The sequence below is a fragment of the Carcharhinus amblyrhynchos genome, chromosome 4 (assembly GCF_965287045.1).
Source record: "Carcharhinus amblyrhynchos chromosome 4, sCarAmb.v2.hapA, whole genome shotgun sequence".
NCBI lineage: Eukaryota > Metazoa > Chordata > Chondrichthyes > Carcharhiniformes > Carcharhinidae > Carcharhinus > Carcharhinus amblyrhynchos.
The window spans coordinates 89,325,215-89,613,572 of NC_137327.1; the positions used below are offsets into that span (position 1 = coordinate 89,325,215).

Below are 288,358 nucleotides of genomic sequence, written 5' to 3' on the forward strand. Positions count from 1 at the left end.
CACACTGCTACTATGCAGTAGCAACATGAGTGTATTCACCGCCAGCAGGCTGCTGCCAACACGCCAAAAGGACATTCAGTCTATCACAAAGATAAGTAATATGATTTATGAATTTCAGTACCAGGTGATGTTAGGTATGTAGGCCATATGTCCTAAAGATTGATGGATCGTATCAGTGTGTTCCAGCCCTGCTCGCAACAGGCAAGATACAGACCCTACCCAACCATCTGTGCTTGCACCAACATTAGATGTGATACACGATTGGACAGCATTTGCTAAATAATCCTTAGTGTGGTATAATTTGCACTGATAACCAATTTAAGGTCGTCAGTCAGGTTCACAGTGTGGTACATTTGCATGTACTGGAAGCTACATACATTAGTACACACAACCCTGTTCCTTGCATACAAAAAAGAACATGTACACAGTGTGCCTTTTTAAAAAATTCATTGTGGGACATGGGCACCACTGGCATTTATTGCCAATCCCTGGTTGTAGTTGAGAAGATGCTGGTGAGCTGCCTTCTTGAATCATTGCAGTCCACGTGCTTTGTATTGACTCACAATGTCATTAGGGAGGGAATTCCAGGATTTTGCTCCAGCGACTGCAAGGGAACAGCAATATATTTCCAAGTCAGGATGGTGAGTGGCTTGGAGGGGGACTTGCAGGTGGTGGCGTCCCCATGTATCTGCTGTCCTTTTCTTCTAAATGGAACAGGTGTTTGGAAGCTACTGTTGAGTGTCAGTGGTGGAGGGAATGGATGTTTGTGGATGTGGTGCCAATCAAACGGGCTGTTTTGTTCTGGATGGTATCAAGCTTTTTGAGGAGTGTTATTGGAGCTACACCCAGGCAAGTGGGGAGTATTTCATCACTCCTGACTTGCACCTTTCAGGTGGTGAACAAAGTTTGAGTCGTCAGAACGTGAGTTACTCACCACAGTATTCCTAGCCTCTGACGTGCTTTTGTTGCCATTGTGTTTATATGGCAAGTCCAATTGAGTTTCTGGTCAATGGTAACCCCAAGGATGTTGACAGTAGGGAACCGTTTCAGCTAAACAAAACAAATGACAGTTGGTTCACTCCCTAGGACAATGCCTTTGACCAATCAGGATCAAGCTGTCTGGTTTAAATTAGCAGTTATTTGTCAGGCATCAAATGTCCTGATGAGTGCAAGACAAAAAGCTTCAACATGTCTTTTGTTTTCAACAATACTAGAGAAAACATCTCAATTATTGAAGCCATCTTAAGTTTTTAATGGCAGACTACTAATCCCTGAAACAATTCGACTCAAAATTCTCCAAAAGATACATCAATGTCATCTGGAGATGCCATGGAACATCCCAGCAGTCAGTGTTGTAGGTAGACAGTCATTCTATGGAAGAACTAATTTTGAATGGCTTAACATACAGCGAATAGCCAAGAGCAGAGCAAGCCACTGATACCCTCCACTTTTCCACTGAAGCAATAGGAGTGCAGGGCAATGAATTTATTTGAGTTTCAAGGCAAAATATTTATCATTATTAATTATTACTCCTGATGGGCTGAAGTGAATAAAGTGCGCAGCATCATGGTAGAGGCAGCCATTCATCACTAAAAAGAATCTTCAGGACACATGGCAGCCCAGACTTTGTAGTGTCAGACAATAGTCTACAGTTCCCTAATGATCTATTCCACAACTTTGCAAAGGAATATGGTTTCATGCATGCCACTACCTCACCTAGGCATTCTCAGTTGAATGGAGAAGCAGAAAGAGGAGTTCAATCAAAGAACCAATGAAAAAGAACGAAATTACTAACTTAGACCTTCTTAGTTACAGAATTTTATTTATTCATGGGGCATGGGCATTACAGGCTGGCCAGCATTTATTGTCCATCCTTAGTTGCCATTGAGAAGATGGTAGTGAGCTGCATTCTTGAAAAACTGCAGTCCACGTATTGTAGGTTGACCCACAATGCCATTAGAATTTCAACACGTCAAAACAGATTCTCACCAGAATTGTTGATGTCTGTAAACACAACTTTCAGCTCTACAACAAGTACAATCTAACATAACCGTAGAATCATCTGAGGTAATCTAGAAACCAGCTGACCTACTTCTTGCTGCTGGTAGTTATGAACAATTCTGTAGGCACAATTCTGTATTTGAACAGAATTGTAAGATCTGGATTATTGGAGGTATAATTGACCCCAAGAAAATCTTTGAAATTTTTACTTTCATTTGCTAGCATGTTATTCGGTGGCCTTCAGAAATGAACATTTTTTTCCTCCCTCAGTGTCTTTTAAGTTGCTACTTTTAAAAATAGTGGATAGGACCTTTGTATAATGAGCCTGCATACCATTATAATGTAAAGGTTCTCAGTAGAGCAAGGGTTAATGCTGCACCACCCACTCTGATATACAGGATCACATGGTAATAGTCTCAGAGAACACTCTCTAGAAGCAACCTGCATGACAGAAACAGTACCATAAATGAAATTAACTGGAAACTATGCATTGTTAAAGATTAATAATAAATGATTCATGTTTAAACATACAAGGGTCAGGATTTCATAATTCAGACACCACAACAGAATCCATAACACAGTCTGGTGCTCAGTGGTGGCACTGTAACCCAACAGGACTTGGAAGGTTTATAATTGGGTTCATATTTGTGGAGATGGGGCACTGAAGAATTAAATGGTGATGAGGCATGTAAGGAGGAACTCAAAGTTACCACATGGTAAGTCCAGCCCTTAACACTTACAATCCTAATGCTATAAGATGGACATGAGTGAAGGACTACACTATTTCAGAATTCATTTAAACAGCATGTCCAGGGTGAACTGCCCAGAATGATATATGCTGAACTCTCAGTAGTTAACAGAACCACCACTGTCATGAAACTGTATTTACTGGCTAGTTCCAGGTTGCACTGGTGATGGTGCAGTGTGTTACTGAACCATACAACACAGCAACTGCAGGAGACATCATTTTGGTTCTTGCTGCAGGTAAGACGCATGTTGCTGTTTCTCATCTAAAGAACCAAGAAACTTCCGAAAGAAGAAGGGCTCATTATGCTCTTTATAACCGTATCCTGCAATAAAGCCCATAATGTTGGAGGGAGTTGAGCAGCCTTACTAATGATACTGAAATGAAGAATTCCAACAATACAGATAAGGAGCAGCAGCTGGATATACCGGCTGTATATACAAAATTGGGACAAGATATTTACCATCAGAGTGTAGAGCTAAGGAACAAGAAGAGTACAAATATATTGCTCAGTGTAGTGTACAGACCAACTAGTGAGGAGGGCTCAGAACACATCTGCAGGGAAATTACAGAGAGAGGCATGCATTGTGGAGTAATTTCAATGGGGATTTAAGGTATCCAAATGTAGACTGGGGCAGTGGTAAAGGGTGGAGATGAGCAACAGTTCCTAGGTTGTGTCCAGGAAAATTTTCTGCGATACTATGTATCCAGTCCAACTTGAAAGAATGCACTGCTAGATCTGGTTCTTGGAAATAAGGTGGGCTAAGTAGATCAAGCATCAATGGGGGAACAGTAAGGAGACAGTATCATAAGGTTTAGAATGTGATAGAAAAGGAAAATAGATCATCCAGCATACAAATAATTAACTTGTTGAGAGCTGACTTCAACGGGCAAGAACGGAGCCAGACCAGTTAGGGAACAAAAGGTTGCCGGGAAAATCTGTAACTGAACAATGAGCTATCCTCAAAACAGAAATGGTCAGGATGCAGTCAAGGTGTATTGAGAATGGAAATTGCAGGGTTGCTGGCCATATCTTCCAATTTTCTCTAGATTCAAGTGGGTGCCAGAGGATTGGAGAATTACAAATGTTATCCTTTGCACAAACAATATGTAAGGATAGCTCCAGCAATTACAGGCCACTCAGTGTAACATCAGTGGTGAGCGAGCTTCAAGAAACAATTATTTGGGACAGATCACCACGACCTTTTCAAGGGCAATGAGGAATGGGTAATAAATGCTGGCCAGTAGCAACACCCATGAACAAATAAAAAATCTGTAGCTAAGAAGGTTCAAGTTAGTAACTTTGTTTTTTCATCAGAAACACTTAATGTTGATGTAACTATGATGCAATGTCACATGATCAAGATATCTGGAGGGAAACAAAACTACAACCTTGTGTGCAGTTACTGAGATGTACATAGAGCTGTAAATAAATAATAATGGTCTTACAAACTATAGTGTTAAGTAGCTTTCTTAATTAACCAGTCAAACCCTAAAGAACCCCATCTAGACCTTTAACACAAGCTGAAACACCTGATGTTCCTGGCACATTTTTGTGCACTTCTCGTCGAGTCAGATTGATTGTCGTGCGAGAGGATTGTGCCAGGCCATGAGGTGAGATTGCAGTTGAATATAATTCTGCCATTGCTGATGGCCCAAATGGTGCTTCATGGATGTCCAACAAAGACATGGCTTTGCAGGTACATCGATGAGGAAGCTTTTCCTTCTTATTATCTCACCATCTGCTGCAGTCTCAGTCTAGTAAAATACATCTTTCAGGGCTTGGGCAGCTTGGCTATTAATCATGATACCGAGCCATTCTTGGTCGTGAGCACTGAAGCTCCTCAGAAAAAGTACAATCAGTCTCCTTGCTATTATCAGTGCAACTACAAATGCATCACATCAAAGAGCAGGATCAAGAGAAATCAGCGTATAGAGTTCAACAGCATTACTCTATCTCCATTCCCGCACTACTCGCCCCAGCTCAAGATTTTATCACAAATACACTAAACTTCCTACATCTCCTCGATGCTACAGGGCATCATTGGGTCGAAGGTCAATTTTAAAGACCCCTAAAATCACTCCCCCAAGATTACACCTCCCGTCTTTACAAAATTGTGCCATCACTTCTGGTCGGTCTGTTGTACTGTTGAGATATATCCAGTTATGGTGATGGATAAAAGCAAATTACTTTGGAATCTGAAACCAAAACAGAAAATGCTAGAAAATCTCAGCAGGTCTAGCAGCAAACGTAAGGAGAGAAAAGAACTGATATTTTGAATCCAAATAACCCTTTGTCAATAGTGCACAGATAATTGACATGGTGATGGAGGAGTCTATCCATGAGATACAATTCACTGAGTATTAATTATCTCGGTCTGTTGCTTGTCTAGTCTATGACAGCATTCCCAATTTTGGCACAAGTTCCCAGATGTTACTGAGAATGGCTTTGCAAGGTTAACTGAGCCAGGTGTGGTTTCGTCATTGATAGAAACTTGGATAATACCAGGCAGCTCATCTAGCTTTATTCTTTGCAGCAGCAGCTTGATACATACAACAAATGCTAGGCCATTTCAGAGGGCAGTTAATGATTACCAGATTGCTATGAGTCTGGAGTCAAATATATGCCATACAAGGGTTAAGATAGACTTCAATGAACCAGATTTTTACAACAATCCAGTAATTTCATGATTGAGACTTGCACTGCCTTCCAGATTTATTAATTCATTGAATTTAAATTTCTTAGTTGCCATAAGTTTTGAATTTAGGCTCTGAAATGTTAGTCCAAGCTGCTGCATTACTAGCTTATTAACTCCGGATCACCATATCCCAAGTATTTATTAAAGACCTAGAGTACCTCACCCAGAGTACAATCTCCATTTTTCTTCCAGCATTTTCTCTTTTGGTTTCAGATTCCAAAGTAATTTGCTTTTATCCATCACCATAGCTGGATATATCTCAACAGTACAGCACATCAACCAGAAGTGATGGCACAATTTTGTAAAGACTGGAGGAGTGATTTTGAGGGAATGATTTTGGGGGTCCTTAAAATTGACTTTGGACCCAATGATACCCTGTAGCATCAGGGAGATGTAGGAAGATTTATGTATTTGTGATAAAGTCTTGAGGTGGGGCAGGTGGGGTGCAGGAATGGAGATATAGGGGAGAATTTTACTGGCATGTCTGCCCAAGTTTCGCACGATCCTTCCTGAGGCCAATAGAGAATGCTGTTCTGAGCCGAGCCTGCCCCCAGAATCAGGGCTGGCATGCTGGTAAAATTCCAGCCATAGAGTAATGCTGTCGAATTCCTGTACTCCATAATATTCAGAAATTCTCAATTATGTAGATTTTTCATTAGAATTGTTTGGTTATTCTTCACCAAGATGATGGGACTCTGCATCTGTCAATTAGCCAAAGATAATAAACATGAGATAATAAGTTCACATATCTATTCCTTCATGACATATGGACATCACTGGCTAGGGCATCATACGTTGTCCATTACTCAAGGAGGTGGTAGTGAGGCACCTGCCTGAACCTCTGCAATTCACACAGTGTAGGTACACTCAATGCTGTTAGGGAGTTCCAGGATTTTAAGCCAGCATCAAGAAAGGAATGGCAATATAATTCCAAGTGAGGAAGTGGTATTTTGAAAGGGAACTTGTCAGTAGTGGTATTCCCATGAATTTGCTGCCTGTGTCTTTCTAGATGGTAGAGTTCATGGGTTTGGAAGGTACTGTCAAAGGAGGCTTGGTGAATTTCTGCAGTGCATCTTGTAAATGGTACACACTGCCACCATGATGGTAGAGGGAGTGAATGTTTAAGGTGGTGGATAGAGTGCCAATCAGGCTGCTTTATCCTAAACAGTATTGAGCCTCCCAAATGTTGTTGGAGCTCATCTAGATAAGTGGAAAGTATTCCATCACACTTCTGCCTTATGGCATGCAGATGGCAGACAGGCTTTGGGGAGTCAGGAAGCAAGTTACCCTATACAGGATTATAAGCCACCATATTTATATGGCCTGATTTCAGTAGTTTTTGGTCAATGGTAACCCCTAGATTGTTGATAGTGGCAGTTTCAGCAATGAAAATGCCATTGAAATATCAAGAGAAGACGGTGAGATGCGCAATGTTGGAGATGTCAGGCACTTTTGTGACTCAAATGTTACTTGCCACTTACCTGTTCCTGATGGTAATGCAATAGGAAATGGCTATTCTGCAGAGTGGCAAACTGCAGGTCGTAATTATCTTCTCACCCTGCTAAACTAGTTGTATACTTTTCAATGGCAAAATCATGTCCTTCCAACTGGATTTCATAACTGAAAAATCAGAAATGTTGACCATGACAAGGAGATAAGGTTACCTTCCTCATTGCAAAGGATGCAAATTTATGCACTTTATGAAAATGATAATGCATGCAGGAAGTCATAAGAACTGAGACCCGGATCTTCTGAGTCATTTGGTCATCTCTATCATTGACCAATGTTTGTGTTTTATATATAAAAACAACACATGTACAATTTTTTATACATACACTATCTTGAATTTTTTCTTTACATCAGAATTTTCTTAAAGAAAAAACAAATCAATTACCAAAAATGTACATAATTTTTAATATGTGGGTACAGTTTTACAAACCAAGATAGAAAGTATTTTTCTGTACAGTGTGATATTCTTTTCTCCACCAGGCTTACTCTCCTACACTTTCATGGGAGGGGGTGTTATTTCACGTCACTTAGTAGCTGGTTCCATGAATTTCTTCTGAAACAGCAACTTCAGACAGTTTCTTACCACCTTCCTCTCCCCACTCCCCTGCCTTATAGATATACTCAATTTCAGTAGTTTATTTCCATGATCCTTAAGCCCCAGATTTCTGTTCAAGCACTGTGTGCTCTGCACTCTGTGCTTTTTTTGTATCCGCAGCTTTCTAAAACAAAATTTCTTATGGATAAATTACCTTTGGAATGAGCTAAAACTCAAAAGCAAAGTTGATGATTTGCATTGAGTGGAGATTATAATCCATACATACCTTTTTTTAAAAATATAAAGATAAATCATTGGATGTAGTAGAAACTGCAAACTGGTTTGTTGGCTTAATTTCAGAAATGCTTTAGGGTGATGAATTTTCAAAATTGAGATGGCAGTATCTGAAGCTTCTCAATTTAACCTTGTCTTTAGTAAGTAAAGTTTGGTAGCTCCACACACACACAATCGTTGGTTCAGCTGTTCTTCCCTAGTAATGACTTTTGTTCTCAACCAGTTGAGTTGTGTTAATGAAAGGTAGGAGCCAATAACTGAATTGGAAACACATTTTCAAAGAATGCAGGAACAACCACAGTACTTCATAGACTACTTTGTCTCTCTGGTACAAAGGTCTTACTTTAACTGGATACTCTGAATTCATGCAGAGCACTGAATATGGCAGACACATATGATAAGCCACCATGTTTTTGGTCTTAATAATTGATAGAATTTCAAATCAGAAGACTGAGAGATGCTGTGCCTCCCACCCCTCCCCACCAAATTAACTAAAGAAACAACAATAAGCATACAATGTAGAAAAATTGTAGTGGAACACAAGACCACTCTTTACCACTGTGGTATTTTGGAACCATCATTTTCTCCCCAGCACACATACAAACTTCAACAGCTCACTTTGCAATCTAGAATATGCATTAAAAATGACAAGTGAAGACCTATCTGAAAATCATTTTTCTTGCTACGGGTCAAAACATTTCTCTTCTGACTTTGTAAAGCTGTTCCTTTTATTGATATGCCAAGGCACATATTCTGGTTTCTTGCTCCTGATCATTATTCAATGACCCATCATGGAAACCACATGCAGTTGGACAAGCTCAGGCTTGGCTAGAATGCCATATTTTGTTGAGTAGTCTGCATGCAATTTCATACATCAAAAATGTTTACACAGAGAGCTATCAAATTGTTGATGGCCCTGAGGAGTCATACCCCAATAAGTCAGTGATTTCTAGGCATGAGCAGAAAAAATGGTTACAATAATTTCTTGGGCTCTTTAGTTTTAAGAGTATCATTATGAAACATTAATGAAAACAATTAAAAATAAATGTTCATAGAATGCTTTCTATGTGTATATATACACAACTGTATATATTTATATATATTTATAAAAAATATATATGTAAAAAACATGGCTGGCACAGCTGCTGGGAGAGTAAGAATTTCAGTAACAATATGATTGCCTATGAATCTCAATCACTGGCAACAACTAACAAAGCTGCATGGAAGTTTACAAATAGTGCTGGTTCAATCTTCAGGTTACAAGGTCTAGGACAATTGTGTTAACTAAATGCACATTGACTGAAGTACTGTTGTTGAGCACAGACTTCCAATGCTTCAGCCTTCCTGGTCTCATCGTTGAGGAGAATAAGATGGGATGTGATAGAGGGAGAGTGAAAAAATATACCAGCATCTCTCAGCTTTTTAAATGCTGCAAAATATTTTTTCCAACAGTGAATATGTATCAAGAGCAACTGTTTAAATAAGGAGGAAGAGGTCAACTAAAAAGCCAATTCCATAGGACAAATCAATATACCCGTGTCCAAGGTTAGTTTCAGTCACAACCTAACATTCCTTTGGAGAACAGCAGACAGAATCTGGGGTGGGCCACATGGTGAACAGAGACACATTATTTTTTTCAAGGAGACTCCGGAGTTAATAGTATGGGTTTGCATTCTTCTGTGGCTGTGAATCTGTTGAATCAAAACAACAAACGTGAGTGGGGGTATGACTCAAACATCAATGAATCAACTCAGAAAAGTTTCAGAGTGGACCATGTATCAGAAGAAAAAAGACTTTGCCTAAGAAAACTCATGTACAACTGCTGAATTAATTTATTCAATCAGTTTGGTTTCATTTCTAGATATTAAACATTACTCTCAATCCTCCACCCAAGGAAAATATAACATTTATTACAAAGGCAAAATACCACAGATTCTGGAAGATTGCAGTATAAACAAAATGGGCAAATGCTCACCATGTCACAGAACATCATAACATTTATTACTTTTGCATTAAAATTAAAGGCAAGTATAGGAAAATCTCATTCATTAATCAGTACATATTTAGAAAAGTGGTTAAACTGCTTAGATGCTTACATGGTTCAGTTACTTAATTCAATTTAAACACTTCTGATAGGGTTGGGATGGCAGCAGACTCATGAGGGACTTGACCTGGGTGTTTACAATAGTTATGCTGACATCAGAAGTAAAACTTCCCTACTTTTAGATTCCATTACCCTTGCCAACATTCATTTGTCATCCTAATCACTTACTCCACACTAACTTTTTGTAATTCATGTACCAAGACATCCAGATCTCTCTGTATACCAGATTCTGCAATCTTCCTTCTTTCAAATATTATTCTACTTTTCTAATCTTCCTATCAAAGCAGACAAGTTCACATTTTCCCACATTCAACTCCACCTGCCATTTCTTTGCCCATTCAATTAACCTATCTTCATCCCTTTGTAGACTTTTTACCTTCTCTTAACAACTTCACTTTTGTGGTGTCATTGGTAAATTTAGCTACCTTATATTCGGTCCCTCATCCACATCATTACTACAGATTGTAAACTAGGCGAGGCCCCCACACTGACCCCTCCTCTTCTTCCCATTCGTTAATTTATGCTTTATCTGTACTAATATGTTAACTCCATGCTATGTGTTCTTATTTTGTATAGTAGTATTTGGTGTGGCACCTTTTCAAATGCCTTCGGAAATCTACATCTACAGGTTTCCCTATATTCACCTCACTTGTTATTTGTTCAAATAAATCTAATAAATTAGTTAAATGCTACTGCCCTTTCACAAAATCTTGTTTGTGCTGCCTGATCATTATGATTTTCCAAGTATCCTGCTATAACTCATTTAATAATAGAGACTAGCAATTTCCCTATGATATATGTTAGTCTTACTGACCTATAGTTTCCTGTTTATTGTCTTCCTCCTTTCTTGAATGAAGACGTAAAAGTTTTGAACTCTTCCAAACATGGCAATTGATGCTCAATTTAAAATCCCATATCAATAGGTTTTAGTTCATCAAAAGTATGAAGGAATATGGAGGAAAGGCAAGCACAGATTAGAGTACAGCCATGATCTCATTGAATAGTGAATACGCTCAAGTAACTAAATGGCCTTGCCCTGATCTTACGTTCCTGAATGAGCAAAGGTGGGAACACTTAAGATATTGGGCAGGGGTTCTGGGTCAATCTGTCAAGTAGCTTTTAATAGTGTCAGACTCTTATTTGTTTCTCAGTACGATAAGTATAGCAGAACAACCAGAAGTACTTTAACCTTAAGATAAACGCAAAATGCTGCGGATCCTGAAATTGGAAACAAAAAACAGAAAAATACTGGAAAATGTCAACAGGTCTGACAATATCTACAGAGAGAGAGAGGAGCCAACTTTGAATCTAGATGACCTTTCGTCAGTACTTTAACCTTACTTGAAAGTTGCTGCTGTAATTGTCTGACCAGCGCTGCCGTCTGCTGTTGCTGCTGTGTCTGCTGCATCCCTTGTCTCTGGAACTGAAAAATTAAAAATAAGTAAAACATGTTGATATTTCCCCTGCCTTCTTTTTAGAATAGAAAAACAATTTAAGGCTTGCAGATCATCTTGGCCTCATATTTGTTTTCTCACCATGACCAAGAATTCAATTTCTCTCTGAAATACTTGCAGCTCAATTGCCTTAATAAAAATGATCATTTTTCATGTTAGTCACAACACCGTCAACAGGATTTTTCATCATGGAAACATGTAGTGTCATCGACACAAACACATTTTCCAGTAGCTGTCAACAATGACCAGGAGTAGGAACCTTGTGATTTGTCTTCTTAGCCAAGGCATGTCAAGAGCAATAGCAATGCCTGAACTAGCATTGCAGCTGATATTAGTAAAATTAGCACAGATCAAGGTCTGAACTGACAATGATCTGGTTCTGCTTGTAGTCAGGAAGAGATGCTTTTGGAAGAGAACAGGGAAGACCCAACTCAATGATTTCTTGGCCATCACTGTACTTACTAGCCAAATTTGAGTCATAACTTATCACAGCATGCGGCATTGTGCCATTTCTGAAAGTAGAGGTCACACTGTTTCAATATCATAATCAGGATCTTACCATAGACTGCTGAGGTGGAATGGCCTGCATTCCCAGTGTTTGTGGTTGGGGTTGAGCCTGTTGCTGTTGCTGCTGCTGCTGAACCTGTTGTTGCTGTTGCTGAACCTGTTGTTGCTGTTGCTGCTGCTGAACCTGTTGTTGTTGTTGCTGCTGCTGCTGCACCTGCTGCTGCTGCACACCAATTCAAGAAGTTTCATTTTAGTAACAGCATGTCCAACATTATAGGAAAAGCTTTCCCTGTAATTGAATTCCATTATATATCCACAATTCAAGGAAAAGCAGCCCAGTTAAACATTCATTCCTGAATAAAGTTTTAGCAGAACCTACCCTCAGGATTGAATGCTGGCGTAGGTACTGCTGTTCTTGACCCAACTGATTATTCCTCATAGTTGAGTGAACACCCTGTGGGGTTATATGACTAATTCCTGCCATCAATGGTGCCTGTTGAATGGGTTGATGAGTTAACCTGCAAAAGAGAAAGACATGTTTAATATTGACTTGCATTTTTAATCGCACCTTTAACATATTCCAAAGTGCAAAATAGGAGGTGAAGACAAAATCAACATTGAGCCACAGAGAACTGGTGACATAGTCCCATGACTAACATAGAAACCTTACAGTACAGAAGGAGGCCGTGTGGCCCATCGAGTCTGCACCAACCACAATCCCACTCAGGCCCTACCCCCATGTCCCTACATATTTAACCGCTAATCTATATAAAACTTACGCATCTCAGGACTCTAAGGGGCAATTTTTAGCATAGCCAATCAACCTAACCCGCATATCTTTGGATTGAGAGGGGAAACCAGAGCACCTGGAGGAAACCCATGCAGACACAAGGAGAATGTGCAAGCTCCACACAGACAATGATCCAAGCCTGGAATCGAACCCAGGTCCCTGGAACTGTGAAGCAGCAGTCCTAATCACTGTGCTACCATGCCACCCAGGTGCCAACTAGGTTTTAAGCAACTTTAAAAGGGCTGTAGGGGATAGGCGAGGGGAATGGAGAGCTCTAGGAAGTGAATCCCAGATCTTAAATAGCTGAAGGAATTGCTGCCAATGTTGAGGTGTTGGTGGACCGGGAATCAGTGTAGTAGTAAGCACGTTGGTGAATAGGACTTGGTAGAAGTCGGGACATGTAAAGCAGAGTTTTGGATTAGCTCAAGTTTATAGAGGTTTGATTAGAGAAAAAGTTATACAGAGGCAGGCACTGACTGCACATTAGGCAAAATGCAAGCTATTTTATGGCAGTGCCAAAGAGTGGTCCAACTCCAATGAGTAATCCTGTCTTTGATAGGGTTTGAGGACGGGAGATGGTCCTCACACAATTTCTTACACCCGATGTGGATTCATCTGAAACGTGGTCATCTCATCAACAGCAAGCTGAGAAGGACGGAGGAGAGCAAGTCAAGTTAATTGCGTAAGTGTTCCTACAATTTTATTCATAACAATACTTGCACCAACATGTCAAAATATTTTAAGAGCTTTCAAAGTATAATTACTGTTTTGTGGGCAAACAGATGTAAAATAACATGGCCAAAATTCAAATAATAAGGAAGTTACCTCTGAAATATGACTACTCCCTATAAATTTAGTTACTGTTAATCAGTTTGACGTGTTGGAAAACAAGGCTGTTTTATTGAGTCATAATGGCATAGGAGGAGGCCATTTAGCTGCCTATCCAATTTCCTTATGAAATCATTTATTGTTTCTGCTTCAATCACCTTTGATGACAGCAAGTTCCAGGTCATTACCAGAATCTATGTATAAAAAAAAAGTCTTCATCCATCCCTCCCTGTATCTCTTGTCCAATTTTAAATCTGCAGCCCCTAGTCCTTGTACCATCAGCTAATGGGAATGGCTTTTCTCAGTATGTAAAATATCACTTCAAATGTTTCATCCCTATAAAAACACGCTTTGAATATAAAAGTGAGCAAAAAAATTTTAATATTAGCACCAATTATTTTAGAATATTTATAAATGCCATCAGATTTATCCAGGTAAATCTCAAGAAACCATGATATTAGTTTGATAAACTTTGTTTAGTGATAGAATTTTTCTTTCATTGCATCTCAGTTTATGACTTTGAAGAGTACGAAAGGCATATTCCAGATGGTATGTTTCCACATTTTATTTCTTTTGTGCAACTTAATTAAGCTCATGCGCATGTGCTCTTATGGGGCAAATTTCCACAGATAAGAACAGAAGAAATAGGAGCAGGAGTAGGCTATCTAGCCCTTCGAGCCTGCCCCGCCATTCAATAAGATCATGGCTGATCTAAAGTGAATCAGTTCCACTTTCCCGCTTTCTCCCCATAACCCTTAATTCCCTTGACTATCAGAAATCTATCTACCCGTGACTTAAATATATTCAACGAGGTAGCCTCCACCACTGCAATGGGCAGAGAATTCCAGAGATTCACCACCCTTTGAGTGAAGAAGTTCCTCCCCCCCCGCTATTTTGAGGCTGTGCCCTCTAGTTCTGCTATCCTTTCTAAGCGGGAAGAATCTCTCTACCTCTACCCTATCTAGCCCCTTCATTATCTTATGTCTCTATAAGATCCCCCCTCAGCCTTCTAAACTCTAACGAGTACAGACCCAGACTATTCAATCTCTCTTCATAAGCTAACCCCCTCATCTCCGGTATCAGCCTGGTGAACCTTCTCTGTACTCCCTCCAAGGCCAATATATTCTTTTGCAAATAAGGGGACCAAAACTGCACACAGTACTCCAGTTGCAGCCTCACTGGTGCCCTGTACAGTTGCAGCAAGACCTCCCTGCTTTTCTATTCTATCCCCCTCGCTATAAAGGCCAACATTCCATTTGCCTTCTTGATCACCTGCTGCACCTACAGTCTGAGTTTTTGCAATTTGTGCACAAGGACCCCCAGGTCCCTCTGCACTGTAGCATGCTGCAGCTTTTCACCCTTTAAATAATAATCCCTCCTACTATTATTTCTACCAAAGTGGATAACCTCACATTTGCTAATGTTATACTCCATCTGCCAGGTCCTCGCCCACTCACTCAGCCTATCCAGATCTCTCTGCAGACTTTCCGCACCTTCCACGCAATTTGTTTTTCCACTCATCTTCGTGTTATCAGCAAATTTCGTTACCCTACACTCAGCCCCCTCCTCCAGATCGTCTACGTAAACGGTAAACAGTTGAGGCCCCAGCACTGATCCCTGCAGCACTCCACTAGTCACCAACTGCCAACCAGAAAAGAACCCATTGATTCCAACTCTTTGCTTCTTGTTAGGTAACCAATCCTCAATCCACGCTAACACCTTACCCCTAACTCCGTGCACCCTAACCTTCTGCAGCAACCTTTTGTGAGGCACCTTATCAAACGCCTTCTGGAAATATCGAACACCTTCTATAAGTTATAGTATGGCATAAGACCATCTGTAGAGTTAGTGAAGTGTCACAATAGTATAAGTTCTGCAATAAGTGTAAACTAAACTACTGTTTTCTCTTATTACTTCATATTTGTAATTTATAGTTAGATCCTAAATCATGAACTGAAAACATGTTTATTCTTGAGCTATCAAGGGGTCACTTGTATTGGTGAACTAGTTTCCATTCGTACCAATGAATTTCAGTCTTTTTTTTGGTATCAGATTAACCTGCTTCACATTTCTAGACAATGAAACATTACCACTTCTAATGAACGACTTGAATAAATTACTTTCAGAACAAAGGAAGGAGTTGTGCTAAACAATGTTTAATGTGAATAATCTTCCCTTTAACAAGTTTACCTCAAAACATATTTCCTAATGATGGTCTTATGTTCAGCCATACTGGCAGGTACAGAAAAACTAAAAGTGATGAATCACCTCAAATATTTAAGAATTTATGATTTGAAATGTGATAAAATTCTCCAATTGACAAACAACTTCTTCCTTTGAATAGGTTTATCTCTTGCTTAAGTGCTTTACGCAACAAATTTTGAAAAACTGATGTGTAAGAAAATGTGAAATGGAGATTCTTTATTAGTGACATGTTACTAGCAATTATTATGTTACCCTTTTCTCTGGTTTTGACTCAAAAACTATCAGCCAGGTCACCAGAACAACTTGCTGCTACCTTTTGAAAAGGCCATAAGATCATCAACACCCACCTAACCACCAAAATGGCTAAGACTGAGCCTCAGTTTAGTGTTCCAGGTGAATCACAAAAAGGACTCCTGCTATAATGCACTGAGCGCCAGTCCTGGTAAATGACCTAGAAGCTGACACAACAGTCTTAAAACTGTATAACAGCCATGTGCAGAGGAAACGATAGACGAACATTAAAAAGGACAAACAATAAATAAAAAGGGTGAGGATAGAGAATGTTACTATTCTTAAATAGTGTGCAATTGGTGAAAGCTACTAAGACATACTCAGTGCTGGAAAGAAATAAAGTTAGTTGTGGCATATCAGATTTTCTAAATCATGTACCTCTGTGTGTTTTGCATGGAGTGTGCATAAGCCGGAGCTTGCTGGTGAACATAACCACTTGGTCGTTGCTGCATTTGCCGAACCTGATCTGCGAGTGCAGGATTGTTAGCAGTGTGACCGCCCTGGTATGGTTGGTTCGAATAGGCAGGGGGAATCATGCCGCTGGTCTGTGATGGATGTGGCTGCATCCCCAAGTGAGAGCCATAGTTTGTATATCCTTGGGAAATATTCTGGAAGAGGAAAATGTTACATGAATAACAGAAGAAACAACCGATCTTTCCATTATCCTGTTATACTTTCTGGGCCTGCTTTAACTATTTTACTTCTGCCTCAATGTATTATAAATTCCAATTTGTTACTATTTAAAGCCAGGTCATAGTCCCCCAACAGCTCAATCTTTCTTCCCAATAATAAATATATCATAAGAAAAATAAGATTTACATTTACTAATGCTCTATTTAGTCTCAGTGCATTACATCCAATGATCACTTCCAAAGTGTAGTCATTGTTGTTATGGCCAGGAAGGCCATTTGGACAAGTTTAATTAATTCATTCAGAGAGAGAAAAACACAAGTCAAACCACCCAATATGTTTCTTAAATAATTGGATAGTTTTCACCTTCACTGTTCCACTGTGAAGTTCTGCTGCTTGTCCTTAAAGTTTTCCTTGGGTCTCAGTGAGTTTAACTAAACACAGTATTTAAGATGTGATCTGGACTAAGTACTGTTTGAACATGTCTTTGTTTACAGTTTTGAATGCATAGGTCAGCATTCTACTTGCTTGGCTGATTCCTGCTCTTTGATTGTCCAAGATGAAAATTTAGTCCATCAGAATCAATCTTTTGCAACAGCAGTTGCTGTTTTGACATATTAATAAAATGTTATTTTTTCTTTCCATATGACATCTTAGTGCTGAGTGGATGATCCATCTTGGCCTCCTCCTGAAGTCCCCAGCATCTAATATGCCAGTCTCCAGTTAATTTGAACTACTCCATATTATATGAAGAAACGGCTCAAGGTACTGGATAGTGCAAAGGCTATGGGCCCTGACAACACTCTAGCAACAATAATGAAGACTTAGCTGCAGAACTAACTGTGCCCTTAGCTAAGCAGTACCAGTACTGCTACATTAGCATATACCCAACAATGTGGTAATCTGCCCAGGTATGTCCTGTCCACAGAAAGTAGGATGAATCCAACCAAGCCAAATAACTGCCCCAATCTATTCTCAATCATTAGCAAAATAATAAACAGGGTCAACGACAGTGCTGTCATGCAGCATGGTGGCACAGTGGTTAGTACTGCTGCCTCACAGCGCCAGAGACCCAGGCTTGATTCTCAGCTTGGGTCACTGTGTGGAGTTTGCATGTTCTTCCTATATCTGCGTGGGTTTCCTCCACATGCTCCGGTTCCCTCCCACATTCTGAAAGACATGCTGCTTAGGTGCGTTGACCTGAACAGGCACTAGAGTGTGGCGACTGGAGAAATTTCACAGTAACTTCATTGCAGTCGTAATGTAAGCCTTACTTGTGACCAATAAATAAACAAGCAAACTTTACTCAGCAATATCCTGCTTACTGATGCTCAGTTTGGATTACACATGGGGATACTCAAACCCTAATCTAATTACTGCCTTGGTTTAAACACGGACAAATGAGTTGGATACCAGAGGTGAGGTGAGAGTGACTGCCTTTGACATCAAGATAGCATTTGACCGAGTATGGGGTCAAAAAGTCCTAGCAAAATTGGACTCGATGGAAATCAGAGGGAACCTCCCTGCTGTTGGAGTCATACTTGGCACAAAAGAAAATGGTTGTGGTGGTTGGAAGTCAATCATCTCAGCTCCATGGCATCACTGCAGGAGTTCCTCAGAGTAGTGTGCCAAGTCCAACCACCTTCAGCTGCTTTCTCAATGACCTTTTCTCTAGCACGATTCACACTCCTCAGATACTGAAGCAGTTCATACCCATATGCATCAAGACCTGGGCAACATTCAGGCTTGAACTGATAAATGGCAAATAATATTGCAGGTGCTAGACATTGACCATCTTAGAAAAGAGATAACTATCATTGCTGAATCCCCAACCATCAACATACTGGGCATTATCATTGACCAGAAACTGAACCATACCACCATATAAATACGGTGGCTACAAGAGCAAGTCAGAGGCAGAGAATTCTTTGGAGTGTAACTCACGTCCTGACTCTCAATACCTGTCCACCATCTACAAGACACAAATCAGCAGTGTCATGGAATTCTCTCCACTTGCCAGGATGAATGCAGTTCCAATAACACTCAAGAAGCTCAAACCATTGAGGACAATGCAATCCACTTGATTGGCAGTCATCCACCCAGTCCATCACTGACAGACAGTGGCAGCACTTCATGCCATCTACAGGATGCGCTGCAGCAACTCACCAAAGCTCCTTCGAAACCCATGACTTCTGCCACCTATAAGAGCAAGGGCAGAAGATGCATGGGAACACCGCCACCTACAAAATTTCCCTCCAAGCCACATCCATCCTTGATTTGGAACTATATCGCCACTCTTTCATTGTCCGAGGGTCAAAATTCTAGAACTCCCTTGCAAATGGCACTGTGGGTGTACCTATACCACATGGACTCCAGCAGTTCAAGACAGTAGCTCACCAACACCTTCTCAAGGGCAATTAGGGAGGGGCAGTAAAAATGCTGGCCTAGCAAGTGACATTCACATTGAGAAATAATTTAATAAAACTTTATACCTACCTGCATTCAAATTAGTTTGCAATTGAGACACCGCTTACATCATTTACAGTCATTTTGTATTATCGAGTTAGCATCTCAGTATTAATTGCCTCTGAGCTTGATCATCCTCCTTCTTCAGGTATCATTTCCAAAGGGGGTATTGGAGGTGATGGACTTCCATTAGATTGGTCCATGATTATGCTCGGCAATGTACTGCAGTGGTTTGTCATTACCTTCTGCAGTACGGTTGACTTGCAAACTCTCCCACTTTTCACTGCCTGCCAGTAGGCAGAGTGACAGTCAACCTGTTTCGCCACATTGTGCACCGGCTCAGACAGAAGGACACTACCTCTGGACACTCCCTCCTGATCTTGGAGACATTTGTTAATTTAATCAATTTTGCATTGAGTTTGTGAATCAATTGTTGATCAAAATTAGAAACAGCGTGATCACCAAATCAGCATTCTTTCATAACTGCATTGACACATTGGTTTATAACCCTTTGACAAATCTCTAAGAGTTACCCTGACTCTCCGTAAAAGCTTAACAAAAAAGCATTGAGATCTTTGTCTAAAGATTTTTTTGATAGCTACACCAATATGGTAGGCCCTTAAAAATTCAGTTGTGATGTCACAAAAAAAATCCAGAATATTAGTCAGATAATTTAAAGTTTATTTATTAGTCACAAGTAAGACTTGCATTAACACTGCAATGAATTTCCCTAATTGCCACATTCTGACGCTTGTTTGAATCAATGCACCTCACCAGCACATCCTTCAGACTCTGGGAGGAAACCAGAGCACCCAGAAGAAACCCACATAGGCACACGGAGAACATGCAAACTCCACACAGACAGTGACTCCAGCCAGAAATCGAACCTAGGTCTCTGGCATTGTGAGGCACCAGTGCCAACCACTGTGCCATCCATGTTGACATGGATCAGATAATCCTCGGGTTTTCTCCTATAAATTGATCCCTTCACTGAAGTTTGCATTTGCTTTGTTGGACATTAGTCTGCTCCCAGCCTGCTTGTAGGTCCCCAGTATTCCGTATTTGGCTCCCTTATAATGACCTTAAGTCACTTACAAATCTCTTTCACTATCATCCTTAGTGCACTTGGGTGAAAACCTGAAGACAATGATTCAGATTATTGATGATCGATACCACTGGCATATCATTTTGATTCTCATTTTTGATTATTATTAAGGGAAGAGATTGAAATTTTCTTTACTATTATCTTTTATATCTACAATTATATGTTTTTTCTGGTCTTTCTGTGCTTCTCGGACCACCCCTTTAATGTCTGTTTTTATTAATTATCCAATTGAAGGCTTTCAGCCTTTCCTGCATGATACGTAGAGGCTATTATTCCTCTTTATTCTACTTACATTAATTTTCTTTTAAGGTGACACTTGTTTAGTCTAAATTTGACCATTCCAGGCATGAATTTCTTATGATTGTTCAGCATTTACCCTCTAATAAGTTCAATTTGCTTTTTGTTTTTATTAAGGGATGTGTATGTTGCTGTATGTATGGGGCACAGCCTCAAGATAAAGGGGAGGCGGTTTAGAACGGAGTTGAGGAGGAACTTCTTCACTCAAAGGGTGGTGAATCTCTGGAATTCTCTGCCCGTTGAAGTGGTGGAGGCTGCCTCGCTCAATATTTTTAAGAAGCGGGTTGATGGGTTTTTGATAAGAGAGGGGATTAAGGGTTATGGGGAGAGGGCGGGAAAGTGGAACTGAGCCACAACAGATCAGCCATGATCTTATTGAATGGCGGGGCAGGCTCGAAGGGCTAGATGGCCTACTCCTGCTCCTATTTCTTATGTTCTTATGTTTAGGCCAGCATTTTGATTATGCATCCCCAATTGTCCTTCGAGAAGAAGGTTGTGAACCACATTCTTGAATTGCTCATTCCACGTGGTGCAAGTACACCCACAGTGCTGCTGGGGAAGGAATTCCATGATTTTAACAGTGACAGTGCAGGAATGGTCACATAATTCCAAGTCAGGATGGTGAGTGGCTTGGAAGAGAACTTGCAGATGATGCTGTTCCCATGCATCTGCTGCTCTTGTACTTCCAGATGGTAGAAGCCCAATGAGCCTTGGTGAGTTGCTGGAGTGCATCTTGTAGATGGTACACACAGCTGCCATTGTGCATTAGTGGATGAGGTGTCAATAAAGCTGGCTGATTTGTCCTTGACAGTGTTAAGCTTGAGTGTTGTTGGAGCTGCACTCATTCAGGCAAGTGGAAAGTATTCTGTGATACTCATGACTTGTGCCTTTTAGATGGTAGATGGGATTTTGGGAGTCAGGAGATGAGTTACTCTCCACAGCACTCCAACTGCTGACCTGCTCTTTTAGCCACAGTATTTATATGGCTGATTCAGTTCAGTTTCTGGTCAATGATAACTCCAAGATGTTGACAGTTGAGTCATTTAATGTCAAAGGGAAATGGTTGCATTCTGTCATGTTGCAAATGGCTATTCCTTAGCTCAAATGTTATTAACCACTTATCAGCCAAGGTCTAAATGTTGCCCAGGTCCTGATGCACATAGGCACGAACTGCTTCAGTGTCAAGAGTTTGGAATGGTGCTGAACAGTCCACAATCACCAAGCAACTCCACTTACGAAGAAGGGAAGGTCATTGATGAAAGAGCTGAAGTTGGTTGTGCCCAGGACACTATCCTGAGGAACTCTTGCTACCATGTTCAGGGCTTTGACTGACAATCACAACCTTTTTCCTTTGTACGAGGTGCGACTCCAACCAGTGGAAAGTTTCCCAACCCGATTCCCATTGACTCCAGTTTTGCTAGAGCTCCTTGATGCCACACTTCTTCAAATGTTGCTTTGATGTTAAGGACAGTCACTCTCACAAATAATAAGTAAATCTGTGGGAAAATGCATCATAGAGGAGGCATATAACAATCTGGAGGAGGGGGCTGAGTGTAGGGTAACGAAATTTGCTGGTGACATGAAGATGAGTGGAAAAGCAAATTGCGTGGAAGGCGTGGAAAGTCTGCAGAGAGATCTGGATAGGCTGAGTGAGTGGGCGAGGACGTGGCAGATGGAGTATAACGTTGCAAACGTGAGGTTATCCACTTTGGTAGAAATAGTAGTAGGAGGGATTATTATTTAAAGGGCAAAAAGCTGCAGCATGCTACGGTGCAGAGGGACCTGGGGGTCCTTGTGCACGAATCGCAAAAGCCCAGCCTGCAGGTGCAGCAGGTGATCAAAGCGGCAAATGGAATGTTGGCCTTTATAGCGAGGGGGATAGAATATAAAAGCAGGGAGGTCTTGCTGCAACTGTACAGGGCACCAGTGAGGCCGCAACTGGAGTACTGTGTGCAGTTTTAGTCGCGGCATTTGTGAAAGGATATATTGGCTTTGGAGGGAGTGCAGAGAAGGTTCACCAGGCTGATACCGGAGATGAGGGGGTTAGCCTATGAAGAGAGATTGAATAGACTGGGTCTGTACTTGTTACAGTTTAGAAGGCTGAGGGGGGGCCTTAGAGACATACAAGACAATGAAGGGGCTAGATAGGGTAGAGGTAGAGAGATTCTTCCCGCTTAGAAAGGATAGCAGAACTAGAGGGCACAGCCTCAAAATAAGTGGTGGTGGTGGGGTGCGACAGTTTAGATCGGAGTTGAGGAGGAACTCAAAGGGTGGTGACTCTCTGGAATTCTCTGCCCATTGAAGTGGTGGAGGCTACCTCGCTGAATATATTTAAGTCACGGGTAGATAGGTTTCTGATAGACAAGGGAATTAAGGGTTATGGGGAGAAAGCGGGAAAGTGGAACTGATCCACGTCAGATCAGCTTGCTGAATGGCGGGGCTGGCTCGAAGAGCTAGATAGCCTACTCCTGCTCCTATTTCTTATGTTCTTATATAAACCAATGTTCTATGTCTGTCCTGTCTGGAATTCGCAGAACATTTCTATCACAGCTAACAGAGGGCACTGTAGCACTTCGAATTGCACTAAGGTCAGGTAAAGGTTTTTGTTTGTTTCTTTTAGTTGCAAGCAAGCCTACACTAACACTGCAATGAAGTTACTGTGAAAATCCCCTAGTTGTCACATTCAGGCGTTCGTTCGCGTACACTGAGGGAGAATTTAGCACGGCCAATGCACCTAATCAGCATGTTTTTCAGACTGAGAGAGGAAACTGAAGCACCCAGAGGAAACCCACACAGACACAGAGAGAATGTGCAAACTCCACATAGATAGCGACCCAAGCTGGAAATCAAACCCAGGTACCTGGCAGTGTCTTTGGATGGTGCCAAGATAAAAATATCACATACCTGTGCTTGTGACATAGATCCATATTGCTGAGCTGGATTTGCTTGACGTACCTGCTGTCCATACATTCCACCGGAATTCTAGGGGGATGGAGAAGGAAGGACATTTAGAAACACATAGGTCTTTAGCTTTAGCCACATTTGGCACAACTGTACCTGACAAATGGTAGACAAAGAATTCCACATGAACCTGATTTCACAGTGGTTTCATAAAATAACCAGTTCACCATAAATTTGCTCTCTCTCAATTTATTGGTTTCACTTTACTAATACTTTAATTGCTACAAGTCAGAATATGGTTTCCCAATATGTACATCAAATAAGATTCTTTAAAAAGACAATTCCATTTTTAGCACAGAGACAAGCCTGCAGAACTGGATCGTGGAACTGTTTTCTTCTGTAATAAAATGTTAAAATACATTTTTGAACCTCAAAGACGTTAACCACAGGCACTGATATTGTGCCTTTAACATAGCAAAACATCTTAAGGTGCTTCAACAGGAGCATTATCAAATAAAATCTGACACTGAAGCACATAATGAGTTATTAGGTCAAAGAAATCGTTTTCAGGGAGTGTCATAAAGGAGGAGCAAGAGTTAGCAAGGCAGAGAGGGTTGTGAAGGAAACAGCAGAGCTTAGAGGCTAGGTAGTTGAGTGCAAAATCGTCAATGTGAAACAATGAAAATTGGGGGACATGCAAGAGATCAGAATTTGAGTACAGAGATCTCAGGGGGTCGTAGGGCTGGAGGAGGTCACACAGATAGGAAGGGGTGAGGCCAGAAGGGGATTTGAAAACAAGACTGAGAATTTTAAAAGTAGAGAAGTTGCCAGATCAGGAGCCAATAAAGATCAGCAAGCACTGGTGATGGGTGAAAAGGAAGTAGGTTATCATATGAATAGAGTTTTGCTGCAACATGGGAAGCTGGATAGGAGAGCATTCAAACTACTGAGTCCAAAGATTACAAGGGCATGAATGAGGATGACAAGCTGAGACAGAATGGATAGTTAATATAATAGATGTGGAATTAGATAATCTTAGAGAGCAGGTGAGGCTGGAAGCTTCACTCAGGCTGAAACAGTTCACAAACTGTTTCAGTCTCAGACAGATTTCCAGAAAGCCATCCAGGTGAAAAGAAAAATAAGGTAATAAACTGTCGCGTAAACATGTATCAACATCAGACTGTTTCGATATCTTCTATGAGCTGACCATTAAATGTTATTTGTGTGCCTCAGCTTGATTAGTTTACAACTTTATTTGCCTTTTACACAAAACAGTTACACATTCAGGTACTCCAAGGCCTGAATGAACATGCCAGGTTAGCACTCCTGCATTAACATTGAGTGGGTGTTATATTGATATGCTATTTTTTACTGCGATGTTACTCTGTGGCCCTGTTTGCCTGTTTCAGTGGTGCAAGTGAATGATCAAAATTCAAAGGAATCAAAGTTAACTGGTAAACGTTGTGGATATAAAATGACTGTTTCATTTAATTACGTAAGTCATTGTATAAAAATTCCTATGCAAAGTGCACTGAGATATTTCATTTTGATCAAGAGCTACACAAATGTATTTTTTCTTCATACTAAAGGTTTGTGCTCCCTCTAGTCAGACATTATGGTAACAAACAGATTAACAATAAAGTGAAAAATAATGCACCAGAATTGGAGAAAACACAAAATCATATTATGAGGTTGAATGCTAAAAGCTAAATTTTCCATATTGAATTAGCCCTGAATTTAAAGTCTTGCATTATTCTGTGTATTTATATTCAGTCAGTCAGTCATTTTGTGGATGTCAGAAAGGGTCATATGCAATTATTATTACTTTCAGATTTCAAAAAAAGAGTCACAAACGGCACAGTTTGTAACTCGAGGGGGGAAAACAGAAGAAAATAATGAAGCAAAATTTCTCAGACCATTCTTGCATACAAACTGTACTGATAGTGGACACAAATCATTGACCATCAACAATTTGTCAGGATCCTGACTAGACAGGAAAACCATGGCTGATTTTAGAAAAGTTTTTCAAGATCTCTCTTCAGCCAAGGAATTTGAATGCAACAAGTAACATGGTTAATCAAGTGCACAGAATTCTCTTATTTTAATAAAAGAGCGAGCGCCTCCATATGCAATCTGCTACTACACCAACATGCAATGCTGTCTATTGGAAAGCGCAGATCAATTAATATAATTACCTGCACATTAAAGACCTCTGAATGCCACAGAGCTCCTTTGCTTTGGACAGTCAGTCCCTTTACAGCAAGAATACTGTATCTGGCCCATTTGTATCATTGAGCTCCTCCTTACTTATAAACGCTGATCCATTTAAATGAAGTTCCCCACATGCAAGACAGTACTTCAGTTTGCCCATCTTAGTCTGGCATCTTTGCAGCAGAATGTGTGCAAACAGTCAAGATCTCCACATCAAGCAGCTGTCCTCAAACTCTATCCTTTTGTCAGCAAAGAACTGATTTCAAGATGCCTTAGAATCACAGAAGGAGGCCATTCCACCCACAATGCCTTTGCCAGGTCTTTAGTCAATTTTTGCCTCTAATTCCTCCTGCCCATACTCACCAGTCTGGCATGTAGCTGCTGCCGGAGCATTTGTCCCTGTGGGATTGGAGGTTGTGGTTTGTATTGGGGAGTTTTGTACATTGATGAATCCATCATTCCACCCATTGGGGGAATCACTGTGCTATATGGCGGCCGATTCTGCATTATTTTTGAGAAAGGTGGCCGCACGGATCTGTATGGGATTGTATCTAACCTGGGTCCACCTATATGTAAAACAAAGTGATTAAAACAGACAATATTATTTCTATTTTTACTGCGTAACTAGCTTGCAACTTTCACATGAACTTCAGCAAGTAGATACTTAATGAGAGCTTTCTTTGCATTTTGAGCTCAAAAGTTGTGATTCACTGACCACTCAGTTACATAGATAATGTTCAATAGGCTCATCTCAAAAATCTTAAGTATGTTTTACGTTAAATGTAAGCAATCTAGGCAGAGATATAAAACCCAATTTGACATTGTTTCTGCTTTTATTGTGCCACAAATTAGATAAGTAAAGTCTCAGCAACAGAGCAAGCAGAAGACTAATGGAGGACCCGCAATATATAGATAGATGTCCAAGCTAGAGATAGCCAGCTTGATATTCTTTCAGTGCCTTTGACAGTGGAAGAAGCATTCCCTTGTTGACGTCAATGATGACACTGGATAACGGTCAAAAGTTGCCCATCTGCAATTATTTATATCCTGACACGATGGGTGTACAAAATGCTGGTGGAAGCTAAATTTGATCAACTGGAGTACGAGAGATTTGAGCTTCAAATGGACTTTTTTGTACTTCGCCTTTTTTCCAGTTTTAAATTAAAAGTCTGCAAGTGTCTAGGTCACTACGGGCAATTTAGCCCTTTCCGATCATAATACAAATCCAAGCTTTCAAGCTGGCCAGTCACAACAGAGCAAAATCAGCAACTTCGTGGTTGGTCTGAATGAATTAGCAGGTGTTCATTGACCTCAGTGGTAGGAAGGGAAAGCTTAGTTCAATGTCCAATGACCACTGAGGGAACTTTTGGATGTAGTTATCAGGCGACGACAAAATAGGCTACAGTGAACACTATAAATATCTTATCTCTTCCATTCTGTCAACATCCACTATCTAAATTCACACAAAGAACACGTACTTTGGATAAGGTACTATTGTTAACAAGGTAACGAGTTAATGCACACCAGCTGAATACATTTATACAATTAATAGCAAATGCTCTAAAATAAACTTTATAAATTAAGGGATGGATATAAACTGGTTTTATATTGAGAATGAGGTTTTCTCGCCCGCTCTATCACGTACCTGCTGGTAAAGGTTGGTTCTGTGCATATATCCCTACATTGGCCTGAGCATATGGATGTCTGGTATAATGATTACTAGTCTGGTGTGGGATTAGATCAGTAGGAACTGGACCACCATATGGAGGGATTCTGTGAGCACTGGATGGTAAATCAAGCTATTCAAAGACAAGACAAACAAAAAATAAGTTTTAGACATCTGTATCATTATCAATGACTATTATTTACGGTGCTCAGAAAATAAATAGAATTCGCAAAGCACTGATAAAAATTCCAAGTAATAAATACTAATTTGACAGTTTCCATTAAGCCAATGCCTTTGCCCATTAACAATGACTATCATTAATAATTCTGTTCATATCACTATCATGATTCTTGAGTGTTGAATCGTAAGTTTTATTTCAAGAAAATAGAACTACAACAATTTTCCGGCTCTCAAATTTGTAGCCATCAAGATCACAACTAAATTGGACAAGATCACTATTGATAAACACTACCATGAGGGCTTATGATGAAATGCTCAAGGTAAATTAGTTAATGTTGCATGATATTTATGTTGACCAGCCAAAGATGGCAGATTTCCTTTCTTAAAGGACATTAGTAAGCTAGTTAGCTTCTTTTTTCACAATAACCAACAATGGTGGGCTTGGAACCCAAGCCCCGAGAGCATTACCCTGGGTCTTGGGATTACTAGTCCAGCGACAATACCACTATGTCACCATCTCCTCCATTCACAAAGTTTGTCAAAGGTCATTTAGTGTTAAAGTTCTAGGCTATGATATCTATACAGAATAACATATGATTTAAATATGCCACTACCGGATCCCTAGTCTATTTTCCAAAGTACGGAGATATATGAAGAATAACATGCAGAATATAGAGGTAAGTAGTTTCTTCCGCTTTTCCATTTTAAAAAGCTGAAGTCACACTAAGCAGTTCTTGTGAAGTACACAAAATTAGCATTAAAGAGGGACTGTGGACATACTCACTGTATTTACTATTTCCAGGAAGTAATGAACATTGTGGGTGGAATTTTCTCTAAAAGATTCTAAGTGTGGAATTTGCAGGAAAACTGGAATAATTCACACTAGTTTCTTCAGTGGGAGTTCATACTAGAATCTGTCACACACTGTGAAATGCAGAGTGTGAATATCATTAGATTTCAAGGGGCGGGGCTTACCCTGCTCGAGAGGTGGAAACCAGTGGCTCAAATGGTCAGCTTCCCGTTTGTTGGCCAGTGATTCCTGGGACCCTTGCAGTTCTTTCTCCACGGCCCAATGCTCCCCACGTGCAGTGCCAATCCCCCTTGGCAAACACCCACCCCTCCGACATTTAAATGCTAGCTGGCCTCCCTGACAGTTACTGCCACGGAGCAGACCGCACTGGAAATCCAGCTCTGGGAGACACTAGCGGGGCATCTGTCAAATTAGTATTTATTACGTGGAATCCCACGAATTGTCCTCTAGAAAATTAGCACAGTGGGATAGGAGAATCACTCCATGTACGTTGTGCCAGGTTTTGGCACATCAGAGAGTGGTGGTTAGGAGCATGAAAGGGGGAAGATGTAGGGACAATAAAACAAACAGCATGCCAAAATTCAACAGTAAACAAACGAACGGAAAAAGTGCTTCATAAAGACACAATCCAGGAATCATAAAGGATATTGCACAATGAGTTGGAAAAGATACATGAGTTTAGATTAATGAGAATGCAGAGCACATCAGTGTGAGAAGCGTCATATTAAGTGAAACTGAACTCAATGGGAATTCGGAGAAGATTCTCCACCGGTTGGAGTCGGATAGTTGTGGTTATTGGAGGTCAATTTTCTCAGCGCCAGGACATCACTGCGCTAGTCCCTCAGGATAGTGTCCTTCGCCCAGCCATCTTCAGCAGCTTCACCGTGACTTTATCTCCATTGTAAGGTCAGAAGTCGGGATGTTCGCAGAACATTACACAAAGTTTAGTACAATATGTCATTCCTCCAATCCTGAAACAGTCTGTGTCCATATGTAGCAAGATCTGAACAACATTCTGGCTTGGGCTCATTAGTGGCAAGTAACATTTGTGCCACACAGGTGTTAGGCAGTGCCATCTCCAATATTAGAGAATTTGACCAAATCCGTGTGACATTCAACAGTATTATCACTGTTAAATTCCCTCTCTCCTTAGGTTACCACGGAGCAGAAACTTAAATGGAATAGTCATCTAAATAGTGTCTATAAGAGGTCAGAGGCTGGGCATTCTGCAACAAATAATTCATCTTCTGACTCCCAAGCCCACTCATCATTGAGAAGGGACAAGTCAAATTATGATAAAATATCTTCCACTCGCCTAGATGAAAGCAGATCCAACAACACTCAAAAGAAACTCAACACTTGCTAGCCAAATCAGCTGACTTGATTGACACCCCATCTACCAACTCAAAATATTCACACCCTCTACAGCTGACACATATATACCATCTACAAGATGCACTGCAAAAACTCACCAAGGCTCCATCGACATTACCTTCCAAACCTGCGACCACTAGTACCTAGAAGGCTAGTTGTACCTACACCACAAAGACTGCAGTGGTTCAAGAAGGCAGCTCACCACCACCTTCTCAAGTACAATTAATGTTGGCCTTGCCAGTGAAGCCCATATTCCATGAAAGATAGATATAGTAACAAGTACACCAGTATTTACTGTAACTTAAATAGCTAGCTTTAATCAGGAATTTGTTTCTAGCTCACCTCTGTTTTATTAGGAGGCTGGCGCTTCTTCCTGGGTGGTTTCTTTTTCTTCTCTTCAGTAGTATTAGGTTTTTCCAGCTTTGGCGGTTCTGTAGCAGTTTTTTCTGGCTCTGGAATGATTGGCACAGGTGGTTCTTCTTCCTCTGGAGGGAGTGGCAGTGGTTCTAGGTAGTAACTGCGTGGTTTTGGTTTCAGGTGTGTGTGGTACAACAGAAGCCGGTGCTGCTCCTCAAATTTGGTTACCTTGCGATCAACACGAACTGTTCCAAACCATCCCCAAGAAAGAGGAGCAGAGTGCTTCATCCCTTCAAACACATCCCAAGGTGAAATCTTTTGTTTAGTGGAGACCTGTAATCCCTACAGCATGAAAAAGAACAAATGTAAGCAGATGCAGTACATTTTTTTTAATGAAATGAGGGGAAAAAAAAAATCACCAGTATATACATAATAAAACTTAAAGTCTAGAATTAAAATTGAAAATAAAACTACTATTAAAATGACTTCCAGAACAGGAACAATACTAATCAATAATTTTTTGATAGATTTTGGGACAGAAGAACAAAATAGGTCTTTCCTCCCTTTCTGATTGGTAGCAATGAAATGCCAAGATTATGTTCATAGGTATATTTTCAGCATCAGATTAGCCCATGATGGGTCCCTGCCAGAACAGCCATTTGCACTTAGGTCAAGTTGACTGAGATAGCAGAAAGCCAACACAGGGGTCCAATACCACAGAGGGGACAGGTAAACTGGAAGAAATTAAGTATTTTGATCCTTCTGGGAATAGTTGCAAAATATGTCAGTGTGAATTGATTCAGTATAGATTCCACTCTGATGGATCTAGCGATATTGATGCCTGTATTACACTACTGTAAATAGCATCCATCATTGCTCTGACGACGACAACGTGGTTCAAGATTTCATTCATTGTTAGACTAAGAAAATGAGTGCAGGCCCACAACTTAATTTCTAGTTCTGAGCTTTAATATTGCAGGATATCGCAAAGGATGTCACAGCTCAGGGTACAACCAGACAGGAGCATAGAAGATATAATAGTTATGACTAAAAGTGTAAATGAAGATGCATGTACTAAGGATGCTTTTATAAGTCTTTTGTTCCTCCAATAACTTTCAGGTTTTTATAAGCTAAGCTTAATGTGACTTCTTGTTTTGTGATTTATCCTGTCATTACATTTTAACTTCCCTAATGTACAGCAGTACAGGTGCTGGATTTTCACCCTGGTTCCTACCGGATTAAAAACACGTACGTTGCTGTTATCAAATGTGACATTGTAAGCCCAAAGGTAGGATTGATCATTGAGGTTTATAGTGCTGAAACCTTTGAAAGTCATAACACCCTAATTACCTACAAGTTACACACAATGCCTATTCAATTCTTAATATCTCCAACATACAAGAAACTTAGGTCGGGCACCACAATGAATCACGTATTATCTGGCAATGAACCAGTTGCAATCCCAGTTCTGTTATTCATCTCTCCCTCTTACAATAGTATCATACTTTGCCCCATCAGGACAAAATAAAAAACAGCAGAGTGATCATTTTGTTGCAGGAAACCTTGATGCTGGTTCAGCAGAAATCTTTAACCTCCACGCTTTATAATGGAATATCAGCACTGTCAGGTAATCAAATACTTGCCTCTTTCTTGAATATTGAATCGAACCCAGCAATCTTGTTTCCTTTGGTATCAATCAGAGAGCCTTGGGGTTCACAAGTGATGACATCCCTTGTCTGTTTGGGAAGTGGTAACAACTGTCGCACCTTCTCTAAACTTTCTGACTGTCGGTCCCCAAGCTCTTTCTAGGCCAATTATAAAAAGGAAAATAAAATTATAACTGCATGGGAGAAACAAAAGGAGAGAAAACCATTCTTGCATGTATGCACCTGACTACATTTTTAAATGTAAAAATAAAAACTACTAATTCTGAAGTCTGAAATTCCACGACATGATGCTCCAAACCAAGAGTGCTGCAACGTTATTTAGGAAATCTCAGATTTGGCTTTGCATCAATTTAGTTAATTTAGAAAATCAAGGTCTGCAATCATGACTAACACTTTTTGCTAGAAACTCTTGATTAGGGAATCAACCTATGAAAGTCAAAGAGGAAGGGAAAGTATCAAACTCAGAATACCCAAAACATGACGTTTTTCAAATGCTGATTCATCAATTGTGCATTATCAGCATTTTTGTTTCACCACTTTATATCTTGCCACAGTGGCAGATATGGCTCATTTTCTAAAATGCTCTGCTAATTGCAGGATATGTATTTTTCCCCCACAGCTTTCAGAGACCGAGGGAAACAGAGGGGCTAAGCAGGAAACATTAGAAAATAAAGCATTCAAAGCCACCTGCACATCTACTTTTGCATGTTTTTACAAATCTGAAGAGCTGGTTGTAAGATACCTATCGACGTTTTAGTCAGGGAGTGATATGTGGACACCAGAATAGGAGTATATCCTTTTGTTACTCAGATACTGGAAACAATATTAAGTTTTGTTCATCAAAAGTACTGCTACACAACTCTGAAACAAATTTAATTAAGATGTACATCTTGCACTTAGAACTCATGTTTAAAATATACAGTAATCAAATCAAGCTAAGCCTTAAATATTGTGACCAGAATTGGATACGAGGAACATACAAAGCCTGGAGGTGCCTCAGAGAAGAGCGTAGAGATTGATTTAAACTTTGAGAGGATAGTTATATAGAATGTAAGAGGTCTGCAGTGTTAAAAAGTCATTGTGTAAGGGGTATAGGTAAAATAGTAATAAGTATTTAAAAAAACACAAATACAAATTAAACCAACAATAGAACTAAGAGGTACAGTGCAGCTTTAGACCAGCTAAGCACAATTTCAGGATGTCATGCATCACAGAGTGACCAACATACGACAGACTTGGAATGTAATGGAGTTAAGCACCCTGGAATCAATGAATAAACAGTTGAATGCTTTGAAAGAACTGAAGGTTCTTTATGATCAGTTAGAAAATGCTCATTTGCTTTCTTCATCCATAATAATCTTGTGATCTTGCGTAAATGTTTTCAACTATTTCTATCTAAGAAATAAGACGCTTAAGAACAAAGAAGAAACACTATTTACCCGGAGTTTCTTTACAAGGTTCATGTAGGCTCTCTTGTTTTCTTCCATACTGCCCTGTGAGATGCTTGACATGTCTGCTGCCAGAGTCCCATTAACCAGCACACTGAGCATATCTAGGACTGTAGTGAACAGCTCACTGGGAAACAAGACAGCTCTTTACTCTCAAAGGCACTTTGCAGCAACATATACATACATTGTGTTAGCATCAGATGAACTGAACACATGAACACCAATGGTTACAAAAAAAAGAAATTAGGGGTAAAAATCCAAGACAAGTTTTCAACCTTGTAACCCTGAATCTGAAGACCAATTGTAGCACCTTTACTCCAGCACATTGCAACTAATTCAGCACAAAGCAGAGATGAAACAAACCTCAGGGCTGAGGGTGTCTTATAGCTTGTGTGACTCAGGCACTCACAAATTAAACTTGCTCAGCTGCCATTGAAGCTCAGCAACCAAGTCTGAAATTGACAATCAAAATTGTACTCATGCCCATGTCACACCAAATATATTTGTAGCTACACTCCTGGAAGCACATCATATGCTGGATATCAGCTCAATGTAATTGCATTCTCACAACTAACAATACTAGTTTGTTTTTATTGCCATTCAAAAAAAAATCAAGCATTCAAAACTATTACTGGAGCACCTGCTTGATTGCATTTCATTCCAAGTTACTGCTCAATAAACACAATCCATTGCTTTACACAAAATAGTAATCCACTATATCTACTAGTTACATAATTTAAAAAATAAATCCGAAATATAAATTACCAATAGCAATCAATCAATACTCTAATAAGCAACAAGACATTTACAAAATGCCTTTTTTAAAATCCATTACTTTGCTAAATATTTAAATGATAAGAAGTCTCAACACCAGGTTAAAGTCAAACAGGTTTATCTGGAATCAGGAGCTTTTGGAGCGCTGAGTCACTTGATGAAAGAGATTTAGCCTGGTGCTAAGACTTCTTACTGCGCCCACCCCAGTCCAACACCAGCGTCTCCACATTTATGTTTAAATGATGCCATGAGCTTAGGAATTTAGTTTAAAATGTTTCTGCACTCATCATTTTAGCGACGAGATCATCCCTTACACAAAGTTACAAATGGCACAGAAACTGGCCATTCAACCCAGCCAATTGATCCTTATGTTTATACTCCACTCAAGCTTCCTCTCATCTTAATTGCAACTCTTCTCTCTCACATGCTCGTCTAATTTCCTCTTAAATACATCTCCTTTATTTCACTCCCTTGAAAGGAACCCAGCTTATTTATTAGTCCTTTCCTGATTTGTAAATCCACAGATTTCCGGTATCACCCTTACAAATCCTCTTTGCATCTTCTCCAGTATCTCTATATTCTTCATATATGACAATCAAAATGTGTCATAACACTCCAAATATGGACTAATCAAGGTTTGATACAAGTTCAGAATAACTTCCCTATTTCCCATTCTATCTCTCTAGAAATGAAGTCTAGCAGTTGGTTTGCTTTTCTTATCGCCTTTTTTAGCTGTGGCATAACTCTTACTGCTTGATGCATTTCTATTCAGAGATCCCTTTGCTCTGCTACCCAACCAAGACTTGCACCTTTTAACAAATAAGTGATTTCTCTATTCTACCAACCAAAATGCAATACCTCATATTTATCTACATTGAACTTCATTTGCCAATTATTTTCCCATTTTGCAAGTTTATTAATGCTGCCCTGCAATTTATTGTAGTCCTCCTCAGCATTGACTATCCCCCAATTAGTGTCATCTGCAAAGTTAGAAATGAAGTTTTAGATTCCAAAGTGCTGATGTAAATTGTGAACTGCAGTGGTCGCAGCTCTGATTCTTATGGAACATCACCCTCACCTTCAACTACCCTGCATAATTACCCTTTATTCCAACTCTATCTTGAAGTCAGCTGGCAAACCATTGTACCTCATGTTCCCTGACTCCACATTCTCTGACTTCATTCATTGGTCTATTATGGAGCATCAGATAAATGACACCTCTTCAAGCCAATTATATGTTTGATTAATGCAACGTTAACAACCTACATGCTTCATAAATTACACATTGGTGTGTGCAAGAAAAAGTGAGAGAGAAAGGATACTAATGCTTGTAACAACATTTGTAACTTTAATGCATACTTGTTGGACTGCATATCAACAGTTCCACTGCTGATTATATCCAAGAGAAGGACAGCCCACTCAGTGGTCCCCTGTGTGCTACGTTGGACAGTATCGAACATCCCACCCACCTAAAAAGTAAATCAGAAACAAAAAACACAATTAGTGATCATCCTTTAAACAAACTATCTGCCTTCAATGCTGAGTAACTCAGCATTGACTGACATTTCAATTTAAAATTCATTTCCCCAAAAACATTATGTTCCAATTTATTTGAAAATACAATCACAATCTTTTATTTCTTCCTGTTAAAGTACATTTTACCTTGGGGTGGATTCTGCAAGAAAATAAACTGTGCCTGGATTTAATTGATTTGCAAATGTAACACTGGGGGCTCGTGATTGAGTCAATTCGCCATGGTAGACTTTGTAAACCAGTATTTTACAGAGATATTTGTACAACTGTAGGAAGTTATCATAATTGATCGGCCAGCCTAGCTCATTAATGTGACGTGAATAATTGATCCAAGGCCTGTGATACCTCCCAGACAGTTTTAAACAGTCCTGCAAGAGCCAATATTTTCATGAATAGTAGGACTTGAGGTGGAGTCTTAAACTTAATAGTGTATTTGAATGTGATACTTTTTGCTGGTAAATTGTGCACATTTATCAAAAATTTAAACTATATCAACCAAAAACTAAACACCAGACCATCAGAAAGGACAGAATACTAATGCTTGCTGAATATGAATGCAAGATGGTAATTTTTCAATAAGCAAGCATTTGAGCATTTGGACTTCAATTTGAATCTCGCAGCCTTAGCATAAGACAGTCCTATGACTGATGGTTACTGGGTATTGCATCTTTTAAGCAGAGCCAATTGCTATCCTGACACACTTTAAGTCACCTACTCATTCAGGTGACCTGAATACCTGTAAGCATGTTGCACAGGTGACCACAAAGCATCACAAAAAGGGCAAAAGCAAAATACTGCAGATGTTGAAAATCTTAAAACTAAAAGCAGAGAAACATGGCAATACCTGACAGGTCAGACAGCACCTGTGGAGAAGAACAGAGTTACCATTTCAGGTAGTGCCCGAAATATTAACTCTGCTTTTTTCCCAGAGATTCTGCCTGATATGCTCAGTAGTGCCAGCATTTTGTTTCCAAGCAGAGAAGCATTGTTTGATGTCACGATTGTAGTCATTTTCTGCTTATAATAGTTAGCCTTATTAGTAGAAGCTTTTTAATGATGAACAGAAAATAAATTTGAAACTTACAATTCACTAAAACATTGTTTCCTTCAGGACTAATAAACGTCACTGTTATATTGTAACTAAGCAACTTTCAGGTATGTCAAGATATTGACAGTTGTAATTAAGCTTTTACTGAGTTCATGATGATTTTGATGCAGCAGACTGTTAGCAATTTAGTTTAGCTATGCTACAGTTACCAATACTGAATCTTACAATGTAACCAACATCTAATTTTCTGAAGTGGTGGGGGAGGGGCTGCTGCAAAGATCTATTCAAAATTATTTCATCAACACAAACTATATATTTGATATTTTTCAATGCAATAATTTTGATAGTGAAAATATTGCAAAGAATATAACATTCTGTTATACTCCAGTGTCACGTTGGATGATCCAATAACACATCCTGGCTATGAGCCACTGCTCATTACTCACTTAGATCCGAACACGTGGAAATCATTCACAAATAAGTTCATTTTGAAAACAGACTTATAAAACTCAAATTTATAGTTAAATAGGAAGCAAGAAAAACTCAAAGCTAGTTTTAGGACTTTCAACCCATTTTTTTCTCCAGAAAATTTAGTTAGAAAAGCATTACATTTAAAGTTTGGAGTTTTACAGCATATAGAAAGATAGGTGGTGGTAAAAATGATGTTTTTGTATATGGAAGCCTTTTCCCCAAAACAATAAACAATAACCATGTCTTAGTTATCACTGAGCAAAACATGCCCATTGACTGGGTCGTTATTGCCTGGCCGAGGCCCTCTCCTCAGGTTGGGAGCATGGAGATTAAAAATTATTACAAAATAAATGCAAGTCGTTTTTTTCAGTCAAATGATAATCTTATTTACATAAATAATTGTAAGGGAAACGAAATGAGAAATATAAGGAAGGAGGAATGGAATGAAAAGAAACAGTGGTCAAATGTGAACTGGAGAGAAAGTGAATGAGTACGAGGAATCAGAACGAGGCCATTGCCCCAGTAAGACAACGTGCTTAAATTATTTTCTTGTTAAACAGTCCTTACAAGATTTAAGCGAAGTTTCAGTGCTTCATGCATCATCTGTTTGGCTTTGCAGTCATCCTGGTACTGATCTTCACGCCAGTTTGTTACAATCTAAAAAAGATAAATAGTACAATTACCGGAACTATCTTTTGGTGGTCAATTAGCCAGCATCATTCTTCCAACAAAGAAACTTGCTGTCAGTATGTCTGATACTGATAACAATACCAAAAGAGAACACAGCAGTTTCAGTAGGGAGTTATAAGCTCAAAAGAGAGGAAATTAAATATCTTCACACTGACACCTGTAGTGACACAGCATTATTTGAGGGTTTGAGTGCAACCTTTACATCAGAATGTTCATCTAGAATCTTTAAACTTTCCACATAACATCAATCCTCATGTTTTCATTCTCTAGTACTGGTGAAGCTATTTGCACTAAACTTGAATTTAATTCTTCAAGGCTTCAAATTCAATCAAGTCCAGTGTAGATAGAGCTCTTGTACAGCCATACAAACCAGTAATATGTCCAATTCAAATTTCTATTCTTTACTAATTAGAGTGTATTTGTCAAGGTGATGGAGTTGTTATACTCAGTTTCATTATCTTCCAATAAAGGAAAAGAGAAGAATGGGTTAAGGAGGCAGAATTTACACTCTTAATCATTGTCCTACTAGAAAATGCTTATGTGTGGACATTGAGTAAAGACAAAATCTGACTTAGTTGTATTGCACTCTACAGTTACTCACTCTATTGGCTCATACATGAAAATGTCCACTTAGTTGAGGCAGTAGATAGTGTTGGAACTCATGCAACATTTCAAAAGAGAATGGTTTTAGGAGCAGGTAATCAACATAACTGAGGCAAATACCATCAATTTCTAGGGCAAAATAAGATTCTAAAGTTGTTATACCCAGCTTAGATGCAACTTTTGTATTACACATTTACTCTTAAGTTTGGTTCCTTGACAATGGCTGACAAGACACACTTTTCTTGGAAAACAACAAACAGGCTTCGGAGAGATATTACACTCTAATACCAGGCATAAGCGCACAGGATCTTTAGTTGTCTATAACAATGTCAGATTTTGCTCTGTATCTTGTCTTATATTCTTAATACAACATTGTTCCTGAGCATTACATTAACAGCATTAGCATGTGGTTTCTTACTATGTCAGACTTTTTAAAGTTGGAAGATCAGGGAGGTAAATCACATCTTTTCAACTTGGGATTATCCTGATTACCCAGGAGAAAATGCACTGTTCAATGGAACCAGAGAGACTGGGAGGTTACATGTTTGAGCTGTTATGATGAAATTAAAGTGATGGACACAAAATGGTTACCTGGCACACAAAATGGACTCTGGGAAGGGACATTAAAAGGCACTGACTTTGGGCACAGACAGTTACACAAAGAGTTAAAACCTACAGTATCTGAATTGCTGCAGGAAACAGGTCAGACCTGGGACACTTTTAGACTTGAGATAAGAGCAGATCCAAAACGATGAGTTTGATAATAAGATCAGTCACTGATGGGAACATAAATGCATAAATGTAACAAGATCAGCCACTGATGAGGACATAAATGTATGTTTCAAAATCAGTCATTGATAGAGGACATAACTGCATAAATGTATCTATTCTACGTACAATGATGAGTTAACTGTCCATGTCTGTACCTGTCTGCTTGTAACAATGTGTTAACTGTCGACGTCCGTATCTGCCTACTCAACTTGTAACGATGTGTTAAAGGCTAATGTCCGTACTATTTGTCTAAAAGGTATAAAGATGCTTAACTACCATTGTGTAGTTGAAAAGGTAGCTGCTAAGTTCTGCGGAGTACCAGTGCTTTCTCCCAAAGCTTTGTTCGAAATAAAACTGTTTTGTTGAATCTCCAAGTCTGACTGTGAAGTGGTAATTTTCCCACAATAATTGGTGTAGTCGGCAAGGATCTCATTGCTGGTAAGTTTGATTGATTGGCCATGATCAGAAAGCCGGGGTAGAGATCACTGAATCTGTGGGAGTCAGACGAGGTCAATAATGCAGTTTAAAAGGGGTTAAAATTAAGGGTTTTTTTAAAATGGTATTATAAAGATAAGTACTAACTGCTGATGGTATAGAGATAAGTAACTGTTATTGTGCTGACCAACTAGAGGACAAGGAACTGCCTGTCTCATACGCGCAGCCTTTGACTGGCTGTTAAGTGGAGAAATCCCCCACATGAAGGTCAGGACCCTGAAGGGCACTCAGGATTGTGAAGCATAAGTGGCAAAGGTTGGTTAACATCAAACTCTATAGTGGTGAACAAAGAAAGAAATCTGACAACAGCAGGTTAAAGTCCAACCGATTTATTTGATAGTAAACTCACAAGCTTTCGGGGTCTCTCCCTTTGTCAGGTGAATGGAGAGCTCTGGCCTCAGACAGAGCATATAACAGCACAGACAGTTTACAGATTACTGATTAGAATGTGAGTCTTTACAACTAACCTGCTATTCAAGTCTTAAAGAGGCCAACAACGTGAGTGGAAAGAGCATTAAGCACAGGTTAAAGAGATGTGTATTGTCTCCAGACAGTACAGTAAGTGAGATTTTGCAAACCCAGGCAAGTCATGGGGGTTACAAATTGGGTTCATGTCGCACCATCTGTAACCCCCATGACTTGCCTGGGTTTGCAAAACCTCACTTACTGTACTGTCTGGAGACAATACACATCTCTTTAACCTGTGATTAATGCTCTTTCCACTCACAGTGGTGGCCTCTTTAAGACTTGAATAGCAGGTTAGTTGTAAAGACTCGCATTCTAATCAGTAAACTGTAAACTGTCTGTGCTGTTATATGCTCTGTCTGAGGCCAGAGCTCTCCATCCACCTGACAAAGGGAGAGACCCCGAAAGCTTGAGTTTACTATCAAATAAATCAGTTGGACTTAACCTGCTGTTGTCAGATTTCTAACTGTGTTTACCTCAGTCCAACACCGGCATCTCCACATCGTGGCAAACAAATGCAGAGTTGCCACCTGTTTGCATGAAAGTTTGTACAGTTGGGTACTGGATTGTCAATGTTGTAAAGTGGTGCAGGAAAGGAGCTGATCAACTCTGACCGAGAGCCGAACTCTGGTACAGAAACACATTGCCGAGGCAGCATAGTGGAGCTGAGAGTATAAACTGAAACGGTAATGAAACACGGTGCTAGAGTAGTAATAGTGGCCCGGGGTAGTGAAGTCCCTTCGGTAGAGAGCATACATTTCTAGGAAGCAATCATAGCCTAAAACACATTGCCATGGAGGCAATAGTGACTGGGGGTAGTGAAGTCTGAGAGATGGCAGATAAAGAAGTTATCTCCAGGATCTCTTATTGGAGTGTACATGACAGACACACGAGCGTTAATAAAGAGGGTGCAAAGGGATAGCTAGGGTGCTTCTCAGACCTCAGAACAGCAGAGAAAGTGGATAGATTGGGAAAAGAGAAACAAGACAAAGAAGGCCAGGTTATTATTAGTACATTAATTAGCAGGACTAACTGAACAAGTAGTCGCCTCTACTAAAAAGTGGAGTGAAGATAAAGAGAAGACTGGAGAGTTAAAATCCAGAATAAGAGAACTGGAGAAACAAAATCAAGTGTTAGAAGAGAATCGACGGGGAGGGGAAACTGTTCCTTTACCTCCTTATGAGTCCACACAACAGGGACCAATCACTTCTCCAGAGAAGTTGGAAGCACTAGAACACAACTTAGCTCCAGTAACCCAAGGGGAAACAGATGCGCAGCCAACAGCAAATTATAAACCATTCAGCCCAGGTGAAAGACAGCAGATAATGGCTTCCCTGGATAAATTACAACCTAGAAGGCCAAACACTAAATTCTGGGAAGAATTAGATACAACGTGGGTAAGAACCAACTACATTTGAGAGACATACACCAACTGGTCAGGGCAGCCTGTCCAGTGAATAAGTGGAGACAGGTAGCAAGTGGACCGCCACTCCTCCAGCACAAGATTATAGTAGGGGAAGCTGGACACATGTAGTCCCCCTAACAGCAGAAATAGATGCCCAACAGGCACCCTTCACCCAGTTTAAAACAGAAATTCAGAGAGTTTTAGGAAATGCTCCTACTAACTGCAGCTAAAGGGGAGAGGAGCTTCTAAGTAAGGGGAACGGTTGTTCCAAGTATACCAGGAATGCTCAGGGCAAAGAAACACCGGCCGTGGGGATCGAGTGTTCATCCAGGCTTTCAAGGATTGGCTCTCTAGTGCTCACCAAACCATCCTAAAAACATGAGTGATTATGTCCCAAGATTATGATGAACTGGTAGAATGGACTACTGGCATACCAGGAGTGGAGAGGAAAAATCCCAGACAAGAGAAAGGCTAGACAGAGTAGCCGCTTATGGTAACGGGAACGGAACTAAGTCCAAACTGACATGCCACAATTGTGGCCGACAAGGGCACTTTGCAAGGGATTGTGGGATCCCAAGGAGAGGAAACAAATTTGGAAGCAGTGGGAAACATTGCACTCACTGTCATAAAAATGGACACACAGGAGCAGTGTGCTCAATCCATGACCACAGCAGAACTGGAGGAACCAAGGAATCTCCGAGGTCAGCAAGATTGATGGTCTGCAACCCCCATTCATAAGGGTAAGAAGGGGCATACATGCGGTGGGTCGTGCAGGGACTGCTCTTGGATGTTGCTTCGAGAGTTGCCTAGTGCTTCACGTCATTAGTGTACGCTTGAACTGGACCATCTGACGGGCAACATGACAGCTCAGTGACTATCACTGTTTGCTGTACAGATACATGGATTTGGGCCGGTGTCTGCAGGAGTTTGCACATTCTCCCCGTGATTGCGTGGGTTTTCTCTGGGTGCTCCGGTTTCCTCCCACATACCAAAAACAAGCTCTAAGGCTGATGGGTGTAACAAATTGTCCCTAAATTAGTATTCCCTTAATCTTCCCCAATAGGTGTAGACAAAGGTCATGGGTAGAGGAGGGCACTCAATGCTAAAATGGCGGCGCGGGCTCGTTGGGCCGAAGAGCCTGCTTCCTGTGCTGTGTTGTTCTTTGTTCTTTGTAGGAGGGAAGGGTTTATGTGTCTGCACTAGTAGGGGGCAGGTAATGTGAGTGCTGGTGGACACAGGAGCATCCATATCTGTCACTGACCTACCCTTACCCACTTACAAGTAAAATGATTTACCTAATCAGGATAGGAAGGAACAAAACACCCACATACCTGAGCGAGATCACGTTAGTAAAAATAAAAAATTTGTGTACACCGATGAGATTCTGTGTGTGTAAAAATAACAAGGGTACAGTAATGGGAAATGATCTGATGAAAGAATGAGAGATTTTGATAGACTGTGCAAAGGGAGAATTAATCTGGCCAAGGCAGGATGGTTGGAAAACTAGAACAGGGAAACTCATAAGTCACCTTGAAACTATTAAGGTGACCACAGCCACCACTAGAAATTGGGAATTAGAGACAGGAGGGTTCGGGGCCATCTGTGCCTCCATCCCTGGAGTACAGGCTAAAACAAGATAGATACCGGCTTAATTAAAATAGACCCAATAAAGGTATCTGGACTGGAACATAAGCCCCACCGACAATACCCAATAAAACCTGAAGCAGGGAAAGCTGTAGTGGAGATAGTCAAAGGGTTATTGGAAAAAGGAATTCTGAGGGAAACCACGAATTCCACTAACTCCCCAACCTCGCCGGTGAGCAAACCTGACTGAAGCTATAGGCTCACGATAGATTACGCCAGACTCAATAAAGTCACGTCTAAGTTGCACTCCATATTAGCAAGCCCCTTGACATTCCTAAATGGACTGTCACAGGAGCACAAAATATTCACAATATTGGATATAGCCAATGGATTCTGGTCCCTACTCCTGAATCCCAAATCCCAAGACAAATTCGCCTTTACAGTGGGAGACAAACAGTACACTTGGACTCGCCTACCGCAGGGATTCCACAACAGCCCCGCTATCTTCCATCGAGTAACGAGTGACATCCTGAATAGGGTAGAACTGCCAGAGGGTAGCACGATCTTACAATATGGAGATGATATCTTAATAGCTTCAGAATTTAAGTCAGGACATCAGGAAGCACTATATCTAACATTAAACTAAATATCGCAGGGTTGAAGGTAAGCACCAAAATGGCATAAATCAGGAAAACGCAAGTCCCGTACCTAGGACATTTATATCCCAAGGGCTTAAAGAAATGCCAACAGGCTGAAAGGCAGCAGTACAACAAATGCCGCGGCCCGTTACTGTAAGAAGGGTCAGGAAGGTGCTGGGACTGTTTAACTATAGCCGAAGTTTTATCTGGGGTTTCACAAAATTGGCAGGACCTATACAAAGACTAGTCAAAGGGGGAAAACCAGCTTTAAATCCCGTAGAATGGGGACCCAAGCAGGAAGAGGCTTACAACAAATTAAAAACAGATCTGATATCAGCCCCAGGACTAGGGTTACCAGATTCCAATAAAGACTTCCACATCCATTGTAGTAACGAGGGAGGGTTCTATTCCGCAGTGGTAACACAGGAGCATGACGACAAAAGGAGAACCATAGGTTACTATTCAACTGCAGAAGGGCTGGTAGTCACTGGACTGCCAAGGTACATAGCTGTCTTGGATTGCGCCGCCTGGGCCATAAAGTTTAGCGAGCCAATAGTAACAACAGGGAATCTAATCCTCCACACCAAACACACCTTGGTGGAAATGCTGAACACAGGAAAGCTAAGGTCTGTCTCAAACATGAGAAGGGCTAAGCGGGAAGCTGTCCTCCTACCTCGAAGCAAATCCGTAATAACAATAAGGGACACAGGGAGTAACCCAGCAGAAGGGATTGTAGAACAGGAGAGCCACACAATTGTGGGGATACAGATATGGATGTAGAAGAAGGTAGGATAAAGGATGTACCTTTAACAACAGCTGAGGAGACCCTTTTTGTAGATGGTTCATGCAAATATGTGGAAGGATCACCCTGGACAGAGTGGGCAGTAGTAAATGACAAACTAGAAACAGTAAGATCAGAAAGAATTGACGGAGGTCTATCCGCACAAGTGGCAGAACTAGTGGCACTCACACAGGCATTAGAGTTATTTGAAGGCAAAACGGAAAACATATATACAGATAGTTGGTATGCATTCGGGGTAATACACAACTATGTGACAGCATGGGGTAGAAGGTCATTCATAACCACGGGAGGAACTCCTATTAAACACCAACAAAGAATTGAGGCATTGTTAAAAGCTAGTGAGAAACCCCGAAAAGCCGCAGTAATAAAAATTAAAGCGCACCAGAAAGAGCCTGGAAGAGATAATCCAGACTGGTTAAATTTCAAAGGAGACCAAGCTGCACATAGAGCAGCACAGTTAGTTTTAGAACAGGGGACTGTTGGCGAGCTGCCAAAAGCAGTAACTAAACAGACAGGAGACAAAATAAATATTTAGGGCTTACACGAGGATACCTCGAAAGAGGAAAAGGGGAAGTGGGATGTACAGGGAAAGGGTCTGGAGGGAAAGGGTACAGGGAATGTACATTCAAAGGATCTGATAACATCTGGAGACAGGAAGATAAGGGTAATGGCACAAAAGTGCATATAAAACACCCTATTGAAACTACACCATGGATTCCCACATGTGGGAAGAGAGGCCATGATAACTAGTATAGAAAAGGAATGGTGGTGGAAAGGAATGGGAAGAGACATAGCCCAGCACTGTCACCGATGCGTGATGTGCGCACAACACAACCCTGGTTGACCCATAAAAATTAAAATGGGGCACCAGCCCCAACCAAAGGGACCCTGGGAACATCTGCAAATGGATTTCACAGGACCACTACCACAATGCCATGGCAAAATCTATTGTCTGGTTATTATAGACCAGTTCACCAGGTGGGTGGAAACGTTCCCTACTACAAACTCTACTGCCACCAGGTGGCTAGAACATTGGCAGAAGAGGTAATCCCTAGATGGGAAGTACCCCTACAATTGATTTGGACCAAGGGACACACTTCACCAGAAACAGTGTGCCAATTGATGGGGATAAAACAAAAATTCCACATCCCTTATCACCCAGAGTTCTGGAATGGTGGAACATATGAATAGGAAACTTAAGAATGCACTAGCTAAAGCCATACAACATCAGGAAAAATGTATTGCGCACTATATTAATGAGACTAAGAGCTACCACAAGCTGGACAACTGGATTAACCCCTTATGAATTGACGAGAGGATGGGCGATGCAATTACCAGAAAGCATTATAACAGGTGGGACTGATGTAGGTCCACTAAAAGATAAAATCAGAAGATGTGTTTTGGAACTAAGCGCCCAACTAAAAGCAATGCACAAATTAGTAAAAGATAATCAGGAAGAAAGATACGCACAGAGAGCTTGAAATGTTCCCTGACATCCCAACAGCAGGAACTCGCGTCCTAATAAAAACGTTACCCAAAAAACCAGGGTTTGCACCAAAATGGAATGGGGCATATGGAGTTATAATTAATGGAGACACTTGTGCCTGTCTAGACCTAAGAGGGAAAGTTGAATGGAAACATTGGACTCAGCTGAAGTTACACAAAGAAATGAATGAATGAATTAAAGCGACCAGATTGCTTTCCCCAAAAGAGGAAAAGACTGCAAGAAAGAATAACTGACGCATTTGGGTTGACAATATAACTAAGTAATAAGACTGATACTTGCTTGTTGCATATGCAACTGTATTACTTTGTGTTGTCATGACTGTAAACTTGACTGGGCTAGAGGATAACCTATTTTACAAGGCTCATATACACTTGCACAGGAATTGGACTCTATGTTACCCATTAGCCCAATCTGTAGAAGCCCTATTTGTGGCCACCACTGGGTGGGCCCCCCATGACTTACATGCAGTAGATACATCAGATGCACCCTGTAAGGGACAAATTGGCAAATACAAAAGGGGTATACAAGGAAGTTGTGTGGAACATAAGAACATAAGAAATAGGAACAGGAGTAGGCCATCTAGCCCTTCGAGCCTGCCCCGCCATTCAATAAGATCATGGCTGATCTGAAAGTGGTTCAATTCCACTTACCCGCCTGATCCCCATAACCCTTAATTCCCTTATCGATCAGCAATCTATCTACCTGTCACTTAAACATATTCAACGAGGTAGCTTCCACCGCTTCAACGGACAGAGAATTCCAGAGATTCACTACCCTCAAAGAAGTTCCTCCTCAACTCTGTTCTAAACTGACCTCCTTACTTATTTTGAGGCTGTGTCCTCTTGTCCTTGTTTCCTTTCTAAGTGGAAAGAATCTTGCTGCCTCTACCCTATCTAGCCCCTTCATTATCTTATATGTGTCTATAACATCACCCCTCAGCCTTCTAAACTCCGATGAGTACAGGCCCAATCTACTCAATCTCTCCTCATAAGCTAACCCCCTCATCTCTGGTATCAGCCTGGTGAACCTTCTCTGTACTCCCTCCAAGGCCAATACATCCTTTCGCAAATAAGGGGACCAAAATTGCACACAGTACTCTAGTTGCGGCCTCACCAGTACCTTGTATAATTGCAGCAAGACCTCCCTGCTTTTATATTCCATCCCCTTCGCGATAAAGGCCAACATACCATTTGCCTTCTTGATCACCTGCTGCACCGGCAGTCTGAGTTTTTGCGATTCATTCACAAGGACACCCAGGTCCCTCTGCACAGTAGCATGTTGTAATTTTTCACCGTTTAAATAATAGTCCATTTTACTATTATTCCTTCCAAAGTGGTACTTGTAAATTCCACAGATCCTGCATGCAGGGGGCTCAAAGGGGTGAAAGGAAGAGCGTGCTCAGATAGTGCCAGCTATCTGCTTTGTTTTATGGGGCAGGGATGGGGATGTGCATATGCATTGGTCCCCAAGAATGATTCCTGCGTACTAACGCAGTGTGTCTGTCAGCACTGTCGGGTAGATAGGGGTCAGTTTACTTAAGAACATAAGAAATAGGAGCAGGAGTAGGCCATCTAGCCCTCTTGCACCGGTGATGAGCAGAAATGCCTGAATGTAACCAGGGGCGGGGAGGCAGCTCATTTGTGGACTGTGTAATGGGACTCATGTCAACTCAGCCGAATGGATATACCCATTTGATACTTACCAGGTGGTGGAATCAAACAGGGAGTCAAGTAAACCAAGCGACTGGCAGCATACACAAGCTAATAATCAGGACACTAAATGCTACTGGGCTAAGAAGGGATTTGTATTCCTCTTCAAATGGTACCTACACGACAGCAACACCAACCCTCCTGATCCTTTCTGCAGTACAAACAACAGGACCACTTACTGTTGTATGCCCTCAGAAGGGGCATATCCGGAGAAAGATAGTAACCCCGAGCTAAGAATTGTGTGCTGATTGGGAAACCCCAGGCACAATGGGATCATCACTAGGATACAGGTTCCTTGGAGCCCTATCTCTTGATGTGGTGGTGGTGGTGGGGGGCGGGGTGGAGCGGGTTTGGCAGCAGGAGTAATTGTGCAAAAAAAAGGAATCATATTGTCTGTGGACAACAGCACATCACTTCTGGGAAACAGCACATCAAAAGCACTGGCTGAACTGAGATTATACGCACAGCAGACACAATATGCAGTAGACGACCAGTTAGCACAATAGGGAGGATTATGTACAATCATAGGAGACAAATGCATAACCCATGTCACAGACGAATCCTATAACATCACCCAAGTCATTAATAACATCAGGAAACAGTTGATAATTTCAGACAAGGACCCAAGAAAGGGAGCAGCTGGCTGGAATGGCGAGTGGGGGGATCCTATTTAATGCATGGACTGATCATACTCTTTGCAATTCTAACCGTCTGTTGCCTAATTGTTGGATGCCTTAATATCTGTTGTAGATCAACAGTGACACGAAATGTACCAGGAGCCAGCGTAATCATCAAGGAAGAATACATGATGGGAACCTCTGAAGACATCGAGAACTACAAAGAAGGAAAGAAGATGATGAATATCTACCTGTGAAGATGCTGTTGTTGGTCTAGGGATTATTAAATAATAATCCTGACCAAAAAGGGGGAGGTGTTATGGTGAAATTAAAGTGATGGACACAAAATGGACTCTGGGAAGGGACATTAAAAGGCACTGACTTTAGGCACAGACAGTTACACAAAGAGTTAAAACCTGCAGAATCTGAATTGCTGCAGGGAACTGGTCAGACCTGGGGCACTTTAAGACTTGATATAAGAGTAGATTCAGAACAATGAATTTGATAATAACATCAGCCACTGATGGGGACATAAATGTAATGAGATAAGACCCTTGTCAGACCCCACTTGGAGTACTGTGCGCAGTTCTGGTCGCCTCACTATAGGAAGGACGTGGAAGCTATTGAAAGGGTGCAGAGGAGATTTACAAGGATGTTGCCTGGATTGGGACGCATGCCTTACGAAGATAGGTTGAGGGAGCTGTGACTCTTCTCCCTGGAGAGACGAAGGTTGAGAGGCGACCTGATAGAGGTTTATAGGATATTGAGAGGAATAGATAGGGTGGATTCTCAGAGGCTATTTCCCCAGGCTGAAATGGTCGCTATGAGAGGACACTGATTTAAGGTGCAGGGAAGCAAGGACAGAGGAGACGTTAGGGGTAAGTTTTTCACTCAGAGGGTGGTGAGTGAATGGAATCGGCTGCCGTCGGTGGTGGTGGAGGCGACAAACTCGCTGGGGTCTTTTAAAAGACTTCTGGATGAGTATATGGGATCTAATGGGATTGGGGGCCATAGATAGGTCTATGGCTTAGTAGGTATAGACGTGATCGGCGCAACTTGTGGGCTGAAGGGCCTGTTTGTGCTGTAGTGTTCTATGTTTTATGAGATCAGCCACTGATGGGGACATAAATATATAAATGTATATCTCAAAATCAGTCACTGATAGAGGACATAACTGCATAAATGTATCCATTCCACGTACAATGATGTGTTAACTGTTCATGTCCATATCTGCCTACTCAACTTGTAACGATGTGTTAATGACTAATGTCCATACTATCTATTGTCTAAAAGATAAAAAGATGCTCAACTACCATTGTATTGTTGAGCAGGTAGCTGCCAAATACCATGGAGTACCAGAGCTTCCTCCCAAAGCTTTGTCCGAAATAAAACTGTTTTGTTTAACCTCCAAGTCTGACTCCGAAGTGGTAAATTTCCCACAACAGAGCCATAGAACTGCCATGGCATAGCAGGAGGCCAGTTGGTCTATCAAGTTCATTCTGACTCAACATTATACAAGTTAGCTTGTCACTTCCCTTCTCTTTTCTCTGGAGCCCTGGATTGCTTTTCTGTTCAGGTGCTTATTCAATTCCCTTCTGAAATTCATAATTGATTCTGCTTCCACCAAATTCACAGGCAATGCATTCAAGATCCTAAAGATTTGCTGCATTAAAATGTTTTTCATTCTGCCTTTGGTCCCTTTTGCCAATCACCATAATTCTGTTACCTCTTGTTAACTCTTCGGCCAATTGGAAAAGTTTCTAACTGCTTTGTCTAGACCCCTCTTGATTTGGAGCGCTTTTATTATATTTTCTCTCAACCTTTTCCCAATGGAGAACAATCTCAACTTCTCTAATATATCCACACAATTGAAGTCCTTAATCCCTGGAATCATTCCCGTAAATCTTATCTGCTTCCCTTCTGAAGCATTCACATTCTTCCCCAAGTGTGGTGCCTAGAATTGGATACACTACTCCAGCTGAAACAGAACCTGTGCTTTATCCAAGTTTAACATAACTTCCTTGCTTTATGTACTCTATGCCTCTATTTGTAAAGCCCATGATCCTGTGTCTCTTTTTAACCACTTTCCCAACCTACCCTGCCACATTGAATAATTTGTGCACATATATCCCCCTGTCTTTGTTTCTAAATTGCCTTTAGAATAGTACCTTTATTTCATATCTCCTTGTTCTTCCTACCAAAATGCACCACTTCACAGTATTAAATTTCATCTGTCGTTGTCCACCCATCCCATCAGTCTGTTTATATCCTCTTGAAGTCCATCAATGTCCTTCCCACAGTTCCTAATAGTCCCACATTTGATACCATCTACAAATTTGGAAATTGTGCTCTGTACACTGAAGTCTTGGTCATCAATATATTTATTGAAAAAGCTGTAACTGGCCCCTGTGGAATCCTACTGTATACCTTCTTTTAGTCCAATGATCTGGAGATTACATCCTTTGACAATGTTGTCTCCAGAATAGGTTCTCCAAGTGGTTACAATGCCCATTATTGGGATGAGGAAAATCAAGCAGTTAGTTTTTACTGCAAACTATTTGGAGTATAAAAGTAAGTAAATCTAATTGCAAATATACTGAGCTTTGGTGAGAATACAGAGTGCTGCATATAGTATTGATTTCCTTAGTTAAGGGAGAATATACTTGCCTTAGATGGGGTGCAACAAAAGTTCACTGGATTGATTTTTGGGATGGGAGGAGTGTTCCATGAAGTGAGATTAAGCAGAAGGGCCTATATTCTCCAGAATTTTGAGGAATTAAAGTTGATCTTATTGAAATGTATAAAAGTTCTTGGAGGGCTTGATAGGATGGATGCCAAGAGACTGCTCTTTTTGACTGGAGTCAGGAACTAGATACTGATAGTCTCAGGATAAAGGGTTGTCAATTTTGGAATGAGATAGGGCTCTGAATTTTTGTTACTCTGACCCAGAAGGTTTTAGATGTTCAGTTACTGAGTGCATTCAAGACTGATGAGAGTTTTGATACTGAAGGGAGTCAAGGGAACGAGGATAGTGCAGAAACGCAGAGTTCACGTAGAAGATCAGCCAAGATCTTAGCTTGCGCGGACCATATGGCCTATCCTTGTTCCTACTGATAGACATAAGCATCACCTCTTGATTGCTGTCCAGCTAGAGATGGTGTAGATGACTGATGAACAGAATTTGGCTAGCCAATATCTCACAATTTAACAAGCTGCTGATGTCTGTTGTTCAGCTCAGCTGTGCAGAAAAGCTAAGATAACAGATCGGTTCCAGTACCTGTGGAGCTACACTTCAGTATGAAAAATGCTTAAAAATAACAAGCTTTCGGAGTGCTGATCTTTCATCAGGTGAGTGAAAGGAGCAGTTGGATTTTAAACCAGTTGGATTTTAACCTGGTTTTGAGAGGCTTCTTACTGTGCCCACCCAGTCCAATGCCAGCAACTCCACATCATAAAAGAAAAAACAGCAGACAATTGGAGGAAGGGAACTTTTTCAATTTTCTGATAGCTGCATTATAATCCTATTGTCCTTGGTCCTGTTCCAACTGACTGTAACTCTAATTTATTTAATTATATGTTGAGTTTGAATAATTGAGATGACAGACTGGTAGAAAGGTAAAAACACTGCACATCTGAAATCCCTGTTTGGGTACTCAAAGGTTATCAAGTTGGCACAGGTGGTAGTGCTCCAGCCCCTGGGTCAGGACCTTGCATCCCACTTCAAGATTTCAGCACACAATTTAAACTAGTGTTTCATTTTACTTTAGGGAGGAGTGGGGGAAGTGTTGCAGGTAGATGCAGGGATCTGAGGGTTGTTGTATGTTAAATCAAGATTTTGCTCAACTGGTTAATAAAGCTGTAATGGGAAGGGGGTAAACTAGAACTTGAAAGGATGAGATGGGTTGATGGAACGGCAAAGAGACAAACACACCAGTTTAATGACATCACCTACACCTGTTAATATGCAATTCATTGATCTTTAAGCTTCCACAACTAAATTCTGAGAATGCATTACCTGCTGAACCTGGCTGTAAAGGGAAGTGAGCAGACCCTCCCTTTGTTCATCCTGCCCTTTCAGGCATGTCAAAACCAGAGAAAGAAATGGCTGTTGACTCAGTAGAGACATACTGGAGAGGGAAAAGTAAAGATTAAATAAAATATATATTAATGCCCGTGCAATGTTTACAACTGGTAATATCAAATAATTTCATCTTATTAAACAGAGTGCTTAAATTCTCACGCCTTTTTTTATGACAAATTATTTAGTGCTATTCAGATAGAGAATTGAATTTCAAATCCTGACAATCATCAGGGTTTGCATGTATGTGCAGACCAGGAGTGGGCTGCACATGCACAGCTCTTCATCTTTACATTCTTCAGACATAGGACAGATCTGGCACACCTGCACGTAGAGAAAAAAGGTGCGAAATCCCAGATCACGAGATTGGGTGCCATTGCCAAAGCATGTCTCAGGTAGAGGACGAGGGAGGAGGACAGGGAGAGGTCTGACAAAGTGTCCCAGGGAGACAACGGATAGAAACAGGTTGTAGGTAAGGAAAAGAGAGAAGCATAGAAACAAGTTCCAAACAGATAAAAGGCTACAAAAGCAGACTTTAAGTGAAGTGAGCTCAGGAGAAGCCCAGGTAATTGAAAAAGTGCTCTGAAGATCCAAGAAGCCAAAGGTTGGTGACTGTATGCTAGGGCCGTAGATGCAAAAGGTACCCCTTTGGAGCTGTGGTGCTCAGCTTGGCATGGCCAAAGAGCTGAAATTGTGCTTGGTTGATGCTCAAGTGTATTCAGTACTCCAGGGGAATAGAATCTCAGTAAGTAAGATTGAAATCATGCAAGGTGGACTTGAAACTGTCAGAGATACTTTTGGAATGACTTCCAAAGCAAGAGTATGGAAGGTGAAGAAACACAGAAGGCAGGGTTTTCTGGCCCTGCTCACCCCAAAACCGGAAAGTCCTACCCAAGGTCAACAGACTTCTGCATGGTTCCCCCCACTGTCCCCCCGCCTTGCTACGATTCCTGTGGTAGGCAGGACGGGAACATTTCCCCCAAAGTTTCAGTGAGATCAATCACTTCTGTGTTACGAATGTTTGGGTGGGTTGTTGAGAAATCTCTAAATCTGTTTTGCTTGCATTTGGCATTTATTGTGAATTGCAGTGTGTTTGACCACAGTGGTTTGTTAATTCACATGCACTTCATGTGAATATTCTAATATTCAGGGCAAGTATATGATAGGTATTTTAAATTATTTTATCTTTCTAACCTTGTATAGTAAAGTTTATTATTTATTCAAAACCCATGAAATCTTGAGGATTTCTTAATTTAATAAATATCTTGAATCTCAAATTCGGCCAACTTTAAACAAAACGTAATTGGCCCCTAACTGGACATTACCAATGACTTGGGGTCTGGCCAAGGACTGTAATACCCTACAGGTGAAGGGTCAAGGTCTACAGCATAGAACACCACTGACAAAGGAAATAGTATTGCCATGCTTATATCTGGAAAGTTTACAAATTGTGGGAGGAAGGGAAGAACGAGGTAAGTTGCAGTTAAAAGTAAGGAATTATTACTTACGTGGCGAAAAACTGCAGCAAGCGATGGTGCAGAGGGACCTTGGGGTCCTTGTGCATGAGTCGCAAAAACCCAGCTTGCAGGTGCAGCAGGTGGTCAGGAAGGCAAATGGGATGCTGGCCTTCATAGCGAGGGGGATTGAATATAAAAGTAGGGAGGTCTTGCTGCAGCTGTATAGGGCATTGGTGAGGCCGCAGCTGGAGTACTGTGTGCAGTTTTGGGCGCCGTACTTACACAAGGATATTTTGGCCTTGGAGGGAGTGCAGAGGAGGTTTACTAGGCTGATACCGGAGTTGAGGGGGTTGAGCTATGAGGAGAGGCTGAATAAACTAGGATTGTACTCGTTAGAGTTTAGAAGAATGAGGGGAGATCTCATTGAGACGTATAAGATGATGAATGGGATGGATAGGATAGAGGTGGAGAGACTCTTCCCGCTCAGAAAGGACAGTAGGACTAGGGGGCACAGCCTCAAGATAAAGGTTTAGAACGAAGTTGAGGAGGAACTTCTTCACTCAAAGGGTGGTGAATCTCTGGAATTCTCTGCCCGTTGAAGTGGTGGAGGCTACCTCACTAAATATTTTTAAGACGCGGGTTGATGGGTTTTTGATAAGAGAGGGGATTAAGGGTCATGGGGAGAGGGCGGGAATGTGGAACTGAGCCACGACAGATCAGCCATGATCTTACTGAATGGCAGGGCAGGCTCGAAGGGCTAGATGGCCTACTCCTGCTCCTATTTCTTATGTTCTTATGAATCTTCAGTTTGTTGAACACAGGAAGGACTATATAGGATGGCATACCATGAAGCTTGAAAGGAAAGAGGCAAGACATTTCAAAAGGAACACGAACCATATGAAACTGAAAAAGAAATGGACTGACATCAGTGGAGAAATTCTGAGCTCAGGTCAACAGGACGACAATCAGCTAGAAAATTTACTTTATGCTATCCAGGAGTGCAAATAAAAGATGCATGATAATGTATTTAAGTTTACACTTTGACATCCAATGGATGCATTTTAAAATGGTGCAACACATCAACTATCCAACTGAATAGGGAAAGGGAACTCTTCAATGCAGATACAAGTACAAATGCAGAATGACAGTGGTCTGACATCACACCAAATGATGAGTATGTGTCGGTGCAGAGCACCATCATTTCTGCAGATCCGTGGGCTGTTACTGATCCCGGTTAAGCACAGGTCAGCTTTTTTATCTCTAAGAGGGAAGAAAAGTGGAAAAAATTAACACGTGTATAGAATTACAAAGTGACAACTCTGGAGTTCTGAGTTATAACACATGGCTAGCAGGGTATGTAATTCAGTGCAAGGGGCTTTAGACAGTAAATCACTGGAATTGACTTTTAATGAAGAGGGGAACAGGATTTTTTTCTCATTGTTGCAACTGAAATATGCAAATCAACAGGTTCACTGCGGTCCAATATCACACTGAATAGTGAATGTATAGAACTTTAGTTTTATCAATGGTTCGTGATCCATCTTTTTTCCAATGCTGTTCAGTGTTCTTTCCAGTGGTTATGTTGCTACATATCACTGACGCCACAACAGCACATCACTGAGTTAACAGTGGAAGGCTGTCAATGAGGACAGCACCAAACCGTTGTTGTTACTGCTCATTAAAATACCAAAAACCCACACTTGCCTCTTCTGTTTTTGCCGATCTCGCTCCTTCCGTGAGGATGAACCCAGATGTTGACCTTTCTCCAACTCTTCACCAGCTGCTTTCAGCACATGACCTTGGACTGATGTTGGCAATTTGGCAATCAATGGTGCCACCAGCCAGACACCTGTCCGCTCTGATGAGCTGCACATAAAAACAAAATTATCTTCAAGTACAACAAGAATGCATAAATACCACCGAAAGTATGTCTGGAGTTCTAATCAATTTCAACAGCTGAACATCTTTCCATATCATGAAAGTCCTGGAAACGACAAGGTTGCTGGGATGATTCAGAGATGAATTCAATTAGCAAACACCATTAGTCAGGACACTAAAATTAACAAAACACCTCTTCTCCTTTAAGGAAATCCTTTCACCACGTTTTCGGTCACCAGTCCTAATATCTTACAATATAGTAACAGGACAAGCTAGAAATACTCAGCAGGATTGGCAGTATCAATGGAAAGAGAAAGAGTTATTGTTCCATGTGTGCATCCCCTTGAAACATTAACTCTACATTTCTTTCTTCACAGATGCTACCAGATCTGCTAAGTATATCCAGTACTTTTTCATTTCTATTTCAGATTTTCAGCATTAGTTGCATTTTGCCTTCATCTCCTTTTATGACTGTCAAATTTTAACTACCTGTTCCTATGAGCATCTTGGGACCTTTTACCACATTAAAAGCAGAACATAAACCTAAATTGTTATTGACTGAGTTAAGAGAGGGAGAAAAGGGAAAGATATGGCCAGAGTACTTGGTGAGAACTACTCAATAACCTGCTACAGTGCTTTGCTGTGATTCCTACCATGTTAAATAATCTGACAATTCACTGTTGAGACACAAATGAAGAATAGCCACCGAGGCAAGGACTCAATAAGCTAAGAGCACATATATGTCTACAAAAGTCAGTATGTTCAAGTGTAGGGGAAGAGTAATCCTGGTAGGTTAGAAAAGATTTTAAACAATAAGCATGAGACACTGACAGAACTACCAGCATTGAGTTAAATAACTAAATCAGACCAAAAAGCTAACAGGAGAATAATTTACACATGAGATTGCAGTAAGAGATTTAAAGCATGTGATTATGATTTAAATTACATATTTTGATTTTAAATATATTAACTGCATTTTTAATAAAGTGATTGCATACTTCGGCCAAGAGCAATTTGTCACAAGGCTTAATGGTATGGGGACTTTCAGACAGAACCACATTTTTAGGAAATAATGAAACCTCAGAATGTGCAGTTTCTTATCAATGGGAATTATTAGCAGCAATGTCTTCAGGACTTCTAATGAATACAATTATTCACAGTCCAAATAAGATGGATGCTGCACATGGGATCATGTGTTTGTCTGGTTTAGCAGCGACCTGGGGAGGAACTTGTGGGAATATTAATTTTGGACTTGGTGCCAAGCGTCCAGTTGCTAAGTGATACAGGAAGTTAGCCAAAGTGCAATTGACTAAGATTTATGACAGGTGTTATTGATAATTTATGACTTCTGAAGATGATTGATCCAGAGCTAATGAGAGGCAGAAGAATTTGATAAGAAAACATATAATTGATCTATCTTGAACCATATAGGTCAGAATTCAAAGAAGTCAAGCTACTCCATGTCTGGAAAGGCCTAAAACTCTTGGATGACTTCACTTGTGATCACTGGTCAAATAAAGATACATCTTTAAATTGGGACACTGGCTTTCGAGAGTCTTTGTATTGACTGAAGAATCCGGCCACTTTACAAACCCTGCTAGCATCAAGGTAGGTGGGGAGAAAATTAGAGCTGCTTTATTCTATCAATTTTTAGGCCTAGATTTCGTTTTCTCTGTTATGCTCCTTAGGAAGAGTTTTCATTAAAAAAAAACTTTAAAATTGTCAACAGCACATCACACTGTCCATGGACTTGAGCAGTGCCCAGGCTAGCATTCTAGGGAACACAGGAACAGAAATAAGTCAGTTAGTTTCATTAGCATATTTTATCATTCAATGAGACCATGGCTGTTGTACAACCTAAATCCATTTATCTATTTTAAGTCCATTTCCTTTAATGCCTTTGGTTAGTCAAAATCTACCAATCCCAGTTTAAAAAAAATTTCTTCTGGTGACCTAGCCATTATTTATCATTCAACCAGCGCCTGAAAAAGACTACCTAGTCATTATAAATTGCTGTTTATGGTACCTTACTATGATAAACTGGTTGCCCCATTTTCCTTTATTATAGCAGCCATAAATTTATCAAACTGTTAACGGACTAACAATTCTTCACAATGGCACAGGACATTGAGCTATTCATGAGGAAAAGCAGCAATAGCTTTTCCCAACAAATGTGTAGGACCCCAGAACAAAAAATTCCAACTGAAATGAATCAGAATTTTCTGCCAGCTGAGAGTTTACAAAACTCACTGTGATGCCCTGACGGGGTGAGGTTTGATCTTCAAGTTATGCTCAGTCAGCATTATAGGAGCTCAGGGCCAAAGTTAAAGAGGGAAAAATATCCCAAAAATCAACTAAGATCCTTTTCCCTGGTCACTATACAGCGAGCTGTTGCAAACTGTATGAATGGCTGTCAAAAGGATATCAAGTGAAGGCAGGCTTGGCCATGATGCATTGCACTGTCAAATATTGTCTCATATCCTTAAGTTCCAAACATCCAAAGGAAAACTCAAAATAAATCAAACAGTATAAATGCACAGATGAGTCAACAAATAAAAGACTAGTTAGTTGTTTTAATATTTTGATTGTTAGCCTGCATTTTTGCCTTTCAGATTTAACTGACCTGCTGTGCATTTCTAATCTTGATTTTGTATTTCTAATGTCAACATTTTTAAGTCACCTAAAACTCACCTCAGCAATGGTTTCATTTTACTGGTGGTGTTTCCATTTGTACTGCTGGTGCTAAAGACAGGTAACCCAGCATTCACAGTTCCATTACTACTCAGATTGGAAGAGTTCATTTCAGCTGATTTTTGGAATACCTCAATCGTGGCTTTAGCAATGTTTTCTAGCAAGGAATTCATCTCCTAAAATATAAGATCAGACAATATTCTGAGATACACCAGTGGGCATTGGTAGGAAAATTAGACACTCAAAAATGATCACTGCAGCAAACAACTTATACACATTCACTTTCAGTACTTATTCCAAATAGCTTATGAGGTGAAACAAGGGTTTTACAAGACTGAGGTATAATTTTAATTGAAGTGGATGAGTACACCTCAATTTTTTTTTGGTCTTTTAGACACAGGGTATGAGTTATTCAGTTGGATTTTCATCTCTCATAGTAAGAATTGCAGAAGGAGCTTGAATTTAGAAGTATCGTCCTTGAACACAGCACCTACTATTTTCACAGGAGTGGGAACAGGCCTGTTCATGATTTTCCTCTGTGTGCTTTGCAGAGGCAACTGTCCATAGGAATTCGTAAATGCTTCCACTCCTGTGATTTTGGTGAAAGAATTGAAACTTGAGGTGTACAAATTAGACCTAGTAAAAATAATTCTGAATTTTATGGGTCCATGTGGATACCATGATGTGAAGATGCCAGCATTGGATTGGGGTAAGCACAGTAAGTCTCACAATGCCAGGTTAAAGTCCAACAAGTTTATTTGGCAACACAAGCTTTCGGAGTCTAACTCCTTCATCAGGTGAGTGAGGACTTGTGTTCACAAACAGGGCACATACAGACACAAACTCAATTTACAAGATAATGGTTGGAATGTGAGTCTTTACAGGTAATCAAGTCTTAAAGGTATAGACAACTGAGAATGGAGAGAGGGCTAAGCACAAGTTAGAGATGTGTATTGTCTCCAGACAGGGCAGTTAATGAGATTTTGTAAGCCCAGGCAAGTTGTGGGGGTTACAGATAGTGTGACATGAACCCAAGGTCCCAGCTGAGGCAATCCTCATGTGTGCAGAACTTGGCTATCAGTTTCTGCTCAGCGACTCTACGTTGTTGTGTGTTGTGAAGGCTGCCTTGGGAGAACACCTACCCGAAGATCAGAGGCTGAATGCCCATGACTGCTGAAGTGTTCCCTGACTGGAAAGGAACACTCCTGCCTGGTGATTGTCAAGCGGTGTTCATTCATCCTTTGTCGTAATGTCTGCATGGTCTCCCCAATGTACCATGCCTCGGGACATCCTTTCCTGCTGCATGTCAGATAGACAACGTTGGCCGAGTCGCAAGAGTACCATTTACCTGGTGGATGTTGTTCTCATGTGAGATAATGGCATCTGTGTCGATGATCCGGCACGTCTTGTAGAGGTTGCTGTGGTAGGCTGTGTAGTGTCGTGGTCACTGTTCTCCTGTAGGTTGGGTAGTTTGCTGCGGACAATGATCTGTTTAAGGTTGTGCAGTTGTTTAAAGGCAAGAAGTCGGGGTGTGGGGATAGCCTTGGCGAGATGTTCGCCTTCATCAAATGATATGTTGAAGGCTCCAAAGATGTCATAGCTTCTCCGCTCCAGGGAAGTACTGACCGACAAAGGGTACCCTGTCCGCCGTGTCCCGTGTTTGTCTTCTGAGTAAGTCAGTGCGGTTTTTTGCTGTGGCACATTGGAACTGTCGATTGATGAGTCGTGCGCCATATCCTGTTCTTATGAGGACATCTTTCAGTGCCTGGAGGTGTCTGTCACGATCCTCCTCATCTGAGCAAATTCTGCATATACGGAGGGCTTGCCCGTAGGGGATGGCTTCTTTAACGTGTTTAGGGTGGAAGCTCAAGAAGTGGAGCAATGTGAGGTTGTCTGTGGGCTTGCGGTACAGTGAGGTGTTGAGCTGACGGTCCTTGATGGAGATGCGTGTGTCCAAGAATATAACCGATTCTGGAGAATAGTCCATGGTGAACCTGATGGTGGGGTGGAACTTGCTGATATCATACAGTTGTTTCAGTGATTGTTCACCATGAGTCCAAAGGGAGAAAATGTTATTGATGTATCTAATGCATAGCATTGGTTGAAGATCCTGTGTAGTGAAGAAGTCTTGTTTGAACCTGTGCATGAAGATGTTGGCATATTGAGCTGCGAATTTGGTCCCCATGGCCATTCTGGTGTCTGGATGAAAGACTGGTTGTTGAAGGTGAAGACATTGTGGTCCAGGATAAAAGCAGATGAGTTGTAAAATTGCATCTGGAAACTGGCAGTTGTCGGCATTGAGTACTGAGGCAGTTGCAGCAGTGCCATCGTCAGGGCCATCCCCACACCCCCACTTCTTGCCTTCAGACAACCACACAACCTCAAACAGGCCATTGTTTGCAGCAAACTACACCATTGTTTGCAGCAAACTACCCAGCCTTCAGGAGAACAGTGACCACAATACCACACAACCTTGCCACAGCAACCTCTGCCAGATCATCGACATGGATAACATCACACATGAGAATACCATCCACCAGGTACACGGTACATACTCCTGCAACTCGGCCAACGTTGTCTACCTAATACGTTGCAAGAAGGGATGTCCCGAAGCATGGTACATTGGGGAAACCATGCAGACGCTACGACAATGGATGAATGAACATCGCTCGACAATCACCAAGCAAGACCGTTCCCTTCCTGTTGGCGAACACTTCAGTGGTCACGGGCATTTGGCCTCCGACCTGTGGGTAAGCATTCTCCAAGGTGGCCTTCATGACACACGACAGCGCAGAGTCGCTGAGCAGAAACTGATAAGCAAGTTCCACACACGTGAGGACAGTCTCAACAGGGATCTTGGGTTCATGTCGCACTATCTGTAACCCCCATGACTTGCCTGGGTTTGCTAAACCTCACTTGCTGTACTGTCTGGAGACAATACACATCTCTTTAACCTGTGCTCAGTGCTCCTTCCACTCACATTGTTAGCCACTTTAAGACTTGAACAGCAGGTTAGGTGTAAAGATTCACATTCTAATCAGTGATCTGTAAACTGTCTGTGCTGCTATATGTACTGTGAGGCTAGAATTCTCCATTCACCTGACAAAGAGGGGAACCTCAAAAGCTAATGAGTTTACTATCAAATAAATCAGTTGGACTTAAACCTGGTGTTGTCAGACTTCTTACTGTATTTGCCCAGCGTAGATACAGGGCGAGTTGACAGAATAGTGAAAGAGCAAAGAGCGTGAGGGGCTGTGGCTACAACAGCAGGTCAGTATTCCATCACACTCCTGACTTGTGCCTTGTAGATGGCGGGCAGGCTTTGGGGAGTCAGGAATTGAGTTACTCTCAAATTATTCCTAGCCTGCTCTTTCAGTCATTGTGTTTATGTGGTGAGTCAATTTGAGTTTCTGGTCAACAGTAACCCTGAGGATGTTGATGTATTTTATGTCAAGATAACACAAATAAAATGTGGGATTATAGGAAAGTTAGCCCATTTTGATTTTTGGGATACACTTACATGAATCAAGAAAAAAGAATTCCATAACATGTTGTATCAGAGTAGGATTGGTTGACTTCGTCATCAGGTGCCAAGTAAAAAAAACTCCTACTCCTGACAATTATCATTATCATGTTGGTAAAACAACTCTTCCAGCTGCATGCAATTTCCTATATCAAGTGTTGTTTCCCTTCATATTACATCTGAATTACACTCCAGTACAGCATTTTTAAACCTGATGTATTCTAATTTTTGACTCTCATAATCATGAGTCAACACACTACACTGGATGACAGTTGTGTGATGTATTTATCATCCAACATGCAGGTAAAGACAAACCTGTGCTTATTTTAAAATTAGCATTTGATGGGCAAAGCTTGACCAGAATGAGATAAGAGGTTTCCAATGGCTAGTGAAGTTCAGAAGTGCTGCAGAAATTGGATTAAGAGAAATAATTCTTGAAAGATGCAAACTTAGATAATTTTAAATAATAAATTAAGTGTAATTTTGCTTTCTAGGAATGGACAGCCCTCTAAATTCATTTACCAGCATTATCACAAAAGCACACCCCAAAGTCCTAAGATTCATACAGAGCCAGAATTGAAGTTAAACTGTAATGCCTTTAACTTGTATGAAAGGAAATTACTGTGTATGATACAAAAGTGAAATAAAATCAGAAAATGCTGGAAATACACAGCAGGTCAGGTAGCACCTGTGGGGACAGAAACAGCATTGATGCTTCAGGTCCATGACTCTTCATCAGACTAATGAACAAACCTCTGATGAAAGATCATTGAGTTGAAATATTAGGTCAGTTGCTGCCTGTGCTACTGAGGGTTCCTAATATTTTCGGTTTTAATGTCTTTTACTTACGCTGATGACACTCTGTTTAATCATAAGCTGCAGTTCTAATGAGGATTGCCTCATTGTCCACTGATCAAGATTCTGAAATAAATGGGGAAAAATGATCAACTCAGTATTTCATTAAAGAAATGTGTATTCCGTAGCAGAAGGTCATGGAAACTAGAAGCAGGAGTAAGCCACTTGGCCCTTCGAGGCTGCTCCATCATCTGATCATCAAATTCAATATCCTCCCCCACTTCCCAACCATATCCCTTGATCCCCAAGAGCTATATCTAATTTCTTCTTGAAATCAGACAATGTTTTGGGCTCAACTACATTGTGGTAGTGAATTCCACACATTCAACACCCTCTGGGTGAAGAAATTTCTCCTCACCTCAGTTCTGAAAGATTTATCCCTCATCTTCAAACTATGAACCCTAGTTTTGGACTCCTTCACTGTTGGGAACATTCTTCCTGAAATTACTCTGTCTAATCCTGTTAGAATTTTACAAGTTTCAATCTTCTAAACTCCAGTGAATGTAATCCTAACCAACTCAGTCTCTCCACATATGACCTACCATCCCAGGATTCAACCTGGTAAGCCTTCGCTGTACTCCCTCCATAGCAAGGACATCCTTCCTCAGATAAAGACACCAAAACTGCACACAATACTCCAGGTGTGGCCTCACCAATACCCATAAAATTTATGCCTATAGAGATAGGTTACTACTGCTGCGACGAGCTGCAGCTACCAACTGTGTTAACAGGTTGCCGATAGCCAGAACCGCCTCCAGATATGGAAGCAACATAGAATATGTGGCTCCAAAACAGGCCACTTGGCCCAACTAGTCTATGCCAGTATTTGTGCTTCACTTGGGAACCCTCCCATCTTTTCTCATCTAAACCCCTTCTCCTTCATATGCTTGTCTTGTTCCACTTAAATGTATCTATACTATTCATTTCAACCTATTACTGCAGCAAGGCGCTCTACACACTTACCATTCTTCAGTAGACATTTGTCCAATTTCCAATTGGATTTCTTGGCGACCATCTTACATTGATGGCTGCTAGTTATGTTGTTCACCACAAACGGAAACATACTCTCTGTATCCATGACATCAAAATCTTGCATAATTTTAAAATCAGAAAATGGTTACAGCACAGGAGGTGGCCATTTGGTTTGTTGTGTTTCTGCATTTCTTCCTGTTCCAATTCCCCAAAGCCCTGCACATTTTCCATTTTAAATAATTCCCTTTTGAATTCCTATTTCCTTTTGAATGACTCAATTGAACCTGCCTCTATTGCATTCAGGCAGTGTGTTCCAGATCCTAGCCAATCATAGCATGAAAATTTTTTTCCACAATACCACTGCCTCTTGTGCCAATTAACTTCGATCTATGCTCTCTAGTTCTCGATCTTTCCATCAGTGAGAACAGTATTTCCCTATCTACTCTGTCCAGACTCTTCACAACTTTGAATTTCCTCTCAACGTTATTTTCTCCAAGGAGAAGGATCCCAGCTTCTTTAATCTACCCTCGTCCCTGTAACTATTTTCATGAATCTTTTCTCCATCTTGTTTCATGCCTTCACATCCTTCCTAAAGTGTGGTGTCCAGGACTACATGCAGTTGAGGCTGAACCAGTGTTTGATACAGGTTTAACTTAACTTACTTGGCCTCAATGGCCCCATTTATAAAGTCCAAAATGCCATATGAATTATTAACTACGCTCCCAAATTGTCCTACCAGTTTTAATGATTGACATACCTCGGTCCCTTTGTTCCTGCATCCAATTTAGACTTGCACCCTTTGTTTTATATTCCTTCTGTATTTTTACTACCAAAATGAATCACTTCACAATTCTCTGCATTATATTTTATCTGTCAATTGTTCATCTATTCCACTAACTTGTCTATGTCTCTTTGTAGTTTAAACCTTCATCCTCTCGGTTCATGATACATTCTAGTTTAGTATCTGCAAATTTTGAAACTGTATTCTAGGTCATGAATATATCAGCAAGGGTCGCAACATCAGCCCCTGGAGACATCTGCTATCAACATCCAGCCTAAAAAACAACTGTTAGCCACTACTCTGATTCCTGTCGCTCAAGCAATTTTGTATCCATATTGCCATGGTACCCTTTATTCCAGGAGTCCCAGCTATCACAAATCGGTTGTGTGGCACTTTGTTAAATACCTTCTGGAAGTCCATGTTCTGTATGTCAATAGCATTACCCTAATCACACTTCTCCCTTACCTCAAACATACCTATTATGTCATCACTCAGCCTTTTTTAAAGAGAAGTGACCCCTCCCTGCCCCAATCCTGTCCTGACATGTGTACCCACACAGCAAACCTTCTCTGTATCTTCTGAAGCAACTAGTTGCAAAATAAACAGAACCTCTCCAGACGAATAAGCAGCACTTGAGGTGGAGGATGGTGCCTCCAACTCATTCAACCCCCATAAAATCACTATACAACAACTTGTGACATGGTGAGCAAGGGCAGCCATTCAATAAGTCTATCACAAAATTCTTGACGGCTGAGAAAGTAGATGAAATCTTGCAGCAAGGCATCGTCCTCAATTATACAGCTTCGCCTGACCACTGCAACCAGACGAAGCCCTACCAAGTCAAAGTGGGGCTGCCATGTAACAGGACTCCCACTTTAAAATACACCACCCACAAATACAGATGGAGAGTCAAACTCTACTTAAAGAAAATTAAGTAGCACATATCAGACCTTGTAATGTTCTCCCACTTTGGTCACCATTAAACATTTTTAATTGCAGCTCACCTTTTTAACCAATGAATTCTGGCTGACTTTTTTTTAAATTAAAATCTATTCTGTTATTTTAGGAGCCAAATACTCCCTTAGCAAGCTTTTCAATTAGGTTGAGCAGAATGGCAAGATACCCCTTCTCCTTATTGTTTTTGTTGTTTTCTCTTTCAATATGCATCGTTCCTTACCTGTAGAATCCGTTTGATTCTTTGACGTTGTGGGTTGTCGCCTTCCTCACTGTCCAGCTGGCGGTGTGGATAACATATCAGTTGCAAAAGTCGTTGTGCTTGTTTATTTGTCAGAACTGGATCCTGCAGAGCACTGCTATCTTCACACAAGCTCTTTAAACAGCGCTCTCCAACCCACTCCTATGAGGAAAGAAGTCAATAAAAACTTGAGATTTACACAACGTAGTAATGACTTGTGCTACCAAGATCAAGCTGTGTCCCTTTAAAGTCACAAATCTTTTATCAATTAATCTAATCCTCAGTATCTTCACTATCAGCCACAGTGGCCAGTTCCAACTTTGTAATGTCATTCACATCCACTTTAATTCAACTGTTGCTGAAACGTTGTTCCAGGTTTTTCTCACCTTAAGACACTATTTTGTGTTGTTCTCTTGATGGGCCTCCCAACTTGAGCTCATCCATGCTCTCTTGCATTTATCCTAATTCACACCAAATCCCATGTACCCATCACACCTGTAAGTTATTAAATTATACAGGCTCCTAAGCATTCTAATTTCTCATTTTTAAATCATCCACATGTTCAAATTCCTCCATGATCTTGCACCCAACTGACCCCGCAATCTCTATAATGTCCTACAGCTCAATGACCCTCCCATAATGTGTTCCTTCCATCCCTACTTCCTTAATTTCAACACTGGCTGTTGTAATGTCAGGTAACTCTGGAATTCCCTCTTTAAACTACTCTTTCCTTCTCTCTCCTCCTTTGAGATCCTCCATAAATTTTTATCCATCTATTATGTCTCTTTCTTTGGCTTGATGTCTAATTTTATGCAGGGAAATACCTCAGGGGAGTGAAGAATAATAAACCAAACATACCAAATAAACGCAAGTTGCTTATTGAAAAATATCAGGCCTGCATGTAGTGACGAATGGAGCTTATTTCAACAGTCACATGTTGGTGATCCAACTAACATTTAATAAGTTAACATTTTCAAGTTCTACCTTGGTAGCTCAGACTAAAAATACAGAAAGTTCTGTCTAAACGTTGGCATGAAGACAGAGAAGCTTAATTTCAGTGAACATTCCAGATTTAATGCCTCCTTACCTGCTGACAAATATTCTTCAGCACATATTTAGCATAAGCATCTAAACTGGCTGTTTCAATAGAAACAGTCCGGCTGCCAGATTTTTTGACTCCTACATCATCATCTGCAAGGTCCTCCATTCCACCAGAATGCGAGAAGCCAGAGCCTTTTAATTCAGCATCACCTGAAACGGAGAAGGAAAATCTTTTCATTATGTCTGGGTAGTCTGCGAGATTAAATTCTTATTTTACCACAGCACATAACATTGTCTTCGTATGATGAAGCTATCCAGAGCATCCTCCTCTCAGCTCAAGATTATTTACCCAGGCCACAGAACACGAGATTCCTTTGGACATAAGAAAGTAGAAAAGGAAAAGGCAATTTGGATATTAAATGCTCACTCTATCTGCAGTCCATATACTCTTATTCTACAGTTGTCTCTCTCATTACTATCATTGTCTGCTCATTCTTTGAGTATTAACAGTGAAATTTTCAAAGATCTTGCTCCAACAGTGCTGCTGACAGATTATTGAAAAAGCACAGGTGAACTCATCCATTCATTAAAACAAATACTCAGAAAACTCCAGTCATTACAATTTTCCAATAAAGGAATTTGCTGCAAAAAATATTCAGTTGAACAACAATTAGAAAATTTCAACCAGAATCACTTTTCCTATCTTCCATGGGAGCAGAATTGAAACAGTGCAATTTCTAACTTTAACTCTCATGGTTTAAAAAAACAAAAGTTAGAATCATTAGCTCTCTAATAATGTTCTTGATTTTCATTCCATTTAACATCATCAAAAAGCAATGCATTAATAATGAAGCACAGGTCATCAGGCTTCAATCTTGGGAATAACTTAATGCCAATAAACTAAAGGAAAGAGATGAGAATAACTTACAAAAGGACAGAAGTAAAGTTAAGATGTAGCAGGGAGTTCAGTCGAGTAGAATGTGTGTCCTGTAATATATGCAAAGTCTTGGATGGTGCCAGTGTCCAAATGACCACATGTGCAGGAAGTGCTGCTTGAGCTCTGGGTTTCAATGCCTGAGCAGCACAGGAATCACTGCGAGGCTCAGATGTATGTGGGTAGCATGTTCAAGGAGCGGGTCACATGGTAGTTTGAGGGTTTGGAGGCATGAATGGAATGGGTGACCACCAGGCAGTCCAAGAGAACTAGTCAGATGCAGAAATCCCCTGGTGTCCAACACAGAAATGAGTTTTCCATTTTGGAAGCTGGTGAGGGCTTTAGTTCCTGAGAGGAGTGCAGTCAGAGTCAGGTTTGTGGTATTCTTAAGTGGCTCAGCTGTACAAGAAGTGAAGTGAAGAGAAGAGCAATAGTAATGGAGGATTCATTAGGTAGGGAAACAGACAGGCAGTAGATATGACTCCAGGATGGTATGCTGCCTTCCTGTTGCCAGGGTCAAGATCCCAAGGGCAGCTGCAGGACATTTTTCTGGGGGAGGATGAACAGCCAGAGATCATGATCAGCATTAGTACCAATAACTTACGTAAGGAGGGGGTTGGGGTCCTGCAGAATATCGGGAGCTAGGTAGAAAATTAGCAAGCAGGACCTCGCCAGATTACTCCCAGTGCCACTTGCAAGTATAGAAATAGGACGATAAAGCAGATGAATGAATGGCTGGAAAGATGTGCAGGAGGAAAGGTTTTAGATTCCTGGGATATTACGACTGGCTCTGGGTGAGAGGGCACTGTACAAACCAGATGGGTTATACCTGGACAGAGGTGGAATTGAGTTCCTTGTGGGGTGTTTTGCTAATGCTGCTGGAAGGCCTCCAACTTAATTCAGTAGAGATGCACAAACCAACAGGAAACATTAGAGATGAATACTAGAATGCACAATATACTAGGATGGACAGAAATCATTAGGAAAGAGAATAATAAATAACAGGTGAAGTTGGAGTAAGCTAGAAAGTAATGACATATAAAATCAGAGTTCATGAGCATGTATGCAAATATATGGAGTACAATAAATAAGATTGGGGGGGTTACAGGTACAGAATGAATTGTGGAAATATGATGACATGCTGATAGCAGAGAACCAGCTCGAGCAAGGGCAGGGCTTGGTGTTCAATATTCCTGGGTATGAGGTGCTCAGAGAAGACAGGAAAGGATGGAAAGGTGGAATGGAAGACGGTATTCGTTAAGGAGAGCCCTGCAGTGCTGAAAAAAGTGATGTCCCAAAGGGTTCAAGGACAGAGCCAATTTGGCTGGAGTTAAAGAATAAAAAGGGTACAATTACTAGCTAGTGAAAAGGGTGTTGGAGAACACATCTACAAAGGAATTACATAGCGATGCAAACAATATAGTGTTGATATAATTGAGGACATTAATTAGACTGGGACAGTGGTAGTGTAAAGGATGGAGAAGGTCAACAGTTCCTAGGTTGGGGTCAGGAAAATTTCCTGAAGCAGTATGTGTCCTGCCCAAATAGAAAGGATGCACTGCTGGGACATGATTCTTGGAAATTAGGTGAGATAAGTGGAGCACGCGTCAGTGGGGGAACATTTAAGAGACAGTGATCACTGTACATATGCTTTAAAATGATAACAGAAAAGGAAAATAGTCATTCGAGAGTAAAAATAATTAACTCAAGGGGTAGGGGAACTGACTTCAATAGGGCAAAAAAAAGAGGAGCTGGGCCAGTTAGATCAGGATGAAAGGTTGGTGGAAAAAAAATCTGACAACGGATTACCTTCAAAGCAGGAATGGTCTGGACACAGTGGAGATATATTCCTTTAAAAGGAAAAGGTAGGGTAAACAAATCCAGAATTCCTTGAATGAAAAAGATAGAAATAAAGATAAGGAAGAAAAAGTGTGCTTATGGCAGGTGTCAGGTAGAAAGTACAGTTGAGAACCAAGAGGAATACAGAAAGTTCAGAAGGGAGGTGAGGAGGGATTAAGAGAAAAGACTGGCAGCCAACATAAAGGGGAATCCCAAAGTCTTCTACAGGCATAGAAAAGTGTGGTAGAAGGAGGAGTAGGGCTGATTAGGAACCTAAAAGGGAATTTACCCGTGGAGGCTAGGGGAAAGACTGAGGTATTAAATAAATGCTTTGCGTTCACCTTTACCAGGGCAGATGTTAAACAGGCCATGGTGACTATAGGAGAAAACTCTGGCCCCAGACTGGTTCAAAAGTGATAAGGAGAAAGTGTTGAATACACAATTGGTACCAAAAGTTGACAAGCCACCAGGACTGGATGAGATGCATTCAAGGATATTGAAGGAAGTGAAGGAGAATATTGAAGGTAAATGGAAATTGCATGGGCCTAGCTATAATCTTCCAGTCTTTGGGGTGGCATGGTGGCAGTGGATAGCACTGCTGCTTCACAGTGCCAGGGACCCAGGTTCGATTCCAGGCTCGGGTCACTGCCTGTGTGGAGTTTGCAAGCTCTCCCCATGTCGGTGTGGACTTCCTCCAGGTGCTCTGGTTTCCTTCCACACTCCAAACATGTGCCAAATTGCCCCTGAGTGTCAGGGTAAATATGTGGGGTTGTGGCATGGGGCCTGGGTGGGGTTGTGGTTGGCGCTGGCCTGATGGGCCAAATGGCCTCCTTCTGCATTGTAGGCATTCTATGATTCTCTAGACTCAGGAGCTACTGAGGACTGGAGAACTGCTAATATTCAAAAAAGGTTGCAAAGATAGCCCCAATAATTACAGATCAGTCAGTTTAATATTAGTAGCCGGCAAGCTTCTAGAAACAAATATTTGGAATAGAATTAATGGTGACATGAAAAAAACGTGGATATGGAGAGCTGGCATGGATTTCTAAAGTGAAAATCATGTCCGACCAATGTGCTGGAATTGTTTGAGGAGGTAACACGCAAGTGATTCGGGTCTGGAATGCACTGCCTGCAAGTGCGGTGGAGGCAGATTCAAGAGGGCATCATTTGAAAATTTGAATAAACATAATGTGCAGGGATACGGGGAAAAGGCAGGGAAATGGCACTAAGTTATGATGCTCTTTGGGGAGGCCTCGCAGACATGATGGATGAAACGGCCTTCTTCTATGCCATAACAATTGTGCAATTCTGAGAGTGCTAAAAAAAAACTGCCATACCAAAGGGAACCCCTCAATCTTCCCATCCTAACAGTAACTAGCAATCAATATTAGCATCACTTACCTAACATAAATATAGCTTTGAGGACAGCAAAAACTGCTCCTACCACGATGCTATTCTGTGATGCTGCCAGGAGGTGTCTATCACAGGATGAACGAATCCCTACTGTAGGTTTATCTGAAAAAATAATGCTCTGTCAGAAGAAACCACTGACTGTCAACAATATTAAGAGTAAGGAAAATTCTTTTAACTGTAACTGTCATCAGCAAGGTTACTTGTTCAAATCTACATTCTTGTCAAGCATGTCCTTAAATAGAAAAGCAAGATGATTCATTCATGAATGTTGCAGCAACAACCAATGGTACAGGCGCCAGACTTCAAAGCCTCTCTGCACCTGAACTGGCATATGCCAGTGTAAATTTCCATTTCAGCAGACCAGTCTAGAGCTGAATCTTCGTCAAAAATGGCCAATCATCTTCCTAATCTACCAATTAACCCACAACTGTTGGATAGAAAGCAGGCATTAACTGACACTGTATAGTGGCAATGAAAGTTTGGGGAAAAAAGTTTAAAATTTCTCCTCTTGAATAACTGCTCAAAGAAATGAACGAGTTTAAAAAGAGTTTAAAGATAAAGTTGAAGACATTAAAGAAAAGACAGGCAATATTTCATTTCAAAAGATAGGTTAAGTCTTTGTTTCACTCTCCCTCTTCAGTATATCCAGAATTGGCACAGTTGCCTTTCAATTTCTTCCATAATCTTCATGAAATAAATCTTCAAATAAACTCTCTGCTTTGAATAGAAAACTACAGATTTCTTGTCTTTGGGCATAACTGAATCCAAGTCTACGCCAACATTTAAATGTCTTTGCTTCCACTGATTGAAAAAACAACACATGCAATATACTTCACTTACTGCTGTCCTGGTGACAAGGATTCAACTGTGGTGTCCTGAACAAGTGAAGGAGGATCCTGCACGTTAGACGAGCACCAGGTTCTGAATCTTGCTCACTGCAAGCTGCAAAACAAATGAAAACCACACTTACTTTGGCGTTTATTGGTAGGGGGATTGAATTTAGGAGTCGCAGCGTCATGTTGCAACTGTACACAACTCTGGTGCGGCCGCACTTGGAGTTCTGTGTGCAGTTCTGGTCCCCACATTACAGGAAGGATGTGGAGGCTTTGGAGAGGGTGCAGAGGAGGTTTACCAGGATGTTGCCTGGTATGGAGGGGAGGTCCTATGAGGAGAGACTGAGGGATTTGGGGTTGTTTTCGCTAGAAAGAAGGCAGCTAAGAGGGGATCTTATTGAAACATATAAGATGATTAGAGGTTTAGATAGGGTGGATAGTGATAGCCTTTTTCCTTGGATGGAGAAAGCTAGCACGAGGGGGCATGGCTTTAAATTAAGGGGGGGGTAGTTATAGGACGGATGGCAGGGGTAGGTTCTTTACCCAGAGGGTGGTGAGGGATTGGAATGCCCTGCCTGCTGCGGTTGTAAATGCGCCTAGTTTGGGGACGTTTAAGAGATCCGTGGATAGGTTTATGGACGAAAAGGGATTGGTTTAGATTAGTGGGTCATTTTTTTTTTTAAACTGGTCGGCGCAAGATCGTGGGCCTAAGGGCCTGTTCTGCGCTGTAATGTTCTATGTTCTACTTGTGTATTCTGTATTTTGTCAAATGGCCAAGGATGGCAGGGGTTGAGCAGGAACAAAATATGCAACGATATTACAATTACAAAGAATGTATAAATAGGGGGAAAAAAAGCAATACTGGAAGCGTACTTAAGTTCAATTAGCAGCTAAAATGGAAAGGTTAGTTAACATTTTAGATGAGTCAATTGTTGCTATTTCAAATTAATTAATTCTGTGTAGAGCACTTTATATTCTTTGGAGTTCAGAAGAATGAAGGAGGCTATATAGAAACTTATAAAATTCTAACAGGGATGATACAGGAAAAACATTCCTTCTGATGGGGAAGCCCAGAACCAGGGGTCATAGTCTACAAATATGGAACTTTTAGGACTGAGATGAGGAATTTCTCCACCCAGAGAGAGGTAAGCCTGTGGAATTCACTACCATAGAAAGCAGTTGAGACCAAAACATTGGACAGGGTTTTATGGCTCATCCCAAAACCGTAAAATCTTGCCCGAGATCAACAGACCTTCCCTTTGATTCCTATGGTGGGCGGGGTGATAACATTTTGGCCATTGTATGTTTTCAAGGAGTCGGATATAGCTCTTGGGGTGAAGGGGATCGGGTGGGGTGGTGCAATCAGGCTATTGAGCAGGATGATCAGCCATGAATATCACGAATTTCAGAGCAGGCTCAAGAGCCTGAATGTCCTTCTCCTGCTCTATTTTCCATCTATGTTTACCCATTGTCCAAAATGTCCTAAAACAATTTAAAAGCAATGGAGCATTTAAAGCATGTTAGATCATGGCAGACCAGCGGAGTGTTTCCAGCATCTTTTGTTCTTGTTTCAGTTTCCAGCATCCGTAGTATTTTGCTGATATTATTGGAATACTTTTGCTGCCATGATACCAGGTTAATATGACAACCAATTTGTGCATAGCAAAGCCACACCACTATGAACTCAAAGTGATCAGCTAATTTAATTTTTTGTGGTAAAGGAGGAATTGTGGTCAGGATAACAGGAGGTTCAAATTTAAATAATACCATTACAGTCTTACAAATACATGATTCAGCAATTAGATCTTATTTTAATACTGCCTCTGGAGAACAGCATTTACAACAATGCCACACTCCCTCAGTACTGCTTTGCTGTTCTTATAGTGCTTTTTTTTTATATCTGTAGAAACCTGGAAAATTTATGATGCAGGTTATTCAGCGCCTCATGTCTATGCACGTCGATAAATCTTCCCTATGTCTTGTGTCACAGTATCAAAAACAGCCTATTCGATCTTTCCCCATTGTTAAAATTCTCCATTTCTGGCAACATCCTTATCAATCTCCTCTGTACTTTCTGCAGTGCAATCATTTCCTCCCTAAAATGTGATGACAAAAGAATCAGTTCCAATGATGGCTTAGTGTTTTATACAGTTCTAGGTTAACTTCTGCTCATACATTCAATATCTTGACCAGGTTGGCATTCACGGTTTTTTTATGTATTAACTTTAGCTTCATTTAGGATTTTGTTACATCATGTCTGAAATGTCAGCATTTGGAGACTCTCAAATGACTTTCAATTACAATGAAGTAACCAAGCTTACACTATGAAGTGTAATGTTTTATGTTACTCAATTAGGATGGAAATTTCTCTTCTGCAACCTATTAATAGAATTTAATAAGAAAAATTAAAGGGCTTTATAACTCTACATGACACAAAGGCAAAGATACGATGTCTATGCAAAGTCTCAAAACCAGAAACCTTAGGACCAAGGTTGTTGGTTTTCAGATCTTGCTGGATCTCAAACTGAGCTGTAGGTGGTTCAGGTCAAGTATATTGGATGGGGTCAAGGGTTGCTTGGAATCCAGAAGTAGACTAGAATGCATGCGATGAAGCAGATAACGAGCCTGGCACCAATGAAGTGACCCGCTGAATTGCTGAGCTAAATTTTATTTTATTCAATTAAAATTGATGCAAGGCACATTGTAAAAACATATGATTTTGGAATTGAGAAACTATCTGTAGTTCAAAAACCACCTCTTGTATGAGATTTATAGCAATTTGCCACTTTTTGCAAAGATGTTAAAAGCCCTTGTTAGTTGTAGAAAAATAAGGCTGGATAGATGGAAGGATGGAGGTACGGGCTACAAAAAAGTGTGTAATCTAAATACAGGACTATTTTCTTTGCTTTCAGTTGAGCACCATTCACCCTAGAACACAACTCACTGTGAAACTATTAGAATATGGAAAATTTGCTCATGCCTGTGGAATTGTAAAGTTACCCAAGTATCAAGCTTCTGGAGAGGATTGAAGTAGTAAGAAATACTCGTTCAGTAAGTCAGCAAGTAAAACATTTAGAAAGCTTTTAACTTAAGTGCAGAGGATAGCAATTTCATTCCAGTAACAGCTCCTCATACTTAGTTAATGATTATTAAAAAGCATCTCTGCCACTGAGAGACTACTCAATGACAAGTCATGCAACACTGGCAGAGTTAATGCTCATAATTAACGTATGTACGTAGTGAACAGGCGCATTCTTAATTCGATATTTCAAATGCAGACAGAAATATATCATCTTAGCACTTTCAAAAGTGGCAATTCTAAGTTAGATGGTTACCTGCATTAAGGAGTGATGGGATAGCCACACAGCGAATCAGATCCTCCAACAGCAGACACTGTCTGGCTATTAAAATAGCTATAAATGTTGCCAGAGAGTCATGGAACGATAAGTCGCTTACCTGAAAAAAGAGGAAGTGCGAGATAGCCATTACCTCGGAAATTGTTTGCTCCTGAGAACATACATCAGCTAGTCTCAGTGGCAGCAACTGCTTCTTCAGTCAGAAGGTCATAGGCTCATTTCTCTTTCCAGAGCTTCAGCAATAATAGTAGCAGGTTCTCCAGTGCAGGGTCATATGCAAAACTTGTAAAAGCATTAAACCAGTTACCATCTGTCTGCTTCTGGGTCCACTACTCTTATCTCTTTAATATACCATACTCACTGACGGTGTGTCCTTGAGATAAATATATTAATACACATAGCTGTTCTTTGCAGATAGAAACAACATACTGCATCTGTTTCTGCTGAACAAAATAGTGACAGCCATTCGCTGACTTGTCCCTCAGGATAATGTCTTGGCCAATCAGAATCAAACTGCCTAACAAATTTCAAACAATGCTCGGCAGTTAACTGTCAGTCGCCTGGTATATTCTCTATGACAACACCTCTAACAGTGTCTACCTGCCAACTAACCAGCACCACCTTCTCATACACTATATATTGTTTTGCCCTTATATCAATATTCTCACGAGACAGCAGAGAACAGAGTTCAAACTTTGAACTGTGTTTTTAAGAAAGCTTTTGAAAGTGGAGAGATAAGTGATAGTACAACAACTTTGGGAAGGAATTCCAGAGGTTCTGCCACAATTGAAGATGTTAAAATAAACTGGTACTAGTAAAAGTAACCATGAAGCTGTTGGATTGGCATAAAAATTATGCTCGTTCGTAGCATAGGAAACCTGTTGCTGTACCTGGTCCAGCTTATTACATGACTCCACCAACGAGGGTGACTTTTCAAGGCCCACTTAATTTGTTTAGCAAGCTACTCAGTTGCAATCTAGTTGTTCTTCAGGCTATTAAGGATGGATGATAAACCACAGTAACATCCACATCCAGAGAATGAACTTTTTTTTTTAAAAGGTTCTGATGAATTAGAATTCGTATAAAGATAGAGATTGGGAATGCAGCACTGAATGTCCATTTAGAAGAACAAAAGGGATGCAAGTTTTGACGTGGTAAAAGTGAGACTGCAGTACAGGCTAGCTTTTGAGCTCTTAGAGACTTAGAGGCACATGTCTAAAGTTGCCTGTAGACATGAGCTTTCTCCTCCTTTCGCTATACTTTGTAATTTACCCAAATGAATTATAAACCACCTGTTTTTAAACGTGCCTCTTCCAGCAAAAAAAAATCCAGTGAACCATTTCCCAGTGTTTGTTCTCAAGACTTTTTCAGTCGATCAGCTTTTCAAAGGAATAAGTGTTTGTATTGATTAAGGTCTTCTGAATTGTCAACTACTTTATCACCACAAATTACTCTTAACCCTAACTTGAAAGGATCATCTCCTACTTAACCAGCCTGGCCCTTCAAAGTTCCATCCTTTGGCTAGAATGAGGATGACTACTGAGTGAGAGTATTGTTCAAATCTACTGCAAACATTATTGACTATAAAACTGGATGGAAATGGCCCAAGCATGTTTCAGACAGATCCTTTCTTAAAACTGGATGAAACTTTCACCTTCCTATACAGATTGGAATTAAATGCAGTTCTAAAAGGACAATTTTCAGTATTATGGCCAATGAGCTATTACAGCAGGTCCTATGCACCCAACATTACCAGGATACAAAAAAGTGTGCAGACATAGGTTTGGTCTCTACTCAAACTCTCAACCAGTGTGTTAGACTGAAAAAAAAGGTAGCATTTTTAGTAACAGGTTTTAAAACCCAGTTCATCTCAATCCAAGTTTCTCAATACATCACTTCTCGTCTCCAGAAATTCATTAAATGCTGTTGGCACATTTTTCTAAATGGTTACCATTTGAATGATACTATTAAGGAGTCATCGTAAACTGAATAATTAAATCTGTCTCGAACCTTTAAACAGATGTCCTCCCCCTCAAGTAGTAGTATTCACTTGCTGTTTTGCATCACACATTACTTGTCAACTCACCACAGAGACAGCTTTATGGTAGTGATCACTGGCAAACATCATGTTAACAAAATGACACGCAATAAAGTCAAAGGATGAATTTAACCTCCCAAAACCTTTAAAACTTTAAACACCTTCTTGATGCAATAATACTTACATCAACATTGCAGAGAAGATCATTGAAGCCACAAGTTCCATTATTGGATGAACAGCAAAGTGCCTTAAGCACACCAAGCCACTCAGCGCTTAAAGCCTTGCAATAGGCAGTCAGTTCTGCACACAGGATAGCAATGTCATTCACGCTAAACAAAAAAAAGAGGTGTATAAAAATATGCAAAGAACAGTTACATAATCTTGTTTGAAAGCAGCAAATATGCAAGAGTTATACTTGAGGAAACAATAGTTAACCAGCCTACTTTATGCATTTGCAATCACAAGTCCTCTGACCCTGCAGATGAGTAAAAGATTTGTTTTCACCCACAGAGCAACAATTAAACACACTCCTAAACAGCAGCAAAATCTCAACACAAGAGGTTCACGATGAAAGGCTGATGCATTGAGTTTTAGTACACAGTCCTTTCGTCTCTTGAATTTCATCCAAAACTAACAGCAGCAAACCTTTTTCAAATGCACGTTTTTCTTGCAAGTGCGATTGAGTCCACATGATTAAACTTGCTATAACAGAACGACATGATATTAGATCAGCAGTCTCATTCAAAGAGGCTTGAGGACAATTAACCGGGAATGGAAATAATTATATTAGAGAGTCAGGACTGGCCTTCTCAAGCTGGAGTTAAGGCACATTGACTGAGGTAAATCTGGAAGGAATCACTTTTCTAAACATCAGAATTCTTCAGCTTGATAAGCACAAAATGAATATAAAAATTAAAAACTGAACAGCAATGTTCACAAGTCAACAGAAGCTCCATCAGTACCAGTATTTGGTCTGATGAAAATATAATGCACCAAAATAAATCTGAACTAGCTGCTTTAATATTCAAAAATAAATTCACTGCCTTGTCATTAGGAAGTATTAAAAGAAGAAAATAATTGACATTCCAACCAGTAAAATATACAGTGCTATGCAACATGTTGGATTTTCAGCATCACAACACAAAGAGACTTGCTCTTCTTTGGTTCTGGATGTCAAAAGGTTAAATGAGAGCTGTGGAACAAGAGCTGAAGTCATTCTACGTCCTACTATTCCTGGAATTGAACATTTCTTGTCATCAGTTTTGTCAGCCTTTAAATGCCTCACTTCACCATTCGGCTACAATATTTTTCTAGCCACTTATTGCTATATTCACTACTTTTCAGGGACAACATTTTCAATCTTTCATCCAATATTCCCAGGTCAAGTGCAGCACAAGATATAGATGCCAGCTCCCACTGTTGAATCTCAACAACAAGCCTTAACTTCCAGTCTCAAATTGGCTCTGTCACTGTGTCAGTGTGACACTTCTGTTTCCTTGTTCAGCTATGTTTCTAGTCTATTAGTCAAGACTGATAATTTTATACAGCATGGTTGAATTCTTAGCAGATTTAATGTGAAGCTATGTTCATCAGGAGCTGGTTGGTCAGTGCTCATTTTACTTCAATTTGCAGACTGGAAATATTTGTCAATTAATTATTCTGCTTTGGGTTTTAATCTCGACTCCAGAAGTGAATGGGTCATGCTACAGGAACACTAACTATATTGAACAGACATTCTGCATTTCTTCAGAATTAATATATTTTCCTGACATTTTTTCACATCAAATCGGCTGGCTTCGAACAACAAATATAAAAATGCTAACGTGGCTGGCCACATTATTCCCTCTACAGATATAAACTTAGGTAGATATAAAATTAGTGAGGCTCTTACCGATCAGGGTCATGATGTCCCACACAGACATGCATGAGTGCGTTGCAAACAAAGCTATAGCGATTGGCTGGGTTATCATTCAGTATTTTACCAAGCATGGATTGGCTGAAGTTGTGGGCAGATGGATTTTCAATGGCATCAATCATGAACTCAGGTTCCCAGAGCATGTTGGAGTCAGAAGGATCAATATTACTGTAGATGGTATTCTTGACCTTGGAACAGGCATCACTTACAACAAAAATAAACAATTAAATTCTATTAAAATTTAAATTTAAAAACTATTTTTCAAGATTTGTCAAAAGATGGCAAGTGAAAGGCTGTGGTCTGAAATCCCTACAAGTAGAATAACAAGAAGGTGTCATTGTACTATGTCCATGCCAACTCTCTGCAAGAGCAAACTGGCTACAGGGAAAAGACATGTCCCAAGTCTTTTCCCTGTAGTCCTGAAAATTCTCTCTTCAGGTATTTAATCAAATCCTTTTTGAAAGCCACAATATGCCTCCACCCCATTTTCAAGCTTTGTATTCCAGTTTCTACCATTTGCTGCAGAAAAAAGAGATTTTACTTATGTTGCCATTGGTTTTTTAACCATTCATTTTACACTGATTCCTGACTCTCCTGCCAGTGGACGGAGTTTCTATCCATTCAGTCTTGGTCCCTCATAATTTTGAGTATCTCTAGGGAATCTCCTCTCATTTTAAGAAGAACTCTAGTTTCTCCATCTATCTAATGTTTTTACATCTTTCCGAAAGTGCAGTGCTCAGAATTAGATACAATATTCAAGTTGAGGCCAACCAACATTTTATAAAGGTTCATTCCAACTCTTTCCCTTTTGTCCTCAATACCTGAATTCATAAAGCACAAACTCCCTTGCATGATAAAAGCAGAAAATGCTGAAAATGCTCAGCAGGCCTGGCAGAATCTATGGAGAGAGAAACTGAATTATATTCCGAGTTGAACATAACATACTTTCAGAATTAAGAGGTGGTAGAAATATAATGGGTTAAGAGTCATAGAATCCCTACAGTGCAGAAGGGGGCCATTCAGTCCATTGAGTCTGCACCAACTCTCTGACAGAGCATCCCACCCAGGACCTATTCCCATAACCCTGCATATTTACCCCATTAATCCCCTGAACATACACATCTTGTGCAATTTAGCATGGCCAATCCACCTAACTTGCACATATTTAGACTGAAAGGGGAAACCAAAGCACTCAGAGGAAATCCACACAGACACTCATTCTGAGTGCAAACTTCACACAGATGGTAACTCAAGGCTGGAATCCTCCCTGGCGCTGTGAGGCAGCAGTGCTAATCGCTGTACCACCATGCCGCAGGTTTTTCTTGTTTTTTCGGGAGATTTTATGCTGTTGAAAGGGGGGAGAAAGGGGAAGAACAACGGGGAAGGTATGGGATAGTGTAGGGGACAGGATTACGTTATCCCAGTTTGTTAGGGCAACGGAAGTCCACCAGTATCACTACTCTTGAGTTTTACACCACTTTATAATTTCCCTGGAAATTTGTTTCTCCATACCTTTCCCACTAATTGCTGACCTGCAGGATATATTTAGTAAGGTAACTGAGCCACGACAGATCAGCCATGATCTTATTGAATGGCGGGGCAGGCTCAAAGGGCGAGATGGCCTACTCCTGCTCCTATTTCTTATGTTCTTAGGTAACAACTACTCAAAGATTTCTCAACTCTAACTAATAGATTTTGTTGACATCTCTTGGCCGTCCTCTTGCTTCATCTTAATGCTTTCACCTCTCTTGATTTTCTGCCTTTCCTATCTTTCCTTAAAAATCTTGTACCTAGGAATATTGAGGACTTAGACCTGCCCTTTTATGAGCCAGTTCTCTTAAGATCATATTTCCAAGTGGTATCTTCACCTGCAGCTCTCAAACTTAATTAGTATGCTTAGTGTTTTCACAGATGCACCATAAATCTAAGTTAGACCTTATAGCATTCCCCCTTATTCTAACTCCTCTTAGTATTTCTTATTCTAGTAAACACTCCACCAATCATCTACTCACTTTGTTTCTTCTTTCATTGCCAGAAAAATAAGTGGTTCCCATTCCCTCTGCCTAGTTTACAGCCTGCCCATTTACAGTAGTTACATAGGTACAGATTAAAAGTGATTATATTCCACTCTCCAAAAATGCATAAAGAGAAACATCCTGGCAAATAAGAGATACAAGATCAGCAAGAGATGACAAAGCAAATAGTAAATTCTATAAAAAAGGAGTGTATGAAAAAAAACTTGCGAGGGATATCAAAATCAACATGAAGGACTTTTACAATTTCACTGGGAAAATTAGGTGGTCAAAAGTAAGGTGAGCCCTTTGAAAACTGACAACTGCAATCTTCTTAACACAAAGATAAATGGCAATATAAACAGTGAAGATGGAAGCATAAAATTACAAACATATCAATAGTTAAAGTGAATAAGCAAAATTCTCAAAAGGATTTCAGCGTAGGAAAACGTGAGTTTGAACCTAAAAAGGATGGGAATGGGGTACTTTTTAAGTAATAAAAGCTACAACATTGGAAGGCCAAACAGACTGGGGACCAAGTACACAGATCTTTAAAAGGGCACAAACAGGTACAGAAAATAATCCAAAAGGCTAATGGAATACTGATCTTTATATCTTGAAGAATAGTACAAAAGTGTTAGCATTTGTGCTTTAGCTGTACAAAGACAAGAGCAGACTCAATCCAGAGTATTGAGGTGTTCTGGGCACCACACCTCATGAAGGTTATACTGAGCTTGGAGCGAGTACAGCGTAGATTTACCAGAATAATAAATGGATGCCAAGGATTAAATTATGAGGAATAATTACACAAACTAGAGCTGGAATTAAGAAAGCTAAGAGGTGTTTTGAAGATTTAAATTGAATGAATGTACCGACTTACAAAAATTATTTTTGTTTGTTGGGTAGAATAGGACAAAGGGTATCAATTATCACAGACAGACCTTTCAGGACAGAAACCAGAAACGCTTCATGTAAAGGGTGAGAGAGTTTGGATCTCTCTTCTGCAAGCAGCAATTGATGTTAAAGGCATTGTGAATTTTAAAACTGAAATTGATAAAATTTTTATTACCCAAAGAAAAAGATGGGTAAATGGAGTTATGTCGCAGGTCAGCCATAATGTCACTAAATGGCAGAATAGGTTAGGCGAGTTAAATGGTCTCCTCCCATTCCTACATCTCTAAACATTACACTTCCTGTGCTGCTGAAGCAGCGGGTTGGGATTGGGTTGCCTGTAGAGCACAAAGCTAAGCTTGAATGCTGGACATACAATGATGCATAATTGTTCTGAAAACATTTTAGGGATAATTAATCCTCTCTAAAGAGATTATAAAAATTGTATAGAGTTCACGGTTGAGTAGATTACACATAGTCCAAGGAAGGAACACACTTAATTGCCCAAATAGTTGTTTGTTACGTCTTGTCCATTTGTAAGCGTTAAAAAGGGGTCAGTAGGGAAATTCAGCAAATATTTTGCACTAGTCAATTTGAATTTTGAAACATATCCATGGTTTGCAGAAAGATTTCCCTCAATCTATTTCTACATAAACTTTCTCCCAGACTTTCCACCAAATGACTCCAAATTATCTAGGTAATAAAATTTTCACATACTTAACTGAAACATATCTCCAACTCTTACCCAAAGAGTTCTCCAAACTTGCTCTTTAAATGACTGCAGGAGGTGTAGAGATCATAGAGGTAGGCGAGGATACAACGCTCAGCAGAAGAGCAGTCTGCTGGGTTAACACCATGCTTTACTACTCCACATAAACTGAAAAGAAAAGAGAAGTTACTCATAAAAATGTTTTCCTGCAAAGGTTTTCGTTGGAGACAAAACATTATCAAAAGCACAAAAAATAATTTATTTAGCAGGACAAGAGTTAAAGAACTAGCCTCAGTATTTGTCCAGCAATCATATGGAATTTGATTTGATGGATTTCTCTATTAGAATATCATGACTTTATGCCACATTTGCTGCTTTAAACACATATATATGGCTATCGTTTGGACGCAATTTTCAGTCTAGAAAGTATCTCAATCTGATAACCTCTGTCTCCCTCTATATGTGGTACTTCTATTTTTCACACAGGCCTAAGGAAAGTTGGCCCAAGACGACACGGCAAGGGTATTAAAGGGGAGGATGGTGGAAGAACAGTGGCAGTTGTTTAGGGAGATATTAAAGGCAGCTCAATGAAGATCATTCCTGAGAGGAAGAGGAATTGCAAAAGGGTGAAAAATCATCCATGGCTTAATAAAGAAATCAAGGATAACATAAGGGCAAAAATGAGGGCATACAATACCGCAAAAGTTAATGGCGGTATGGAGGAGGATTGGGAGAACTTCAAACGCCAACAAAAGGTGGCTAAATACAACATCAAAAATGCTAAAATGGACTATGAAAGGAAACTAGCTGAAAACAAACACTGACACCAAAAGTTTATACAAGCATATAAAGAGGAAGAGAATATTGAAAATAGATGTTGGCCCTTTAGAGTATGGAAATGGTGGGGTAATAAAGGGAAACTGAGATGACAGAGACAATAAATCAATATTTTGTCTCTGTCTTCACAGCAGAAGATAATAATAGTCCCAAAAACTGCAGTTAATATAGTGGAGCGTGGTGAAATTACTATAACCAGGGAGAAGTTACTCAGTGTGGTGAATGTTGTTCCTTTCTTCAAGAAAGGAAACAGGAATGACCCTGGTAATTATAGGCCAGTTAGTCTTACTTCAGTGGTTGATAAGTTAATGGAAAGGGTCCTGACAGATAGGATTTATGACCATTTGGAAAGATGCAGTTTAATCTGGGATAGTCAGCACGGTTTTGTGAGGGGTAAGTCCTGATTGAATTCTTTGAGGAGGTAACTAAGTGTGCAGACAAAGGTACAGCAGTTGATGTCGTATACACGGATTTTAGTAAGGCGTTTGACAAGGTTCCCCATGGTAGGCTCAAGAAGAAAGTGAGGTGGTATGGGATAGAAGGAAATTTGGCCGATTGGATAAGTAACTGGCTGTCTCATAGAAGACAAAGGGTGGTGGTGATGGTGGATGGAAAATTTTCAGACTGGAGGCCAGTTACCAGTGGTGTACCACAGGGATCAGTGCTGGGTCCTCTGCTATTTGTGATTTTTATCAATGACTTGGAAGAGGGGCTGAAGGGTGGGTTAGTAAATTTGCTAATGACACCAAGATTGGTGGAGTAGTGGATGAGGTGGAGGGCTCTTGTAGGCTGCAAACAGACATTAACAAGATGCTGAGCTGGGCAGAAAAGTGGCAGATAGACTTTAACCCTGATAAGTACGAGGTGATTCATTTTGGTAGGACAAACTTGAATGCTGATTACAAGGTCAATGGCAGGGTTCTGAGGAATGCGAAGGAAGGGAGAGATCTTGGGGTTCATATCCACAGATTTCTGAAGGTTGCCACTCAAGTGCTTAGAGCAGTGAAGGCAGCTTACAGCGTGTTAGTGTTTATTAACAGGGGGTTTGAGTTTAAGAGCCGTGGGGCTATGCTGCAACTATACTAGACCTTGATGAGACCACATTTGGAATATTGTGTGCAGTTCTGGTCACCTTACTATGAGGAGGTGATGGAAGCATTGGAGAGAGTGCAGAGGAGATTTACCAGGATGCTGCCTAGTTTGGAGGGTAGGTCTTATGAGGAAAGGTTGAAGGAGCTGGGGCTTTTCTCTTTAGAGCAGAGGAGGATGAGAAGTGACTTAACAAAAGGTTTATATGATGATGAGGGGGTCAGATAGAGTGGATGTGCAGAGACTATTTCCTCAGGTGGATGTAGCTGTTACTAGGGGGCATGACTATAAGGTTCATGTGGGAGATAGAGGAGGGATGTCCAAGGTAGATTCTTTACTCAGGGTGGTTGGGGTATGGAATGCACTACCTATTGTGATAGTGGAGTTGGACACTTTAGGAACTTTCAAGCGGTTATTGGATCGACACATGGAGCACACCAGAATGATCGGGAGTGGGATAGCTTGATCTTGGGTTTGGACATAGCTCGGCATAACAGACGGATGAACAGCCTGTACTGTGCTATACTGTTCTATGTCCTATGTTCTAAACTGAAAGGTTTAAAAATAGGTAAGTTCCTGGGAGCTGATGGCCTACACCCTAGGGTGTAAAGGAGGTGACAGGAGAGATATTGGATGCATCACTTGTGATATTCCAAAATTCCCTGGATTCTGGAAAGGTACGGTGGACTGGTAACATGTTGACATGACACCCTTATTCAAGAAAGAAGAGGGGTAAAAAGTGGGAAACCACAGACCAGTTTGACCTCTGCGATGGGAAAGTTGCTGGAGACAATCATTAAGGAGAAGGTGACTGAGCATCTGGAAAAGCAAAGTTCAATTCATCAGTGTCAGTGTAGTTTTGTGAAGGGCAAGTCTTATTTGACTAATCTGCTACAGTTCTTTGAGGATGTAACCAGGAAGATGGGTAACAGGGATCCTGTGGATATGATCTATCTGGACTTTCAGAAGGCATTTAATAAGGTGCCACACGTCATTGATCCAGGAGTTTAGATCCCAAGAGATAGTTCCCAAGAGTAGGGTAGTGGCCTGGTTTGAGGATTGGCTAACTGATAGAAACGAGAGGTTTGGGATAATGGGTCCTTCTTCAGTTGGCAATCTCTAACTAGTGAGGTCCTGCAGGGTTCAGTTCTCAGACCACAACTATTTACAATCTATATCAAACACCTACATGCAGGGACAGAGTGTAACATAGCAAAATTTGCTGATGACACAAAAATAGGTGGGAAAGCAGGCTGGTAATGAGGAAATAAAAAGTTTACAAATAGGTATCGACAGATTAGGGAAATGGGCAAGAACCTGGCAGATGGAGTTTAATGTGGATAAATGCGAGAGACTTCACCCGGTCAGAAAAATAAAAGGCCAAATTACTATTTAAACGGGAAACAAATTCAAAAGACATCTGTGCAGAGGAATCTGGGTGTCCTTGTCTCAGAAAGTAGATATACAGGTGCAGAGTGTTATAGGAAAGCAAACAGAATCTTAGCATTTATTGATAAGGGTCTAGAACACAAAAGTAGAAGTTTTGTTACAATTGTTTAAGGCATTAATGAGATCACATTTGGTGTAGTGTATTCAGTTTTGGTCACTTTCTTGACCAAATGGATGGATGTGGTGGCACTGGAGGCAGTTCAAAGAGGGTTCACTAGATTGACTGCAGGTTTGAGGGAGCTGTTGTATGAGGAGTGGTTGAGTAGCTTGGGTTTTTACTTCAAGTACAGAAGAATAAGAGGGGATTTAATTGAGGTGTGTAAAATACTCAATAGGATTGATAAAGATAGTGTTCCCCTTTCTAGAACAGGCTAGAACAAGAGGTCATTGTTGTAGAGTAAGACGGGGGAGGTTCATGACAGAGATAAGGAGAAGCTACTTCTCACAGAGGGTTGTGAATCTATGGAGCTCACTGCCCCTGAATGCACGATCAATGGATTCAAGAAAGAGATAGATAAATATTTGATCAAAAGCCGATTAAAGGGCTAAGGAAAGAGGTAGGGAAGTAAGAATTAAGAATGAGATGCCAGAGTGGGCTCAAAGGGCTGAATTGCCTATGTTTGCTCCTAATTCCTACGTACCAATGACTTTCCCTCACGAACTGCTGAAGGTAGATCCTATTACTTGTAACCTAAAATCATGCCCAACTGGTACAAAACAGTATAAATGAACAGCACTTTTCTTGCCTTATGGGTATTTCCTGTTCTTTGATGTCTTGTAATCACAACGCTGTTGTGATATATTCACAGTATTAAAATATAGAGACCTCCGAATGACAACAACCACCAAACTCATTTTCTTTACAATTCCTTATAGAACCAGAGATCACATTTTCCCAAGAAGCAACAGAATATTTTGCTAGCTTATGTATATTAAACCTTGATTTTTTTAAATGGAGATATTCCTTCCAATGGGGTCAACCAAGAAAATTCCCAATTTATCAACTGTGCCTCAGTTGGTAGGGTTTCAGGGCCCAGGGCTCTGGTTTCAGGGCCCAGGGCTCTGGTTTCAGGGCCCAGGGCTCTGGTTTCAGGGCCCAGGGCTCTGGTTTCAAGGCCCAGGGCTCTGGTTTCAAGGCCCAGGGCTCTGGTTTCAAGGCCCAGGGCTCTGGTTTCAAGGCCCAGGGCTCTGGTTTCAAGGCCCAGGGCTCTGGTTTCAAGGCCCAGGGCTCTGGTTTCAAGGCCCAGGGCTCTGGTTTCAAGGCCCAGGGCTCTGGTTTCAAGGCCCAGGGCTCTGGTTTCAAGGCCCAGGGCTCTGGTTTCAAGGCCCAGGGCTCTGGTTTCAAGGCCCAGGGCTCTGGTTTCAAGGCCCAGGGCTCTGGTTTCAAGGCCCAGGGCTCTGGTTTCAAGGCCCAGGGCTCTGGTTTCAAGGCCCAGGGCTCTGGTTTCAAGGCCCAGGGCTCTGGTTTCAAGGCCCAGGGCTCTGGTTTCAAGGCCCAGGGCTCTGGTTTCAAGGCCCAGGGCTCTGGTTTCAAGGCCCAGGGCTCTGGTTTCAAGGCCCAGGGCTCTGGTTTCAAGGCCCAGGGCTCTGGTTTCAAGGCCCAGGGCTCTGGTTTCAAGGCCCAGGGCTCTGGTTTCAAGGCCCAGGGCTCTGGTTTCAAGGCCCAGGGCTCTGGTTTCAAGGCCCAGGGCTCTGGTTTCAAGGCCCAGGGCTCTGGTTTCAAGGCCCAGGGCTCTGGTTTCAAGGCCCAGGGCTCTGGTTTCAAGGCCCAGGGCTCTGGTTTCAAGGCCCAGGGCTCTGGTTTCAAGGCCCAGGGCTCTGGTTTCAAGGCCCAGGGCTCTGGTTTCAAGGCCCAGGGCTCTGGTTTCAAGGCCCAGGGCTCTGGTTTCAAGGCCCAGGGCTCTGGTTTCAAGGCCCAGGGCTCTGGTTTCAAGGCCCAGGGCTCTGGTTTCAAGGCCCAGGGCTCTGGTTTCAAGGCCCAGGGCTCTGGTTTCAAGGCCCAGGGCTCTGGTTTCAAGGCCCAGGGCTCTGGTTTCAAGGCCCAGGGCTCTGGTTTCAAGGCCCAGGGCTCTGGTTTCAAGGCCCAGGGCTCTGGTTTCAAGGCCCAGGGCTCTGGTTTCAAGGCCCAGGGCTCTGGTTTCAAGGCCCAGGGCTCTGGTTTCAAGGCCCAGGGCTCTGGTTTCAAGGCCCAGGGCTCTGGTTTCAAGGCCCAGGGCTCTGGTTTCAAGGCCCAGGGCTCTGGTTTCAAGGCCCAGGGCTCTGGTTTCAAGGCCCAGGGCTCTGGTTTCAAGGCCCAGGGCTCTGGTTTCAAGGCCCAGGGCTCTGGTTTCAAGGCCCAGGGCTCTGGTTTCAAGGCCCAGGGCTCTGGTTTCAAGGCCCAGGGCTCTGGTTTCAAGGCCCAGGGCTCTGGTTTCAAGGCCCAGGGCTCTGGTTTCAAGGCCCAGGGCTCTGGTTTCAAGGCCCAGGGCTCTGGTTTCAAGGCCCAGGGCTCTGGTTTCAAGGCCCAGGGCTCTGGTTTCAAGGCCCAGGGCTCTGGTTTCAAGGCCCAGGGCTCTGGTTTCAAGGCCCAGGGCTCTGGTTTCAAGGCCCAGGGCTCTGGTTTCAAGGCCCAGGGCTCTGGTTTCAAGGCCCAGGGCTCTGGTTTCAAGGCCCAGGGCTCTGGTTTCAAGGCCCAGGGCTCTGGTTTCAAGGCCCAGGGCTCTGGTTTCAAGGCCCAGGGCTCTGGTTTCAAGGCCCAGGGCTCTGGTTTCAAGGCCCAGGGCTCTGGTTTCAAGGCCCAGGGCTCTGGTTTCAAGGCCCAGGGCTCTGGTTTCAAGGCCCAGGGCTCTGGTTTCAAGGCCCAGGGCTCTGGTTTCAAGGCCCAGGGCTCTGGTTTCAAGGCCCAGGGCTCTGGTTTCAAGGCCCAGGGCTCTGGTTTCAAGGCCCAGGGCTCTGGTTTCAAGGCCCAGGGCTCTGGTTTCAAGGCCCAGGGCTCTGGTTTCAAGGCCCAGGGCTCTGGTTTCAAGGCCCAGGGCTCTGGTTTCAAGGCCCAGGGCTCTGGTTTCAAGGCCCAGGGCTCTGGTTTCAAGGCCCAGGGCTCTGGTTTCAAGGCCCAGGGCTCTGGTTTCAAGGCCCAGGGCTCTGGTTTCAAGGCCCAGGGCTCTGGTTTCAAGGCCCAGGGCTCTGGTTTCAAGGCCCAGGGCTCTGGTTTCAAGGCCCAGGGCTCTGGTTTCAAGGCCCAGGGCTCTGGTTTCAAGGCCCAGGGCTCTGGTTTCAAGGCCCAGGGCTCTGGTTTCAAGGCCCAGGGCTCTGGTTTCAAGGCCCAGGGCTCTGGTTTCAAGGCCCAGGGCTCTGGTTTCAAGGCCCAGGGCTCTGGTTTCAAGGCCCAGGGCTCTGGTTTCAAGGCCCAGGGCTCTGGTTTCAAGGCCCAGGGCTCTGGTTTCAAGGCCCAGGGCTCTGGTTTCAAGGCCCAGGGCTCTGGTTTCAAGGCCCAGGGCTCTGGTTTCAAGGCCCAGGGCTCTGGTTTCAAGGCCCAGGGCTCTGGTTTCAAGGCCCAGGGCTCTGGTTTCAAGGCCCAGGGCTCTGGTTTCAAGGCCCAGGGCTCTGGTTTCAAGGCCCAGGGCTCTGGTTTCAAGGCCCAGGGCTCTGGTTTCAAGGCCCAGGGCTCTGGTTTCAAGGCCCAGGGCTCTGGTTTCAAGGCCCAGGGCTCTGGTTTCAAGGCCCAGGGCTCTGGTTTCAAGGCCCAGGGCTCTGGTTTCAAGGCCCAGGGCTCTGGTTTCAAGGCCCAGGGCTCTGGTTTCAAGGCCCAGGGCTCTGGTTTCAAGGCCCAGGGCTCTGGTTTCAAGGCCCAGGGCTCTGGTTTCAAGGCCCAGGGCTCTGGTTTCAAGGCCCAGGGCTCTGGTTTCAAGGCCCAGGGCTCTGGTTTCAAGGCCCAGGGCTCTGGTTTCAAGGCCCAGGGCTCTGGTTTCAAGGCCCAGGGCTCTGGTTTCAAGGCCCAGGGCTCTGGTTTCAAGGCCCAGGGCTCTGGTTTCAAGGCCCAGGGCTCTGGTTTCAAGGCCCAGGGCTCTGGTTTCAAGGCCCAGGGCTCTGGTTTCAAGGCCCAGGGCTCTGGTTTCAAGGCCCAGGGCTCTGGTTTCAAGGCCCAGGGCTCTGGTTTCAAGGCCCAGGGCTCTGGTTTCAAGGCCCAGGGCTCTGGTTTCAAGGCCCAGGGCTCTGGTTTCAAGGCCCAGGGCTCTGGTTTCAAGGCCCAGGGCTCTGGTTTCAAGGCCCAGGGCTCTGGTTTCAAGGCCCAGGGCTCTGGTTTCAAGGCCCAGGGCTCTGGTTTCAAGGCCCAGGGCTCTGGTTTCAAGGCCCAGGGCTCTGGTTTCAAGGCCCAGGGCTCTGGTTTCAAGGCCCAGGGCTCTGGTTTCAAGGCCCAGGGCTCTGGTTTCAAGGCCCAGGGCTCTGGTTTCAAGGCCCAGGGCTCTGGTTTCAAGGCCCAGGGCTCTGGTTTCAAGGCCCAGGGCTCTGGTTTCAAGGCCCAGGGCTCTGGTTTCAAGGCCCAGGGCTCTGGTTTCAAGGCCCAGGGCTCTGGTTTCAAGGCCCAGGGCTCTGGTTTCAAGGCCCAGGGCTCTGGTTTCAAGGCCCAGGGCTCTGGTTTCAAGGCCCAGGGCTCTGGTTTCAAGGCCCAGGGCTCTGGTTTCAAGGCCCAGGGCTCTGGTTTCAAGGCCCAGGGCTCTGGTTTCAAGGCCCAGGGCTCTGGTTTCAAGGCCCAGGGCTCTGGTTTCAAGGCCCAGGGCTCTGGTTTCAAGGCCCAGGGCTCTGGTTTCAAGGCCCAGGGCTCTGGTTTCAAGGCCCAGGGCTCTGGTTTCAAGGCCCAGGGCTCTGGTTTCAAGGCCCAGGGCTCTGGTTTCAAGGCCCAGGGCTCTGGTTTCAAGGCCCAGGGCTCTGGTTTCAAGGCCCAGGGCTCTGGTTTCAAGGCCCAGGGCTCTGGTTTCAAGGCCCAGGGCTCTGGTTTCAAGGCCCAGGGCTCTGGTTTCAAGGCCCAGGGCTCTGGTTTCAAGGCCCAGGGCTCTGGTTTCAAGGCCCAGGGCTCTGGTTTCAAGGCCCAGGGCTCTGGTTTCAAGGCCCAGGGCTCTGGTTTCAAGGCCCAGCTTCAGGATTTGAACACAAAAATCAAGGTCCTCGCTCCAATGCTGACGGATTACTGAGCTGACAGGGTTGCTGTTTTTGGATGAGAGATTAAATTGAAGCCCCATCTGCCTGCTCAGGTGGATGAAAAAACACCATATTTGGAAGAACAGGGGACTTCTGCCCTATGTCCTGGCTATGATTTAACTATCAACATCACAAAAAAATGATCTGATCATTATCATTTTGCCATGCACAAATTAGTTTCCTACATTACAACAGGGACTCAACTTTTAAAAAGCATTTCAGTGTCTGTAAAGTACTTTGACATGTCAGGTGGCTATGGAAAGTGCTATATAAATGCAAGTCTTTTTTAATATCCCATCTGCTTGTCAATAATGCTGCAGTGAAGCCACCTGTTGACAAGTATTCAGGAATGAGGAGAGAACAATTCTCTCCACATCCTCCCCATTCTGAAGGAAGTATCAAATCTCCCAGTGGCACCAACCAAAATAATACATCTCATAACTTGGGGGTGCATGCAAATCTCCATAACTCATTTAAAATTGAAAAACAGAATGTGAAAGTCTCACCCTTCAAACACTTGTGCTGTCTGCTCAGAGTTGAGGATAAGGCAGGAATGATAGCGTCGCAGTACCGCCACAATGCACAGACATAAACCAGTTGTGTAGCTGCCAACCAGACTGGATGACTTCAGAAGTAACTCTGCTTCTACCACACTCAATTCATTCAGCAACTACAGAGAGAAAAAAAAGCAGACAAGTAATCAGCACAATTTCTGATCAGCGTCCACAACTAAATACCATAGCAATACATCAAAATTGAGGATGGCACATGGGTGGGATATAACTACAATAACTAAGTAAGCTTTTGTGATTTCAACTCTGTTGTTGTAGGGAGATACTAACCAGTGGAACAAATGCATCAAGTAACAGAAGGCTGAACAAGTAAGGGTATAAACAAATTACTGCAGAAGCTTGGAAGTCTCACAGGTCTGACAGTATGTCAGAACAGAGCTAATGAGTGTCATCACTGATGACTGAGATTATTGGATTGTTGCTGTACTACTTCATCCACAAAGGAACAATGTGCCATCCTTAACTTGGTCTGCATGACTCTTCCCGCTCAAAAAAGACAGTAGGACTAGGGGGCACAGCCTCAAGATAAAAGGGGGGCGGTTTAGAACGGAGTTGAGGAGGAACTTCTTCACTCAAAGGGTGGTGAATCTCTGGAATTCTCTGCCCGTTGAAGTGGTGGAGGCTGCCTTGCTAAATATTTTTAAGACGCGGGTTGATGGGTTTTTGATAAGAGAGGGGATTAAGGGTTATGGGGAGAGGGCGGGAAAGTGGAACTGAGCAGCGACAGATCAGCCATGATCTTATTGAATGGCGGGGCAGGCTCGAAGGGGTAGATGGCCTACTCCTGCTCCTATTTCTTATGTTCTTATGTAGATGCATAGCAATGTTGCTGACTTGACTGTCCTCTGAAATAAGCTAGCAGACCACTCAGTTGTATTCAAAAAGGTGGTTCACCACTACCTTCTCATGCAATTAAAGATGGCAAAGATGTCTAAACAAAAGAATGAATAAAAATGCAGCCTGACATATGAAGGCAGAATAATGCAGCTGCTTCCAAGTAGCAGATGAAATGACTTCATAGTGAACACAAATGGTTATTCCATTACAGGTAAATCAACTTTCTAAAAAATTAGTAGTGCTTTCATTTTACAAAAAGACTGCTATTTACAATCTAATCCATTGAGGAGTTATGAAGCACATTCCCAGTTGTGGTAATGGAACATACAAACTAACCCCCAGTCTATGGCAGAACATGCATTTCAATTGGAGACCTATTGTTTGACGAGGTGATTTTGTTAGGAGCATCTTAATGGATGAGAGGGAGATGGAGAGGCGGGATTTGCAGTAGGCATTGAAAACTGGGACCAGCAAGTTGAATGAAAAAATTGAAAAAAAAGGAAAGATGAATGCATAAGCAACAAGGTTCCTGAAAAATATAGGCAATTGGTTCCTAATTCACCAAAAGGACAGCACCTCTGCCAGTGCAGTATCCCCATAGAATGTCAAGATAAGTTGCAAGTTCAGGCATAATGCCCTGGAAAAGGTGAAAGGCAGCCATTGGAGCTGGGAGAAATCAGGCACATTGCCTACTCCTGTTCACACGAATATGGTTTAGATGAGAATGCTGTTGGTGCAGGATTGATGGGCTGAATGGCCTCTTTCTGTACTGTAGGAATTCTATGATTTTATCATTCAGGATAGTCTGTTTGCTGAAGGGCATGTTTATGGACTTTGGTTGAAGATATGATCAAGTAAAGCTGCACTCCGCCGCCGTCAAAAAAAGCCTGCTTGTATTCATCATCTAAACTTGTAGATGATGAACATCAAATTGAATTAAGTAGCAGTGAATTGCTGATGTTCATGGAATTGCATTCCAACCAGTTTCAGCATCTTCAGAAAAACGAAAGAATGTGTGAAAAACGTTTGCTGCTGTTTTCAATATAAACAAATAATTCTGAAGTTGTTAGAATCATGGGAAACATAGGTTAAGTGCAAACACTGCACCTTAACATGCAAGTATCTGAGAAAGAAGAAACTGGCATTCTAATAATTAAACAACAAGAACATCCAAAATCCAGAAAAAGTTCTCATGGCCATGATATAATGTAGACAGTACAAGTCAAGCATGCAGTGCTATTTCTGTCTTTATTATACTCTTGCACTAGATTGTAACAATTAGTCACAATTAAAATTGTAGCTCATCATCATAGCAACAAAAGTCTATATCATCGTTCTGTCTCTGGAGGTTTTAAGTTATGCAAACAGAAAATAAAACAACAAAACAGATTAGTGCCAATGTTACCTGAATAGCAAAATCTATCAGTCCACTGATATTAAGGGAATATTCCATCAGATCAAAGATGAACTGAATATGCTGAACAAGAGGCAGATGATAGGACATTCCTAAGGCAAAGCTAGTGATCTGCTCCAGCACATTCCGTGATACCTGTCATAACAGAAAAATAGGATGAAAGTGAACACAAGATTCTCACTTTTTCAAAGAGATGGCACTTTGTCTTGCACTGGTTTAATTCCTTTATGAGCAAGAACAGCCAAAATTAGAAGAAATACACACACAATTATGTATATTTGTCAGAAATTCAGAGCCATCCAAACGTACTTGTATTTTAATTACAAGTTTGCTGTAAACAAATTGTGTTTCTAGAAAGCGTTAACTTTTTTAGTTACTTATTTTTTAAAAATTAAGAATCAAAACACATGGTGCAGGGCATCACTAAAACAGAAAAGGAAGCAGGGCATCAGACAGAAAAAGGACAAAGCAGGTACCAGTTATTAAATGATGCCTGTGCAAGTAATATGTAGTAAGAAGTCTCATAACACTAGGTTAAAGTCCAACAGGTTTATTTGGTAGCAAAGGCCACTAGCTTTCAAACCACTGCTCTTTCATCAGGTGAGTGGGATTTCAGTTCACAAACAGGACATTCAAAGACACAAACTCAATTTACAAAATAATGGTTGGAATGCAAGTCTTTACAGGTAATCAAGTCTCTAAGGTACAGATAATGTGAATGCAAGAGCCGTGTATTGTCTCCAGACGGGGCAGTTAGTGAGATTTTGCAAGCTCAGGCAAGTCGTAGGGGTTACAGATAGCGTGACATGAGCACAAGATCCCGGTTGAAGCCGTGCTCATGTGCACGGAACTTGGCTATCAGTCTCTGCTCAGCGACTCTGCGCCGTCGTGTGTCGTGAAGGCTGCTTTGGAGAACGGTTAGCCAAAGATCAGAAGCCGAATACCCATGACCGCTGAAGTGTTCCCCAACAGGAAGAGAACACTCTTGCCTGGTAATTGTCGAGCGGTGTTCATTCATCTGTTGTCATAGTTTTTGCATGGTCTCCCCAGTGTACCATGCCTCGAGACATCCTTTCCTACAGTGTAGCAGGTAAACAAAGTTGGCTGAGTTGCAAGTGTATGTACCATGTACCTGATGGATGGTGCTCTCATGTGAAATGATGGCATCCACGTCGATGATCTGGCACGTCTTGCAGAGGTTGCTGTGGCAGGATTGTGTGGTGTCATAGTCACTGTTCTCCTGAAGGCTGGGTAGTTTGCTATGGACAATAGTCTGTTTGAGGTCATGCAGTTGTTTGAAGGCAATAAGTGGGTTGATGATCTTGGCAAGATGTTCGTCTTCATCAATGACATTTTGAAGGCTCTGGAGAAGATGCCGTAGTCTCTCCGCTCTGGGGAAGTACTCGACGAAAGGTATTCTGTCCGCCATGCTCCTTTGTCTTCTGAGGAGGTCTGTGTGGTTTTTATCTGTGGCATGTCAGGACTGTCAATCAACGAGTCAACCGCCATATCCTGTTCTTATGAGGGCACCTTTCAGCATCTGGAGGTGTCTGTTGCGATCCTCCTCATCTGAGGAGATCCTGTTTATACGAAGGGCTTGTCCATAGGGGATGGCTTCTTTAACGTGTTTAGGATGGAAGCTGGAAAAGTGGAGCATCGTGAGGCTATCCAAAGGCTTGCGGTACAGTGAAGTGCTGAGGTGAGTGTCCTTGATGGAGATGCGTGTGTCCAAGAATGCAACAAATTCTGGAGAGTAGTCCATGGTGAGTCTGATAGGGGGATGCAACTTGTTGATATCATCACATAGCTGTTTCAATTATTTTTCACCTTGAGTCCAAAGGAAGGAAATGTCATCAATGTATCTAGTTTATAGCATCGGTTGAAGATCTTGTCATCAACTTATCGATCGACAGTTCCAACATGCCACAGCAAAAAAAAAACTCACACCGACCTCCTTAGAAGACAAACAGGGGGCACGGCGGACAGAGTACCCTTTGTCGTCTAGTACTTCCCCAGAGCGGAGAAGCTACAACATCTTCTCTGGAGCCTTCAACATGTCATTGAAGAAGACAAACATCTCACCAAGGCCATCTCTACACCCCCACTTCATGCTTTCGAACAACCACACAACCTCAAACAGACGACTGTCTGCATCAAACTACCCAGTCTTCAGGAGAACAGTGACCTCAACACCACACAACCTTGCCACTGCAATCTCTGCAAGATGCACTGGATAATCGAAACAATGCCATTGTCTCACGCGACAACACCATCCACCAGGTACACGGTGCATACATTTGCAACTCAGCCAACACTGTCTACCTGATAACGCTGCAGGAAAGAATATCCCAAGGCACGGTACATTGGCTATGCAGAGGCTATGACAACGGATGAATGAACACTGCTCAACAATCATCAGGCAAGAGTATTCTCTTCCTGTTGGGGAACACTTCAACGATCACAGGCATTCGGTCTTTGATCTTCGGGTAAGCATTCTCCAAGGCAGCCTTCATGGCATATGACAGTGCAGGGCTGCTGAGCAGAGGCTGATAGCCACGTTCCACAGACATGAGGACGGCCTCAACTGGAATCTTGGGTTCATGACACACTATCTGTAACCCCACAACTTGCCTGGGCTTGCAAAATCTCACTAATTGTCCTGGCTGGAGACAATACATATCTCTAACCTGTGCTTAACCCTTTCTCCACTTACATGGTCTGTACTTTTGAAACCTGATTACCTGTAAAGACTCGCATTCCAACTATTATTTTGTAAACTGAGTTTGTGTCTTTATATGCCCTGTGAACTGAAATCCCACTCACCTGATGAAGGAGCAGCGCTTCGAAAGCTAATGGCTTTTGCTACCAAATAAACCTGTTGGACTTTAACCTGGTGTTGAGAAACTTCTTATTGTGTTTACCCCAGTCCAACGCCAGCATCTCCAATTTATCAATTTTAATTTCCATCACAGTGCGTGTGCAGCAGTGTGGAACTTGACAATTCCTCGCACTTAGTTCAGCAGATTAATGGTGTCCTGTCTCTTACCTGAGAGGTAACTTGATGTTGATCAAAATGTGAAAGATGCTGAAATTTGGCAAATATATCCTCAGCTGTAGGAAATGGTTCTGGTTTATTTTTCTTGCGCTTCTGTCCTTCCTCTCCTCCTGCAATCAAAATACAAAAGTCAACTGTTGCAGTATACAACACATAACCATGTAACACTGCAAGTAAACTTTGAAGAACATGCAAGAGAAGTCAGGTAATCACCTATCACAGTTGATCATCTACCTTGGGGGAGGTAATGGAAGCGCTTACGAAAGTGACTTTTAAGGGGCATCTTGACAAGTACATGTATAGGATGGGAATAGAGGGATATACCCCCAAAAGGGTGTGGGTTTTAGTTAAGTCGGGCAGCATGGTTGGTGTAGGCTTGGAGGGCTGAAGGGCCTGTTCCTGTGCTGTAATTTTCTTTGTTCTAGAAGATTAACTACCTCAGTTGAACCTGCAGTATATTCCAGAATCTTCATTGCCAATATGTGTCTATCTTTTTGAAACAGCAAACTTTTTAAAATCATTTTTTCAAACTTGATTTCAAATGCGCATGAAGTTGGCTCACCTCTTCTGTCCGTAGGTTGTGGGTTCAGGCATTGTGCCTAAACTTGCAACTTATCTTGACATTCTATGGGGATACTGCACTGGCATTGGTGCTGTCCTTCTGGTGAATCAGGAACTAATTATCTATATTTTTATGTAACCTTGATGCTTATGCATTCATCTTTCCCTTTTCAATTTTTTTCATTCAGCTTGCTAGTTCCAGTTTTAAATGCCTAGTGCAAAGCCTGTCTCGCCATCTCCCTCTCATCCATTAAGATGCTCCTAAAAAAAATCACCTCGTCAAACAATAGATCATGCCACGTAAGTATAGTTTCATAAATGCCAGGATATCAAAAACCCACATCATTATTCCAAGGAAAACAGAGGTCTTCCACACCCTGACCAACACTGTTCACACAACCAGAACTGCCAAAAAATACAAATTAACCAGACATTCACCTCCAAGTAGTGTTAGGATGATGCAGGTGTAAAACAATATGTTGATCACTTCTTGGGCATTTTGAAATAACAAAAATAAAGCAATACTATCTAATTATCTAACTGGGGTTTGAAGACAGGGTCGGGGAAATAAATTAATCACAGTTCCTCTGACATGTCTCTATTCAAATATGCCTGCAACAATTGAGCCTGATCTTGTACTTAAGTTCTGAATAATTAAACAGCTGACTAACATTCCTTGTCCAACATCAAACATAGGAATGTGATTTCTGGAAGGAATGAGGGCACTCAGCACTTATGGAACTTTACCTACATGGTTATGTAGCTTATAGCTACTTTATTCAGACATAGGAAAGAAATTTGGAATGATCTTAACTGCTTCCAGTACATTACATAGAGACATTGTTAAAACATCTCAGAAAACTCATGTCTGTTATGGTAGGCAGGGAACAGTGTATTGCATAAGGCCAAGAGGGTGGATCAAGGAATCCCAAAGCTGCAATTGAATGCCAAATGCCCTTATCCTTTTCCATTTAGGCTAAGCATCGCACAAGATACCATATAGCTGGCTGAAAGATTAGCGAACCGCTTAGATACTCCCTTAGGTGTGTCAGCCATGGTTCAGGTGGTAGAACTTTCATCTTTGAATCAAAATGTTTTGGGTCAAATTCCACTTCAGTGACTTGAACACAAAAAAAAAAATTATAGCACTGAAGGAGGACTGGAATGTCATTATGCCTAACCAGACAGTGCTAGAGTTTATGCTTCACTTGAGTCTCCTCCTATCTTAATAAACTATTGTAATCGTCTAGTCCCTTCTCCCTAAAATGCTTGTCTATTTTCTCCTTTAATGCACCTAGACAATTCCCTTCAACCACTCCCTAATGCAGCAAGTTCCACATTCTTACTAGATTTTGGGTAGAGTTTTTTTGAATTCCCCATTGTACTTGTTGGTGACTGTCCTATATTGATGGCCTCTAATTCTTCCTCAAGTGAAAACATTCTCTCTACATCCACTATACATTGATTAGCCTTGTTGCCTCACAGCGCCAGGAACCTGGTTCAATTCCTGGCTTGGCTCACTGACTGTGTGGAGTTTGCACATTCTCCCTGTATCTCCCTGGGTTTCCTCCAGGTGCTCCGGTTTTCTCCCACAGTCTGAAAGGTACGTTAGCTCGAACAGGTGCTGGAGTGTGGCAACTCGGGGAATTTCACAGTTACTTCATTGCAGTGTTAATGTAAGCCTTATTTGTGATTAATAAATAAACTTTACTTTGACTTTAAAAACTTTCATAGTTTTAAAGACCTCTATTAGGAAACCCCTCAGTCTATTTGAGACACGCAGAAAGTTAATCCTTCCCTGATATGTACACCCATGCATTTACGTACAGTCCTTGTATATTTTTTCTGCACCTTGCCTTCATAACCATTTTCATATGATCAGAACTTCTCTAATCATCATCATGATTCACTCAAGACTCCATCAAAACTCACACTAACTCAGCATAAAAAGGAAAATGAGCCTCTTGAAAGTCACACCAAGCATCTGGTATCTAAGGAATCAAACCCTCATAAGAATCAGCACCTTCAGGAGAATAACACTGCAGTCACATTTTCTGTATTGTGTAGAAATGTATACAGGTATAAAATACAGTCATATCCAAGAAAAAATATTTCTCAAAATCATTAGCGAGGATGTCAATCACACTCACCCTGCATTAACATGCTAAAAATGCATATAAGTGTAAACATGATCTAAGGGATACACAACTAGAACTTGCGACACTTAACAAATCCCAAACATTGCCTACCGGTCTCTGCAGTACTCTTCTTGTTCAAAACCTTCAGGATGTCTTTGGTTATTTTTTTAATTACATGTCGAGCTTCATCACGTTGTTTCCCAACACCATACAGAACTACCAAACGCTGATTACATTCATGACTTGCTGATTCTTCCTGTTTTGATATGTATGGGAAGGGTAGAAGAATAGGAGGGAAAACAAGTTAAAAAGAGAAACAAATAGAAAACGTAGGCACACTAGTAAGCCTGTGGTTTTAACCACAGGCTTGCTTTTCTAAATACACTTACGAGAGATACTGAAATGGTAATTTAATATAATTAAATACAGAAAATGCCACAAATGAACAGCAGGTTAATCGGTATCTAAAAGCAAAATATGGGTTACTGTTTCAGATGTGGTGGAGGAATCCATCTGAAATGTTAACCTGTTTTTATTTCAGATATTAGCAGACACGTTGTCCATTCCCAATATTTCAGGTTTTCAACATTTAAGACTTCTCTACTTCCACACAAGATTAAGATTTATCTCACCAGGTTTTCTATAATGCAGAAATAAAAGCAAAATATTGCAGATACAGGGAATTTGAAATAAAAACAGAAAACACTGGATAACCTGAGCAGGTCTGGCAGCTACTCTGGAGATGTTCAGGAATTAACGCTCCTTTCAGGTGATGCAGTGTTTCACTTACACCTCCTTAGACGTGGTCTACTCTATTTGCTGCTCCCAATGCAGTTTCCTCTGCACTGAGAAAACTAAACCCAGACTGGGTGACCGTTTTGCAAACTTCGCTCTGTTGGCAAGTCTGACCTTAACTTGCTGGTCACTTGCCTTTTCAATTCAGCATCTTGCTCTCATGCCCATATATCTGTCAGTCCTGCTATAATGCTCCAGTGATACCCAATGCAAACTGGAAGAACGCCACATCTTCTAAATTGGCACATTACAGTCTTCTGGATTCACTATTGAGTTCAACAACTTTAAACCGTGTGACATTAGTGTACCTTCGTGAAAAAATGAGAGAAATGTTTTTCTTAAATCACATTCTCTGCAGCTCTCCTCAGCTTCAGCTTATGTCATTGTTGCCGAGTTGACTGGAGAATCATTTTATTGCTCCTCATGTGGTTTAAATGGGGTTTGTTTATTTTTACTTTGGGATCTTTTATGATCCTGCAATGTTAGGAGGAAGATTGGTGGCAGGTCATGTCTTCGGGACACACTTTTTTCTTCACAGTGAATTTAAGTTTAGAATCATAGAATCATTTCTGTTTTGGCTGGCAGCAGTTTAGTTTTAGAAGGGATATCAAGCTGAAAAGAGGCTCCTCCTCCCTGGTTTTAGAAATTTTGCTGGGTAGCTAAAAGCAAGGCCTCTTGCCTTCCTGGTGCAGAACATCTGCTGCTGCTAGCTTGTCTAGAGAGTCTCTCTCCCCAGTGTTCTGGGATGCTATTCCAACTTCAAACTGTTCTAAGTGTACCCAGAGGGCCGTTAGAATTTACAAGGCTGAGAAGTCAGGTTTCAATTCTCCAACCAAAGGACTCAGTTCCAGTATCATGTGAATACCTGTAGAAAGGGTTTTTGTCTATGGGTAGTTTTTGTTTGATTGAACAGTTTAGATATATTTGGTAAGGGTTATACATTATTTTGGTTGCAATTGATAAAAGTTATTGCTAATTTTCTTTCCATACCTGTTAGCTATACTCTTAATTAAACTTCATTTGATAAAAGTTCCATGGTGGGTCATTTAAATAATATCTGAAGTGAAACATATCAAGCTTATCCTAGCCAAATTCAAAGTGCAAAACATTTGATCCAGGCAGGCTTCATAAAACACTTTGGAGTTACTGACCTGAATTATAACAACTGTGAACTTCCCCTTCATCATGCTCCCCCCCCGCCTCACCCATTTTTGTTTTTTGGTTCCTTTGCCATGTCCCAGCACAATCTCACCTCTCACCCACATGACCACCTACGCCATGTTGTTCAGTTTTGCTCTGAGACCTTTGCTCTCCTAATAATACATTGTATGTTCTGACATTTATGCTACAATTAACACTCAGTCCTTAACAACTTCATCAACACCCCCTTTGTCTCATGTCTGTATCTTCATAAATTGCTCCTTAGCTCCAACCTATCCTCAACCTTCTACTGTGCCCCATTTCCTCCACTCTCTTATCCCACTATATAATTCATTATATTTTTATCTCTCTCTCCACAGATGCTGCCAGACCTGCTGAGTTTACCAACGTTCACTATCTTTACTTCTATAATGCACCAAAACATCAGTGGTGCAGAGACAGTATTATCATGTTGCTGGTTGCTATTCTTAAATTGCAAGGTTTTTAAATTGCCTCTTAAACAAAATAAGAAGTGGAGAATTCACTAATAACTTTATTTGAGAAATTTGTGCTCACTTGAAGGTCAGTGTTGTGGAATGCCCCACTTTTACTTGAGACACACAATCAGCAAGAAATATTTCCAGCTTTAGTACAGCAAGGGTTGTGCAGAGAGTAAAGCTTTCTCCTCATTGTCTTAAAACCCTAGCTCAGCTCCAAACTTGAAAAGTTCCTCACACTGCACCAAAATAATGTTTTTACAACTTAATCACAGTAGTCATTTTGGCACTGATCTGTGCCCATTAGAACTGCACTGGGGTTGTCCAAATTTGTTTCACAAAGTACCCTTACAGCTAACAAAGAAGAGTTTACCACCTGGATTGAAACTCAGATGCTAGAGAGGAAAGGACACTGACAACGCTATCCAAAGCCCATCAAAATATATTTTTATACATTCTTTAATTGTTCTCACTAGATACCTCTACAATCTTCTGATTAAATTATTTGCAGAGCATTTACCAGCATTAGTGCACATGGATCAGTGGGTTGTAATACCCATCATTTCTCATCCATCAATAGGCATTTAGGGATACTACTCTTGTAACGAGCTACAAGAACTTGGTTTGAAAAAGAGAAATAAAGTTGAGTGTGCAATGTGATAAATATAGCACTGAAGACTTAGCAGATAATATCATTGTTTAGTGTGAAATAAAGACAAGCAGATCAGAAGATAAACTATTCAATTCCCAGTTAAATAATAAATTAACTATTCTCAATTATGGCATTACAATGTCCTGCATCCAGGGCCACAGACAGGGAAAAAAACAACTAAGATTCTCATTTCTGATCACTATTCAGTGACCTCCAGATAGTTCATGTGAATGGACACAACAGAAAAAAAAGATTCAACATTAGTTGTAATAGCCTAATAGTCAATCAGCTCACTCTGTAGGTCAGGTTTACAAAAAAAATCATCACTTATATCAAACAGCAGAGGGCAAACACCATTGTGGTAATCCATTTGACCTCAAGTATGCTCTTTGAGAAAGAATGGGGATAAGTAATATCAGAAAAGGGGCCAATTTTCTTGGTCATACACCACAATGAATTGGTTTGGCAAAAATAATATGAATATTAACCAGCTAGGTTTCACGAGATGGGAAGTATTTAAAAAATTTATTAAGAGTTTTTGAGAATGTAACTAGAAGAGAAACCGGTAGATCTCCAAAACACATTGTATGAGGTTCCACACAAAAAGATACACAATAGTTCATGAGTTGTGGAGCGATATATTACCATGGATAAAGAATTTGTTAACAGACGAGAAGCAGGAAATATGGTTAATTGGTGCATTTTCAAGCTGCCAGCACTAGTGTGCTGCAAGGATTAGTTTTAGGGCTTCAACTATTTACAAACTATATTGATGACTTAGACCAGTGGTTTTCCAATTGATGTGCCGCAAGAAGAGTGCGAATATACTGTGACCACTGGCACTCCTGTGCCTGCACTCTTGCACCAAGCCACCTGACAAACCCCAACCGTCACTGCAGGACCCCTTCAACCAGGGACGCAGTCACACTGCTATTTGTCTCATTCAGGGAGATGTTATAGAAACTTGTCTCCATTCTCTTTCAACAAGTATCTGAAAGTTGAGAGGGTGTAATCGGCTGCAGTTTGCTTTGCAGTGCTGTGAAGTTTCGTTCAGCTGGTATTTTGGCCCTGACCAGGTAATGGGGAGGGTAATGGGGTCCTGTTGGGCATGGATGATAAAAGGGGAATCAACAGATCCCCTTTATCACTCGTTCTTTTCTCATTCCTGGAGCCTTCCTCTGTTAGTTTTACTCCAGAATTTTAGAGGTGGTGATGCAAGCATATGGGCCCAGGACAGAGAGTACCTACTGAATTGATGTGAAAGGAATAATATTCATGTATATGAAGACACTCATTCGTTGAACATATATAATGTCCTTCTCCAATGATTTGTGATTTATTAAGACAGATTGTATAATTTGATTAAAGTAGACCCAACAATATAAAATAGAAAAGGTGTTGAGGAAATATATGCACCGGAACAGAAAATAATGTATCTGGTTTTGCTGACAATCCACAATTGGATGGGAATGCAAGCTTTGAGGAGGACACAAAGAGCTAAAAAAAGACAGATTAAGTGATTGGACAAGAAGATAGGAGGTGGAGTATAGTATGAGCAAGTGTAAGATTATTCACTTTGTTAGGAAGACAGAAAAACACAATATCTTTCAAAAGGCATAAAAACCTCTGGCTTCCCTAGTCCATTAAGGACCCACCTAATTGAGGGTCAGTCCATCAAGTCAGAAAAGACACACCAGCCTTCCGAAAGGCACAGATGGAACTCCACTGAACTCAGTAGGGTGAGTAAAGTTAACTTTGTAATTATATTACGATTAATCATCTATAAAAGGAGGCTAAAAAGGTCAGAAAATAGGATTCCAGTTTCTGGCGGTATGCAGCCAGCAATCCCCAGATGTGTCTATGGGTGTTGCATATGCCACCAGGCCCATGCAAATGAGATGTTCTCTCAATGATGCCATAAACTCTGCTGGGATCAGTGCTAGAGTGGGAGATCCTGACACATTAGCTAAGATTCTAGCCAAGGTTTTTTGATTTCTCTGATAAAGAAAGCAACAAAAAGCTTAAACTTGTTGAACACAAGCATTTCACCCCACCACTGCCACCCCCATGCATCCTTAACCCCCTTACCTGAGGAATAGGGAAGTGTGTGGCATACTGTATATGCCTGGATTGATCATATGGTGATGGAAATGCTACTTCATTCAACTTTTCTTTCTGTAATAGCTTCATCTCCTTTTCTGAGGCAGGTTTTTCTGGGGACGGGCTGGTTTTGGATTCACAGTGCATTGAAGGGGAAAACATCTATAGAGCAGTAGGGAAAAAAAATCACATCACATCAGAAGCTGAAATATAATCATTGACAGTTATAGTATTCAATCGATATTTCATGCAACTGTATCTTCCTGGATTCCATCACCAACCAACCTCACCTTCCCAGCCCAACTTCCTCAAAGCCAGTCAATGGATCCTACTTCTGACTGCTATGCAATAATGCTCATCAGTGCATGAAATTAGGATTCAGGTTGATGCGCTCATAGTCAAAGAGATTGAGATTGATTGTTTTAAGTCAGACATGAATGCAGCATATGCTGTGGGTCATCACATGGACTTATATTCCAGGAAGAAATCAATGTCTTCAACAAAAAAAAAGGTGATGTGCTTAGAGAATGGGAAGAGGAGGAGGTCAAAATAAGTAGAAAAATACACCAATAGGACCTTAACGAAAAAGTAGAAAAAATATTGTGTTGCATGTGAGCAGCTATGAAGCTCGGCACCCACTAGTTACTATCAGTAAAATCAATGGAAATAACAATTGTGCTTTTACAGATGATCTGAGAAAACAAACTTTAAAGCAACTTATGTACTAACCAGTCTTCATAGATCTGCCAGAGTGTCAAACTTCACTACTGCTAATCATTGATCCACTAATGGTAGGTTTTTGGAAGAAAGTCATTTTTTTCCTCAAAAGCCGCAATTATATTTCATTATCAAATTGCAACCTGTAGGTTCTGCATCTGAACCATAGATGGCTGTAAATCACATTCCAGTAATGAACAGAACCCCAAACTATAAAATTTTAATGTTGAAGTATGAGCAGGGAGTACCTTCCTTCAAATGACGCAGTGCACAGAGTTAAAAAATACAAAAGACATTCAACAACTACAACTAGATAGAACAAAATTAAAACATTTTTATAAATAATTGACAAAGATGATGAATGCTATGTTGTCCTGCAAAGTAAGAGAATGGCTGAATGGTGCAGCAGGTGGTCAGGAAGGCAAATGGGATGCTGGCCTTCATAGCGAGGGGGATTGAATATAAAAGTAGGGAGATCTTGCTGCGGCTATATAGGGCATTGGTGAGGCCGCAGCTGGAGTACTGTGTGCAGTTTTGGGCGCCGTACTTACGCAAGGATATTTTGGCCTTGGAGGGAGTGCAGAGGAGGTTTACTAGGCTGATGCCGGAGTTGAGGGGGTTGAGCTATGAGGAGAGGCTGAATAAACTAGGCTTGTACTCGTTAGAGTTTAGAAGAATGAGGGGAGATCTCATTTGAGACGTATAAGATGATGAACGGGATGGATAGGATAGAGGTGGAGAGACTCTTCCCGCTCAGAAAGGACAGTAGGACTAGGGGGCACAGCCTCAAGATAAAGGGGGGGGGGGGGCGGTTTAGAACGGAGTTGAGGAGGAACTTCTTCACTCAAAGGGTGGTGAATCTCTGGAATTCTCTGCCCATTGAAGTGGTGGAGGCTACCTCGTTAAATATTTTTAAGACATGGGTTGATGGGTTTTTGATAAGAGAGGGGATTAAGGGTTATGGGGAGAGGACGGGAATGTGGAACTGAGCCACGACAGATCAGCCATGATCTTATTGAATGGCGGGGCAGGCTCGAAGGGCTAGATGGCCTACTCCTGCTCCTATTTCTTATGTTCTTATGTTATAATTGAATGATTATAATTTCATTTATGGTATGTCAAAAGAGTACCAAGAAAAACTGAAGAATAGATACCCTAATATACCCCCAAATAATTATTTCCACTGTTTGATGAGGTACTGATTAGGAATGATCCCAAGATCATTCCTAATCAGTACGTTGGCAAATCTTCCACGTTGAACACAAACTGCACCAAGTACAGAAGATAGTAAGGGCACAGAATATAATCTGGGTGTGGGAATTCAATGCCAATCACGTACAGTGGCTTGGTAGCCCCACTGCTGGCCAAACTGGTTGAGTCCTGAAGGACATAGCTGCCAGACTGGATCCACAGCTGGTGGTGAGGAACACAAAAGGGAAAAGCCTTCTGAATTTACCAATCTACCCGTCACAGATGAAGCTATTATTGGTAGGAATGAAAAACTGCATAGTCCATGTGGAGATGATGTTTCATCTTCACACTGAAAGTTCCAATAATCGTATTGTGTGGCACTAACACTGTACTATCTTGGATATTTAAGAACAGATCCAGCAGCTCAAAGTTGGGCACCAATAAAGCGCAGTGGGCCATCAGCAGTAGCAAAATTCTATTTACTTACAATCTGTAGCCACATGTTCCTATAAAGTGCTTACTCTAATTACTATCAAACTGGGGATAACCCTGTTTTCTATGAGAAGTGCAGGACAGCATGGCAGAAGCAGCACCAGCTATACTCCAAAAATGAGGTGCTAACCGGATTAAGCCATAACATAGGGCTATCTGCATGGAAACAGCACACAAAAAAACAGAGCTAAGAAATCCCACAACGAACAGATCAAATCAAAGCTCTGCAGACCTGCTAAGTCCAGTTGTGAATAGTAGTAGACAATTAGGCAACTAACAAGTGGAGGAGGTTCCACAAAATATCCCCATCTTCTGTCAGGTGGAGTTCAGCACATCAGTTTAAAAGACAAGATTCAAGTATCTGCAAACATCTACAGCCAGAAGTGCTGATGGATGATCCATCTCGGCCTCCTCAGCAGTTCCCTAGCATCACAGATACTAGTATTCAGCCAGTTCAATTCGCTGCATGTGATATCAAGAAACAGCTGAAAAACTGGATACTCTAAAGGCTATGGGCCCTGACAACATTCCAGCAGAAGTGCTTAAGACTTGTGCTCCAGAACTGAGTGCGCCCCCAGTCATGCTCCAATACAGCTAGAATAATGACATCAACCAGCGTACACGAAAAATTGCCCAGCATGTCCTGTACATAAAATCTGATCCAGCTAACTGCCCATTGGTCTATTCTTGGTCATGTATTAATGATGTGTATGAAGAAGAAAAACGTATTGTAGCCTAATTTGCAGATACAATTATAGGTAGGATAGCAAATTTTGAGGACGATACAAAGAGTCTGTAAAGAATTGGATCAGTGATTGGACACAAATCTGACAAATGGTGTATACTTTTGGCAGAAAGATTAGAAGAGCAGAATATTATGTAAACGGAGAGGGACGGTAAAATGCTGTGGTAGACAGGAATTTGGATATCCTTGCATATGGATAATAAATTAGCATGTAGATACAGCATGTAATTATGAAGATATAATGGAATGTTGACCTTTATTTCAAGGAGGATGAGTACAAAAACATGCAAGAATTGCTACAACTGTACTTGACATTAATGAGACCACATCTAGAGTACGGTGTACAGTTTTGATCTCCTTACTTAATGAGGGTTAGAGAGAATTAAAAGAAGATTCACTGGGTTGATTTGTGATATGAAGAGAGGATTGTAATAGGTTGCGCTCATTGAAGTTCAGAAGAACAAGGGGTAGTCTTATTGAACCATTTATGATCCTGAGGGGTCTTGGCAAGAAACATGCCTTCTCTCTTGGGGAAATCTAGAACTAGGAAGCAACTGTTTAAAAATAAAAGGAATTTAAGAATTCTCTTCCCCAGAGAGCAGTGAAGGCTGAGTCCTTGAGTTACATAGATCTTTGATCAATAAAGCCATGATCTTATTGAATGGTGAAGCAGATTCAATGAGCTGAAGGGCTTACTCCTATTTATCATCTTCTGATTATCATCCTAATGAAGGTATCATCAAGAGTGCTATCAAGTGGCACTTACATAGCAATAACCTGCTCACCAATGCTTAACGTGGGTTCCATCGGGTTACTCAACTTCTTACTTTATTACAGGTCAAATCATGGATAAAACAGCTGAATTCAAGAGGTGAGGTGAGGTGGGATGATTGCCCTTTTAATCATGAAAGCATTCAACAGTGTGGCATCAAGGGGCCCTAGCAAAATTGCAGTCATTGGGAACTGGGCGAAAACGCCCCACAAGTTGGAGTGCTTTTTTTTCTTTATCCTTTCATGTGATGCAGACATCACTGGCAAGGAGGAGTACACTGTTAGGAATGCACCAATATTCCTCAGAAGCTCATCATCATCCAGGGCAAAGTAGACTATTTGATCAGCATCCCATCCTTAAACACAGTCCCTGCACCATCAGCACACAGTGACAGCAGTTTGCACCATACACAAGATGCACTGCTTCATGCGAGGCTCTTTGACAGCACCTTCCAAACCCATGACCTCTACCATCCAGAAGAGCCAGGGCAACAGATGCATGAGAACACCACCACCTGCAAGTTCCGCTCTAGAGCGCACCCTACCCTGACTTAGTACTATATCACTGTTCCTTCACTGTCGCTTAGTCAAAATCCCAGAATTCTCTTCCTAACATCACTGTGGATACACCTATACCAGATGGCCTGCAGTAGTTCAAGAAAATGACTCACTGCCTTAAGGGAAATTAGGAGTGAGCCACAAATGCTGGTCTTGTCAGTAATATCATATGCCATCAAAGAACTTTAAAAAAGGTCCAAAACAGTGGCAACCACCACTCCTTTCCAAACTCTTCCCCCCACTACCAACCAAAGAACATGGGCAGGGAGAATGACACATCATGGCAGCAAAGATAGTTCATGTCAGAAATGTATTAAAATCAACTTACAGAGAAATCAGAACTAAATTCATTTTTGAAGTCATTTTTTTCCACATCTTCAAAAATAGCACTGGAGTTTGGATCTATGTCCATACTTTCTGATAAACCAGGATCCTGCAAAAAACAAACACAAATTCAATGTTGAAACCGCCAAAAGTTTCTATCATTTTTGTCTACATTAATCAGAACATGCTTTGAACAATAAAAGTGGGTTATACCTGGTATCCTATTTACTGCTAAATTCTTAATCTCAATTGTAATGCATAGAGAGAAGCCAAGTTGTGCCTAGGTGTTTTCTAGGAAAGGAATACTGTCAGCTTCCTGGAGGTATGGGAGGGGAGTAAGAAAGGTATGAAAGAGAGAAGAGAAAGAGAACAAACCCAGATTGCTGTCATATATCGCGTAGAAACTATTTTCATAAATGGCAATGCTAGAGGCTTCAGAGCAATAGCACAGATTTGACAAATTGTTTAAGATCAAAGAAGAAATTTAGCAGAACCATACCCAAAGAGAGAGAGAGTTGAAAAGCAATTTCATGATTTTAGAAATGTTTAAATAAAGTTCAATGGAAGCTTGCAAAGCATACTGCACTCACCATCATAAAAGGATATCAGACATGGAATGCACGGCAATACAATTTCCCATTCAAACTCAATTATTATTCAGGAGTGGGGATGAGAAAGAAAATACAATTATATATAATATTAATTATCAGCCCAGTTCTAAGCCCACAGCATCAAAGTATTTTTTTCCTTTTTTTTTCCTATTTCTATGGGAGATGGGAGGAAAAAGAGAGAGAAAGCGACTTGCAACTATATAGTATCTTAGGTAATAAAAACAGAAAACGCCGGGTTGGCAGAATCTGTGGAGAGAAAAACAGAGTTAACGCTTCAAGTCCACATGACCCTTTGTGCCTTAGAACAGTCTCTCGGAATATCGCAGGTTTTATATGCAAGTCAAATTAAGTGATGTTTTTATTTAACCAAACGCAGAGGACATTTTACACACCAGGATTTGTCAAAAAAGCAATAAATGAGTAGTTGTTTTTGTGATATTGGCTAAGGAAAAACTGTCTACTCCAACAGAACTCACTGAATTTCTTGAAACGGTACCTTGGGATCCTTAATATGCACCCAAATCATTAAGTAACATATGTGGCAGCAAATTGGCATATCAACCAAGGAAGGTGATGATCTAATGATGTTACGCTGGACTGTTAATCTAGGAACCTGGATCTGAAACACGCCAAGGTGGATGGTGGAATTTGAATTCAATAAAAAATAAATCTACAATCAAGAAGCTAGCTATGACCATGAAACCATTGTCGATTGTCAGAAAACCTATCTGGTTCACTAATGCCCTTCAGGGAAGGGAATCTGCCAACCTTATCTGGTCTGGCCTATATGTCACTACAGAGGCACAGCAATGTGGCTGACTCTCAACTGCCCCAGTGCAATGGCCTAGGAAGCCATTCAATTCAAGGGCAATTAGGATGGGCAATAAGTGCTGGCCAGCCAGCAACACCCATGTTCCGCAAAGGAATAAAAAAAACCCCCAACAAACAGCACATATGACAATTCAACATCCCCTCAGGACTGCACTGGACATGCCCAAGTCTTGGATTAGATCTTAAACCCACAACTTTTAAATCGAGAGCACTGCAACTGAGACAAGCTGTGGGCAGCAAAAGGAAATTAGAATTAAAAAAAATACATATATGTTAATTTGAAGGATAACTTTGAAAAAGATAAGTCAAAAGAAAAAAGTTGAGCATAAAATTTACTGGAATCAGAATTCAATTTATACAGCAGCTTTATTAGGAAAATGTTAGTACATTGCTACACTTATTCTTGGCCTGTTAAAGAGAAACATTAATCTATCCAATCACCATTACATATCATACAAATGGAAATATTTTTGCTGCAGATGCATAGATTGCTTTATATGTCAAACTATTCTTTGAAGCCAGTAGGCCATGACACTGCATGTGACATGTTCCCCAATGTGTGACTAATGCAATACATGGTTGCAGGCTGCAGAAGTAAAACATGGATCAAATGGACCATAGAATCCATTCAGCCCATCGGGACTACATCATATCTCAAAGAGTATCCTACCCAGGTCTCTCCCCCATCCTATACCCTAACCCCCCACACATTTCCCATGTCTAATCCATCTAAACTACACAACTTGAGACACTAAGGCAATTTCGCATAGTCAATCCACCTATTCGGAACACCTTTGGAATGTGGGAGGAATCTGAAGCACCTGTAGGAAACCCATGCAGACATGGGGAGAATTTTGCACATTCACACAAATCCAAAATTGAACCCGGGTCCCTAGAGCCATGAAACAGCAGTGCTAACCACTGTGCCACCATTTTTGACCTGGTAGGATGTAACTATTGTGGTACCACAAGGATCAGTGCTTGAACCTCAAATAGCTGCAACCTCAGCCAATTACATACATGAGCGATTGAGTTTAATGTATCCATTACATCCAAGTTTGCTGATGATCTCAAGATAGATGGAAAAATTACACAAATGAAGCTGCAATGGAATATAAATGGGTTAAGTGGGTAGGCATGACTGTGACAGATGGAAAATAACGTGGAGAAATGTGGGGTTATCCACTTGGGTAGAGAAAATAGAGAAGCAGGATAGCTATTAAATGGTGAAAGACTGGGAATTGTTGGTTGTCAGAGGGATGTGGACTTTCTGTACAGAAATCACATAGTACAATGAAGATACAGCATGCAATTAGGAAAGCAAATGATATGCTTACCTTTATCACAAAGGGATTAAAATATGTAGCTAAGAAAGCTTTACAACATTAAATACTGAAGTACTCTGTACAGTCTTGGTCTCCTTATCTTAAGGATGGATTTACTTGGCTTAGAGTGTTACAACAGAATCACTGCACTGATTCTTTGCATGAGAGGATTGTCCTAAAGAGAAAATAAGCATAAAGCTCTAAATCTCCTAGAGTTTAGAAAATTGAAAGGTGATCTTTCCAAAACATAAAATTCTTAAGGCAATTGTCAGGGTAGATTTTGGAAGGATATTTCTGACCAAGAGCCATCCAGACTTGATGCATTAGCTCTCTTTCCACCGAATCTGTCAGACCTGCTGGAATTTCCAGCATTTTCTGTTTTTGTTTCAGATTCCAGCATTTGCTTTTATCATAAGATTGTGGCTTGAAGGATTCCTCAAGTTAGACAGCAGAGGAAATTATTATTCAAAACATCTATCCCAATATTGCTCGTTTTTCCCTTTACCTCCAGTTTAACACTGTTATTTCCTTCATGTTCCTTCCGATCCTGCTCTTCCACAGCATCATCAACAGGTGAACGGGGTCTGGGCACATGCTGCTCTGATGACAGGTCTCCTCTGGATATCAGTGTGCACATGTAGACATTGTGTGAGAAAACGTCATGGCGGATGAGCTCACAGAACAGGAGTACCAAGTTGGCAAATTCAGCCTTTTCACTTTCACTGCTAGGATCAGCTGGAAGACAATTAAGAGGAAGTCAAGAGCAGCAAATGAACTGTAAGACTGTTATCCTGGGTATAAATTTTTAGAGAATTTGGAGAATATATAAAAGGAGCAGAGGTAGGTTTATTTATTAAGGATAGTATTTACTAGAGACTACAGTATAATAATTTATACAGACAAGAGGTCCAAGGAGAATCTCTGGATTGAGTTCAGGAATGGCAAAAGATGAGTCACATCACTGAGGATTTAGTATCAGTCATTCAATTGGAGAAGAGTCTACTCACTACTAAATGCAAAGGAAGTATTTATTGTCCATTCATAATTCCCTCGAGAAAGTGATGATGAGTCACTGCAGGCTAGGCTATTTAATGTAATGGTGTAGGAGACAGTTTTCTGGAATTTTGACCCAGATGTCAATTTTGTGATTTGGAGGAAAACTTGGAACTGATAGCACCCCAACATGTCTACTTTCCTTATTGTCTAGGTAGTAGAGGTCTCAGGTTTGCAAGGTGATGCCAAAGGTAGCTTGGCAGATTGCAGCAGTGCATCTTGTAGATGGTACACACTACTGTCAATGTGCCAGTGTTGCAGGATATAAATATTTACAGTGATGGTTAGGGTGCCAATCAAGTAGGCCACTTTGTCTGAGATGCTATTGAGTTTTTTGTACTCTGTTAGGCAAGTGGAAGTATTCAATCATATTCCTGACTTAAACCTTGTATGAAGTATACAGGCTTTGGGGAGTCAGGAAGTGAGAGTTACTGACTGTACGATTCCCAGTTCCTAAACTGCTCTTCTAGTTACGTCATCATGCAGCTGGTCCATTTAAGTTTCTGGGCAATGCTAACTTGCCAGTTTGGTATGAAATTCAACAACAATAATATAATTAATTATCTTGTTTTGACTTTTAGTGTCTCTCTTAGTGGAGACTGCCATTACCTGGCTCTTGTGTGGAGTGAATGTTAATTGTTAATCATCAGGACAAGTCTGTATATTGTCCAGGTCTTGCATGTGGGCATAATCTGATTCCTCACCTGAGAAACTGCTTAAGGAACTGAACTTTGTGCAATCACATATGACATGTGAAATCCAAACAGATTTGACTTAAAGCCTCAGTCAAAGACAAAGTGGTCATTTTCACATATAGCCCAAGTCCAAAATACTGTCCAAGAGATAAGAACACAAATGGGGAGTGTTCAGTGCCAACGTCCAGCCTGATGACACCTTGTTCATTGTAAGTGGAGTCTGGTTGCAATTTCAGGCTGAATTTGAGCAGGTTATAGGATTTCTTTCGGATACAGATAGTCTATCAGAGGGGAACACCACTATTTGTTAGATATAGATATTCAGTAAATATTACTGTTGATCACTAAGGGAATTATTAACAGTATTATTGTAACTATTTGATTTCAGTGTAATTTCAGTGGAGTACAGTAGTTACTAATAAAAGGTTAGTAATCTGAAACTTTAGCTTTATTTCTCTCTTCACAAATGCTGTTTGTCCAGCTGAACATTTCCAGCATCTTCTATTTTTATTTCAGACAGTGAACTACTAAAAGGACCCAATCATTATATGGCAAATGTTGTATTATTTGCATTTGTCAGTCACAAAGTAGGAGGTGACATCTTGATATGGCATTTAAACCCCATGGGAAAATGTACAGTGACATAATTATTTTCAAACTTTTAAAAAGAAAACTTATCCATGCAGAAAATGAGCTACACTGACCACAACATGAATTAATAAAATATCTTGAGTGTCAGGTATGATCTTTCTCATCACGGGTTGAACTGTCGACACGACTCAATAAACCAATTACCGATCCCAATTTCCTCATGATTTCATATAGAGTACAAGTTTAGCAATAAAGTGCTCCTCAGTCTCTTATCAACATGTCAACTTTGAGTGCATCTCACAGAATTTCCACCTCCGAGTCCAAGGTTTGTGGATTTGAGCCTATAATTTATGTTGAACAGATATTTGAGCTAACATTCTACTGAAGTATTGTTGCTTCATCCAAGTAATATGGTTGCTTGCTGGAGCAACTTCAAAAGTAGTCAGAATGACATTTTTGAATCAATTGCACAAATTAAGTGCAAGCGCACAGCCAAGCATTACAGATGCGTGTGTCTTGGTTTTCAACAAGACTTATAACAGCAGTTCCCTGCAGTCATGACTCTGACTATCCCAATGAGTGGACACATTGCTTTTTAATCATAGATGAAACTGGAAGCAGCAATCTTCCAGAAAATTGTCTGACTCAGGTATTTTAGCTTTCCAAATTACAGTTAAATATTCAACATCTATTTTTTAAGCTTGCCACAAGCTTATGGCCAAACCTTAGGGTGAATGTGCAAGCAGGTAGTACTGCAGATGAGATTAATATTTTACTGTTGAACAACGAGCTACAGTTTATTCATTCAGGCTCCTGGCAGCACATGCATGAAAAATGGTTGACAACTTTCTCCATACCATCCCTCCCACACAAATACATAACATTATACAAATCCCACCAAATTGCATCATCAAATTATAGCACATGGCCTAATTGTGATGAAATTACAGATTCCAAGTTTCCAAAAAGCAATCTTGTTGGGTTTTCTGTCACAGCATGGTATCCCTGTAACTGTTTCCTGCAACACACTTACTCAGCATTGGAGCTTGGGTATCCAAGAATTGAAGCAACACATCCTGGAATACAGGAATGCTGGCACTGGTGAGAGAGCCAGATGAGACAGATCCCTTCTCATCTACTACCTCTGATTCACCGCATCTCTAGAGTAAAAAATATGTTATAAATATCACTGGTTTCACAGAAAAATTTAAAAATCAATTTGATGTTAATTCACCATACGTTTTCATGATACAAACTATGCACCATCTGAGTTTTTGTTTTTCAATATCAACAATATTTTTCTCTTTTCCTCAAGAGAACAAACTTCAAAATTTCCCACCACTGACTGGCTTGTAGTTAGTGGACATATGTTTACACACTTTTTTGATTAAGGAGACAAATATTCACAAATGTCAGGTCCTCTGGTACTACTCCTGAGTAGAAGGAAGATTGGAAAATTATGGCCAATGCCTTTGCAATAACCCCTCTCACTTCCATCAGTGTCCCTCAATCCATCTCATCCAGCCCTGGTGCCTCATCAACTCTTAAGTACAGGCGGCCGAATAACTCTTTCTTGTCAATTTGAAACCCTTCAAATATCTGAATTACTTCTTTCACCATGACCTACACAGCATCTTCTTCCTTGGAAGAGGCAGATGCAAAGTATTTATTTAATACCTCAGCTATGCTCCCTGCCTCCATAAGTAAATCTCTTTTGGTAGCTAATTAGCCCCATTCCTCCTTTAACTATTTATAGAAAACTTTTTAATTGCCTTATCCTTGTGGGAGGAATGGGTTTGCATTTATGGGGCATTGGCATCAGTATTGGGGTAGGTGGGACCTGTTCAGGTGGGATGGGGTTGGTCTGAACCGGGCTGGGACCAGAGTCCTGGCGAATCGCGTAAAGAGGACTGTCGACAGGGCTTTAAACTAATTGGGTGTGTGTGTGTGTGTGTGTGTGTGTGTGCGCGTGCGAGGGTAGGTGACATTACGGGGTCTAGAGTTAAGGAGAGGGTACAGGTAAGGGTAGAGACTGAGGATGTCCCAATAATAAAGGGAGTAGGGGGCGTGAGTATGGTTGGTGGCGTTCCGGCAAATAGGGTCCAGGTGAAGGCTGGGATGAAGGCACTTTATCTGAATGCACGAAGCGTTCGGAATAAAGTGGATGAGCTGGTGGCGCAGGTCAGCACAAATGGATCTGATCTGGTGGCCATTACAGAGATGTGGCTGCAAGGTGACAGGGACTGGGAGCTGAATGTCCAGGGGTATCAAGTGCTTAGGAAGGATAGGCAGGAGGAAAAAGGGGGGGGCGTAGCTCTGCTGATTAAGGATAGCATCAGGGTGGTAGCAAGGGATGATATAGGAACCAAACAACAGAACGTGGAATCGTTGTGGGTAGAGATTAGGAACAGCAAAGGGAGGAAGACGCTGGTGGGTGTCGTCTATAGGCCCCCGAATAATGATCTGGAGGTGGGTCGGGCTGTTAACGCGCAAATAAATGCAGCGTGCAGGAATGGGATGGCCGTAATTATGGAGGATTTCAATCTGCATATTGATTGGTCGACCCATGTTGGACGCGGTGGGCTCGAGGAGTTGTTCTTGGAATGCTGCCGGGATAGTTTCCTTGAACAGTGTGTGTTGGAGCCGACGAGGGAGCGAGCTATCTTGGATCTGGTGTTATGTAATGAGGCGGGTAGAATTAGGGACCTTGCGGTGAAGGATCCTCTTGGGGAGAGTGATCATTGTATGGCGGAGTTTCTGGTGCAGATGGAGGAGGGGAAAGTGGGCTCCCGGACATGTGTCCTTTGTTTGAACAGAGGGGAGTACGGTAGGATGACAGAAGAATTGGCGAATGTGGACTGGGGGAGCGCGCTGGAAGGTAGGTCTGCTGAGGAGCAGTGGAGGATCTTTAAGGAGATCTTTCTTGGTGCTCAGCAGAAATTTATTCCGATGGTCAAAAAGGACAGTAGGAGGAGAGGTAATAAGCCATGGATAACGAAGGAGGTGAAGGAAAGTGTTAAATTAAAAGCGGAGGCGTTTAGAGTAGCTAAGAGTAGTGGGCAAGAAGAGGATTGGGAGAGGTTTAAATGTCAACAAAGATTGACAAAGAAGTTGATAAAGAAGGGTAGGAGAAACTATGAAGCTGGGCTAGCGCTTAATATAGCAAGAGTTTTTATAAATATATAAAAAGGAAGAGGCTGGCTAGGGTGAATGTTGGACCCTTAGAGGATGAGAAGGGGGACTTAGTAGTAGGGGATGGGGATATGGCTGAGGTCTTGAATAACTTTTTTGTTTCGGTCTTCACGGAGGAGGACGTGAATAATTTGCTGGGTGTTAGCGATGGAAAGGTGGTAGGACTGGAGGGTCTCAATGACATTACTGTTACTAGAGAGGAGGTGCTCGACAGACTGGAGGGGCTGATTGTGGACAAGTCCCCAGGACCGGATGGAATGCATCTGAGGGTTCTGAAAGAAATGGCGGAGGTGATAGTGGATGCCTTGGTGGTTATTTTCCAGACGTCGCTGGATTCCGGGGAAGTGCCGGAAGATTGGAAAACGGCTAATGTTACGCCGTTGTTTAAGAAGGGTGCCAGGCAAAAGGCAGGGAATTATAGGCCGGTTAGTTTAACGTCTGTTGTAGGTAAAATGTTAGAATCCGTCATCAAGGAGGAAATAGCGAGGCATCTTGAGGGGAATTGTTTGATAGAGCAGACGCAGCACGGTTCCGTTAAAGGGAAGTCGTGTCTGACAAATTTACTGGAGTTCTATGAGGGTGTGTCTAGGGCGGTGGATAGAGGAGAGCCGGTGGATGTGGTCTTTCTTGATTTTCAGAAGGCGTTTGACAAGGTACCTCACAAGAGGTTATTGCAGAAGGTCAGGGGACATGGAGTTGGGGGTAGGGCGTTGGTGTGGATAGAGGATTGGTTGTCAAATAGGAGGCAGAGAGTGGGGGTTAATGGGTGCTATTCGGATTGGCGGATGGTGACTAGTGGAGTGCCCCAGGGGTCGGTGCTAGGGCCTCAGCTATTTACCATTTATATAGATGATCTGGAGGAGGGAACCGAGTGTATGGTGTTGAAATTTGCTGATGACACCATGTTGGTGGAACGGCAAATTGTGCGGAGGGTGTGGAGAGTCTACAGAAGGATCTAGATAGGCTGGGCGAATGGGCCAGGAAATGGCAAATGGAATTTAATGTTGGCAAGTGCGAGGTGGTCCACTTTGGTAGGAATAATGGTAGGAAGGATTATTATTTACGTGGCGAAAAACTGCAGCAGGTGACGGTGCAGAGGGACCTTGTGCACGAGTCGCAAAAACCCAGCTTGCAGGTGCAGCAGGTGGTCAGGAAGGCGAATGGGATGCTAGCCTTCATAGCGAGGGGGATTGAATATAAAAGTAGGGAGGTCTTGCTGCGGCTGTATAGGGCATTGGTGAGGCCGCAGCTGAAGTACTGTGTGCAGTTTTGGGCGCCGTACTTACGCAAGGATATTTTGGCCTTGGAGGGAGTGCAGAGGAGGTTTACTAGGCTGATACCGGAGTTGAGGGGCTTGAGCTATGAGGAGAGGCTGAATAAACTAGGCTTGTACTTGTTAGAGTTTAGAAGAATGAGGGGAGATCTCTGAGACGTATAAGATGATGAATGGGATGGATAGGATAGAGGTGGAGAGACTCTTCCCACTCAGAAAGGACAGTAGGACTAGGGGGCACAGCCTCAAGATAAAGGGGAGGCGGTTTAGAACGGAGTTGAGGAAGAATTTCTTCACTCAAAGGGTGGTGAATCTCTGGAATTCTCTGCCCATTGAAGTGGTGGAGGCTACCACGCTAAATATTTTTAAGTGGGTTGATGGGTTTTTGATAAGAGAGGGGATTAAGGGTTATGGGGAGAGGGCGGGAATGTGGAACTGAGCCACGACAGATCAGCCATGATCTTATTGAATGGCGGGGCAGGCTTGAAGGGCTAGATGGCCTACTCCTGCTCCTATTTCTTATGTTCTTAACTGCCAGTCTCTTATCATACGTTATTTGCTTTCCTTTTGTTTTCTTATATCACCTCTGAGCCTTCTATATTCAGCCTGGTTCTCGGTTGTATTATCCATCTCTATCATAAGCAATCTTTCTTCTTCATTTTAATTTCTTTTTGTTGGTCCAGGGAACTCTCGGTTTAATTGCCCCAATCTTTCACCTTTGTGGGAATATACCTTGACCGTGCCTGAACACGCTCCTCTTTAATGGCAGCCCATTGTTCAATTACAACTTGGCCTACCAACCCTCAATTCAAGTCAATTTGACCCAGATCCATTCTTACTCTACTATAGTTCACTATCCCATTAATTATTCTTTCTCCAGAAAGTTCTGTGTCCTTTTCCAATCTAAATCTTATGATGCAGTAATCAATGTCCTCTAAGTGTGATCGCTCAGACAACTGATCAACTTAGCCCACCTAATTCCCAAAAGTCAGACCTAGCAGTGCCTTCCTTCTCACTGAATTTGAAATGTACTGCTGTGGAAAATTTTCCTGAACACATTCTAGGAATTCTAGGCTCTCTTCTCTATCCTGGTCCATATTGAGGTAATTAAATCCCCTATTATAATTAAATGATTATTTAAGTGCAGACACTTTAGTCATTTATGGGACCTGGGCTTTACTACTGATCATCCCTAATTGGCCTTGAGAAGGTGGTGAGCTGCCCTCTTGAACCACTGCACTCTACATGGTGTAGGTAACTCAACAGCAAATGCATGGAAACACCACCTGCAAACTCCTTTCCAAGCCACACATTATCCTGGCTTGGAACTATATCACCATTCCTTCATTTTGCTGGGTCAAAATTCAGAAACCCACACGGAGCACCAGTAAGCAAGTTATTACTGCAGGTTACATCTCTGTTGATGATCCCTTCTAACAGTTTGCTGATGATTGCAAGTAGAATGGTGGGGCAGTGATTGTCCAGATTGGATTTGCTTTACCTTTTGTGGACTGGACAATTTTCTACATTGCCAGGTAGATGCCCATGTTGTAGCTGTACTGAAACTGCTTTGCTAGGGGTACACAAAAACTACTGTTGTAGTGTTGTCATGACCCACAGTCTTTGCAGCTTCCTGTATTTTTAGCCATTTCTTGACAAACAAGGAGTGCATCAATTGGCATCTGTGATGCTGGGAACATCAAGGAGGACGTTAAGATTGATTATCCACTTGACATTTCAAGCAAGAGATGATCTAAGTGCTTCAGCCTTTTCTTTTGCAATGATATGCTGGTGTCTCATATCACTGAGGACGGGGATATTGTGCAGCCTCCTCCTCCAGTTAGTTCTTAATTGTTTACTACCATTTACGACTGGATTTGGTAGGATTTCAGATTTTTCATCAAGGTTGTGGATCGTTTAGCTCTGTCCATTGTTTTCCTTTGTCATCAAAGCCCAAACTGTGTAACTGTATTTGGCACTACCATAACATTTTCCTCATCCTTTGCAACCTTATCCAACCCCTTAGTACTCCAATCTTCTTGTTCTGAGAACATTTACCATTCTAATTTCTCTCCCATCAACTCATTAAGCCAAACTCTTTCATAAACCAACCTTCCCTTGGCTCGTGATCCTTTTTTCAAGTCCACCACGAAAAGCCATTCTATTCAAAAATCTACTCAATCTATACCTCCCTTTCCTCTCTAAGACTCTCAAAGGTTTTGTTACTTTCCAATCCTATATTCATAGCTTTCAAATTTTCCTTTTTAAATCTTTTCAGTCTGCTTCCACCCTCCTTACAACACTGAGCTTATCCTGACAAAGTCAAGAACTGCTTCAGACATCCTGTTTTCTCAATAATATTTTATGTGGCTGACCATGCCATCCACTTGTGTTAGAAGGTGCATCATTCCATTCATGTTCAGTTCAATGTTTCATGGATTCTGCTCTTATTTGTCCAAAGATAAACCCTCCGATCTACTTGACTTCGAGCCTTCCAAAGATTTATTTTTGTTAGTTTTTATTAACTTATTTAATAAGATTTCTAGTGATTGCAAGTGCCACCTGATATTTAGATTCACTTGGCACAGTGATCAAACTCCTAAACACTTCTCCTGGAACTCATAGGGGAAGGTTTGTATTTCTAGACAAAACTAGAGAAGTAGCTCTACCCATCTACAGCGACAATAAGGATATTCTCTACGAACAAAGTAACACATTCCACTGATTTACACTTTGATGGGGGAAATTCTATTTTTGACTTTTTACTCAACTGAACAGCAATACATAAGCGTTTCAGGTAAAAATTGAAAAGAGAGGCAGCTAGTAAGATTCTTACCTCAGCTTCAATCTCAGCTTGCCTCTTCTCCAGCAGTTTTGCCACCACCATGGCCCGGTGTCTGCCTGAGCGCTTGCAACTCACTGCCCACTCACAAAGCAATGTCATCACTGCGTCATCATCTGGCAACATCTGGACAAGGGAAAAGAATAAATGCTATGGAAATTGTATTACAAAAACACAAAAAACCTCAAAGTATGAACACATTTCTCTCAAACTCAGAGAGCATACAGAAAGTGGAAGAGCAACAAGAACTCAATAAGACCCCTGCATGTGTGCTACGCTGTATTCTCTGATGTATGAGAGGCTTTAAATTTTAAAATGCATTGGAAGAACTTTTTTTTTTACTGGTTAAGTAAATAAATGCATAATGTAATGCTGTGCCATAGTGCCTAGTCAACTACAAAGTTCAGTTCATGATTGATGCCAAGTTACCAGATGCCTTCTAGGCAGTAATGGGGTTTGGGTTAGGGCTAGGAAATGGGGTGGTTCACAAGTTGCACTGGTTCAAAGTGCACATGTAGTTACAATAGGTAAGACATAGCTGAAGTGTCCTCCTGTGACAAATATGCAGATCACGTTGCTGTACAGAGAATTCAACCTCAGCAAGAAATTGTATATACCAAAGGAAAAATCAACATACAAATTCAATCTTGTGAACAGAATTTCCCTCAGCTACATTAAAATTATTCCTACCACCTTGAAGGGAAAGGGCAACAGATGCTTGGGGACACCACCACCTTCAAGTTTCCTTCCAAACCCCACACAGCATCTTGATTTGGAACTACATCACCAATCCTTCACTGTTGCTAGTCAAAATCCTGGAACTCCCTCAACTCTGAACATGGTTGAACAGATCCAACATTAAATGGCTAGAGCAATTGTACATCACGTGTGTACTAACTAAAGAGAACAAAGATCAGCATGGGTTTGAAATAAATTTACAAAATAATTGATATGAAACTCAATTTGAAGTAACATGGCTACAGGTAATTCAATCCATGTATCCAGCAAGCTTTACAATACATACAACCACAAATTACGATTGATGAATTTCACAGTAACTTCATTGCAGTGTTAATGTAAGCCTTACTTGTGACTAATAAGTAAACTAATAAATGAGTGCATTGATTTGAGAAAGGCAAGCCATAAGCGACAACTCTCAAACCCAGCAGTGAACATTGTCAACGGGTTTTTTGAGATTGTTTAAAATATCACAAAATGTCTGGAAATCGAAAACTATCTAATGAAGTGAGACATCTCAGCAGAAAATTGTTTAACTGCAAAGAAAATTGCATTTGGCAAGCAGTATTAAGCAGGACTTGAGGACTTTTCATCATATAAATACGTGAATGTTTTCATTAGCTGTGAATTTTTGTACTTATCAAAATGAATGACTACATAATTTCTATTTTGTGCAAATCAGTATCAACATTAAACCTTTCACAGTTTAAGAATGACTTAGTTGGGTGCCAAGTAAGGTTCACTCTTCCTTGCCTCAACAATTTGTCTCAGCCCCAACTTCAAAATACTCTTCTACAGCACCAAGTGACATTTCTAGCTCTCAGTCTTTGCCATAGCTATATGGAGTGAAATGGCCAACTTAATTCTAATTGTTGCTGAAACAAAGTCAATAAATAAAAAGAAGTCATAAATATGGGAAATCTGAAAGAGAAATGGATATTCCTGTCAGAATTTGAGAAAAAAGGAATATTGTAGGTGTGGACTCTTCATCAGAAGGGAACTGTTTGTCCTGTTGGTCCATTTCCACTGTGAATTGCATTTGAACTACCTGAACTCATTTACTGAAATTGTTAAATAGCAAGCAGGTGGGAATTTCATTCAAATAAACTCAGGGCTAAATTTCAACCCAGATTCCCAAGATGAAGGTAAATGTCTAATCTGACATTAATAGAAAACAGGCTTCAACAGTTCCTTTATCTTTAAATAATTGTGAATAAGTCACAGAAACATACAAATATTATAAAACAGGAAAAGACCATTTGGTCAATAATATTCATGCCAGCTCTCTACAAGAGCTACTCAGCTAGATACCCCTCTCCAATGGTGTTTTAAACAAATCTGTACATCAATAGCACTGCAGTGAAAAAATGCTTCTATTACTGATGCATCTGATCAGCCTACGCATTAACATTTCAATTGTTTAAAACAATTCCAGTTTACAATTGCCTTGGGTGAAGTTAAAGAACAGATGAATCAGCCAACTTTCCAATTACTCACTGACCCCTGCTAGAAAATATGCATGCAAAGCATTCAGCTTTGTTCCTCTTGGGGTCCAACAATTAACATCCAGTTTTCATGAATTTAAAGTGATCACTGGGCAAGGATGACAGTTGCAACTGTGAAATTATACGTGAGAAAAGAAATCACTAATTCAAAAGTAAATCAAATAAAATTGTATTGTGATGTTTAATAATGCAATAATGCATCACACACTTTTCGAAATCATTAAACTCACCTCATGCCCATCTTTATTCTGTCCTGATCCAAATATTCTGTTGTACAGCGAATCTAATGAGTTATTAAAATCGGATTTTTCAAAGCTGTGGCTGTCAAGTACCTCCAGTGTATGTAATACACGACCAATTGTAAAACCTATGCAAATGAGACCAACACGATAAGAAACGCAAACTCATTTCCCACAAAAATGGCACAATGTTTTATTGGCTTAATTTAGAAGTGAGGGCATGGTTGAAACAGACGGTTCTGTCACAGCATACAGGTCAAGTATGCAATGAAACTGAGTTTAAAAAAATCATTTTTAGTCAGCAAACTGATTATACTCAAATGTCACTACATTTGCATTTAGAGTTCACATTTACACAAATTGCAGTTTATACTCCCCCTACCTACTCACCCCCTTACAGACACAATCCGATTCTGGGGATCTCCAATAGGGCTGAGGGAGGGAAGTGAATGGACGATGAGTGAATGGGTAAGCGCCAGCACGCCAGGCCGGTGGGCAGCAGCCAGGTCTGCGTACCTGGCCAGTGGGCAGCATGCAAACGCCAGCTCAGGTGGGCTGTTAGCAGACAAGTGCCAAGCTGGTGGACAGCAGCCGGGCCCGAGTGCCAGGCTGGTAGGCAGTGAACAGGTGAGTGCTGTGGCCAGTAAGAGAGTGCCGGGTGATGGGCAGCGAGTGGATGAGTGCCAGGCCCACGAACAAGGTGGCTAGCGAGTGAATACCATGAGGGACAAAGTGCATGCCCAGCTGGGGGAGGGAATGAGCACACACAGCAAAGAGATCATGGGAAAGAACAAGTGAGAGACAGAAGCATGGCAGCAATTGTGTATGTGAGAAAGGAGCGGGGCGGGGGGAGGGAATTGGAAAAAGGAGATTATGACTAAGGCAACTATTTGCATCAATTCTGTTGTGAATTGAAAAACAATTATCTCTGTACTCAGCATGGGCGAGGGCGAGATATCGATGTCTGGTTGGGTTGTGAAAGCAGTCTGGCATTTTTATTCCCCGATGAAGACAACCCTGAAGGAAAAAAAATTTAACTATGGGCAGGGCCACAATATATTGGTCAATGTGGCTTTTTGTGTTTGTTTGTTTGTTACTTAAAAAAAAGGATAAAGAGCAAAAGAACATTACAGCACAGGAACAGATCCTTCGGCCCTCCATGCCTGCACTGACTTTGCTGCCCAACTTAACTAAAACCCCCTAACCATTCCAGGGACCATATCCCTCTATTCCCCTCCTATTCACATATTTGTCAAAACTTCCCTTAAAAATCTCTACCGTATCCGCTTCCACGACCTCCCCCAGCCATGAGTTCCAGGGACCCACTATTCTCTGTGTAAAACACCTGTCTCGTACATATCCTTTAAACCTTGCCCCTCACACCTTAAACCTATGCCTGCTAGTAATTGACTCTACCACCCTGGGAAAAAACTTCTGACTATCCTCTCTGTCCACATCTCTCATAATTTTGTAGACTTCTATCAGGTGTCCCCTCAACCTTCATGGCTCCAGTGAAAACAAACCAAGTTTCTCCAATCTCTCCTCATAGCTATGGCCCTCCGCACCAGACAACATTCTGGTAAATCTTTTCTGTACACTCTCCAAAGCCGCCTCATCCCTCTGGTAATGTGGCGACCAGAATTGAACACTATATTTCAAGTGCGGTTTAACTAAGGTTCTAAAAAGATGCAATATGACTTGCCAATTTTTAAACTCAATACCCTGGCTGATGAAGGCAAGCATGCCATATGCCTTCCTGACCACCTTCTCCACCTGCATTGCCACTTCCGGCGACCTGTGTACCCGTACACCCAGATCCCTTTTGCCTACCAATACTCTTAAGAGTTCTGCCATTTACTACATATTTCCTATCTGTATTAGATCTTCCAAAATGCATTACCTCACATTTGTCCAGATTAAACTCCATCTGCCATTTCTCCACCCAAGTCTCCAACTGATCTATATCCTGCTGTATCCTCTGATGGTCCTCATCGCTATCCACAAATCCACCAACCTTGGTGTCATCTGCAAACTTATTAATCAATCCAGTTATATTTTCCTCCAAATCATTTATATATATTACAAACAGCAAAGGTCCCAGCACTGATTCCTGAGGAACACCACTTGTCACATCCAGAAACGCACCCTTCCACTGCTACCCTCTGTCTTCTTAACTGAGCCACTGTTGTATCCACCTTGCCAGCTCACCTTTGATGCCATGCGATATACGGCTAAATAATTAGGGCAGTGTTTTGGCACTTTACAATGAAAAATCTAAAATCCCTATTGGAAGAAGTTCAAATACCAAGTCACACTATATTTAAAATTAGAAGGCTGGAAATAAGAAATAAATCCAGTGGAATGTTTCTATTCAACCATAATGCCAGATAAATTCCCAGTGGAAACTCTGAATTGGGTATAAATGGGTTTACCATAAAATGAGATGCATATGTAGTGAGAAGGCAGATAGGTAGGGTTGAGATCAATCAAAAAACACGCCATGACAAAATTTCCCCATCCCTACAAATTTTTGTATTATAATCGAGTGTAATCCACAATCAACAAGCAAAGTTTAAAGTCTTGTCTATGACAGTTCACTTAAACTTTGCACTGAAGGAAACATCCTTAACATCAAGATTTGCTATTACCTGCATTAGTTTCCTGACACTTATCAAATGACCACCTGACCTCCACAGCTTGACCTCGTTCTTTAATCTGCTCCTCAATTTCCCGCACTTTAGCTCGGACCTGGTGAAGGATTTTGTAGAAGAATAAAGTTACGTGCAAGTTGTGACTAATGTTATACTGCACTTTTAATGCAGAAAAGCATCCAAAGTTGCTTCACAGAATCTTAATCATTATTTTATAACGGAGGATCTCACATACCTGTTGGGTAAATGTAGAGTTCCCTCCTGGCATGGGGAGACTGGATGGTGCTATGGGTAAAAGATCGAGGGGAGATCCAGTCTTATTTCTGCAATCAGTCAACGAGTAATGCCACACCAATGCACTTGGACAACACAAAACTATACTCTGTAAAACAAGCAGCCCACTGTAAGTAACACCAGTAAATTTGCATATTTTTCTCTGAACAACTTAAGTTTACCCTTGGAATGTCTGAGGGAAAAAATTCTCTATTTTCATCCCTGCTCTTCAGACTTTTGCTGTATGTTGATTTTATGGGCACGCACCAATACCTCACCCACACAGCCATTCTTCACGTGTCCGACAAGAATCTGTTCAATGTGCAGAGCTCATAGCTGATTCACACCTGATGTGGGTAGGTGCATACATTTTAATCAAGGGTCAATAAGGAATGGTCAGCACAACTGCCCAAACTAGCTCTTTCTTCTGAGGTAGGTTAGATGTCACTGAGAATTGACATACTAACGAATGTGTGTGTCATTGATGTCTCCTCTGATTGGTGAAATAAGGGGGTACAAGACGATATTAGGAAAGACTTTGCCCTTTCTCACCAAAACAAGAATTTCCTGTGACAGGAAAAAAAAGAGTACACGTAAAGTGAAACTGGTTTAATGTAACTGGTAACAGTGCTGTGAAAAGTGACCTGTGTCAAGTCATCTCTATGTTAGCCCAGACTCTTCCTCAGCAGGCGATTTCCCAATGGATGGCATCACAATCAAGTCTTACCCTGTCCTCACCCAGCATTCATATACATACTTCAAGCTAGACACACAACCTGGCTGGTATTTGCTTTCATTGAACCACAACAAAGAGGAGGTTTTTCTAACACGCCTTCATGGGTCTTGGATGCCTAGATCAGCATTGTTGTTGCCTATCCCTACTTGTCAGGGCAAGAGGGGTGGTGAACCACCTGCTTGAACCACTGCAGTCCATGTGGTGCAGGTACACCCACAGTGCTGTTAGGGAGGGAGATCCAAGATATTGATCCAGTGACAGTAAAAGAACAATATTTCCAAGTCAAGCTGAACAGCAGCTTGGAAGGGAGCTTTTAGGTGGTGGTGTTCACATATATTTACTGCCCTTGTCCTTCTAATTGATGTAGTCACAGAAGGAAGGTGCTATCTCAGTGAATTCCTGCAATGCACATTGTACATGGTATATACGACTGGTTCTGTGCATCGATGGTGAGGGAGTGGATGTTGAAGGTGGTGCATGGTGTGCCAATCAAGTGAGCTGCTTTGTCCTGGATGGTGTTCGAGCGTTGCTGGATCTGCACTCATCCAGGCAAATGCAAAGTATTCCATCACACTCCCGACTTGTGTCTTCTAGATGATAGACAGGCTTTAGGAAAGCAGGAGGCGAGTTCCTCATTACAGAATTCCCATCTCTGAAGTGCTCCTGTAGTGTGCGTGCGTGTGAACGCGTGCGTGTGAGCCCTTGATGTCAAGGGCAGTCTCCTTCACCTCACCTCAAGTTCAGCTCTTCTATCAGTATTTGGAATAATGTGATTAAGAGCTACGTAAGAAATAGGAGCAGGAGTAGGCCATCTAGCCCTTCGAGCCTGCCCCGCCATTCAACAAGATCACGGCTGATCTGAAGTGGATCAGTTCCACTTTCCTGCTTTCTCCCATAACCCTTAATTCCCTTGTCTATCAGAAACCTATCTACCCATGACTTAAATACATTCCCCCCTCAGCCTTCTAAACTCCAACGAATACAGACCCAGTCTTTTCAATCTCTCCTCATAGTCTAAACCCCTCATCTCCAGTATCAGCCTAGTGAACCTTCTCTGCACACCCTCCAAGGCCTTTCGCAAATGCAGCAACCAAAACTGCACACAGTACTCCAGTTGCGGCCTCACCAGTGCCCTGTACAGTTGCAGCAAGACCTCCTTGCTTTTATATTCTACCCCCCCTCCCTATAAAGGCCAACATTCCATTCGCCTTCTTGATCACCTGCTGTAGCTGCAGACTGGGATTTTGCAATTCGTGCACAAGGACCCCCCGGTCCCTCTGCACCGTAGTATGCTGCAGCTTTTTGCTGTTTAAATAATAATCCCTCCTATTATTGTTTCTACCAAAGCGTGCCTGGCAAAATCCAAACCGAACATCACTTAGTTTATTGCTGAACACAACAAAAACAAAATGCTAGAAAATCTCAGGTCTAACAGTATCTGTGAATAGAGAATAAACCCAACATTTTAATTCAGGGTGACCCTTTGTCTACTTTTGTTTCATATTCTCGCAACAGCAGTATTTTGCTTTTATCTTCATAGAATCCCGACAGTAGAGAAGGCAGCCATTCAGCCCATTGAGCGCACACCTAAAACACTCCCACCCAGGTCCTATCCCTGTAACCCCATGAATTTACCCTGTTAGTCCCCCTGACGCTAAGGGGAAATTTAGCATGGCCAATCAACCTCACTTGCACATCTTTGGACCAGAGCACCTGGAGGACACTCACAGACACAAGGAGAACATGCAAATTCCGCACAGAGTGACCCAAGGCTGTAGCTGAACCCAGGTCTCTGTGAGGCAGCAGTGCTAACCACTATGCCACTCACACCCTTATTGCTGAATAAATGCCAGTTGAGAGCACTGTCAACGATCCCTTCCATCATTTTGCTGATGATTAACTGCAAACTGAAAGGGTGATAACTGGACAGATTGGATTTGTCCTGGTTTTGTGGACAGGACATAACTAGGCAGTTTTTCACATTGCTGGGTAGATACCAGGTGTTGTAACTGTATTGGAACAGCTTGCCTAAAATCATTTAGTTCTGGGGCACAAATCTTTAGAAGTATTGTGGGAAAGTTTTCAGGGCCCATAACCTTTGCAATAGCCAGCGAGTCCAACTGCTTCAAGATATAACATGGGAGTAGATGGAATCAGCAGAAGACTGGCATTTGTGCTGCTGGGACCCTCAGGAGAAAGCCAAAAGGGATCATCCACTTGGCACTTCTGGCTGAAGATTGTTGCAAATGTCTTTCTTTTGTGCAAAAGTCCATCATTGAGGATGTGATAGCATAACATAACATAAGAAACAGGAGCAGTTGTGGGGTCTGCTCCTCCAGTTAGTTCTTTAATTGGTTCACAACAATTCATGACTAGATGGGGTTGTGGATTTACTTAGCACTGTCTATCGCATGCTGCTTTTATTTCTGAGGCGTGCAAGCAGTCCTATGTTGTAGCTTCACCACATTGACACCTTATCTTTAGGTGGGTCTGGTGCTGCACTTGGCATGCCCTCCTCTATTCTTCATTGAAACTGATTTTATGGTAGTAGAGCAGGAGCTATCAAGTTACAGACTGTGGTTGTATACAATTCAGCTGTTGGTGATGGTCCACAGTGTCTCATGGATGTCCTGTTGAGTTGCAAAATCTGTTCCAAAACTATTACATTTAGCACAGCAATACTGTCACACAACACAATTGAGATATTCTGAATATAAAGGCTGGATTTTGTCTCCAAAAGGACACTGCATCTGCAACCATAGATTGGTGAGGACAAAGTCAAGTAGGTTTTTGATGGTTCCCTTTCCACAGAACCAATCTAGTAGTTATGTCCTTTAGGGCTCCAGTAGGCCTGGTCAGCCATGGTGCTACCGAGCCCTTTTGATGATCAACATTGAACTCCCTGACCCAGAGAGCAGAGAACATTCAGCGCCCGAACCATAGTCAATGCTTCCAGCAAGTCTCATGGCATCAGGTCAAACATGTGCAAGGAAATCTGCTGATTACCTCTTTCTGCACACCCTGAACTGATGAATTAGTATGCCCCCATGTTGAACACCAACTGGAAGCAGCACTACTGATGACAACAAAACGAGGGCTCAGCAAACTTGAGGATCAGGAGATCTTTAAAATACAGCAGGAGGACCAAGAAGCTTACAAAGTAGAGAATGGAATGTGATGTAATCTAGCAAAAAAAACTTAAAAATGAACAATAAAAGTTCTGCAGGTATTTAAAAAGGAAAACTTTAGCCAAGACAAATATGGGTCCATGATAGGCAGTCAAAATACTTAATAATGGGGACTACAGATAGCAGAGTAGCAAAATGAATACTTTGTATCTTTCTTCACTGAGAATACAAGAAATCTCTGCGACTTGAGAGATCGAAGGGACTATAGATTTGAAAGAAATAAATATTAAGAAGGTTGGATTAGAAAAAATTAATGCAACTGAAGATTGATAATTTCCCAGGAGATGATATTCTACACGTCAGAGTGCTGTGATAACAATGCATGGTGGTCATTTTCCAAAATTCTGTAGATTCTGGCATGGCTCCTGCAGATTAAAAGTAGCAAATATCAACCCACTATTTAAGACAGGAGGGAAAGAAATAAAAGGACCCGTTAGCCTTACAAAATTGAAAGAGAAAATGCTGGAATCTGATAAAAAGGATGTGATAGACAGACACTTAGATAATAATTATTTGAATGGGCATAGTCAGCATGGATTTAAAGTCATGGTGCCACAGAGACATCCAGTACGGAAACAGGCCTTTAGGCCCAACTTATCCATACTGACCAGGATTTATAAATCTAACTAGTCCCATTTCCCTGCATTTGGCCCATATCACTCGAAACCTTTCCCATCGGTATACTTGTCCAAATGTCTTTTAGTTGTTGTAATTGTATCCTACTTTATCACCTCCTCTGGCAGCTCATTCCATATGCACACCACCCTCCTGTGTGAAAAAGTTGCCCCTCAGGTCCTTTTTAAGTCTTTTCCCTTTCACCTCAAACCAATGCCCTCTACTTCTGGACTCCTCCATCCTGAGGAAAAGACCTTGGCTATTCACCTTATCTATGCCCCTTATGATTTTATAAGCCTCAATAAGGTCACCCCTCATTCTCCTACATTCCAGGGAAAAAAGTCCTAGTCTTTTCTTATAATTCAAACCTTCCAATCCTGGTAACATTCTTGTAAATCTATTTTGCATCCTTTCCAGTTTAACAATATCTTTCCTACAGTAGGGTGTCCAAAATTATTTGTGATCTATGAATGGAAAATCACATTTGACAAACCTGTTGGGAGTTTTTTGAGGGTGCCAATAGCAAAATTAATAAAGGAGATTCCTCATGCATAAAACACTAATAGTTCAGCAGGTCATGGGGAAATCAAATGGAATGCTGGCCTTTATTTCAAAGGGAATAGAGTATAAAAGTATAGAAGGCATTAGTTAGACCACACCTGCAATACTGTGAACAGTTTTGGTTCCTTATCTAGGGGAAGGTATATTGGCAGTGGATTTTCTTATGAGAAGAGGTTGAATAAATTGGGTCTGTACTCATTGGAGCCAAGAAGACTGACAGGCAACTTTACTGAGACATAAGATTCTCAGGGGCTTGACAGGATAGATGCTGAAAAGTTGTTTCCCATTCTGGAAGAGTTTAGGACCAGAGGGCATAACCTGTGTAAAGGATCACCCATTTAAGAGAGAAATGAAGAGAGATTTCATCTCTCAAAAGGTAGTGAACCTGTGGAATATTTTATTGCAGAGGGTGGTAGGGAATGGGTTGTTAGGCATGTTCAAGACTGAGATGGACAGATTTATAACCAGTAAATGAATCAGGTGTAATGGAGATAAGGCAGGAAAGTGGAATTGAAGATTATCATTTCAGATCAGTCATGATATCATTGAATGGCAGAACAGACTCGATAGCTGAATGGTCGCTTTTGCTCCTACATCTCATGGTCTTATTGTGACTTAGGCCCCATCTTGGCTTGTCGTGTTTTCAAGCCAATGCGTTATAGGATCACGGTATTCGTGCTTTCCTGTTTGTTTGGCCACTGCAACAACAAATGCCAGTTGCATTGTTAATCACCTCCTGTGTCTACTTGTGAACTGATTAATCTTGAAAGGTAACAGAGACAAAAATGTAAACTGGCATTAAGGATAATTAAACTTTGAGTAATGCCACCGAAAAGTGAAATTAAAAGCAAGGTACCTTTAATTTTCACCTGAACTGCATGTTGAATTTGCACTGCACAGAAGAAAAGGGCTGCCAGTTAAATACAGGGGCCTGTACTATTTGAGACGAGAATAAAATTGTCGAGTTTGGTACAAAGAATTGCAGCTGTATGGAAGATTTTTTTAAAAAATCAGAACTGCTATTCCTCTAAGTTAAAGAAAATCTGGGATGTTAAAAAACTGAAGAAAGCTAGGTAAAATAAATCGCTAGTTAAAAAAAATGCTCCAGATCAAACTCCAAGCCCACTGGAGCTCCCAAAGTGCAGGGACCTAGAGTGAATGTTCCAGCTGGACACAAAGAAAAAGAAACCCTCTCAAATCGCCCAGAACAAAAAAAAAATGTTGCTGTGCTTTAACCAGCAACTAAAACATTGAAACATTTTAAAACACAGAAAAGCCAAATTGCTGGTGAGCTTGCCAGAACTTCTGAAGTGCAGGAAACTCAGCAGAGAAAGCTGATAGTTGTGTGACAGTTTGAAGTAAAAGAGAAGTGGTTACAACGCTTTCAAGTGGCGACACGTTTAAAATGCAACATAACTACGGACAAAAAGGAGAAAGTACAAGGCTGAAAATGGCCACATATACTGGACATATGGGACATTTTGATAAGACTTAAAAAGTGGAACTCCTACAATGAACGTTTTTTTTTGTCCTTGCAAATGGGATTAAAAATGGAAAGGTGGCAGCTTCAAGTGTGATGGGACTGAAAACATTTGGCTTATTAAGAAGCTTGGTGCAACCTGGCAAACCTGGCACAAAATTGTACAAGATCAATGTGAAAGTCCAAAATTTTCCCCCAAGCCACTTGTCATATCAGAAAGATTTAGGTTTCACAATAAGCCAAGAGGAGGGAGGAATTATTGCTCAGTGTTCAAACAGCTCACTGAGCATTGTGAATTGATGGCAGTACTAAACATTATCTTCCATGACATGTTGCTCTCTGGCCTTCGTAGTGAAGCAATCCAGAAACACCTACTCACAGAGGCTAATCTCATTTTGCAGAAAGCCACAGAGATTGCAGTCTCTACAGAGCTGCAAAAGAAGTGCAGCAGTTAAATGCATCAACTCGAGTGCATTAACAGACAACTGATCATACACACAAGATAGCAAGCAACCTACTGCTATTGCAAAGCCACTCAAAGTATTGAAGGTCTCTGAACCGATATCAATCTAACGTCACTACAGAGATCTTCAATGCTGTCAGTGCGTCAAGAAGGGATGTATTGAACATGCCTGTAAAAACAAAAAAATGCACCGAATCACAAAAGCCAACCAGTGAAAAAGTCATCTGGAGACTGGTGTAACAAGAAGAACCATGTCACACAGCAGAAATGAGAGGACGATGAGTTTGAAGAGCTCCTTTACATCTTGTCAGTGGCAAGTAGTTCACAGGGCTACTGGGTATCACCAGTGCTAGAGGACCAACAAAACATATTGAACTGAATACAGGGGCAGCAGTTTCTATGGTTTTGGATGCCGTGTACAAGGAAAAGCTTAAATATCTTCCCTTGACACCTGCAAAAGTCATTCTGAAAACATACATGGGAATCTGTACCTATGATGGGCAGAATGTGGAACTAAGTAGACAGGCCGCTAAGCTATCACAGTTTGTGGTGAAAGGCAACTACCAAGCTTCACTTGGATGGTCATGGCTAGAGAAAATCCAGTTAAACTGGATGGAAGTATATAGCATTACAACAGAAGAAACTGGTCTAACAACTGTTAAACAAAAACATTGTTGCTTTCAAAGGAGATTTTGAGAAGTATGAAGAGAATTACCTTTAAATTGAATATTAAAGTTGACTCAACCAAAATTTCTGAATACCAGAACTGTGCCTAATGCCATACAACCAATAGAAGCTTACCTGAAGCAGCTGGTCACAATAGGGATCTTGGTGTTTATCCCCCATAGCAAGTGGGCAACACCTTTCATTCCAGTGCTCAAGGAGGATGGCTCCATACACATCCGTGGGAATTTCAAGGTTACTATTAACCCTGAGTTGATGCATTCAGCTGCTGCACTTCTTTTGCAGCTCTGTAGAGACTGCAATCTCTGTGGCTTTCTGCAAAATGAGTTTTGTACTGAACAATACCATAGAAACACAGAAAATATAGACTTCCCCAGACTGAGGGCTTTTTTGCTGTCCTGACTGGTGGATAGAAATAAATAGACCTATGCCAAGCCTACTTACAAATGCACGTTGATGAGAAATCAATACCTTACCATCACAACACAAGAGACTGTCATTTACCTTTGAAACATGGCTGGAGCTGATGTTATTCCAGAGGGCCATGGACCAGATCCTGAATGGCTTGCACGTTCAGTGCAACTTTGATGACATTTTGACAACTGGCAAGAGTGATACAGAACATAGAACACTACAGCACAAACAGGCCCTTCGGCCCACTAGTTGCGCCGATCACTTCTATACCTACTAAGCCATCGACCTATCTATAACCCCCAATCCCATTAGATCCCATATACTCATCCAGAAGTCTTTTAAAAGACCCCAGCGAGTTCGCCTCCACCACCACCAACGGCAGCCGATTCCATTCACTCACCACCCTGAGTGAAAAACTTACCCCTAACATCTCCTCTGTACTTGCTTCCCTGCACCTTAAATCTGTGTCCTCTCGTAGCGACCATTTCAGCCCTGGGAAATAGCCTCTGAGAATCCACCCTATCTATTCTTCTCAACATCTTATAAACCTCTGTCAGGTCGCCTCTCAACCTTCGTCTCTCCAGGGAGGAGAGTCCCAGCTCCCTCAACCTATCTCCATTAGGCATGCCCCCCAATCCAGGCAACATCCTTGTAAATCTTCTCTGCACCCTCTCAATAGCTTCCACATCCTTCCTATAGTGAGGCGACCAGAACTGCGCACAGCACTCCAAGTGAGGTCTGACAAGGGTCTTATAAAGTTGCAGCATTACCTCCCGACTCCTAAACGCAATCCCTCAATTAATGAAGGCCAGTACACCATACGCCTTCTTGACCACATCCTCCACCTGCCAGGCCGATTTAAGAGTCCTATGGACCCGGACCCCAAGATCCCTCTGCTCTTCAGCACAGCTAAGACTCCTACCCTTGACATTGTATTCCTTCATCCCATTGGTCCTGCCAAAATAGACCACTACACATTTATCTGCATTGAAGTCCATCCGCCACTTCTCCGCCCAGTCTTGCATCCTATCTATGTCCCGCTGCAACTTCTGACATCCCTCCAGACCATCCACAACACCACCAGCCTTCGTATTGTCTGCAAACTTACGAACCCATCCCTCCACTTCCTCATCCAGGTCATTTATGAAAATGACAAACAGCAAGGGTCCCAGAACAGATCCTTGGGGCACTCCACTGGTGACCGACCTCCATGCAGAAAAAGACCCATCCACAACCACTCTCTGCCTTCTGCAGGCAAGCCAGTTCTAGATCCACAAGGCCAAAGCCCCCTGGATCCCATGCCCTCTCACCTTCTCAAGAAGTCTTGCATGGGGGACCTTATCAAACACCTTGCTGAAGTCCATGTAAACCATGTCTACCACTCTTCCTTCATCAATGTGCTCAGTCACATATGGATTATCTCAAGAACTTGGACGTCACCCTACAAAAGCTACAGGAGTATGGCCTAATGATCCACAAAAACAAGTGCAATTTTTTTCAGTTCCCTGTGGAATATCTGAGGCATGACACAGATGCTGCTGGGTTTCACAAAGCACTCTCCAACACCAAACTATTGTGGATGCTCCAGCTCCTCAGAATATCAGTTTCACTCATCCTTAGGGCTGCTGAATTATTATGGGAGGTTCAATCCTGCTGAAGCTCCTCATGAGCTTGTGTCAGAACAAAACCTATTCTGACACAGACGTAAGCCTGTGACACTCTGGCATAATTTCACCCCTTCTTACCTCGACAACTTGCATGGGATGCACCACCTTATGGAGTTGGGGCCAATGTTTAACACATAATGCCCCACGGGATTTTGAGAATTCTTTGAGCTGTCTTGGAATTTGTCACCTCAGCACCATACCACCCATCCACCAATGGATTAGCAGAGAGATTTATTCAAACTATAAAAACATGCGCAAGGACATTTCTTTATTTGAAAGCGCCTGAACACATTTCTGTTAACATACCAAAACATGCCACAAGCTACGACTAAAGCAGCTCCAGCGTTCCTATTAATGGGACAGCAACTGCACACTTACTTTGATCTGCTGAAATCAACAAAAACACAAGTTGTGCAAGATTAACTGCACAACCAAGTGGCAAGAAGAGCACAAAGTTCAAAGAATTTTCTGTTAGGACAAGAAGTCCAAGCTTACAATTATGCTGCTGGAGTTAAATAGGTTCCTGCTACTGTGATTGCTCAGACAGGGTCTGCTTTGTGCAGTACAAACAGCAAATGGCTTCACCTGGTGACATGATGACTAACTGTTGCTAAGTCAAGCACCATCTAAGGATGCACCTCAAATGAAAGAGCCTGATTTTACTACTTTGAGTGAGCCACCTCCAAGACAACGAGTGCCAACTCCAGCTCGACTGAAATTAAAGTTGTCTCACTTTTACCAGCATTGGTCCCAATTTCCGATGCAGCTACAAGTCCTAAATTGTTGCCAGCATGCAATGCACATTACTCTGTAAGATCACCACCGGGAAAGATAATGTTCTGAGTGTTTGACTTATAGCTAAGGTAAATCAGTCCTCTTTTTTGAGGCTGTTATGCTCTTTCCTTAATTCAGAAATTGTTTTGTTAAACAACATTTCCAGTAAAGGAGGAGAAATATGTTATGTACTGAATGTCCTGTCTGGCTTGTCATACTTTGCAAGCCAGTGAATTATGGGATCTCAGGAATTACTTTTCTTATTAGCCTGACTGCTGCAGCAATAAAGGACAGTTGCAATGTTAATCACTGTCTGTGTCTACTTGTGTACTGATTGATTCTGAAAGGTAGCAGGACCAAAAACATAAGGGGATTCAGTGAATGTAGTTGCAATTGGATGCAAATGCAATTGGATTTTCAGAAGATCCCCGCAGGAGGTTGGTTAGCGAAATCAAAGTATATGGATTAGAAGGTAATACACTAGTATGGTTAAGGATTGGTTAATAGGCACAGAAGAGAGAGAATAGGAATAAACAGATCATTCTCACATTAGCAGGCTGAGACTAGTGAGATACCTCAAGGATCAGTGCTTGGATCCCAAGTGCCCAAATATATATCAATGATTTGAATGCAGGGACCAAATATATTATTTCCAAGTTTGAGGGGGACACAAAGCTAGTGGGAATGTGTTGAGGAAGATGCAAAGCAGCTTCAGGGGGATTTGGACAGACTTAGTGAGTGGGCAAGAATATGGCAGATGGACTATAGTGCAGAAAAATGAGGAGGTTATCCACTTTGGTGGGAGGAACAACTGTGCAGAGTAGTTCTTAAATGGAGAGAGATTAGAAAGTGTAGATATAGAAAGGGATTTGGTGTCCTTGTTAGTAAGTCAGTGAATGCTAACATACAGGTACAGCAAGCAATTAGGGAGGCTATTGTTATGTCAGCCTTTATTACATGAGAATTTAAGTACAAGAGTAGGTCTTTTTCAACTGTACACATTCTTTGATTAGACTACACCTGGAGTATAGTGTATAGTTGGCTCCCTTTCCTTAAGGCAGACATTACTGCCATAGCAAGAGTGCAAGGGGGGTTTGGCAGACTTGTTCACGGGATAGCAGGGCTAAATTAAAAGATATTCTCTACAGTTTTGAAGAATAAAAGGTGATCTCATCAGAACCTATAAAATACTTAAAGGGATAGACAGAGTAAATGCAAATGTTTCCCAACTAACACAAATTCAAAGTAAGGTGGAAACCACTAAGGGCCAAAATGAGGAAAATCATTTTTACCTAAGGGTAGTCAATTTTGAATGCCGAGACAGCTGTGGATGCTCAGTTATTAAGTAAGTTTATAGCAAAGATTGGCAGACTTCTAAACACCAATAACAAAAAAGGTTATGGAAATGTATGGGAAAAGGACATTGAAGTGCATGATCAGTCATGATTGTATTGAATGGTGGAGGAGGCTTGATGGGCTGAATGGCCTATTCCTGTTCCCACGTTCCTATGAATGTACTCTGGTTGGGGAGCTTCAAAGTTCATTTCCGAGATTCACGCCATAATACCACTTCCGACCAAGTTGGCTGAGTCCAGATAACATAGCTTCCAGCTGCAGCTAGTGAGAGAATCAAGAGGGAAAAAAAAAATCAACTTGTTCTCATCTTCACCAACCTACCTGACATGACAGTACTGATAGAAGTGACCAACACACAGTTGAGTGTATTCAAGAGAAATTTCTCATTCAGTATGTGGATAGTCCGACGAGACAGGAGCAAAACTTGACCTCCCCTTGGGAAATAAGGAAAGGCAGTTACTTACTAACAAAGTGTTAGTGAGGGATCACTTTGGGAAGTCACCATAATTACATTAATTTTAAGATAGCTATGAAGAATGGTAGGTCTGGCCCAAAAGTTAAAATTCTAATTTGGGGCAAGGCCAATTTTGATGATATTAGACAGGAACTTTCAAAAGTTGATTGGGGGGGGGGGTGGGGTCTGTTGACAGGCAAAGGGATGCCTGTTAAGTGGGAGGCTTTCAAAAGCATGTTAAACAGGGTTCAGGATAAGTATATTCCTTTGAGTGAAGGGCAAGGCTATTAGAAGTAGAAAATCCTGGATGACTGGGGATATTGAGGCCCTGGTCAAGAAGGAGGAAGCATATGATATGCATAGACAGCTGAGGTTGATTTGATCCCTTGAGGAATATAGAGGGTGTAGAAGTAGAGTTAACAGAGAAATCAAGAGGGCAAAAAGGGGACACAAGATTGCTTTGACAGATAAGGCAAAGAAGAATCCATAGAGCTTCTACAAATACATAAAAGGCAAAAGAGAAACTAGAGAGAGAATAGGGTCTTTTAAGGATTAACAAAATCATCTACTGTAGACCCAAAAAAGATGCACGAGATCCTAAATGAATATTTCTCTTTGGCATTTACTATTGAGAAAGGCATGGATGTTAGGGAATTTGGGGAAATAAATAGTGATATCTTGAGGAGTGTACATCATTACTGAGGAAATGGTGCCAGAAGTCTCAAAATGCATCAAGGGAGATAAATCCCCAGAACCTGATGAAGTGTATCCCAGGACTTTGTGGGAAGCTAGTGAGGAAATTGCAGGTCCCCGAGCAGACGTATTTGAATCATCGACAGCCACAGGTGAGGCACCTGAAGACTGGAGGGTGGCAAATATTGTTTAAGAAGGGCTGCAGGGAAAAACCTGGGAACTACAGACAGGTGGGCTTAACGTCTGTATGACAAGCTGTTAGAAGATATTATGAGAGACAGGATCTACTGGCATTTAGAGAGGCACATCTGATAGAGAGTCAGCATAGCTTTGCAAGTGGAAAATCATGTCTTAAGAATTTGATTGAATTTTTCGAACGGGTGACCAAGAAGGTAGATGAGGTCAATGCAGTTGAACGCAGTGACCAGCAGTGTGCCATAGGGATCGGTGTTAGGTCCACTGTTATTTGTCATTTATATTAGTGATTTGAATGAGAATTTAGAAGGCATGGTAAGTCTGTGGATGACACCAATACTGGTGATATGGTGGACATGAAGATTGTTATCTAGGATTGCAATGGGATTTCGATCAATTGGGCCAGTGGGCTGGTGAATGGCAGATGGAGTTTAATTTAGGCAAATGTGAGGTGACACATTTTGGTAGATCAAAGCAGGGCAGGGCTTGCTCAATTAATGGTAGGGCATTGGGAAAAGTTATAGAACAAAGATCTAGGGGTACAGGTTCATAGCCCCTTGAAAGTGGAGTCAGGGTGGTGAAGGAGACATTTGACATGCTTGGTTTCATTGCTCAGAACATCGAATACAGAGTTGGGATGTCTTGTTGAAGTTACATTGTTGTAAGGCCACATTTGGAATATTATGTACAGTTCTGCTCTATTATAGAATAGGATATTACTAATTAAAAAATGCAGAAAAGATTAATTAGGATGTTATCAGGATTTGATTGTTTGTGTTATAAGGAGAGGCTGGATAGACTGGAATTTTTCTCCGTGGAGCGGAGGCAGTTTAGGTTGATTTTATAGAGGTCTATAAAATAACGAGGAGCATAGACATGGTAGATAGTCAGTATCTTTTCCCAAAGATAAAGGAGTCTAAAACTAGAGGGCATAGGTTTAAGGTGTGAGGGGAGAGATACAAAAAGCTCCGGGGGGGCGTTTTTTTTTCACAGACGTGAGCATCTGGAACAAGCTGCCAGAGGCAGTAGTAAAAGCGGGTACAATTTTGTCTTCTAAAATGTGTTTAGATAGTTACATGGGTAAGATTGGTAAATGAAGATATGTGCCAAAAGGGGAGAGGCAGCGATTTTTGGGTGTGTGTGGAGGTCGCGATTGAGGTAAATTTTCTTTTTTAAATTTTAACTTTTCATTTCTAGTTAAAATTGCGAGCAACGGTGTTTTTTTTCTCTTTTTTTAAATTAGTTAGAAACCGGAAGTAGTCACTAGGAGGCTTACCGGTATTTGTAGTTTTTTTTTGCGTCTCTCTGACCCTATAAATTGGTACAGAGAGGATACCCGATCCCCTACACAGGTAGAGAATCCCACCCTCCCCCCTCCTCTAACCTAATAATAAACGTGTGGGAAGTTTTTTTTCCCTCCTGGAAATTGTTTCAGAGATGGCAGTTCAGGCAGTAAGCTGCACCTCCTGCAGTATGTACGTGGTGAGGGACACCAGTAGTGTTTCTGCTGATTTTACCTGCAGGAAGTGTGTACGCTTGCAGCTTCTGGAGGACTGTGTTAAGGAGCTGGAGCTGGAGCTGGAGCTGGAATTGGAGGAACTCCGGATAATTCGGGAGGTTGAGGCGGACATTGATAGGAGTTACAAGGAGATAGTCACTCCTAAAAATGAGTCTTGGGTAACTGCTAGGAAGAGGGGTAAGAAACAACTGGGGAGACAATCCCCTAGGGCTGTTCCCCTCCAAAATAAGTTTTCTGTCCTGGAGGCTACAGTTGAGGAGGAATCAACTGGAGATAGCCAAAGGGAGCAGGTCTCTGGAGGTGAGCCTGTTGTGAAGGCTCAGGTGGGTAGGGGAAGTAAAAGATTGGGCCTGGTGATTGGGGACTCCATAGTTAGGGGGACAGATAGGAGAGTCAGCAGTAATGGTAGGAACTCAGGGCTGGTGTGTTGCCTCCCAGGGGCTGGGGTCCGGGATGTTTCAGAGAGGGTGTTCCGGACTCTTAGGGGAGAGGGGAGTCAGCCCCAAGTCATAGTTCATGTGGGGACGCATGACATAGGGAGGATAAGGGAAGGGGATATTAAGCAGAAATTTATGGAGTTGGGGTGGAAACTTAAGGCCAAGTCAGACAGAGTGGTTATCTCAGGACTCTTGCCTGCGCCACGGGATAGTTTAGAGCGGGACAGAGAGAGGGAAAGTTTGAACTTGTGGCTGAGGGGATGGTGCAGGAGGGAGGGGTTCAGGTTCTTGAACAATTGGGGCTCATTCTGGGGAAGGTGGGACCTCTACAAGAGTGATGGTCTACACCTGAATCAGAGGGGAACCAATATCTTGGGGGGAAAATTTGCAAAGGCTATGCAGGGGGGTTTAAACTGATTCAGTGGGGGGGGTGGGATCCTGAGTAGCAGGGATGAAAGTGAGGGGGGCATAGATGGGGACTGCAATGCACGGCATCGTGGGGGTGGAGCAGAGTATGGTTTGAAATGCGTATACTTTAATGCGAGGAGTATTCGCAATAAGGTGGATGAACTTGCAGTGTGGATCAGTACCTGGAACTTTGATGTTGTGGCCATTTCAGAGACATGGATAGAGCAGGGGCAGGAATGGTTGTTGCCGATTCCGGGGTTCAAATGCTTCAGTCGGAGTAGAGGAGGTAGTAGAAGAGGGGGAGGGGTAGCATTATTAGTCAAGGATTGTATCACAGTGTCAGAGAAGAAGTTTGATGAGGACCTGTCTGTTGAGGTAGTATGGGCTGAGATTAGAAATAGAGAGGAGAGGTCACCCTGTTGAGACCTCCTAAAAGTTCTAGAGAAGTTGAGGAAAGGATTGTGGAGGCGATCCTGGATAGGAGTGAAAGTAATAGGGTAATTGTTATGGGGGACTTTAACTTTACTAATATTGATTGGAATAGCTACAGCTCTAGTTCATTAGAGGAGTCAGTTTTTGCACAAAGCGTGCAGGAAGGTTTTTTGACTCAGTATGTAGACAGACCAACTAGAGGTGAGGCTATATTGGATTTGGTGCTGGGAAATGAGCCAGACCAGGTGTTAGACTTGGAAGTTGGTGTGCATTTTGGTGATAGTGACCACAATTCGGTTACGTTCACCTTAGTGATGGAAAGGGATAGGCATGAACCTCGGGACAGTAGATTTAGCTGGGGGAAGGGTAATTATGAGGCTATTAGGAGAGAATTAGGAAGCATAGGTTGGACTACGAGACTACAGGGGCTGGGAACGTCCGAAATGTGGAGTTTTTTCAAGGAGCAGCTACTGCGAGTCCTTGATACGTACGTCCCTGTGAGGCAAGGAGGAAATGGTCGAGCAAGGGAACCGTGGTGCACTAAAAAAGTTGTTTCGCTGGTTAAAAGGAAAAAGGAGGCTTATGTCAGGATGAGACTTGAGGGCTCAGGTAGTGCACTGGAAAGCTTCAGATTGGCTAGGAGGGAGTTAAAGAGTGAGTTAAGAAGAGCTAAAAGAGGACACGAGAAGACTTTGGCTGATAGGATTAAGGAGAATCCTAAGGCGTTCTATAGATATGTTAACAACAGAAGATTGGTTAGGGCAAGATTAGGGCCAGTTAGAGACAGCAGTGGGAAGTTATGTGTGGAACCGGAAGAGATTGGAGAGGCATTGAACCAATATTTCTCTTCGGTATTCACGCAGGGAGACATAAATTTAGCTGTGGAGAACACTGGGTTACAGGGTTGTAAACTGGATAGTACTGCAGTTGATAAGGAGGATGTGCTAGATATTCTTGAGGGTTTGAAAATAGATAAGTCCCCTGGGCCGGATAGGATTTACCCTAGGATTCTCTGGGAGGCAAGAGAGGCGATTGCAGAGCCTCTGGCTCTGAACTTCAGGTCGTCGTTGGTCACAGGTATAGTGCCAGAGGATTGGAGGATAGCAAACGTTGTCCCATTGTTTAAGAAGGGGAACAGAGACTTCCCCGGGAATTATAGACCGGTGAGTCTTACTTCTGTTGTGGGCAAAGTTTTAGAAAAAATTATTACAGATAGGACTTAGTTATTTAGAGAGTAATGAATTGATTGGAGATAGTCAGCACGGTTTTGTGAAGGGTAGGTCGTGCCTTACTAACTTTATTGAGTTTTTTGAGGAAGTGACCAAAGAGGTGGATGGGGGTAAGGCAGTTGACGTGGTATATATGGACTTTAGTAAGGCGTTTGATAAGGTTCACCATGGAAGGCTTCTGCAGAAAATGCAGATGTATGGGATTGGGGGTGATTTAGTTAAGATCAGGAATTGGCTAGCAGATAGGAGACAGAGGGTGGTGGTTGATGGAAAGTATTCGTCATGGAGTTCGGTTACAAGTGGTGTGCCTTAGGGATCTGTTTTGGGGCCACTGCTGTTTGTAATTTTTATAAATGATCAGGATGAGGGTATAGTTGGGTGGATCAGTAAATTTGCTGATGACACCAAAGTCGGAGGAGTGGTAGATAGTGAAGAGGGGTGTCATAGTTTACAGAGAGACTTGGACAAGTTGCAGAGCTGGGCCGAGAGGTGGCAGACAGAGTTTAATGCGGAAAAGTGTGAGGTAATTCACTTTGGCAGGAATAACAGATGTGTAGAGTATAGGGCTAACGGTAGGACTCTGAATAGTGTTGATGAACAGAGAGATCTAGGCGTATGTGTACATAGATCCCTGAAAGTTGGGAATCAAGTAGATAAGGTAGTTAGGAAGGCATACGGTGTCTTGGCGTTTATTGGTAGGGGGATTGAATTTAGGAACCGCAATGTCATGTTGCAACTGTACAAAACTCTGGTGCGTCCGCACTTGGAGTATCGCGTGCAGTTCTGGTCCCCACATTATAGGAAGGATGTGGAGGCATTGGAGAGGGTGCAGAGGAGGTTTACCAGGATGTTGCCTGGTATGGAGGGAAGGTCCTATGAGGAGAGACCGAGGGATTTGGGGTTGTTTTTGTTAGAAAGGCAGCAGCTAAGAGGGGACCTTATTGAAACATATAAGATGATTAGAGGTTTAGATAGGGTGGACAGTGATAGCCTTTTTCCTCGGATGGAGAAAGCTAGCACGAGGGGGCATAGCTTTAAATTAAGGGGTGGTAGATATAGGACGGATGTCAGAGGTAGGTTCTTTACCCAGAGGGTGGTGAGGGATTGGAATGCCCTGCCTGCTGCAGTTGTAGATGCGCCTAGTTTGGGGGCATTTAAGAGATCCATGGATAGGTTTATGGATGGAAAGGGATTGGTTTAGGTTAGAGGGTCATTGCTTTTTTAATTGGTTGGCGCAACATCGTGGGCCGAAGGGCTTGTTCTACGCTGTAATGTTCTATGTTCTATTAAAAGTGGGCATTTGAGAACAGCTTAATGGTAAAAACTGGATGGCACAGACAAGTTGGGCCAAAGGGCCTGTTTACATGTTGTAAACCTCTATCACTCTAGTATTCAAACAGCTGGTAAGCATACAAATCCCTCCCCTCATGGTGTGATTGTGCACATAGCCAGTCAGTTCCATGAGTGGGACAGTGCCTCGAGTGGATTAGCACCAGGTTCCCTCTGTCAGGAAGGGCAAGTGACTAGGCTGTGGGATGGATCGACACAGTGAGGGAAAAATCAAACAAAAAAAAACATAAAGCGATCATAAAAATAGAGCCAGTGAAGATTATGATTATAAACAGGTGGCTTCATGGGTTGCGAATCAATAGTTTGAATAAAACAAGGAGGAAGCTCGAAGGGATATTGTGAAAATTGCCACAAAATCTCCAAGTTTGAACTTGATGCAGTTGACTTATTATCGGAATTCAAAATATTTAGACAGCAAACAGAGCTATAGTTTCTTGATTCAGGTGTGTCTGAATCAGACAAGCAAACCATAAAAATTCACCTTACAAATTGGGAATGAAGGCACACCGAGATTGGTGGTGATCTGGCTGCATTGGCTCAAAATCAAGTTAATCTTTCATTTTCATCAATGGAAGGTCATGTCATTTCAACAACAGCTTGCAAAATCCATAGGTCACTTCGTCAGCAAGTGCAGACAAAAGAATACATTGTGATTTTTCAAACACGGAGCTAGAAAACAGAATTACTAAGTTCGTGATTGCATCCATTCCCATGGAGCATTCTGGCAAAATCTGCTGGACAAGCCCAAGATGTAGAGCATAGGTGAGCTACTCAAAGATGGATGCAAATTTGAAGCAATCTTCACAGGTCAGAGAAGCTTACAAGTCCTAATTACAACCTCAACTGGTGATGCACTCACTAGAAACACATACGGTTTTCTGCATGAACCAAGGAAGTGCTCTGCTTTCTGTCAAACCTGCAAGGCAGAAAAGCCAAATGATAGTGGCAGTGCACTAGAGCAAAGGCTGATGCAGTTTCAAAAAACCATGCACTGATCCAACTGGATTGTACACAACAGGTACCTTCAAACAAGACTGATCATCCAGTATCCCGCCAGAAACATATCCGAGATAACTGACAAACCAAAGAATCACAATGATGTGCGTGATGATACATAGATTTTGCACCATCAATCTTGTGTAAAACATAGATACCATTATACTATCCAAAGTATTTGCCAGGATTCTAATTATCGGCCCCAAAGAAGTTGGCAACCACTTGTTATTGGCTAAGATTGAAACATGGGCAAGTGCCAACACACTACCTCAAATTCCAAAAGCATGTATCTACAGACATGAAAGACAACAGCAAAACATTCTGCTGTGAAGGTTTCAGCAAACAACAATTCACTAATTCCATGTGCAATTTTCATCGTCTTATAGCGCAAGTATAATCAAGCCTGAGTATTACAAATGTTCTGCGCTGTGGAGACCGAAGGCCCAGCAACTGTAGGCTGTACCAGCATGCTGTGCCCTCACACTAGTGACAATCCATAGAATGAGGCAGACGTCACACAGATCAACCTCAGAAACAGCTTTTGTCACCTCAGTTAACAACCTAACAGTGAACTGAGTTTCAAGGGAGCTTAAACATTATACTTGCTGGATAATGCAAGTCTGCCTACCATGCAAGTGCAGCATCTACTTACATGACAAAATAAATTGAACTAGACAAAATGAAGAAAGACAGAATCATTAGAAGTGTACAAAAGCACACAAACTGCAGCTCAATTACGTATATTATAAAGAAAAACAAATCATTTGCACTCCAATTCCTCAATCTTTCGTATTCATCAACTGCGTTTATTAACAGGGGGTTTGAGTTTAAGAGCTGTGGGGTTATGCTGCAACTGTACAGGAACTTGGTGAGGCCACATTTGGAGTACTGTGTGCAGTTCAAGTCACCTCACTACAAGGAGGATGTGGAAGCACTGGAGAGAGTGCAGAGGAGATTTACCAGGATGCTGCCTGGTTTGGAGGGTAGGTCTTATGAGGAAAGGTTGAGGGAGCTAGGGCTTTTCTCTTTAGGGTGGAGGAGGATGAGAAGTGACTTAATAGAGGGGGATAGATAGGGTGGACTTTGAGAGACTATTTTCTCAGGTGGATGTACAAGGTTCATGGTGGGAGATATAGGAGGGATGTCTGAGGTGGGTTCTTTACTCAGAGTGGTTGGGGTGTGGAATGGACTGCCTGCTATAATAGTGGAGTCGGACACTTCAGGAACTTTCAAGCAGTTATTGGATAGGCACATGGAGCACACCAGAATGATAGGGAGTGGGATAGTTTGATCTTGGTTGCGGACAAAACTCAGCACAACATCAAGGGCCAAAGGGCCTGTACTGTACTGTTCTATGTTCTATAATCAGCATGCAGTCCTCCTGTTGCATTGATGACTAGATCCCAAATGCAACCAATAATTATCTCATAGATCATTGTTAGTAAGAAACTTTGAGACAAGGTTAACGTTACAAAATCTGGGTGCACCACCAGATTACTTCTATACTTGAGAGACTCTCAGATTCACCAATCCTATAAACTTACATAATGAAATGAAAGATTAACATGTATGGTAGATATTTATAATTTTTGGAAGGGGGAAGTCTCTTTCAATCAGAAGGGGAATATTGTAATATGCATGGTAATACTACCCTCAGGGCGGTATCCTAAGCCCTGCTATCTTCGCGAGAGCGAAAGCACCGGAGGCCAGGGCGGAGACAGGGAGACAGGCCCTCTAGCTCTAATGATCTTCATTAATTACTAATTTTTAAATATTAATTTATTGCTTTGACAGTTTTTTTGTTCAGCAAGTTCTTCTTCTTCAGAACTCAACTTTTTTTTTAAATTTGTGTTCAATGTTGTCCCAAACCTTATTTTGCCAAAACTTGCTCATCGGCCGCTTACATGATGAACAAAAATGAAATGTTGCGCTTCACATGAAAAGGTTAGTTAAGCCTGCTTAATGGCATCATCACTGAAACCCCACTAGCAACATCCTAGGGGTTGCCACTGACAAGGAATTGAACTGGACCAGTCACATAAATACTGTGGCTAAAGATCAGATCAGAGACTCAGAATTCTGCGGCAAGTAATTAATTTCTTATGGCACAAATCAAGAGTGTGATGGAATGCTCGCCTGGACATATGCAGCTCAACACCATCAGGACAAATCAGCCTGCTTAGGTGTTACCACGTCTATCACTTTAAATATTCACTCCCTCTATTACCAATACACAGTGGCAGCAGCGTATACTATCTACACGATGCATTGCAACAACCTGTCAAGTTTCCTTTGCCAGCACTTGCAAAATGTGCGACCTTGAACACCTAGCAGAAGGGCAGCAGATACATGGGAACACCATCACCTGCAAGTTCCTAACTCAGAACTATATCACCATTCCTTCAGTGTCACTGGATAAAAATCTACACCTCCATCACATGGATTGCAGTTGTTCAAGGTGGTGGCTCATTGCCGTTGAAAAGGTGGCAATTACGGATTGGCAGCAATGCCATGAAAGAATTAATAAAAGTAACGAAGACTATTAAGTTTAATGAAAAATCATCATTTTTCCACCTATTGAAGAAGTTTATTTTGTTTCATTTTGAAAAGATAATGACAATTTGGCATTTGCCCAATTAAAGACAAGATAAAGGAGACTTCATTTTGGACCTACCTGAAGCATGCAACTTAATCCAAACACAACTGGACGGTGCTGCGGACAAATATAAAAATCCATGAATGGAGATTGAGGCTGGCTAGCTCCATTGGTTGGTGGTGTTGGAGTTGGAGGCAAGGCATTTCCTGTAGGTGCTGCCATCACATGGGACTGGTGTCCTCCCGTTACTGCATTGTTACCACTATCCCCAAGCAATATGGAGAGACGTCGGGTACAGAAGTAAGCCAAGCGTCTCGACAGATACGCAGATTGCACAAACTCCCCAGAGTACTACACAAGAGTAGAAAAACGGAAAAATTACAAAGTTATAAACCATATTGCATATTAATATCATATTAGATCTATACAGATTAATGTATGATAACACACTAGAGGCACACTTGGATTTGTAAATTGATAAATGCAACAGTAATAATAGCATTGTCACTGGAATTTCAGTCTGATGTTGAATGCTTAAAATTTTCATGTAGCAATTGTTGAATTATGAAGTGCCCAATCATATAATTATAGATGTCGTCTGCCTAGAGCTGTGTAATCCTGGTGGTTAACCAAATCAGATGACAAATTAGGAGCATCGCACAAGAAAATGTACTGATATAATTTTAAAACACATTGGGTTAAATGTTGATTCACTGTGGTATCATGGCAATTAGAAACTAGATTAAGCCTTGTGATAGCACGCTTTTAACCCTTGCTCAGAAATAAAAGCTGAATATTTCAACTAAGTTAAATGAATTTATTTTAATAAGTAATGCTCCAATTGCTAACTGCAACAGATATATACAGGAATTTACCCACCTGTAACATCAGTGGAAGCAATAACTTAAGAAGTTCATCCTCTCCTGGCCGGATTTTCTCAAAGCATTCAAGAACCCAGGTCAGGAACTCGTGTCTGTCGAGCATTCCATCCTGTAGCCAAAATGAGAAAAATCGGGGGTATATAAATAAACCTTTTCCATTTTATATCAAGGTCAGCTTGCTTCATTTAATAGGACTAGCGTCAAAGTTGAAAGGTTGCAAAATTAAGACCCTCTCCAGGTCTGCAGCACATGATCTAGTTAAAAAAAAATTAGAAAGTGGCACTGCGAGAAAACTGTGTGCATTGTTGACCCATACCTTCCTAAAATACGGCAACTGGCTTGCTAATTAATTCTTTTAATTGGTCATCATGAATCATTCACATACTGTGGACTAGGGTTACACATAGGCCAGACCAGGTGGTATTGTCTTTTTCCTGTGGCACTAACCCTTAAATTTCATAACTTGTTGAATTCAATTGCAAAACTTTCAGAGTAGGAATTGAAAGTTATGGTCTTTGAAGAGAAGGAAGCATTTCATTATGTCATATAAACAAACATAGATCTTATTAGAAACGGAAAGTAGGAATGGGAGTGAGCCATTCAGCCCTTCAAGCCTGCTCCATCATTCAGTTGGATCATGGCTGATCATCTAACTCAATAGCTTGATGCTGCCCTTCCCGCACACCCTTCTTGAAAATATGCAACGTCACAGGCTTACCACTCTCCAGGTGAAGAGATTGCTCCTCATATGACCCCTGATTCTGGACTCCTCTGCTACCAGGATCATCCTTCCTGCAAATACGCTGTCTTGTTCTGTTAGGATTTTCTAGGTTTTTATGAGCAACCCAGAAATCAGTATGGTAAACTTTCGCTGCATTCCCTCTGTAGCAAGAACGTCCTTCCTCAGATAAGGAGACCAAAACTGCACACAATATTCCAAATGTGGCCTCACCAGAATCCTGTATAGTGGAGCAAGACATCTCTGCTCTTGTACTTGAATCCTCTCACTATGGAGGACAACATAACATTTGCCTTCTTTACCACCTGCTGCACCTGCATGCTTGTCTTCAGCAACTGATGTACGTTGCATATTCTCCTCTCTCAATTTATAGCCATTCCGATAATAATCTACCTTCCTGTTTTTGCCAGCAAAGTGGGCAACCTCACATTCATCCACATTATATTACATCTGCCATGCATTTACTCACTCATTCAGCTTGTCCAAGATATTAAATATCTCTGCATCCTACTCACTGCTCACCCTCCCACCCAGCTTTGTAACACCTGCAAATTTGGAAATTGCACTTAGTTCCCTCATCTAATCATTAATACGTATATAGTGAAAAGCTACGGTCCTAACACTGATCACTGTGGTGCTCTACTAATCACTACCTGCCATTCAAAAAGTGATCCAGTTACTCTTATTGTTTCCTCTATGCCAACCTCTTTAATTTTACATTCTAATCTCTTAAATGGGACTGTATTGAAAGCGCTCTGAAAATCCAAACAAACCACATCAACTAGCTCGCCCTCATCAACTCTAATAGTTACATCCTCAAAGAATTCCAGTAGATATGTCACGCATGATTTCTCTTTCATAAATCTATGCTGACACTGTCCACTTCTGCACTGTGAACAGAACTTGCACTCACCTGATGAAGGAGCAGCGCTCTGAAAGCTTGTGGCTTGTGCTACCAAATAAACCGGTTGGACTTTAAGCTGGTGTTGTGAGACTTCTTACTTTAATTGGTCAACCATTTCTTTGTTCCCCATTATAAATTCTACTGTTTCTCACTGCAGTGGACCTACATTTGCCCTCTTCAATCTTTCTCGCTTCAAGAACCTTTAGAAACTTTTTATGTTCCCCACAAGCTCATTCTTGTACTCAATTTTCCCCTTTTTTAATCAAACCCTTAGTGCTCTTTTGCGGAATTCTAAACTGCTCCCAATCCTCAGGTCTTTTTTTTTTGGCCAATTTGTATCTCGTCCTTGGATCTATGGCTATTTCTAATTTCCCTTGTAAGCCATAGTTTGGATGCCTTTTTTGCCAGATAGGAATGAAAAATTGTTGCAGTTCACTCATACACTTCTTGAATATTTTTAAATTCCTTAACATTTAGTGTTACACCATTCTCACTTCTAATTAGTACTGCTGTCCTGCTAAAAGAAACTTACACAGTTCTCTCACTGACTTTACTTATACATATATAATATTCACATCTAACCTGAAACATATAAAGAGCCAGTTTTTCATTATATTCCCACTGTTTCATGGCCTGCTCCACTTCAGGCACTGTGGGCTGTACTGGTGTCCCACAATTCTGCGTAGACATCAGTCGATAGGACTCAGCAATCTTCTGCAGCTGTTCCCAAAGGTACTTTGTGATGATTTGAGTCCACTCTACAGGAGGAAATTAAATACCCTGAAGGTCAATGTTGAAATGTTCTCATCTTGGGCATTTCTTAGGTCAACATACATTCAAACTGAATAACAGAATTGTGCCCCAAAGATGCTGAATATTCATCTATCTATGCACTGGGCCTTGACATGACAATAAGTAGCTGAGTAAGACCTGACAAGAGAAAGGGGACAAACTCAAGTGTAAAAGATTGGAGGCAACTCAACATGGCTCCAATAATGAAAAAGGTTTATCGAATTATAAAAACTACTTACATGGTAAAGGTTTCACAGAACCCCACGTACACAGGTCTACTTTTTTATCCTCCTTGGCTCCAACCAAGATCCTCCCAGTCTCAACACCCGCACCCCCTCTCACAATTGACCCAGTTTCCTGCACCTCTGATCCATAGGGCCTGGCCCGATCACATAGTCCACACATGATCATCCCCTTAAAGAGATCACACTCAGCATAATAGCCAACACCCGCTTTTCAGCTACGAAATGCAATGGCAACCCCAGAAATGTTTCTTTAAAAATTGCCTTAGCTGGCATATTAGATCAAGGTCATGTCACGAAAAAAAAACGTACACAAGTTTAAAACATGCCTACAGAGAGCAGACCATGTACAATATGAACTGAAATGGATCCTCCAGCAAAGCAGAAGAGATAAGCTACTTTCAAGCTAATGAGTTTTTGCTAACTCGTCAAATGGCTGTGCTGCCAGGGAATTTGGTGTTAGTAAAAAACTAGTCTAATAGAAGAAATTTGCCCTTAAAATATCCAAGACTAAATATGCCATCAGAATACGACCACTGTATTGGAATGGTTCCTAAAAAATTGGACTGCAATGTGCACATGTGCACTTAAGTAGGGTGGTACAATGGCAAGCACTGTTGCTTCATAGTAGCAGAGACCTGGGTTTGATTCCAGCTTTGAGTGACTGTTAGTGTGGAATTCGCATGTTCTCCCCATGCTTGTGTGGGTTTCCTCCGATGCTCTGGTTTCATCTCACAGTCCAAAGGTGTGCTGGGTTAGGTTGATTAGCCATGTTAAATTGCCCCTTAGTATCCCAAGATGACTAGGTTAGATGGATTAGCCATGGTAAATGAGTGTGATAGGATGGGCAAAAGGGCCTGGGTGAAATACTAGGTTAGAGAGTCAATGCAGGCTTGATGGGATTAATAGTCTCTCTCTGCACTATCGGGATTCTATTAATCTACATGCGTGTACTTATTAACAATCCTAGAGCTTTTTAAACAGCTCTGGAGAGAAACAGAGGGAGAGAGGGAGAGAGGGAGAGAGGGAGAGAGGGAGAGAGGGAGAGAGGGAGAGAGGGAGAGAGGGAGAGAGGGAGAGAGGGAGAGAGGGAGAGAGGGAGAGAGGGAGAGAGGGAGAGAGGGAGAGAGGGAGAGAGGGCGCGAGCCGCATCTTTTGAACAGCTCTCGGCAGCAATTGCTCTTGATATTTTAAAAATGAAACTAAAACACACTTTCCTTCAAGCTTAGTTCCTCCTATTAATCACATGATTCTATCAACCTAATCAACCTCCTATTCTGAAAGCCCAAGGGAAACCTAAGTAAACAAAAATGCATTAACTATTTAAACAAACACACCACTAGCAAAGATTAATCGTTATTCTGCATTCTCAACATTTGAGCTCCCTGCTGCTCAGACAAATTGGCACCGTATAAAACAGAACTGACTTTTAAGCATAACCCTTACAAGAGACGTGATTAAAATAAATTTCTTAAAAGGCAGAGTATCACAATCACGTTTATCCAAATAGGTGGATGCTCGAGCAGGAAAAAACCCATACACAGAGTGGAAATAATCATACTGTGCCACTTGATTGTGTGGCATCATTATCAAATCATGGCATGCTACTGGACTGCAACAGGGAGAGACATGATCTTTGGGGGAACATAGCGATGAGAACTACTTGGGGGGGGTACATCTAGAACAATTACACAGAAGTTAAAAAAAGCTTTTAATTGTTTTCACTTTTTCAGGGTAGCTTTTGGTGTTACCCTGGTGAAAACATCCAAATTGTGATTTAAATTGCATTTTTGCATGGTTCCTGGCACTGGACAATTGCCCAAAATCTGCATTTCTGGGCAATTGCCATGCAAAGCCTTAACTGTGAACTTTCAAAGGGATGCTCCGGCCCATCTTTGGGGTATCCCCCCAAATCCAATACTGGAGAGTTTCAGATGTTACAGCTTATTAGTGTCACAAGCGTTATCTGGTCATTCAAAAAATGAGGAATATCCAATTCAATGAATGGAGAGGAAGAGGATTTGCCGTGGAAGAATGATTCTCAAAGCGATGCCACATCTGATCCAGTTACTCAACAAATTTGATGAAGTCTTTGCATCCGATCACAATGAAATTGACAGTCTTAAAATGCTTTGATTCTGGTTGAAGGTATCCTTATATAACTAATTTATTCAATAAACCATGCATTAATTAATATAAATAGCCAGTGTTATGTATTTTGTTCACATTTCAAAATTGCAACCATCCACACCAGTGGTCCACATTTTATACTCAACATTTGTCAATCTCCATTTTTGGAAGTTGCAATGGTTGACTAATACAACATTATATATGGTAACTGTTTTTGGGGAATCTCAATCAAAATAGCTTGCCTCATGTAATTCCCCCAATGATTATGATTATTGAGCTACACAGGTCAGAAAAGTCAAATGGATGGCATAACTGACTTGGAAAATAAAAAATAATTCTAAGTAAAGAGTGCATGGACATTCATGACGAAGAATGGCCTGTCAAACAAGATACCAAAGGAGATTATACCTCAAAAATATGATGAGGTCTTTAGGAGAAGAGTGGAGTGGAGGAAATAACTTAGTGAAAATAAAACTTACCCTGTAACCTGCTAATGTACCAATTAATGGACTGTGGGTTGCATTCCCACATGCTGAGATTCTAAAATGAAATAATATCAATTGTTCTTTCAAAAGCTCTTACCAACAAAACTATATATAAGATATAAAAGACAGAATCCAGTCAAATGTTTATTCACATTTTAAACCTACAAAATAAAAGAAACATTTTTTGTTAACCCTACCTATACACGGGTCTATGACGTGGCGTTTCTTCATCTTTGTTTCAGTAATAGCAGCATAATAGGCACATGTCATTTTTATCAGCCAAGCAGCTCTCATTACCGGCACTGAGTACTTGGCCAGGTATCCAAACACTTCTTCCTTTTTACTAAATATAGGCACCTGATGAATATAAAAAACAGATGAATCTTTAATTCAATAGTCTCTTTCAGCATAAGCTCTCAAATTGAAAAATGACCATATGTAACAATAAGTGGAAGGTTAGAGATGAGGTGGTGGTTTGCAGAAACAAAATGTCTAGGGTGGAATTTTTCCAGGAAGGGTTGACAATGTGCATTTGAAAAAGGGGGGAGGTAGCTAGCATGAGACCCCAAGAAACACTGTTGGATAGTCAGAAAGTTGGTGTATAAGGTGGAGGAGAAATTAGAAAGTACCATTCATGTACAAGCTGAGCTCAAATTCATCAAAGTTAGATACAATAAATGCAATTTGAAAATGCTATAGGTTCAGGACTAGATTCAATCTTGGGAGTCATTTGCCTTGAGGACAAGGCAAAGTTAGAGATGCACCAACATAACAGATTATCTCAACCTTAGTAATCCATGATCTCCTTGTATTTATTGTCAAAGGTGCAGGAAACAGGGATATAATATGATGGATTATAGTGGAGAAAAGGAACTGGATGTTATAAAAGCAAATTACTGAGGATGTGGCAGCACGGCAGTACAGTAATTAACATTGCTGTCTCACAACTCAAGTGACCCGAGTCCAATTCCAGCCTTGGAGTGATTGCATGCAGTTTGCACATTCTCCCAGTAGGTTGCCACTCAAGCGGATAGAACCGTGAAGAAGGATTATAGCGTGTGGCGTTTATTAACAGGGGGTTTGAGCTTAAGAGCGGTAAGGTTATGCTGCAACTATACCAGACCTTGGTGAGACCATATGTAGAATAGTGTGCGCAGTTCTGATCACCTCACTATAAGAAGGATGTGGAAGCACTGGAGAGAGTGCAGAGATTTACCAGGATGCTGCCTGGATTGGAGGGTAGATCTTATGAGGAATGGTTGAGGGAGCTGGGTCTTGTCTCTTTGGAGCGGAGGAGAACGAGAGGCGACTTAGAGGTTTACAAGATGATGAGGGGGACAGATAGAGAGGACATGCAGAGACTATTTCCTTGGATGCAGCTGTTACTAGGGGGCATAACTGTGAGGTTCATGGTGGGAGATATAGGAGAGATGTCCAAGATAGATTCTTTACTCAATGGTTGGGGTGTGGAATACACTGCCTCCTGTGATAGTGGAGTTGGACACTTTAGGAACTTTCAAGCGGTTAATGGATAGGCACATGGAGCACATCAGAATGACAGGAGGTGGGATAGCTTGATCTCAGGTTTGGACATAGCTCGGCACAACAGGTAGCCGAAGGGCCTGTACTGCGCTGTACTGTTCTATGCTCTGGTTTCCTCCCACAGTCCAAACGCGTGGTTAGGTGAATTGGCCATGTTAAATTACACCTTAGTGTCCCTAGGTGTGTAGGTGAATATGTGGGGTTACAGGGATAGGGCCTAAGTAAGATGCTCTATTGGAAAGTTGGTGCAGACTTGATGGGTTAAATGGCCTCCTCCTGCACTGTCGGGGTTCTGTAATTCTATGCTGCAGATCTGAAATAAAGACAAAGTGCTGAAAAATCCTGCAAGTGGGGCAGCATTTGTAGAGAGATTTAAAGAACAAAGAACAAAGAACAACCCAGCATGGGAAACAGGCCCTTCGGCCCAACGAGCCCGCGCCGCCGCATCACCCTACACCTATTTTACCCTGCATGTCTACGAATGGGACCCTACTCAGTCAGATTCAGGGAAGAAATAGTGTCAATTTGGTGGAAACCGATTAGCCTAAGAGCACATCTTTGGGGTGTGGGAGGAAACCGGAGCGCCCGGAGGAAACCCACGCAACCACAGGGAGAATGCGCAAACTCCCACAGACACAGGCCCAAATCCATGTATCTGCACAGCTAGCAGTGCTAGTCACTGAGCTGTTGTGGCGCCCGTCTATCGGTCCAGGATCAAGCACACACACCGACATGAAGTACTAGGCCACTCCTGGACTTCCAAGAGCAGCCCACGCACGACCCGCCGTGTGCATGCCCCTCGCTTGACACGAGGTGGACCTCCACCTGTGGAATAAAGACAAAAAATATTAATCATACAGCCTGCCCTTCCGGTGTCTCCCGAGGTTTAACCCTATTTAATAGCCCCTACCATATCCCTCCATTCTCGTTTCACTCATGTGCCTATCTAACTGCATCTTAAACGAGTCCAACGTTCCTGCCTCCACCACCCTACTCGGTAGCGCATTCCAGACCCCCACAACTCTCTGCGTAAAGAACCTTCCTCTTACCTCCAAATTACACCTCCCCCCCCCCTCACCCTTAAGTGATGACCTCTCGTGTTCGTACCCAGTCTAGGGAGCAGTCTCTCACTATTAACTCTATCTATTCCCTTCAGTATCTTATATACCTAGATTTGTAGCCCATACGACTTTTCTTTGGAACTGGAGAGAGCTGGGAGTCACATTTGCTTTCCAGGTTCATCCAGGAATGAGATATGGATTTTGTAGAACAGAGCATGGACCAAATACACCATACAGCCCAGCCAGACTGGTGATGAATGGCTCATCTAGTTGTGTGCCAGATATGTTCAATATTTGCCTCTTTGACTTGAAGTGAAGATAGGGGCACATCGATCAATTTACCAGGGTCAAAGACAAAAATTTTACTAGAGACAACAGCACTAAGTTGGAGTTTGAGGACTGCTTAAGCTGTACAACAATAGAAATATCAGCGAATTGAGGCCAAGAGCTAGAAAGCTAAGTGAAAGTGCATTGTTAAAAAAGTTGGAGGAGTTGTGGGTTCCCCAGGAACACAAGCAGAAGAAAGTGGGGTTGGAAATGTGGGTGACAAGAGCCACAAAGAACATTGGAACAATGGAAAAGTCATAAACCTGAAATCTTAATTCTTGTTTCTCTCTCAACACACGCTGCCAGATCTGCTGAGTACTTTCACCCTTTTTTGTTTTTATTTAAACTTAGGAACAGGATTAGGTAATTCAGCCTCTCAAACTTGTTCACAATTTAATTAGATCATGGCCATATTATAACTTAATTCCACTTCTCCATCTTTGATACCTTTACTCAAAAACTTATTTCAATTTAGATATTTGAACTGAGCAACATCAACTCGTTCCATATGGTAAAAGATAGAGAATTGGGACTTGCTGAGTTACTCTTGTATGGATATGATGGACCAAGTGACCTCTTGCTGTTATGTAACCATTATATGATTTTATATTTTCAGTGATAACATTTTTAAAAAAGGAAGTGAGATGATAAGGTACTTGACTGAAAGATGCTGAAAGGGATGAGTTGAATCCAAGTATCACTATCACTGTGGCAGTTTGAGTAGCATAATTGGTACAGAGTACAATAGAGAGAGACTTTGGTGAGAGAAAAATGTTGCCACTGAGAGCCAAAGTTACTTAATCTATTATGTCACTGGAATGATCCACAATATAAACATGGACAGCAAGGATGTCAGCAGAAAGGTGCAGTGATTGTTAATCCACTGGCAGTGCCTCAATAATCAGTAGTGATGGAGTGAGCAGAACATGGCAGAAGATTGCATGATTTTCTGAGTAGAAAGTTGGCAAGAGAGGAGGATGGGCCATTTGAGGTTGCTGCTCATAAGGTGGTGGTGCCATATGCTTCAACGGACCCTTTGGAAAACACAAACAGCCACAGTACACAACCATTAGTTTAGCCAAGTGGAATTAAAGCCTACAATGCAACAGGAGAGTAGGACAGGAAAAAAGTTATAACCATGAATCCGAATTAGAGGACTTGAAGCATCCAAAAAGAAATACGAAAGAAAGGTGGCATGAGAGCAGCAGAGAAGATCCAAGAGGGAACATGAAAAAAGGAGGGGGTGCAGGGCAGGGGTTTAAAAGTCAAAGCCCATTGAGCAGTCAAAACATGCATGTAAACAGACACTGAAGGAACCAGAGTTAAATTGCAAATTAGAGAAATTTGGAAAATAGAAATAACTGGCAAAAAACAGTTATTCTGCAGTACAGGTAGAAGTTAACAATCTGTAGATAGGAAGTGCACACTGGCATCAAGATTTACAATATATCATTGACTGACCAGCAGATAACCTTATCCTAGTATATGCTGTTTTATATTGGTATCTCTGGCAATCTCAGACCAACTATCATAGAACACCACAGTGCAGGAGGTGGCCGTTCAGCTCATTGTGTCTGCACCAACCACAATTCCACCAATGCCCTATTTCCATAACTCCACATACTTACCCGGCTAATCCCCGGACACTAAGGGCAATTTACTACGGCCAGTCAACCTAACCTGCACATCTTCGGACAGAGAGGAAACCGGAGCACCCGGGCGAAACTCTTGCAGATGCTGGCAGAATGTGCAAACTCCACACAGTCACGCGAGGCCGGAATTGAACCCAGGGCCCTGGCACTGAGACAGCAATGCTAACTGCGCCACCCAGCATCCCTACAGTGCAGGACTCCCCACACCCCACCCCCGGAATCCACACATTTCACATGGCTAATTCTTCTAACCTACACATTTTGGACACTAAGTGGCAACTTATCATGGCTAATCCACCTAACTTGCATATCTTTGAATTGTGGGTGAAAATCTGAGCATCCAGGAAAAACCCACACAGACACTGGGAATATATGCAAAATTCAGACAGTCACCCAGGGCTGGAACTGAACCCAGGTCCCTGGTGCTGTGAGCAGTAGTTCTAACCAGAGTACTACCATGCTACCCTAATCTGAAATGTGTCATTCTCCCCCCCCCAGCGCTAATGCACTCTTTGGTACACGGTAAGCAGAGTCTCTTCAGGCCAGCTGATTAGGCATTGGCTCATGCTAGGATAAGATTCAATAGGCCATCTCCTAGTGATTAAAAAACATTAAACTGACTTAGTGTGTTTACTGCCAGTAGCATCAAATGAATCTATAAAAGCTGCTGAATTAAATGCTCTTAACGCAACAGAAGCATACAGGGATCATTGTATTGCGTACACAAATAGGAAAATAGATTTCTAAAGGGAGTTGCAGGAAAAAAAAAGCATCAATGATTGGCTTAGTGTAACACTAAGCCAATCAACTAGGTAATGATACCACAGAAATTGCTATGTTCCAATTTCTGATCAACCTCAGCACAAAATTGAGCATTGTTATGGGACTGCATTTAAACTATTACCACTAGAGGAGCTGGTTACAAAACTAATTACAAGACAATTACATTCTTACAAACTCAGTCTGGAAAAAACTGTGCATCAAAAGAAACTTACCTTTTTTGCAAGTTGGGTTAACGGTTTGGTTCCAGACAGATCAGTAAACCAGTTATGTATTGAAGGTTGGGAACGAGCTGTGACAAGCCAGAAGCTGTCCTTCTGATTAACCTGAGGCTTCCTTTTGCCGGTATCTGGAAATGTGTTACACCGCAACTTTTCAGCAATTATACTGCTAAAGTAGGAGCTGATCTGCAACAAAGTTTGAGTGGGTTCAGTAATGCAAGCAATTCATTGATTTACAAATTTGCAACAGAAAGATGCTGTATTTGTGAAGGTCTGAATGGAAACATTAAAACTTAAAATGTTTTATGATCTAAAATTAATTTACATTTGAGTTTCTAACTCATCTCCTTTCACTAGTGCTGTAATTTTTTGCAACTCTTTTTTAGGCTCCTTCCCACTCAGTCATTTTTCATCCAAAGGGCTTTGCACCATCTTCTTCCAGGTAGTTACCTCTGATGTTCAAACTTATGACCAAGTATGGGAGACCAAGTTGACTCATCATTCCAACTTAATGACCATCAGCCAGTGGCTCTGACATCCATTATTATGAAGCGTTTTGTAAGGTTAGTCATGGAACGAATCAATTCCAAGGACTACCGGGATCGACTACAATTTGCCTACTGCTACAAAAGGTCCACAGCAGACACCACTTCCCTCGTCCTGCACTCAATCCTGGAACACCTAGATAACAAGCACACCTATGTCAGACTCCTATTTATTGACTACAACTCAGCCTTCAACACTAATATTCCCATGAAACTCATCTCCAAACTCTGTGGCCTGGGCTCGGCACCTCCCTCTGCGACAAACTTCCTAGCTCACAGACCACAATCAGTAAGGATAGGCAACCACACTTCCTTCATGATCATCCTCAACACCGGTGCCCCATAAGGCTGTGTTCTCAACTATACTCCTTGTACACCTATGACTGTGTAGCCAAATTCCTTTCCAAAGCAATTTTCAAATTTGCTGTTGATACCAACGTAGTGGGTCAGATTTCAAACACTGATGAGACAGTCCAGGGATGAGAGAGAATCTGGTGAACTGGTACACCAACAATAATCTCTCCCTCAATGTCAACAAAACAAAGGAGACTGTTATCGACTTCAGGAAGTACAAAGGAGAACATGCCCATCTATTAAAATAGAGACGAAGTAGAAAGGGTCAAGAGCTTCAAGTTTTTAGGTGTCCACATCATCAACAACCTGACCTGGTTCCCCCACACCAACACTATAGTTAAGAAAGCCCACCAACACCTCTACTTTCTCAGAAAACTAAGGAAATTTGGCATGTCAACTATGACTCTCACCAACTTTTACAGATACACCATAGAAAGCATTCTTTCTGGTTGTGTCACAGCTTGGTATGGCTCCTGTTCTGCTCAAGACCACAAGGAACTATAAAAGGTCGTGAATGTAGCCCAATCCATCACGCAAACCAGCCTCTCATCCATTGACTCTGTCTACATTTCCCACTGCCTCAGCAAAATAACCAGCATAATTAAAAGGACCCCACGCACCCTGGACATTCTCTCTTCCACCTTCTTCCTTTGGGAAAAAGGTACAAAAGTCTGAGGTCACATACCAACCAATTCAAGAATAGCTTCTTCCCTGCAGCTGTCAGACTTTTGAATGAACTTACCTTGCATTAAGCTGATCTTTCTCTACGGTCTAGCTATGACTGTAACACTACATTCTGCATTCTTTCATTTCCTTCTCTATGAATGGTATGTTTCATCTGTATACACGCAAGAAACAATACTTTTCACTGTGTGTTAATCTAACAATAATAAATCAAATCAAATCCAATCCTTCATTTTCAGCTTAGTTCGTTTGGTAATGCTCTCACCTCCAGGTCAGGAAATTGTGGACTAACACAAGGCCTTTAACAAATTATTTATTCAAGCACAATATTAAAGCTGCTAAACTGTTGAAACAATCACCTATGCCACCCTTAAAGGGTGCAAATCCGAGATTCAGTCTGCCTCACCAGATCAAGGTGTGTTAAACATCTCAGGGAACTATTCAAAAGAAAAAATAATTCTCCACGCATCCTGGTCAACATTCCAACATCTTCAAAAACAGTTTTCTTGGTCACTCATCTCATTGAAGAGGGAAGGTGTGCGAAAATATTACTAAACTGTTTGTTGACATAACAAGTCATTGCATTTCAAATGCAGGTCATCACGTGAAACAACTTTGAACAGGTTTGATGTAATGTGATGCGATAAATGAAAGCAAGCACTTTATTTAAGTCAATAATATGTTAAGGTGACAAACCATCGAGTCTAACCAACGTGTCACATAGTGCACCTTTGGTACACTTAACCCACTGAAACGCAAGACGTATCTGTCCTGACCACATGTCACAGTTTCCACAAAACTTCCCTCAATCCTGCAATAAGATAATATGGTGTAGTACATTAATTTTGCTTCCAAAATAACTACCATTAAAATACTTACAATTTTAGTACCTTACTCCATCCAAAGCACCTGAAGAAACAATGAGTGACTTAACTGCAATAACTATTATGCCAGTAAATGTAGCAGCTATTTCATTTTCAACAAAGTTGCACAAACTGACAAATTAATGCCCAACTGAGTTGTTTTTTTCAAGAATGTCCTCTGGAGGAATTTTAATCTTAACACCAGAATTGACCACTCTTCAAATAGTGATATTAAATCTTCGAAGTTCACCTGAACCACCAAAATGTTGCACATTTCATCAAGTTACCACTTCCAATAGTACATAACTATTTGAGCATTACATCTTCCTTTAAAAATTGTGCACATTACCATATCCATTTAATGCTTGATTTCAAAGGGATGATTGTGCTGAGTTTTCTTTTTGTAGAAGTAGAAATAATGACCATATTTCTATTAATCCAGTAGATTCAACAAAGTAATCAGGGTTCCTTTCTTAAAAACCATAGAAAGAATTTTTTTTGCAGTAAAATTTCACATTCAGATGGACCTTCTTGATGGGGAAGGAGGGAGAGGCGCTCCTGCCTCTTGTGGTGCAGGCTCAGTTTGTTATATTAATCAGATATGGCTTTGACTGCAGTACCTTATTGACCACAGTTAACAGCATGAAGTGGAAAAATGGATTATGGAAGTAAAATCATCCCAAAAGGTGTAATATCAATCTTGAACATTTTACCCTGGAATGTTTGTGTGGATACAATTTGTCAAAAGCTGCAACCTGTTTGGATCTTGCCAACTTTTGGATTGGGTGGTTCAAGCCAGGCAAGAGAAAAGATATGCATACAAAGCCATTAGCCAGTCAGCACACCACTGCACTAATTCAGCACCTAATCAATCAAGCTGCTACATTACTTTGTCTGTCTAATTATAATTAAAATTCATGCATGTCAGCTCATAAAATGTCTAGTTTTCGGACATGGCTGGTTGTTGATATCTGGATTTGAGACACTGTACCTATATTTTGATTACATTTGAAATTATCACATTCAAAAGTAGTGATACTAATGCACACTGTCCTAATTATCAACTTTTAAAAAATTCGTTCTGGAACATGGGTGTCACTGGCAGGCCAGCATTTATTGCCCACCTCTAGTTGCCCTTGAGAAGGTGCTGGTGAGCTGCTGTCTTGAATCGCTGCAGGCCATGTTCTGTGGGTTGATCCACAATGCCGTTAGGGATTGTTTATTTATATCACTTTTCTAATACTGTTTCCAAACTCAAAGGATTTCAGTTTATAGTACTTTATACCTTAACTTTATCTGATTTTCAGCTATAATACATATACCCTTTATTATACAGCCCCAATAATGAAGGTGGGGTTTACTCAGATAAGGGTTCAATCAACAGTCTTACCTTGCCAGGATTGAAATTGACATTTTTTGCACTACCATGTTCATCCCCAGACACTGCAGGTTGATTGTTAAAGCCTTGCTTAACATTTAGAGCTGTCAACTCATCCTGAAACAAGAAAGGACAATTAAGAACAAAAATGAACAAAGCACTACTGTTTCACTGACTTAGAAATTCTATGCTACACAGCTGATCTAAAGCAGCATTTTTGTAACTACACATTGATGATTTGAATTAGTTCATATTTCAAAATTCTCTACTGTACCATTTTTGTAAAATTATGAAACTTGAGTGTGTCAATTTGGGAACAAAACAAAATCCAAGAATGGCTCAAAAAAAGCAGAGATTATTCAGAGACACTTGGGACTAGTTTCTAAGTAAACCAAACAGTTCTAGGACCTCTCCATATCATGGCTCATTGGTTTACATTACATGAGTGATTATACATTAAAAATACTTCATTGACTGTAAAATGTTTTGGGACATCTGAGAGTCATGAAAGTCTTCATACAAGATTTTCTTTCCATTTTATAATGCCACTTCTTGACCTGATCACAAGGGTTTCAAATGTAATTATTTTTTGTCTATTGGATCCTTTGTGATTTACAAAATATGTTTTTAATTTCCTTTTCTAGCTAATTTACCAGCTTCAGTCCAGTGAGGCTTTTTACTGCCAGATAACTTTTTTAAAAATGGAATTATTTATGGCCTTTGGATTGACTTCAACATCACCACTGCATCCTCTCTTGACAGTCACAAAATATAACCACTCATTTCATGTTAGACATCATAATTGAGAAATAGTTCATATATAGATATGAATCAGGAACAGGAGTAGGCCACTTAGGTCAGCTCCGTCATTCAATAAGGTCATGGCTGATCCGACTGTAATCTCAATGCCACATTCCGGCCTACCCCCGATATCTTTTCACTCCTTTGCTTATCAAGGATCTATCCAGCTCTGCCTTAGAAAGTACTATAAGATTCTGCTTCTGCTACCTTCTGAGGGAGAGAGTTTGGAAGACTCAAACCTCAGAGCAAACATGTCTCCTAATCACTTTCGTAAATGAATTACCCCCTTTTTTAAAAACAGTTTCCCATAGTCCTATATTCTCTCAAGAATAAACATTCTCTCCACATCCATGCTGTCAAGACCTCCTCAGGATTTTAAAGTTTCAATCAGGTCACCTTCTAAAATCCATTTTACGTTAAATAACCAGATAAAAGTAAGTACAGTCTATAGAATTTAAGTTCAAATGCTAAATCTAAAATTAAAAGACTGGCAATTATGCATGTGTGTAAGGATGGATACTGCAGCTGAGCTAGCACATATTCACATTTAGATTTGCTTTATTAGTGTAAGCTGGAGACTCGCTATCATAATTTTGGTAGCTTGATTCCTTTTATGTCATGCTAACCTTCATACTTGAGACAATAAGCTACCAAAATGAAGGCTGAGAGTTGAACAAAAGGTCATAGAGGAGAGCAAGTTATAGCCTTTTAGTTAAAATTAAGGGCTAGACAATTGCATTGTCAGTTAGGAGATGAAGAACTGATAATATGTCTGTTCTGCGGCTAAACGTCTTTTGTAATAGTGCAGGATCATGAGCATCAGGTTTACTTAAGCTTGATAAGCATTAAACCTTTGGCTCATTGTTCAAGAAATCACCCATGACAGAGCTGAAGCCTTTAGTTGTAATACTTTAAAAACTCACATTCCTAATGACCCCAATTCATAATATTTCCTTAAAACAAATCTAACAAATAAAAACTCTCAAGGACATTCTTGTGGTTGGGGAATTAAAGACCAAGAGATCAGAGTCCTGTACTGAAAAAAAGAACTCGATGTTACAAACTATTCTCTACATATCTGCCTGGGTTTCCTCCGGGTGCTTCAGTTTCCTCCCACAGACCAAAGATGTCCAGGTTAGGTTGATAGGGTCAATTTAGCATGGTCAAATGTCAAGGGATTAGCAGGTAAATATGTGGGGTCACTGGAATAGGGCCTGGGTGAGATTGTGGTCGATGCAGACTCGATGGGCCAAATGGCCTCCTTCTATACTGTAGAGATTCTATTCTGTATGATCCAATGCGTGTATTGATGGGAAACGTGTTGTTTCAAAGATACATACAAAAGATTGCAATGATATATTTTATAAAAGTTGTTTTCCTTTTGCAAAATTGTTAAATTGTTTTTTGACCTTGTATCAGAATAATCAGGTACTTACAAAATTGTTCAGATTATTTGGAGAAGGAAATTAGACAATGAAAGGTTACACATGGCAAGTATCCTGTTTCAACACACCGTATGTCTTTTTCAAATGCAATCATTTGATTTCAATATTTAAATAGTTCCCACTTTTGAATAGTTATCCAATTAGCACAAATTCACTAATGCAGTTTTCAGTTTGTGGAAACTTGCATCATAAAATTTGGTCATTTGGCCCATCAGGCGTATGCTGCAATGTTTAATCCCACATTCTCACTTTTTGTCCATAATCCTGCACATTTTTCATCCCAATTACTTCGCCAATGTTTAAAATAATTTTTTGGAATCAGCTTCATAACTTTTCAGGTTTAGCATTCCAGATCCTAACAACGAAGAGCGAAAGATTTTCCTCATTACCTTCTAGATCTTGTGCCAACAATTTTAAGCTATAGACTCACTATTTTTATCATACCTCTCTCAACATTTATGAAAACCTCTGTTAGGTCACGTCTTAACTCTTCTTCCAAGAAAATGAATAACTGCAAATCACCTGGATATCCTTTTTAAGGCCGTTAGGGAATCTATGGTTCCTGAAGTGTGTTACCCTGTATTGTCCACAACTCACCTAACCAGTGATTTGTAAAGTTCCATGATTTCTACTCTTTATATTCCATAATTCTTCTTTTATACCAGGTAGCCCATATGCTTTTTAAACCACCTGATCAACTTGCCCTACCACCTTTTAAGGATAAGTAAACATGACATCATGCATCTCCACTTGTCTATTCGTTTCAAAATCAATTTTTCCATATTGGTCCTTTCAGGAGTCCATCACCTTACAGTTCTCAGCACTAAACTCCGTGTGCCATTGCTTTGCCCACTTCACCACCCTATGTGGTCATGAAGTCTACAACTATCCGCTATCATTATCTACTACACAATTTTTGTAATATCAGTGAACTTTGCACTGTTGTGCCCTACAATCAGGTGTAGGTCGATTATAAAAATTGCAAAGAGTCATGAACCCAAAGCCAACCTCTGGAGAACTCCAATGCAAACCAGTTCCCAGTTTGGAAAACATTCATGTAACACAAATCTCTGCTTCCTATCACCGCCCAATTCCATATTGATATTTATAGCTACTTTCCTTTTAATCCATAGGTTTCTATTCTTTTAACATCCCTCCTATGAAATACTTAGGCTGGAATTTTCTGACCATTCTTAGCGACAGGATCTTCAGGTCCCACAACCCTTGTTGTGGGCTTTCCGGCAGCGGTCAGTGCATAAAATGGGAAACCCCAAGATCCTGCCATTGGCCAATTGCAGAATGCCTTCATTGCTGCAAAACCCACTATGGGGGCACCATAAATCCTGTTGCTTGCTGAACGCCTTCCAAAGGTGTAAGTACACATACACAATATCTATCTTATAGTCTTATCTGTTACCTCAAAGGAATTCTATAAAGTTCTTGGATATAATTTGCCTTTAACAAATCCACGCTAGTTTTCTTCATTAACATATCTTTCCAAAAGAAAGCTATGTTTTCTCTGATAACGGTTCCCAATAACTTCTACACAACGAATGTTAGACTGACTGGTCTGAATTATTCATTTTCCCTTTCTTGAATAGTGGCATAATAGCAATCCTCCAGCACTACTCCTGTACCAACAAGGATCGAATTAATTATTTTACTTTAAAAATATGCTCCTCCAGTAATGAAGTCAGAATTACATATTTGAAGGTCTACTCCAAATATGAAGCTCCGTGTTTCAAATCTCCGACTGTACTAAATCAATTCTTTAAATCATCTTGGTCTTATTATTTTCATACATTTTACTGAATTTACACAACTTCAAGCAACTGGACTCATTTGTTACTTTCTTGGGTAACATTTAAACTTCTGATATCATGTGACACTGTGGAATCCTATTTTATACCATTTTATGGCTTCCCAATAAAAAGGTATATGTATAGCTATTTAATTCCCCCTCCAAAATAATTCTGATCTCCAGTGTGCTTTAACCCTTCATTAGTATTCAAAATGCACAGTTTATTAATCCATGCTGTTTGTTTTGAGATACTGACAGATTTACTACACATCTTGAACATTTTTGAACTTTGTCAAGTTTCAGCATTTTCATTTTTCTTTTTAAATTGCTGCATTTCTGATCTTTCACTACATACACTTTTCAGTCTCTACTTTACTCCCTTCTTTATTAAACCCATGCTTTTGCCAACTTTAGATTCAATTTGTCCCAGGTCCTCTTCATTATCCTCTTATTTGCACTCTGCATAAATTTTCTACCTGCACATTCTATTAGATTCTAAACCCACTCACATGTCAACTGTCCATGTTAGTATCCAGTGAGCCCTTTTTCATCTAATCTGAAATCCTTAACTTTGTTTCTGAGTTGTTCTGTAGCCTTGAGCTACATCTTAAATACGTAATCTTCTTAAGGCATTCAAGTGTAGGATTGGTCAGTGGTAGCAGTCTCACCCGCATCAGAAGGCTGCAGATTCAAGTTCAATGTAGGATTTACACCTGATGGCAGAATAAAATCAAAGGCCCTTCGTTATGCTGGACTCAACAACATAAAAACTATCCTCCAGAAAATTCAGCTTCAGATGACTTGGCTATGTTTGCTGCATTGATGAATACAGAACCTCCAAGCAAATCTTCTTATAGCAAATGGTCTCAGAGCAAGTGACATCAAGGTAGTCAATACAAATGTTGCAAGAATGCCTTAAAACATAGCCTTACAGTTATCTGCATTGTTGACCAATGCTCTTGGAAAAACACTGCAGCCAACTGGCCCAAGTGAAATACGGTTCAGCAGGCTTCAAGGACCGACTACGTCAAATTTGCAACATCCAACATGTCTAAAGGAACATTAGAGGTAACATAGCTGCATAGGTTGACCCAAGTACCAACAAGGGCAACACAAACTGCCAATTTTGTGGACATCCATGCCAATCTTACATCAAACTCTCCAGTCATCAGGGAAGGTGAAGTCACTTACATATTTGAATAACAAAGAATCTATCACCACCAGGACGTGAGATTATCATCCACACTGGCAAATTAGTGCAGTACTAAAAGGACTGCTGCATATTTAAGGGTGGAACCTTTCAGATGAGATGTTAAACTGAGTTCTGCATACAAGGGTATAAAAGACCCCTGGAAAAATATGGAGTTCTTCCACTGTCCCAGTCATCACTTGTCCCTCAAATCAACACCACTATAACAGATCATTTTAATCTAAGCTGCTTGTTGGTCTGTGTGATGAAAGTGGCTGCCACATTTACTGGCAAAACAACTAAATACATTTCAAAAATAAAATCATTGCTGGGAAGCACTGCAAAATCGAGGGCAGAAAAGATATTTCACAAATACAATATTATTCTTTTATAATTTTGACTCTTTCCATTAGAAATTTACTGTGAGATCTCCCTCCCTCCACCTTGAATGGCACAGATTTCAGCAATTTACACAATTCCCCTCCAAAATTCCATTCCATCACCTACAAAAGCCTTTTCCAATCTTAATTCTTCAACCAGATCTTTTGCCACCTCTCAATTCTTCCTTACTTCCTAGGTAGAATGGAACATGAATAGATCATTTCAGCTCATTAAGGTTACTCCACCATTCAAATGCTGACTTGCATTTCAATTCCATTTACTGTCTATGCTTCACATCCCTTGATGGCTTCACATAACAACGATCTCTCAATCTTCTAAGTTGCAATTGTCTTAGGATCCACAGCTCGAGAGCTTTCCAGATTTCTATTCTCATGTGGAAAAACACTTCCTGATTTCATTTCTGGATGTTCTAGTTCTAATTTGAAGATTATGCCACTTGATCATCCCACAAGAGGGAACAGTCTTTCCATATTTATTTTTTTAAATGTTCTAAAAAAAAATGAATACTGTTCAGTGTTTGCTCCCTTTGTGAAATGATTTAAGACATGTTGCAAGATTAATGGTGCTCCTTAACCAGGTCGTGTTCAAGGATTCAATCTCTGAACTCGTTCCAAAAGCTCGTTCCAAAGTTCCCTTGGGCTCTGCTCTCTCCTATTCTGTCCTTCATTTCATAGAAATATCATACACTAGTAAAAATGCTTCTAGCTCATTAGTAAATCTTACATAATAAAATCACCTATGAAAATCAGAATTACTAAACCAGAAACTATAACTTGTGTGCCACAGTGCAAAATACTTTTGACAGATGACTACAGTTAAAAAGTGATTAAGATATATGGTAATTCCTTTATTTTTCAGACTGATTAAGGTACAAAGAGATTTCATTGTAACCTAACAAAACTGACTCATGTTTCCTCCCAATTTGGAGTGAAACACAATAATGAGTTTTTGAGTTTAAAGTCGATTTATTCATGTCACAAGTAGGCTTACATTAACACTAATTCTTTCACTTTATCACTAACTCAGGGAAAGGCCTGATGATTCCACAAATAGATCTGCAGACTAGGATTGATTCTCGGCATGTGAAGTTATCTTCTCGATTATGGAGATTCTATAATTGGCCTTGCATATCATTGGTGGGGTAGAATTAGCTGAGGTTTCTTCCAGAGCACAGCTTTTCAATAACCTTTTCTGAAAAGTATTGCCATGTGGGTCAACATATGTCTTCTCAATGATAATCCCATGATCAAACTGCCTACCGAGACAGGCAGCTGCAATAAATGCCTGAATAAGGATTACTTCACGACGGAACAGAGGTTGCTTAATGTTTGACAGGGTTCTTGGTGAGAGACAGACATTAAAAAGGCAAGACTGTTTGTGGCTGAATCACGATGTGTACTAGCTATTCTATGGCCAACATCAACTGAGGAACTATCTCAACGTATGTTAGGATTATGGACACCATTATGGATATTGCACTCAGTAATTACAGTGCTTCAGTACAGCTGCATCACATTATTTGATATAACAAGACTAAATTCATGTGCTAAGTTTAGACAAATATTCATCAGGAAGATGGTTTAAATTTGGGTTGAGATGATACAAAATTAGCAAGCATCCAATCAAATCACTAGGTTTATTCAATATTTTGCTACCAATGTGCTATTGGGAAAAAAGGAATATATATTCCCATTTCAAATCACTTATATTAGTAAGTCTGTATAAATTAGTATCTCACTACTTTGAGCATCAAGTGAAAATCTTGTTCTTTGAATGGTGCCACGCAACATCTTGAACATTCATCAGCAGAGGAAGAAAGTTAAACAGTGTAAATGAAGAACAGTACTCTTACAATGCAGCACACCCTCAGCACTGTACAGTGCTGTCAGGATATGATTTGTGCTGTTTTGGTTCTCAAGTAAGCAAAGCTGGCTTGGTGACTGAATACTTCTTTCAAAATGAGAAAAAAAACAATGAAACAAATATTGACTACACCAGAGTTAAGGCTAAAAGGGGTAGAATATCAAACCTGCAGGAATGTATGTGCCAGCTTTCAGATTTTGTGGTTGACAATAAATTCATTATATTAATCCAAAATGATTTACCTTTACCATAGTTAAAATACAAATGTACAATATTACTATACTCGAGTTAAACATTCCAACATGTCATAAGCAAATACAAACTTTTCAGTTTATACTTTTAATTAAATTTTAAATTGGTTAGCGTTCCAAACCAAACTAGATCAAATGTACAATTAGGCATATTAAATACAAAACAAACGCTTTAGAATAAATTACCCATGTTCTTTTCCTTCAGATTAACTGACTGAAATTTTAAAGGTTGCAGTAATGCTGATAAAGAACAAGTACATCACTTTTATAAAGAACACTGTGCACTAACAACAATTAGAAGCTAAAGGCAAGATTTGCAATGGAGTAATTGAAATCAAGGAAGTGCAAAATGTTAGAATTGGAGGAGCACTGATATCTCAAGGGCGTTGTGCTAGAGGAATTAAGAGATAGGGAGGGAGCAGCAAAGCCATGAAGAGATTTGAAAGCAAGGCTGAGAATGTGAAAATTAAGCTCTCTTAATAGTGGGACCAAATACCAACGCACAGTGGGATTTTCGGTGAATGAGATTTGGTGCAAGTTCTGATACAGGTAGCAGAGATTTTGACGAGCTCAGGTATATGAAGGGTGGTGGTGGAAGCTGGAATGCCAGCCTGGAAACTACTGCAATAGTCAAGTCTGGAGGTAACAAAGGCATGGATGAAGTTTTCAGAAGCAGTTGAGCTAAGTCTAACACTGCCTGAAGTTTATTTATTAGTGTCATTAGTAGACTTACATAAATATTGCAATGAAGTTATTGCGAAAAGTTAGTGTTTTCTGCACTACAGATGTGGTACTTGGTAACGTGAAGACAGCGGTGTAGTAATGTCACTACACTAATAATCCTATTTAGTAAATAAACTTAAATCCAGGGGCCCAGGCTAATCATCATAGAATTTCTACAGTACAGAAGGTGGTCATTCGGCCCACTGAGTTTGCACTAACCACAGTCCCACCCAGGCCCGAACCCCACAATTCTCATTTAATCTGCTAATCCCCCTGACACTAAGGCCAATTTAGCATGGTCAATCAACCTAACCAGCACATCTTTGGACTGCGGGAGAAAACTGGAGCACCAGGAGGAAACCTGCGCAGATAGGGGGAGAAAGTGCCAACTCCACACAGACAGTGCCGAGGCTGGAATTGAACCTGGATCCCTGGCACTGTGAGGCAGCAGTGCTAACCACTGTGCCACTGCACCGTCCTAATGCTCTGGGGACATGCGACTCCAGACAGTAACTCTTAGCTGCCCTTTGAAATGGCCTACTAAGCCACTCAGTTCAAGAGAAATTTAGGATAGGTAAATGAAGCTTTTGCTAGCAATATCCCACAGGAAAAAAAATTACGAAGTACAATGTCTCAAAACCAGCAAACTTAGGACCAAGCCTGTGCCAGATTACATGTCAGACAGTTCAGGCTGAGTGTATTTGGGTTGCTGGCATAAAGGGTCACTCAGCATATGGGAATAGACCCACCTAGGAAGCAGCAAAGCCAATAACTTGGTGCCACATTATGTAGCACCACACTATGCAGCGCCTAGCTGAACTGTCCGGTAAGATTTTTTTCAGTGAAAATTGATACATAGCACTTGATAAAAATACCTGGTTTTCTAACAATTTTGTTTTTTGGACAGAGTATAAGGAAATAATGAGTCATTAATGCCCTCACCAAGTCAGCTAAGAGTGGGGTTCAATGCCCACAACAGGTCACAGTTTATGACAAAACTCTAGAGCATGACTGATGCTACACTCTACATGACATTCAAACTAGGTCTGCCAGTCTGTTCAACTGGCTCAGGTGAGCATTAAAGGTCCCATTGCATAACTCTCCTGACATTCATCCCTCAGCCTTCATTACTATGAGCATACTGCCTTGCAAAACACTCCAGATCACAACTGGCTCCTTACATTAGATACATCAGTTTGCTTGTTGGCTTGTAAATCTTGAATTCCAGATTGTAAAAGTATCTTGTACATCACACTGATTTGTGCTATCCTTGATAGAATCCAGTAAAATGTTGTACTTTCAGAACAGAGGCACAGCTTAGACACAAGGAGATGACTGAAATCACAAATGAATTCATCAATATTGAACAATATTTACTCTACATCATTACAAATTGTTACGGTGCTCTTAATTAAGCAAAAAGACATTTCCCAATCCTGAGATACTACCAGAGAGCCAAAGTGCCTGAAAGATGAATGCACAGCTACAAAATATCAATATTGTAAAAGTCACATGAAAGCTGAAAAAATATCAAGGCCTCTGCAACAGATGGAATCCTCATGGGCACACACTTCTAACACAGCTGCATAACCTCTGTGCATTATCTGGGAATGTATATTGTAGTATCTCAGGGATGTTGTAATTATGACTATAGTCAAGGAGAAAGATAACTCTGACTGTGATAATTACAGAGCATGTCCTTCACAGGGAAGGTCATTGCAAAGATCATCTTCAGTCATCTACTCTCAATGATCCGGGTATTCCTTCCAGAGATACAGAGCAGTTACCACCCTTTGAAAACTACCTTATCCTACATGATCTTCATGGCAGTAGGTTTAAGAAAAATGCAACAAACAGTGCCAACTGATACAAACGGTGAGATCCTGGAAAATGTGATCACTCTCCATACCTTAGGAGGCTCGTTTTAACAAAGTCAGACAGACATGATGAAAGTCATCATTGCCTCCAATGTGACAGCTCAGTTTTCTGTCAACCAAGGAAAAGAATATTTGAGGGCTAGGATCTCAAACCTGGGTCAAAGGTAACAGTTTACCTGGTAATAGTGATCCCTCCTGTCCTATGTGCTTCAGAGACTTGGATATCCTTTGGGAGAAATCTCAAACACTGGAGAAGTATCTGTGATGCCTTTGCAAGATCTGCCAAATTTGGTGGCAAAAGAAAATGCAACATCCTCTCCCAAGCCAATATAAGAAATAAGAACATAAGAAATAGGAGGAGTAGGCCATCTAGCCCCTCGAGCCTGCCCCGCCATTCAATAAGATCATGGCTGATCTGTTGTGGCTCAGTTCCACTTTCCCGCCCTCTCCCCATAACCCTTAATCCCCTCTCTTATCAAGAACCCATCAACCCATGTCTTAAAAATATTTAGCGAGGCAGCCTCCACCACTTCAACGGGCAGAGAATTCCAGAGATTCACCACCCTTTGAGTGAAGAAGTTCCTCCTCAACTCCGTTCTAAACCGCCTCCCCTTTATCTTGAGGCTGTGCCCCCTAGTCCTACTGTCTTTTTTGAGCGGGAAGAGTCTCTCCACCTCTATCCTATCCATCCCATTCATCATCTTATACGTCTCAATGAGATCTCCCCTCATTCTTCTAAACTCTAACGAGTACAAGCCTAGTTTATTCAGCCTCTCCTCATAGCTCAATCCCCTCAACTCCGGTATCAGCCTAGTAAACCTCCTCTGCACTCCCTCCAGGGCCAAAATATCCTTGCGCAGGTGCGGCGCCCAAAACTGCACACAGTACTCCAGCTGCGGCCTCACCAATGCCCTATACAGCTGCAGCAAGACCTCCCTACTTTTATATTCAATCCCCCTCGCTATGAAGGCCAGCATCCCATTCGCCTTCCTGACCACCTGCTGCACCTGCAAGCTGGGTTTTTGCGACTCATGCACAAGGACCCCGAGGTCCCTCTGCACCGTCGCCTGCTGCAGTTTTTCGCCACGTAAGTAATAGTCCTTCCTACCAAAGTGGACCACCTCACACTTGCCAACATTAAATTCCATTTGCCATTTCCTGGCCCATTCGCCCAGCCTATCTAGATCCTTCTGCAGACTCTCCACACCCTCCGCACAATTTGCCTTTCCCCCAATCTTGGTGTCATCAGCAAATTTCGACACCCTGCACTCGGTTCCCTCCTCCAGATCATCTATATAAATGGTAAATAGCTGAGGCCCCAGCACCGACCCCTGGGGCACCCCACTAGTCACCAACCGCCAATCCGAATAGCACCCATTGACCCCCACTCTCTGCCTCCTATTTGACAACCAATCCTCTATCCACGCTAACACCCTACCCCCAACTCCATGTCCCCTGACTTTCTGCAATAACCTCTTGTGAGGTACCTTGTCAAACGCCTTCTGAAAATCCAGAAAGACCACATCCACCGGCTCTCCTCTATCCACTGCCCTAGACACATCCTCATAGAACTCCAGTAAATTTGTCAGACACGACTTCCCTTTAATGAAACCGTGTTGCGTCCGCCCTATCAAGCAATTCCCTTCAAGATGCCTCGCAATTTCCTCCTTAATGACGGATTCTAACATTTTACCTACCACAGACGTTAAACTAACCGGCCTATAATTCCCCGCCTTTTGCTTGGCACCCTTCTTAAACAACGGCGTAACATTAGCCGTTTTCCAATCTTCCGGCACTTCCCCGGAATCCAGCGACGTCTGGAAAATAACCACCAAGGCATCCACTATCACCTCCACCATTTCTTTCAGAACCCTCGGATGCATTCCATCCGGTCCTGGGGACTTGTCCACAATCAGCCCCTCCAGTCTGTCGAGCACCACCTCTCTAGTAACAGTAATGTCATTAAGACCCTCCATTCCTACCACCTTTCCATCGCTAACACCCGGCAAATTATTCACGTCCTCCTCCGTGAAGACAGAAACAAAAAAGTTATTCAAGACCTTAGCCATATCCCCATCCCCTACCACTAGCTCCCCTTTCTCATCCTCTAAAGGACCTACGTTCACCCTAGCCAGCCTCTTCCTTTTTATATATTTATAAAAACTCTTGCTATCCTTTTTTATATTAAGTGCTAGCCCAGCCTCATAGCTTCTCCTACCCTCCTTTATCAACTTCTTTGTCAATCTTTGTTGACATTTAAACCTTTCCCAATCCTCTTCTCGCCCACTACTCTTAGCTACTCTAAATTCCTCCGCTTTTAATTTAACACTTTCCTTCACCTCCTTCGTTATCCACGGCTTATTACCTCTCTTCCTACTGTCCTTTTTAACCATCGGAATAAATTTCTGCTGAGCACCAAGAAAGATCTCCTTAAAGATCCTCCACTGCTCCTCAGCAGACCTACCTTCCAACGCACTCCCCCAGTCCACATTCGCCAATTCTTCTCTCATCCTACCATACTCCCCTCTATTCAAACAAAGGACGCGTGTCCGGGAACCCACTTTCTCCTCCTCCATCTGCACCAGAAACTCCACCATACAATGATCACTCTCTCCAAGAGGATCCTTCACCGCAAGGTCCCTAATTCTACCCGCCTCATTACATAGCACCAGATCCAAGATAGCTCGCTCCCTCGTCGGCTCCAACACACACTGTTCAAGGAAATTATCCCGGCAGCATTCCAAGAACTCCTCCTCGAGCCCACCTCGTCCAACATGGGTTGACCAATCAATATGCAGATTGAAATCTCCCATAACTACTGCCGTCCCATTCCTGCACGCCGCACTTATTTGCGTGTTAACAGCCCGCCCCACCTCCAGATCATTATTCGGGGGCCTATAGACGACACCCACCAGCGTCTTCCTCCCTTTGCTGTTCCTAATCTCCACCCACAACGAGCCCAATGTCAAGAAATTAATCACTTAATCAGCTCCATTGGCTAGGACATGTTGAGTATTTGCCTGACACCAGGAACCAATAAATTGTTCTTGGTCATGGCAGGGTGCTATCAAGGAATCCCTGAAGAAATCAAACTTTTAATTCATGGGACTCCTTGGCTTGTGACCATCTATAATACAGACAGTTTACTCAGAAGGCACCATATACACCAAGACTTCATCAGAAGCGTACAGAGGGAAAATTGAAGTTATCAGAAGTGTGCAGAGGCAAAATTGAAGCATCAGAAAACTGCAAATCTCTAAACATCTCATCGGCCTTACCCTTTCAGCACCACCTGCCCCACACGTTTGAGAGTCTGAAGATCACGTACTGGACTCATCAGCCATCTCAGAATTTATCAATCTGCACTGGAAGCAAGTCATTCCCATTCCTGAGGAGCTGCTGAATAAGAAATTAATGGTATCCCCTCTGACTATTACTTAGCTTGTGCATAAAAATATCAGAAATCTTCATGTATGTAAAGGGGCAAGTAGTATTGAGTAAGCAGAGGGGCTGCAGAAGGACTTGGACAGGTTAGAAGAGTGGGCAAAGAAGTAGCAGATGGAATACAATGTGGAAAAATGTGAGGTTTTGCACTTTGGAAGGAAGAATAGAGACACAGGCAATTTTCACGTGGGAAAATGCTTAGGAAATCAGAAGCACAATGGACTTAGGAGCCCTGTTCAAGATTCTCTTAAGGTTAATGTGCAGGTTCAGTCAGCAGTTAGGAAGGCAAATGCAATGTTAGCATTCATGTCGAGAAGGCAAGAATATAAAAGCAGGGATGTACTGCTCTGGTCAGACCCCATTTGGAGTACTATGAGCAATGATGGGCCCTGTATCTAAGGAAGGATGTGCTTGCTGGCTTTGGAAAGGGTGCAGAAGAGATTCATAAGAATGATCCCTGGAATGAAGAGCTTGTCGTATGAGGAATGGTCAAGGACTCTGGGTCTGTACTTGGAGTTTAGAACAATAATGGGAGTTCTTATTGAAACTTACAAGATACTGTGAAGCCTAGATAGAGTGGACAAGAAAAGGATGTTGTTTCCACAAGCAACAAAATCTAGAACCAGGGGGCACAACCTCAGGCTTAAGGGACGATCCTTTACAGAGATGAAGAGGGATTTCTTCAGCCAGGGAGTGGTCAATCTGTGGAACTCTGCCACAGAAGGCTGTGAAAGCCAGTGTCTTTAAAACAGAGATTGATAGGTTCTTGATTAATAAGGGGATCAGGGGTTATGGGGAAAAGGCAGGAGAATGGGTATGAGAAAAATATCAGTCACGATTGAATGGCAGAGCTGACTCGCTGGGTTGAGTGGCCTAACTCTGCTCTTATGCCTATTTCGCGATATTTACTTGCACGTTCAGAATAATTTCACGTAACATGCATGGAACTATTCAACTGACATCTTACAATTCTAGATTTAAAAATGTACCTTACAAAGTTTCTCTCAGCCAAGGTTCAAATACAAAACTTCCTGAAGCTAAAGTGAACCTTCACTCTGTGATTTTTTTCACCTCACCTGTTCTTTTTCCTGAAGGCATGCATTAATGTGGTGAAAGTGCTTGTTATACATTTCAATGTGTGTTTGTCAGTATGCTATTCAACTACAACTGACCTAGTTCTCAATTAATGCTAAAACGCAAAACTTCTTCCACGGCAGTCAATGCAAAGCCACCAGGAATTGGAACCCAAGCTGATTATTTCCCCCTCCCTGGCCTACAGCCTGAAGAAATTACATGCCATGGCTGATCAAGACACATCACAGGTCAGAATTTACACTTTTGACCATCCTACTCTCCACCCAACAGTCTTACACATGCAGCACTCAAAATGCTGTTGTGTCAACGTAAAGAATTCACCGCATGCTTCCACGGAACTTATTCCAAATCTTTACATAAAGCAGCTGTGCACTTTGCATTTTTATACTGGTTTTTCTAGATAACATACAGTCACTTATTTCCCAGTATCTTAATAGCAAACATGTCCTTATATCATTAGGCTAATGACTACTCTTGTCCTTCCATTTTGTCATAAGAAAACCATAACTGCACTCTTCAAAAGACGGTATGGGCAAAAATTCTGAATGTAACATGCTCAAAACCCATGGGCAGACGTAATATCTAATTGCTTGTAAGCTCATGACAATTAGATAAGAACATGTTACAATCTCTATAGATATTATTTTTAAAAGAACTTTGAATTTCCAGTTAATAAGGATGACAAGATTTCACATTTTAAAATGTACACTGCAACAAAAAAACTAAACGTACTAACTAAACACTTGAAAGACAATTTATACATTAAATTACAGAACAGAATATTCTTATTTTAGCACAACTGAAAAACACTTCACAGGTATGTGTTATACTGTCCTTTAATGGCACTTAATTCTTCTGAAATCAGTTCAAATTGATTCTTAGCTTCTGAAGATTTACTTGTGCACTTTTGCATTCTCAGGCTGGTAACTTCTAACCCCAGAACTGTTCTGCACAGTGGGAATATTACAGGAAACCCTCTCTCCAACACAAACTAGTCAAATTTCCCAGCTTTCTTTTAACTCCTAATGAATACTGTGGGCAACATGGTGGCACTGTGGTTAGCACTGTTGCCTCAAAGCACCAGGGACCTAAGTTCAATTCTGGTCTTCGGTGAGCGTGTGAAGCTTGTACACTCTCCTTATGTCTGTGTGGATTTCCTCTCATAGTCCAAATAAGTGCAGATTAGGTGGGTTAGCCATGGTAAACGCACAGGGTTACGGGGACAGGTAGAGGGAAGGGCCTGGATGGAATGCTCTTTCAGAGTCAGTACAGACTCAATGGATCGACTGGTCTCTTTCTACACTGTAGGGATTCCATGGCTCTATGGAATTTGGGTCTTTTCAATCTGAGCACAAGTTTCCACACACATTCTGGTGCAATGAACCATAGAGATTTTCTAGCCAGTCTTCCTTTCTCAGATCTTGTCAAATTAACCCACTTGTCTGTGACAGTGATATTTTAGAAACACCTGTAACCTGATTTTTGTAATGGTTCCTTCAGCATCTTTCCCCATATCACATGGGCCTGGTATCCAGATAGAAATTCTGATTGGCTATTCCTTTGACCAACTCAACCCTATCCTGGAATCAAATGGACATTTGAAAGTATAGCTTTTTACAACCTGACATTCTTAACACTTCTCTGGGACTTAAGTTCCCACTCTATCCATCAGCACCACGGCTACCTTCTCCATTGTCTGCAAGTGCTCCTTACGCCTTTTTTCCCAGTAAAACAATCTGAACATTCCTTTAATCTTCAGCAGCTCCATCAGCCATACCTACTATTAGTCAGACTTCAGCACAGGTAACCAGGCCCCCTTTATTTATACAATAAAATCCCAAAATATAATCTTACAAACTTCTTGATACAGTGCTGTTTCTACCCTCATGATGCGGTTAGAAGGTACAATGTCCAGGGTGGAGCTTTGATCTCTTATCAGTGCTGAGACCTCATTTTAATCAGAAAAGCAGTAGAAAGCTGTTTTGCTTTTTAATTTCCCGGGATTGGAAAGAAGCCGCGGAATAGATCAGAATCATAGATACCAGAAGCAAGATTAGGCCATTTGGCACATAGAGCCTGCTCTGTCATTCAATATAATTGATCGCAACACCATATTCCCATACCCCTTAATGCCATTAAAAAGTCACCACTCTCTTTCTTGAATTCATTCAGTTTCTTGACCTTCACAGCCTTCCACGGTAGAGAATTCTGCACGTTCACAACCCTTTGAGTGAAGACATTTTTCCTCATCGCAGTCCTAAATGATCAACCTGGAATCCTGAGACTGTGCCCTACGGTTCCAGATCCTCAACCTGGGAAAACAATCTCCCTGCATCTTGTCTATCCAGTCCTGTTAGAATTTTATATGTTTCAATCAGATCTTCTTTCATCCTTCTAAACTCTAGTGAATCTGTTATCAAGGGCAGTCTCACCAAACCCAATGTCAGCTTTGTGAACCTCTGCTAAACTCCATCTTTGGCAAGTATATTCGCAGGTAAGAACATAAGAAATAGGAGCAGGAGTAGGCCATCTAGTCCCTCGAGCCTGCCCTGCCACTCAATAAGATCATGGCTGATCTGAAATGGATCAGTTCCACTTACCCTCCTGCTCCCCATAACCCTTAATTCCCTTATCAATCAGAAATCTATCTACCCGGGACTTAAACATATTCACGGAGGTAGCCTCCACCACTTCAATGGGCAGAGAATTCCAGAGATTCACTACTCTCTGAGAGAAGAAGTTCCTCCTCAACTCTGTTCTAAATGACCACCACCGCCGCCCCCCGACTTATTCTGAGGCTGTCCCCTCTAGTTCCTGTTTCCTTTCTAAGTGGAAAGAATCTCTCTACCTCTATCCTATCTAGCCCCTTCATTATCTTATTTGTCTCTATAAGATCACCCCTCAGCCTTCTAAACTCCAGTGAGTGCATGCCGAATCTACTCAATCTCTCCTCATAAGCTAATCCCCTCATCTCTGGTATCAACCTGGTGAACCTCCAGGAGACCAAAACTGCACACAATGCTCCAGTTATGGTCTCACCAAGGCCATTTATAATGGCAGTAAGATATCTCTACTTCTGAACTCAAATTGTCTTGCAATGAAGGCCAACATACCATTTGCCTTATAAATTGCTTGCCACAACTGCCTCTCCAGACTTTTTTGTACATCCGCACTTCTCAGTGTATCACATTTAGATAATACTCCTTCTTTCCATTTTTCACACCAAAATGTATAAGCCATATTTAGCCATGTTGCATTGCATCTGCCACGTGTTTGCCCAAACATTCAACTTGTCTAAATCATGTTCAAACCTCCATGCATCCTCCTCAGAACTCATAATTCCACCTAGTTTTATGTCATCCAAGTCATTCGTATGTATCATGAACAGTTGGGTCCCAGGCATTGATTCCTGCAGCAGCCCACTTGTCATTGCCTGCCACGCAGAAAAAAATACCCATTTAGTCCCACTTCTAGGACAGTTTGGAAAAATTCTTTTAGGTAAAAGGTATTTGTCCCTTTGTCAATATTCTCCTTTGCTGAATGTCGGGCATGATTCTACAGAAATCTGTAACCATCCAGTACTTCGCCCATGTTGTCAGAATCCATGTGCCTTTCTAGTCAGTGCTAGCGAACTATCCAATCATGAAGGACTTCATATTCAAGCCAGACCTTCCAACCACATATTTCCAGCAGGGGCTAATATAAACAATATGGTACGGATGTTCTAGATTAATTTCCTTCTCCTAAAATGGGGCACTTAGATAAACTGCAGAATTCCCATTGTTCTAAATGACATAACTGAAATCAGCACAGATCAGACCTAGGAAATTATATTCAGATACTATCAGTTGAAAACATAATGCAGGTGTTAGGTAGGGATATAAAATTTCCGTAAGCACTCTGCAAATTAGCTAAGAAAAACAGTGAACATAAAGTAAAAAAATGGCTGACAAAGGTGGCTGAAAATATGATCAATGATGATGTTTTTCAAGATTTCTTAAGCACTCAGCCTTAAGCTGAGGTCTTTAAAGTGAAGAGGCATGAAGCTTCAAGGTTTGCAACTGGTGGTGGGGTTGGAGATGCACAGCAGACCAGAACTACAAGCAAGAAAGATACATGGTGGATGTAGGGCTGGAGTTACGGTGATATAAATTTAAAAATCAAAACAAGAAGCCAATGAAGAGTAGTGAACTTGAGAGATTGGTGAGTCAGACTTAACATGGAACAGCTTGCAAACAGTGAAGTTTTAAATGAGTTACACTTGTATATGGCAGAACTCAAAGTTGACAAAGACATTGTTAGTCAAATACAACAGGTGACATGGACATGAACGACAGCAGAGTGGTCTCAGTTTTGATTTATGACACCATCCTTCTTGACCAATGCTTCAACCTTTCAAGTGAAGAATAGTCACTTTGGTGAGATACCAGGGCATTACTTAAATCAATGAAATTACACTCCAGTTTTGGTCAATGCATTCAGAAGATCTGAGAAAACAAGTAACTTGCATTATCATGCCTTGTTAAAAGCAAAAGAAAGCTGCTAGCTACAGATAAGCACCCAGGATTGTTTTTAAATTCCATTCATTCTACAAAGGCACCGTAGGCGGCACAGTGGCTAGCAGTGCTGCCTCACAGCACCAGAGACCCGGGTTCAATTCTGGCCTCGGGTCACTGCCTGTGTGGAGTCTGCACATTCTCCTCATATCTGTGTGGGTTTCTTACAAAGATGAGCGGGTTAGGTTGATTGGCCATGATAAATTGCCCCTTACTGTCATGGGGATTAGGACTGTAAATATGTGGGGTCATGGGAATGGGACCTGGGTGGGATTGTCAGTGGTGCAGGTTTGATGGGCCAAATGGCCTCCTTCTGCACTGTAGATTTTAAGGCTAAGGCATTGATTTGTTGATCAACCCATGCTGATGTCAACTAAATTCCTGCCAACATCTTGCTTGTTTGAAAAGTCAAATCTGTTCCAGCACCATGCAGCAGGAATCATAATATTTGCAAAGCCAATTTTAGTATGCTTTACACAGGACAAATAATTAAGAAAAACTTTAAGATGAACATATTTCCATTTTAACATATTGATTTCTCTTTTTACTTACTTTTCAAGGATGTTGATATTGCTGTCAAGGCCAGCAGTTATTACCCAACTCTAATTGAGAAGGTCCGAAGTGTGATAGTCTTCCCTCATGTCTGATGGCAAGCAGTTTTTATAATAAGTGAAAGAGACTGGCATCGTCATTCATTACTCGACTGTGCTGTGAAAATATTGGGTCCTCCTATCAAATGGATAGATCTATATTCTGCTCTTACTTCACTTTCCAACAAATATCAACACTATAAGAATCTAAATGCAATTAAATAACACTCTACTGACAAGAGCAATGATTACATTAAGAAGTCTCACATCAGGTTAAAGTCCAACAAGTTTATTTGGTAGCAAACACCACTAGCTTTCGGGGCTCTGCCCCTTTGTCAGGTGAGTGGGGAGTTCTGATCACAAACAGGGATATAAAGGCACACACTCAGTTTACAGAACACTGATTGGAACGCGTGTCTATACAGCTAGTCAAGTCTTAAAGGTGCAGACAACGTGAGTGACGATAGGTTAAAGAGACGTGTATTGTCTCCAGACAGGACAGTAAGTGAGATGTTGCAAGCCCAGTCAAGTCATGGGGGTTGCAAATAGTGTGAGGTGAACCCAAGATTCCATTCGAGGCCATCCTCATGTGCAGAATTTGGCTATTAGTCTCCGCTCAGTGACTCTGCGCTGTCGTGTATTGTGAAGGCCGCCTTGGAGAACGTTTACCCAAAGATCAGAGGCCAAATGCCAGTAACCGCTGACACTACGACAACAGATGAATGAACACTGCTCGACAATCACCAGCAAGACTGTTCCCTTCCTGTTGGCGAACACTTCAGCGGTCATGGGCATTTGGCCTCTGATCTTTGGACAAGCGTACTCCAAGGCAGCGTTCACGGTACACGACAGTGCAAAGTCACTGAGCAGAGACTGATAGCCAAGTTCCGCACACGAGGACGGCCTCTAATGGGATCTTAGGTTCACGTCACACTATTTGTAACCCCCCCATGACTTGCCTGGGCTTGAAACATCTCACTTACTGTCCTGTCTGGAGACAATTCACATCTCTTTAACCTATGCTTAATGCTATCTCCACTCACATTGTCTGCACCTTTAAGACTTGATTAGCTGTAAAGACTCGCATTCTAATCAGTATTCTATAACGAGTGTGTCTCCTTATAGGCCCTGTTTGTGATCAGAACTCCCCACTCACCTAACAAAAGGGTAGAGCCCCAAAAGCTAGTGGCGTTTGCTACCAAATAAGCCTGTTGGACTTTAACCGATGTTGTGAGACTTCTTACTGTGTTTACCCCAGTCCAACACCAATATCTCCACCTAAGAGCAATGAATGTCAACAGCATATAGACAACTCTAAGACATATGAACAGATTAAACAGAATATCTTGCTGGTGTCATGAGTTAATTTTGCTTTTATTACTCTTGCTACCAATGACAATTTGATCTATTGAATTTCTTTTAAATCACAAAAGGTGCACTTAAATGCACTTGCTCTCTCAGTATATCAATACTAATAAACTACATTAGCTTAACTTTTTTAGTGACACTCAAGCCTTGAATTGCTGACTCAGTGCCTTCAGTTTAAAAAAAATTACTATCAAAATAATATTTGTAATTGGAGCAAGCACTTTACATGATGTCCTATCTCAACTTTGTTTTGTCTATCTGCTACTAAAGAGATGAGTAATATCAATATTTGGGTCATATCATTGTACCTAAATTAGATGCCTGATCAAATATATATCACCTCATTGATAATTCTATTCAATGCTGGGAAGTCACAAGAGGTCCACTGAAAACACTATTCACAAATACATTTCTATGGCATTCCTCAAGGTATCTCAAAGGACATCACTTTCAGAATATTTTGCATTATAGTTGATAGAAAAAAACAGAAAAGGATGAAAAAACAAAGGCACTGTGCAACAAGGGCTTTGAAGATTTAAAAAGTAGCAGACAATGCACAAGGATGTAAGAAGGAAATTTCAGAGGCAAGTAAATGCTGAAAGAATCCATAAATGCATGGGAATTTTTACAGCTGCACCACAGAAAGCATCCTTTTGGATGCATCACAGCTTGGTATAGCTCCTACTTTGACCAAGACCAGGAGAAACTACAAGTATTGTGAACATATCCCACTCCATCACGCAAACCAGCCTCCCATCTGTCCACACTTTCCATTGCCTTGGAAAAGCAGCCAGCATAGTCAAGGGCCCCAAGTACTCCAGACATACTTTTCCATCTTCTTCTGTCTGAGGTCTTGTCAACTGACTTCAAGAAAAGCTTCTTCCCTGTTGGATCAGACTTTTGAGTATACTGAACTGATCTTTATCTGCACCCTTGTAATGACTGTAATACTACATTCTGCACCCTCTCCTTTCTTTCTTTATGAAGGGTATGCTTTGTCTGTAAGACATACAAGAAACAGTACTTCCACTGTATCCCAATACAGTGAAAGTACAACAATAAATCAAAGAACACAGGTTTTCATTTTACTCCAAAATTCTAACAGATTCAGAGATGGCAAGCTATATAAGGAGATGCAAAAGCAAAATACTGTAGATACTGGAATGCTTACATATAAAACAAAAAAAAACTGGAAATGTTCAACAGGTCATGTAAAGCTGTGGGGAGAAAAAGAGTTAGTGCTTCTGGTCAAGACATCTCGACCTGAAATATTAACTCTGTTGCTCTCTACAAACGCTTTCTGCTTGCTGACCATTTCCAGTTTTTTTTTGTATGGAACGTGTGGTCAAAGGATATTGCAAACCTAAACTGATACAAATCCCCGACAAGGACCTCAGTTAATTCACAAGGTTCAGTGAGGAGCTGGAAAGAACCTGGTTGACAGCAATGCTGAATTCTATGCAGTTGAGTGCGCGAGACTAGGGTGTTGTTAAATAATTTCAACTCGTGAAAGTTAAAGCTCCAGTAAACCGAAAAGGGACTTGATTGCTCAGGCCAACGTTATTGAGACCGAAAGCACAGTAGACCCACAAAACCTGCAGATTTTGTTTTAGGAGTAAAAAAAGGAAACGACGTTATAATCAATAGTAATCATTGTGGTGGTTAATGCTCTCCACAGCTGGAGTCAGCTGAAGATTTGTGCCATCTAATCTATACTGAAAATCCATATTAAACACTTGTTATTGACGGGTTGGTCCAGCCGTTAACTGGTAAAGTAGCTGAGCTCTGCTCCAGCCCCCAGCACTCTCCATCTCGCAGGGATAGTGGGACGAATCAGAGTTCGGGCCCTGCAGTGTAAAAGTACGCACTGGTTGTTATCGCTGTATGTGGGGCTACTCTAGGCCCAAGTCCAGCCACACACACACACACGGACTGTTTATTGTTTACATGGACGCTGCTCTAGGCCCGGCTTCCTCCCACCCCACCCCGGGGCCCGGCTTACTCACACCGCCAGCCCAGCTGCCGGACTGAATAAACGGCCACCCTCCCCTGGACTCCTGATGATCTTTTCCTACCTCTTTCTGCTTGGGGTCCTGCGGGTAAACGTCTGGCGGCCCGAGCCGAGGCCTTTTCAGCGGCCTGTGCTCATAACTCAATATCCCGAACGCCGCCATCTTTGGGAAACCCGGCTTCACCCAGCGACTGGCGCCGAGCGCCGGCGGAGATGAGCGAACCCGAGCGCCGGCGGAGATGAGCGAACCCGAGCGCCGACGGAAATGACCGAACCCAAGTGCCGGCAGAAACGACCGAACCCGAGCGCCCGCGGAAACGACCGAACCCGAGCGCGCCGGAGATGAGCGAATCAGAGCGCTGGCGGAGACGAGCGAGTAAGAAATCTCACAACACCAGGTTAAAGTCCAACAGGTTTATTTGGTAGCAAAAGCCACTAGCTTTCGGGGCTTTGACCCTTCGTCAGGTGAGTAGGGAGTTCTGATCATAAACAGGGCATATAAAGGCACACACAGGTTACAGAATACTGATTGGAATGCGAGTCTTTACAGCTAATCTGCTATTGAAGTCTTAAAGGTGCAGACAATGTGAGCGGAGATAGCATGAAGCACAGGTTAAAAAGATGTGTATTGTCTCCAGACAGGACAATAAGTGAGATGTTGCAAGTTCAGGCAAGCCATGGGGGTTACAGATAGTGTGACATGGACCTAAGATCCCGGTTGAGGCCATTTTCATGTGTGCGGAACTTGGCTATCAGTCTCTGCTTGGCGATTCTGCGCTGTCATATGTCGTGAAGGTTGCCTTGGAGAACGCTTACCCAAAGATCAGAGGCTGAATGCCCCTGACCGCTGAAGTGATGACGGAGATGAGCGAACCCGCGCGTTGGCGGAAACGACTGAACCCCAGCGCTGGCAGAGACAAGCGAACCTGAGTGCTGGTGGAGATGACCGCACTTGAAGGAGCGATTGGTCATTCATTGCTGATTGATTGTCACATGCATTGGGATACAATGAAAAATATTGTTTCTTGTGCCCTACATAGACAAAACATACCATTCATAAATACATAAGCACAAAAGGAAATGATAGGATGCAGAATATAGTGTCGCAGATAGGGTGGAGAAAAAGATCAGCTTAATATGTTTTACAGTTGTGACACCAAATTCAGTGCCTTGCTTGAGCCATTACACACATCATCTATACATATGGGGACACTGCTGGACTTTAACCAGACACAGCCTTTAGCTAACCATTAGTTGGTTTGTAAAATATCTGCTACTTATCCAGTTAACACCACATAGGATAAAAGCAAATTACTGCAGATGCTAGAATCTGAAGCATAAAGAGGAAATGCTGGAAAAGCTCAGAAGATGTGATGGCATCTGTGGAGAGAGAATGGAACTAATGTTCCGAGTCTGGAAGACCCTTCATCAGAGCTGAAGACATTGGCTCACAGAGTTACCTGGAGATGAGCCACAAGTATCCCAAACCTCAGTGCCAGGTCTAATCCTTCAGAACTAATGAATCAGGGTCTTTGGTCAACTATCAGAAGTGTACCAGTCAGATTGCTGGGTCTGTCTCTTCCAGTCTTGCACTGTTCTCACAATCTGTTCTCATGAATGACCCCATGTCAGGGTTGGAAACTTTGGTTGGATGCATTCCCACAAGATTCATCATCTGACCTCCAGGGTCCTTGCCAGCCCAATCAAACAGCCTTTTATTTCACACTGCAATAGCTGTGCATAGAAAATGAAACATAATATACAATGTTTTTAATTTCCCAATGATTTTTCTCCAAGATTGTTTTCAGTGATGTTTTTGAATTTAATCTTTAATTCCTGGAGATTCCAGGACACTCCTGGAGGGCTGGCAACTTGAGGGAGAGCCTTGGTTATTTTTCAGAACTTTCTCTCTAAACTTCTCTGCCCATCTCCAAAAATGGTAAAAACCCATTTCTTTCACAATGTTTTCTACCACATCTCCTAACTTTCTCACCAGGCTCAGCATCTAATCCTTTTATTTGTTTACTTTTAACTCCATTTTGACCTGGCCTACCTTAAAGAACATAAGAACACAAGAAATAGGAGCAGGAGTAGGCCATCTAGCCCTTCGAGCCTGCCCCGCCATTCAGTAAGATCATGGCTGATCTGTCGTGGCTCAGTTCCACATTCCCGCCCTCTCCCCATAACCCCTAATCCCCTTGCCTATCAAAAACCTATCAACCCATGTCTTAAAAATATTGAGCGAGGCAGCCTTCACCACTTCAACGGGCAGAGAATTCCAGAGATTCACCACCCTTTGAGTGAAGAAGTTCCTCCTCAACTCCGTTCTAAACCGCCCCCCCTTTATCCTGAGGCTGTGCCCTCTAGTCCTACTGTCCTTTCTGAGCAGGAAGAGCCTCTCCACCTCTATCCTATCCATCCCATTCAACATCTTATACATCTCAATGAGATCTCCCCTCATTCTTCTAAACTCTAACGAGTACAAGCCTAGTTTATTCAGCCTCTCCTCATAGTTCAACCCCCTCAACTCCGGAATCAGCCTAGTAAACCTCCTCTGCACTCCCTCCAAGGCCAAAATATCCTTGCGTAAGTGCGGCGACCAAAACTGCACACATTACTCCAGCTGCGGCCTCACCAGTGCCCTATACAGCTGCAGCAAGACCTCCCTACTTTTATATTCAATCCCCCTCGCTATGAAGGCCAGCATCCCATTCGCCTTCCTGACCACCTGCTGCACCTGCAGGCTGGGTTTTTGCGACTCATGCACAAGGACCCCGAGGTCCCTCTGCACCGTCGCATGCTGCAATTTTTCGCCACGTAAGTAATAGTCCTTCCTACCATTATTCCTACCAAAGTGGACAACCTCACATTTGCCAACATTAAATTCCATTTGCCAGTTCCTGGTCCATTCGCCCAGCCTATCTAGATCCTTCTGCAGACTCTCCACACCCACTGTACAATTTGCCGTTCCACCAATCTTGATGTCATCAGCAAATTTCGACACCATACACTCGGTTCCCTCCTCCAGATCATCTATATAAATGGTGAATAGCTGAGGCCCCAGCACCGACCTGTGGGGCACTCCACTGGTCACCAACCGCCAATCTGAATAGCACCCATTGACCCCCACTCTCTGCCTCCTATTTGACAGCCAATCCTCTATCCACGCTAACACCCTACCTCCAACTCCATGCCCCCTGACCTTCTGCAATAACCTCTTGTGAGGCACCTTGTCAAACGCCTTTTGAAAATCAAGAAAGACCACATCCACCGGCTCTCCTCTATCCACTGCCCTAGACACATCCTCATAGAACTCCAATAAATTCGTCAGACACGACTTCCCCTTAACAAAACCGTGCTGCGTCTGCTCTACCAAACAATTCTCCTCAAGATGCCTCGCTATTTTCTCCTTGATCACGGATTCTAACATTTTTCCTACAACAGACATTAAACTAACCGGCTTATAATTCCCCGCCTTTTGCCTGCCACCCTTCTTAAACAACGGCGTAACATTAGCCGTTTTCCAATCTTCCGGCACTTGCCCGGAATCCAGCGACGTTTGGAAAATAATCACCAAGGCATCCACTATCACCTCCGCCATTTCCTTCAGAACCCTTGGATGCATTCCATCCGGTCCTGGGGACTTGTCCACAATCAGCCCCTCCAGTCTGTCAAGCACCGCCTCTCTAGTAACAATAATGTCATTCAGGCCCTCCACTCCTACCATCTTTCCCTCGCTAACACCTGGCAAATTATTCACGTCCTCCTCCGTGAAGACCGAAACAAAAAAGTTATTCAGGGCTTCATCCCCTACCACTAAGTCCTCCCTCTCATCCTCTAAGGGTCCAACGTTCACCCTAGCCAGCGTCTTCCTTTTTATGTATTTATAAAAACTCTTGCTATCCTTTTTTATATTAAGCGCTAGCCCAGCTTCATAGTTTATCCTACCCTTCTTTATCAATTGCTTCTATGTTAATGCAACATATTGCTGTTGCCACAGATGATTGATTCTAACTTTCAGTCTTTCATTGCAAATATATGATGAGTCAACTTGACCTTGTTGCTGTTGGGGTGTTTCCAACCAGTGCTGCCTGTTTGAGAGAATTAGATTCTCTTTACTCTCAACTCTGACGAAGGGTCATCTAGACTCAAAACATTGGCTCTATTTTCTCCCCAAAGATGCTGTCAGACCTGCTGAGATTTTCCAGCATTTTCTGTTTTTTGCTTTTAGCTGCCTGCTTGTTGCTGTGAAGTAGGGTGTTTCCAGCTTATTCTGCCTGTTTGTTGCTGGTGGAGTGTTTCCACAGTAAGAAGTCTCACAACATCAGGTTAAAGTCCAACAGGTTTATTTGGTAGCAAACGCCACCAGTTTTCAGGGCTTTGCCCCTTTGTCAGGTGAGTGGGGAGTTCTGATCACAAACAGGGCATATAAAGACACACATTCAGTTTATAGAATACTGATTAGAATGCGAGTCTTTACAGCTAATCAAGTCTTAAAGGTGCAGACAATGTGAGTGGAGATAGCATTAAGCATAGGTTAGAGTTGTGTATTGTCTCCAGATAGGACAGTAAGTGAGATGTTGCAAGCCCAGGCAAGTCATGGGGGTTACAGATAGTGTGACATGAACACAAGATGCTCGTTGAGGCCATCCTCATGTGCGGAACTTGGCATTCTAATCAGTATTCTGTAAACTGAGTGGGTGCCTTTATACGCCCTGTTTGTGATCAGAACTCCCCACTCACCTGTCGAAGGGGCAAAGCCCCGAAAGCTAGTGGTGTTTGCTACCAAATAAAGCTGTCGGACTTTAACCTGGTGTTGTGAGACTTCTTACTGTTCACCCCAGTCCAACGCCAGCATCGCCACATCATGAGTGTTTCCAGCCAGTGCTGCCTGTTTGTTCCTAGTGGGGTGTTTCCAGCCAATGCTGCCTGTTTGTTGCTAGTGGGGTGTTTCCAGCCAATGCTGCCAGCTGCTGTGGAGTGGGGTGTTTTGAGCTAATTCTGCCCCTTTCCTGCCTGCTTGTTGCTGGTGGGGTGTTTCCAGCCAATGCTGCCTGCCTGTTGCTGTGGAGTGGGATGTTCGAGCTAATTCTGCCTGTTTCCTGCTTGCTTGTTACTGGTGGGGTGTTTCCAGCCAATGCTGTTTGTTTGTTGCTGTTGCTGTGGAGTGGGGTGTTTGCAGCTAATTCTGTCTGTTTGCTCCCTGCTTGTTGCTGCTGTGAATTCTGGAGACGCCCCAGATGCACAGGTGCCGCCGCTGAGTGACAGCCTTGCGGACCAATGAGCAGACAGGAAAGGTCACCTGCGGGCTGCAGGTGGGGGCAGGGACAGTGAGGGTCAGGTGTTTGAGCGAGCGGTCGGCCGGGTGGGAGGGGGTAAAACCGGATAGACAGCAGTACGGTGCCCAGGCAGCCAGACACCTTCCGAACAGCTCCCATGTCGGTGGAACGGGACACCGTGCAGATCCCCGATGATCAGGCGTTCGCGTCGTTCAGGGAACAGTGCGAATCGGCGCAGGGCTGGCTGCAGAAATACAGCAAAGCGGAGATAGGCGTGTGGGTGCAGGCCGCGACTGAGGGCAAAGCTGTGCACAGGATCAAGGTAAAATAAAGCAACCCCGGGGCTGACAGGTACTTGGGAATGGTGCGGGATAAACACAAGCTGTCCCGGGGGGGAAAATAGTGAGGAGAAAGAAAGAACTCACAATCGTCGCCGTACGGGACCAAACTACTTCACAAGCCAGCGAAGTCCTTTTGCTGTGCGCTTAACTGCTGTAAATGGAAACGTGGCAGACAAATTGTGTACATCCACAAAGAGGCCAGTGATAAGATGAACCGGTTTATTGATGTTGTGGGGTTAATGTTAACCAGAATAGCGAGTGAGCTCGTTTACTATTTAAATTGTGTCATAGGATCTTTTAGTCTATCAAGGAGGATAGATAATTTATTAACACTTTATTTAAAAGAGGGACCCTTTAACAACGCTGCACTGAAGCGTCAGCCTAAATTTCAACTTGAGTCTCCAGTCGAGGGCCTGAACTCAAGAAGTGTGAATACCACCTACGTTCCTACCATTGAGCCAGAGCTAAATCTATTATAACTCTAAAGTATAATGGTAATGTGGTAATCGTATGTATATTGGCTCTGAATTCCTGGTAAAGAGATTGCCGATTGTAAGTGTAAATAGAGAGAAGGAAGAGGTGAAAAAGAGAAATAAAAATGCAATTGTATAACAAGTGCAATATTTTCTGATTTTTTTTTTAAAGGGCTAATGTTTCAGTTGCAGACCCTTGTCTAGCATGTTGGCCCATCTTTTCTCTTCAGATGCAGATGGACCAGCTGTAAATTTCTACAATTTTTTTTATTTCATGTATTCTTTGGAGTGCATCTTAACATTTCTAATACCCAATACTACTGTGGGGGCAGCAGTATCATTGTGAAATCTGCAGTGGCTCATGGAGAGAGTTGACCATCACATTCATAGTGCAGCACAGTAGTTAACATTGCTTCCTCACAGCCTTAGGGACCTGGCTTGGGTCACTGTCTTTGTGCAGTTTGCATGTTCTCCCTGTGTCTGCATGAGTTTCCTCTCACAGCCTGTTAGGTGCATTGGGCATACTAAACCCTCTCTTGGCGTACTCAAAAGATGCTACAGTGTGGCAGCTAGAGGATTTTCACAGTAACTTCATTGCAGTGTCTCCACCACACTTCGTGTGGAGAAAGGTTTTCTCAGATCATGTTTGCCAATTACTTTAAATCTGTGCCCTCTCCATTTTTTGATTCTTTATGAATGAGAACAGTTTCTCCCTAGCAGCTCTGTCTAACACTTTGAGATTTTGAATACTTCTGTCAAATTTCCTCTTGCCCTTCTCTGAGGAGGGGAAGAAGTCTTAACTTCTCTAATCTACCTGCATAGCCAAAGTTTCTCATCCCTGGATTTGTCCTTGTTACTGCATTTTTTTTTCTGATGTGCTCATCCTCTCTAATGTCTGACACCCAGAATTGGATGCAATACATCAGCTGAGGTAGAACTATTCTCTTATGCAAGTTCTACGTGACTTCCTTGCTCTTTACTCTACGGCCCTGTTAATAAAGCCTAGGATACTGTGCTTTTATTTAGCCTGGTATTGCCCACATCTTACAGAACTAATTTAAAAAAAAATTATCTTAACTAGATTGTAGTTTTCTCAACATGTCTTGCTGCCTTCAATGACTTGTGAACATATATATCCAGCTCTCCTTGCTCCTGCAATCCCTTTAGAATTGCATCCTCTACCTTATATTCTCTCCACATTCTTCCTACCAAATGAATCACTTCATGTTTCTCCACAGTGAACTTCATCTATCACCTTTCCGTGCATTCCATCAACTTGCCTACATTCTTTTGAAGTTCTACACTATCCTCCTCATTGTTCACCAATGGTTCCAAGCTTCATAACATCTGCAAATTTTGAAATTGTGCCATAAGTACCAAGATCTAAGTCACTAAAATAAGTCAAAAAGAGCAGGTGCCCCAGTATTGATCCCTGGGGCACTCCCTGACAAACCTTCCTCCAGCTTGAAAAACATTCATTAATGATCACTTGCTATTTCTTGCCATTCAGTAACTGTGTCACCACTTCCTCTTTTATTCCATGAGCTTTTTGAATTTTGTTCAAGTTGTATCAAATGCCTTTTGGAATTTTATATACACTACATCAACAACATTGCCCCCATTGACTGTCTCAGTCATCTCTTCAAAAAACTCCAAGTAAATTAAACCTGATTTTTTTTTAGTCTTAAGAAATCTGTACTAGCTTTCCAGATTGGAATCTTTCCAGCTGAACCAGATTTTCTTGGTATTGCCCACATCTTAAAGAACAAATTTAAAAAAAAATTGTTACCTTAACTGGATTGTAGTTTTAATCAAGCGGGGAGGATGCTGTCATTGTGAGATTACAGATACATGTAACAAAGGAGTTTTTACACAGCTCAAACTGAAGTCCTCACTTAACACAAAGTACTAGTACCATATCACTGGTTTGGGCATCTTATTGTGCTGCAGCATTAAAAATATGCACAAGTATTTCAGCACAAAGAGGTAATGCTAAACTATGACTTTCTTGTTTATGGCACACTGATTCAAACTGACAACACTTAGAAAATTGCAAAGTATTTTGAAGTTTTCTATGCTAATAGATTGCTTTGTGTCTTGAATAAGTAGAATTTTCATGATCTTAAGGACTTTGTCATCAATAATTAAGGCTGACAATCCCTGAAGTAGTGTTGTTATTGGCCCCCTGCTTCATGAGGGGAAAATGGGTGCATGCTAATAGCACGTGGATATATGGGGATTCTGGGTTGCCCAAGCATCAGAACCACCCCACCTGCTTTTCCAGTGGAGTCCAAAGGACTGTGATGCACAACGTTTGGCTACAGGAGCTGCAGCAGTATGTTCCATCACAAAGCATGCACGCACTAAGGGGCAATTTGCCATAGCCAATTCACTTAACCTCCATGTCTTTAGACTGTGGGAGAAAACTAGAACACCCAGGGAAAACCCACACACACATGGGGAGAACATGCAACATGCAGACACCTGGGTCCCTAAGCTGTGAGGCAGCTGCATCAATCACTCTGCCCATAATTACCAATCCTGAAAATAATAATAGCTTAATTATATGAATTTTCAGTATTATGACATATATTCAATGGCAAGTTCTAAGAGGTAGTTTGATGTGTGTATCACTGAAGTTCCACAATATGAACCTCCTGCCATGTTTATTTTCTCCCTCTAGAGCTCCTGTTTTGCCAGGCTATTTTGGCAATTCTTTTCCTTTCTGAAGTAAAGAACAAGAACTTGGGATTGCTGCTTGTTCAAAATATTACACTTGAATGTTGAAGTTTGCAAAGTACTTGTGGGAATCCACTGGTGTCAGTAGCTGCTGTTTGGGCCCAAAGAGTGTAACTTCATATCAAAGTTCTAGAGTTTTTCTTTCACATGATGGTAACAAATCAAATGTCAATATCTAAGTCAGACATCCAGGCTGTAGATTTGGCCATAGACTCTGGTGTAACCAGCATTGATGTGTTTTAGTTTACCTGAGAATTTCTCCTGTGGGCAGTGTTCAGCGATGTGCTTTGTGCAGCTCCTAATCTGAAGCTAATCACATGATGGGGTGCTTTAATCTTCCATTTAATGGAGAGGGTGGTTTCACAGTCACTTAACAGCATTGTGAATGTAAGCCTACTTGTGATACTAATAAACTGTTAATTTAAAAGCATCCATCTGGTTCTGAAGTTGGCTACAGTTTGTAAGGAGAGTTTCAATTTTCAGGTTTTATTATGGTCTCCTCTTTATAGAATCTATTTAGTATGCATTTGTTGCCAGCATTATGCCAAGGTTATCAAAAGAGATAATGAAAGGCTTTGACAACAGTCTAAAATGGCCTTCTAGATCAATTGGTGTTAAGCTGGTCACCTTGTAACACCATGATAAGACGGTCACATGCTTTCTGTAAAGCGATGTAAACTGTTCTAATTGGAATTATAGCTGGAAAATGATAAAAGACTTGTATTTAATACTATTTATAAGTTTGTTTAAATATCTCTGATGTTAAGAACAACTATGTAATAGGCTAAAAAACTGTACAGTCAGCAACAAAAAGCTTAAATTGAGAAATTCTGTCCAAAACACTGATCCCTCTGTTATGCTTATGAATGCAGAGCATATGCTTTTCAACATGGCCTCAAGACTGTTATTTAAATGTAGAGGAACTAAAATAACTTGATCCTGTTTACCATCAGAACAAGGATCTGTATAAGCAGTGCAAAGTTTAAAGAGTTCACTGTTTACCTTGGCACGGGGCAGCCAGGTTAGGGTTGTGCTCGGTGGTCATCAGCTCTGGATCAATGAAAATATAAGCTCATCCAGTTCTTGCTGCCCTTGTTTTGTTTATCTAATGAATATCTGGAACACTGGCCATTATGGCATGTGCATGATTTCAGGAATTTGCCTGATTTTTTTTTTGTTATGCACTGTGCATAAGCCATCAACTAGCCTATGCAGGAAGATGCTTTTACATTTTACAGTAATTAGAGTCATTTCAAATTTGGATGCATAATACCATACATCAGTGAAGAAAAAGAGCTGGCAAAACAAGTAGCAATAGTTGGGTAAAGCCACACGTTAGTTTTAAAGCCTTGTAGGTCTTTAAGAGAAAGACAAAAGAACTGCTAAAGTTCCATATTACAGATGTACTGGCAAATAAAAAGAAAAATCTCTTATTTCCATTGAGAAGGGATTTTACTCCAATATATACAGAAAAAGAGAAAAGCGTTTCTAATGTTGTTTCAAAACAACAAAACAAGGGAGCAAAGCCGAGAGGACCACAGACACAGTAGTACAACTGAAATGTATACAAGCAAAGTGGCATAAAGTGGAAGCCAAAATATCTCACTTACAACCCTGCATAGTATGAAATATATTTTATAATGTTTAGAATACGTTAGAAGTGGGAAGTGATGCTCCACAGGGATCTATCAGGATAACTGCTGTTCATTGAACATGTAAAGAATACGGATTAGAAGCTGGAGGTAAAGTTTTTAAATTTCAGGTCTCTGCCACATTGGACATACAGCAAACTGTGAAGATCTGGATCAAAACACACAGGGACAGAACAGAAGAAAACGAGCTCAGTAGTAGACTGGAAACAAAATAAATTCAGTATAGTAAACATACAAGCCCCTCAAGCCTGCTCCACCATTCAATAAGATCATGGCTGAACAAAGTGTAACTTCAACCCTACATTCCTGCATACCCCTGACAATCTTTCAACTCCTTGTTAATCAAGAATTTATCTAACTATGCCTTAAAAATATTCAAGGGTTCTGATTCTGCTGCCTTTTGAGGAAGAGAGTTTCAGAGATTCACAATCCTCAGGGAAAAAAATCTCCTCCTCTGTCTTAAATGAGTGACCTCTTATTTTTAAACAGTGACCATTAGTTCTAGATTCTCTTGACAAAAGGAGACACCTGCACCATGTTTGCCCTGTCAATACTCCTCAGGATCTTGAAGATTTCAATTCAGTCACTTCCTTATTCTTATCTCTGATGGAGACAAACCTTTCCTTGAAAAACAACCTGTTAATTCCTAGCATTAGTCTGGTAAATTTTCCGTGAACTGTTGAAATGTTTCTAATGCATTAACATCTCTCCTTCGATGAGAAGACCAGTATTATGCAAAATACTCCAGACGTGGTCTCACCAATGACCTGCATAATTGAAGCATAACCTCCTTACACTGTAATCAGTTCCTGTCACAATAAGTAAAACATTTTATTAGCATCCCTCATTACTTGCTGAAGCTGTATATTAATTTTTTTGTGATCCATGCACTAGGACACCCAGATGCCTTTGCATCTCCAAGCACTGCCATCTCTCACCATTCAGATAATTCTTTTCTGCCAAACAGTTTTACGTTTGTCAGATTATGCTCCATTTGCCAGTTTTTTTTTCCTCATTCGCTTAATCCACATGCCCTTGTAGCTTCCTTAATATCCTCTTCACAATTTACTTTCCTATATCTTTGTGTTGTTGACAGATTTAGCAATCATACCTTTGGTCACTTCATCTGTGTCATTTATATAAATGGCCAGAAGTTGAGGTTGATCCCTGTGGTATAACAGCAGTTCATTTTGATAGGAGTAGGGAGGCCAGACCCACATTACTTTTTATATTCCAAGTAATAGGAGTGGAGCTGCAGGAATACAGATGCATAAATTGCTAAAAGAAAGAACACACATTGTACTTTTTCCGGTCTTGTCAATCAATATAGTGGAGTAATTTAAAGAACAGTTGAATACAAAATTGAGGAGGTATTGTTAATTTACTAAAATTTTAGACTACAGTCGAGTATTGTATGGAGCTTTGGTCTACAAAGCACTGAAGTTCAGAAGATCCTCACGTTATTAGTTGATGCAGCAAATTACTTTTGGAGTAAAGTCACTTGTTTGGCCAATGGTAGCAACCATTCTGTGCCAGTAATGGTATGAATAACCAGTTGAATGATGTTTTATATTTTCTGAAGTTTTAGAAGAATAAATAGTCTCATTGAAACATACAAGATTCTGAAAGGGCTTGACAATATAGGCACTGAAAGGTTGTTTCAGCTGGCTGTGGATCAAACTGTTTAACATTTTACCTTGAGGATCTGATGTGGCATGCACTCAGTTCTGCACTGGACTTTCAGCCAAGGTTATGCGCTCAAATAATGGTGGGTATGAGACCTGTACAATCTTCTGACTGAAACAACTTCCCAAGTTTCCTTCTCTGTATGAACCAAATATCTACAAGATGCATCAATGCAACGGAGGAGCAAACAAAACATAGTTGAGGATGATTTGCTCCAACCAATAATTAATTTGATAAATATACTATCCAATGTAGTACCGAGCCATATAAAACAGTAAGTTTCCATCTGAGTTGACTATCAACAAAAGTCGATGATGCATTTGACCACATAGGCTGAAGATTTCAGCGCAAGAAAAGGAAAAGCCAAGATTCCTGCTCAATATTGCTAATAGTAGAGATGTAGGTAGCATAGGAAGTAGGAGCAGGAACAGTTCATTCAGCCCTTCAAGCCTGCTCTATGATTCAATATTATCACGGCTGATCCTCAATCTCAGTCATACCCCATGCTTTTTGATGCCTTTAGAGTCTATAAACCAATCTTTCCTCCTTCAATATATTCAGTGACTTTGTCCCCTCAGTCTGCTAGAAAATCTCATGTTCACCACCTGTTGAATGACGATGTTTCTTTTCAACTGTTCTGAATGGCCTATCCAGTATCCATAGACTGTGGCCCCTTGTTCTAAGACCCCCAGCCAGAGGAAACAACATCCAGTCTACACACAAATTTTATACGTTTCGATAAGATCCCCTCTCATTCTTCTAAACTCCAGTGAACACAGGCCTAACTGACGCCGTCTTCTTGTATAATAACCTTGCTAACTTAGCAAATGACTGGTGAGCCTTCACAGCACTCACTGGCAAGCATATCCTTTCTTAGATAAGGAGACCAAAACTGCACACACTACTGCAGGTGTGGTCTCACCAAGGCCCTGTACAGCTGCAGTAAGACATCCTTGCTCCTGTGCTTTGTTCTTCTGCAATGAAAGGCAACATAACGTTTGCCTTCCTAACTGCTTGCTGTACTTGTGTGATTGCTTTCAATTATTTTTATTCAGGTACCTTGTATGTCAATATTTGCCAATCTATCACAATTTAAATAATTCTTTGCCTTTTTCCTACTGAAGTGGATAAGTTCACATTTATCCATGTTATACTGCATCTGCCATGTATTTACTCATGCAACTTGTCTAAATCACCTTGGAACCTCAACAACCTCCTCACTACTCATGCTCACACACCAAGTTTTGTCATTAGCGAATATGGAAATATTACATTTGATCCCCTCGTTCAAATCATTGTGATTAGCTGAGACCCAAGTACTCATTTCTGCGGGACACCACTAGTCAAGGCTTGCCACTTTGAAAAGGGCCTGTTTATTCCTCCTCTTTCCTGTCTAACCAATTCTCAATCCATGCCAATATATTATCCCCAATCCCATGCACTTCAATTTTGCACAGGAATGTCTTGGGACTTCATCAAAAGCTTTTTGAAAACCCAAATACACTGCATCCTCCTTGTTCTCCCTTATCTATTCTCCTAGTTACATATTCAAAAAAACTTCAGTAGGTGTGTGTGAACATGATTTCCCTTTAATAAATCCATGTTGACCTTGTCAAATCCTGTTTATCTTTCAAATTGTCCTGTTAGTGCATACTTTAGAATTCCTTACTATTGATGTTAGGTCAACCAATTTGTAATTCCTTGTTCTCTCTCTCTCTCTCTTTCCCGCCCCCGCTTAAATAGTATGGTTACATTTAACACCCTCCGATCTGCCAGGTCTCTTTCAGAACCTGCAGAATTTTGGGACGTAACAGCCAACATATCCACTTGTTATATGACCACCACCTTTACTACCCTAGGAAGTAGATTATTAGACCTGGGGATTTATTGCCTTTCAGTCCCATAAAGTTTTTCAGCATTTAATTTCCTTTTATTCCTCCTTCTCATTCGATCCTTGGTGCTCTAACTTTTCTGGGAAGACACTGTCTTCCTCTGTGAAGATTGAACTGAAATAGTTGTGTAACTGCTCTGCCAATTCCTTATTCTCTATTATTCTCCAATTTTGGACTGCAGGGAACCCATATTTTACTAATCTTTAATCAGGATTTGATTAAACTTGGTTTGGTGCTCTCTTTTATCCTCTGCCGCAGCCCCTCTTCCTTTATTCCATCTTTTTGTTTGTGGATTTATTGTCTTTCTGTTTAACATGCCATATAGTACACATTAAATCCATTGCAACCCTGCTGAATGAGGAGCTATTTAATAAACATCGACGTCATCTATCGCTGCTGGTTGTTCAGAGTAGACAGACTGAGTGGTAATTGCATTTCTACTACTTTTTGTGGATGGAATATAGTTGGACAATATTGCCTGAGTTAGAGCTGCAATGGAACAATTTCCATAGGAGTATGGCTAGTACTGGAGCACATACTTTCAGCTCTCAGCCAGAATATTGGTGGGGCCTATAGTCTTTTGCTTTATCGATGCAGTCAGCTGTTTCTTTCTATCACGTGGAGCTGGTTTGGCTGGAAACGGATATTTGTGATAGTGGACACTTCAGTAGGAGCCCAAGATGGATCATCCGTTTGACACTTTGACTGAAGATTGTTGCAAATGCTTCAGTGTTTTTCTTTTTCCTCAGTCAAATGCTATGGTTTGACATAACTAAGGTTGGGGATGTTTGTGGAACCTCCTCCATTAATTGTCCACCACCATTCACAATTGGATGTGGCAGAATAGAGAACTGATTGTAGGATTGCTTAGCTCTTGTATTTGGCGTACTGCTTCTGCTGTTTAGCGCGCATAGTCTTGTGTTGTAGTATCAACACTTGACATCTCATTTTTAGATACACCTGCTGCTGCTCCTGGGATGTTCTCCTACACTCCTTTTATTGAGCTCATTTGGTTTTTTAGCTCAATAGTAATGGTAGAAAAAGGATATGGTGCCTCATGAGGTTACCTGTGTAGTGGAATACAATTCTGTTGTTGCTGACAGATTTGATAGATGCCTAATCTGAATTGCTGTATTTGTTCTGAATTTGTCCCATTTGGCATGGAACACTGCACAGGGTGCTATTACTGTGAAGATAAACTTTGTCTCCGTCAGAATTGTACAATGATCACTTCTCTCAATAGTTGTCATACACATCTGTTACAAGTGGATTGCTGGGAATGGAGTTTTTTGCCCCTCATTCTCTCATCACCTGTTGCAAGCTCAATCTGCCAATTATTTTGTTTAAAATCTAGCCCAGCCAATAGTGATGTTGATATCCCTCATCTGGAGTATGTCTTGTTCCTTTGCTACCCTCGGTGCATCTTTCAACAGTCCTCGACACAGAGTACTCATAGAATCATAGAACCCTACAGTACAGAAAGAGGCCCTTCGGCCCATCGAGTCTGCACCGAACACAATCCCACCTAGGCCCTACCCCCATATTATAGCCACTAATCCCTCTAAACTATGCATCCCTGGACCCTAAGGGGCAATTTCTTAGCATGGCCAATCAACCTAACCTGCGCATCTTTGGACTGTGGGAGGAAACCAGGAGCACCCAGAGGAAACCTACTGATTTAGCAGGTAAGTCAGGGCAATTAGTGAAGCAGCAGGAGGTTTTCTTCATTTTTTTTTGTTCCAGCTCTCAACAGCATCATTGCAATGTTTCATCTAATCTGCATGGCTACCTGAAAATACAGGCAACTGCAAAAATATTTAAAGGGTATGTGCGCTTAAACAGATTAGTCATACAGTACAAAAAGGTTAAGAGTACATTGGTCTGGAATCAACCTTATGGTCTCCAAGAGCTATTCTGTTCTGACTGATAATGCTGCTATCTCTGGTGGGACAGAACATACTCAGGAATGATGATTTAAAAAGTCTGAGACATTGGCTGAAGGCTGTATGCACAGAATCATACTTGTGTTGGGCATTTTCTTGACCAGTCTATGGGTCAGCTCTCCAAGTTTTGGCACATATCCCCAGATGTTAGTCTCTGTTGTTGCCAGCGTGTCAGGTTCTCAGGTTAATGCTGGCTGCTTCATACCATTTTGTTTTCGCTTCAAAGCCACTGAGAAATTATAACTTAGTGATTTTGCTCAACCATTTCAGAGAGCAGTTAAGAGTCTTACACATTGCTGTATGTCTCTAGTCACATAATGGGCCAGATGAAGTTATGATGATTATTTCCTTTCTTAAAGGACATTAGTGAGAAAGATGGGGTTTTGCAACAATCTAGTAGTTTCACGGCCTCCATTACTGTACTAGCTCTTTATTCCAGTTCTGGTTAATTGATTTAAATTCCTGTACTGCCATCATGCTATTTGAACTCCTGTCTCCAAATCTTTAGGCCAGATTTCTGGTTTCCTGCTCCAGTAACAGCCGTTTGCCATTTCAGTTAACTCTACCCATGTTGTGCTCGATCAGATTCTTTATTCCGATAAGGAATGGCAGATTAAATTTGCATGTCTTGGAAGTAATTGAGCAGAAAGTTTGTGCCATCTTGATCAAATAATTTGTGGGCAAAAAGAACCTTGAAGTCACATATACATCTGCCCTGTAACATTCCATAAATAGCAAATAGGAATGACCAGTTTTTTAATGATATTATACAACACTGAAGAAGGCCATTCAACCCACCATTCTGATGCAAGCTCTTTGAAAACCGTGTCCAATGAGTCCCATTCTCCTAACGTTTCTCCATGACCCTGTAATTTTCTTTATTTTCAAGTACTGTACATCCAGTTCCTTTTTGGATGCTCCTGTCAGTTTTCAGGTAATGTTTTCTAGACCACAAAATAATAAAGTTGTTGTTCTCCTTTCCCTCTTTTATATTCATCTTGCGTATGGCTGTTGGTTGTCCATTATAGTGCCAGTGAAAACAACTTCTCCCTTTTTTCTCGTTATGCCCTTGGACCCAATCTTGTTCATGCTTATACTATGATCTCAACTAATTTTACTACTGGCCAGCCAGATCCCACAATAGTACTGTGGCTTAATAGATTTTAGCTTTTTTTTGTTTAGAGACATGGATGAACAGAGTCACAGAACTGCCAATTAACTTTTAGCAATGGAATCAAACTTTGCTTAAACAGAAGAGTAACTATAATACACTACTTGTTCACCTCAGTTATTTGTTTATTGGTTTTTATAGATTTATAAGGATTATGCAAGTTTTTATTTATTCATGTCCCAAGTCAGCTTACATTAATATTGCAACAAAGTCACTGAAAATTCCCTAGTTGCTGCACTCTGGTGCCTGTTTGGTATACTGAGAAAGAATTTAGCATGGCCAATGCACCTAAGCAGTGCATCTCTTGGACTGTGGGATGAAATGTGTGCACCCAGAGGAAACCCACGCAGACATGGGTAGACCCTGCAAAGTCCAAACAGACAGTGACCCAGGGCCCTAGTGCTTTGCAGCAGCAGTGCTAACTACTGTGCTGCTCACAATTTGCAAAATATAAATTGTATTCTAATATTCTCAGTAAGTACACAGTCCATGTACACCAATAGGTGAAATGTAGTCAGACCCACCATGTTCTGAAACCAAGTGACAGATGCCACCCATAACAACTTACAGATTTCTCATCAAATCCCTGTAGATGCTTGTCACATTGAGCCAGTTGGTTTAACTGGAACTCTGACTTGCACATGTGTTTCCAAACTCCACTCTAACTTTGAAATTTTCTCTCACACAAAGCTTTCTCTCCAATGCCTTCATCAAAGATCTGCATCCAGAATTTCGTCCTCCTTTTCAGTATTCTGCCATGGAACACGTATTTGGGTTTCACACAATCTTTTGGGTACCCAGCCACGTCAACAGAACCGTACTGCTTTCACAGGCTGTATTAAGGTGTCACTAACCTTTGGAATACTTCAGATGTCTGGCTACTCAAGGCAACTTCACCAGCTTTGCATCTTGCAGCTCTGTGTATAACAGAGCCTCCCTCTACCCTTCTCTTTAGCTAACAATATCTTGTTCAGATTCCAGTTCTTTATCCCTTTGACTTCTGGGACTCTTTAGAACATAGAACATAGAACATAGAACATTACAGCGCAGAACAGGCCCTTCGGCCCACGATGTTGCGCCGACCAGTTACAAAAACAATGACCCACTAGCCTATACCAATCCCTTTTCGTCCATAAACCTATCCAGAGATCTCTTAAACGCCCCCAAACTAGACGCATTTACAACTGCAGTAGGCAGGGCATTCCAATCCCTCACCACCCGCTGGGTAAAGAACCTACCCCTGACATCCGTCCTGTAGCTACCCCCCCTTAATTTAAAGCCATGCCCCCTCGTGCTAGCTTTCTCCATCCGAGGAAAAAGGCTATCACTATCCACCCTATCTAAACCTCTAATCATCTTATATGTTTCAATAAGATCCCCTCTTAGCCGCCTTCTTTCCAACGAAAACAACCCTAGATTCCTCAGTCTCTCCTCATAGGTTTTTGATTCTTCTTTGTGGAAATCTGCTTTCTGCAGTTATCATCCTCATGTCCAGCTTTCCTGGCTCTAGCTTGAGACAGACTCAAAAAAAAGTTCCCATTCCAGGAAGAGCCTCTGGTTGCTAAGCAAAAGCTTAGTCTTTTAAAAGACTATAATTGCTTTTACATTGTAAAAGCCTCATTCAATACAGTTTAAGGTGAAACTATAAGCATTGCTTTTTTAACATGAAGCAAAAACATTTTTAACTCTTAGCACAGAAGTTCGGAAACACATTCAGATTAAACTGATACTTTGACATTGTTTGAACCAACTCTTTCTTAACGTTTATAAGGAGCAACAATACCTTCCTTAATTTTCATTCACTGTTTATGAAAACAAGGATCCTGTGTTTTTTTTAAAATAACCTTACAAACTTTTCCTGTCGTTTTCAAAGATTTATGAATGTGAACCTTCAGGCCTCTGTTTTTGCACCTTCTTTAAAATTCAGTATTTTGTTTACATTTTATTCTCTCTCAACCTTCTTGCGAAATGCATCAATTCTCACCTCTCAGCATTAAATTTCAGTTGCTATTAATTTGACTATTTCCCCAGAATATGTTCGCTTCTGTTTATTACATCTCCACAGTTTGTCATCTGAAAACATTTCAGAATTATGGCTGCTATGCTAAGTTAATGTTCGTTAATGGTGCAGACCAGGAAAGCTGATTCCAATGGAATTTGGTCTGAGGATACCAGTCATAGATAAGGCAAGTAAAGTAGCTGATTCAGATCAGCAAGCCAACACTGATGACAAGTTACATTTATAGCCAGTAACTTCTATTGAGCTATCTGATAACGTATTCTAATTTGGACGGACTTCCCACTTTTCAAATCTATATATTTGCTAGTAATGTGCCATTTGCACATTCTGTAGAAAATTTGCATTCTCTGGTGTTTGGGAAATGTTTTAGTTACGGTGCTGGATGAATTGGCACGAGACTCGCCCATCCTTTTAAATATTTGCCTCGTGAAAGTAGAGGTAGAGTTGGACATGGGGTTGTTTGCATCTTGCTGCAACACTGATTTTAGTGACACTATGTTTTTTTTCAGATTACTTAACCACTATTTGACAAAGAAACCCAGGGTCTCTAGAATGTCAGTATAGGTATATTTTTCTTTTGCAGCTTTTAAAATCTGAATTGTTTTCACGAAAAGGTGGCTTTTAATCTACTCCCTGCTTTTTGCTTAAGGTAATAGACATGAAGGGTGGGAAATTAAAGCACTTGATGCCCCACCCAGCATCCAATAAGTACAGCATTAGACTTTGCTTTCAACCCCACAATTGAACAGTTTGTAGAAGTCTTGGCTTTTCTATTTGAACTACTAAGATTTAGCTGAGATTGGCAGCACAGAATCTACTTGAAAGTCTTGAGTATATTGTGTTTTTTAACAACTGAACTATGTACCGTTGAGGGAACTCCATCCTGGTCTTTGCATATCTCCTATCCTTCTGTAAACTAAGCCTGGCTCTGGGTCATGTACCTTTTTTTGTATCACATACTCAAGTTAGACCAAGTAAACTGACATTTTTACAAGTCTTGTGTGTTTACTTTTATTGTTATAGCATTATTGTGATTACAATGTTCTTGCTACCCCAGCTCCCTCCTTCAAGTCCTTGAAGTTAATGTTCAGGTCGTTTTGGAGGCTCTGTAGCCCTTCCACCTCATTTGCCATTCTGTTGGGAGTGATATACTCTGGTTCTTGTTGGTTTGGTGTTTGGCCTGGCACTTAGGTATGTTTTCAGCTCTTTTGTTGCTTGGTTGATTTGGCAGTGTATGGTTGTTGGTGCTCTTGATTGTCTCTTGCAAGGTGGATGAAAATTGTATTCATCTGCTTGGCAGTGCCTTTTCTTCCATTTGGGCCAAAAAAGAAGCTTTCTGAGGCTAAGGAAAGATATGTCTGTCATTGAGTAGCATACTTGTTTACCTTTTTTTGGTTTTTTTTTGATAGTGTGGGGCTGCTCCAAGGTTCCAGCATCCTTTGGGGTTCTGGCACACTGGCTGGAAGTTACTGTTTGTGCACAGTTGCTACGTCTAGTTAAAGGTAGAAGCTCCTTCTTTGGTACCACTTTCATCAAAGGTTTTATGATCTTGTGGATGCTAGGTTAGTCAGGCCAGTGGGGACTTTCCAGGATTTGGAATAATGATGGACTAACCTGCTCTGTAAAATAGAATTGAGATTGAGAGTCTGAATACTTTTTAGTGTTTGAACACTCAGGAACTTGTTATCCTGGTTGGTAATCTTGACATCACTGCTGTCTGGAGGAGATCTAGCAATATACAATAGCGGGGTACATGTATGGAGCTGACTCCATTCTAGTTTTTTGTACATATCTATCCTCCCCTACACTGGGTCATGTGCCTCCTTGCATCACTTGCGTGAGCAGTATTGTATTCATTCCACATTAACCCTGTATGTACCAGATCCTACTACAGAAAGCATTTTGATTACAATAGCAATGATCTCCTGGAATATGGTCATTAGTTTCATATTATCTGTGTGTTTATACATTCCTGGGATAAAGCGTAGGGTTGGGACTTGACAGTTCAGGAAAGGATAAGAAAAGGCTTTTTTTGGCTGTAAAATGTTCCAGCAGGATATCATCCAATTGGGGAGATAGTGGAATAGTAATCCAAAGTCCCAGGCTAATGGTTTGGGGACACTGGTTCAAATCTCAGCATGGCAGCTGGTGGATTTTAAAATTCAATTAATAAATCTGGAAAATAAAGTTAGTCTCCACAATGGTGACCATGAAGCTACCATTGGCTGTTGTAAAAATCCATCTGGTTTACTGATGCCCTTTAGGGAAAGGGGAAATCTGCATTCTCACCTCCATCATGACTCCAGATCAACTGCCATGTATTTGATTCGTAACTGTGTTCTGAAATGGCCCAGCAAATTACTCCATTCAAAGACCATTGGAAATGGGGAAACAAATGCCTCCCATGAAAGAATAAATTTTAAACAAATCTCATTTGAGGGTTACTGATTTTGTATTTGTCCTCTGGATCTACTCTCACAGTCGCACATGGCCTGTTTACACAAAGTTGCCCTTTTAGATGCTTGGATAATATTTTTCCCTTCCTTCAGTTTCAGTGCTGGGTTATTCTTAATTTAGTGCTGGAAATCATCCTTGTTGCATTTCTTCTAACCTTCCTATTTCCCCTAGAAGATCTGGTTCTCCATGTTGTAAAGTATTCCAGGATTTTAACTGGAGTTCTGAGGACTGAATACTGAATTTTTTTTTCTATTAAAGTAGGTTCTGACGCATAAATCTTTACAAAGGATTGTCAGGACTTGGGTATTAATTATTTTCTGGTGTATAATTTGCATCTCTCAGGAATTGAATGCTTTGTTCCACAATCATGGTTTGAATTTCACCTTCTGGACTAGGTTTGGGGTAAATATGGGAACAACTATAGACAATTACATTTGTTCTGTATGAAATGTGCATTAGATAAATGTTAAAGAATAGTGAAGGGAGAGAAGCATAGCAACACAAAAGGGATTTGGTGAGGCCTTTGAAGGTAAGGAAGGAAGAGGTAATGTGGAGATAGTGACAGACAATTTGGGAGGTGAGAACAGATTGGCAATCCATTCAAGAGTTGAATGAGCATGATTTCATCATAGGCTAATGTTGGAAGAGCATAATTTTAGGTACAGTGATCTATATCTGGAGGAGGTTGTAAGTTAGGCAAGGCCGTAGCGGGGTTTGATGGCAAGGATAAGACTCCTGGTAATTTTCTGGAACAAAGGAAGACACTGACACTCAGCAAGAATGGGAATGTAGAATTTAGCAGGGGTGAAAAGGTCAGAACCATTCCGCCTAACCTGCACATCTTGGACTGTGGGAGGAAACTGGAGCACCTGGAGGAAACCCATGCAGACACTGGGAGAATGTGCAATCCCCACATAGACCCAAAGCTGCAATTGAACCTGGATCACTGGCACTGAGGCAGCAATACTAACCACTGTGCCATGAAATATGAATCATGATTTTAGAAGCTGAGAGATTGTGGCCAAGGTGGCTGACCCTTCAGAGATGATTTAACATAAATCTTGTGATGGATTGCCTATGGGGGGGAATTTAGTTTGAATGTGTCAAATCTTGTAGTCTTGTCCAGGGAAGTGAAATTGAGGCTAAAAGTGCTGTATAAACATAATGTTGTACAAAGTTTAGCTCTATCTATTGGATCTTCTTCCTTTCGTGGCTTCCATTTTTTAAATGACACTGATCAATCTATTTGGCACATGGGCATTGTATTCATTGCTTTTGTTGCCAAGATTTAAAATCCCCAGTTAGCAAATGAGATTCTTGCAAATGATGATTCTTTGGCTGACCACAAAATTGTCCACGGAGAATATATGGATAGGAATTAAAATCATGTGGAGATGCTGGCATTGGACTGGAGTAAACACAGTAAGAAGTCTCACAACACCCAGGTTAAAGTCCAACAGGTTTATTTGGTAGCAAAAGCCACTAGCTTTCGGAGCGCTGATCCCTTGTCGGGTACCTGACGAAGGTTGAGAGACTTCTTACTAGGAATTAAAAATCAGCTTTCATTCTTTAGTTTAAATTGTCAAGATAACAAAGTTTTCCCTAACTCTCACTGCTAGTTTTAATGTTCCCAAAGGAATAGATTCATTCTTTTATTAATTAATTAGAAACATTCAGCATTGAAGTATTTTAGTAGTTTTGTTGTCATTTATTGATCTTGGAGGCATGGCTGTGAAAGTTCTAGGTTGCTTGTGTTCTGAATTCAGCTGTTGGAAGCTGTCCACTTTCTTAGACTCTGCACCTTTCTTAGGTCAGCTGTTGTGAAACTATTGAGTCATTGCCTGTAGTCATTAGAATTTGCAGTTAAAACAAATTAACTTGGCCGTATGGGTGAATTTTGCTTATTTTGTAATGAAATATGTATTACCTGGAATAATAAAGATTTTGCTTAACCTATTGGTTTTCAAAGTCGGGTGATGGCATTGGGCATAATTAGAATGATGAATAGATTGTACATTCCAAAAGTACAACATTCATTATTCTAGAGAAAGAAAGCAGTGGAGAATATTTCAGAATAAAAGAAAACTGGTACTTTCCACAGCTGTTCTTTTACTCAATTGTGCTATTGGTGAACTAAGCAAATGTATTTTTTTCCCTTCAATTCTGCATATACAGAAGGAACTGTTTCAATGTCAGTTCGAGTTGTAAGCTGGGTGTGTTAGTCACATGCCTGCCCTTATGGCCAGTTGCTGATGCAATGACAAACTGAAGATAGAAAAACAGTCATTGTATGAGGTATGGTAAGAAAATGATAGCATCTAAACAGCCCTCTACCAAAGTTAAAATCTGATCCTTTGAGAGGAAGGAGCAGTTGCATTCTCAGCAGCCATTGCTGAGTGTGTATCTCTTTGTAGTCTTGCCTGTCAGTAGGTCACCTTCACTTTCAAGGCAGGCAGTAATTTTTCATCGAGTTTAGTCTTCAACCTAAAAAAAATCCAAAATCTTGCCTTTGAAATGAATAATTAGTCATTGCAGTTGATCTGATGTTAAGACCTTGAATAGAATTGCCTTTGCAACAGCCTTGGTGATGAGTAAATATTGCTGTCTCTTAGAAGTGATTAAAAATGGAAAACCAGAAGAAAAATGAGATGCCAGGCAACTATTACTTATGTTAATCCTGCAGCGCTTTCTCTTTTCACCAAACCTGCACATGTTCATTCACTGTTTGAATTCAATCATTTCCCTTCGCGTTCTCTCTTCCCCTCACATTCTCTCTTCCCCACCTCCACAGAAGTGTGTAGTGACTTCTCCTGGCACTGAGGCAATGTGTCATGAAATGTGAATTATGGTTTTCGTAGCAGAGATAGAGGCCAAGGTGGCTAACCTTTGAGATGATTTAACATAACTCTTGTGATGGATTACCAATGGAGACTGAGTGCATTAAATCTTTGCCAGGAGTGTGAAATTTCATGTAAACGTAATGTTGTACAAAGTTTAGCTTTCTGTTAAGTCTTTTCCCTTTCATGGCTTCCATTTTAAAAAAAAACGACACTGTGATCAAGCTGTTCTCCAGATATCATGGCTCGTTGAGAACTTGCTGCCCCAGGAATCCCAATCTTCTGCTGATGCTAGTGTGTCTAGGGTGATGTTATCACTTTTTCCTTTTGGCTTTTTCATGAACTTTAACAACTCATTCCTGTTTCTGTTTCAGTGTAGAATGGGACTTAAAGATGTGTCTGCAGAGACAGTGTATGATGTGCTGCATGATAATGAGTACCGCCGCAAATGGGATAAGCAGGTCATCAAGACTTTTGACATTGCACGGCTCACAGTGAATGCAGATGTTGGATATTATTCATGTGAGTACATCTGAGGGTTGACCAAAGTTCGTGAATTGTGCCCTGTTTCTCTAGGAAATTAACTTGCAATTGTTGAAATTGCAGCACAGAACATTTACAGCTCTCTATATTCTTAAAAAAGCCTACTGTAAATTATAAACCAATATCAAAACACGCACTGGAATTCATACTAAGCTAAGGTTTTTAAAGAAACCTTTAATGCTTGTTTCTCGTGTCAAATCCCATGAGTTCCAAATGAACAATTAAGTCTTGCTCTCTTGGTTTCCTGTTCCATTTTCTGTAAAAATGTTGTCTGAGATCCATTGGGTAAACATGATGTGTTAAAGCAGAAAAATCAGGAGGTAGGATACGTTTGCACAGTTAGGGTTGCTAATTTGTCTTTGTGCTCCTGGACTAAGAAGGGAAGTCACTATTCAATGCTTCATCCTGGCAAATGTGTGGATATCTGACTGACAGGGTTTGAACAGCCTGTTGCAGCTCACATCTGTGCTCAGAGGAAGAATAGCAACTTTGGCAAGGCACTGAAAAGAAGCTGGTGCTTATTGAATTGTATAATGTTTTGGTTCTTGAATTTTAATGTGAGTTGCAGAAATTTATAAGGCCTTGATAAATCTGTCATAACTATCTGCAGGGAAGGGCTGTGCCAGTGAGCTGTATTGCTGGAATATAATTTCTGTTCGTTTTTTTTTAAAAAAACCCACACGTGATACAAATTTGACAAGGAGACACATTGGGATGATCTGTTCTGTCTTCTAGTGTGAATTCCATGTCTTATGTAAGACTTGAGAAGGAAATCTCGGAATCTGAACCATGTAGATTTCCTTATTTGCATCGATATGGCCCAGTCCCCTCAAATCTTTTCCCTAGTGGGAGTTAACAATTTTAACTCGCCTAATAAGAGGAGAAATCTAACCTTCTCACTATTGGTTGGTTGTTTTCATGGACAACACCTGTTTTTCAACATTGTTGTATCAACCTATAACAGCAATTTATGTTTTCAAAATCTCAAGTGCATCACACAGATTTGTTTAAAAATTGAATTATTATAGACAGAATTCTGCACAGTTTTCTTCTCTCAATTTATACCAAAGATATAAGAACATAAGAACATAAGAAATAGGAGCAGGAGTAGGCCATCTAGCCCTTCAAGCCTGCCCCGCCATTCAATAAGATCATGGCTGATCTGTCGTGGCTCAGTTTCATATTCCCGCCCTCTCCCCATAACCCTTAATCCCCTCGCTTATCAAAAACCCATCAACCCGCGTCTTAAAAATATTTAGCGAGGCAGCCTCCACCACGTCAACGGGCAGAGAATTCCAGAGATTCACCGCCCTTTGAGTGAGTGAAGAAGTTCCTCCTCAACTCTGTTCTAAACCGCCCCCCCCTTTATCTTGAGGCTGTGCCCCCTAGTCCTACTGTCCTTTGAGTGGGAAGAGTCTCTCCACCTCTATCCTATCCATCCCATTCATCATCTTATACGTCTCAATGAGATCTCCCCTCATTCTTCTAAACTCTAACGAGTACAAGCCTAGTTTATTCAGCCTCTCCTCATAGCTCAACCCCCTCAACTCCGGTATCAGCCTAGTAAACCTCCTCTGCACTCCCTCCAAGGCCAAAATATCCTTGCGTAAGTGTGGCGCCCAAAACTGCACACAGTACTCCAGCTGCGGCCTCACCAATGCCCTATACAGCTGCAGCAAGACCTCCCTACTTTTATATTCAATCCCCCTCGCTATGAAGGCCAGCATCCCATTAGCCTTCCCGACCACCTGCTGCACCTGCAGGCTGGGTTTTTGCGACTCATGCACAAGGACCACGAGGTCCCTCTGCACCTTCGCCTGCTGTAGTTTTTCGCCACGTAAGTAATAGTCCTTCCTACCATTATTCCTACCAAAGTGGACCACCTTGCACTTGCCAACATTAAATTCCATTTGCCAGTTCCTGGCCCATTCGCCCAGCCTATCTAGATCCTTCTGCAGACTCTCCACACCCTCCACGCAATTTGCCGTTCCACCAATCCTGGTGTCATCAGCAAATTTCGACACCATACACTCGGTTCCCTCCTCCAGATCATCTATATAAATGGTAAATAGCTGAGGCCCCAGCACCGACCCCTGGGGCACTCCACTAGTCACCAACCGCCAATCCGAATAGCACCCATTAACCCCCACTCTCTGCCTCCTATTTGACAACCAATCCTCTATCCACACTAACACCCTACCCCCAACTCCATGCCCCCTTACCTTCTGCAATAACCTCTTGTGAGGTACCTTGTCAAACGCCTTCTGAAAATCAAGAAAGACCACATCCACTGGTTCTCCTCTATCCACCGCCCTAGACACATCCTCATAGAACTCCAATAAATTTGTCAGACACGACTTCCCCTTAACGAAACCGTGCTGCGTCTGCTCTATCAAGCAATTCCCCTCAAGATGTCTCGCTATTTCCTCCTTGATGACGGATTCTAACATTTTACCTACAACAGACATATTGCATAGAAAAATATATTGCATAGAAAAAAAATCAGCTCTCCCACCAGTGCCATAAGATCTTTAACATCTGCTTGATCAGAGAGATAAAACAGAGTCCTTTGATTTAATGTCATTTCTCTTATTGCACAAGATTGTCAGCCTAGATTTATAAATTCTCATGCTGCTTTGGAGCTTGAATCCACAATTTTCTGATTATAAAATTGAAACTACAGACCAACTTGGCACATTGACTGTGTAGTTTGATATTCAGAGTTACAAGACAGGTAGTACAGTGGTTAGCACTGCTGCCTCACTGCACCAGGGACCCAGGTTTGATTCCTGGCTTGGGTCACTGCAGAGTCTGCACATTCTCTCTGCTTGGATTTCCTCCGGGTACTCCAGTTTCCTCCCACACTCCAAAGATGTGCGGGTTAGTTGATTGGCCATGCTACATTGACTTTAGTGCCAGGAAGATTGGCAGGGTAAATGCATGGGGTTATGAGAGTGGGGCCTGGGTGGGATTGTGGTTGGTGCAGGCCCAATGGGCTGAATGGCCTGCACTGTAGAGATTCTATGATTCTAGGTTGCTTTATCTGGATGCTGATTTGTCAAGGAGTGCTGTATGGTGAGAACTTTTTGAAAAATTTCTTCAGTTTTTTTGTGGTTATGTTTTGTTTTTCTCCCTTAGGGAAATGTCCAAGTCCCCTGAAAGACAGGGATGTGGTTACTTTGAGGTCATGGCTCGTCACGGATAAAGATTACATGATCATCAACTACTCTGTGAAACATCCCGTAAGCGTGGGTCTAAGCACCCTATCTCCAATTTGTGTTTCAGATAGCGAGAAAGGAACTGTATACAGCTATAAAAGTCGAGATAGCATGTCATTCTTAAGCAATTCCCTTTGCTCAAGAATTTGTTGCATCCAGTTTTGTTTCAGTTCAAAGTTGACTTTTTGTTGTAATCTGAAAAGCAATGTTTACAAGATGCTGGATGACTCTGTCAAATTTGGTGATCAATGCTGATCTGAAATTTCTACTTTTTAATATCATCATTAGTGCAAATGCTGAGGACTAGTTAAGTGTTTTTGTTTCCTGGCAGGGGTGCTATGACAGCAAATCTTGTAAATTTTATGTTTTGCTCTCTATATTGGAAATGCAATTGGCAACTCAGTAATATAAATGAACCTTGCCTATGATCTGATTTTAGAGTTTGAAAATAAGTAGTCTAGAGTCCAGTGTTTCAATAATGAAAACAATGTTGGAAATACTCAGTATCTGGAGGAGACTATGGGCTAAATTTTTCAAAGACTTTGGGTGTGGAATTGGGAAGGCATCAGGTGGTCTGACGTGTTCCTTTTGCCAGGCCATTTTGCCAACAGTCAGGAAAGGTGTCAGACAACCCATCTGGAGATCAATTGAGTGACCAACTAAGGACTTCTTGCCTCCACTGGCATTTGACCAGCAGGGGGTAGGGTCATGTGGAGAGACCACTAAATGGGCTTAATTGGGGCCTGGTGGTCTCCTATTTTGCCCCATGAAGAAGTTCCAGTGGCAATGACAAGTCCGGTGGCCTTGCTGAACCTGTGCTTCATGACTTCCCCAGTCTTCCTCAACCATTTGGCACCTTGAACTTTATTTACCTGGTTGAGAGTGTACATTCATTGATGTGTGCTGTTTCTAACCCCAGCAGTGGCCACTGGTGCCAATGGTTTGCTAAGTAATGGCCTCTGATTTGATTGGTAGCTCTTGGGTTGGAATCAGGTGACAATCACTTAATTGCCTACTGCCTATAAAATCTCATCACCTGCTGAAGTGAAGTTGTTTTCAGGGGTGGCTGGATCCCTGCCACCTCGGCAAAATCCCCACCAAAGTTTTAGGTCTTTGACCTTCACTTGGAACTATTCTGATAAATGGTCACAGATCTGAAACATTAGCAGGATTAGCAGCAGAAATATAGCTAAGTATTTTCTATTCTTGTTTCACATTTCCAGCACTCGCACTATTTTGCTTCTGCATTGGTGTTCAGTGTTGCCATTGTGAAAACGTGTAAAGGTGTTTACAGTGGTTTTAGCTTTTGATCTCCAATGGTGAGGACAATGGGTCTCAAACTGACAATTGTGTTTTGATTTTCCAAGTTGTGGTGATGCACTAAAAATAGTATTGAAAACAAAACTGCAGTCCTCCTGAGTGTTGCACGATCAGCCAAGTTAAAGAAACCTTGATCTTGTCCAGCTTATCAATTAACTCCTGTGCAACCAAATTGTGATCTGACATCTTTGGTCTGCATGACTCAACCCCACAGATGCATTTCTTACATTTGTGGTAGTGGGAAAACAAGGTTCCTTTGTCAATCAAATATATATTTACTTTTAAAAATGTTTATTCTATAAGCATCCACTTGTAAAGTGCCTTTCATTTAATGTAAAGCAGCTATTGACATATCAGGTCATTAAAATTGAACAGAAAATAGGATTGTTGAAATTATTGAAAACACTGAACTACATTTTGAGGTGGTTTTGGAAAGCGAGGAAAAGTTGCAATTGGAATAGTCTTGGAAAGATTAAATCAGTTAAACCTACAGCTGTGAAACTGAGACAATGACTTATCCTTAAAGGATTACTGCTAATCAGTACATGATTTCAGGGCATGTATTCTCAACAAACAACCCTCTTAATATTCCATTTTTTCCATTTGCATTTGAGTGATTCCTAGGGAATATGTAATCCAATAAAGAAAGAAATAGGTGCAAAGTGGCTGGTATTTACAGATTTCACAAAGAAATGAACACGTTGTGGTCTCACTCTGGTTGGTGTTAAATGTGTTTTAACTGCCTTTGGTAAAGACCAGGCACCAACAGCCTGATAGTCATAGTTCCTTTCCTTTTAACAGAAATACCCTCCTCAGAAGGATCTAGTCAGAGCTGTGTCAATTCTAACAGGTTACCAAGTTCAATCGACTGGACCCAAAAGCTGCAATCTTACGTACATGGCTGAGGCAGACCCCAAAGGTAAGGATTTGCAATTGAGCATTGTAGTTTAAACTGATGTGGATGTGTGTGCAGCTGAGAATGAAATCCAGGGATAGAGTGAGAAGATATAGTTGCTGAAACTCATTAGCCATGATTTTACTGAATGGTGGGAGTAGGTTTAAGGACTGAACAGCCTATTTTGATTATGCTCTTATAGAGTTGTTACTTTCTCTTCTGTCAATCCAGTTTTCTAAATTTGTTGATTTTGTTTGGATAAAGTGCCACAGTCTTTCACAATTGCATGCAATTCTGAATTTTGGTAGGATATTCCTTTTGGAGATGTGGGTTTATCACAGCAAATTGCAGTTGAGCAGTACTTTTCCTGACTAAGTAAGGCATTTCAACAAAAATAATATGATTTTTGTATATCAGAATGTTTAAAAATATGGCCTGAAAAACAACATTCCTTTGCACCATCAAGCCCATCCGTGTTCAGGGAAATGGGACATGGTCTATCATGGAGTCTTTCCAACCATTTAATCTCCTGAGAAGTTGCCTGTATCATTCTCAAAATTAAATGAGTATCCAAGCATTTGAATTCATTGGGCATCTATTGAAGTTTTTGTACCCTCTCCCAATTAAACAAAGAACAACCCTTTCATCTCTCATGGTACTGTTCAGCTGTCATTGGCCTATTCTGACTTGAGTCATCTTTCACTTTTTCTACCTTAGGTTCTGGAATTTTACTGGGTTTTTTGTTTGGATCATACATGGGGAATTTTCATGAAAAACATGACCCTTGCTCTAACTTTATTTTCACCTTGGCTGTTTTTTTTAGTTGTTCTGAAGAATTTATTGATCTCACATTGAGGTTTGAGAGGAGATTAACCATTTATATTATGACACTATAAATAATTCACAGCCTTGAGCTTTGTTCACACTTCTACAACTAATCCAATAATTTCTGATTTGTTCTTTCAGGATCTCTGCCAAAGTGGGTAGTCAACAAAGCTTCTCAGTACCTGGCTCCAAATGTAAGTAGTAGTTCCAGGTAATTATGTTCAGGGATTGATTGGATGAGTGGCAGGTACTGGCCTAGTCAGCAACGCCCACATTCCATGAATATAGCAGCACATTTGGACAGTGGTTAGCACTGCAGCCTCACAGCTCCGAGGAACCTGGCTTCTATTTCGGCCTTTGTGTGGAGTTTGCACATTCTCCCCATATCTGCATGGATTGCTGCCCGTGCTCTCAGGTTTCCTCCCATAGTCTAAAGGTATGTGGGTTAGGTGGATTGGCCACACTAAATTGCTCCTTTTGTGTCCAAAGCTGTTAGTTAAGAAGACACCTAAGGAATAACGTCACACCAAGGGTGATGCCTTTGTGGAGTAACCTGCCAGAGGATTTGGTAGAGGTGGATACAATTACAACTTTCCAAAGATATTTGGACAGGTACGTAGGGAAGGTTTAAAGGGATGTGGGACTAGTTCAGTTTAGGAAACCTGGTTGGTATGGATGAATTGGGCTGAAGTGTCTGTTTTCTATGCTGTATATCTCTGATTCTGGTTTATTTACCAGCTCTGTCAGAAATTGTCAGTAAAGGGGAAATTGCACTTGCTAGAACAGATAGTATTACTATAATTTTCAATATACAGAGTTAACCAAGGGTCACTGTCAAACATTTTACATATTTGCTGTCATGTTTTGGGAAGGCTGTGCAGTACAGACTTCCTTGTAATTTAGCAACCTTTCTTGTTTTTGCCCAATACTCACTGATCATGTTCTTAAGATGTTCTAGTGCAAAAGTGTTATGTGGCTCAGGTGCTGATATGACTGCAGTTAAAAAAAAACATTCTCCATGTGTATGTGCTTCAGGTTCTGAAGAGACTCCACAAAGTGTGCCTTAAGTACCCAGAATGGAAACAAAAGAACAGGCCAGACTTCAAACCCTGGCTTTACCCAGAACAGAACATCCTACCAACCATGAGCCTTTCTGAACTCTCAATCCAGCATGCAGACTCACTGGAAAATATTGATGAAAGTGGTCTTTCTGAAGAAAACAATGGTAGCGATGAGGAAGAATGTCTAAGGGCTTAAAAGACTGAAATCACACTGCAATATTCCTTTGCGATGCTGTAGGCCTTTGAAGTTTGGTGGGGGATGTGTACTGGGAAGGAGTTGATAATTAGTTTTTGGAATTTGGGAGAAGAATTCTTAACTACGGATTCATTTAGTGGCTGGGGAGGCAACTATTATTGAACCAAGGTTATGTATATACAGAAACTGAAATTTGGGCAATAAATCAATAAAGTGTACATGTTGCAGGTTAAAGTCAGTTGTGATAGCGTTGAAATGAAAGATCTGATACGACTTTAATGGCCTATTTAGTTTTGAATGTGTCTTACAGATAGAAATGTGGGAGTTAGTGAAAGGATGGCTAAGAATTCCCCTGGAGTCTTGAATTACAGACATGTTGGGTCTCAGTTGGTGTGAAAGAATGCTTCCAAGTATTATATGGTATTGTTTTTGATTTCTAGGTCACTTTGAAACATATAATGATGAAGTATTTTTTAAACAAAATTACTTATCCCAGTTTTGCAGCATCTTCCCTCCTTACAATCAGTAACTTTGTTTGTAACGTTCATTTTGTGAACAACAGTAATTTTCTAATCTTGACACTGTTGAACTGAGCACAATGAGATCCTGATTTTCTTCAGAATCATTAGTGGTTATTGTGCAGTGTTTGAATTTAGCACTGCTCTGTTAATGCAGATGATGGCTATCTTCTCCTAAATAACTTAATCAGCAATATATTTGGGAATATATTGCATTTCACTTAAACATAGTTTTATTTCTTACAATTTAAAATAATGTAAAGTTAGAAACTTGGGCCTTTGGGGTGCAATGGAGGGGAAAGCTGTTCAGGTCTGTTTTTCTTTTTATATTAAAGACAAGATCCTGCAGCAGAACTATATCAATATATTTGTATCAGCTCCTTTTTTTTTTTCTGGTGGTTTGATATTAAACTGAAGCATTCTTTTTCCCAAATACAGACTTTTTAAAAGCAGCAGTGGCAACCTAGATTTGAAACACACAAGCAGCACAACAAGCTAAATATACGGAAGGAAAATTTGACATCTGCAGTGGGAATCGGGACTGAAGTGCAGAGTTAGCATGTGTACAAGGCTCATGGAGTCTGTGTAGTGAGCAGGAATGTATTGGTTGAAATGAGAAAAGCCAAGTGAAAATGTTGAATGGTTCTCAACTGGCAGGAAGATAAGTTTTCAGTGGATACAAGCTTTATATTATTGACCTTCATGTTATCTTGTACAATAATAAATTGTTGCAGCTTTTGAGTGGAATTTGGGTACAGAGCTTTTAAAGAGTAGGGTAGGGAAAATTTTAGTTTGGCTTTGCATTTAAAAGGGGTTGGTTAGGCCTAAATGGTTAATTATGATTAGTGAAGCCTATAATTATAATTAGTTCCCAGACCTGTGTTGTTTTTTTAAACAATGGTGGAAGAAAGGATGGCATGTTTCATTTTACAAACTTGTATGTTAACATTGCATCAACACACACTGTCCTAACGCAGGGCTCCGCATGATTTTTGTGATCCATAACGTGAAAGAAATTGCACATACACAACCACCAAGGTTTAACAATTTGTAGTTCTTTAGAAATTAAGAGCATTGTTGAGGCATGTTCAAAGCCAGGAGACATGACTGGTTTGTAACCCCTGCACTTAATTTACTTTCTGCTTGCAAGAATGGAAACCACTTGTTCAGAAATTGCAATTGCTTTAAGATATCATTAAATTATTCTTCAACTGGTTAATGAAGTTTCACAGCTTAAAATTGTTTGCTGCTCCTAAATGTAAATTAAGAAATCATGAAAGCAAGGCCTTCATTTTTCTCTCCTGCACTTCAAAAAAAAAGTATTGCCAAGCTGAATAACTTCAGATGCCTACAATAATCGTATAGCGAATATGGATTTCATCATGTAGTAAGGAGGTAAATTATTGAAAGTGAGAAATGAAAATAATATATTTTGAGAACAAAATCATGGAATTGGAATTTAAGGATATTTTTGGTATTTTGTATAGTTGTAAACTGGATTTTTGTAACTGTTCAGAATAAATTGGAAATTTTGAAATAACTGTAGAGAATCTTGGGACCTCAATTTTAGTATTTGTGTTAAGAGTCTGGGAAGATCATTCACCAAGAATGATCAGCAATATAATTTTGCTTATGAACGATTTCCAGCTGAACAATTGCAGACATCATTCTAAGCAAGCTTTCCACATATTTATTGTTGATGTCTTTATTGGGAATCTGCCCAGCTAATACATTTCACAAATCATTGATTGTCAGGCTCTCTGTCAGTCCCATAACTTGTAAATGGTGGTACTTAGGAAGATGACAATTGAGTATTTTTAATGCAGGGTCCATAAGGGATCAATCACCTCCTGCTACAATTCAAATCAAGTCTGTGCTAGTTTTGAGGTCCCTAGATGTCTCTAACAGACTGAAAATGGTTCTATTTTTGTGAAAAGATCCTTGTTCCTGCTGAGTCATTTGATGCCATTTTGTGTGCACAGCCATTGGTTCTGCTATACAACTGCTTTTTGTTCTGTACAGATATTTTCATAATGAAACTCAGATACCAAGTGACCCTTTTAATGTTGTTGCTCTGTAGCGTTCAAAGTATTGTCAGATAGGCTTATTTATTGTCCATAAAAGACCAATTTTAGAAACCAATTTAGAGTTCTGCTAAAACTCTAATGTGATGCTTAGCTCAAATTTATACCAGCTAGTAATCAGCACTACTTCACTCTAATTCAAACTGGCTATTTAATCTTGGGTAGATTAAAATTTGTAATTGTAATACTAGGTTTTTTAAAAAAAAATCACTGTTCAAAAGGGCCCAGTATGAAAATTTCACACACTCCTTCATTATGCTTACTAACACCTTGATGATAATACCAGTGTGTTACCAGTATATGCTTTCCCTGATCACTTAAATGTTGGTTGTTAATTTGCTGTTGGTGTCTGAAGTCTCCTGCAAATGTTACAGGAGTGTGTTGATTAAAAATTTTAAGCGCAAGACTGGGCCTGTAATTTATTCAGAGTAGTATTTTAATGCTCATGTTCCATTTTTCTGAACTGTCGGAAAACCTGAGCAGAATTTCTTCAGTGTTTGGAGGCACACAGGTGTGTTTTCTGTCTTGCCTGCATCACAAAAATATTAATGGAGTTTTATGATTTGAGTAGTATCCCACTGAAGCTATGACAACTATATGTCTTCCTCCAAGCCTATTATCTTGCTTACTATTTTATTGGTGATTAATGCTTCATTCGGTTCAGATGAAATCATCTTATTGCTATTTGAATTGAGCATTTATCAGTTGGGAATAAGTCTCCAACCTTATGAAAATCAAGGGTGAGTCTTGCAGTCTGTTTTTTCTAAGTGTTCTTTGGAACTGGTTGTGTTCTAAATTTCAATCAATATTTTTTAAAGTAAAAAATCATTCTATGATCTATTTATAGTTGTCAATCTTTGGTGTTTCTGTATGTGCTTTCATATTTCTGTCATCACATCTAGTTGGTTTCCAACTCTTGCATGTACCTTCTCTATGGTTTGAGTTCATGTTTAAATATGGACTGTGATAATATCCTCCTTTACTATTTTCCGAGGAGGAGGTTGGGGAAGGGGTTAAAGTGCTTTTCCATATCCTGTTAGCTTTATCAAGGATCAATACTTTTAAGCCCATTTGATTGTGGGGTACAGGTTGATGGGGGAAGTTTTTCAGCTTAAACACCTATGTACTTGCATAATGCTATAGATTTTTTTAAAGGAGCAAGTCCCTTTTCTCTCCCTATTTCCATCTTACACAAGATATCCTGTGAATGAAGGATCCAGATGTAATTGCGTATTTCACTCACCTCTTCCAGACAGAGGACATTTGTTAGATGTACTTAATATTTTGTATGCAGCTTAATAACTGCTATAAATTGCTCATGCTTTTTTTTCAAAAAAATATTTAAGTGGGAGTGGAAACCATTTTCAGCTCAACCATGAGTGGGCACTGCTGGCTGTAATGTTTGTGTGAAAGTTCATATTTTTGTGTTTTGATGTAAATGATTTATCTTCTAATCTAGGATTTATCTATGAAGCAATTACATTTGTTACATACAGAATTGCTAAAGTATTGAAGCCTTTTTCTTTTATTTTTACTGGTATGTGCATTTTGTTCTGTAATTATTACACTATCTGATCAGCATACAATTAGCTACTGTCTGAGAAAGTTCCAGATTTGGTTGAAGTACTGTCAAGACAGGAAATCTGACTTTAATGTATCTTATGCAATAAAGGGAATTAATTTAGCTTATTAGAATTCGTATAGATAAATTCTGGGATAATCAGTCTAATTGATGAATCCTTAAGATAATTTGAATTGTGACTGTGAAAACAGTCATATTATTGGTAATGGCAACACTTGAGTCATTAGTATGTTGTAAGAAAATGGATAGCTAAAAGTCTTTAGATGTTGGGCATGGCAATGACAGGGTCCCTCATTTTAGCTCCAGTATTCTGTTAGAGAGCAAAAAGTTGACCATGGTTCCCAGTCCTAACAGCTATCCAGAGACTCCTGGTAAGTGCATGGTTTAATCCACACAGAACATATCAACATGCATTTCCACATGTGCTCTAGTCTTTCTCACTGTTAACTCTGGAAGAGTGGCAGATTTTTCTGGGGTTTCCATGGCTTTTCTGCAGAGCACAAATGGAACTTCCTTGCACAAATTTCAGTGTTTTATTGTCACTAGATGACAGTAACTTGAACAAGATACCAGAGGACAATTGGCACTTGTAATTGTATCCTTGTTTAATAAATTGTTTCTCTTTAATTTTTACCTTGTAGCAGTGAAAGGAAAAAACTCGAGAAAACTAAACTACAAAGGCTTGGTAATGGGTGGGTGCAAAAGGAGAGAAACACTTGTCAAACTTGATCTTTAAATGATTTACCTTTGTCAAAACAGCGCTTAGTATGGATGGAGTTTGTCCTGTAATCAGGAGAGTTATTTGTACACTGCAGCAATGATACAGCAGTTCAGTTCAGTAGCTTTGTGCTAAATAGGTGATCAAGTCACATGATTTGGGTGAAAGAAAACAATGAATTATTGCACTGATACAGGGAACTAAGGTATTAATCAAGGTGTATTTAGCCCATTATAGGAAGCTTTTCTCAAATGCTAACTAGTGTAAAACCTGCACAGGAAATACATAGGGTAGACAGGAAAATTTACTGTATCTAATTCTGTATCTGAACTAAAAGTGCTCAATGCTGATAATGAAAAAATGTTGGGTTTGAAAGTATAGCATCTAATATACTACACAATCAAATTTAATGCTAATTCATATTCATGTGTGGCAATAATGTGGCTTCTGGTGCCTTCTGAGTTTGGAATTCCCCTATTGTTTGTTCTAGTTGAGGATGAAATTACCTGAGTAGCAAAGATCCACATCTCCAGTTTGACAATGGAACATTGCAATTAGTTAGGGTAGAGTCATTGTGCCTTCTCTTTATGCACTGCTAGTCATCATCCTGTGCAAACATTAAATATAGATCAGTGCAATGACTGTCCCCTCCACCATTCCTAATTACAAAATTTACCAACACTGAATCTGGACTTGGAGGAGAAAGTGCCCTTGTGAAAATATTTCAATTGTTAGTGCCTTTTGAGAAAGGAGAACATGAATAAGGAGGGAAATAAATTGACTTGGTGGTTTCTGTTGATTGAATGATATCTGATGTTCTGTCAGTTTTGTTTTGAAATGGAAACCTACTGAATACAACATTGCCAAAATCATACTTGAATCAATTTCTGTATCTTAAATGCTAGTATTATAAATTAGTTATGTTTACACTGATTTCATTGTAACAAATTGCTTTTTTAAATGTAGGAACAGAGTTATAGCTATTATAATTTGTCAGACTTTTGCAAATGATTATAATCAGTTTAAATAATAGAATTCAAACTTAATTTCTTTTACTAAACTTTGTAATTTTTAAATATTTTCTTAAGTAAAATAGTCACTAAACAATGCTGTGTGTGTATTTTTTTTATCTGACACTTGCATCAGATGGATTTCAAGAATTATCTTGGGTAGTCTTGAAGGGACAGAATTAAAAGGACCTTTAACATTTAACATCTAACATGTAGCTGGTCTCTGTGCAAAGGGACTTATTTCAGCTTTCCTCTCAATGTCATTTGGCATAGATGTCTAATTCGATAAAGTATATCTTGGACTGGTGGAAGTGCTCTAACTGCAAACAGGTGGGAGTGGCAGCACTGCTGCCTCACAGCACCAGGGACCTGGGTTCAGTTATAGCCGTGGATCACTTTGTGTGGAGTCTGAACATTTTCCCAGTGTCTACATTAACATGATTTTTGATGGTGATGTAAGCATTACTGACAACCCAAGTTCCAGGAATTTGAGCAATAAAGGAACAACACAATATTTTCAAGTTGGGGTGGTGTGACCTGTAGTAAAAATGGGTATTTAAAGGGGAGAAAACACAGACTGGTCCTAGTATTTGGAAATTCTTTCCAGAGAAATCTCAGTATGAAGGAGAATAGTAAGATCAATGTCCTTGGGATCTCATGTCTTAGGTTTCCAAATCCAAATGCATATAAAGATGATGAAGATAACCACATTTTCAGATGAGGCAAGAAGAGGCAACCTTTAATTATTCACACATAAATTAAAAACATCTCAAGTAGTTGAGAAAACCACCAGGCCTCATTTCTTGAAAGAAAGTAGTTTTGTTTTCTCTAGCAATTTAAAGTTCAAATAAACCAAGTTATCTCATCAAGTTGCTTAATGGTCATTTTAATAAACAAACAACATCACAGAAACAGGCCCTTCAGCCTGCACTGTTCACATTGTCCTATGTTGATCTGTATCCCTCTATTTCCCACATGTTCATGTGTCTGTCCAGTTAAGTCTTAAGTCAAATAATTTCTTGGAAAAAGGGTATTTGCTCACTTAATTTATTAACCTTCTAACCTTTCCAAAACACAACCCATATCAGTTCAAGTATCCAACCTCCTAATTTTAAAATTGTTGCACATATGTATCTTCCTTTTGGTGAACTAAATTAGGGATGATTAATTGTTGAAAAATTCTATCTTTTTGATGTTGAAGATTGAAATCTATTCCCTTTAATCAGGGTGGCAGATGGAATATTACCCCCAAGGTTTAGCAAAGGTACATTGGATTGAAGAAATCAAAATTCTCTAGCAAAGTGTTGGCTGAAAAAAAAACCCAATACAATATTATACAGCTTCAGTTGTTTCCAAGCATTGTGAAATAAATTCTGACTTCAAATTGTAGAAAACAAGTTATACCAGAATTTATTTCAATCTGGAAATCAAGTCAATGTATACAACAGGATCAGAGCCAAAGACAAGCTAATAACATGCAAGGACAAAAAGGATTTTTAATATTGAGCATGAATCAAAGTCCCAATCATTCTCTCAGGTATGATTAATTGAAAATGCCTAAAACAAAAAAAGTGTTAGTTTATATTGTTCCTAACATACCCCAAAGTTGTATTTACTACTGTGACAACTGTATCTATTTTACAGTCAAGCAGAAGAAAATTGTCAAGCTATTTTCCTCGTTTATAGCAGAGAAAATAAGGACATGCATTCTCCTGAATCATTTATTTCACATGACTGAGGAAATCCTCCCAGAAACAGTGTGGCATAGTCTTCAGCAGACAAAGATGTTGTTGATAAAACAAACACTTTGCAGTCACCAACCTGACCAAAGCATTTCTCAGTAAATCACAAGGTTCTATAGACTGTACTTCAAAGACGTAGATGAAATTTATTGACCATCTCAATCCTATACATCTTTATCATATGGCTGCTATTGTGTTGAGCAGGAGATCTAAAACAGGAAATCTTGGAACAAGGAGAGGTTGTTCAACAGCCCCACTCTATTTGCAATTTACTGAGTGGATATTCATCTCAAGATCAACTGCCCTCTGGTGTCAGTGTTAAATACTACCATGACAGTGGACTGTGCATAACATAACATACCAATTAAATGCAAACAACTGGCCCTAAACATGAAAACCATATTCAGTACATTGTTATATGGAAAGAATTAAGTAAGATTACAAACAACTTTATTGAGATAGAAAGTCACTCATATTGAAATGACAAAGTCTTCTATAACAAAACAAATGAAGTCAGAAGTCTCCTTAAAAATCCTTATGTAGAATGTAATTTAAATTTTGGTCCACTGTGCAGTTGAATAAATATAAAATAGTTTCCTTGTGGACACTTAAAAAGGAATTGAAGGTTTCTGGTGTTGGTGGTTTTGTGACTCCTTCCAAGAGAGTTATGGAACTTGGCACATGTTTGATTTTCCTTCCTTAGTGTTAGATCATTAATGTTTCCCTAAATGTAACAATTTACACTGACAGAAACTGACTAAATGTTAGAATTATGAAATAGAAAACACTGGAAGAATATTTATAAATCTCAAATTTACCCAAAGAGACCCCAAATTTCAGAATCTCACTACAAATTGAAATAATTGTTGTCTGTTGTAATCAGCTGACCAAACATTTTCCAAGTACTGAACTTGCCATTTAATTTCTAAGGCACAGTGATCCCACTATATGGCTATTTATCAGCAGGACCCCTCAATGAACTGTTCTTTCCTTCTGCCTGCGAAAGTCTGAAAGAAAACAGAGGAGATAAAATCTGACAATCCAACTTACAAGAATGAAGAATTCAAGTAGCTTTCAATCCTAAAACTGTACATGCTACAAAATTCTTTTTTTATGTTCTCCACATTTCTCAGAGGATAGATCACTCAAGCCAGCAATGTAAAACAAAAGGATACTGCACAGATAAGCTGACAGCTTAGGCTACCTCGACAAAAAGAGAGATGCTCCTACTAGTGAAACCCATTTACTTTTGTCAGTAACAATTTACCTCATTTAGATTACTGCACTCTCTCTGGAGTTTGTGAATCACCCATTCAATAAGAGGTTGTGCTACAATATAAATGGAATACAAATGTTTGCTAGCACCTCTGCTGAAATATAACCTGCTACTTTCACTGTACTCAATGCAGAAAACAAAAGAAAAGCCACGCAATTCCACACTCTTTTTAGATCCTCATCAAGGGCTTTGAGCTTAAGGGACACCACTTCACATCAAGCGTGTCCGACCAAGAGTCTCGCCCACACTTACCGCCGGCCACTGGCATGTTCAGAAGGATTTGTAGATTGAGACAATCTGTTTGACCATGTTACAAATGCACTTTCCTTGGCCATCAAATCTTGGAGTGGGACTAGAATGCAGTACTTGCAGCTCAGGAGGCAGCGATGTTACCTACTGCAACACAAGACCTCCTTCCAAAGCACTTTACAGCCAAAGTATTTGTGAACATTATAGAAAAACACAGCAACATTATGCAAAAATCAGGTTCAACAAACAACAATAAGAAAATAACAAGATAATCTATTTTTTAATTTAGTGTTGGTTGAGGAGTAAATATTAGCCAGGACGCAGAAGAGTTCCTCTGCTTTTCTTCACAACTGTGCAATGGAATCTTACACATCCATCTGTGATAGCGTGACAGTTCAACAGTAACATCTCATCCAAAATGTGACATCACTGATGCACTCTTCACACTGCACTGAAGTGTCAGTCCAGATGTTTTGCTCAAGTCTCTGGAGAATCACATGAACCCACAGCATACAGGGGCAAGAATACTACTCCCTAAGCAACAATGATTCCCGTTGCAGAGAAAACTACCTCCAGTAACAATAGCAATCCAGCAGCCAAATTGAAAAACACTAAAATGAAGGGGGTTGTAAATTCCAACCCCAGCAAAGTCTCTCTCTTCTAATGAGACTGAAAGGGTGGGATTTTCTGGTCTTGCTCACTCAAATTGGAAAATTCCACCCAAGGTCAACGGACCTTTCCACGGTTCAAACCTCACCCGCTACAATTCCCAAGGTGGGCAGAAAGGCAACATTTTGGCTAATGTATTCTTTCCTCTGTTGAATCTGCCACATGAACCAGGTCAATTTAATCTTCTCAGATTCAAACAACTGATATGAGAAGCCTGATGGCAGATAGGAGTTACAGGGCAATAGTGGGACAAACCCAGATTGATAATACAAGTGCAGAGCGGTTAAACAACCAAGAAAGAAATAATCTACAGTTAGAATAAAGAATGTTAACAAAACTCTTAATTTAGGCATATACTTATTTTCAATGTATAGTTGGTTATAGCTTTCAAAGAGGCAAGTTTAAAATATTAAACAAGCAGGGGTTGAAACCAAACTATCAACTTTGTTAATGTTTCTCCATTATTTAAAACAAGTGAGAGAAAGAAACCAGAGAGCAAGATATTTCAACCTAACACATACTAAAGTTACTCGAATTTGTCATTAAATGCAGAGTGACTGAGAGCCTGAATAAATATGGGCCACGTGGATTTGTGTGGTTATGTTCATTAGTCTAACCCAATTATGCCTATGACCAGGTCAGTAACATGCTAGTTAAGGAAAAGTCTGTTGCTATTATTTACTGAACTTCCAGAAGGTATTCCAAAGGTTGGTATAAAGGATTGAGCATAAATGACCATGCAGCTAATTGGAGTCAACTTGCAACACTGGTTGAAAATTGATTGAGGTTTTTTGATTTTATTTAATATACAGTGAAAAATATTGTTTCCTGTATGCTATACAAAGCATACTGTACATAGAGAAGGAAAAGAGAGGGTGTAGAATACAGTGTTATAGTCCTAGCTAGGGTGTAGAAAAAGACAGACTTAATACGAAGTAGGTCCATTCAAAAGTCTAATCACAGCAGGAAAGAAGATATACCTGAGTCAACTGAAACATGACTTCAGATTTTTGTATTATTTTCCAATGGAAGAAGGTGGAAGAGAGTATGTCTGGGGTGCGTGGGATCCTTTGTTATGCTGGCTGCTTTTCTGAGGCAGCAGGAAGTGTAGACAAAGTCAATGGATGGGAGGCTGGTTTGTATGATGGAGTGGGCATTGTTTATGATGGTCTTGGACAGAATAGGAGCCATACCAAGCTGTGATAGAACCAGAAAGAATGCTTTCTATAGTGCATCTGTTAAAGTTGGTGAGAGTCTTGGCAGACATACCAAATTTCCTTAGCCTCCTGAGGAAGTAGAGCCATTGGTGGACTTTCCTAATCTCAGCATCAACATGGAGGGATGGGGACAGGTTGCTGGTGATCTGGATACCTAGAAATTTGAAGCTCTGGATCATTTCCACTTCATCCCCGTTGATGCAGACAAGGTTATGTCCTGCACTTTGCTTCCTGAAGCCAATGACTATCTCCTTCATTTTACTAACATTGAGGGAGAGATTATTGTTCTCACACCAATTTTCAATCTCTTTTCTGTACTCTGTCTCATCATTGTTTGAAACCCTATCCACTAAGGTGGTGTCATCAGCAAACTTGAAAATCGAGTTGGAGGGGAATTTGGTCACAGTCACAGGTGTATAAGGAGTACAGTAAGAGGCTGAGGACACAGTTTGCAGGGCACGGGTGTTAAATGATGATCGTGGAGGTGTTGTTACCTATCCTTACTGATCTTGGTCTGTGGGTTAAGAAGATCAGGATCCAGTCAGAGGGAGGAGCTGAGGCCCAGGTCACGGAGTTTGGAGATGAGTTTCGGAGGAATAATGGTGTTGAAGGCTGAGCTGTAGTCAATAAGTAGGAGCCAGATATAGGTTTCTTTATTATCCAGGTGTTCCAGGGCTGAATGTAAGACCAAATGATGGATTCTGCTGTGAACCTGTTGTGGCAGTAGGTGAACTGTATTGGATTCAGGCAATTTGCGAGGCTGGAATTGATTCGTGCCATGAACATCATTTTGGGGCACTTCATAATGATGGATATCAGAGCCATTTGACAAAAGCCATTAAGGCACGCTGCCTGGCCTTTTTTTGGTATGGGGATGATGATCATCTTCTCAAAGCAGATAGGGACCTCAGACTGGTGTGAAGAGAGATCTGTGAGTACCCCCACCAACTGGTTCACACAGGATCTGAGTGTTTGTCTGGATACCCCATCTGGGCAGTCACTTGCCACGAGAAAGCTGATTTGACGTCTGTGATGGTGACCTCTGATATGGGTTTGTCGGCTGATAGGAGACAGAGTAGAAATACTCTGGTCAGAGAGGGAAGTCTTATGGTGCAGTGGGTAGTGCCCTGTCTCCAAGCCAGAAGCTCCAGCATTGAGTCCCAACCCAGGCCCTAATGGCCAAGGAAAATGTGTTCATAACCCAGTTAACAGGTTGACTATCAACCCGTGAAATCCATCCATCACACCAGTGGCAGGTGCTTACAGCAGGAGAGCCACGTTTGATGTGCCATGGTGTCCCTCAAACTATAATTCTCTGGCAACAGGTTAGTGACCTGTAACAGGGAAAACCTCACTACGAGAACAGATGAAAGTCTGCCTCGTGCATCACCAGGTGCAGGAAGAGAAATAACAACAACAACTCCGATTGGAGCACTCGACTTTTTCACCATATTTAGAAATGACATGTATATCCAAATTTTCAGATAACAGTACATTGGAGACACAGTGTAGGAAGGAGTAAGAAATTGCAAAGATACATAGACAGATGAAATAAGAGGGGGGTAGGGGAGATTCTGTGACAAGTTGAATTCGACTTGGAGGGAGTGTAGAGTCATCCATATAGTCCAGGAAAGATAAATTGCAGCACTTTCTGGATGATGGAGAAATAGAAATGTGAAAGTACAAATCTCTAAAAGCTAGTAGATAGGAATAAAAAGCAATCAATCAAAAAAAAAGGCAAAATAAATCATGGTTGTTATCTTAGAAAGACCAGAAAATAAAGGATAGAAGATTATGCTTCATTTCCACTAAGACTTGGTCACATCAAACTTGTTCAGTAGTGGACATGGTACCTCAAAAGATTTTGTGGCCTGAAAGTGTATGCAATGCAGGTTCACCAGAATGATAATCATGGAGTAAAGAAATAAACTGAGGATAGGTTGCATTAACTTGGCTAATATTTCCCATGAGTGTGTAAGATTAAGGAGTGATCTAATTGCTGTGTTTAAAATAAAAAGATTCAACAGAGCAGATTATAAGAATCTATTCCCTTGGCTAGGAATCCAGAACAGGAGAGTATATTAATAATTTAGGCATGTCATTCAGGACTGAAATCAGGAAGCAGCTCTTTTACACAGGATTGTTGATATACGGAACTCTCCCACAAAAACTGTGGATGCGTAGTTAGTGATGCAGAACGACACCAACAGTGTGGGTTCAATTCCCATACCAGCTTTGGTTATTACAGTCATAGAAAATAGGAGCAGGAAGAGACACTTGGCCCTTAGAGCCTGCTCCACCATTTATTATGATCATGGCTGATCATCCAACTCAAGAGCCCAATCCCACCTTCCCCCCCATTTCTTTTGATGACTTTCACCACAAATGCCATATCTAACTGCTTTTTGAAAACATTCAATGTTTTGGCCTCAACTACTTTCTGTGGTAGAGAATTCCATAGGCTGACCATTGTATAGGTGAAGAAATTTCTCCTCATCGCTGTCCTGAACAGTCTATCCTATTTCTTCAGACTGTGACCCCTGGTGCTGGGTATCCCCACCATCAGGAATATCCTTCTTGCATCCACCCTGTCTAGTCCTGTAAGAATTCTTTGAAATCCCCCTCATTCTTCTGAACTCCAGCAAATACAATTCTACACAACTCAATCTCTCCTCATACATCAGTCTCAGGAATCAGTCTAGTAAACCTTTTTTGCACTCCCTCTAGAGCAAAAGCATTGTTCCTCAGATAAAGAGACCAAAACTGCACACAATATTATGGGTGTGGCCTTACCAAGGTTCTGCATAATTGTTTCCTATGGACCTTCCAACATATTTCATGGCTCACTTGCTTTATTTCTGCGCTTCTGGGGATTCCGTAAATGTCTAAGTTTTGCATGTTTATTGATGTCTTTTTACTTCACAGGAGATTCGGTCTGCCTTGTTGACCAACAAGGGGCACACACGCAGTGGGTCGTGCGAGGGCTGCTCTTGGATGTTGCTTCGAGAGTTGCCTAGTGCTTCACGTCGTTAGTGTACGCTTAAACTGGGCCATCTGATGGGCAACATGACTGCTCAGTGACTATCACTGTTTGCCGTGCAGATACATGGATTTGGGCCGGTGTCTGCGGGAGTTTGCACATTCTCCCCGTGGTTGCGTGGGTTTTCTCCGGGTGCTCCAGTTTCCTCCCACATCCCAAAAACGTGCTCTTAGGCTGACTGGTGTAACAAATTGTCCCTAAATTAGTCTTCCCTCAAAGGTGTAGACAAAGGTCATGGGTAGAGGAGGGCACTCATAATTTTAAAGTGGCGGCACGGGCTCATTGGGCCAAAGGGCCTGTTTCCCATGCTGTTTTGTTCTTTGCTTCAAGCTATTCTTGCTCCTGTACTTGAATCTTCTCATTACGAAAGCTGACACACTATTTGCTTCAGCATCTGCTGTATGATAAGACTCATGTCTCATTGCACATACCCCTCTCCTAATTTATGGTCAGATAGTAAACTGCCTTTTGCTACCAAAATGGATAACATCACCTTTATCTAAGTTATACTGTATCTGCCAATCATTTGCCCAAAACTCAACTTGCCCAAATCACACTGAAGCTGTGTCTCATCTGCAAATTTGGAGATATTACATTCAGTTCCCTCATCATTTACATAATGAATAGCTGGGATCCTAGCACTGATCCCTGCAGTACCCCACTAGTCACTGCCTGCCATTTGGAAAAAGACCTGTTTATTCAAACTCTATTTCCTGTCTGCCAACCAGTTTTCTATCCTTCTCAATATGCTACTCCCAATCCCACATGCTTTAATTTTACATGTTAAGCTCATGTCAAAAACCTTCTGAAAATCCAAATAATACATTCATCAACTCTTCTAGTTACATCCTTGAAAACGTCCACTACATTTGTCAAGCATGATTTCCCTTATTTATGATGCTTTCTCAATCTTGCTCCTCACCCGAGGTGCGTGATCCTCAGGTTGAATCGCCACCAGTCAGCTCTCCCCTCTCAAAAGGAATAGAAGCCTATGGCCATCTGGACTATGGCCATTTTATCTTTAACTGAAACTTAGATTGTCTGATTTGTATCAGATAATGTTGTCAAGAGAGATGGTTCAAAAGGCAAATAAATGAATTCAAGATCAGCCACAATTTAATTATAAATGGCAAACAGGTTTGATTCTAAAATGTAAAATAATTAGGCTTCTTCTACTTACTGTATGGAAAATAGCGGACCCTCATTGTAATTTCTTTGGCAGATTTCAGGATCTCAACAGCCTAAAGAACAGAAATAAATAAAGTCAAGAAGAAAACTTGGAACAGAAATGCACAGATGATTTCCCCCCCAACAGAAAAAATGTTTTTTTGCTACAATAAACATAGTTTCAACAAAACCCATCCAATGTTAGCATTATGTTCAATCATCAACCATTTTTAAAATAATAACTGTCATCTATGTTCCCCTGAACTTTAATCAAACTTAAATGCTCACAAATAGCTGGCGTTAGTCTCTGATCAGCAGGGTGGAAGTACAAAACTGGAAGATCAATTGTGGATAGGACATCCTATTACCATCTGCCACCAGGACCATACACTAGTCACTGAGGCATATCCTGAATTGGTGTTTTTTAAAATTTATTCAAAGGATGTGGGATTCGCTGGCTAGGCCAACATTTATGTCCATTCCTAATTGTCTTTGAGAGGCGACGATGGGCGGCCTTTTTAAACCACTGGAGTCCATGTGGTGTAGATACATCCACATTGCCATTAGGCAAGAAGTTCCAGGATTTTGCCCCAGTGACTGTGAAAGGTTGTCGATATATTTCCAGGCCAGGATGGTGAGTGACTTAGAGGGTGCTGGTGTTCCGTGCATCTGCTGTTCTTTTCCCTCTAGATGATAGTCGTTGAAAGTTTGGAAGGTGTAATCAAAGGAGCCTCGTAATCTTGTAGATGATACACGGTGCTGCTACTGTGCACTGGAGGTGAAGAGCGTGAATGTTTACAGATAGGGTTCCAATCAAGTGGGTTGTTTCACCCTGAATGGCGTTAAGCTTCTTGGGTGTTGTTGGAGCTGCACTAATCCAGGCGAGGGGACAGTATTCCTAACTTGTGCCTTGTAGATTGTAGGTAGGCTCCAGGGGGATCAGGAGGGGAGTTAATCTCTGCAGAATTCCTAGCCTCTAATCACAGTATTTTTATGGTTGGTCCAGTTCAGTTTCTCGTCAATGGTAACCAGAATGTCAAGGGCTGATGGTTGTATTTTCTCTCGTTAGGGATGCTCATTGCCTGGCACATGCATACTATAAATGTTATTTGCTACTCGTCAGCCCAAGATATTGACCAAGTCTTGCTGTATTTGGACATGGACTGCTTTAGTTCCTGAGGAGTTATGAATGGTACTGAACATTATGCAATCACCAGCAAACATCTCTATTTCTGACCTTATGCTGGTTGGAAGGTCATTGATGAAGCAACTGAAGATGTTTGTACCTGGGACACTAACCAGTGGATTTTCTGCAGTGATTTCCCAGAGCTCACATCATTGACCTCCAATAACCACAATTATCTTCGTGTTAGGTTTGACCGTAACTGATGGGGAGTAGTTGTCATCATCTTTTCTACCCCCTCCAACACCCCCACCACACATACCCCGATCAGAACCTCATCTCCATTTTAAAGGGGTGACCTGTTATTTTTAAACAATGCCCTGTTCTAAGTTCTCCCACAAGAGGAAACATCCTCTCCACAGCCACCCTGTCAAGACCACTCAGGGTCTGTCAAAGCCAAACTCTGTCAAATGCAGCTTCCATGTAAAGGTATGTAGTTCAGCCCTTTTGCCCATGTTTGGACTAAGGCTGTAACAAGGTCAGAAGCTGAGTGGCCCCAATAGAATCCAAATTGAATGTCAGTGAGCAGGTTATTGCTAAGCAAGTGCCACCTGATTGCACTGTTGATGACCCCTTCCATGACTTCCATAAACTTTCAAAATTCATACCTCATATATATTTAATATTAAAACATTGACATAGCATATCCTTACAGAGGTTCTAATTCTATACCTTTGTGTACTGACTCTGGTACTTGCCTTACTATGTTCTATATCTTGAAAGTCAATGTCATTCACAGCAAGGACCTGGTCTCCCTCCTGTAGTCCTGCATGATCTGCATCAGAATCAGGTATCACCTATGGTAAAAGGCAATTAACCAGATATTTATGTTAGTATTCAACAGTATGCACACATACATATAGCTATTCTTAGTATAAAAATATTCTCAACTTTCCTGGTCTTCTGTGCTGTACTGACTTTGCAGCAAGTCAACAATTAGCTTTTGCTTCAGTCAGAAATGGTGCAGAGAAAGGGAAAGGGAGAATTATTTTGTGTGCATGTTAGATCTTCTACTCTATCCTAAGATGAAGGTGCATTGTTGGCACAATGATTCCAACTGCAACAGCTTGGCTTTTTCTATTTGTCACCAAAGCATTCTACCAGCCTCAGAGAGTAACACTGCCGATTAAGTGCTGAATTAGGAAAGCTGCAGGCTATAGCGTCATGATCACTGCGGTAGAATTAAGACTGCTCAAGTTCATTTCACATTGGATCCCTAGAGTCAGCAGACAAAAGAAATGTCCATCCAACAGCCTGAATTGGATTTAAATACAGAAGGTCAGTACTTTAAAAATTTGAGTTTTTCAGAATTCATCTAAGTCTGCCACTTGAATATTCATTACTCTTTGGCTAACAGTTTGCTGACCTATACTTTGGAATTGCTCAAGCAATAAACTCCAAGAAGCTAACTGTTTACCAAGTGCACACAAAGCCATGACATATTTAAGCAAGGAAAATGAACCTTCGATATGAAGATGCCAAGCTGCGAGGCTTTTCCCCCTCGGATGTTGAATCCAAGCTATAGGAAACAAGAGCATAAAGTCTGAGGAACATATAGAATTATAGAACTTCCAACATTGCATTATCCTTCATGTAAAGACATGCCAAATAACCCATGCCAGCCAGAATAAGTGCTAAATTAGTTTCTGCACCATAGGCTAGTCATTTCCAACACCAAACTTCAACCAACATTGATTTGCGCTTTTTAAAGATTTGTAGCAAATCATTTCAACTTTGGGCTAAACTCAGAAAAGCTGACAAGCACATGTATTCTTCAGCACTTATTTCCTTCGTCCCACGTCAACTCAACCAATTGACCACTCCCAAAAAAAAAACCCAGCATGCAAAATTGGAACACTATTCAAAGGAATTTAGCATCAAATACAGACAGTGTATCCCCACTAAAACATAGATGAGGTTGCTTCAAACTAATTTAATTTAATTTAGAAAAACTCTTTTACAGTTATTAGATCAGGTTGGAATTCTGTTTCCATTAATTTATTAAATTCACTGTGCCAACTGATAAATGGAAAGCATACTCTGTGGATGGGGATTTTCACAGAAATTCCTTTCTTACTCCTTTTAGAAAAGTTGACCAATCTTGGATTTGTCAAGAATTCATTGCCTGTGACAATCACAGATCAAAGCTCTCCTACCACTCTTGCGGTGCAGCCATTTACAAGTCAAAACTTTGTAATTCATTAAATTACTTTTTAAACTGATTGAGAATACAACTGTTACTAGGCAAAAAAGAACTACCTCTCGCAATAAATTTTACATTAAAGATAAAACATTGGGTCAACAAAAGACAATGCGCTCAAAACTCAATAACTTCCCCTAATTTGCAAAGGCGTGCATGAAGGATCATTACCTGAGCCCCAGAGGGTTTCTTCAACTGGATTATTCGAGGCAAGAACTGGGTCAGCTCATTGTTGTAATCTGAGTGATGTAATCTCTAAAGAATCAATGAAAAAAAAATCACTTCCAAAAGTTTGTATATTTTTGAACTCACATTTTCTGCATTCCCTGAAAAGTTCAAATTCAAGTTTATGCCTGATATGTTGCGCCAATGAACAGAGCACAGCATTCTTAAAATACTACCCCACAATTGTTAAGAAGCTCACAGTTGCAGCTGGCTTATTTTATAACAAATGTTAATATTTGCTTTGAATCTGATCCTTAAAGAAAATTACAACATTTTCATGAGTTACCTTGTCTGCTTAATTATTTTGTATGTTTGGTGTAAGTGCAGCTTATCAACATGAATGCTGGTTCACTGATTGAGTTACTAGCTCAGAATTATTCCTTTTAGTGAAAGCAAATATGGCAGAATAGAAGCAAGCCTTTGAACAATCTAATTCACATAAATAGGAAACAGAGAAAAAAGTTCACATGTCAAGTACTTGCTAAACAACTGAAAGGTCTTCTTAAACCTATCTCTTCTAACAATAAGTGCAAGAGACTCATTGATTGAGAATACTTTGTCACTCCAATCAAGACCATCCGATCAGCTGCTTCTGTCTTGTCCCTACCCTTCACTAACCCACCAGGTCAAACTTCGTCTAAACTTCCCTGAACTTTCATCTTACTCTAGATTCTCTCACATATCCTAATATGCTCTGTTTTATGATCACTTTAAAGACAAAACATTCAAAGAGAAATCTGAATACCCAATGGTGAATTGAAAAAAAAATCTCCACAGGGTTTCAAGTATAAAAAATATCTTTACTGTAAAGATAAATTTAAAAACACACCACTAACATAAAGACTTGTGCTATAAATTCAGTTCTACTTATTATTTCTGCTGTGCACTGCTAGCTTTCTGAACAAAGATCCAGATACATTAAACTAAAGAACCCCCCTATCTATATGACAATGTGGCATACTTTGAGATGTTCACAACCAGGAATTTAATTATTTTAACAGCTGAAAATAGATTCTGTAATTCATATGGATAAACTGTATTGCTACCAGAGGTTAGTTACTACCCTATCAAGGAACTTCCTTGCTAACCAACCATCCCTAATCTTTTCATCTGGAAACTACAAATTTAATTTAAAACTTTTATTCTAGCAGGTGGCTCCATCACAAGTCTAATGATTGGTCATCTATTGTTCAAGTGTTCTCATTATGAACTCTGACCTTACTGAATAGGCAGAAGCCAGTGAGTTGCATTTTCTTTTATACATTTACGGAATGTGGGCATTGCTAGCTAAGCCAGCATTTATTGGTCATCCCTAATTGACCTCGAGTAGCTAGTGGGGAGCTGCCGGGGTGCATGTGGTATGTGTACACTCATGGGCTGTTAGGGAGGGAAGTTCTTTTTTCAGTATCACTGGAAGTTTGACCCTGTGATAATGAAAGAATGATAGTTCCAAGACAGAATTAGTGGCTTGGAGCAAACTTCCAGGTGGTGGTGTTCTTGTGCATCTGTTGCCCTTGTCGTTTTGGACGATAGGATGATGGGCAAGGCGATGAGCTCAGGAGATGGATGGGACTGCAATGTTATAGCAATTACTGAAACATGGCTAAGCAAGGGTCAGGACTGCCAGCTCAATGTTCCAAGATACAGATGCTATTGGAAAGATAGAACAGGACATAAGAGAGGAAGGGGAGCTGCACTTTTGATTAGGGAAAATATCACGGCAGTAGCGAGAGGGGATATATCTGAGGGTTCGGCCAATGAATCTATATGGGTTGATCTGAGAAATAAGAAGGGGGAAAATCACTTCGATAGTGTTGACTATAGGCCCCCAAATAGTCGGCAGAAAACTGAGGAGTAAATATGTAAGGAGATTAGATAGCTCCAAGAAAAATAGGGTGGTAACAGTAGGGGATTTTAACTTTGCCAACATTGACTGGGACAGCCATAATAACAAAGTGTTGGATGGAGAGAAATTTGTAGAGTTTATTCAGAACAAATTTTTCATTCAGTATGTGGATGGCCCGACGAGAGAGGGGGCAAAACTTGACCTCCTCTTGGGAAATAAGGAAGGGCAGATGACAGAAATGCAAGTGCGGGATCACTTTGGGATCAGTGACCGTAATTCTATTAGTTTTAAGATAGCCATGGAGAATGATAGGTCTGCCCCAAAAGTTAGAATTCTAAATTGGGGCAAGGCCAATTTTGATGGTATCAGGCAGGAACTTTCAGAAGTTAGAGGAGTCTGTGGGAAGGCAAAGGGATGTCTGATAAATGGGAAGCTTTCAGAAGTGTGTTAACCAGGGTTCAAGGTAAACTCCTGTCCCTTGCTTAGCCATGTTTCAGTAATTGCTTCACTCCTTTTAGAGTGAAGGGCAAGGCTGGTAGAAGTAGGGAGTCCTGGAACACTAGGGATATTGAGGCCCTGGTCAAGAAGAAGGAGGCACATGACAAATAACAGTGGACCCAGCACCCTGAATCCTTGAAGAGTATAGGGGGTGTAGGAGTAGAGGTAAGAGCGAAATCAGAAGGGCAAAAAGGGAACATGAGATTGTTTTGGCAAAGGAGAATTCAAACAGTAACCTGGGGTACATCCCATCTGGTTCTGGCGACTTATCTAACTTGATGCTTTTCAAAAGCTCCAACACATCCTCTGTCTTAATGTCTACGTGCCCAAGCTTTTCAGTCCGCTGCAAGTCTGCACTACAACCACCAAGATCCTTTTCTACTGTGGTCCTTAAGAGGCCCTACTCTCTCTCCCTTGTTACTCTTTTGCCTTTTATGTATTTGTAGAAGCGGTGGTGGTGGAGGCGGATTCCATAGGGTCTTTTAAGAGATTTTTGGATAAGTACATGGAATTTAGTAAAGTGGAGGGTTATAGGTATGCCTAATAGGTAGGGACACGTTCGGCGCAACTTGTGGGCCGAAGGGCCTGTATGTGCTGTAGTTCTTCTATGTTTCTAAGGATCAACAAGGTCATCTATGTGCGGATCCACAAGAGATGGGTGAGATCCTAAATGAATACATCTCATCAGTATTTACTGTTGAGAAAAGCATCGATGTTAGGGAACTTGGGGAAATAATGTCTTGAGGAGTGTACATATTACAGAGGAGGTGGTGCTGGAGGTCTTAAAACAATCAAGGTAGATAAATCCCTGGGACCTGATGAAGTGTATACCAGGACACTGTGGGAGGCTAGGGAGAAAATTACTAATCCCTAGCAGAGATACTTGAATCAAAGGTCACAGATGAGATGCCTGAAGATTGATGGGTGGCAAATATTGTGCTTTTGATTAAAAACAGCTGCAGGGAAAAGCCTGGGAATTACAGGCTGGTGAGTCTCACATCTGTGGTGGGTAAGTTTTTGGAAGATATTTGAGAGACAGGATCTACATGCATTTAGAGAGCAAGGACTGATTAGGGACAATCAGCATGGCTTTGAGTGGAAAATCGTGTCTCACAAATTTTTTGAAGGGGTAACCAAGAAGGTAAATGAGGACAGTGTAGTTGATGTTGTCTATATGGACTTTAGCAAGACTTTTGGCGAGGTACTGCATGGTAGGTTGTTGCATAAGGCTAAATCTCATGGGATCCAGGGTGAGGTAGCTAAATGGATACAAAATTGGCTTGATGACAAGTGGTCGTAGAGATTGTTTTTCAAACTGGAGACCTGTGACCAGCAGCGTGCCTCAGGGATTGGTGCTGGATCCACTGTTGATCATCATTTATAAAAAAATGATTTGGATGGGAACGTAGGAGGCACGGTTAGTAAGTTTGCAGATGACACCAAGATTGGTAGCATAGTGGACAGTGAAGAAAGTTATCTTGGATTGCAATGGGATCTTGGTCAATTGGGCCAGTGGGCTGACAAATGGCAAATGGAGTTTAATTTAGATAAATGCGAGGTGATGCATTTTGGTAGACTGAATCAGAGCAGGACTTACTCCGTTAACAGTAGGGCGTTGAAGAGAATTACAGAGCAAAGAGATCTAGGGGTACATGTTCATAGCTCCTTGAAAATGGAGTCACAGGTGGACAGAGTGAAGACGACATCCAGCACGCTTGGTTTTATTGGTCAGAACATTAAATATAGGAGTTAGGATGTCTCACTGAAGTTGTACAAGTCACTGATAAGGCCACACTTAGAATACTGTGTACAGTTCTGGTTACCCTATTATAGAAATGATATTAAACTAGAAACAGCATAGGAAAGATTTACTAGGATGCTACCAGGACTTGATGGTTTGAGTTATAAGGAGAGGCTGGATAGACAGACCTTTTTCCTGAGGAGCATAGAAGGCTGAAGAGTGATCTTTTAGAGGTCTATAAAATAATGAGGGGCACAGATCAGCTAGATAGTCAATATCTTTTCCCAAAGATAGAGGAGTCTAAAACTAGAGGACATAGGTTAAGGTGAGAGGGGAGAGATACAAAAGTGTCCAGAGGGGTAATTTTTTCACACAGAGGGTGGTGAGTGTCTGGAACAAGCTGCCAGATGTTGTAGTAGAGGCAGGCAAAATTTTGTATTTTAAATAGCATTTAGACAGTTACACAGGTATGGAGGGGATATGGGCCAATGCAGGCAATTGGGATTAGTTTCAAGATTAAAAAAAGGGAGGCATGGACAAGTTGGGCCAAAGGGCCTGTTTCCATGCTGTAAACCTTTGTAATTCAATGATAACAGTTGTGGGTTTGGAAGGTGCTATTTAAAAGAACCTTGGTGAATTTCTGCAATATGTACACACTGCCACTCTGCATCGAAGGTGGAGGCAGTGAATGTGTGTGGGAGGGATGCCAATCAAGTGGGATGCTTTGACCAAATAGTGTCAGGTCTCGCGTGTTGTTGGAATTGCACTCATCCAGGTAAGTGGAGAATATTCCATCACTTCTTTACTCAGAGTGGTGAATCTGTGGAATTCGCTACCAGAGAAAGTAGTTGAGGCCAAAACATTGTGAGATTTAAGAAATAATTAGATATAGCTCTTTGGGCTAAAGGGATCAAGAGATATAGGGTGGGGGTGGGAGGGGGCAAAGTGTAAGGTGGAATCCAGCTATTTAAAATGATCAGCCACGATCATAATGAATGGCAGAATAGGTTTCAACGGCCAAATGGCTTACTTCTGCTTGTATTTTCTATGTATGTTTCCAAAGGGCTCAGCATCTACATCAACAGGTCCCCTGAGATTTCCCCTATGTATCAATAAGGATGCCTCTCATTCTTCTAAACTCCAATGTGTACAGGCTCAACCTACTCAACTTCTCCTCAAAAGAAAATCCCTCTAAACCCGGGATCAACATATATGCCAATATATTTTCCTCTTAGATAAGGGATAAAAACTGTTCACAATATTCCAGTTCACTCAAAAGATGAGCCTATCAATTTGGGGCATTTTTGTCTGTATTACGCAGTACCACAATGGTAGATGTCATGAAAAAGTCAAAATTTATTTATTAGTTAAAAGTAAGGCTTACATTAACACTGCAATGAAGTTACTGTGAAAATCCCCTAGTTGCCACATTCCGGTTCTTGTTCGGGTCAATGCACCTAACCAGGTCTTTCAGGATGTGGGAGGAAATCTGAGCACCCAGAGGAAACCCACACAGGCAAGGGAGAATGTGCAAACTCCATACAGTCAGTGACCCAGTCCTGGAATCAAACCTGGGTCCCTGGCACTGTGAAGCAGCAGTGCTAATGTGCTGCCCTCTAGCACAGCCAATAAACAACAGTTACCTCCTGTACTGGGATCCATGCAGGTGGATTCTCATATGGTGGTAAAAACACTACTGGATATTGATAGTCATCATAATTGCCTTTTGGGTCCACGTATACCCGATTCGACATTGGGTTCTTTCCGAGATTGTAGACTAGTAAAATCTGTAAAAGCAAGTCCATACACTGCAGTAAATGTCTAATATTTTTACTCAATGAGAGGTCACAAATATAACGACATTTTAGTTTATTCGTTGAGAAAGACCCTACAGTCCACTCATCACTACACCAAGATGCTTCTAATTTCAGGTTATTTGTTTCCATTGTGCCACAAGATGATTAGAATACGAAACCTACAGAACAGTGTAAAGAGAAATAAATATCCCAATTGGTCATCTTAGAAATTTCAGAAGGCAAAATTGAGAAACCTGCATTTTATAATCACACCTTTCACAACCTCAGGATGTCCCAAAACATTTTACAGTCAATGAAGTAGAGTCAGTTATAACGTTGGAAACACAACAACTAACTCATGCACAGCAAGCATCCACAGCAGCAATGTGATAACAACCTGATAATCTGGTTTTGTGCTGTTTATTGCGACAATAAGCCAGTATTCTTGCACCATTGTTGATCTATTATCTACTCAAACTCCACTATCCTAAATTACATACTGTACATGTTTTACAAGTTTCTTGCAGCTGTTTGAACAAGACTGCCAACTAGGAAGGTAACTTATTATCTGAAATAGTGTGCACAGGCTGTTCCTAGCTATCATAAATACCCAAGCAAGTGTTGATCAATTTTCTATTCTCTTGTTTGGGCACAGGCTAACTTTAAGTTAATGAAGTTAACTTTCTTTCATATTGCTCCAGTTAATGATCTATTCAACAGCTTCAGCTAACACAGTGTGAATGGTTGTGATGCCACCAGGATTGGATCTTTTAAGGCAGAAGATTAGCATACAGGAGATTGTGAAGCTGTTCAGAATCCATCCAGACGACTGCAAACTTCATCCAAAAGGTCTCAATTCCAGTATCACCTGAGCATTTGTCTGTGTTGTGTTAAACCTGTGAAAGTGGTCTTTTGTCTATGGGATTGGTTTGATTGGAACACATTAGATGTATTATATAAGAGTTAAAGTTTATTTATTAGTCACAAGAAAGACCTACATTAACATGGCAAAGAAGTTACTGTGAAATTCCTCTGGTCACCACACGCAGCGCTTGTTCAGGTCAGGGACCTAACCAGCATGTCTTTCAGAATGTGGGAGGAAGCCAGAGCACCCAGAGGAAACCCACACAGACACGGGGAGAACATGCAAACTCCACATAGACAGTGACCCAAGCCGGGAATCAAACCCAGGTCCCTGGCGCTGTGATGCAGCAGTGCTAACCACTGTGCTACCATGCCACCCATTATACATTATGGTTGTTCTGTAATTTTGGTTGTTTTGTATTGAAAACAGCGATTTTAAAACTGTATACGTTAAGTATATTCTTAAATAAACTTTGATTGATAAAAGCTCCAGAGTGGATCATTTGAATCATACCTGAAAGAAACACATCATGCTTATCCCAATCATATTCAAGAGGCAAAACCTATGATCCAGGCAGACTCCATAAAACACTTGAGTTTCTGACCTGAACCATAACAAGATGAACTGACTTGGATAGCGATGGTCACAATTTGTGTTGTTCCTCTTGTTCCATCTGTGCAGCAAGTGCCAACATCTTCCCCGGTCTGGCCTCAAGAGGCTGAGAGTTGGGCAGATTTTCCATGGACTTCCTTATGCAGGTCAATTCATAGGTCAAGATTTAAGACAGGAACTGCCTTTGTTGATTTATACTGTGGCTGTGACACAGTGTGGGCCACAGGAATGCTGCTGAAACTTCCCAAAATCATCTGCTGTGTGAAACAGGTTACAACTCCATGATCAATAAATAAATTCCATGTGCACCATGGGCAATCTAATCAGCTAAAGAACAAAGAACAACCCAGCACAGGAAACAGGCCCTTCAGCCCAACGAGCCCGTGCCGCCGCATCTTCCTACCCCTACCCTGCCCTGTGTGTATGTGAGTGGAACCCCTAACGTAGCCAGATTCAGGGGAGAATAGTGTCAATTTAGTACACCAATCAGCCTAAGAGCACATCTTTGGGGTGTGGGAGGAAACTCACGTAACCACAGGGAGAATGCGCAAACTCCCACAGACACAGGCCCAAATCCATGTATCTGCACAGCTAGCAGTGATAGTCACTGAGCTGTTGTGGCGCCCGTCTGCTGTCCATGAATAACCAACAATGGGTTCCCAAAGGGGTTCAGACCTTTTCAACATATATAACAGTGATCTTCCTCCCACAGCACTTCACATATACTGACAATTTGAGCCTGGCTTTCCAGGCTAAAGAACATTAACACATTGTAAAAACACTCACTGAATCTAGAAACCTATTTGATTTGGTTTATTATTGCCACATGTATTTACATACAGTGAAAAGTATTGTTTCTTGCACACCATACTGACAAAGCATTCTGCTCATAGAGAAGGAAACGAGAGTGTGCAGAATGTAGCGTTACGGTCATCTCAGGTGTAGAGAAAGATCAACTTAATGCAAGGTAGGCCCATTCAAGAGTCTTATTGCAGCAGGAAAGTTGGTTAGTACGTGACCTCAGACTTTTATATCTTTATCCCCGACAGAAGAAGGTGGAAGAGAGAACGTCCGGGGTGTATGTGGTCCTTAATCATACTGACTGCTTTTCCGAGGCAGCAGGAAGTGTAGACAGTGTCAATGGATGGGAGGCTGCTTTGTATGATGGATTGGGCTACATTCAGAACTTTCTGTAATTTTTTGTGGTCTTGGGCGCAGCAGGAACCATACCAAGCTATGATATACGACCTGAAAGAATGTTTTCTATGGTGCACCTGTAAAAGCTGGTGAGTCATAGTGAACATGTCAAATTTCCTTAGTCTTCTGAGGAAGTAGAGGTGTTGGGCTTTCTTAACTATAATGCTAGCATGGGGAACCAGGGCTGGTTGTTCATGGTTTGGACACCTGAAAACCTGAAGCTTTCGACATTTCTCTTTTGTCCCCGTTGATGTAGACAGAGGATTGTTCTCCACTATGCTTCCTGAAGTTGATGACTATCTCCTTCATTTTGTTTACATTGAAGGAGAGATTATTGTCATGGCACCGGTTCACCAGATTCTCTCTCATTCCTGTACTTGGTCTTGTCATTGTTTGAGATTCGACCCGCTATGGTGGTGACATCAGCAAACTTGAAAATCGAGTTGGAAGGGAATTGGGCCACCCAGTCATAGGTGTATAAGGAGTATGGTAGGGGACTCAGAACACAACTTTGTGGGGAACCGGTGTTGAGGGTGATCGTGGAGGTGTTGTTGCCTATCCTTCCTGATTGTGGTCTATGGGTTAGAAAATTCAGGCTCCAATTGCAGAGGGATGAGCTGAGGCCCAGGCCACAGTGTTTGGAGAAAGGTATTGTAGGAATAATGGTGTTAAAGGCTGAAATGGAGACTAAGACCAAACATGTCCAAGCTTTAACTTTGCACCTGACCAACTCTAAGGCTAGGGAAGAAATTTATAACCAGTTCTGCGGCCAACCACTCACATACAACCCCATACCAAAATACCTATGCATCATTCTTAATTGTACTTTGACCTACTGGCAACACCTTCAAGATCAAGCTAGGGCTGGATCTCATATGGAAACTGACAGGTGTCACCTGGGGGCAGCAGAGCAAGCACACTACACGCTGCCTCACTCACCCTGCCCCACCCAACAGCAGATTACTGTTGCTCAATCTGGCTCAGGAGCTGTCACACAAATGCTGTAGATATCCACCTCCAGGAAGTCATCAGGAATAGTTCTAGAATGTTGAGATCAATACTTGTTTGAGTGGCTTCCTGTGCTAATAAACACTGAATCTCCTGATATCTGCAGGGAAAGAAACGCCTCAGAAAGGTGTACGGGCATGCTACAGAAACTCTCCAAAATCACCTAGTATGTGAAAACCCTATAACATATCAAAAGCATGATCAACAACTGATAGCTAAGAAAGCACCCCCATTAACACAGCAGCAAAAAACACATTCATCTAAATCACAGTCAGCTCTCAAACAAACTCCACACCCTACATTAACCTGATAGCAGCCACGCCTCTCAAGGGGGACCTCCTAGTTCACTGCAAACAATAAATTTTACTTATTCTTGGAAATCATCATCCATGTTGGAAAAGGCAAGAACCAGAAGGGCTCATTATTAATTTAACAGGAATGAATAACACTTTGCCCAAATCGACAGCAAATAATAAGACAGCATTCATCAAATGCTGCTATTTCTAGATTTTGCATCCTTAGCCATTTGCCTCTTTTATTACCCAAAAGCAGAAAATGCTGGGAAAACTCAGCAGTTCTGACAGCATCTGTGGGGAGAGAACAGTTAATGCTTCCAGTCTGGATCAGAGTTGGCATCTACTCTGAAACCAGAAGAATTGGAAAACATTCTCCAGCTCTGACAAAGTGACTTTTTTCTAAGGTTCATTTATTTGTGTCACAAGCAGGCTTACATTAACACTGCTTTGAAATTACTGTGAAAATCCCCCAGTCACCACACTGTGGTGCCTGCTCAGTTACACTGAGGGAGAATTTAGCATGGCCAATGCACCTAACCAACATATCTCTCTGACCGTGGGAGGAAACCAAAGCACCCAGAGTGTACCACAGGGAGAACATGCAGACTCCACAAACAGTGACCCATGCCAGGAATTGAACTCAGGTCCTTTTAGCTGTGAGGCAGCAACGCTAACCACTGTGCCACCCTGCAGACTTAAAAAGTTGGCTCTATTTTCTCTCCACAGATACTGTCAGGCCTGCTGAGATTTTCCAGCATTTTTTTGTTTTTGTATCCTCCATTCTTACATCGACAGTAGTTCAAGAGCAGTGTTCAGCAATCTGGTGATTTCCCCCAATGTTGTTTTTAATAGTTCATTTATCAGTAGAAAATATTGGAAAGGCGACCTTTATTCCACAACATCTCCTGCCCTCGTCAGAGCCACAAACTTTTATATTGAAAGTACTGGACACAAATCCAGTTCGTTCACAGGCAGCAAGAGTCTTTAAAACTCTGCGTCGGTGATCACTGAACAGTGAGGGGGCGGGAACAGAGCGGCCTCTGGCTTACAGCCTCAACTCGGCGGGAGGGGGAGAGACACAGACAGCTCAGTTTATCCATCAGGAAGGTGGAGGATCTCCGGGGAGACAGGCCAGTAACTCGGATCACCCTTCAACAAGCCGAGCGGCACCTGGCACACCCAGCGCCCCATTTCCCCACGCATCAGCGCAATGACAAGGCCCCAACACAGCTTCGACCTTTACCTCAGTCTCCGACCGCAGAGCCTCAGTTCGCCAGCGCCGAAACACCGAGCAGCAAGCACCAGGCCCCAACTACCAGCCCGTAACCGATGGAAACCAGCCACTCACCACGTGACCCCAACAGCAGGCAGGTGACTGGAATTTAAATAAAAAAGTGGGTGGGCGTGGTCACGGAGGGGCCATTGGGGCGTGTCTGAGGGGCGGAGCCACTGGGGGCGTCTATTGAAGGGCGGGGTCGTGGTGTGAGGGGTGGAGCCATAGGAAAAAAAAATCTACCGCGCGTTCTGAGATTGTGGCTCTCGCTGTCATCAGGAAGGAGAAACGTCCTATATACGTCTACGCTCATGGCAGTGAGAACTCAAGTTTCATAGAATTCCACCAGTGCAGAAGGAGGCCATTCGTCCAATCATATCTACACAGACCCTCCAACAGCCCATACCCCATATACCCAGCTAAAACCACTAGACACTAAAAAACAATTCAGCATTGCCATATTTGCACTATGGGACAAAACTAGAGCACCAAGATGAAACCTGCACAGATATGGGAATATCATGCAAACATCACAGAGTGAACTCAGGTCCCTGGTGCTTTCAGGCAGCAGTGCTAACAGCTGTGCTGCCTTACCTTTCAATGAGATCACCTCCCATTCATTGTGCAAACTCCAGAGTTTCAGTCTCCCTGTAGGCTACTTCTGGGTGTTCCAGTTTCCTCTCAGTCCAAAGATGTGCAAAGCTAAATTGCCCCTTCGTGTCCCAAGACATGTAGGTTAGATAGATTTACCATGGCAGATGTGTGGGAGTTATAGGGAGAGAACCTGGGTGGGATAATCTGTCAGACAGTGGATGGCCTCCTTCTGCATAGTAGAGGCTATGAAATGGGATTAGTGTAGATTGATTTTGATGGTCAGCATCAACCCAGTGGGCCAAAGGGCCAGTTTCAGTGCTGTATGACTATAAAACTATGAAACAAGACTTTTTCATAAATTGCTGACTGAAAAATGTATTAGTATGGCACAGTAATCAAAAAATCACCATATTGGCTATGAATAAAAATATAAGATGCAATAGACAGTCTGCAGTAGTTGGTTTGTTAGAGCGTTTGTGTGGAGATCACACCAAGAGGTTGAAAATGCTGCAAGGCAGTTAATAGGCATCTTGTTTAAGTCAATTAAAGTGAGCCATGGATATGGGCTACTTAATAGAAGTCTACAAGATTATGAGAGGCATGGACTGAGTGAATAGTCAGAAGCTTTTTCCCCAGAATAAAAGAGTCAATTAGTAGGGGACATAGGTTTAAGATGCAAGGGCAAGTTTTAAAAGATGTATGAGGCAGTTTTTTTTATTTACACAGAGTGGTGGGTGCCTGGGACTCATTGCCAGGGGAGGTAGTGGAAGCGGATACTGTAAGAGGTGACTTGACAATACATGCATGGAGATAGGAATAGAGAAATATAGTCCCCAGAAGCGTAGGGGGTTTTAGTTAAGTCAGGCAGCATGGTCGCTGCAGGCTTCGGAGGGCTGAAGAGTCTGTTTCTGTGCTGTAATTTTCTTTGTTCTTTGTACATCCTGTTCTTTAAATTTGTATATTATGCATGCAAGAAAAAGACAAATCTTTGTTTCAGGTCACATTGGATATTGTTAACAGTAGCCTTTGCAAATGGAGGATGTCTCAGATTACAGCAGGAGTGATACTATAAACAGAGAATCTGACAAATCTCACCCTCAAGCTCACAGGTCATTTGATGGTTATATAATATGCTGTTTCACCCTACTTCCCATTTCATTTTGCAGGTGTTGAGAATAATGCAAAAAAAAAGGGCCATTAGAAGTTTAAGTAATTACTGCATCTAAACCAGAGCCACATGCTCGAGTACTTCCCTCAGGAGATGACTTCATAATCACTTACCTTTCACAAATTCTCTCCTGATTTTTGTGAAGGTTTATTCTTAAAGACAGTTTTGTAGCACTCATTCAACAAATCCAGACAGCAAAGTTTAAAGTTGCACAACCATAGATGCATGGTCCATGTGGACTTTCATTCGAGAACACTGGTAGCAATCAGAACCTTGCCAATATCTTCCCTTGTCCACAAGGAGGCCAGGCCTAATTGCCACATCCCTACTGGAGAGATGATGAAAAGAGGACACAGAAGCAGCCAGCATCACATAGAAGAGCAGGCAAAGAGGATTCAGGGACAGTCATCAGCATCTGGAGGAGTTATCCAATCCAGTTTAATCTGTGACTCCAGAGCAGATGTGTTGAGACAAAGCATAAAATGACATGGCTGCAGGATAACAAAGACTGGGACTTGAATAAGCAAAAGCCACATGACATTTTGGATGCATAGGAAGCTAGGAAAAGGTGGAGGGGTAGCTCTGTGAATTAAGGATGACAGTGGAACAATAGAGTCAATACCTTAGTTCTAAAGATCAAAATGTAGAATTCATTTGGGTAAAAGATGAGAACATTCACTTGGAGTTGTTTATAAGTGCACTAACTATAAGTACTTAGTATGAAGGTAGAATTAATTGTAGCTTGAGAAGGATTAATAAATGAAAAATAAGGAAATGGCAGATGAAACAAACATACTTTGTATCAGCCTTCATTGTAGAGGATAAAATATCTCAAAATTGTAAATCAGGGTGAAAGGGGAGGAACTCAAACAATTATCAAAGAGTATCAAGAAAATTATTGGAACTAAAAGCTGACATATCCCCAGGTCCTGATGGACTCCATCCTAGAGTCATTAAAACAACTAGCTGCTGAGGAAGTAGATGTATTAGTTTTAATTTTTAAAATTCACCAAATTCCCAAAAGGTCCTATTGTTGGAAAATGGGGATGTTGCTGGAATCTATTAAAGTTAAGTAAGCCACTTAGAAAATTCCAATGCCAGTCAAACAACATGATTTTGGTGAAAGGAAAATTAAAATCATGTTTGACTAATTTATTAAAGATATTTGGGGGAAGCAACAGGGCTGAAGGGGAACCTGTGGATGTGTGTATAGATTTCTAAAGGGCATCTGATAAGATGTCAAGATATAATGAGTGAAGTGCTGGAGTCTTAAACTATTTACAATTTATATCAAAACAGCGCTAAGACCAAATGCATGGTTGTTAAATTTGCTAATGACAACCATTTGGTAAGAAAAACTGACTTGACGAGAGATCAAATTCTGCAAAGACAGATAGGTTCAGCAAGTGGGCAAAAATCTGAACTTGACCACTTTTGGCATCAAGAATAGAAGAACAGCATATTATTTAAAGAGAGAGAGAGAGAGCAGAACCTGGCAGTTGAGAAAGATCTCTATATCCTGTTATACCTACATAGGTCTAACAGATGATTAGGAAGGCAAATGAAATGTTATTCTTTATTGCAAGGGGAATAGAATATTTGCTAGTTGTACGGGGCTAGGTAAGACTATCTAGTGCAGCATACAGTTTTGGTTTCTATTTTTAAAAGGATAGAAGTACATTAGATAAATGGAACAGCAAAGTTATATGGACAAGCTTGACCTATATCCATTAGAATTTAGAATGAGATGATTTGATTGAAACGTCAGATTCAGAATCAGCTTGACAGGGTAGATATTGAAAGGATGTTTTCCTTTGTGAGCGACTAGAACTAGGAGTCAGTTTTAAAGTAAGGGATCTCCCTCAAGATAAATGAGGAAGAATTCTCATTAAAAAAACATGTGCAAATACTCTTGCAAATCACTTCTCTTTATTTATAAACTACAGCCATGAGATTAAAAACAGTGCTGGAAACAGTAATTTCAGTTTGAAGATTAAAATCATATGTGGAAATAATTTCTTTTAAAAAATGTATGGCAAACATGGGTAGAACAATCTAAGTCCAAGTGTACTGGCTACTACCAACCACATACATTTCACCATGCTTGCCAAATAAATTTCCAGTGGTGCTTGCCTTTCTTTTGCAGAGTCAACAACTTTGCCAACTTGGCTCTGCACTGATCACAAACCTTACATTTAAAATATTTGTAAAAGTCAATTCCTGACTAAAGACAATTATGGCATCATGGTGTTAACTTCACTTTCCTGTTACTACAAAATTAAAATATTTATGGCTTAATTGTCCTAAAATATTAGAGCTGAGTTAGATTGCCATTAATCAGAAAATTAAAGGAATAATGCAAATCTCAAACAGTTAATTCCCAAACACTGCAAGTCTCCATTTGAAAGATCCTTTTGACAGATGCCAATGGCTTATCTGCACATTTCTCTTAATTTTCTACTTCAGCTGTGATAACTAATATTCCATTAGGTTTGGGCAAGAAACAATTATATTAGAAATTGCTAGACTACAAACTTTTGAACGTGTCCATCCATAGAAGAATTTATTCAGATTGCGGGGCTAGAAAGACAAAATTACCTATACATTTTTCCTTACTACAATTAAATCAAACTGTATTAAGACAGATTCAATACTTAGAATGGTGCTTTGAGCCAAGAAATCAAAATGCTAACAATGTCTTTTCCAAAATGGAAAAGGTCAAGTTCAAAATAATAGTAAAACTCTCCTCTTTCCTCCCTAGTTAGCAAGTGATCAGAGTAAAACCTTTGAACAATTGTTTAACATACCTTGGTTAAGAAATATTGTAGAAAACGTGACATTTTTCACTTCTTGGTCAATTTTGTGGCTTTTCACATTAGATGCAATTTCTAGGCCTACCTTATTAAATAGACATACACACACAAAAACAACCAAGATGGAAGAAGAAAAGTCAGACAGTAGAAAATAGGGACAGGAACAAATCATGGTAGTCACCCACAAGAAAGTTGAAGTCACTGTACAGCAATATGCTCCCTGGAATGATCGAGTCAGACAAATAAATCAAAGATGCATTTTAAGTATTTACAAAAAAAAAGGAGGCACTCATTCCAGATCTTCAGGGATTGAAGGGTATCCAGTAAAGAAACTGGTGTTACAGTTTAACAGGGTTTTCTTCTTTTTTTTAATGATTGTATTGTTCAAATCTTCAGTCTCCAATGGTTTACGAAGTAACTTCAGCTTTTTTTGTCCAAGGTCAGTGATGTCAGTCAGAACCTGAAGAACAAGTTTGATTCATAAATTCTCTACCCTATTACATCCAACTTTTCTATATTTATATTAAAACAAAGCATTAACCCAAGAATATTGAGCAGAATCAGGAACCAACAACCATTTGTCTGCTGGCATTTGTCTCCCACCACTGGTGTTTTTGTTGTGTGCCTATGAACCACTCTCCTTCTCTGCCCCAGAACTCTTGCTTCCAACCAATTCAGAAAGATGGACAAAGTGTTATTTTCAGGCAGAATTGGAACCGCAGCATCGTTGACCCACTGGCAGTGATGTCAGACATTCCAACTAGACATACATGAAAGTAGCCTTCAGTTATAGTATCAGGAAATGCAGCCTAATATTCCAGCATTTATGGTAACCTTTCTATCCACCAACCACAAATAGTCTAAACTCTAGCTACTGACTCCATCCTCTACCTCAATTGTCTCGAGGCTGATCCAAATTGCATCTTGGCATCATATGATCTAGAAATAAATCTATATATGTGCTATCACTAAGACCACCTATTTCCATCTTGCAACATTGCCCAAATCTTTCCCTTCCTCAACATATCTGCTATTGATACCTCATCCAGGCCTTTGTTCCTCTCAATTCATCTATTTCTGGTCACTCTTGTTGTGTATTTGGGAGGAATTTCTCATTCAGGTGGCCTGACTTGAGAGGGGGCTAAACTTGACCTCCTCTTGGGAAATAAGGAAGGGCAGGTGACAGAAGTGTTAGTGAGGGATCAGTAACCATAATTCTATTAGTTTTAAGAATAGCTATGGAGAATGATAGGTCTGACCCAAAAATTAAAATTCTAAATTGGAGCAGGGCCAATTTTAATGGCATCAGGCAGGAACTTTGAAAAGTTAGCTGGGGAAGTCTGTGGGAAGGCAAAAGGATGTCTGGTCAGTGGGCTTTCAAAAGTGTGTTAACCAGGGTTCAGGGTAAACACATTTCTTTTAGAGTGAAGGGCAAGGCTGGTAGAAGTATGGAACCCTGGAAGATTTGGGATATTGAGGCCCTGGTCAAGAAGAAAGAGGCACATGACATGCACAGGCAGTTGGGATCTAGTGAACCCCTTGAAGAGTACAGAGGGTGTAGGAGTAGAGTTGAGAGAGAAATCAGGAGACCAAAAATGGGGACATGAGATTGGATTCTCCTTTTACCTTATTTGCCAAAACAAAGAGCTTCTACAAATACATGAAGGGCAAAAGAGTAACAAGGGAGAGAGTAGGGCCTCTTAAGGATCAACAAGGTCATGTGTGCAGATCCACAAGAGATAGGTGAGATCCTAAATGAATATTTCTCATCAGTATTTACTACTGAGAAAAGCATGGATGTTAGGAAACTTGAGGAAATAAGCAGTGATGTCTTGACGAGTGTTCATATTACAGAGAAGGTGCTGGAAGTCTTAAAGTGCGTCATGGTAGATAAATTCCCAGGACCTGAAGAAGTGTATCTCAAGACATTGTGGGAGGCTAAGGAGGAAATTGCGAGTCCCCTAACCAAGACATTGAATCATTGATAGTTACAGGTGAGTTGTCCGAAGATTGGAGTGTGGCAAATGTTGTGCCTTTGTTTAAAAAAGGACAGCAGGGAAAAGCCTGGGAACTACAGACCAGTCAGCCTCACATCTGTGGTGGGTATTTTGTTGGAAGGTAATTTGAGAAACAGGATCTACAGGTATTTAGAGAGGCAAGGACTGATTAGGGACAATCAGCATGGCTTTGTGAGTGGAAAATCATATCTCACAAATTTGATTGAGTTTTTTTGAAGGGGTAACCAAAAAAGGTAGATGAGGGCAGTGCAGTTGATGTTGTCTACATGGACTTTAGCAAGGCCTTTGATAAGGTACTGCATGGTAGGTTATTTATTGCGCAAGTTAAAATTTCTCAGGGTCTAGTGTGAGGTAGCTAAATGGATACAAAATTGGCTTAACAGAAACCATAGGTTGGTTGTAGAGAGTTGTTCTTCAAACTGGAAGGAATCCTGTGACCAGCAGTGTGCCTCAGGGATCAGTGCTAGGTCCACTGTCATGTGTCATTTATATTAATGATTTGGACGAGAATATAGGAGGCATGGTTAGTAAGTTTGCAGATGATACCAAGATTGGTGGTATATTGGACAGTGAAGGAAGTTCTCAGATTGCAACAGCACCTTGATTAATTGGGCCAGTGGTCTGACGAATGGCAGATGGAGTTTCATTTAGATAAATGCAAGATGATGCATTTTAGTAGATTGACCCAGGGCAAGATTTACTCAGTTAATGGCAAGGTATTGGGAAGTTACAGAACAAAGATCTAGGGGTACATGTTCATAGCTCCTTGAAAGTGGAGTCACAGGTGGACAGAGTGGTGAAGGCAGCATTCGGCATGCTTGGTTTCAGCAGTCAGAACATTGAATACAGGAGTTAGGACGTCTTGAAGTTGTACAAGTCATTGGAATATTGTGTACAGTTCTGATCACCCTATTATAGAAAGGATACTATTAAACTAGAAAGAGTGCAGAAAGGATTTACTAGGATACTACCAGGATTTGGTGGTTTGAGTTCTAAGGAGAGGCTGGATAGACTAGGACTTTTTCCTCTGGAGTATAGGAGGCTGAGGGGTGATCTTAGAGGTCTATAAAATAATGAGGGGCACAGATCAGCGAGATAGTCAATATCTTTTCCCAAACGTAGGGGAATCTAAAACTAGACGGCATAGGTTTAAGGTGACAGAGGAAAGAAACAAAGAGGTCCAGAGGGGCAATTGTTCCACCCAGAGGGTGGTGAGTGTCTAGAATAAGCTACCAGAGGTAGTAATAGAGGCAGGTACAATTTTGTCTTTTAAAAGCATTTAAATAGTTGCATGGATAAGGGTAAAAAGGGATATGGGCCAAATGCAGGCAATTGGGATTAGCTTAGGGTTTTAAAAACAAAAGGGCGGCATGGACAAGTTAGGCTGAAGGGCCTGTTTCTATGCTGTAAACTTCTATGACTCACATTCTACCCCTAGCAAGCTCGAGTTCATTCAAAAAAAAACTCTGCAGCCCACCTTATTCATACCAAGTCTCATGACTATGTCATCCCAGTGCATGTCAACTAACAATACCATCTGTCCAGTTCAAGAACAGCTCCATTTTGAAATCTGCATTCCTCCTCTCCCCCCACCCCACCCCTCCCCAGCATCCACCCTCCTCCAAATCCCTCCATGGCCTGTCCATTCTTGTAGAAGCTCAAAGTTCCCACAACTTTGGTAAATGCATTCTTTAATTCTGTCCTTGAGCTTTTCCGACTTCCATCACTCCACTGCCTTCAACACCTTAGACCCCAAGCTCTAGAATTCTGTTGCTAAACCTCTGCCTCTTTCTAACTTACAATATTCCTTAAAACTCCTTTCTTTAACCAAGGTGCACTCATTACACTGTGGCTCGGTGTCAAGTTGTGCTTTATAAGCAGCCTTCGAACTTTAATTTAAAGTTGTTGTAAAACTCATTCTTATTCCAGCTTTTATGATGCACATGAAACATGGCATTTTCCACTTTCTGATAATCACACAAGTTGCATCTGCAAACCACATTTTGTCAATGTGCTTGTCACAATTAGTTACGTATAGTAACATAAGCAAATGCAACAGCAATTATGTATATACACAAGAATCCAAAGAGACCCTTTCTAGTGCTAATGTTGGCCAAGATCGGGATATTAGCCAGAAAGTTAAGTGTGATCATATTATTCCATGCAATTTTTAATGTCAATTTAAGAATAATTAGAGTAGGCAAATAAGGTCTTTAGTTTAAGCTTTTACCTGGAGGACAGCACATAAGTGGAATATTTCTTTGGAACGTTACCTTAGCATCATATGATATTCAGGCATGAAATGTAGTCACAAAAGAGCCGAGTTGACACTAATAATGTATTTCACCAAACTAATCACTGAAATTGCAGAGATCATGGTGTACAGTGCTCTGAGATTTCAAATACTCCACATTGGTTATAGTTTAGTCTGCATCAACCTTTCTACGTCCAACTCAAGAGTGTGATGTTATAATAGGCACAAAAATACAAAACTTAAAAAGGGCAGATATATTTTTGTCAACATGCAACTAATACATTTCTTTGAATTAAGAAATATTTTACCTTATCAGTAGAAGTGATGCTGACAGGCTCAAAGAAGCAAGACACAGATTCAGTGGGATCATCAAGTTTAAATGACCCATCTGATCCATTTTCAGTTAATACATCATCTTGAAGCTAAATATATGTTGGTGGGGATGAAGGAAAAAGAAAAATTAGAAAGCAATGAAAGTTATTTGACCAATTTGGACTTTTTGAATAGTAATTGGATTAATTCTATAAACTGATGAAATGCATGTTCTATTACTACATTCAGTTTAGTCTCCTGTCTTAACACTCCAAGTAGTTTGAATGTTTATATTGATCTTTGTGACAAGCAACTATACCTTCTATATTCTCACTACAATTGTGTGCCTTTCCTACCAAAAGGCATTTTTATTGAACATAATTGTAGTGACGTGTAAGCTGCAAAGGGAGCAGAGACCATATTAATATTTATCAACTACTGATCTACTAATTTCTGCAGTTCAGTTGTTGCTGAAAGGGGTGTGAACGTGAGCTCACTGATGCAATGACAAAGCACATATTTGAATAGTGTTTTGTATATTTCACAGATACATCATAAGGAATTGCATACCAAGTGATGTCTGCCAAATCAAAAAAGTTATTGTTCAAAAGGCAGAATCTTGATGAGTAGGCTGATTTGCAGGGGATAAATGGGGTTACGGGGATAGGGTCTGGGTGGGATTGTTGTCAGTGCAGACAAGATGGGCAGAACGGCAACTTCCTGCACTGTAGGGATTCTATGACTGGAATTTGTAGCTCTTAAAGTATTTATTCTTTGAATCTGTACCCAGGGAGTGGGTGCAAGTCACCTCTACTTTCACTTGGCTTTATGAAATGGATGACGACAAACAATTCAAGAGATATTCAGGTTAGTCAAGGCACAAATCAGAATGAGGTTCCAAAATTAAAAAGGTGACTGTGTCAGAAGTTCTCAAAATAAGAAGAGTATCATTTGATTTGAAAGCAATCCCTCTGGTAGGATTAAAAAAGGATGTCAATCAGTAAGTCTTCACAAACATCAGCACGAAAGAGAGAATATAAATTTAGAAAAAAAACCAAAGACCAAGATTAAATTTCTCACCATATTAGCACGATTGTGACAATGATTGGCAACGCATTTGCAGTGCTCTCCACAATCTAATTTATTCTTCCTGCATCTGCACTGTTTGTTGGCACAGCGACCTTTGCAGCAACACTGTAGAAAAAAAACGCAACAGAAATTCACCTGAAATGGTCAGATAACTTTGCTATAGAGAGCTGGATCAAGCAAATGGGTGATTGATAGAGTCAGCAACCCATTGTGTATTCATTTTTACTTCTACTGAAATCAAACACATTGATTTGTGTTAGGCTTGATTTCAACTATCTAGTGGTCTGGTTCAATTTGAGGGTGGGCCTGATTAGCACCAAGACCAATGTAGGAACCAAATATGCACCCTACTCCTACTTACCCTCACTGTCCAGTACATTAATCAGGCAGTTCATCAGTTAGCAATGAAGTAAACCCAGGTTGGGGATGAACTAATACAGCCACAATATTCTTGCTACTTCAGACTCCCACAATTTTAATTTGTTTTTGACTTTTTTCACAACATCTTTTGTTAAAACTAGGTAGAGTGCACCCTGTACAAATTTGTACAGAATCAGAAATGGGAATACATGATTTTCTCCAACAATGAGCTGCCATCATCCTATGACAGATCTTTTCCTTTGTTGATTTAAGGGAAGACAATAACTAAAGAACATGATATATATGAACATAGTATTTGCTAGACCATTGAACCAGAATTCCCAGACATGTAAACAGTACATTGGAAATCAAAATTTAAATGCACAAGACATACCCCTGAATTGGTTCTCTTATTTTCTTTCATTTTAGCGGGGATCCAATCGTCATCCTCACTTTCAGCATCAGAGTCAGAGTCAGACAATAGCTCTTCCAGACTCATCCGTGGTGTCATCATATTTGGCCTTGCAGTAGTCTTCCTCCTGTTCTTTGGCTACAAAATACAGGTGCGTTAATAAAACCTATTATGACCAGGGAAAGCTCAATATACAAGGCTGTGAATTCTGGGGAAGCAAGAGCAGCAGATGCATGGAAATACTTCAAATCCTGTGGCCAAGTGGCCTACTCCTGTTCCTAATTTGCTACATTTGCATGCAGTAATGGTAAAGTCACCATAGTCCCAGATGACCATAGGCTGCTCGTCCCTTTGTTTTGGGGCGGGGGGGGGGGGGGGGGGGGGAAGAGCAGCAGAGCTGAGTCGTGGTGATTTAAGCAGGCAAGGTTGAGAAGGCAGTTCTTCATGCATAGCCTCAACTGGTGCAGAGATTGAACTCGTGCTGTTGGCATCATGCTGCATCATAAACCAGCCATTCAGCTAACTGATCTTCGTTTGTTACACTTTCCAAAACATTTCATTCCTCCCCTATTTAGTAAATAAGTGACATAGCAGGTTTCAAACGGTTTGTTTTCAAATTACAAATTTGTTTACACTTTTGAACATGCACCTTCACTAGTAACATTACATATTCTAAGTTCTATATTCATTGAACAATATATTGAAGCATAGAATCATAGAATACCTACAATGCAGAAGGAGACCTTTTGAACCATCAAGTCTGCACCAACTCTTACCCAGGTCCTATCCTCATAACTATGCATTTAATCATTGGACACCAAGAGGTAATTCAGCATGGCCAATCCACTTAACCTCTACATCTTTGCAGTATGGGAGAACATTCGAGTACCTGGAGGAAACCCACACTGATGGGGAGAACGTGCAAACTTCACAGACAAGTCATCCAAGGCCAGAAATCAAACCTTGGTCCCTGGCACTGTGAGGCAGCAGCACTAACCGCAGAGCCACTCTAATCATGTACACCAACTGAGAAGTGCTCACTTTGAAACAGTCACATCAGATATTGACTGCAATCAGATGAAGTCTCATTAACTCATGTTCTTCACATGGAGAAGTCCACATCTATAGAATCAATGCTCACGCATGTGTTTTCAGCACTTAAGAATGGCACATTCATGTGATAATCTGTGAATCCATACTTAGCAGTCATAGAATCCCTACAGTGCAGAAATGAGGCCATTCGACCCTGCACCCAACAACAATCCCATCCAGGCCTTATCCCTGTAACTTCTTATTTACCCTGCTAGTTCCCTCACACTAAGGGGCAATTTTGCATTATCAACCTAACCCACACATCTTTGGACAGGAGTTAACTGGAGCACCCAGAGGAAACTCATGCAGACATGGGAAAAATGTGCGAACTCCACACAGGCAGTGCCTCAAAGCTGGAATTGAACCCTGGTCCTTGGTACTGTAAAGTAGTAGCGCTAACCACTGTACCACCTGCAAAGCTCAAATGGCTGGATGTCTTAATGGATTGTTTGCTTTCTAATACAACTACCACATTTTACAACCACTTTATTTCCTGGCTCTAGTGCTAGCCCTGAATTTTGTTTTGTTCTGCATTTTTACTCATTCTTCTGTTCTTAAATCATGCTTGCATAAATGTTGATCATTAGCTCTGCAGAGTAGCTCAGACAGAAGCATGTGCAAAGGAAATGAAAAGATGACCGTAATTGGAGCTTGAGGGAGTCACTTCTGTACTTCCGATAAAGTGATACAGCTCTTGCTTCCATGACTTGCTCTTAGCTGTGGTTGTACAGATCACTTTTTGCGAGGAAAAAATAAATCTCTTGGTTTCTCCATTTGTTTTTGTTCAACAGATGCAATTTTGGTACAAGTGAAACCTATATAGTTTGTAAGTTACTGGAACTCTTGGGGGTTCATTGTCACTTTCCCCCATTTGAACAATTCCAAACTAGGTGAAAAACAGTCAAGCTTTTGGACGGTTACTTCTTTGAAGTTAAACTATTTTCACAACTGAGAACTGGCTGTATTCAATGACGAGCAGGAACTCAAGTGTGTAAATCTGCAAAATCCGTTATTCTGAGAGACAACTGATATATCTTGAGAATGAGGGATTTGAAATTGTGGTTGCTTGACATGGTGGACACCCATTTAATGTTCTATTAAATGGTCAATTCCTGGATACCATACAAATAAGTTGTACGATTTTGACAATTCATTGGTGACCTTCATGTCTTATGCCAACTATACGTTCCCTCAATGATTATGGAATGACACTGCAGTTGCTGCTAACTTGGGGTTAGATGTGGTTGTAATGGAGAGCTCATTTCAAACATTGTAAAGATCAAGTAGCATGTGAGTGATTGTAAATGCTTTGAGAATGTCTTTCCAATTTAGTGATTCCTTAGCAGTTATACATAATTCAAACACTTCAGATTTTGTTGCCACTTGATGACAGCAGGTGCAAAGTTACGCTTTCAGCAATCTTTTCCTCATGGCTAGTAGGTCTGACTATCAGCATTAAATGTCATGACAATAATCCACTGGGTTGAGTTTACTTAACTGATACTTCACATGGGACTCAATCCAACAATCTACAAATGAAAAGTGTTTTGCTATGCGGACTGTTGAATACTGTTACCAGTGGTTTATCTCTTCAGACTTCAAACTTGTTTCAGAAACTCTGGATTCAAAGTAAAAGTGATTATGATTCCTGGGATTGAGAAAATTGTCCTCTGAAGAAATGGAGTAGAATGGGCCTAATATTCCCAAGACCTTAGAAAAATGAGAATGATCTCATTCCTCATTGAGATGCATAAATTCTGGGGCCAAATAGGGTAGATGCTATCGCCTCTGGTTAGAGTCTAAAATTAGCATTCATTTTTAAATTATAGTGGTTATTTATTTACAAAGCAACTATTTACACCAGAGGTGAAGAAAGTTTTCATTTGGGTGTGAATCTTCACAATTCTCTATTCCAGAGATCTGTAGAAAGGTGGAGATAGATTTTGGACAAAAAGGAATTAAGGATTTTTGTACATAAAAGGGATCAAGGAATGAGGTGGTAGGAAAGTGATGCTGAAGTAGGCAGTTAACCATCATTTTTTGTTTGGTGGGTCTTAGTGATGGTTGTTTGGTTTACTCTTGCTGTTCTGCCACCAGACACTGATAGATGTGCAGATGCCACCAAGCAGAGTTGTCAAAGGCTGTTTTCACATGGAATGCTGAGTCGAATTCTTTCCTGTAGTATGACTGCTTCATTCCAATCTCCACAGAAAACAACTTTCAAATCCATCCAACTTCCTGTTGTCATCAACTCAAACGACCCACATTCACTATAGAGCTTATCAATAGTTTAATGCATAAAAAGGAAACAAGAAAACAAATGCCTCCTTACCTTGGGAGGAACATACTCAAAGGGAGAAGTTGAAGGCTCAATTGGTAAGCTCATTAGATTGCTGTCACCCAGCTTACTGGTGGTATACTGGAACAGGTTCAATTTCTGCAAAGAGTAAATACATAGCTAAACTCAGGCTTCTCTGCAACTTCAAATTACTAAGCTCAAATATGTACAGGTGGAAGGATAGATTTGATAAAATTTGAAGACACTTATTGACGCTGGTGATGGATTAAGTTGCATGGGTTGCAGGATTCGAAAGTATATTTATTTGTAACATCTCTCTTTGACTAATGCCGTAATTGATCATTTCCTGGTCTCCGTAATGCACATTCACCACTTATCAATTGCCTGCAGGGGAAAAAAATCCTACTGAATGTTTCTCTAATTCCCTTTCGGTCCCAATCAATTAGGATTGCTCTGCTGCCTTACTGAAGCAGTGTTAGTTCTATAATCTTTAGACCTTTCGTATCCATTGCTCCACAGAACCTTCTAACTTGACAATAAACATCCAAGGTGCTTCACATGATTCACCTTCCCCAGAAATAGTCTCTGGTCCAGGAATCTAAAACGATTCTTCCTGCACCAACACTTGAGTAACACGTTCATCTGCCCTATTTTCCTATTTCTATTCTCACTAGCATATGGTACTGGGAGTAATCCAGACATTACAAACTTAATTTTTTTAATTAACTGCCTAGCTCCCTGAATTCTTGATGCAGGACCTCGTTCTTCAGTTTACCTATATGGTTGGTACCAACAGGTACCATGACAGCTAGCTCATCAATACCCCAAAGTCAGGATGCCCTGCAGCTGTTCAGTGATAACCCAGACCCCTGGCATCAGGTAGTAACACATCATCCGGAGTCACATTTTCGGCCGCAGAAATGCTTGTCTGCTCCTCTGAGCAAGGAATCCCCCATGATTGCATGCTTCTCAAGATACCAGCATCCTCATCAGCTTCAAAGATTGGAAAACAGATTTATGAGCAGGATGCCAGGGGACTCCTGCACTACCTGCCTGTTCTTCTCAGACTGCCTAGCAGTCACCCATTCCCTTCTTTCCCCTAGTCCCTTGAGCTGTGGCGTGGCCACCTCTAAGATTGCTTTCCATGCAACTCCCAGCCTCAAGTCTCCAGCCGCTGCTCAAGCTGGGAAATCCAGAGCTCCACATTCTGCAGCTGGGAGCAGTTCCTGCACATCTGGTAACCTGAGACACTGGTAGCATCCATGTGACAAGCCACGCATTCCACTCAGCTGTCCTCATCCTGATATGTCCCAACTATCAAATCTATGCATTATAGATAATAATACTTTTCCGAATAAATCATATGTTTCTTTAGCTTAGGCTATTTAAACATGTATTCTTCAACTACCCAAGACAAAAACATATTTCTGCCTTGAATATACTCCTTGAAGTATCTACAGGTCTTTATGGAAAATAATTCCAAAGATTCAAATTCCTCCAAGTGAAGCATTGTCTCAAACTCAGTTGCAAACAGCCAATCCCTTATCGTAAGTCTGTGGGAGAACTCACCTCCTGATTACCAAAGCACTAAACAGGAGTGTGATGGACTATTTCCCAGTTATCAGGGTGAATGCAGCTCCAGCAGTCAAGAAACAATTCTGTTTGATCAACACTCCATCCACCGACTTAAAAGATTCATTCTATCCATCGCACCACAGCATTGTACACCATCTACAAAATTCACCAAAACAGCTCGCTACACCTTCTTTGACAGCACCTCATAACACAACAGCAAGGGGGGCAGCCATGCAAACCATCCTCCAATGACAGCATTCCTTCACTATCACCGAGTCAAAATCCTGGAGCTCGCCAATAGCACTGTCGGTGGTGTATCTACATCAGAGGTTGCAGCAATTCACCACCACCTTAAAAAGGTCAATAAATGTTAGCTGTGTGAGCAAGATCCACATTCCATGAAATACAGCAGCAGCCTTCCCCATATTTAGTTGTGAGGAAATCTTTGTTCATTCATTACTGGATGTTGAACAGGTTAGTCACATAATTTAGCACCAGGTAGAAAGACAGAATGGTAAGACTCTTGGGAACTGAGGCAGCAATGCAAGGGTCAGAAAAGAAGCCATTGCAATTGATTCAATGGCTAGAGTCAATAGATGAAAATGAAATGGATGAGAGCACTTTTTGCCCAGCTGGACTAGAGTTGATAGGTGTTGGCAGAGATGCTGTGGTCAACCATGTCAAAAGTGGAAGACAGGTCAATGAGGAATAGTTTACCTTTAATCAGTTAGAAATGACATGTTTCAACAGTGTCAGGATCAGGACAGAAATGTATAGTCCCAGAGATGCACATTGATCTGGGGAGGCAATAGGGGCAAAGAGGGAAGATGATGCTAATGGGCTAGTAATTTATGTAGTCACAAATGAAACATTTGGTTGCACCTCTTAAAAACATCTCAGATGTTTAATACATACTACATTAAGCTACAAGTTATTGTTGCTTCTGCTGAAATACACAGACTTAAGAGCATTCACAAAAGGCTTGCAGAAAGATTATTCTGGGTAACATTTATGAGAGCTACTAGCTGGGCATGTAATATGACTGTTTAAAAAGAGACAACTTAAAACCAATTAGGAATAAATCATTAGCTTTCTGCAAACCAAAGAGGCAGGAGGCAAATACTGGACACAAATTAATACTTTTAAGTGCTTGGATGAATTCCTTCAGTTTAGTGCTGTGTTGCAATTTTTAAATGTGCTTTCCAGGTCTCCATAGTATGTAATCAAGTGACCAAAAACTAAGTATAGACAGTAAACAGTATTACCTTATGATAACAATTCACCAATACTCAAGAGGAAATTTCAAAGGAGGTAATATTTCAAGCTGGCACACTATTTTACAACTGCTCAATTAAGGTACAAGCTACCATGCCCTTCTCTCTAGATTCTAAAGCCTATACCATTTACATACCTGCTTATAGGTTTCATTCTCTTCTATTAGTTGCTGATTCCGTTCACATAGCTCATTCATCGCCTTAATCTCTTCATCCTGTTATATTAGAAAAGTTTAAACAATTTTTCAACTCTTTCACATATGCAAATTGAGACTTTCATCTCATCTGTTTCTCGCTCTTCCCCCAATTCATTCCTTCACATCGCACCCCAACTTTCTCAAAACATGACTAAGTGTCATAACAGCAAGAAAACCAGAGCAATGATAGTCTGTCTGAAGCAGTTCAGACCACAATCATCCCATACACAAGTCATATTTTCAGAGCGCGAGTTGGGTGCTGGATTCCCCCCACAGGCACTGCCAGGGTGCCAGGCAGGCAGTGCTCCATGTCTCCAACTACTTGGGGGCTTCATTGGCCTCTGAGCCCCCCAAAGAATGGCCACCATGCCAGTAGTGATTCTTGCCAGGTTTGCGCCAGAGGGTCAGAAGATTGCAGGAACTGGGAGAATCCAGTGTCAAATGGGCCAAGTATATTTAAATGCCATTATAAATATGCTAATTGGCCTTGCACCCTTTCTAGGCACCATTGGGTTTGCAGCAGTACAAAGGGATTGGGATAATTGCAAACCATTTGGTGTCGGGTACAGTTTTTAAGCCCACGACTATTTTTTTTTAGGATTGGCACAATCTGCGTCAGATGTGGAGAGGCTAGAAAAATCACCCCAATTGACCTTCATATTTTTTGAGGATGGAAGTAGAGTGTTGAATACTTGGATAAATCATCAGCCTCTCAAGATGTGAGGGAAGAGAGTAATATTTATTCAAATCTGGATTATCTAGACAAGGACATTTTGTGTTATTTGGAAACACTTACTTGGAACTTGAGCCTCTCCAGAAGTTGGGCCTGTTGATCAGGAGCAGACTCCTTTTGTAGATTGGAGTTTTGTTGTAACTGGCTAAGCAAGTAGAGTACCTAGGAAATATTCAGAAGTCAGTGGAATCGCCAACAGACAATTTAATTGTATTTAATTCATTTTGGTTATTCCAATAAGGACTCTAGTTTGACTTTTTTTGTAATACTCTTATTCAAGTTAGAATTTTTGCATTAAGTACTGCAAACAGGAGCATGTTCAACTGAGGAATTTAGTGTTCAGCTCTATTCCCCCACACTCCCTCTCCCAGCAAAAAATTGCAATGAGAGGATTCAACCTACAAGATAACTTGAACCAAAAATAAACTTATTTGTTGTGTCCAACAGTAATTTTTAAAAAATGCATCTAGTTAAGACCCAACCCATTCAATTTCAATTATACTGTTACATTGAAAGGAGATAGAAGAGATGGTGGGCAGGAGCATTTAATTTCAGAATCAACGTCTACACACTGAGAACGTTACTACAAATGTTTGAATTAGAGTCATCACTCAGCCCTTTGAGCTTGCTCTGACATTAAGAAGATTGTGGCTGATCTGATTGTAACCTCAACTTCACATTCCTGTCTGCCCCCAATAACCTTTCATTCCTTTATGAATTCAAAATCTATCTAGCTCTGCCTTAAAAAAATTCTGCTTCCACTGCCTTTCGAAGGAGGAGGACTCCAGAGGCTCAGCTTGTTCTAGTTGTTTTCCCCCCCACCAAATTCACTTGAATGTTATTCTGCTGCTAAGAGATTTACTGAGCTACTGTAGTGCATTTTGAAGATGGGTACAAAATTCCACCGTTCGACAGAGATAGTGGAGGGGATGCCGATTAAGCAGGCTGCTTTGTCTAGGATGGTAATTTTAAGAGCGTTGTTGGACCCACAGTCCTCCAGGCAAGTGGAGGGTATGCCATCATTCTCCCAACTTACCTGTTAAATGGTAGACAGACTTGAGTCAGTGAGCAAGTTACATAAAAACTAATTCCCATTTTCTGGCCTCCTCTTGTAGCCATAGTATTCATATGGCTTGTCCAGTTCAGTCAATAGTAATTCCTAGGCTTTTGGGGATTCAGAAATTGTAATGCCATTGAATATAATGGAGAGATGGTCATATGTCAGATAATTGCCAGGTAATGTTATTTGCCCACTTGTAAGCCCAGGTCTGAATATCATCCAGATCTTGCTGCATGCAGACAGGTTCTGCTTCTTAACAGTCACACACTCGTGATCTTTTCATTGCATCTGGATTTCTACAATACTACTATTTTGGTTGAGATTGTCATACAATCACAATTTCAGGACATCTGTATACATTCATTAGGCAGCAAGTACCCATTTGCTTCACTGATATTCCCTCCATCACCAGATCAGAAGTAGGCTGATATATACCCCACTCCATTTGCAATTTCTCAAAGTTTAAAACCAAAAGATTTGGACTACATGCAAATTTAGTTACTTTGCAAATAAAATTTGCACTGTACAAATGACAGGCAATTTTAGCAAAAAAGTTTAATCAGTTTCTTGATATTCAATGGCATACCCATCATCAAGTTCCTCGATATTAACTTCCTGGGAGTAATTGCAAGAAAACTATGACTACTGTATGTTAGAGACTTGAATTGAGACACCTCATTGTTCTCCGGAGCATTGAACCTGGTGGCTGTGGCTGTGGTGAGTGACTGATTTAAAGTGAAAACCGCTTTTTTCCTGTACTTCCGGTTCTCGGGGCTTGTTAGAGTGTAGTTTACTTCCGTACCGGAAGTTAGGCCAGGGGATTGTCGTTAAGGGGGAGCGGGGGGTATAAAAAAGGGGTAGCAGCATAGAGCGGGCAGCGTCGGGAGCGGGCAGCGGAGTGAGTGGGAACTGAGTGAGAAGGGCTTTGGCTTGCTGGGCTTAGGCGAGTGCAGGCTTGGAGAAGGTGAGTGACAGATTTCTGCCTTGAGCACTTATAGGAGGTTGGAACATGGCAGGGAATATAGGGAGGAATGTAAGTTGCGTCCGGTGCCACATGTGGGAGTTCCTGGTGGTGTCACGTGTCCCCAAGGTGCACATCTGCAGTAAATGTTTAGAACTGCAGCGATTGAGGGCCCGGGTCAGGCAACTCGAGGGGAGGCTGGAAGATGCGTTTCTAGTCAGGGAGAATGAGGAGATAATGGCTGGGAAACATGAGCAGGAGGAGGTCTCAAGGGCTGAAGAGAAGGGAGGATGGACGACTGTTAGGAGGGGAAAGAGGAAGAAGAAGAGTAGTCAGGGTCCCCCGGCCTCCCCGGAGGCCCCCCAAGGTTCGTCGGCAGGGGCACAGAAAAATAGGAAGGAAGGGGAGACTGACTTAGAGGGACGGAAGGGGGCTGGTAAGGTGATAGTGGTAGGGGATGGGAGGGTCCGAGGGATTGATAGGAGGTTCTGTGGGCAAGGGCGCGACTCCAGGATGGTGGTCTGCCTTCCTGGAGCAGGGGTAAAGGATATAATGGAAAGGGTAGAGGGAATTTTGAAAGGGGAGGGGACCCAGGCAGAGGTCATAGTACACGTAGGGGAGGGGGATATAGGAAGGAGGAGTAGGGGAGAGGTCCGTAGGCAATTTAGGGAGTTGGGGGCCAAACTAAAGAGCAGGACCTCTAGGGTGGCACTGTCTGGGTTGCTGCCCAGTACGAGCAAGGCTAAGAATGACGAGATCATGCAGTTGAATGCATGGTTGAGGGACTGGTGTAGGGTAGAGGGGTTTACTTATGTGGATCACTGGGAGGTGTTTAGGAGAAAAAGGCAATTGTACAGGAGGGGTGGGGAGGATTTGAACGGGAGGGGGACTAGTGTCTTAGCAGGGAGGTTAGCTGGGGTGTTCAGGAATGATTTAAACTAATAGGGAGGGGGGGTGGGGAGGTGGCTGGGAGAGAGACGGGGGAAAGGAAAATTATAAGGGAGAAGGTGGTTCCGAGGGACACTTGTGGGTTGAACTGTGTCTGTTTCAATGCTAGGAGTGTGGCAGGGAAAACGGATGAGCTTAGGGCCTTGATGTTTGTGAGGCAGTTGGATGTGGTGGCTGTAACGGAGACGTGGTTACGGGAAGGGCAGGACTGGCAGCTGAATGTTCCTGGGTACAGGTGTTTTAGGTGTGACAGAGGAGGGTTGAAGAGAGGTGGAGGGGTGGCACTGTTAGTCAAGGAAAACATCACAGTAGTGCAGAGGGAGGGCGATATGGAAGAGATAGGGATCGAGTCGCTGTGGGTGGAGTTGAGGAATAAAAAGGGAGAGATCACACTGCTAGGGGTGTACTATAGGCCACCCAACAGCCCAAAGTCAGTGGAGGAGGGAATTTGCAGGGGCATTTTGGACAGGTGCAGGAAGAATAGAGTGGTTGTAGTGGGTGATTTTAATTTTCCCGGAGTGAATTGGAGGGGGCCTAGAGCTGGGGGTATGGAGGGAGAGGAGTTTGTGAAATGTGTTATGGAAGGGTCGCTAGAACAGTATGTAACTTGCCCGACTAGGGGAGGGGCTATACTGGATTTAGTGTTGGGAAACGAGCCAGGGCAGGTGGGTGAGGTAGAGGTAGGCGAACATGTGGCGAACAGTGACCACAAGTCTGTCTACTTTAGGATAAAAATGGAAAGGGACGAGTGCCATCCAAGCGGGAGTGTGCTGAACTGGGGAAAGGCGAGCTATGGCAGGATTAGGAGGGAGCTGCAGCAAACTGACTGGGAGGGACTGTTAGCTGGCAAGTCCACGGTTGGCAAGTGGGAGGCTTTTAGGGACAAAATGAAATGGTTGCAGGGGAGGTTTGTTCCGGTTAGGCGAAAGGATGGGAAAGGTAGGATTAGAGAGCCGTGGATTACGGGGGATATTGAAGACTTGGTCAGGAAGAAGAGGGAGGCGTATGTTAGGTCAAACCAAATGGGTACGGAGTGTGCGCTGGAGGAATATAGAGAAAGTAGGAGGGAGCTAAAAAGGGGAATTAGAAGGGGAATTAGAAGGGCGAAGAGAGGGCATGAGATGGCTTTGGCTGGTAGGATTAAGGATAATCCTAAGGCATTTTATTCCTATATTAGAGGCAAGAGAGTAGTTAGAGGGAAAATTGGTCCTCTTAGGGACAAGAGTGGAGAGTTGTGTATTGAGTCGGAGGGAATGGGGGAGCTCCTGAATGAATACTTTGCGTCGGTATTCACGAAGGAGAGGGGTTCGGAATCGTGCGGTCTCTTGGAGGGAGCGGAGGTTCAGTTGCAGGATATAGTTATTACGAGAGAGGAAGTGCTAGGGCTTTTAGGTAGCGTAAGGACGGATAAAGCTCCGGGGCCTGATGGTATTTATCCCAGGCCGCTTAGGGAGGCGAAAGATGAAATTGCTGGGCCTCTGGCGCACATCTTTGTCTCTTCTTTGGACACAGGTGAGGTCCCAGAAGACTGGAGGGTAGCAAATGTGGTCCCGTTGTTCAAAAAAGGTAGTAGGGATAACCCTGGGAATTATAGGCCGGTGAGTTTGACGTCGGTGGTAGGGAAGTTAATGGAAAAAATACTTAGGGGTAGGATGTATGAGCATTTGGAGCGTTGCGATCTGATTAGGGATACGCAACATGGCTTTGTTAGAGGGAGGTCTTGCCTTACGAATCTGGTGGAATTCTTTGAGGAGGTGACAAAAACGGTTGACGATGGGAGAGCCGTTGATGTCATCTATATGGATTTCAGTAAGGCGTTTGACAAAGTCCCTCACGGTAGGCTGGTAGAAAAGGTTAAGGCGCATGGGATACGAGGCCAGGTAGCTAGGTGGATTGAGAACTGGTTGGGAAATAGGAGACAGAGGGTAGTTGTGGAGGGTACCTTGTCAGGCTGGAGGCCAGTGACCAGTGGTGTGCCGCAGGGCTCGGTACTGGGACCTCTCCTCTTTGTAGTCTACATAAATGACTTAGAAGAGGGCGTAGGTGGTGTGATCAGCAAGTTTGCTGATGACACCAAGATGGCAGGGTTGGCGGGTACAGAACTGGATTGTCAGGTGATACAACAGGATATAGATAGGTTGGTGCAGTGGGCAGATAGGTGGCAGATGGCATTTAATCCTGACAAATGCGAGGTGATGCATTTTGGAAGGAATAATGCAGAGAGGAGCTATGTGATAAAAGGTAGGCCGATTAGGAGTATAGACGTACAGAGGGACCTGGGAGTGCAGGTTCACAAATCCATGAAGGTTGCGTCACAAGTGGAGAACGTTGTTAGGAAGGCTTATGGGATGTTAGCCTTTATAGGAAGGGGCTTAGAGTATAAAAGCTGCCGTCTAATGCTTCAGTTATACAGAACGTTGGTTAGACCGCATTTGGAGTACTGCGTCCAGTTCTGGTCACCTTATTACCGGAAGGACGTGGAGTCTCTGGAAAGGGTGCAGAGGAGGTTTACCAGGATGTTGCCTGGCATGGGGGGACTGGGTTACGAGGAGAGATTGAAGAGACTGGGGCTATTCTCCTTGGAAAGACGGAGATTGAGAGGGGACATGATAGAGGTATATAAGATACTGAAGGGAATAGATAGAGTTAATAGTGAGAGACTGCTCCCTAGACTGGGTACGAACACAAGAGGTCATCACTTAAGGGTGAGGGGGGGGGAGGTATAATTTGGAGGTAAGAGGAAGGTTCTTTACGCAGAGAGTTGTGGGGGTCTGGAATGCGCTACCGAGTAGGGTGGTGGAGGCAGGAACGTTGGACTCGTTTAAGATGCAGTTAGATAGGCACATGAGTGAAACGAGAATGGAGGGATATGGTAGGGGCTATTAAATAGGGTTAAACCTCGGGAGACACCGGAAGGGCAGGCTGTATGATTAATATTTTTTGTCTTTATTCCACAGGTGGAGGTCCACCTCGTGTCAAGCGAGGGGCATGCACACGGCGGGTCGTGCGTGGGCTGCTCTTGGAAGTCCAGGAGTGGCCTAGTACTTCATGTCGGTGTGTGTGCTTGATCCTGGACCGATAGACGGGCTCCACAACAGCTCAGTGACTAGCACTGCTAGCTGTGCAGATACATGGATTTGGGCCTGTGTCTGTGGGAGTTTGTGCATTCTCCCTGTGGTTGCATGGGTTTCCTCCGGGCGCTCCGGTTTCCTCCCACACCCCAAAGATGTGCTCTTAGGCTAATCGGTTTCCACCAAATTGACACTATTTCTTCCCTGAATCTGACTGAGTAGGGTCCCATTCGTAGACATGCAGGGTAGAATAGGTGTAGGGCGATGCGGCGGCGCGGGCTCGTTGGGCCGAAGGGCCTGTTTCCCGTGCTGGGTTGTTCTTTGTTCTTTGAATTCTGCAGAGATGGGAGGTGCACCTCCTGAGTTCCCCCAAAGCCTCCCCATCACTTACAAGTCCCAAATCTGGGATATCGTGTAACACTCTTCATTTGCCTTAAACCTGAGGTGATCCTGGATGGTGTAGAATATCAATCCTGTTGAAGGACACTTCACCAACCAAGAATCCACCCCCACAGCAGCAGCAGTTTGAAGCACTATTGTAATGTGCCAAAGTTTCACTGGCAGCACATTTCAAATCTGCAACCTACAAAGATGGGAGCATAGGGCAGGAATGTGCTGGGGAATGTCATTGCCCAAGATTGGCTCTAAAACAGATTTTTTGACATAGACATTTGCTGCTGTTCATTCACCTTTACCGGGTTGAAATCCTGGAACATACTATTCCGAACACCCACACCCTCGAGTGAAAAAAGATTTATTCAAGTCCCCACTAATCCTTTTACTAATCACCTTAAATCTATGTTCTCTGGTAATTGACTCCTCAATTAGGAGAAAACAAGTCTCTTCTGTCTACCCTATCTAGGCTGCTCATAAATTTTGTACACTTCAATTAAGTCACCCGTGGCCTCTGTTCTATCTCATTTCTTCTCAGTTGCAATTCTTGAGCCCTGGCAACATTATTGTAACGTGTTTGTATTCCATTCCTTACAAACTAGAGGAAAGCATTCCACATGTTTTTTTGACCACCTTGTCCATTGGTCCTCTCAGATCTCTCACTTCCTCAAACTCTCAATATCTTCCCATTTATTTGAGTATTCCCTCCCTCGCTTTGCTTGCTGCCCCAAAATGCATTATCTTTCATTTTTCCCGATTGAATGCCATTTGCCTTTTCCCTGTCCACTCAACCAAATGTTGATAGAATTCTGAGGTTGACAATTATCCTCTTCATGGCAAATTTGGGTCATCTGCAAATTTACCAATCATACCTCCACATTTATAACTAAATTAATATACACAAACAGCAAGAGACCCAACACTGAGCCCTGTGGAACACCACTGGAAGCTGTCTCACATTTTTAAAAAACACCCATCAACCATGTTAAGCCTTTTGTGACTGTCATAAGCTTTCCTTTTATGCTTCATCTTAGCCTGTATGCTTCTGAATTACCAGGGGCTCCATATTTGGCAGTACCATCATTTTTCCTTGTGGGGACATGGGTACACAGTGCATGTAAAACCTCACCTTCAAATGCCTCCCACTGATTCCTTCACTCTTATCACCTCACTCCTCAACTTTGTAAAATTTGAGGTCACCATATTTAGAACTTTTACTCCCATTCTTTGGGGTGACGCAAAAGTCACCATCTCCAAAATGGTCCCTCATTGCTACTTTATTCACTTGCCAGCTTCATTTCCCAAGACCAAACTTAGATTTGCACCATGTGCTGGCTAGAAAAGTTCACAGATCAACCACTTTGAGCCCCGTGCCCTTCAGAACAAGACTGATCTACTCTCCAACATCAGGGAATATGCTCAACTTTTACTGTTCCACCACAATTTTTGCAACTTATGAAGAAATACAATATTCAACACCTCTAGGTCTACTACTTCAATAGCACACCAAGTCAATGCACATGTTTAAAGTTAAACTTGTGCACCAGGGTACAATTTGATAAAGCTGGGATTAACAAACTTACACATTCAAATTGGGAAAGGAAACTCTATCAATGTGAGAATAGCATGCTGTTCACCTTATCCTGGTGCGTCTGTTCTTGATCTAGTAGCTGGTGCTGATGATCAGTTTCCATTTCAGCTATTCGTGTTTGCTCTTCAATTAATGTCTTCTGTAACTCTGCATTATCAGCTTTTGCATGATTGAAATCACTCTCTAATTTACTGTGCGATACTTTACACGACACCAGCTGAAAAAAAAAGTCCCTGTTTAACATGAAAACAATCACTACTTCAATGTTGCACGTTTTGGAGCTAATCTCTTTGGTTATTTTTAGCAAACAGAACATTTAAGAATAAAGTGGTCAAGAAAGGTTACCAAGATGGATCATGCAAAGCTCAATGAGGACTAGGGTCAGAAACTGGAGAGACAATGAGTGGCAGTGATCAGCTGGTTGAGGTGCAAATTCTTTTAACTATAATCAAGAACACAAGGGAAAAAAAAAATCAGAAAGCAGAATATCCACCATGGGTTAGAAATTTAGACACTTAAATTTTGGATGTGGAGTGTGCAGAATGTTGGGCAGATCTCTCTCCCTAACAATGAACCCACAACAGCTTAGATACTAGTGCTTGGGCTGTGTCATATGCTTTTGATGTTCAAAGAGCCAGCTGTTAACGAAATGAACAAGATTAGGCTGCTGATAGCATTGCAAAGCTCAAAATGAGGACTAAGGTCAGAAACTGGAGACAAATGAGTGGCAATGATTAGCTGGTTGAGGTGCAAATTCTTTTAAGTATAAACAAGAACAACATTCATGCTTCTTTCAATTGTCTTAGGGCAAAACAATGCCCTGTGGAAACAAACAGATATATATCCCTTATCTGTTCACGCAAGAGAGTCAATTTCAGGTGGAGTGCTATGACTTTTTGCCTTTCCCATCATGGCAGGCATTGCACTTTAGTGACAAGTTGGCTTGCTCTCATTTGCCACGCTGGAGCTTAGTAGAGCCTGAACAGCAGGAACTGCATGATCAGCTTTATTCATTCCTCACCTCTCCCATTAGCCATTTTAGTCCACATTTGGCTTCTACAATAGTAGCAATTGTTTCCCATCGATGTTTCAACCTTTCCTCATTGTCTGCATCCATCAACTTCTGTTGAAGGTCAGCAATTTGAGCACTCCTAAAATAACAAGAACAAATGAATACAATAGTGTTGACATGTAGTTATTCAATCCCATAAAATAGCACAAAACTCCCTTTTCCTAAGTGTTTATGCTTCAAGCCAATGACTATGGAATCCCCATTATAGCCAGGTTAAAGTTTAGGCACCAGAAGAGAATCTCTCAAAGGCTGGTTTCACTTTTAATTTGGACTACCCAAATTCTTATCAGAGCTCCCTTAAATTGATTAGCTTCAAAAGCCCATGGTCACAAAAATCCAGATGGTGCAATGCTGATTCAATGCATCGCATACATGAAAAACTAGATCAGAGAATGTGCGGAGGGTATGATTAAAGAAAATGGGGTTAAAAAAGACTGTCTTAATTCCACAATTTCTAGATATCAAAATGGCACTTAATGGTCCATGGCACATGTGCCTCAAGGACAAGCTGTCAACTAGAGACTGATTAGTTATATAAAATTTGGCTCTACAGAGAACACTATAGCTGAAACTTAGCCGAGTAAAATTAAACTACCTCTGGCTATACAAGATCAGCCATTAATGTTTTATCATTAGTGGTAACAATGCTTCCTCTCAAGTGGCAAAACTTTGAAGCACAAACCCCGATGACAATACTTATCTTTAAAAAAAGAGTCCAATATGTTACCTCTGACCATCCAAGATGGTGCAGGTAATTTTTGTAGCCAGGTTATATAATCATAAAATCAATACACTGTGGTTACAATTTTTTAGATTTGGACTTGAGGTTTTTTGTTGGTAGATTTATTCACTGCAGCAGGTACTGCAGGAAACTCATTTCAAGAGTGAGAAAGATATCCAAATGCCCTTTTGGTGGATCAAGATACATCTGCTCAAAATGGTTTGACTGAAGGAAACTTGCTGCTGTACAAAGTTTATGGTATGGGCGGCATAATGGCATTAGTTAGCACTGCTGCCTCACAGCACCAGGGACCCAGGCTCAAACCCTTGTTTGGGTGACAAATGGAGTCTGCACAGGTTTCCTCTGGGTGCTCCAGTTTCCTCCCACAGTCCAAAGATGTGTGGGTTAGGTGGATTGGCCATGATAAATTGCCCTATGTCAGGGGGACTAGCTAGGGTAAATGCATAGGTTATGAGAATAGAACCTGGGTGGGATTGCAGTCAGTGCAGACTCAATGGGCCACATGGTCTCCTCCTGCACTGTAGGATTCTATGATTCTATATGGGTATAGATTTACAGACAAAAAGTACCACTTGGAGAAATGACCAAGTTCAGTCTGTAAAAGATATTGCTAAAATTGAATGGCTGATGACAAGGTGACAGCTGACCTTTCCAACCCTACCACAGGAAGAGAGAGGACTCTGCTGGCAATAACTAGAGGAAATGATGGAAGAATTTCCAAATTATGTTCATTATACATTAAATAACTGAAAAGGAAAAAATAAATACAAAAGGTTCAAATATTAGAAAACAGGATAAAAATTAAGGATTAGCCCCTTTCCCAAGGATAATCCACAAGTTGAAGATATTAGCAAGTAGCCTATATAATTTGTTGGAAACCTTTTTTCAAACACTCCTGCAGAATCCATGTAATATTCAAATTTAATCTTATGCTGTATATAGATACTGTAAATATTGAAACATCAACACAGTAAATGTACATCAAGTGCAGTAGATTTATCTCAAAACAATGCTATATACAGTTTCCAATATTAACCCACTTTTCACTCCTCACCAACTACCTGAGTTCTATTTCTGTCTCCACACTCTCAATCTGCTTATTTAAAGATGGATCCTGCTCTGTGGTTTTCATTAGCTCAGTCAATGTAAATGTTCGGCGCTGTAAAAACAAAAAGAAAAACATATGGAAAATGGAGAAAGGCAGCAGTTATAAAAAGTCACCAACTTTAGGCAGGGCAATCAAAAAAACAAAATGGAGGAAAAAATGTAAATTATGCTGCAGGCCCTTAAGCACATCAATTATATCCAGTTCATGAACACATTAACATATTCTGTTCTTAATTTGGAATAAGATATTAGATCATATAAAAACTGTCCAAAAAAGTGTACAGTTTAACACTTCGTAAGCAGAGAATGAAGATATACCACAATTATGAACCATGCTGCTAATTGAACTTACTACATGGTTATTCTCTTGCAGAAAGGAGGGTAGATTGGGTTTGAACACAATGAGATGATGTTCCAAAAGATGTGCGGGTTAGGTTGTTTGGCCATGCTTAATTACCTTTAGGACAGGATTTTACAGCCTTGCTTGGGCGAGACTGGAAATTCCCACCCGAAGTCAGCAGAGATTCCCCTCGTTGAACCCTCACCCCTGCCGATTTCATGTTGGGCAAGCTGGTAGAGTTCCAGCCTTGGTGTCAAGAGAATTAGCAAGGTGCATGCATGGGGTTGTGGGGATAGGGCCTAAGATTGTCGTCAGTGCAGGCTTGATGTACCAAGTATCCTCCTTCTGCACTGTAGGAATTCTAAGATTCTATGTCATACTTTTGCAATCTTAAAAATAGAGTTCTTCATCACATCCTTCAAATTTCTGACCATGTCCAAACACAAGGATAATATCTATAGGAAGTAAAACAAATGGACAACTTGTATGTCCTTTTTGCTTAGCAGCCAGAACCTACCCGGAGTTTGGATGGTGGATGATGGACTTCTTTCTTTCCCACAAGAGTGGACAACTCGCGTGCCAGAATTTTCCTGTCATCCAGTAGAGAGTTCAAGTGACGACGAGCCTCCTCTATACTTACAAGTACTTCCAGTTCATTGGCGAGCCAGCTCTGGAACACAGGTATTAGGAAAACAGTTTAAGCACAAGGTACGTACGTATTAAATTAAGTGGGCATACACAGTGCATTGATCAACAATAAAGCTAATCATAATGGTTGACAGTGATGTTAAAGTTCTGATCATCTAACCACAGTCGGTTGCTTCAGCATTTTCCAAGTCAATTCTAGATATCAGGAAAAGAAAGGAAATTAGGGGACAGTAGAATGGCAATGCAGACAGTCAGACTAACATTCCAGAGACAGAAGTTCAAATTCCTCAACAGCAGCTTTGGGCATTTAAATGATATGAATAAAATTAGAACAAAATGAAGATGGTACAGGATTGTTGTAAAAAACCCATCTGGTTAAAAGCCTGCAGGTGAGGATATTTGCCATTCTGACCTGATCTAGCTTGCAAGTAGACATTTCACGTAACATTACCATTTATAGACTATTTTCATGTTATACTCATTGTCAAAATGTCACTGTGTTAACACTGTCAAAAGAAGCCATTTTGTGCTAGAAGACCATAAGGAATAGGAACAGGAGTAGGCTGCTTGGCCCCTGGAGCCTGCTCTGCCATTCAATGGGATCATAGCTGATCTGACCTTCCTCCCCTTTCCCTGCAACCCTTGCTGATCAAAAATCTATCTCAGCCTTATAAATACACAATGGCTCTACCCCCACAACATTATGGCAAAGAATTCCAAAGACTCTTGACCACTGAGAAGAAATTTCCCCTCATCTGGAGTTTTAAATTGATGTCCCTTTATTCTAGAGATTATGCCCTCTGGTCCTAGACTCTGCCACGAGGGGACAGATCAGCCATGATCTTATTGAATGGCGGGGCAGGCTCGAAGGGCCAGATGGCCTACTCCTGCTCCTATTTCTTATGTTCTTATGAAACATCCTCTCAACATTTATCATGTTGAGCCCTTTAAGAATTCTATATGTTTCAAAGAAATTTTAAAAAATGAGGGATGATCTCAACGAATAGTGTCCCAACCTGTTTGACCTCCTCCATACTGGGGGAAATCAAACTAGTGGACCTTCTCTGAACTAAAAGAAATAATACATCTTTCCTTAAATAAAGGGACCAGAACTGCTCTCAATACTCCAGATGTGGTCTCACCAGTACCTTATACAGTTGCAGCAAGACTTCCCACTCTTATACTCTAACTTTCTTGAAGTAAGGGCCAACATCCCATTTGTCTTCCTGGTGACCTGCTGCACCCATGTTAGCTTTGTATTTTATGCACAAGTACCCCCAAGTCCCTTTGTGTTGCAGTTTTCCACTGTTCAAATAATACTGTTCATTCTGGGAAAACAGAAGAATTTCTCATATGTCATTTGTCAACTTTTTGGCCACTTACTTAATCTATCAATATTGCTTTGTAAACTATTTGTATCCACTCAACTTGCCTTTTCACTTATTTGCGTCAGTATTTTACAAACCTGTACTAATTAATTACTGCATAATTAGCTGCCAGCCAGAAACAGCTGATAAAGTAGTGGACCTCAATTTAAGTTCTAACTGAAGAACTAATAATCAAATATAGTTACAGCAAGGCTGGGTTATGCTCAAATGTTAGTATATCTAGAAGTACAAGCATACCCCGATAAGGCTCTGCCTGTATAAGCAGATTAAATCAGATATTGTGGCTAGATTAGCATTGCCCTGGCCCTGACCACATTTAAAACAAGATCTGGGAATGACTGTTGTGCAAAGTCAAATAAGACACCAAGCATACCTATTGTTTTTCTGATGTGTAGTGTATACAGGTAGCTAAAACTCAATTAAAACAATTCAGCAAAATTAACCAATTGCTAAATTTTAACAGACCCAAGATATTTTAATGGCATCTCCAGGGTTAAAAAATAGAGATTTCCAGCAAGATCTTTTAGTGACTAGTCACATACTCAACGGTCCCAAGGCAGAATTCTTAAAAAATTGCTGTCAGCTAAAGAACTTGAGGAATCTTGTAACCTCACCAGCCCAATTATGATTGAATCTGTAAAGTCTGTCTTAAAGTGTACCCTTTTCTTTTATTAAACTTAGTTTTAGCATGTACTATCCAGAGATCTGTTTTTCCCTTACTCGGTTGAAGTGTTATCAAAATCTATTGAGAAAATGATATAGATCCTACCAAAAGGCCAACAAACTTCCATTTGACTTCCAAGCTACAGCATTGAGGCTGATGCTTAACTATGTGCTGAAATGGTCTAGAAAGCTATTACCTCAAAAATTTTTGTTTATATATCCAATTCAAATCAAATCAAAGTCCAATTCAAAGTGTCAAGTTGAGACATTCCTGATCCAAGCTGACAAGACAGGGGTCCCACCTCCTGTCTTGGGCTTGATCTTCATGATCCAAGCTGATTGGAAAAGGCATTGCACCTCCAAGGCTTAATCTCATTTGCACCTTAGCCAAAAGGCCAAGATACCGCTTTTAAAAATGGCTTCAAATGAAGCCACAATGTAACCTTATGACTTCAATCAAGTACAGCATGCTGATTCTACATTTGATCTTAGCCAAAAGACCGAGAAACAAATGCTACAGGAGAGAAAAAAAGATGCACCATCAAATACTGACCCAAGCACCATCAGCAAAGGCACAACCTGCTTAAAATCAAGCTTGCAAAGTTCTGCTTACCATTATCTAGGGACTTGTGCCAAGGAGACAACACCTAGCCAATTGCTTCACCTTTCTCTGAAATTACACTAGTTCTGACCTTCTCTGCCCTTTAGTGCTTCCCTCTCACTTAATTTTATTGAACAAAAGGAAAGCATTTAAAATTGATGTCCAGTGATTAAGCCAGTTTTATAAGCAATGTAAAAGTGCAAAAAAGGCTGTTTGTCCAATTGGTCCACACCTGCTTTGTGCTTCACACAAACTGCACTTCCCCCTCATTCTTTTAACCCATGCAGCATGAAAATTCTAATCCTACCTTCATCTGGCTTCTCCTTCAATAATTTGTGCTATTCATTTCAACTGTCCCTCATGGCAATCTCTAGTTTAAATCCAATACCTGGACAGATAAGTTCCTCCTGAGTTTTAGGACTAATTTTGGTTATCTACCATACTCAAGACTAACAAGTTAACTATGTTCTCTTGTCCAGAAAAAGAGCCTCTGTTCAATCTTTGCTGACAGGCATCATGATTGCAAAGTTTTTTTGCACCTTCTCTGGTGCCTTTCCAACCAGAACTGCACGCAATAGCCAAATTTATAATGCCAAAGGACAAGTTTTAGATCCAAGATTATACAAAGTATTCAGACAAATTTATATGAAATTAGGCTAACTATTGTTATTTTCCCTACAGTTACTCCTCATCCTTAACAATACTAACTCTTAGCTTGGGTGAGGTTCCATTATCAATGATCACTATTTCAGCAATTTCAAGTGATTCTCCCCTATACACTTGTAGTTGTAAAGCTGCAGCAAATAATAGCAGGCTAGTTAAACAATTGGGAAGATTTACAGACAACCTCAAATGCTGCGCACATCAGGATAGTTAGCCCTAACCCAAGATGCCCCATTCCTACAGCCGTCCACCTTAAAACTCATGACAGATCCAAGGTCTCCTGTAATAATTCAATTGGTTACAACAGTAGTTCAAGTTTGCTGCTCAGCACCAAGTAAAGTGAGACATGCATAGTCTTCTCAAATATTACCTCGAGCTCAACAACATTACGGTCACTACTAGATAACACCACATCCTTAGGGTTTCATTGCTCATTTGTTAAATACAATATGGCCTGCTCCTTGTTGATTCTGGGGCACATTGTTTGGGATAGTTTTGCAACAATTTACTGTCACATTTCGTAAAGGTAATCTACAAAAATTAATATCTCTCAATAAAACCACATCATCTTTATTACACGCTTCATTTATACATTCTAGCACTAACTCCTTGGCCAGAATTTTACCGGCATGCACACCCCGGAATCAGGATGAGCACGGCTCGCAGAACGGAATTCTGTTGGCCTCAGGCAGGATTTTACAAGCCTTGCTTGAGGCCGTAAATACCAGCCATAGTCTCAAATTAGTCCCTGCTACCTGTTTACCTCCTGTTACGCCTCTAACCACTGAAACAATTGTAATATCAAATCAACACCTCCCTTACCATTTCCCCTTTTTCCTGAAGGGTCCCATTTAATCATTTAGAATAATGGCCTTTTTCAATGCATTCTAAGTAATAATCACTGCTACAATGGACAAGGGTTTAAAACACATTTTTGATTTGTAGAAAACTACACCACCAAGCCAAAAGGCAACAGAACAAAATGCATGCCAATTGCAAAATGATCTAAGCATGAAGTTGTTTGGAGCTGCAGCATAGGGCCTATAAACAGAAAGTGAAAGTAATGAGAAATAGGAAACAGGAATAAACCATAGACCATCAGGTTTGCTCTGCCATTCATTACAATCATGGCTGATCTTCAGCTTCAATTCTATTTGCTCACACATTCCTCAAATCCCTACAGTCCATGAGACAAAAAAATATAAATTTCAATAAATGTCCACAACCCTTTATGGTAAAGAATTCCAAAAGATATACAGCCTCGAGTAAGTGAAGAAATTTCTCCTGGTTTCAGTCCAAATTGACCAATCCCTTATGCTAAAACTGTGCCCAGTATTCCAGATTCTCAAGCCAGGGGAAACCATCTCTGACTATTCTGACAAACCACTTCAAAATTGTGCATGTTTCAATGAGATTGCTGTAGTACAAGGATATCTGGCATAGCCAGGATTAATGCAGCATAGGGTGAACAGTACTGGTTCCCAAACATGTAAAGACCAGATACTAGAGCAAGTTGTGGACTGGACAGAACAGTTTAGAAGGAAGCATGCAGTTAGCTCATAACTATGTACATATATTTGTTGTATAGCCAAGCTGTGTCAAACATTCAGTGTTCAAACATACAAAACTCTGAACAGACAAATCATTTGGATTTTTCTAAACTTGAGAACATAGACCCAATTTACTCAAGTTGAGTGCACCCCCTCTCAATCAAAAGGCCAATGTAATGAACTTTTGCAGCACCTTTTCCAATGCAAGTACATCCTTCTTTAAATATGGAAATAACATTGTTCCTAGTATTCCAATAGTGGCCCCACAGTGCTGTATAAAATTGTAGCAAAATTTCTCTGTTCTAGTATGCCAATCCCCTTGCAATGAAAGCAAAATGTATAAGTTGCTTTCTTAATTTCTTGCTGCAGCTGTCTGCAAACTGTCTTGTGCAAGCATGTCCCTTCGAACATCAACATTTTCAGGTTTCACGCATTTAAAAAAATATTCCTCCTTTCTATTCTTACAAGGAGTGATTAACCTTGTTTCCCTGCATTATGTTTTGCTACTTTGTTGATCTATATCTCTGCAGCTTCTTTTTCCTTCTCATAGTTTAACATTTCCTTTCAGTTTCATATCAAACTTAGATCCTGTCTTCTTGTCCCAAGTTTGTAAATATCTGAGGCTCCAGCACTGATATCTGCAGCACTCCACCCGTCAGTCTGTCAGCTTCAATCATCTCCTTTTCCCTACTCTTTGCTTCTAGTTCATTTATCAGTCCTCTATCTATGCAAACATATTACCCCAATTCTGTAGGAGACACAATGATCTAGTGGTATTATCACTAGATTAATAATCTGGAAACTCAGCTAATGTCCTGGGGACCCGGGTTCAAATCCTGCCCTGGCAACAGCTGGTAGAATTTGAATTCAATAAAAGAATATCTGGAATTAAGAATCTACTGCTGACCATTGAAACCACTGTTGATTGTCAGAAAAATCCATCTTGTTCACTAATGTCTTTTAGCGAAGGAAACCTTCTGTCCTTACCAGAGCCACAGCAATGTGGTTGACACAAATGCCCCCTGAAATGGTCTAGCATGCCACTCAGTTGTATCAGCATTTCAAGAAAGCAGCTCACCAAAACCTTCAAAAAAGGTATGGGCAATAAATGGTGGCCAGTCAGCGACATCAATGTCCCACAAATGAATTTAAAAAATGGGTGTGGGATACCCAATCAAATGCCTTTTGGAAATCCTAATCCACAGGCTCCCCTTTTATCTACCCCAATAATGATATCCTCAAAAAAAAGAACTACAACTAATATTTCAAACATGATTTTCCTCACAAGATCATATTAGAAATAGTATGGTCAAAATTAAGTGCATTGTTAAGACTGCCTTATTAAATTGATCCTGGTATTTCTCAACTACTGTAGTTAGGTTGCCTAGCTTGCAGTTCCCAGTTTTCTCTTTCCCTTCCTTCTGGAATAGTCGTGTTACATTTACTAATTTTCAATCTGTTGGCATTATTCATGAATCAACAACATTTCAGAAAATTGACCAGCTCTCCATTAGCCTTGTAGCCAATACTTTTAGAACGCTAGGGTGCAGGCCATCAGATCCTGAGATTTAGGTCCCTTAAATTTCTCTAATGCTTTCTCAACTGATATTAATTCCCTTAATTGCCTCACTTTAGTGCCAAGATTACCTGCCATTTCTCATGTGTAACTCAGGTCTTCTATTGTTAAGACAAGCACAAAATATTGCAATAGTTTGTTTCATGTCCCTGCCATTTCCTCAGTCTCTACAATAATTTCTCCAGTCTTTGCTTTGAAGAGATCAATATTTATCAATATTTTGTATTCCTAATTACTCATTTATTTCCCCTTCTGAATCAACTTTTTGCTGGTTCGTTGCTGTTTCTAAAAGAGGCAAATCCATAGACGATGCTTTGCAATATCAGTATTAATAAGAACATAAATAGGAGGAGTAGGCCATCTAGCCTGCCCCACCATTCAATAAGATCATGGCTGATCTGAAGTGGCTCAGTTCCACGTTCCCGCTTTCTCCCCATAACCCTTAATCCCCTTGCCTACCAAAAA

General features: G+C 41.2%; 4 protein-coding genes across 6 annotated transcripts in view; 1 reads left to right on the forward strand and 3 right to left on the reverse strand.

Moving 5' to 3' along the window:
• Positions 1-7,200: 7,200 nt before the first annotated feature.
• Positions 7,201-188,941, reverse strand: med12 (mediator complex subunit 12). The gene is made up of 44 exons (XM_080187507.1): positions 188,834-188,941; positions 165,366-165,470; positions 161,524-161,715; positions 156,144-156,303; positions 152,880-153,055; positions 150,653-150,763; positions 149,852-150,124; positions 127,489-127,635; positions 127,251-127,350; positions 124,594-124,730; positions 122,115-122,246; positions 115,847-115,973; positions 112,980-113,209; positions 109,712-109,816; positions 104,898-105,071; positions 99,837-99,981; positions 97,018-97,136; positions 93,963-94,106; positions 91,655-91,818; positions 82,635-82,766; positions 78,963-79,190; positions 77,256-77,400; positions 75,013-75,133; positions 71,685-71,786; positions 70,833-70,946; positions 66,705-66,868; positions 65,600-65,779; positions 62,664-62,735; positions 58,292-58,467; positions 55,427-55,588; positions 52,203-52,314; positions 37,469-37,558; positions 35,209-35,318; positions 33,067-33,202; positions 31,604-31,765; positions 29,946-30,302; positions 27,218-27,371; positions 25,936-26,138; positions 23,365-23,442; positions 16,341-16,570; positions 12,228-12,366; positions 11,901-12,071; positions 11,229-11,310; positions 7,201-9,474 (listed from the first exon to the last, which is right to left on the reverse strand). The coding sequence occupies exons 1-44, from the start codon at positions 188,930-188,932 to the stop codon at positions 9,437-9,439; spliced, it is 6,498 nt and encodes a 2,165-aa protein (XP_080043633.1). The 5' UTR covers positions 188,933-188,941; the 3' UTR covers positions 7,201-9,436.
• A 145-nt stretch (positions 188,942-189,086) lies between these two features.
• On the forward strand, positions 189,087-225,417 carry LOC145342182 (START domain-containing protein 10-like). Of its 3 annotated transcripts, none has more exons than XM_080187510.1 (6): positions 189,087-189,167; positions 213,639-213,781; positions 216,941-217,044; positions 219,142-219,259; positions 220,202-220,254; positions 221,096-225,417. In XM_080187510.1, the coding sequence occupies exons 1-6, from the start codon at positions 189,112-189,114 to the stop codon at positions 221,315-221,317; spliced, it is 696 nt and encodes a 231-aa protein (XP_080043636.1). In that variant the 5' UTR covers positions 189,087-189,111; the 3' UTR covers positions 221,318-225,417. The 3 variants fall into 3 exon arrangements, with proteins under 3 accessions (XP_080043636.1, XP_080043637.1, XP_080043635.1); XM_080187511.1 differs by lacking the exon at positions 189,087-189,167 and adding an exon at positions 194,035-194,084; XM_080187509.1 differs by lacking the exon at positions 189,087-189,167 and adding an exon at positions 194,112-194,370 and having other exon boundaries at positions 213,634-213,781.
• A 3,196-nt stretch (positions 225,418-228,613) lies between these two features.
• Positions 228,614-251,440, reverse strand: pdzd11 (PDZ domain containing 11). The gene is made up of 7 exons (XM_080187512.1): positions 251,300-251,440; positions 245,926-246,069; positions 240,144-240,227; positions 239,235-239,291; positions 238,471-238,569; positions 236,603-236,663; positions 228,614-229,978 (listed from the first exon to the last, which is right to left on the reverse strand). Exons 2-7 carry the CDS (start codon positions 246,034-246,036, stop codon positions 229,944-229,946), a joined length of 447 nt encoding a protein of 148 aa, XP_080043638.1. The 5' UTR covers positions 246,037-246,069; positions 251,300-251,440; the 3' UTR covers positions 228,614-229,943.
• A 3,577-nt stretch (positions 251,441-255,017) lies between these two features.
• Positions 255,018-288,358, reverse strand: part of kif4 (kinesin family member 4) — a 73,726-nt gene continuing 40,385 nt past the window's right edge. The window contains exons 21-31 of the mRNA XM_080187513.1: positions 281,322-281,474; positions 280,419-280,516; positions 278,565-278,694; positions 277,590-277,760; positions 269,583-269,681; positions 268,727-268,804; positions 265,774-265,878; positions 262,332-262,487; positions 261,569-261,682; positions 260,485-260,598; positions 255,018-256,364 (exon numbers count right to left, since the gene is read on the reverse strand). Coding sequence (XP_080043639.1) covers positions 256,194-256,364; positions 260,485-260,598; positions 261,569-261,682; positions 262,332-262,487; positions 265,774-265,878; positions 268,727-268,804; positions 269,583-269,681; positions 277,590-277,760; positions 278,565-278,694; positions 280,419-280,516; positions 281,322-281,474 — 1,389 coding nt within the window. The 3' untranslated portion in view covers positions 255,018-256,193. The remainder of the gene's footprint in view (positions 256,365-260,484; positions 260,599-261,568; positions 261,683-262,331; positions 262,488-265,773; positions 265,879-268,726; positions 268,805-269,582; positions 269,682-277,589; positions 277,761-278,564; positions 278,695-280,418; positions 280,517-281,321; positions 281,475-288,358) is intronic.

Bases quoted from the DNA above. Each gene is read 5' to 3' on its own strand.
- LOC145342182 (XM_080187509.1), top strand. From the start codon at position 194,206: ATGTCGGTGGAACGGGACACCGTGCAGATCCCCGATGATCAGGCGTTC. The intron at 217,045-219,141 runs GTAAGCGTGGGT...TCCTTTTAACAG, and splicing joins ACTACTCTGTGAAACATCCC to AAATACCCTCCTCAGAAGGA. The intron at 220,255-221,095 runs GTAAGTAGTAGT...TATGTGCTTCAG, and splicing joins CTCAGTACCTGGCTCCAAAT to GTTCTGAAGAGACTCCACAA.
- med12 (XM_080187507.1), bottom strand. From the start codon at position 188,932: ATGGCGGCGTTCGGGATATTGAGTTATGAGCACAGGCCGCTGAAAAGG. The intron at 97,137-99,836 runs GTAGGCAATGTT...TTTTGATTGCAG, and splicing joins GAAGAGTACTGCAGAGACCG to GAGGAGAGGAAGGACAGAAG. The intron at 55,589-58,291 runs GTGAGTTTTAGG...TTTTATGTGCAG, and splicing joins AAAATGAAACCATTGCTGAG to CTCATCAGAGCGGACAGGTG.
- pdzd11 (XM_080187512.1), bottom strand. From the start codon at position 246,036: ATGTCGAATCGGGTATACGTGGACCCAAAAGGCAATTATGATGACTAT. The intron at 240,228-245,925 runs GTAACTGTTGTT...TTGATTCTTTAG, and splicing joins CATGGATCCCAGTACAGGAG to AGATTACATCACTCAGATTA. The intron at 236,664-238,470 runs GCAAGTACCAGA...TCTGTTCTTTAG, and splicing joins AAGATATAGAACATAGTAAG to GCTGTTGAGATCCTGAAATC.